Source organism: Lactuca virosa, chromosome 3, assembly GCF_052849685.1.
Source record: "Lactuca virosa cultivar CGN04683 chromosome 3, Lactuca_virosa_CGN04683_v6, whole genome shotgun sequence".
In the NCBI taxonomy this organism is placed as follows: domain Eukaryota; kingdom Viridiplantae; phylum Streptophyta; class Magnoliopsida; order Asterales; family Asteraceae; genus Lactuca; species Lactuca virosa.
In genome coordinates this window covers 262,196,288-262,484,645 of record NC_136428.1, presented here as the reverse complement: position 1 = coordinate 262,484,645, position 288,358 = coordinate 262,196,288, and the positions used below count along the sequence as shown (strand labels likewise).

Genomic DNA, 288,358 nt, shown 5'->3' with positions numbered 1-288,358 from the left:
ATGAGTAAAAACTATATTAAGGTGCATATTTTATAAAAATTTGGTGTTTTTATAAAATAATTAGAATTTTATAAAAATGGAAGAGTGAGGGAACCTCTTTCCTCATCAAAATTCGTCCCCCCTCTTTGCTAGGCACCCTCTTCCCAAAATTTTTAATCATTCACTTCACCCTCACACTCCATCTTCTCTCTCACTCTACCCCTCATTCTCTCTCACACTCTTCATCACCACCACTCCATTTCTCTCTTCATTTCTCTATACCCACGAAATTTTCCAGAGAATAAGTCCAAGAACACACCTCAAACTCAAAATCTTCATCATCTAGTGGTGTTCATTAAGGTAGAACACGATTTCCTTTCATTTTCCTCCATGTTTTCAAGGTTTTTCTTGCATTTCCTTCTTCTTCTACACCTTTCTCTTAGAAAATTTGTGTGAATATTCATTCACTTCAGTTTTGATGATGATGGTGGTAGATTTTCACCAAAAACATCTTGCATGTTACAAAATGGTGAAGATCCATGACCTAAACCTAAGTCAAAACCATGGAAATGCACTTTTATATATGTTTTGGTGGAAAAACACCACATGCACCCTATGTTTTCTATCAAAAACGATTTTTGAACATTTCAAACTCATGAATGATCTTCAAACCAACATGCATGTGATGATCTTCAAGCTAATATGCTAGATCATCAAAGTATGTTGTTAAAAGCTTTCAAATATGTTCATGAAGGATTTATTTCCAAATAAATATCTAAAACTCCTTTTCTGACCAAATCCGATTTTTCCTAGATTCCCATCAACAAAATAAGATGATCTGTAAATTTCCAGAAAATAATTCATTTTTCTAGAATTATTATAAGTAATGCAAGAAAATAGGGCAATAAATCATATAAAATACTTTCTGGGGACTATAAATCCGAGTTAAATTCGTGGACGACCCCTATGCTAAATAATGATCCCTCATTAAGTTTCATCGATTTTTGTTACTGTTTAATATGGTTTTGAATTTAGCCCCAATAAATCATAAAACCGCTTTAGATAATTTGAAAAGGTTATATAATAATTTTCGCAGCTTATACTCTCTGTGGAAGACTTAGAAAAATATTTTCAGAATTTTTCATAATGTATTCCTATTTTTCCCCGATTTTTGTGTATATTATGGACTAAAAACAGGAAAAATAGTTATGCTTATCCAAAATTCATAAAAGTTTACCAGAACACCTTGTAGTACATTAGGAGGCTACATAAAACTTTTGATGACTTTTCCCTTCTGTATACTATTTTTCTCCTATTTTCTAAGATTAAATACACTTAAATACACAAAATCGGATTTCAGTATATAAAAACCACATTTGGTATTTTTCCCAGATTATTTTCTCTGTAAATGAAGTGTACAAAAATTTTGGTAATTTACTTTAACTGTTTAATAATTATTCTCCAATTAATGATTATGTAAGAGGATAAAACAAAGAAAAATAGAAAGACTAATTGAAAAATATCTTTTATATTTTTCACAGCTTCTACATGTATAATAAAAGTGTTACAAAAATTTTGGGCAATTTTGGAAACTGTTTTCTATTTATCCCCATTTTTATTAGAATAAATGCATAAAAATCATAAAATTGGGTTAAACAGTTTAGAAACCCCTTTTTATATTTTCCCAGCTTAAGTATGTGTAATGACATTGTTATAAAAAGTTTGGGGTATTTTCGTAACTGATTTCTATTTTTCATGAATTTGTATCTATTTAGAGAATTAAATATGTGAAAAATGGTTATACATATTCATAATCCATGAAAATTTATCTAAAAGTCTTTTAGTACATTTAGAACCAAAATCTGAAGTTTGGTAATTTTTATTAACTGTTTAGTATTTTTCATGATTTTATGGTTATTCAAGAAACTAAAATCGTGAAAAATAGTCAGACAAATCAAAAATTCAAGAAAATTTATCTTAAGGTCTTTGACTTCAATTAAAACTTAAATGCAAAGTTTGGGAAAGTTTAGAACTAAATTGATTTAGTTTTGAATATTTAATCATTGGAACACCTCTAAAATGTTAAATATTAACATTGCAATAATGGAAATTTTCCACTTAAATTGTTATATAACAATTGATTCTTTGAAACTTAATTTCCACAGAAAAATGTTTGTAACTTATCAATATTAAATTTTGACACATTATTGGCATAATTCTATTGTAGTAGTAAGTATACTAGTGTTAGATTTCGATTAGAGACTCACTAGCGAATACCATTATTGTAGGAATTGGTAGTGGTACACGTGGAACGTAGTTCAAGGCATCATTTGCATCATCTCAATGCATAGTGAGTATTCATGCACTCCCCTATTTTCAGTTTTTATGTTTTGGGGTGGAAAAGCATGTCCCGAAAAACTATTATTTGAATGTTGTATTTAAACTGATTTGTATCAAACATGATTGCTAGTTTATTGCTATGTCTCTCTATGTATGTCTATGCAACACGGAACATGAGAACTTATCGTACTAAGGCCCTTCCCTTATCTCTAACCATTAACTCTTTGAGCCACTGGTCATTATGGATAGCGCTATTAGGAATTGACAACTCCTCACTCGCCCTATTGCTGGAGTGCATGATACCATATTCATCTATGGAACGATAAGCATAGATCTTGATAGGGCTTCAGTCATAGGTTTGGTTGAGACTCATTGTTTGCTCATACACATACAAACTCGTTACTTATTATAGCAATAAACTTGTTTATTAATTATAGCAATGAACTTTGTTTCTCATTACAACAACGAACTGTTATTACTGAAAACTTATATACATGTTTTAGCAATGAAATTGTTTGCTCCTTGTAGCAACGAAATTGATTGCTCATTTTAGCAATGAAACTTGTTTACTCGTTTGAGTAACAAACTTTATCTTCCATGAGAATATGAATGTTGCATCTTATTTGGGCAACATACCTTATCTCTAATGATGACAAAGAACTTTGTTTTTACAAACTTATTTACTCATTTTAACAATATACTTTTATTATTGGAAACTTTTATCAAAACTTTGATTTCAATTCATGGAACCAGTATTATTTTGTTTATCTGTGAGTACTCACCAACTATTTTTATAGTTGACGCTCGTTTTACATGCTTTTTCAGGAATCATCGAGTAAGTGGCACTTAGGGACACTTCACTTTTAGGAGCATTCGCATGTGTTGTATTTCAATTTACATTGTAATTTCTTTTAAAAGTTGTTCAAACCCATTGTGAATTTGTAATGATTTTTAATACTATGGTTGGTGTTGTCTTTTAACTTTTGCGATGAAACCCTTTGTACTGCCACGCCCTGTGTTTCCGCTTTAGCGGGGTGTGACATTATCCTTGCGAGATTTCTCGGAAATTGTGCCCCGACCTTCTAAAATCCGTAACTTTTGCATACGGGATCCGTTTTTGACGTTCTTTATATGCACGCATAGGTAAAATTACGCTCTACAACTTCCGTGTAGACTTCGTCGGCTAATTTTGATTTAATTTTTATATTATTATTTTTAACAGACCGGGACTGGTAAATCCGTTAAAAATTCATAACTTCTTCATCCGACGTCCGTTTTCGTCAGACTTTTTACCGTTGTGCTACTATTTACGAGACCTTCGATTATCGTTTAGGTCGTGTCGGCTAAAAATCACTCGATCTAAAATTCGAGTTTTTAGCTGTCTACTGCTAAGCTGAAACTTCGAAAAATCATAACTTCCTCATACGAAGTCAGATTTGGGTGTTCTTTTTATACATACTCTCGGTTTAACGAACACTACAGGTTTCGTTTAGATCACTAAGGCTAAAAAGTAGCGTATCGAAAACTCACTTTTTACGACATTCAGCACCGAGCCGGTTTTGTCGTGAAACTTCGACATGTCATAACTTCTTCGTTATAACTCGGATTTCGGCTTTCTTTATATATCCGTAATCCTTGTCACGACCACTACAACTTTCTTAATAGATATCGGCTTTATCTAAAATTTAATTTTGACGCTCATTTTTATTCTTAATTAATTAACTCCTAGTAATTAAGCATAAAACACATAAAATTCACATAATTCCTTTTTCATTTCTTCAAAATGAATTACAAAGTTTAACCTAGACTATCACCTTAGTATTAATGCCTAGGCTAGAAACACGAGTGTTACAATTCTCTCCCCCTTAGGATGATTCCGTCCCCGGAATCACACATCACCAAACAACTGCGAGTAGCGACTCATCATGTCACTCTCCGTTTCCCAGGTGAGATTTGGTCCATTCGTATGTTTCCAGCGCACAAGCACTAAATCAACCATCTTGCGTCGCAAGTTCATAGTCTTACGGTCAACGATTGCCTCATGTTCTTCAATCAACCTCTTGTTTTCATCCAACCTTAACTCAGAAATCGGAATTATGTCGGGCACATCTCCCGTGAACTTCTTCAAATAACACACATGAAATGTGTTATGAATACCCTCCAGTTCTTTCGGTAATTCTAGCTTGTAAGCTTGATTCCCGATCCTCTGAAGAACTTTAAATAATTCAATAAACCTTGGACTCAACTTTCCCCTTTTACCAAATCTTATAAGTCCCTTCCACGGCGAGACTTTAAGTAAAACCGAATCTCCAACTTCGAAGGATATCGGTTGTCTTTTCTTGTCAGCATAGCTCTTTTGTCGATCTTGAGCAGCTAACATCCTTTCTCTTATCACCTTCAACTTTTCAGCAGTCTGATGGACTATTTCAGGTCCCATAAACTGCTTTTCCCCAGCTTCCAGCCAACATGATGGCGTTCGACACTTTTCTCCATACAAGGCATGATAAGGTGCCATCTTAATGCTTGACTGGAAACTATTATTATAGGAGAATTCTACTAGAGGTAAGTGTTCATCCCAGTTACCTTGGAATTCTAGGGTACATGCTCTCAACATATGCTCCAATGTTTGAATCGTTCGTTCGCTTTGGCCATCGGTTTGAGGATGGTAAGCTGTACTCAAACACAACTTGGTACCCAATTCCTCTTGTAGACTCCTCCAAAACCTTGAGGTAAAACGGCTGTCACGATCGGATACAATCGTTAACGGAACACCGTGTAGCCTCACAATTTCCTTCACGTAAGAATTCGCAAGTTTATCCATAGTCCATTTCTCGTTAGAGGCTATGAAATGCGCACTCTTAGTGAAGCGATCAACGACCACCCAAATCATGTCGTGACCGTTCCTTGTTCTGGGCAGTTTAGTCACAAAATCCATGGTGATGTCCTCCCATTTACCCATGGGTACAGGTAAGGGTTCTAAACTCCCATACGGTTTCTGATGTTGTGCCTTAACCCTAGCACAAGTTACACACTCAGCCACATACTTAGCAACATCGAGCTTCATCGTCGGCCACCAGTAATAAAGTTTTAGATCCCTATACATTTTCGTACTGTCGGGATGAATCGAGTACATGGTTTTGTGAGCTTCTTCCATCAGAAGACCTCTTACTCCTCCCGTTTTAGGTACCCAAATCCTATATTTGAATACCTTCAATCCTTGACTGTTTGTATCAAACACCAACGTTTTACCCAAACGTTCCTCCTTCCGGTCATTTTTCTCCAAAGCTTCCTCCTGAGCTTTCTTTATACTTTCCATAATTGTCGAGACGACTTCAATTTTCAGCGCTCTTGGCCTTCTCTTTTCAAGATTTACCTTCCGACTGAGAGCATCAGCAACAACATTTGCTTTACCAGGGTGGTAAAGTATCTCGCAGTCGTAGTCCTTGAGTAGTTCCAGCCAGCGCTGCTGCCTCATGTTCAATTCCTTCTGATTAAAGAGATATTGAAGACTCTTATGATCAGTGAAAAGTTTGCATTTAGTACCATAAAGATAATGCCTCTCTTTAAGGCGAATACTACCGCTGCCAACTCCAGATCATGAGTCGGGTAGTTCTTTTCATGCTCTTTTAACTGCCTCGATGCATACGCGATCACTTTACCCTTTGGGTCAGAACACATCCTAACCCAACTCCAGAGGCATCACTATAGACTACAAAGTTATCAACTCCTTCCGGTAACGAAAGAATCGGTGCTTCACACAAACTCTTCTTTAACTTTTCAAAGGCTTCCTTATGCTTATCATTCCAAGCATAAGTAGCTCCTTTGTAGGTCAAAGCTGTTAATGGAGTAGCGATTGAAGAAAAGCCTTGGATAAATCGGCGATAATATCCGACTAATCCTAAAAAGCTTCGAATCTCCGTGGGACTTTTTGGTTGTTCCCACTTCATCACAGCTTCAATCTTTGCTGGGTCAACCATTATTCCATCTTGGTTAACCACATGACCCAAAAATTGGACTTCTTTAATCCAAAATTCATATTTGGAGAACTTTGCATACAACTTCTCCTTTTTCATAACTTCTAGCACTTCACGCAGATGCTTTTCATGCTCCTGCTTGCTTTTCGAATAGATCAAGATATCGTCTATGAATACTATCACAGATTTATCAAGGTATGGTTTACAAACGCTGTTCATCAAATCCATGAAAGCTGTTCGGGCATTGGTTAATCCGAACGACATAACCAAAAATTCATAGTGTCCATATCTTGTTCTGAACGCAGTCTTCTCGATATCCTGCTCCCTCACCTTTAGTTGATGGTATCCGGACCTAAGATCGATCTTCGAGAAATAGCTCGAACCTTGCAATTGGTCGAACAGGTCATCGATCCTCGGCAACGGGTACTTGTTCTTTATCGTCGCTTTATTCAGCTCTCTGAAATCGATGCACATTCTCATGCTCCCGTCTTTCTTCTTTACAAATAACACAGGGGCTCCCCAGGGTGATGAACTAGGTCGAATGAAACCTTTGTCCAATAACTCATGAAGTTCTGTCATTAGTTCTTTCATTTCGGTTGGTGCTAATCGATAAGGTGCTTTGGCTATCGGCGTCGTTCCTGGTAACAAGTCGATACAAAATTCTACTTGTCGATCAGGGGGCAATCAGGGAAGATCTTCGGGAAAGACTTCCGGATGATCACACACCACCGGAATATCCTGCACCTCCTTCTTTTCCTTCTGAGCATCGATCACGAACGCTAGATATGATGTACACCCCTTGGCCAAACACTTTCTGGCTTTCATTAGGGAAATGATTCCAGAGTTTACTCTGCGTTTGTCTCCATACACCATATATGACTCTTTCCCTGGCGGGTTTACTTTTACTATCTTCTTTCTACACAATATTTCGGCATCATTGGCGCTAAGCCAATCCATTCCTAAAAATATGTCGAAACCATTTAACTCGATAGGCAATAATTCCTCGTAGAACTTATTCCCATCCAAGTCAATAAGGATGTTTTTCATACGATGGCTAACAGGTACAAACTTGCCACTAGCAATTTCGAATAATAAAGCATTAACTAGTCTATCAACAGGCAAAGCTAGTTTTCTACCAAATTCATGCGATATAAAGGAGTAATTGGCTCCAGAATCAAACAAAATTTGGGCAGGCAATTCGTTTACGAGAAAGGTACCTGAAGCAACATCGGCTTCTTCTTTCGCAGCTTCGAGTGTCAGCTGAAAGGCTCTCGCCTTTGGCTTTGGTGGAAGATTGGGTTTCTCTGCGTCCTTCTTCTTCGGCCAATCCCTCAAAATATGCCCTTCTTCATGGCACCCATGACAGACGTTATTAGTGAAGGTGCAATTATTGGCATAATGCCCTGACTTTCCACACTTGTAACAAGTGACTTCCACGCTGCACTTCCCAGCATGTTTCTTCTTGCACTTGTCACACCACTTGGCTTCGGCTCCGCCTCCGAATTTTCTCGAACCAGACTTCGAGAATTTGTTCTTTTTATTGGAACCTGAAGTTCCTTCAAAATTTCTCTTTTCGCCAACTTCAACCTTGCTGGCGGCTCTCTCTTTGATCATATCTTAAACAGACTTGGCAGCCCAGATAGCTGCCTCCAAAGTAAGTGCCTGATATACTGGCACCGCATACTCCCATGGAAGTCCCTTTGCTTACCTGTCAATTTTCGCCAGCTCATCTGGGACAATACGCAAAGCAAACTCCATTTTGTCTGTGAAGTTATTCGTATACTCGTCAACGGTCACACTCCCCTTCTGCAACGTTAGAAATTGGTTTTCTAACTCAAGTACGTTTTGGGCCGAGCAGAACTTGCGTTTAAAGTGCACCAAGAACTCTGCCCAATTCATTTGCAATGGCTCATTAGGGCTTAGGGTCTTCCCCAATGTGTTCCACCAACGAGCAGCACTACCCCTGAACGGACGCACTGCAAAGGTGGTTTGTAACTTGCCTTGACAATCACAAGTCATGAAAGCCAACTCCATTTCCGAGATCCAGTCCATAACTCCGACAGGATCTTCTTTTCCAGTGAAGGTCGATGGCTTGCAAGTCATAAAGTCCTTATACTTGCACCCATTTCTCTCCACTCTGCCCTCGTGGTTATTCCTCCCAACCACAAGCGGTTCACTATGACCAACCGATCTGCTGTTGTTCCCTTCTTCAGATCGATCGTCATTTAGTTCACGTTGTTCAACAGGAACTGAAGGTTCATCCCTGTTGTTCAGCAACATTTGCCTCAACTCCTCCTTTTGTTCAGCAATCATGGTCTGAATCATAGTTCGTACTCCAACCATGGTGATGGGTTCGGGTGCAGCTCCTACTATCGGCACCTATTCCACCACTTGAGGTTGAGGTTGTTGGTTTCTGTTTGCATTTCCCGCTCCACTTCTAGTTTTTTCCATTACAATCTATATACCGAATAAGGCGAATTTAGGTCTTTATCCTTGTTAGACATGTCAATTCCCTTATCACACCGAAACATTTACATGTTAGTTCTAATATCGTAATCATACGCTTAGAATCCTACACACATAAGGTTTCTAGATCCGGTCGGCAACAGACCATAGATCCGAACAAATAATGGCATATATGGAAACATATACCATTTAGCACATAAAGGCATTTTAGGCACCTTTCCTAAAATAAACTAGTGCTTGTGTCTAAATTATGGAAGACACTCATCTCACAATCATCACTTAGCATCCTAAGTTTAAGTCTAGAAATTCTATAATTTCTTAGTCCGCTTAAACTAATGCTCTGATACCAACTGTGACATCCCCTAATTTCTCGGCCAGAAAAGACCGATTTAATTTATGCTTTTTAAAATAAAATCAGAGAAATCTTTTCAAAAGATATTGCGGAATAGGTCCCCAAAATAAAACATGATAATGTTTATCAAAACCCTTCTTTAAGAAGGTATATATTTTCCATATATATCAAAACCTCGGGATGTCATGTTCCGATACAGATCAAAAGCATAAACATGACATTATAAGCCTTTCAACAGTTATTTACAACTACTGGCCTATAATCAAAAATCTCTCATCGTCCTCCGACTATGCTCGGGGTCCACTACCTGTAATCATAAAAAAACTGAGTGGGTCAGGCTTGGGAGCCTGGTGAGCATATAGGGTTTTCAACCCACAATAATAATAACTTATTAAGTTCACCAATCAACAATAACCCTGATTACCCATTCCCGATGTCCTCACTTTACGTCCCTAAACACCTAACACAAGGGACTTAGCCTAAGAAATATCATCGGGTTGGACACTACTGCTAAGGGGACTCCTCAGCCATACATGTCCTAAAGGCAACCATGAGGGGGATTGGAGTACACCAATGAGCATTTAGTTCATCAACACCTACAAGTTGCAAACTTGCTAGTGTACCACTGGACTGTCTAGAAAGGTCCGTGATCGTCATCTATACTTCGCTAGACGACTACAACAACACCAACAACAACACCGACACCGACACCGACACCGACACCGACACCGAGGCCTCTCATCATTTTAACACTCACCGACTATTTTGTCTACCCATGTTCTACCCAACATATTTGTAGATAAAATACATATAAAGTTTAAAACTTGTATAAAACATCAATTCAACAGTCACCTCAAATAAACAATTAACATATTTACACATAACACGTATTTTAAGGTAAATACTTCATATCTATGTGTAAATTGAAAGTAACTACACATTCACTTGATTCGATGAAAATCGGGCAGCAATTCGTTTCCTAAAACGTTCGTTTCTAATAAAACCGGGAGTTTTATTGAGAAACCGGGCTCTGCAAAATTCGGGCTTCGAAACCGAAAAGATAAATTTTCCGGGCTTCACGGGCACTTCGTGGCGTATTCCGGGGCTTATAATCGATACCGGGGCTTTGGGGGAAGTTATAATGAAAGAAACATGAGTTTAGGGGCTAAAATAGAGAATTTTCCAAAGTATACCCGGGAGGTCTCGCACCCTCCTATTTATAGGAGCGAGCCTCCTGATCCAACCGCTGAGAAGAAGCCACGCGTCGCAGATCCGAAGCTCGCAGGGGATGGCTCGCACGAGGGCTGCACGTGCGAAGGCTTGCTGTCCTCTTCTTACTGGACCGAGGTCTAGGTCCGAAGTAGGGATGGTTCGTGGCAGCCTTGCGAGGGTTCGGACACGCACCAAAGGGCACGCGTCGGATTCTTAGTGGACCGCGGGTACTGTTCATACGAGGATGAGTCATGGATCGGACACGGGGATCGGGCCGCAGCTCGGACGAATCAGAAGGCGTCGCGTCAGCAGCTGGGTCTTCGGTTCGGACACGTGGCGCGATGACTCACCGAAATCAGCCTTATCCTTGCGAGATTTCTCGGAAATTGTGCCCCGACCTTCTAAAATCCGTAACTTTTGCATACGGGATCCGTTTTTGACGTTCTTTATATGCACGCGTAGGTAAAATTACGCTCTACAACTTCCGTGTAGACTTCGTCGGCTAATTTTGAATTTAATTTTTATATTATTATTTTTAACAGACCGGGACTGGTAAATCCGTTAAAAATTCATAACTTCTTCATCCGACGTCCGTTTTCGTCAGACTTTTTACCGTTGTGCTACTATTTACGAGACCTTCGATTTTCATTTAGGTCGTGCCGGCTAAAAATTACTCGATCTAAAATTCGAGTTTTTAGTTGTCTACTACTAAGCTGAAACTTCGAAAAATCATAACTTTCTCATACGAAGTCAGATTTGGGTGTTCCTTTTATACATACTCTCGGTTTAATGAACACTACAAGTTTCGTTTAGATCACTAAGGCTAAAAAGTAGTTTATCGAAAACTCACTTTTTACGACATTCAGCACCGAGCCGGTTTTGTCGTGAAACTTCGACAGGTCATAACTTCTTCGTTATAACTCGGATTCCGGCATTCTTTATATATCCGTAATCCTTGTCACGACCACTACAACTTTCTTAATAGATATCGGCTTTATCTAAAATTTAATTTGGACGCTCATTTTTATTCTTAATTAATTAACTCCTAGTAATTAAGCATAAAACACATAAAACACATAAAATTCACATAATTCCTTTTTCATTTTATTCAAAATGAGTTACAAAGGTTAACCTAGACTATCACCTTAATATTAATGCCTAGGCTAGAAACACGAGTGTTACAACAGGCCACCAAAACAAGCGAGACAGAATGCTTGTTGTAATTGTGCTTGTGTGAACAACAAGCGACAAGGCAAAGACACGCCACCAAGGGCAGGAAGAAACAATTTACCAGTGAAGAAAAATACTTGTTTTCACTGTGGAACACCTGGTCCCATTGCCTGAAACTGTCCAAATCGCGCATGTGTTCCCTACTATGCACACGGGTGGAAGAACGCGCCAACAGGGAGATTTTCCAAAAGAAATCCTTCGAGGTCACGTTCAGACAATGACGACTGGAATGCCACGAAGGGCAAGAGTTCAACTCCCAAGGCCAAGAAATCAACTCCCAAGGGCAAAAAGGGAACGTCGGCCAAGAAGCCAAGCTCAAGAGATGCTCCTATGAAGCCAAGACCGGTTAGGTCAAGGTCATCTCAACGGCCGACTTCAAGTTCAAAATCAAGTGCCGAGGCACCCATCCGCTCGAAAAAGAAATGGGTTAAACCAAACTAGAGATGGGTACGAAAGGTTCATTCTCCCAAATCTCCTAATGATTCTAATATTTCTACATCTTCTGTTTGTGATAAACAGGACATGTCATGGGAGAAAGTATCTTGCGTTGATGACAAAGGTCGACCCAGTTTCCAAATGGACTAGGTTCCAAAGACCAACTGATCCCGCTCTGTGTCGGAGCAGCTATGGAGGCATATCATCAGACTTCGGTTTGTTGATAGTGGCTGTTCCAGGCACATGATAGGAGGCATCTCTCAACTGTACAACACTCAGAACATTGTTTGAGAGTATGTGTCCTTTGCAGGAAAGGAAGAAAGGAAGCGATCACTCATGGGGTTAGTGCTTAACGATGTGAAGAATTTTCAGATCTGTTCTGAGATTATGCGTGTTGTTCTCAGACCTTCTGGATGAAAATTAAATCGGTGACTTACGGTTTGATTCTTCTTCTCGATACTCCTGAGTTTGTCTTACACTGTTTCATTTCAAAGACAAATTTCTTTAATTTCCTTATATGTCTTTCTTTAGTAGCTTGTAATGCACTAAAGCCGAATTGCCTGATATGAAGTATAGTGCGAAAGGGCAATTTATGATGCGAAAGGGCAATTTATGATGTCTTTCTTTATATGTCTTTCTTTAATTTCCTGATATGAAGTATAGTGCGAAAGGGCAATTTATGATGCGTGTAATGCACTAAAGCCGAATTGCCTAGACTCTGTATTAAATGTGCTGTTGGCACAAAGGATTCAAAAGGAGTAGACATTGATTGACCATGAAAGGACTGGACAATATAGACTTAGATATTTTCATTTAGACTGACCATACGACGATCGAGTAGATTGAGCAGTGAGATAAACATGGGAACCTGCGAGATACACTAAAAGTTAATTATCTAGAACTGTGGCTGAACATTTCCTTGATGTATGGAATCATGTCCTTAATTCCGGTATAGATAGGGCAACTGGGGGTTCTGATAAAAAGTAGGTCTATAGGAAATTATTTTCTTGCTTTCTATCTGTCAGTCATATGTTGCTTCCTCTCCGTGATTGGAAGAGATCCGACCTGGAATGCAACATATGCAACTCTATTTCTATGCACCTCCTTATCTATGAAATTCTTTCTATCTGTTAGCCATATGTTGTCCCCTCTGCGTGATCGGAACATCTGACCTGGGACACAGCATATGCAACATTCTACCTCTCAATCCCTCTATCTATGTTAGTCATATGTTTTTCCCTCTGTGTGATTGGAAGACATCCGACCTGGGATACAACATATGCACTTCTATATCTGACTTCTTTCTTAATGATTGAATACTCACCTAAAGTAAGGAGTTCTTTGGAAGTTCTTGATTACCGGGCTATATCGGGAAGTGGGGAACACGTTCTAGTGCAACTAAAATTGAACCATTTAGAGGTTGTCTGTAGATCTCGCTGCTTAGTTTAAGTGGACCACAATATCCTTCATCGTCGTCAGCTAAATGTCCATTTAGGAATATATATGACAATGACTTTTCACTTATAATCTGTCCAAATTGTCAACATCCTTTGTGTTTAAGTGGACCACAATACCGATGATTGACCAGATCTAGACATGCATGCGTGTGCTGATAAACGATATTGGATTGCTTGACAACTTTGATCCCAAATATTTTTGTTTTTGTTAAATTTGTTCATAGTTTTCCTCTATGCACAAATTTAGGGGGAGAATTAAAAAAAAATTCAAAAAATCAAACAAAAATCAGAAAAAATTAAAAATCCAAAAATAGTGTTATTTTTGTTTTATTTTTTGTTCAGAAAATCAAAAATCCAAAAATATTTTTGTTTCTGTTTTTTTTCAGAAAATATGAAAAATCCAAAAATATTGTGTGCTAAGTTTTCTTTTAGCTTTGTTTGTCTTGAAAAGTGAATTCAGTTGTAGATGAGACTCATGGAGTCTGTGTCGAAAATTTCTGAGCCAAGGCTTCATCCGTGAGCATCGAAGAATTCTCATTCGAAGGAGCAAGAAATGAAGATTATTCTTTCAACATTCAATCCTTCAACCCCAGAAGCAAGGTCAAGCTATTCTTGAAGATTATGTGACAGATTGCATCGAAGCCTCCTCAATCAGTCTGCTGTTATCTATGAACCTTCTGAAGTGATCCGGAAGTTTCGTTCTCTATTCTCTCTGAAGATTCTCAAACTGAAAGCGCCATCTTTCAAGAATCAGTACTTCAAGCCTCCTCACCCGACGAGCGTTCAATGTAAAATTCTGAAGAAAAGCCCAACTGCTGGAGATGAAATCATTTTTTGAAGATTCATATTTTTAGGGGGAGCTTGTTGGGTTAATTAGAAAAGAAAGCTATAAACCAAGGGGGGAGATTGTTGGGTCTAAATTATGGTTTATACTTTACTTTTCTACGAAAATGTATTTTTATGTAATGTTTTATGAGTTTACGGCTGTGTTTACGGTTGTGAACAGGTTTACGGTCGTAAACCTGTTCACGGCCCATGTCTACTATATATAGGGTGAGGAGTGCATATTGTAAAGAAGTGAGGCATAGTGTGAAAACCAAGGTGTTCTAGAGAGAGAAACTAGACAGAAGAGCTAGTGTGTGTGTGTGAACTATATGTATGGAGCATCATTCTATTCATTGAATACATCATAGATTCACTTATTCTTCTTCTCCTTCTTCTTCTATTGATCTGGCATCATCTGTTTGATTGGGATTCAGCACCATCAAATGAATCTGATTGATACACAAGCAGTTTGGGGACTTACAAGTAAGTTCTTTAGAAAAAGTTCGCATGTTCCTCTAGAAAATCCTATATTTTCTGACGTGATGAATGATAAGTAAAAAATGACTCTACAATTCCTTCTATGAGTACTAAATGGATACAAGTTATATATAATTTAGAGTAAACAGACAATCAGTTGTGTGAATCTGCCTTAAGCCCACAACCAAACAAGGAACAGGAAATGAGGCGGAAGTCACACATCCCATTGTTTGTTAGATCTTCATTGTATATAACCCTAGCGTATTCGTTTGGTACTTACGGAGTTAACTGTAATAGTTCCTTTATATTTGATGAAAACATTCTTTAAGAAGAACCAATATTTCCTTTAGTAAAAGTGGTAACCACAATAGTTCCTTCTATAATCACTTAGTTCATACTAGCTATATATAATATAATATAGAACGAATAGTTAATTGTATGAATCTGCCTTATGCCCACAACGAAACAAGGAATAGGAAGTAAGGCGGAAAACACCCATTCAACTGCCTATCGGATATTAATTATATATAACCCTGATGTATAAACTAAGGAATTATAGAATTAACCATTAAAGGTCCTTTAAGTTATACTGGTTTAACAAAATGATTTATACCTTTTATAGATAAGTTTCTAGTTTAGCCAACTTAATGTTCTATCTGAAAATTATGTTTTTGTACTAGAAAACGGTTTACTGAATTTGTATGCTATGACCTGACCCATACCTGTTACTCCCTATGATTACTTGGTGTATAGAGGATATATATACATCAAGATCGAATAGATAGTAGGTTGTGTGTATCTGATCTAAGCCCACAACCAAACAAGGAACAGGAAATGAAGCGGAAAGCACACATCCTACTGCCTATCGGATCCGATTAATATATATCCCTAATGTATCTACCGAGGAATCATAAAATTAGCATTATATGCCCCCTTCTAACTGAATGTACTAAGACCCAATTGTTTTGTTTGTTTGTTCTCTCGTAAGAATGTATGTTCTTCCAAGTTTTATGACTATCTTTACTAGAAAATAGTTTGCATTACCTTTTATGTGAGAATATCACTATATGACTGTAATGGGAAAATGAAAGTATACAGTAGTATTGTATAAAATAACTACTGAAGTACTAACTACCTTAAAATGAATAAGTTTAATTAAGGTTAAAATGTGATGTGGTTATTGATGGGTTTTGAGCATTCTAACACTTCCTAAGTGTACATGCAACCCTAATAACCTTGAATCTATGTTTTCTCTATATACATGCAAATTTCTTTTTCAAGGTTATTTCCTAACTAGCATGGCATGGGGATTACATAGAACATAAAACTAGTAGAAATACATACCTTGTTGTTGCTTGGATTCCTTCAAGACGTTGTGAGCCTAGCACCCCAAATGTTGTGCCTCAAATGCTTCACACAACACCACAAGACTTGGAATAACTTGAGATAATACTTCTAGCACTCAAAATCGTTTATGCCCTCTCTAGTAACTCTAGGTCCACTAGTGCACGATTTTGCTAGCCATAGGGTTTCTTTTATAGTGTTGTCACAATTAGGGTTTACACATTAATGCCCTTAATTGTCATGACTCTTGATTTCCCATGACCCATGGGTTTGTAACTCCCATGGACTATCCATGGAGCTCCATATGGTTCTAACCAAACCCATAAACCATGGATCATTAATCCACCATAAAAAAATTGATGATTGTCATAATCAACCCTATATATTTAATTAGTCTCACTTTGATCACCAAATTAATACTAGATTAATACTTGATCAATACTAATTAAATAATACTATTATTAATATATTAGGACTTATAATATATTAATAATCATAAGTGCCTTATTCTCTCATTTAGTCTATCCAAGTACTGCAATGCCATGCAACCCAAATGGACCATGCCGGGTCGGGTCAAGTACATACCAAATAAAGTTATGGACTTAGACACTATATCCAACAGTCTCCCACTTGGATAAGTCTAATAACTATATTTGCAAATATGACTTCAAAATCCGACTAGCAATCGTAGCTCTTTCAAAGTCTCTCGGAACTGAGATGATGATGATACGCCATTTAAGATAAGTGATCATATAATCCTCTGTTCTCATGATATCAGCCGGACAAACACATGGAACATGGTCTTACTTATTATCCAGCATTTGTTTCTCGATCTCTGATTTGTTTCGACATAGAACTAAATTGAACATATCAATTAGGTTCTGACCGGGCCCGGTACATAGGTCAAAACCAAATCATCGAGGGGCCCAGATATCGCTTCTATTTCTAGAAGGAACAGATAAACTTCGACTGATATGCTTGTACTAACTACTTGTTGAATTATTCACAAAGGCACGTTTTATGACATCGAGTTACCAATGCGTTTTCATGCAATCAATGAATAACCAACTCATAGTCAACAACTCATATCTCTAGGTTTGAAGATTTATATGATATTACCGTCTCACGATCACTCGAGATAAATTCCATGAAGTGATGCAAGTGAGCGTGGGTTGGATCCAATACTCAGCCCTTATGAGTACTCATGAATGTTGTAGCAACCATTGCATTGTCCAAAGAACTTTTAAACAAATCATACAAGCCAAATTCATGACAGTCTTAAATCAATACTTACTTCCAAAGTTTGACTGACTGTGGATGGTTTGAATAATAACATAATTATTCTGGTAGTAAAAACATGCAAAATTGAAACATAGTAAACAATCAACACAAGATAGTAACACCTTACTCATAAATAAATAACAACTTTTATTTATCATCAAATGTCAATTACATTTTACAAGTTTCAGGAATCTAATTATTGAAACTAATATCATCCTTCAGCCCAATGCGCCTCGCATGCTGTAAATGCTTAACCCTGCTCAGTCCCTTCGTGAGGGGATCTGCCGGGTTCTCATCTGATGATACCCTCTTAGCCACGAGGAGTCCTTCTTCTATTCGATGTCTGATGAAATGGTATTTTCTGTCAATGTGCCTAGATCTCCCATGATCTCTTGGTTCCTTAGCCAAAGCAACCGCACTTTCGCTGTCACAGAAAATTTCCATTGGCTCCTTTATAGCTGGTACAACTCCAAGGTCTCCGATGAAGTTCTTTAGCCATATCGCCTCCTTAGCTGCTTCACTTGCTGCTATGTACTCTGATTCACAAGTAGAATCATCTACTGTCTCCTGCTTGGAACTTTTCCAAGTAATTGCCCCTCCATTTAGGATAAAGACCCAGCCTGACTGAGAGCGGAAATTATCCCTATCAGTCTGGAAGCTAGCATCGCTATATCCTTCCACTCTCAAGTCATCACTGCCTCCGAGGGTAAGGACCCAATCTTTAGTCCTCCGCAGATACTTGAGAATGTTCTTTACCGCTGTCCAGTGTGCTTTGCCAGGGTTCCCTTGATATCTACTGACCATGCTCAAAGCAAAGGCCACATCAGGGCGAGTACAAGTAATAGCATACATGATCGAGCCCACAACGGAAGCATATGGTATATGACTCATTTCAGCTATCTCAGCCTCTGTACTCGGACTTTGAGTTTTACTCAGCTTGGCATTACTCTGGATTGGTAATTCTCCTTTCTTGGAATCTTGCATACTGAACCTCTTCAGCACCTTATCCAAGTAAGTACTTTGACTAAGTCCAATTAGTCTCTTACTCTGGTCTCTCAAGATCCTTATCCCTAGAATATAGGCAGCTTCTCCTAGGTCCTTCATAGAGAAACACTTCCCAAGCCAGGACTTAACTTCCTGCAGAGTTGGGATGTCATTTCCTATGAGTAGTATGTCATCCACATACAATACCAAAAAGCTAACTATACTCCCACTAGCCTTGACATATACACAAGATTCATCTTCACTCCTAGAAAAGCAAAATTCCTTGACTTTCTCATCAAAGCAAAGATTCCATCTGCGAGGTGCTTGCTTTAACCCATAAATGGATTTCTCAAGCTTACACACTCTATTAGGGTACTCTGTGTTGACAAAACCCTCTGGCTGACTCATGTTAACATCCTCAGCCAACTTTCCATTAAGGAAAGCGGTTTTGACATCCATTTGCCATATTTCATAGTCATGAAATGCGGCTATGGCTAACAGAACCCTAATAGACTTAATCTTGGCCACTGGAGAAAAGGTCTCATCATAATCAACTCCCGGAGTTTGTGAGAAACCCTTTGCAACCAGTCGTGCCTTATAAGTGTGTACATTACCATCCATGTCGGTCTTCTTCTTGAAGATCCATTTGCACCCTACAGTCTTACGACATGGTACATTCTCAACCAAGTTCCAAACTTGATTGTCATACATGGACTGTATCTCGCTGTCCATTGCCTCTTTCCACTTGGCTGACTCAGGGCCTGCCATGGCTTCCGCGTAACTGTTAGGTTCATCCAGACCTATCAGTGTCTCATCACTGATAAGTGTATCACCTTCCGCAGTAATATGGAATCCATAGTAATGCTCAGGTGCATTCCTAACCCCTGTGGAACGCGTCAGAGGTACAGACTTGTCAATTGGCTCAACAGGAGTTTCCTCCTCAAGTTGAGTGCTAGGGTTTGAAGTTCCTTCACCACTTGACTCTTGAATTTCTTCAAGGTCAACTTGCCTCCCACTGTCTCCTTGGCTTATGAACTATCTCTCTCGAAAGAAAGCCCTCCTAGCTACAAAGACCACATTCTCACTAGGTTTGTAGAAGAGGTAACCAAAGGATTTATGTGGGTAGCCGATGAAAATACACCTCTCACTTCGAGGTTCGAGCTTATCATGAGTCTCGCGTCTCACGAAAGCCTCGCAACCCCAAATCTTAATGTGGACTAGTTTGGGTTCTTTACAAGTCCACATCTCATGAGGAGTTTTGGCAACTTTCTTTGTGGGAACTAGATTAAGGATATGGGCGACAGTCTCTAAGGCATACCCCCAAAATGAGATTGGTAGCGAAGCTCGACTCATCATGGAACGAACCATATCCAACAAGGTTCGATTACGCCTCTCAGCCACACCATTCAACTACGGTGTCCTGGGAGGTGTCAATTGTGAGACAATCCCACATTCCCTAAGATAGTCGAGGAACTCTGAACTAAGATACTCACCACCTCGATCGGATCGAAGCATCTTAATGTTCCTGCCCAATTGATTCTCGACTTCCTGTTTAAACTCTTTAAACCTCTCAAAAGTCTCTGACTTATGCTTGATTAAGTAGACATATCCATATCTACTGTAATCATCAGTAAAAGTCAAATAATAACGATTAGCATCCCTTGTGGCATGTTTGAAGGGCCTACACACATCCGTGTGTATAAGATCCAACAAACCTTCACCCCTCTCACAAGAACATGTGAAGGGTGACTTTGTCATTTTTCCAAGTAAGCATGATTCGCAACTATAATCTGACTTTAGGTCAAATGACTCCAAGACTCCATCCTTTTGGAGTTGGCCTATGCGTTTCTTGCTTATATGTCCAAGACGACAATGCCATAATGATGCTTTATCCAAGTTATTATCATTAACAGAATCAATACACAATACATTATTTCCTAAGTTATCAACCACAGATACAGTTTCATACACACCATCACAAGGTAATGCTTTAAAATAAAGAACATTATTAAAGAAAGCATTAATCGAACCAACTTCATTATCAAATGAAAAGGTGAAACCTTGTTTATACAATGCATGAAAGGAAATCATATTTCTTGCCATTTCTGGCGAATAACAACATTTATTCAAATCTAAACTAAACCCACTACTTAGCGATAAAGTATAAACTCCAATCTTGGTGACAGGTAAAGCTTTCCTATTCCCCATGATTAAGTTTATTCTTCCATGCTCCACATTCTCACTTCTTCTTAGTCCCTGCAAATCAGAACAAATATGAATACCACAACCGGTATCAAGGACCTAAGAGTTAGAATGGGGTGAGTTATTAGATAAGATAGTGTAAATACCTGCATGGTTGGGTTTAACTTTCCCATCCTTCACATCTTGCTGGTACTTTGGGCAGTTCCGCTTCCAATGTGACTTTTCATGGCAATAGAAGCATTCAGCCTCTTTAGGGTCAGAAGAAGGAGTGACAAAACCTTTCTTGGTTCCACTTGAAGAAGAGCCATCAAGGGTCCTAGCCTTGGTACCCTTCGAAGAGCTCTTCCTCTTCTTCCCTCTACCTTTCCTGATTGCCAAAATCGGGGCGGAGTTTGGAGTAGGAGTGTTAACAACCGACTTACCCTTAAGACCTGTTTCTACGGTCTTGAGGAGTCCCTGAAGTTTGCTGAGTGTGACCTCTTCCTTCTTCATGTGATATGTCATGCGGAATTGATCATAGCACGATGGTAAGGAGTGCAAAATGATATCTATTGCAAGCTCCTCAGGGAAGTTCACATTAAGCTTCAGCAACCGATCCACATACCTTTGCATTTTCTGCATGTGGCTCGTGACGGATTCCCCGTCCTGCATCATGGTTGTTATGATAGAGCATATGATTTCATACCTCTCTTGTCGTTCACTTTGATGGTATCTTTCCATCAGATCTTGGTGCATTTCAAAAGGGTAGAAGTCCTCATAGGACTTTTGGAGTTCCGCTGTCATGGTGGCCATCATGATGCATGCTACTTTAGTAGCATCCTTTTCATGTGCAACAAACTCCGCAAACTCTTCAGGATTAGCAGTGGCTTCACTCACAACCTTAAGCTCCTTATCGAGGACATATTCTTTGTCCTCATAGCGGGTAATCATTCTGATGTTTCTGATCCACTCATTGAAATTGGATCCATCAAAGATGACCTTACCACACAAGTTCATAAGGGAAAAGGAGCCTGTTGGGTTTGAGCCAGAAACATTGTTGGAAGACATCTGAAAGGAAAGAAAGACAAGTTTCATTAGATTAGGAATCCTTAATAATTCACCCAAATGCAATATTAAGGCTAGGATCCAACAAACTATTTATAGTTGGAAGAGGGATGCCGTAATCCATACTATAAAATATTTGAAGGTAGGTAAATGACGATTTACCAATTTCCACCATAAGAACGAAATATTTTATTATTAGGTTTTATTGGTTTTGAAACTCCTAGATCTTTTGAGATACATTGAACTTTTCAGTGGCATGTTTGAATCTCGATTGTGCCCTCTCAAGTTTGTGACTGGGATGCCGAGGATCACAAACAAGGTGTGAATAACCATACAAATTGACTTGGTACCCTCAACAATATTACCTAATCGATGTGCCGGTTAACCACACACGCTCCACCGATCTATAATAAAGTCAAGTTACCCTTTGCCACTCTTACTAGTCCATGTTAGTGTGCCGGTTAACCACACACGCTCCACTAACGACTTGGTAAGGTACACACTGTAATTTTATGGGCTAGCACCAATTTCACATTTTCCTAAAGTAACTAAGATTGGGAATTTATAATGTATAGTTACTTTATAATTCATTATACTTTTAACGAGTATTTAAAGTCGTATCCTACCCGTTCGGCTAACGACCCTCCACCGATCAAGGAAGCGGTGGGTGAGAGTGGACACCCATTAAGTCACCATTTTATAGGCAACAACCTTATACCCCCCTTATAGACCGGCTTCGTGAATGAGGCCTACTAACGGTAAGAATGACATATTCTTATACATATCTATATAATAAAATTATAATAATAGTATAAGTGTTGATTTTTAAACCTTTTAAAAATCTAAGGTTTAATTTGGAATTAAAGTATTAAAGTGAAGACTTTTCAAATTCCAAAACTTGAGGGCAAGATTTGAAACTATTCCAAGTCTCTTTAATTTGTAACTTATGAGTTTTAATGGTTCATAAAAATGAAGACTCTTCATTTTATGAAACCTCTTTAGTTCTTTAATCATAATTAAAAGAAGTGACTTTTGTTTATCCATAACTTGAGGACAAGTTATGGACACCATCATAGCCATTAAGATCATGAATTAAACACACATGGAGGTTACATATAATTCCTATGATCTTCTAAAAACTCATAAGAACACAAAGTCATGTCAAGCAATTTCAAGAAATCATATAACTATATACAATACTTGAAAATTGATAAAAGCCATGTAAAATGGGTTAACATAATCATTATCATTTTGAAAAACAGATTTTACAAGTCCAAAACAGATTGGGATAATGATCTTAATCCATTTCCAGCAACAAAACTCGAAAAAACTGCCCAGCACGCTCCTACTCGCCGAGTGCATTATTCTACTCGTCGAGTAGGATGAATTTGTTCATGGACTCGGCGAGTCCTCGCCATTGACTCGGCGAGTCCAGTCGTCAGAGTGCAGAATTTTCGATTTTTAAGCAGTTTTGTAACAAGTATACAGAAAACAATCCTAGGCTCTGATACCATTGATGGGTTTTGAGCATTCTAACACTTCCTAAGTGTACATGCAACCCTAATAACCTTGAATCTATGTTTTCTCTATATACATGCAAATTTCTTTTTCAAGGTTATTTCCTAACTAGCATGGTATGGGGATTACATAGAACATAAAACTAGTAGAAATACATACCTTGTTGTTGCTTGGATTCCTTCAAGACTTTGTGAGCCTAGCACCCCAAATGTTGTGCCTCAAATGCTTCACACAACACCACAAGACTTGGAATAACTTGAGATAATACTTCTAGCACTCAAAATCGGTTATGCCCTCTCTAGTAACTCTAGGTCCACTAGTGCACGATTTTGCTAGCCATAGGGTTTCTTTTATAGTGTTGTCACAATTAGGGTTTACACATGAATGCCCTTAATTGTCATGACTCTTGATTTCCCATGACCCACGGGTTTGTAACTCCCATGGACTATCCATGGAGCTCCATATGGTTCTAACCAAACCCATAAATCATGGATCATTAATCCACCATAAAAGAATTGATGATTGTCATAATCAACCCTATATATTTAATTAGTCTCACTTTGATCACCAAATTAATACTAGATTAATACTTGATCAATACTAATTAAATAATACTATTATTAATATATTAGGACTTATAATATATTAATAATCATAAGTGCCTTATTCTCTCATTTAGTCTATCCAAGTACTGCAATGCCATGCAACCCAAATGGACCATGTCGGGTCGAGTCAAGTACATACCAAATAAAGTTATGGACTTAGACACTATATCCAATAGTTATAACCATGCTGATTGACTAGTATTTAACACGACGACCTGCTGCCGTCGAAACTAATGTGACATTTGTCACCCCTTGGCCTGCCGGCGAAACTGTAGCGAGCAGTCGGGATGTGGGATTGCCAGTCCCGTATAGATCTATACACACAATGTAGCACCTGGTCATGGTATGTATTTTATTGAAGTAATTTTGCATTTTTGGCCTGGGACTCGGCGAGTTGAAGGCCCAACTCGCCGAGTAGAAGCGGGATGAGACGCGGGATTTAAGTATGGGACTCGTCGAGTCGGGTCCTGGACTCGACGAGTAGGCTCTGTCTGGACAAAACCCTAATCTGAGGGTTTGCACCCTATTTAAACAACCTTATACAGCCTCCATCGCCCCTTTATGCTCCCAGAAACCCTACATGGCAAACCCTAAGTGTTTTGGTGCAAGATCTAAGGCTTTTGAGTGATTTTGTGGGTTTTAATCACAAGGAAGAAGGAAGAGCATAGAAGGATCAAGAGGAGACTGAAGGATTCGAGTTTGGTGCATCATTTGCAGTGTTTGAAAGGTATAAAGTCTGTCCCTTGCTTGCTTATTTGTTTGATCCCTTTTTGGGGAGATTTAGGGCTTTTATAAGCCATTCTTGGTAACCAACCATGATTGCAAGCATGGTTGGGGGTTGAGGCTTCGGATCTAGGCCCATGGAAGAGTTACAAGGCAGAAAAGGGCTGCTTTTGCACCCATGGAAGCCCCCATGCAACTTAAGATCCTCTTTTAGAGCCTTATTGGCTCAAAGTCCCATGCATGCACGTAAAGTTCGTAACTTTACGTGCTAGATCGAGTTTAGGGGCCTAGATATATCATTTGGACAAGAGTTGTACACCAGAAATCGAAGGAATAGACTTGGGACTGTATCGACTCGGCGAGTCATTCTTGGGACTCGGCGAGTCCGAGGCTTGACTTCCTTTTTCTGTTATGGTCCAAGAGACCAAGTTAAGTGAGAGAAAGGTTTTAGAGGGTCCAGGAGAGGGACCCAAACGTATCGGGATAAGCCATAGTCCTGGAGTTCATAGGCCTCGGCGAGTGCATGAGTCGACTCGGTGAGTCCAAGGCAATCTCCCAACTCTTGAAGACGAACTCGACGAGTTGTTCATACAACTCGGCGAGTCGAGGACAGGACGTGTTCATAGGATGAAGATGGACTCGACGAGTTTTCATACCACTCGGCGAGTCGGATGATGGTTCTGTTGGATTAATGTCTAAGTCCATAACTATATTTGGTATGTACTTGACCCGACCCGGCATGGTCCATTTGGGTTGCACTTCACCGACACAATTTATATGGATAGTCTTTTGAGAATAGTATATTTATGATTTATATTAATATATTATAAGTTCTAATATATTAATATGGAATCATATTATCTAATTAGTATTGATCAAGAATTAATTTAGAATTAATTAAGTGATCAAAAAGAACTAATTAAATATGGACTCTTATATATATGGAATGGGCCAAGTTCATTTAGGTTGGGCTAAGCTTTCATGGATGGTCTATGGAGCTTTTAACCCATGGATCCTATGTAAATGAAAGGTCATGGGTATTAGGGTTTACATGGATGTAACCCTAATCCTCCATAATATATAAAGGGGTCCTTAGCTCACAAAATTGGTACAAGTGTGTGAAAATAAGAGTGGGCCGATTTTAGTGTGCATACATATTCTCTCAAATTCTTCCAAGGTGTTTTGGTGATTTGTGATTCCATTTGAGGCTTCCACACTATTGGGGGTAAGCTCTTAAAGCTTGAAGACATCAAGCTACATCAAAAGGTATGTCATCTAACTAGAACTTTGTAGTATAGGTGCTTCATAATATGCTAGTTAGGATGAAACCTTGGAATAGTTAATATTTGAATGTATAATAGAGAAAACATAGATCCAAGGTGTATAGGGTTGCATGTACACCATAGGAGTGTTAGAATGCGCAAAACCCATCAGTGGTATCAGAGCCAAGGCTTGTTTTCTTGTTATACTTGCAAAATTAGCTGAAAAATCGAATTGTATTAGTTTAAAAGTTATGCTAATTACTTGAAAAAAAATTTGATGTGAATTATCTTTGTTCATATGAGTTTATTAGATTAATAGAAAAGTTAATTGATTATGTGTTTTCAATCCATTTTAATCTAAGAGTTGATTCTAAAATGTGTTTTTGTAACTTGTCCTCAAGTTATATGAAAAGTCACATTTAAGTTTCATAAAACTCATAAAAAGTTGGCAATGGTTACAAAAATGAAGAGTCTTGTCCGCATTAAATGGTTTTATGACTCCATAACTTGTCCTCAAGTTATGGAGGTTCAAGAGTCACTTCATTAAATGATAAAATGTGTAACCTTAATTAGTTCCATAAGTCACAAAAATAAAGAAAAGTTACATTCTTTTATTAGTTTAAAGTCTTCCATAACTTGTCCTCAAGTTATGGAACTTGAAGAGTTTTTTTTAATTAAAACTACTTTAAACACATAAGTTATGGAATTAATTAGTTTTGAATATTTTCAAAACTTGCCCTCAAGTTTTGGAATTTGTAAAGTTTTCCCCATGAATACTTTAATTCCAAGTTAGCCCTTAGAATTTTAAAAGTTAAAATTCAACCCTTATACTTTATAGTATTATAAGTTAATGATAAATATATGTATAAGAGCAAGTCAGTCTTACCGTTAGTAGGCCTCATTCACGAAGCCGGTCTATAAGGGGGGTATAAGGTTACTGCCTATAAAATGGCAGTTTAATGGGTGTCCACTCTCACCCACCGCTTCCTTGACTGGTGGAGGGTCGTTAGTCAAACGGGTAGGACAAGGACTATAATTCTCCCTTCATTAAAAGTATTAATGATAAATACTAAGTAACTAAACACTTATAAATTCCTAATCTTAGTTACTTAGGAAAATGTGAATAAGGTGCTAATCCATGAAATTACACTTTGCACTTTGTTTAAACCGTTAGTGGAGCGTGTGTGGTTAACCGGCACACTAACCTGGATTTAACAAAGTAGGCAAAGGGTAACTTAATATTTATCTTAGTATCGGTGGAGCTCGTGTGGTTAACCGGCACATCGATTGAGGGGTAAATATTAAGGGTACCAAGTATATTTGCATGGTTACTTCACACCTTGTTTTGTGATCCTCGGCATCCTAGTCACAAAACCTGAAGGGCACACTCGAGATTGAAACATGCCATTGAAAAGTTCAATGAATCTCAAAAGATCTAGGAGTTTCAAATCCAATTAAAAACCTAATTACATTATTTCGTTTTTCATGGTGGAAATTGGTAAATCGTCATTTACCTACCTTCAACTATTTTATAACTCGGATTACGGCATCCCTATTCCAGTTATAAATAGGTTGTTGGATCCTAGCCTTAATATTTCATATTGGGTGTTATATTAAGGACTTTAGATAAACTATCTTGAATATCTCCCAAAAGATGTCTAGTTCAGACATCTATGATCTTCCCAAATCTCTTGGAACTTTACTTCCTCCACCTCCTCCAATTATTCTCCCTAACCCACAAGTTCAAGGTCACTCAAGCCCTAATGGCAAGCAAGGTCTATGTGTGATCACATCTTAGAGATGAAGTCACATATTGACAAGCTGTGAGAGTTGGGTGTCAAAGTCTTGAGAAAGTTGGATGTTCAATCACTTTCTAAGTCACATAGTGAGTTCCTTTGGGACTACTATGAAACAGACTATGGCATGAACCTTAATGATCATATCTATTTGCTTGGTGCTGCTGAATCAGCAATGATTTGGAATGATAGTAAAGCAAATTTGATTAGAATATCAACTTCCCAAAAACTTTATGGACAGTGACAATGGTCACACTGGAAATCCAGAAAAAGCATTCTCTTCCCAATGGAAAGGGATTGGCCATAGTCAACCTGGTTGACCAAATGGTAAAGAGAAAGGCTAAGTCTGAGATAGTCCCATTACCAAAGGGTCCATATGTTTATTTTGCCAAAGGAAGGGGCGTTGATTGCAAAGCTGCCAAATTTAGCTAAGGATGTTAAAGTCAATAAGTTTGACTCTACATCAGGTAGAGCCCATTATCTAACTCTGTTAAGTTCTATTCTGAGATCCTCATTACATGATGTGACTGGGTCACATGTTGATGTTTTAAGAATCAAAGAATAGAGAGAAATCTTAAAGGAAGTATATGTTGATTCTGATCGCGAAGGTGGATTTTGATCGCATCAGAATTTTGAGCAAGGAATAGATAACAACAATTTTCCATGTGGATTGTAAGGATAAGTTTTTCCGTAAAGTTTTAAAATAAAAGAAAATTGTTTAATTTTATTTATTTGAAGTATCCTTACAATGGTATTTGTGGAAAATTGTTGCTTATATGATTCCACTGACAACAATATTGGAAAATGGATTTGATTCTTTCATTTGTGGTAGTGTCTAAATTTACCAAATCAGGAAAGTTCCTCATCGCCCAAGTTTCAATTGGACCGAAACTTGGAATCATGCAAGTTGAATAGTATGATGAATGAGAACTTTCAAGCATTGGAAAATCAAGACTAATTACTTGTTCACATGGATGTGTGAGTCAAGTGAAGGACTAAAGGGATCGAGTACACATTCTTCTGCACTGGTCATGTCCACCACAAAGCTCGTTAAGACTATTTGATTTACTAAAGTTTAGTAAATATGGTTATACTTACAAGTTTAAGTATAATTCTGAAACATTGGAAAAGTCTCAATGTATGGCAGAACGAATGAGAAGAATCAAATTAGGCAGACAGATAAAAGTTTTCTCAAATCTGAAAGATGGGAGATTACTTAAGTATCATGTTTTGTGATCATATTAATGATTTAAGAACCACATCACAATTGGTATTCTAAGGACATCTTAGTGCATTCTTATAACTAAGAAGAGGAGTCATGAATTGTTGAAATGGTTAAATCAAGGAGATGAGTCATACTTCGTTTCAAAACAAGTCTTAGAGTCATACTCCAAGACTATAAGTTGAGTGGCATATCTTAAAGAAAGGTTTATAACACTTGTCAAATGTAAGAGTAAAAGTGTCCTACTCTTGTACATTTGAAGTTGGTAAGTTGTGATGTTTTGGATTAAACAAAGACCAACTAAGGCCAATTGTGTGAAGTGTTTGTCTTGATAAAGAATCCGCACTATCTCTTGAATATTTGGCAAGATAGTCTTATATGTCAAGAGGACAGTGGGCGTCTTAAAGATCCTAAAAAGAATTTCAAGAACTAATCAAGAATAAAACCTGAGGTTCTTCACTAGCACACGACTTGAGGTTTATAACCTATCATGATGACATATTTTGTGCCCATTCCAGTTAAAGTTGGTTTTGCATAGGAGTTCTGAAAGTTCTCAATTGGTTGCATAACAACTTGGAAGCAATGGCAGGCCCTGTACTGCCAGGTGGCAAGAAGTTAAGATTGCATAAGTTCACATGAGTTTAGATTTGTCATTATCCTTGTCTTGTGACTATGGTTTTGACGATTCACATGGATAAGAACACATACACCATAAAATCTAAGGGTCATAAGGTTTCTCTCCGATTCATGAAAATGATGGTGAGGAAACACTTCCACCAAGTAGATTTGAAGCAGATGGCAGAAGGTCTAAACAATTGAGACTATGATTACGTCATCCCTTTTCATAGTTCTGAAATTGTTTAGACACACATGCATGCTATCTAAGGAAAGGTGTATGATTTTGATAAAGTTTTATCAAAGCATCTCGTATCAGAAATCTGAACTTTGGTAAGGAAGTCAATAAAGTAATGATTTCTAGAAGTCCAGCTGATTTCTGAGTACATGTCAAAGCTAGTGGGAGCATAAGTGTTATGCTAATAATCATCATGTTAGTGGGAGCATGATAATTATTGTTAGTGTTGCAAGTTAGCAATGTTAATTATAGAAAACAAAAGTTTCAATTCGTGAGGCTGCAAGGATTGAAAAAGTTGTTTTGCTATAATTAAGGGAGAGGATATACTTCATTTCAGTTCTAAAGGCTTAGATTCAGACCTTAATCATCTTTAGTCAAGAATATATATATGAATTTCATGTTGGATTGGTTCAACTTAAGGAAATTCTATATATTGCGTTCTCAAAATTCGATTATGATTACGGCATCCCTCTTCATAGTCAAATTTTGAAAACATGGCAAATAAAAATATTGTAGCAAAAGACTGGTCTAGAATCATGTCTTTATGTGAGACATCATGAATCGTGTACCATTTGGTTTGGGTACAGGATCGATTGCATGTGCTATAATATTTGTCATTTCTGAATTTTTCCAAATGCCCAGAGGCATTAAGAAGGGAAAATGTCTAGAATTGGATATGACTAAAATGATTAAGCAATTGTCGAGGACAATCTGAGGTTTACCAACGATTGGTTGCTCAGGGACAGTTGGAAGTATAGTGCTAATTTTTGGAAGGACCATATTGACATATTCTGAAAAGAGGCATCTCTTATTCAGAAGTGATAGTCAAAATGAGAATATGGAGTTGTCTCCATAGGTGGAAGTTATCTGTGTTAGATTAGAAAACTTAATGCAAGAAGCATGTCCAAAGCAATGTACTTTGAATATGAGACTTAGTTTCCATGGAGTTGATCTCCATTGGAATACCTTATAATGACTGTTGACAAGCCTTTGTGACTTTGTACATATTCATTACAGGAGGGTCAGTGCATATAAGTTTAAAATCTAAACAGATTTCGATAAATGATAGGAATTTGAAATTCTCACATTTTTCGATAAGGATTTGGGAGTGTGAAATTAGAATAATTGAAATTATGTTCAATTGGTTTATTTCACAAAGTAAGGATCATAGACAAACATAGAGTGCATACTTGGTGTATGGCAAAGCTATTGTTTAAGAAAAACATAGTGTACATGCTTGGAGCATGGGACAACTAGTGTTTTTAATTCAAGTATAAAGTTGATAAAACCGAAACAATGAATAATGAGTAATCAGTATGGTGATAAATAAAAGTGTTTATTTATATTCATAGGGTTTGATACCATATTTGATTCATTTATTCTCGTGTTTCACTTTGCATGTTTTGACTTCCAGAATAACTAATTCGCTCTTCCTGAATGATTAAGTTATTCAAACCATCCACAGTCGGTCATATGTTGGAAGTAGATATGAATCAAGACTGTCATGGGTTGGTTTGTAGAGGTCCAAGTTGGTGGAAAAAGTGGTACTACAACACTCATGAGTGCTCATAAGTTCTGAGTATTGGATTCAACCCGCGCTCATTTGAATCACTTCATGGATTTTATCACGAGTGATCATGAGACGATAATATCTTATATTCTTCAAACCTAGAGATATGAGTTGTTATTATGAGTTGGTTGTACATTGATTGCACGAAAACGCATTCCGTAACTCGATGTTATAAAACGTGCCTTTGTGTATGATTCAACAAGTAGTAGAACAAGCCATATGAGTTGTAGTTTATCCATTCCTTTCACCTTCGGGATAAAAGCGATATCTGTGGGCCCCTCGATGATTTAAAGATGATACATGTGAGTGCTTGGCCAAGCCATGACTGATTTGATTTGTTCAATCAGTCAGTCATCATGAATCGGAAATCAGGAAACAACAAATGGAGAGAGAGAATGATTGATAATCCATGTCTCAGTCCATATGATATCTAGAATGGAGGAATATATGATCCCTTATCTAATGGACAAGTCATTGACAAGGTCAGAGTTCGACAGCGGCTTTAAGAGCTACGATTGCCAGTTAGGTTTTGAAGTCATACTCAATAATAGTTTTAGACTTATCCAAGTGGGAGACTGTTGGATTAATGTCTATGTCCATAACTATATTTGGTATGTACTTGACCCGACCCGGCATGGTCCATTTGGGTTGCACTTCACCGACACAATTTATATGGATAGTCTTTTGAGAATAGTATATTTATGATTTATATTAATATATTATAAGTTCTAATATATTAATATGGAATCATATTATTTAATTAGTATTGATCAAGAATTAATTTAGAATTAATTAAGTGATCAAAAAGAACTAATTAAATATGGACTCTTATATATATGGAATGGGCCAAGTTCATTTAGGTTGGGCTAAGCTTTCATGGATGGTCTATGGAGCTTTTAACCCATGGATCCTATGTAAATGAAAGGTCATGGGAATTAGGGTTTACATGGATGTAACCCTAATCCTCCATAATATATAAAGGGGTCCTTAGCTCACAAAATTGGTACAAGTGTGTGAAAATAAGAGTGGGCCAATTTTAGTGTGCATACATATTCTCTCAAGTTCTTCCAAGGTGTTTTGGTGATTTGTGATTCCATTTGAGGCTTCCACACTATTGGGGCTAAGCTCTTAAAGCTTGAAGACATCAAGCTACATCAAAAGGTAGGTCATCTAACTAGAACTTTGTAGTATAGGTGCTTCATAATATGCTAGTTAGGATGAAACCTTGGAATAGTTAATATTTGCATGTATAATAGAGAAAACATAGATCCAAGGTTTATAGGGTTGCATGTACACCATAGGAGTGTTAGAATACTCAAAACCCAACAGGTTCATCCGAGGTTGTGTTAGAAGGAGAACTCGTCGAGTCGTTGCTAAACTCGACGAGTAGAGTCGTGGATGGGGACAGTTGAAGAGATAGGGACTCGACGAGTTGGCGGCCCAACTCGACGAGTAGAGTCGTGGATGAGGACAGTTGAAGAGATAGGGACTCAGCGAGTTGGCGGCCCAACTCGGCGAGCCGGGTCAACTGGAAGTTGACTTTGACTTTGACTTGGACTTGGTCAGGGGTAAAATGATCACTTTACCCTAAGAATAGATATCAGACTCTGATTGAGTGTCTTGTGGGGATTATAGCCGGAGGATTTCCGGAGCAGCAGCAGACATAGATTTCCCGCACAGATTATCAGCGGCTACTCGTTCGAGGTTAGTTACCTTCCAGTAGCGGTGGGTCTACAGCCACAATGCCGACCCACCAGTAGGAGTTTTATGTTGGATGATTGTCTTTGTGATACTCATCTAGGTTTGCTACTACCTGATATGTTATATGCTAGCATGATATTGATATGTGACAGTAGTAGAGTCCGGTTGTTAGGACCGGAGGGTAGGTCAAGCACCCCATATATGTCTAACAGTATGTGATGATATGATTATATGCTGGCATGATATGTTATATGTGATAGTGGTAGTAGGGAGGGAATAGTCCCCAAGTTCGGTTGTTAGGACCGAGGGTAGGTCGGACACCCCAGAAACGTCTGACAATATGTTTACGTTATGATATAGGTGATATTAGCAGTAGGGGGTGGAATAGTCCCTGAGGTTCGGTTGATAGGACCGAAGGGTAGTTTAGCACCCCAGAATGGCTTGACATGGGTAGGTCAGCACCCCAGAATGGCTTGACATGGGTAAGTCGGCACCCCAGAATGGCCGTACTGGGTAGGTCGGGCACCCCAGAATTGTCCGGCAGTATGAATGCGATATGTCTGTATGGTATGTGGTATGATGGGGGAACTCACTAAGGTTTGTGCTTACAGTTTTAGTTTTAGTTTCAGGTACCTCTTCGTCTAAGGGGAAGGATCCGGCAGTGTAGCAGCGCATCACACATACACATGATTCCCGCATGGAGTTTTCTGGGATTGTACTCTGATTGATTTTACTTTGACATTATTATTTCAGACACATTGTTATAGTTTTGTTTGCAAATGATATGGCATGGGAAATTTTTTGGTAAACTATGTTGAGAATAACTTAATTTTAAAAAAAAATTTGGGCTTGGAAATTAGGATGTTACAAGTTGGTATCATAGCCCTGGTTTGAGGGATTCGGACACACCCTCGGGAGTGTTGGACTCCAACCGAGGGATTTAAAAGATTTTTACAAAGAAAATGGTTTTTTAAAATCGGAGTCAAAGGGTTTTGAGAAAGAATAAGGTGTGTGATGCGTGCGACCAGCCGAGCTCAAGTAAGTTTTCCCCCAAGATACCCATACTTGTTATAATAAGTTATATGATATATGATTCTGAGAACTGCATGCTAGATTAGGGCTAAGGATCTAGGAGGATGCCTTGTATGCCTGATGTATATGATTCTGAGAACTACATGCTAGAGTGGGGCCAAGGATCTAGGGAGGATTCTTTATATGCATGTTGTATGAGTTGTATGCTAGGACTGTTTAGTCAGCAGTAGGATAGCCTGATTAGGTTATGCCTGATGCGGTTACTCGACGCACGAATGCTGCTTGCTTTGTGCTTAAGGGGTCCTGGCTAACTTTAACTAACTAGTGAGCGGATATTTAACAGTATTCGCAAGCTAGTTAGGGAAGGGAAGTAGGGACTCCTAGTGCAGCTGATGGCGGAGAGTAGGTCAGAGAGTGCCCCAGGAAAGCCTGTGATGAGACTAGATGGAAAGGGATATTGGTTAAGGGACCTGGTGAAGTCGAGACAGTCCTTGAGGAAAGTACGGATAGATGTGAAAGGTAGTATGGGCCCGTACTACTAGAAGCAGAGGATCCGTACTCGAATCAAGGAAGGTTGAGACAGAACCAGGAACCTTGGAGAGTGTGTTAGACCTCTCGAGAGTATGTATGATCCTGACATTTATGCGTGTATTTTTCAGTATGGCGACCACGCGACATGGAGCAGGAGGTTCTGGATCAGGATCAGGGTCAGGCTCGGGTGCAGGATCCGAGCAGGTTGATGACGGGCTGCGCGAGTTCATCGTGTCTGAGATCACGAGAGGCATTCTTGAGTCGACCCCGGTCATATTCGGGTCGATCAAGGAAGGGATTGTTGAGCTAATGGAGGATCGCCTCCGGGCATTCAGGAGTGATATGGCTTCTAGCCAGACGAGTACGCGCACACTGTCCTTTAAGGACTTCCGTGGGAGTGGTGCGCCGGATTATCACGGGGTGAAAGACCCCATCGCTGCCAGGAGATGGATCGCAAACATTGAGTCTACGCAGTTGACGAGCTTCTGCCCGGAAGGGTCGAAGGTCCGCTTTGCTGCGGGATGTTTGAGGGATAGAGCTAGAGACTGGTGGGAGTCGATTGGTGACTCATTGGGAGCCCCAGCCGTCGAGGCCATGACGTGGTCATATTTCGTGACCAGATTCAGAGCTGAGTTTGCGCCGGCTGTAGAGCTTCAGCAGCTGGCCAGAGAGTTTTTGGATATGAGGCGGACTACAGAGACTGTGGCGGAGATCACCGCCAAGTTCCGGGAGAGAGCATTGTTGGTACCCCAGTATGCGGGGGATGAGGAGATGCGGAAGACCCGCTACCATGATATGTTGAGGGCTGATATTCGAGTGCACGTCAGCTACTCTGCCTGCCCGACCCTGGAGTCCATGATTGCCAGGGCGCGGGAGAGAGAGCTCGATTTGGAGGATGTGAGGAAGAGGAAAGCTGAGTCTGAGCAGGTTACAGGGGTTTCGGGGAAGAAACCCAAGGGATCCGACGTTAGGTCGAAGGGCCAGCCGGGCCAGAGCCGCTGCAGGAAGTGCGGCAGGCCGCATGAGGGAGCTTGTAGAGCGGAATCGTCAGGCTTCTATAAGTGCGGAAAGACGGGGCACTTTGGCAGGGATTGTACTGCGCCCGCCCCCACAGTATAGATGACAGACCTGATTTGATTTTATTGCAATCAGAGGGGCCACAAAAAGGCCAATTGCCCGTGATTGGTAGCAGCGTCAGCAGTGGCGCCGGTTTCAGCGACAACGCGGGTTGCAGATGGCCGGAAGGCCAAGGCAGAGGCTCCAGTGGTGCGGAGCCGAGCATTTCAGTTGACAGCCGAGGAGGCACGCGCTGCACCTGATGTAGTGAAGGGTATGATTCCTTTCTTATGCTTTTATATTATGGCGCTGTGATCTTGATATGTTATGTATGTGCTCTGTTTAGGATCGTTCTATGTGAACGGTATCCCAGTTCAGGTATTGTTTGATTCGGGTGCTACCCGATCGTTTGTCTCTCTTGCGCTTAGCAAGAAGTTTCCTGAGTCGTCGGGCACGTTGGATTGCCCTCTAGAGGTCGAGATTGTGGACGACCGGTCAGTGCGAGCATCAGAGGTCTACCGAGATTGCGTCCTGCGACTGTTTGAGGAGCGTTATCTGGTAGATCTGATTCCCATACCTTTGCGGGGGAACAAGGTTATTATCGGTATGGATTGGCTAAGCCCCAATAGGGCAGTGATTGAGTGTGCGCAACAGTTGGTGCAGATCAGGACCCCAAGTGGGGGAGAGCTGGTGATTCAGGGCGAGAGGCCACATCAAGGACCAGCTTTATGTTCAGTAGCGAGGGCTAGGCGTTACCTTCAGCAGGGTTGCGCAGGATTTGTTGCCTATGTGATGGATACCCGGGAGATAGCTAGATAGCAATTGTGATATTTGCATTCTCAAAGTCGTTAGTGGAGCGTGTGTGGTTTACCGGCACACTAACATGGACTTGTGAGAAGTGGCAAAGGTCTAAACAATTGACACTATGATTACAGCATCCCTTTTCATAGTTCTAAAATTATTTAGACACACATGTGAGCTATCTAAGAGAGGTGTATGATTTTGATAAAGTTTTATCAAAACAATCTAGTATCAAAAATCTGAACTTTGGTAAGATAGTCAGCTGATTTCTGAGTACATGTCAAAGCTAGTGGGAGCATAAGTGTTATGCTAATAATCATCATGTTAGTGGGAGCATGATAATTATGACAAAGGTTGCAAGTTAGCAATGTTAATTATAGAAAACAAAAGTTTCAATTCGTGAGGTTGCAGGGGTTGAAAAAGTTGTTTTGCTATAATTAAGGGAGAGGATATTATACTTCATTTCAATTCTAAAAGCTTAGATTGAGATTTTAATCGTATTTAATCAAGGATATATATATGAATTTCATGTTGGAATGGCTCAACATAAGGAAATTCTATATATGGGTCCATTATTTGCGTTCTAAAATTCGATTATGATTACGGCATCCCTTTTCATAATCTGAATTTTGAGAACTTGGCAAATTGAAATGGAAATATTATAGCAAAAGACTGGTTTAGTCTTTATGTGAGACATCATGAATCATGTCCCATATGCTTCGGATATAGGATCGATTACATGTGCTATATTCATCCTTTCTAAAATTTTCCAAATGCCTGGGGCATTATGAAGGGAAAAGGTCTAGAATTGGATATGACTAAAATGATTAAGCAATTGTCGAGGACAATCTAAGGTTTACCAAAGATTGGTTGCTCAAGGACAGTTGGAACTATAATGTTAATTCTGGAAGGACCATATTGACATAATCTATAAGGAGGCAACTCTTGTTCCGAAGTGATAGTCAAAATGGAATATGGAAATGTTTCAAAGTTAGAAATTATTCAATCTGTGTAAGATTAGGAAACTTAATGAAAGAAGGATGTTTCCAAGGAGCTGATCTCCTTTGGAATGCTCTGTAATGATTGTTGTCAAGTCTTTCTGACTTCGTGCATAATCATTAAGAGGATCAATGCATATAATTTTAGAATCTAACAGATTTCAGTAAATGGCATGAATATGGAATTCTTGCATTTGCAGTAAGGATTTGGGACTGTGAAAAGAGGATCATTGGAGTGATGTTCAATTGATCTATTTTACAAAGTAAAGATCATAGACAAACATAGTATGCATACTTGGTGTATGGCATGACTAGTGTTTAGAAAACATAGTGTACATGCTTGGAGCATGGGACAACTATTGTTTTAAATTCAAGTATAAAGTTGATAAAACCGAAATAATGAATAATGAGTAATGAGTATGGTGATAAATAAAAGTGTTTATTTATATTCATAGGGTTTGATACCATATTTGATTCATTTATTCTTGTGTTTCACTTTGCATGTTTTGACTTCCAGTATAACTAAGTCCCTCTTCCTGAATGATTAAGTTATTCAAACCATCCACAGTCGGTCATATGTTGGAAGTAGATATGAATCAAGACTGTCATGGGTTGGTTTGTAGAGGTCCAAGTTGGTGGACAAAGTGGTGCTACAACACTCATGAGTGCTCATAAGTTCTGAGTATTGGATTCAACCCGCGCTCATTTGAATCACTTCATGGATTTTATCACGAGTGATCATGAGACGATAATATCTTATATTCTTCAAACCTAGAGATATGAGTTGTTACTATGAGTTGGTTGTACATTGATTGCACGAAAACGCATTCGGTAACTCGATGTTATAAAACGTGCCTTTGTGTATGATTCAACAAGTAGTAGAACAAGCCATATGAGTCGATGTTTATCCATTCCATTTACCTTCGGGATAAAAGCAATATCTGTGGGCCCCTCGATGATTTAGCGATGACACATGTGAGTGCTTGTCCAAGCCAGGACTGATTTGATTTGTTCAATCAGTCAGTCATCATAAATCGAAAATCGGGAAACAACAAATGGACAGAGAGAATGATTATAATCCATGTCTCAGTCCATATGATATCTAGAATGGAGGAATATATGATCCCTTATCTAATGGACAAGTCATTGACAAAGGTCAGAGTTCATCGACAAGGTCAGAGTTCGACAGAAGCTTTTGAGAGCTACGATTGCTGATCGGTTCCTGAAGTCATACGCAATAATAGTTTTAGACTTATCCAAGTGGGAGACTGTTGGATTAATGTCTAAGTCCATAACTATAATTGGTAAGACTTGACCCGACCCGGCATGGTCCATTTGGGTTGCATGGCATCATGCATTTGGATAGACTATAATGAGAGAAATAACACTTAAGGTTGGTTAATATATTATAAGTTCTAATATATTAATAAGGTTATTTAATTAGTATTGATCAAGAATTAATTTGGAATTAATTAAGTGATCAAAAGGAGACTAATTAAATATATGGGTTGATTGTGTAAATCATTCATTCTTATATATGTGGGCTTGTGATCCAAGATTTCTTATGTTGGACTAAGTCCATGGGGTGACCCATGGATACTCCATGGAGGTTAAAATCCATGGAGCATAAGGAATGGGTAAAGTTATGAGTTACATGGTGTAACCCTAATAGCCACCATATAAAAGAATCCCATGGCTCAAGAAATCGTGCACTAATGTGTGAGTGTGAGGGCTAGACGATTTTAAGGAGTGTTCAAGTTTCTCTCAAGTTATTCCAAGTGTATTTGGTGTTGTGTGAACCATTTGAGGTGTCACACTTGGGGCACTAGGAACTCAAGCTTCATGAAGACATTCTACATCAAAGAGGTATGTATTCTATCTTGTTATATTTATTATTTTGTATGCTAGATTAGGATAATACCTTGGATGTTCATAATTGTATGTATAATAGAGAAAACATAGATCCAAGGTATTTAGGGTTGCATATACACTTAGGAGTGTTAGAATGCTCATAACCCAACAGTGGTATCAGAGCCTAGGCTTGTTTTCTTGTTATACTTGCAAAAGTAGCTGAAAAATCGAGTTGGATGCATATATTCGATTGTTTTGGCTGGAATTGGACTAGGAACATTACCCTAAGATGTTTTTGGACTTATAAACTTGTTTTTGATGTGGTAATGTTCATGCTAATCCAATTTCTAAGATAATTGTCATAATTTCAAGATTTGTATTAGTTTGTATGTTCATGCTAATTTCTTGAAGATTGATGATTTGAATTATCTTGTTCTTATGAGGTTCTTAGATTAATAGAAAAGTTGTGTGAAATAGTTGTTTTCAATCCATTTTAATCTAAGAGTTGATTCCAAAGTGTGTTTTTGTAACTTGTCCTCAAGTTATATGAAAAGTCACATTTAAGAATCATAAAACTCATAAAAGTTGGCAAAGGTTACAAAATGAAGAGTCTAGTTCTAATTAAATGGTTTTATGACTCCATAACTTGTCCTCAAGTTATGGAGGTTCAAGAGTCTCTTCATTAAAATAAAAAAAAAGTGTAACCTTAATTAGTTACATAAGTTACAATAAATATTTTTTTATTAATTAGTTTAAAGTCTTCCATAACTTGTCCTCAAGTTATCGAACTTGAAGAGTTTGTTTTTTTTTAATTAAAACTACTTTAAACTCATAAGTTATGGAATTAATTAGTTTTGAATAGTTTCAAAACTTGCCCTCAAGTTTTGGAATTTGAAAAGTTTTCACTTATGAATACTTTAGTTCCAAGTTAGCCCTTAGAATTTTAAAAGTTAAAATTCAACCCTTATACTTTATAATATTATAAGTTAATAATATTTATATATATGTATAAGAGTAAAGTCAGTCTTACCGTTAGTAGGCCTCATTCACGAACCCGGTCTATAAGGGGGGTATAAGGTTACTGCCTATAAAATGGCAGTTTAATGGGTGTCCACTCTCAGCCACCGCTTCCTTGACTGGTGGAGGGTCGTTAGCCGAACGGGTAGGACAAGGACTATAATTCTCCTTTCATTAAAAGTATTAATGATAAATACTAAGTAACTAAACTCTTTTTAATACCCAATCTTAGTTACTTAGGAAAATGTGAATTTGGTGCTAACCCATGAAATTACACTTTGCACTTTGCTTAAGTCGTTAGTGGAGCGTGTGTGGTTAACCGGCACACTAACCTGGACTTAACAAGGTAGGCAAAGGGTAACTTAATATTTATCATAGTATCGGTGGAGCGTGTGTGGTTAACCGGCACACTGATTAAGGGGTAAATATTAAGGGTACCAAGTATATTTGCATGGTTATTCACACCTTGTTTTGTGATCCTCGACATCCCAGTCACAAAAACTGAAGGGCACACTCGAGATTGAAACATGCCTTTGAACAGTTCAATGAATCTCAAAGATCTAGGACTTTCAAATCCAATTAAAACCTAATAAATTATTTCGTTTTTCATGGTGGAAATTGGTGAATCGTCATTCACCTACCTTCAAATATTTTATAGCTTGGATTACGGCATCCCTCTTCTAAGTTATAAAATAGTTTGTTGGGTCCTAGCCTTAATATTTCATATTGGGTGTCATATTAAGGACTTTAAATCAACTATCTTGAATATCTCCCAAAAAGATGTATGGTCTAGACATTTATGATCTTCCCAAATCTCTTGAAACAAGCTTTCCTAAATGAAGATGATGTCCCATGGATATCATACTTCTTTCACCTCCTCCAATTATTCTCCCTAACCCACAAGTTCCTAAAAAGTTTAAGGTCACTCAAGCCCTATTGGCAAGGCAAGGTCTAGGTGTGATCACATCTTGGAGATGTAGTCACATATTGACAAGCCGGGAGAGTTGGGTGTCAAAGTCTTGAGAAAGTTGGTGGCTCAACTACTTTCTAAGTCACATAGTGAGTTCTTTTGGGAATCCTATGAAACAGACTAAGACAAGACCCTTAATGATCTTATCTATTTGCTAAGATCAACTTCCTAAAACGCTATGGACATTGACAATGATGACATTGGATATCCAGTAAAGCTCTCTCTTCCCAATGGAAATGGATCGGCCATAGTCAACTCGGTTGACCCAATGGTAAAGAGAGAGGTGAAGTCTGAGATAGTCCCATTATCAAGGGTCCATAGGTAACTATTGCCAAAGGAAGGGGCATTGGTTACGAAGCTGCCAAATTTACCTAAGGATGTTAAAGTCAATAAGTTTGGCTCTACTTCAGGTAAAGTCCATTGTCTAACTCTATTAAGTACATGCTGATTCTGATCGCGAAGATGGATTTCAATCGCATGGTTCGGTGATCAGAATTTTGGGCTATTACTTAAGAGTTATGATATTTATATTGCTTAGGAATAGATAACAACAAGGTTTTCATATGGATTGTAAGGATAAGTTTTTTCCGCAAAGTTTTAAAATAAAAGAAAAAGGTTTTGATTTTATTTATTTTAAGTATCCTTACAATGGCATTTGTGAAAAGTTGTTGCTTATAAGATTCCATTGATCGCAATATTGGAAAAATGGATTTGATTCTTTCGGTTGTGGTAGTGTCTAATATTACCAAATAAGGAAAGATTCTCATCACCCAAGGTTCAATTGGACCGAAACTTGGAATCATGCAAGTTGTATAGTATGATGAATGAGAACTTTCAGCTTGGAAAATTAAGACTAACTCCTTATGTGAATAAGGAAAGGACTAAGGGATCGAGTACACATTCTTGTGCACTGGTCAACTCCACCACAAAAGATCAAGAAGACTATTCGTCATGATTTACTTAAGTTCAGTAGATATGGTTATACTTATAAGTTTAAGTATAAGTCTGTAGCATTGGAGAAGTTTCAATGTGAGACAGAACGAACAAGAAGAATCAAAGTATGGCAGAAAGATAAAAGTTTCTCAAATCTGAAAAGATGGGAGAGTACTTTAGTATCATGTTTATGATCATCTTAATGATTAAGATACCATATCACAATTGGTCCTCTAAAGTCATCTTAGTGCATTCTTATGACTAAGAAGAGGAGTCATGAATTGTTGAAATGGTTAAATCAAAAAGATGAGTCATACTTCGTTCCAAAACAATTCTTAGAGTCATACTCCAAGATTGTAACTTGAGTGACATATCTTAAAGAGGGTTTGTTAACACTAGTCAAATGTAAGAGTAAAAGGTTATCTACTCTTGTACATTTGAAATTGGTAAGTTGTGATGTTTTGGATAAAACAGAGACCAACTTAGGCTAATTGTGTAAAGTGTTAGTCTTGATAAAGAATCCGCACTATCTCTTGAATATTTGACAAGGGAGTCTTATATGTCAAGAGGACAGTGGGAGTCTTAAAGCTCTAGAAAGTTTCAAGACTTAATCAAGAATAAAACCTAAAGTCCTTCACTAGCACACGACTTGAGGTTTATAACCTATCGTGTTGAAATTTTTGTGCCTATTCAAGTTGGCTTTGCATAGGAGTTCTGAGAGTTCTCAATTGGTTGCACAACTACTTGGAAGCAATGGCAGGCACCTGAGCTGCCAAATGGCAAGAATTTAAGATTGCACAAGTTTAATCAATATGAGTTTGGATTTGTCACTAACCTTGTCTTGTGATTATGGTTTTGACAAATTCACATGGATAAGAACACATACACTATTAAATCTAAGTGTCATAAGGTTTCTCTCCGATTCATGAAAATGATGGTGAGGAAACACTTTCACTAAGTAGATTTTAGCTAGATAGCAATTGTGATATTTGCATTCTCAAAGTCGTTAGTGGAGCGTGTGTGGTTTACCGACACACTAACATGGACTTGTGAGAAGTGGCAAAGTTCTAAACAATTGAGACTATGATTACGGCATCCCTTTTCATAGTTCTACAATTGTTTAGACACACATGTGAGCTATCTAAGAGAGGTGTATGATTTTGATAAAGTTTTATCAAAACAATCTAGTATCAGAAATCTGAACTTTGGTAAGAAAGTCAGATGATTTCTGAGTACATGTCAAAGCTAGTGGGAGCATAAGTGTTATGCTAATAATCATCATGTTAGTGGGAGCATGATAATTATGACAAAGGTTGCAAGTTAGCAATGTTAATTATAGAAAACAAAAGTTTCAATTCGTGAGGTTGCAGGGGTTGAAAAAGTTGTTTTGCTATAATTAAGGGAGATGAAATTATACTTCATTTCAATTCTAAAAGCTTAGATTGAGATTTTAATCGTATTTAATCAAGGATATATATATGAATTTCATGTTGGAATGGCTCAACATAAGGAAATTCTATATATGGGTCCAGTATTTGCGTTCTAAAATTTGATTATGATTACGGCATCCCTTTTCATAATCTGAATTTTGAGAACTTGGCAAATTGAAATGGAAATATTATAGCAAAAGACTGGTTTAGTCTTTATGTGAGACATCATGAATCATGTCCCATATGCTTTAGATATAGGATCGATTACATGTGCTGAATTCATCCTTTCTAAAATTTTCCAAATGCCTGGGGCATTATGAAGGGAAAAGGTCTAGAATTGGATATGACTAAAATGATTAAGCAATTGTCGAGGACAATCTAAGGTTTACCAAAGATTGGTTGCTCAAGGACAGTTGGAACTATAATGTTAATTCTGGAAGGACCATATTGACATAATCTATAAGGAGGCAACTCTTGTTCAGAAGTGATAGTCAAAATGGAATATGGAAATGTTTCAAAGTTAGAAATTATTCAATCTGTGTAAGATTAGGAAACTTAATGAAAGAAGGATGTTTCCAAGGAGCTGATCTCCTTTGGAATGCTCTGTAATGATTGTTGTCAAGTCTTTCTGACTTCGTGCATAATCATTAAGAGGATCAATGCATATAAGTTTAGAATCTAACAGATTTCAGTAAATGGCATGAATATGGAATTCTTGCATTTGCAGTAAGGATTTGGGACTGTGAAAAGAGGATCATTGGAGTGATGTTCAATTGATCTATTTTACAAAGTAAAGATCATAGACAAACATAGTATGCATACTTGGTGTATGGCATGACTAGTGTTTAGAAAACATAGTGTACATGCTTGGAGCATGGGACAACTATTGTTTTAAATTCAAGTATAAAGTTGATAAAACCGAAACAATGAATAATGAGTAATCAGTATGGTGATAAATAAAAGTGTTTATTTATATTCATAGGGTTTGATACCATATTTGATTCATTATTCTTGTGTTTCACTTTGCATGTATTGACTTCTAGAATAACTAAGTCGCTCTTCCTGAATGATTAAGTTATTCAAACCATCCACAGTCGGTCATATATTGGAAGTAGATATGAATCAAGACTGTCATGGGTTGGTTTGTAGAGGTCCAAGTTGGTGGACAAAGTGGTGCTACAACACTCATGAGTGCTCATAAGTTCTGAGTATTGGATTCAACCCGCGCTCATTTGAATCACTTCATGGATTTTATCACGAGTGATGATGAGACGATAATATCTTATATTCTTCAAACCTAGAGATATGAGTTGTTACTATGAGTTGGTTGTACATTGATTGCACGAAAACACATTCGGTAACTCGATGTTATAAAACGTGCCTTTGTGTATGATTCAACAAGTAGTAGAACAAGCCATATGAGTCGAAGTTTATCCATTCCTTTTACCTTCGGGATAAAAGCGATATATGTAGGCCCCTCGATGATTTAGCGATGACACATGTGAGTGCTTGGCCAAGCCAGGACTGATTTGATTTGTTCAATCAGTCAGTCATCATAAATCGAAAATCGGGAAACAACAAATGGACAGAGAGAATGATTATAATCCATGTCTCAATCCATATGATATATAGAATGGAGGAATATATGATCCCTTATCTAATGGACAAGTCATTGACAAAGGTCAGAGTTCGACAGAAGCTTTTGAGAGCTACGATTGCTGATCGGTTCCTGAAGTCATACGCAATAATAGTTTTAGACTTATCCAAGTGGGAGACTGTTGGATTAATGTCTAAGTCCATAACTATAATTGATAAGACTTGACCCGACCCGGCATGGTCCATTTGGGTTGCATGGCATCATGCATTTTGATAGACTATAATGAGAGAAATAACACTTAAGGTTGGTTAATATATTATAAGTTCTAATATATTAATAAGGTTATTTAATTAGCATTGATCAAGAATTAATTTGGAATTAATTAAGTGATCAAAAGGAGACTAATTAAATATATGGGTTGATTGTGTAAATCATTCATTCTTATATATGTGGGCTTGTGATCCAAGATTTCTTATGTTGGACTAAGTCCATGGGGTGACCCATGGATACTCCATGGAGGTTAAAATCCATGGAGCATAAGGAATGGGTAAAGTTATGAGTTACATGGTGTAACCCTAATAGCCACCATATAAAAGAATCCCATGGCTCAAGAAATCATGCACTAATGTGTGAGTGTGAGGGCTAGACGATTTCAAGGAGTGTTCAAGTTTCTCTCAAGTTATTCCAAGTGTATTTGGTGTTGTGTGAACCATTTGAGGTGTCACACTTGGGGCACTAGGCACTCAAGCTTCATGAAGACATTCTACATCAAAGAGGTATGTATTCTATCTTGTTATATTTATTATTTTGTATGCTAGATTAGGATAATACCTTGGATGTTCATAATTGTATGTATAATAGAGAAAACATAGATCCAAGGTATTTAGGGTTGCATGTACACTTAGGAGTGTTAGAATGCTCATAACCCAACAAGATCCTCTACCACCCAGGGAAGGCCAATGTCGTGGCCGATGCGCTTAGCCGCTAGGCAGCGCCAATCAGGGACATCTGTCTGACGATGACAATGATGACTCCACTGTTGGAGCGGATCTGGGAGGCGCAGCAGGAGGCTATGAAGGAGGAACATCAGAAGAGCGAGCATATAGTGGGCCACGTTTCCGCCTTAGACTTTGATAGCCGAGGGTTATTGACTCTTCACCGTAGGGTGTGGGTCCCTTATCATGGAGGCGTGCGCCAGATCCTGATGGTGGAGGCACACAAATCCAGATTTTCTATCCATCCCGGAGCGACGAAGATGTATAGAGATCTTTGTCCTGATTATTGGTGGCCCTGCATGAAGCGGGATGTAGCATGGTATATAGAGCGGTGCTTGACCTGCAGGAAGGTCAAGGCCGAGCACCAGAGGCCACACGTCAAGATGCAGCCGTTAGATATTCCCTTGTGGAAATGGGAAGATATTACCATGGATTTGATTACCAAGCTTCCCAAGACTGCACGGGGAGTGGATTCGATTTGGGTAATCGTGGATCGGTTGACCAAGAGTGCCCATTTCATTCCGATCCAAGAGAGCATTTCGGCCGAAAAGTTGGCCGACATCTATATCCGAGAGGTGGTAGCTCGGCACGGAGTGCCAGTTTCAGTAATTTCATACAGGGATGTGAGGTTCACTTCCAGGTTTTGGAAGAAGTTTCATGACGAGCTGGGTACTCGTCTGCATTTTAGCACCGCCTTTCACCCGCAGACGGATGGTCAGAGCGAGCGGACCATCCAGACGCTAGAGGATATGCTACGGGCATGTGTTTTAGACTTCGGAGGTAGCTGGGATACCTACCTTCTGTTGGCGGAGTTCTCGTATAATAATAGCTATCATGGGAGTATTGACCGTCATCCCTTCGAGATGTTATACGGGAGGAAGTGCAGAACCCCGATATGTTGGGGTGAGGTTGGCCAGAGGGTCATGGGGAGCACCGAAGTGGTGCTCAAGACGACAGAGAGGATTCAGCAGGTTCGGAGCAGACTTCAGACTGCTCAGAGTCGGCAGAAAAGTTATGCCGACAAGCGCCGATCGGACTTGGAGTTTCAAGTCGGGGATATGGTTCTCCTGAAGGTGTCGCCATGGAAGGGCCTCATCCGATTCAGGAAGCGGGGAAAATTGGGACCCAGGTATATTGGACCCTTCAGGGTTATAGCCCGGGTGGGCAAGGTGGCATATAGGTTGGATCTGCCAGCCGAACTCAGTCAGATTCATAGCACTTTTCAAGTCTCCCAGTTACGGAAATGTTTGGTGGACGATTCGGCAGTGGTACCATTAGAGGATATTCAGGTCGATGACAACCTGAATTACATCGAGCGGCCTGTAGCGATTCTCGACCAGAAGTCGAAGGATCTGAGGAACAACAGGGTCGAGCTGGTAAAGGTGCAATGGCAGCACCGGAAGGGCTCAGAATGGACTTGGGAGCCAGTAGATGAGATGATGGAGCATTACCCAGAGCTTTTCCAGGAACGAGCAGCAGACTTCGAGGACGAAGTCTAAAATAAGTGGGGGAGATTTGCAGCACATGGTTCCTGGTATGTATTTTATATAAGTACTTTTGCATTTTTGGCCTGGGACTCGGCGAGTTGAAGGCCCAACTCACCGAGTAGAAGCGGGATGAGAGGCGGGATTTAAGTATGGGACTCGTCGAGTCGGGTCCTGGACTCGACGAGTAGGCTCTGTCTGGACAAAACCCTAATCTGAGCGTTTGCACCCTATTTAAACAACCTTATACAGCCTCCATCGCCCCTTTATGCTCCCAGAAACCCTCCATAGCAAACCCTAAGTGTTTTGGTGCAAGATCTAAGGCTTTTGAGTGATTTTATGGGTTTTAATCACAAGGAAGAAGGAAGAGCATTGAAGGATCAAGAGGAGACTGAAGGATTCGAGTTTGGTGCATCATTTGCAGTGTTTGAAAGGTATAAAGTCTGTACCTTGCTTGCTTATTCGTTTGATCCCTTTTTGGGGAGATTTAGGGATTTTATAAGCCATTCTTGCTAACCAACCATGATTGCAAGCATGGTTGGGGGTTGAGGCTTCGGATCTAGGCCCATGGAAGAGTTACAAGGCAGAAAAGGGCTGCTTTTGCACCCATGGAAGCCCCCATGCAACTTAAGAGCCTCTTCTAGAGCCTTTTTGGCTCAAAGTCCCATGCATGCACGTAAAGTTCATAACTTTACGTGCTAGATCGAGTTTAGGGGCCTAGATCTATCATTTGGACAAGAGTTGTACACCAGAAATCGAAGGAATAGACTTGGGACTGTATCGACTCGGCGAGTCATTCTTGGGACTCGGCAAGGCCGAGGCTTGACTTCCTTTTTCTGTTATGGTCCAAGAGAACCAATTAAGTGAGAGAAAGGTTTTAGAGGGTCCAGGAGAGTGACCCAGACGTATCGGGATAAGCCATAGTCCTGGAGTTCATAGGACTCGGCGAGTGCATGAGTCGACTCGGCGAGTCCAAGGCAATCTCCCAACTCTTGAAGATGAACTCGACGAGTTGTTCATACAACTCGGCGAGTCGAGGACATGACGTGTTTATAGGATGAATATGGACTCGACGAGTGTTCATACCACTCGGCGAGTCAGATGAAGGTTCATCTGAGGTTGTGTTAGAAGGAGAACTCGTCGAGTCGTTGCTAAACTCGACGGGTAGAGTCGTGGATGGGGACAGTTGAAGAGATAGGGACTCGACGAGTTGGCGGCCCAACTCGACGAGTAGAGTTGTGGATGAGGACAGTTGAAGAGATAGGGACTCGGCGAGTTGGCGGCGCAACTCGGCGAGTCGGGTCAACAGGAAGTTGACTTTGACTTTGAATTGGACTTGGTCAGGGGTAAAATGGTCACTTTACCTTAAGAATAGATATCAGACTCTGATTGAGTGTTTTTTGGGGATTATAGCCGGAGGATTTCCGGAGGAGCAGCAGACATAAATTTCCCGCACAGATTATCAGCAGCTACTCGTTCGAGGTTAGTTACCTTCCAGTAGCGATGGGTCTACGGCCACAATGCTGGCCCACCAGTAGGAGTTTTATGTTGGATGATTGTCTTTGTGATATTCATCTAGGTTTGCTACTACCTGATATGTTATATGCTAGCATGATATGTATATGTGACAGTAGTAGAGTCCGGTTGTTAGGACCGTAGGGTAGGTCAGACACCCCAAATATGTCTGACAGTATGTGATGATATGATTATATGCTGGCATGATATGTTATATGTGATAGTGGTAGTAGGGAGGGAATAGTCCCCAAGTTCGGTTGTTAGGACCGAGGGTAAGTCGGACACCCCAGAAACGTCTGACAGTATGTTTACGTTATGATATATGTGATAGTAGTAGTAGGGGGTCGAATAGTCCCCGAGGTTCGGTTGATAGGACCAAAGGGTAGGTCAGCACCCCAGAATGGCTTGACACGGGTAGGTCGGCACCCTAGAATGGCCGTACTGGGTAGGTCGGGCACCCCAGAATTGCCCGGCAGTATGAATGCGATATGTCTGTATGGTATGTGGTATGATGGGGGAACTCACTAAGCTTTGTGCTTAAAGTTTTAGTTTTGGTTTCAGGTACCTCTTCGTCTAAGGGGAAGGAGCCGACAGTGTAGCAGCGCATCACACACACACATGATTCCCGCATGGAGTTTTCTGGGATTGTACTTTGATTGATTTTACTTTGACATTATGATTTCAGACACATTGTTATAGTTTTGTTTGCAAATGATATGGCATGGGAAATTTTTTGGTAAACTATGTTGAGAATTACTTAATTTATAAAAAAAAAAAATTGGGCTTGGAAATTGGGATGTTACACACAATGCCCGCTCTCCCTCCAGGAGACTCTGGTTACAAAACGCGACATAACAAGTGTATTGTTATGCTGTGAAGTAGTGTTTTCACATTATTGTTATCTTGTTCTTGTTATAGTATGTTCCTTTCTGTTCTTGTTATAGTATGTTCCTTCCTGTTCTAGTTATAGTATGTTTGAACTGACTCATGTATGAACTGACTCATGTAAGTTTCATTATTCTAGAAATAGTAGTAGTAACCCTCTAAACTATACTTATTATAGTTTACTAGTATGTTTGTTTGAACTATTACTGGCCTGTAGAAAAGACTCAATTATCTACTGAGTTAAGCATGTACTTTAAATATGAAGTTTTATAAACAACAAACTAACATTTTTAAAAAGAGTTTTTGAATTGATTTGATCACTTATAAAAGCATAAGAAATCTTTTAATGTGATGGTTATCACAAGTAAATATTTACACAATATTTATTGTGTTCAACTTGTATTCCCCCCCCTAAAAGTATTTGAAAACATTTAAAAGATAGATTATAGGGGTATGAACTCATCTTATTTGGGTGATTCAACTGAAGATTCGAGTGAGGGTGCTAAGTTCCACGAATGAAGTCCCGAGACACAAACAAGTCCTAAATGACATGTATTGATACATATAGGCATGTAATTAGCAAATCTAACTATAAAGGAGATTGGGAAACAACCTTGGATGCAAGGATAACTCACCAATAGTGTGCTAGAAGCAAGATAGGAGGTTGAAGGGGTGTTCACGGCGCAAATGATGGATGGTTCACGGCCCAAATGGATGAGTGGTTCACGACCCAAGATGATGGGTCACAGCCCAAATGGATGAGTGGTTCACGGCCCAATGATGAACATATGAAGGGTTCACGGCCCAACTTGATGAAGAACACTTGAAGATCTTTGTGTATTGGCTAGTGTTTGAAGATCCTAAGTTGTATTCTAAGGAGATACAAAGGAAAGAGGGTGAAAAGAGTGAAAATGGTGTTCTTGATATATGATACTTGAGAGAGAAAGGGGTTGTTTGCGGCCAAGAGAAGAAGAAGTGAGGAATAAATGAAGGAAAGGTACTTATATGGGAAGGGTTCACGGCCACACTTGGGTTCATGGTCATGAACACCCTTTTGATGGGTTTTCTATATCCATTTCATTCCCCTAATCCTAAGCTAACACTTCTCAACATCCAACCCATAAGTGTACTAGACTTAGAACTCATTAAAATGACCCTTAACAAGGCTAAAAGGCAATAGAAATAAGTCTGACTTTTGGTTGATTGGATTGACTTTACAAGGTAGGAATTTACGGATTGTCACATCATCCCCTCGTTAGATGGAATTTCGTCCCGAAATTAGCTTTCTTAGCAGTACACCTCGGTTCGTGTTCCTCTGAATGGTAGAATATCCACTCTTAGATCTAGGCAACTTTTCCCTGACGTTCATGATAGGATTCATACCTGGTTCATCTATCATCACCTCGTATATACAAGTCGTATATAATGAAGATTAGTAAGACGGTCGGATGTGCGACTCTGCCCCAGGTCCACAACCAAACAAGGAACATGAGATAGGGCGGAAAGACACATACTAAATCTGCATAATCATAATTATATACCACACTCGCGTATACACTTAATACTGATAGGTGGGTTGTATTCGTCCTTAGCCTCTATGCTTGAACTTGATCTGTTGGATGAGTGGTAGTTCGGGAAGGTCTACTGAGTATACGGTGGGAAGGTTTCGGAGGGCAAGGTACTCCTCGCATGAGTACTTTGAGGTTTAGAAGACAAGAGATAATACTGAGGTCATGTTCAGGTTGTCGTTACGAATGACGAGGGTTTCGTTAGTCTGTCGATTAGGGCGATGAATTTTTAAAACACATAAAGTTAGTATGGTGAGGACCACGCCAATCCCCGACCAATGATAACGACAGACTCTTTATAGAAACAAAGGTTAGGCCGATTTGAAAGAAACGTTTGTTATACGATGGCGTATCCCTAGTGTACTCGACAATGTATTCTGTGTAGCCTTTCTAGTGCTTTCAGTTTTCTCCTTGATATAACCACTGCCACAAATCGTACCGCGATGAGCGAGTACTAACTGTGAAAGTGCTTTGATAATTAGTGTCGATACTTTATGTTATGATCCTCCTCGGTACCTCTATGATCACCCGACATATACAAGTTATGTATAATTAAGATGGATAAGACGGTCGACTGAGTGACTCTTCCCTAAATCCACAACCAAAAAAGGAACAGGAATTAAGGCTTAATCACTCACTCTAAGTCTACAAAATCTTAGCTATGCACAACCATGATGTATATACTAAGCCATCATAATTTACTTGAATGGATCTTTAGTTCTCTTATGAATGTTGTGACTTGTTCAGATGAGTGAGTTATTATAATTACTTTTAATATCCCCAAATTTTAATCGAATTTAAATATAAATTAAATTTCTAAAGTAATTGTTTTATTTCGAAGACGTACCGCTGCTTGCTGGTGATTCTGGGGTAGTTTATCCTGCGGTGATCATCAGAATTCGTCCATTCGCATCAGAGTTCTTCGTTATCGGGCAGTCCCTCTTATGGTGCCCAGTCTCACCACAGCCATAGCAGGCCTGGTTTACTTCAACTCTGGGGACTTGGGAGATTGGTTGAGCCGGTTCCCTGCAGAAACGGGCAGTGTGCCCCTTCCTGTGGCAGTTCATGCACTGCATTTCCCGGCATGCTCCAGTGTGGTGGTAGTTACACTTTCCACACTTCGGGAGATTTCCAGCATATCCACTTATAGACGCTGGAGTGGTAGGTGTTGTAGCGGCGTATACAGTAACCATTTGTTGCTCCTGCAGGGGTTCTTGTGTCGTTCGTTCCTTCCTCTTTTTCCCCAACTTCTGATTATAGTCCCCTCCTTTTGATGGCTCGGGAACGGGGACTACCACGCCATGGCGGAATCCATGGTCAATGAGTCGCTGGGCCAGGCATTTGGCACTATCAAAGGTACTTGGGTTAGAAGACAGTACATCCCCCCCCCCCCCCCCCCGAGTCGGGGTAATTAAACCCCAGATGTACCATTCTATCTTCTTACTCTCTGGGGTAACCATCACGGGGCATAGTGCTCTCAGGTCGCTAAACATGTCAGTGTAGGCTACTATGTCTGAGCCGACCATGGTATGCTCCCATAGCTCTTGCTCCAACTTTTTAACTTCGCCCCTAGGGCAGTATTCTTCCAACATCATCTCTTTTAGGATCTCCCAACCTATAGAGTTAGCCACTGGTAGGGTCAGTGACTTAACATGGCCATTCCACCATGTCAGGGCCCTGTCGGAGAAGGTGCAGGCAGCAAACTTCACTTTGCTCCCTTCTGGGCACAGACAGATTTCGAAGAACGAATCTGTTTTCTCGAACCATCGCATCAGAGCAATGACTCCCCCATTTCCATTAAAGGATTTGGGTTTGCAGTTCATGCAGTCCTTGTACGAACACTCTCGTGGGTGTCTGTGGGTAGCTCCAGGGTTAGTTAGGTGGGTACCGCTATCAGATCCACTGGTACTACTTGCGTGGATGTGAGTTATAGCAGCTGTTACTGAGGTTGTTATCGCTTCTTGGAGAGCAACAATATCGACTTGTGGTCGTGGAGGCGGTGGTGGATTTTCAGTTATGGTATTGACTACGCGCCTTAGAGGTCTACCGCGAGGCATCTTTTGCTAGAATGAATACAAAGATGAAATGGAGATAAGTCTATAGCAGTGGTTATAAGCTGAAAGCTGAATAACAAAGTGATCCTAGTTTTGAGTGTATCTGGTTCTGACTTTCGTAGGGTTCTGAAAAATAATTCATAAAGGGAGTCTACACAAAATAAATTTTATGAATTAGAAGTGGCTATCCTCGAATGAATCTCTGTGAATTGAATAATCGTTACAGTTGCATGAAAAGAAAAATAATCCTAACACATAATGTGAGCAGTGTATTCACTAGCTCACTAAGTCAATCAAGGTTATTATTTATTAGTGTGACGCATAAGACGTTTTTGGTTTCTTCGGCTGACCCCTCCTTGCAAAACTCCCTATGAACCTCCTCTTATTCCTCCTTGACTCCTCTATGGACTGCTATGATGGAGTGGTTACATCTATCTGGGTTTTTCGTGCGAGAATGGAAGTGTCTAATGAATCTATGAGATTAAGTGAAACATTACGGGGTGATCCTTACTGGGTCCTCCTATAATTGCGCAATGTATGCAAGTTGTATATAATTTAAGATTAAATAGACCTTCGAATATGTGATCCTACTCCAAAACCACAACCAAGCAAGGAACAGGAAGTAGAGCATAGATCACAAATTCTAAGTTTATAAAATCTCAATTATATAAAACCTTGGGAGTATACACTCTGGAATTATAGACCTACCAGAAGGGTCTTTTAATTTTCACATATGTTATTTATAGTGCCTAAAATACTCCTATAGTATTTTAATGTAATGAATTTGGAATGTTTTAAACTTGTTGTTGTATTATAGTATCATAAAATACTCCTATAGTATTTTAACTTTATGTTCTGATCTAGAAATCTCTTGAATAGAGTTAGGTAAGTTTTAAGACTGTTGCAACACCACATCACTCCCAAACACATGTTGGTTATATCTCATATGAATATAGTTGATCAGGCTATATTGATCCCATATACGATTACATAACTGTCCAGGTTTGACCGCAGTGTCCAACCTTTAAATACTTTTGTTCTTATCTTCTTGTGATACTTGTTCTAGTATGTATATATGTATTAAGGTATGTATATTTTTATAAGAATATCGTTATATTTTAAAATATACTTTTAGTCAGAGCACTTCGGCCCCATTGTATTTATAGTTGTATATTTTTTATAGGTTGATATACTTAGTTCACTATAAACAATGCTATGATACCAATCTGTCACACCCCCAAACAGGAACGGCGGAAAATTTCGGGGGCGGAGGAAGTCATGTTTAGTATCACAACACATGCATCATAGTAATCAAAGTAACAAACAACCATTGCATTAATAATAAAGTGCTTACAATGTATTACATTCACAAAAGATTGACTTCAAGTAAATAACAAAAGAAGACATGAAGCTACTATGCTCCATCTTCTGAATCCATGAGCGCGTACCTGTCTACTAGTTTCCTGAGAATACAAGTTATTTTGAAAGAGTAGATCAACATTTAAGTTGGTGAGTTCATAAGTATTTTAGTGATGAAAAGTAAGTTCTTTAGAAAAAGTTCGCCTGTTCCTCCATAAAATCCTATATTTTCTGACGTGATGAATGATAAGTAAAAATGACTCTACAATTCCTTCTATGAGTACTAAATGGATACAAGTTATATATAATCTAGAGTAAACAGACTATTGGTTGTGTGAATCTGCCCTAAGCCCACAACCAAACAAGGAATAGGAAATGAGGCGGAAGTCACACATCCCATTGTTTGTTAGATCTTCATTGTATATAACCCTGGCGTATTCATTTGGTACTTGCAGATTTAACTGTAATAGTTCCGTTATATTTGATGAAAACATTCTTTAAGAAGAACCTATATTTCCTTTAGTAAAAATGTTAACCACAATATTTCCTTCTATAATCACTTAGTTCATACTAGCTATATATAATCTAATATAGAACAGATAGTTAATTGTGTGAATCTTCCTAAGCCCACAACCAAACAAGGAACAGGAAGTAAGGCGGAAAACACCCATTCAACTGCCTATCGGGTATTAATTATACATAACCCTGATGTATAAACTAAGGTATTATAGAATTAACCATTAAAGGTCCTTTAAGTTATACTGGTTTAACAAAATGATTTATACTGTTTATAGATAAGTTTCTTGTTTAGCCAACTTAATGTTCTATATGAAAAGTATGTTTTTGTTCTAAGCCCACAACCAAACAAGGAACATGAAATGAAGCGGAAAGCACACATCCTACTGCCTATCGGATCCGATTAATATATATCCTTAATGTATCTACCGAGGAATCATAAAGTTAGCATAATAGGCCCCCTTCTAACTGAATGTACTAAGACCTAATTGCTTTGTTTGTTTGTTCTCTCGTAAGAATGTATGTTCTCCCAAGTTTTATGACTATCTTTACTAGAAAATAGTTTCCATTGCCTTTTATGTGAGAATATCACTATATGAATGTAATGGGAAAATGAAAGTATACAGTAGTATTGTATGAAATAACTACTGAAGTACTAACTACCTTAAAACCAATAAGTTTAATTAAGGTTAAAATGTGATGTGGTTATGACCATACTGATTGACTAGTATTTAGGATGACGACCTGCTGGCGTCGAAGCTAATGTGACATTTGTCACCCCTTGGCATGCCGGCCAAACTGTAGCGAACAGTCGGGATGCGGGATTGTCAGTCCCGTATAGATCTATACACACAACGCCCGCTCTCCCTCCAGGAGACTTTGGTAACAAAACGCGACATAACAAGATTATTGTTATGCCGTGAAGTAGTGGTTTCACATTATTGTTATCTTGTTCTTGTTATAGTATGTTCCTTTCTGTTCTTGTTATAGTATGTTCCTTCCTGTTCTAGTTATAGTATGTTTGAACTGACTCATGTATGAACTGACTCATGTAAGTTTCACTGTTCTAGAAATAGTAGTAGTAACCCTCTAAACTATACCTATTATAGTTTACTAATATGTTTGTTTGAACAGTTACTGGCCTGTAGAAAAGACTCAACATTCTACTGAGTTAAGCATGTACTTTTTTTTAGTAAAAGGCGAAAGAATAGTTCGCTTTGTGCTCACTGCATGGCTGCGTAAGTTAAGCACGTACTTTAAGAATGAAGTTTTATAAACAACAAACTAACATTTTTAAAAAGAGTTTTTGAATTGATTTGATCACTTATAAAAGCATAAGAAATCTTTTAATGTGATGGTTATCACAGGTAAATATCTACACAATATTTATTGTGTTCAACTTGTATTCCCCCCCTTAAAAGCATTTAAAAGCATTTAAAAGATATATTATAGGGGTATGAACTCACATTATTTGGGTGATTCAACTAAAGATTCGAGTAAGGATGCTAAGTCCCATGAATGAAGTCCCGAGACACAAACGAGTCCTAAACGACTTGTGTTGATACATATAGACATGTAATTAGAAAATCTAACTACAAAGGAGATTGGGAAACAACCTTGGATGCAAGGATAACTCACCAAAAGAGTGCTAGAAGCAAGATAGGAGGTTGAAGGGGTGTTCACGACCCAAAAGAAGGATGGTTCACGACCTAATGGAGTTCACGGCCCAAATGGATGAGTGGTTCATGGCCCAAGATGATGGTTCACGGCCCAACAAGGTTCACGGCCGAACTGGACGAGTGGTTCACGGCCCAATGATGAACATATGAAGGGTTCACAGCCCAACTTGATGAAGAACACTTGAAGATCTTTGTGTTGTGGCTAGTGTTTGAAGATCCTAAGTTGTATTCTAAGGAGATACAAAGGAAAGATGGTGAAAAGAGTGAAAATGGTGTTCTTGATATATGATACTTGAGAGAGAAAGGGGTTGTTTGCGGCCAAGAGAAGAAGAAGTGAGGAATAAATGAAGGAAAGGTACTTATATGGGAGGGGTTCACGGCTACACTTGGGCTCACGGCCGTGAACACCCTTTTGATGGGTTTTCTGGATCGATTTCATTCCCCTAATCCTAAGCTAAAATTTCTCAACATCCAATCCATAAGTGTACTGGACTTAGAACTCATTAAAATGACCCTTAACAAGGCTAAAAGGCAATAGAAATAAGTCTGACTTTTGGTTGATTGGATTGACTTTACGAGATAGGAATTTACGGGTTGTCACATGCGAACACCTAGGACTTAAGGTGTTTAAATAGTGAGCCAACCCTAAAATTTAGGGTTTTGGGATCCAGATCATTACGTTGGGTGTAATGTTTGTACGCTGGACGTACAGCTTAAAACACCCACGTCCACTTACCAACTTATGCTAGGTGTACCCTAGCTTACGTTGGGCATACTCAGAAAAACACGTGCATACCCTCCTTGCACGCAAGGGACCGATTTGCCAACTATTTGCATTAGGGGCCAATTCTGCCAATATCTTCAAAATGCCATAACTCCCTTAGCTTAGGTCCATTTCCAACGAAACTTATATCCATGGAAGGTGGCGAGAAGCTCTATGCTTATAACAACACACCCAAGTCTTAAAACTTCCTGAAAAAAACCCAAAATCCATAAAAGACCGAGTTATCAAATTACAACCATACCTTTGACCTCCGAAGGCACCATTGAACACTTAGATCACTTAAACCATAATACCCACACCCAAAAATGACAAATTCCTTCTTCCCTCTGGGCCCTAAGCCTCACGACAACTGATGATTGGGCCGCAGCCCCAAATAATGAAGCAAATCAGAAACCGAGTGTTACAGATACAAATCTTGGAATAGAACTCTGGAGCCTATAGGTGAAGGGTTCAAACATAGCTGCTTACACTGCCAAATTCAATGACCATGTTGTTCTGTGCCCCGGACTTGTAACTCTAGAGTATAATAAAGTGGAGCATTACATCTAGAGCTTGGTACCACATATCAAAGGGATGGTCATTTCCTCAAGACCAAAAACCTATGATAGTGCTAAATGCATTGTTTTCCGCTTAAACAAAAACGAAATTCAACAAGGCATGATGGAAGCGAAGTTTGAAACCCTATATCTAGATCAAACAAGTGCAAGTATGGAGGAATGAACTTTAAGCAGTCATCAAGGAAGAAACAGGTGGTAGGAACAGTGTACTCAGCAACAACAACAACAACAAGCACGAGACCAGTACAACATAAGAACTATATTAGGAAGCACCCACAATACACCAAATGCAACGATATCACATTGGTGAATGCTTCCATTGCACTAAGTGCAACAGAAAAGTGCACACTATTAAGTTCTGCAAGAGCCCAACATTTGTTGTGGGAAATTCGAGCGTTAGTACAGGATCGAGTGGTGGAGGATGATGAACTTGTTATAAATGTGGGGAGATGGGGCATTACATTCGTGATTGCCCAAAATTGAAAAACATGGATGGGAATTCTCGGGGTCGAGCATTTGTGATCAGGAATAGGGACGCCATCCAGGACCCTTCAGTCGTAACTGGTACGTTCCTCATAAATAACTTATATGCTATAATACTTTTCGACTAAAGTGCTCTAAAAAGTTTCATAACTCCTGCATTAAGACAACTCTTATATCAAGAGTCTAGTAAGTTATATGTAGCATTTGAAGTAGAAATAGCCAACAGGCAGATAGGAAGCACTAAAGAAATCTTAGTATATTGCCTATTAACACTAAGGAACCACACTTTCACGTCAATCTCATGTTGATGACCATTGGAAGCTTCGACGTCGTCATTGTTATGGACTGGTTATCAACCCACCATCCCAAAATCCTATGTTATGAAAAAGTCATTCGACCACCCTTGCCTAACAGCGAATCATTATTCACCTACGGCGATAAGTCTGGGAAGAACTAAAAACTCTTTTCTTGCAGAAAAGCTCAAAAAATATCTACACAAGAAATGCTATGATTTCTTGGCTCACATTGTATATAAGAAGAGCGAAACAAAAGAAATCAAAGACATACTATAAGTGTGTGATTACCCAGACGTGTTTTCTGAAGATCTACCCAATGTACCCCCAACACAACAGGTTGAAATTTCGAATTGACCTAATTCAAGGGGCAGCACTAGTAGCAAAGTAACCTTACATATTGGTGCACTCAGAAATGAAAGAACTATCAAGCCAACTACATGAACTTCTTGACAAATGATTTATCAGACCAAGCCTCTTGTCTTGGGGAGCACCAATTTTATTTGTCAAGAAAAATCACAAATCCTTCCAGATGTTTATCGATTATATGGAGTTGAACAAACTGACGATCAAAAACCGTTATCACTCCCAAGAATCGGTGAACTATTCGATCAACACCAAGGATTAAGTTGATGGGTTTTACATGTTACAAAAAGCAAATTTTTGGCGGAGAAACATAAACCCTAAGTTCACATGCACCCTAAAGGATCTAATTTTTCACTATTGAATGCAATAACCAATAAAATATCAAGAACCCTACAAAAACACTAGTATATTTGAAAATAAGAAAAGAGTTTAGTATAACATACCTTTTGATTATACTAGTAGATAATCAAACAAAAACCTTCTTGAAATTGCTTGGAAGCTAGCACCAGAAATCTCTTGCCTTTGATGGTTCACACCCAACCCTATGGAGGCTTAAAGAGAGAAAATAGGGGATTTGTAAGGGTCGAATTATTGTAATTAGTCGAAGTATGCTTTGAACTCTTCGAATATTTTGTAATGTATTTTACTAGGGCGCTTTTATTCGAAGCTTTAGAGTCAATGCCTTAGTATATTTTTTGTATGCTTTCAGTTCCCTATAAATAGGGTTATTTACTAGAGTTAGATAAGAACTTTTACAGACTTGTCTACTATTCTCTGTAAAGAATTCGAAAGCATAATAGAGCATAACAAGATCATATTTACATCGTGTGTTCATATCTCATATTCTTACTTGAATTCATACTCTGATTAATTCATTACTCGATTCATTGGTTCATCAATTGGTATCAGAGAAGGAATCATATCTCTGATCTGATTTTCACGTTGTTCAAAAAGTTTTTGAATCAACTTTTTGATTCAAAAGTTTCCCCACTTTTTGAAAGTGAAAAATTGTCTAGATCTTAGTCTGTGATTCGATTCTGCATTTTAATTGTTGAATCGAGTGTTATTCTCATCAATTCGATTTGATTCATCTAGTTTGTTTTCAAATTCTCAAATCTTTTCAAACTTCTCAAAATCTTCTTCCGTACAACAATGGCGAATTTCAATCTCAATTCGATGACCTCGTTTTCTCATCTTCTAGGTTCATCAACCAAAATTCCAATGCTAATCCCTGAATATTATGATCAGTGGGCTGATCGTATGCAGGATTATCTGAATGGTCTGGATGAAGAATTATGGTCATGTATCATTGGAAATGTCAATGTTCCAGTGAATGTTCAACCAATTGGATCATCTTCTACAAATTCTGGAGTTGATAATCAAACTGATCGTCTGAAGAAACTGGAGAAGAGGTGTATGAGGGAACTGCGAGGTGCATTACCTCCAGTTGTGTACAATTACGTTAGGAGTTGTACAACTGCAAAGGAAGTCTGGAACAATCTGAAAGATAAATTTCAAGGAAGTGAGAAGACAAAAATCAATTCAGTTAAACAGTGTTTGGTTGAGTTGAACGATTTCAAACAAAAAAAAAGGAGAAACAATTGAAGTTTACTATGATCGTCTGAACAAGTTAATCTATCGGTGGAATCGCTATGGAATTACCAGAACTTCAATGGAATTCAATCTCATCTTTGTAATGGGGCTTCGAAAAGAATGGAGAAGTGTGAGTATGATGGTGAGGAATCAGCAAAGTTTTGATACATCAACTCTCAATGATTTGTACAATCAATTGAAAACACATGAAATTGAGGTAAATGAAATTGCTGAGGAATCAAAGTTGAATTTGGGAGGTCCATTAGCTCTTATATCAAAGATTTCTGAGAAAGAAGCTGAAAATGGTGATTCTGAGGAAGAAGAATGATTCATCATGAATTCGGATGATGAAGCAATAGCATTTTACTCAAATAATCGTGTCAAGAAATTTTTCAAAAAGCCGTTCAATTCGAAGACTAAGCTTGCTGAGGTGAAAGGAAATTTTGTGAGTAAAAATGTTGTTGAGGAGAAAAACAAAGTTGAGAAGAAAGATTCTAAGATAGCTGATGGAAAGGGTGAGAAGAAGCTGAAAGGTGATGCAGGAATAGATTGTCATTATTGCAACGGTGCGAATCATCTTGCAAATGACTGTATGCTTCGAAAGAAGGATGAGAGGAAGAATAAAGTCAAAGATGAGGCATACTATGTAGAGAAGCTTGAGGTGGTTCGTGCTAAAGCAAAGAATTTGTCATTGGTTGCAAAGGGTGAGCATGAGGATGAAGATGGAACTTATCAAATCTGGTCATCCGGGTCAGACGATGAGGAAATGAGGAATCCAACGCATGGAGCGTTGTATGCGAAAATGGAGGAGGACTCAGATGATTAGGAATTCGAAGTGATGGGACGATGCTTCGTATCCAAAGCAGCTGACAAATCTCCAATGACAACAAAGGTACGTAAAATTCTCGAATCTTTTAATATTCCTACACATGCTTATGACTCTGAACTAATTTCTTTTGATGAGACGGTTACTTATTTTGATTCAATTGTTGTGTCTGCTAGCAATGAGGCCAACAAGTTGTCAATGGAGTTGTTAGAGGTCAAAAAGAGATTAGACATGAAAATAAGCAAAATTGAATGTTTGGAATTACAAATGACAAATATAATGTGTGATAGGGATAGGTTATCGAGTGATGTTAAACTTTTGCTAGCACAAAGAAACATCTATTGTAATTCTGCTAAACGACTTTATAGCAAATTAACTGATTTACATCATTCATGTGATATAAGTAAAGAGCAACATAGAAAATTACTACCTTTCCTAGCATTCGATAGAGCCAAGGTAGATAATATTTCGTATGATTGTGAGCACTGTTTAACTGAATTTTTGATGAATGTCTTGATGCGAATGAATTAGTTAACATAGTGAATGATACTTTGACTAAATCTGAACAAATTCAAATTTTGAAAAAGACTGAGAATTCAACATCTGATTCTCAATCTAATTTTGCTGATATTGAAGATAATTCTGACAATATTAGTGAAATTAGTGAACTTGAAGATGTTGATTGTTCTCAGTTGTCTGTTGTTAATGTTGCTTCAACATCTAAAGGAAAAGAAAAAATTAAGGATTTGATGGTTGAAAATGAAACTGATATACCCTCAACTTCGAAAGTTTATGATATGAACTTCGTGGATCTCAAAGACAGCCAAACTGATGATAGTGATGATGAAGATGAAGTGAACATTTCGAAGGAAAAGAAATCTTCAAAGGAAGAAGAAAGTCCTCGAATTGTGGTTGATCAGGTGTATGGTGATACACAAAAGTTCGAAAAAGTGATGAATGAAAAAGGTGAACACTATCTTGAAACGAATTCAGTGGTTTATCCAAATTTCAAATGTACATATAATGTCATTTTTCCAAATCAAGTTTTCGTAACTACTGGAAATGTTGAGAAAATCAAACCATAATTAAAGAAGTTAGTTGAAGAGGATAATTCAAAAACAACTGATGAAGGTTTTTTCGCAAATCAAAGCACAGTTGAAAACAACTTAACAAAGAATTCGTATGTTTTCCAACGTCAAAAACCACAAAGAAAATGGGTTGAAAATCAGAAATTGAAAAAGAGAATTCAAAACAAGTTGAAAAGGAATGTGAAAAAGTTGTCAAATTAAACTCCAAGGAATTCAAAGATCAAATTGATAAATTTTCGAAGGAAAACAACATTTCAAAAAGACAAGCAAGAAAGAAAATATTTTGGCAAAATGTTGAGTCTCAAAAGATGTCTGAATCACAATCACCCAAAAATGTTTTCAAAGCTAAAAATTCATCTTTTTCAACAAAACCTCAATATTCATCTCAATCAAATCATTCAAAGTCTGAAGTGAATAAACAACCAAGGTTTTCGAAAGTTTCAGAAACTAATATTCCAAGAAAATTTTCAAATAACTCAAAACCAAATCAAAAATTCTTTCAACGTCAACGTTTTAAATCAACAGTTGATACATCATATGCTAAATCTTTTATAACAAAACTAAAAGTTGATTTTGTTCCTATAAAGCCAAATTTTCCAAATCAAACGAAGAAAGAAACTATGAAAACTTCACGAGAAAAAGGAATAACGTCAAGGAAGAACATTGATCATTGGCTTGAAGGAAAAGGAAAGATGTATCAGTCAAATACATTTTCAAAGGAACAAATTCACGAAGCATATGAAAAGTATATGAATAATTCATCAAATGGCAGTTCATCGTCTAAGGATTTGAACATATCAGTCAAAGCATGGAAACCAGTTATAAAAGCAAAGAATGTTCATTCACAAACTCAGAATTCGAAGGGTAATGTCAGTGAACATTCGAAATCATCAAAAACTTATGTTTCGGTTCCTTTAAATGAAGAAGTGAACTTAATTGATAGTCTCAAAACAAAAGTTTGTGATTGGGTTAAAAGTTCTTCATTACATTCGAAATTGAAATCTAATTTCCAAGGACCCAAAAAGCCTTGGGTACCTAAATTTTTCCATTGAATGTAGGTACTATGTGATGAGCAATATGATAAAAAGTGGTACATCGATAGTGGTTGCTCTCGTCACATGACTGGGAAGAAGGAGAATTTACGTGATTTTCGAAGTCTCAAAAATGCTGGAGTAGTGAAGTTTGGGAACAATCAAAAATGTCAAGTCAATGGATATGGGAAGATCACGAATGCTCAATTCACAGTGAATAGGGTGGCATATGTTGAAGGTCTTCATCATAACTTGATAAGTGTTTTTCAACTTGTTGTGGGCACTGGCAATCAAGTTATTTTTAACGAAGAAGGAAGTATTATTTCGAATGTCACAACAAAAGAGGTGTTACTGAAATCCAAAAGGAAAGGTGACATGTTCACTTTGGACATCAATCCGATAGTAGGGAAACCTGTTATATGTCTTCTTTCGAAGGCAACATCAGACTTAAGTTGGCTTTGGCATCGAAGACTTTCTCATCTCAATTTTCGAAACATCAATAAACTTGTGGTACAAGATCTGGTAAGAGGTTTACCTGTACTTAAATTTGACAATGATTCTTTATGTGCAGCTTGTGAAGTTGGCAAGCAACATAAACAAGGTCATCTAATTACGATTGATTCGAAAATAGTTGCACCTCTGGAGCTCTTACATATTGATTTGTGTGGACCTTCGACTGTTTCAACTCTCAACAAGAAACGGTACATTTTAGTGATTGTTGATGATTTTTCCAGATTTACGTGGGTTTATTTTATCAGGCTTAAATCTGAAGTTGCACAAATCATGATCGACTTTATCAAAAAGATGGAAACAACATTGAAGAAGATTGTTCGAAAAATTAAGAATGATCATGGAACTGAATTTAAGAACAATGTTCTTGATTCATTTTTGGTGGACAAAGGGATTTCACATAATTTTTCATCTCCATACACACCACAACAAAACGGTGTTGTTGAACGAAGAAAAAGGTCTCTATGGGAAGCGGCAAGGACTATGTTGGCATATGCGAATCTTCCACAATATCTTTGGGCTGAAGCAATATCAACCGCATGTTTCACTCAAAATAGATCGTTCATTCATCGCCGTTTTAACATTACTCCATATGAAATTCTCAACAATCAAAAACCTAATGTCAAATTTTTCCATGTTTTCGGATGCAGGTGCTTCATTATGAATCTCAAGGATAATCTTACGAAATTTCAAGCAAAACCAGATGAAGGGATTTTCTTGGGATATTCGCATAGTTCAGTTGCATATCGTGTGTTGAATAAAAGAACATGAAAAGTTGAAGAAACTTTTAATCTTACATTTGATGATTACTACATTAAACAAACAACAACTCAGTTTGAAAATCATCCAATTCTAAAAAACATACAAGATGAATATGAATCCTCACAAACATTAGATATTGATTATGATATTTTTGGAATTTCAGATCATGCTGTTGATGCTGAAATCAATGCAAGTGATAATCATATCTCTGAACTAACAAAGCTTAATGATGCTTCAACATCAAATTCTCCAGAAAATGGCGAAAGTATGCAAAACAATCCAGTGGAGGGGGAGCACTTGGATTCGAATACATTAGATGACGAACAACATTCTTTCGAGGGGGAAAAAGAAAGGATGAATGATGATGTTGAGGGGGAGCATAATGTTGAGAGGGAGCATTCAGAAAATATTGAAGATAATAATGATTTTGATGATGCTTGTTCAATTGTAGGCTCAAAAAACGATGATATATATGAAGATGCACCTTTGGAATTTGATCCAGCATATCCGCCAATGGAAAAGTGGACAAAAGATCATCTGAAGGATCAAGTAATTGGGAATCCACAAGAGGAAGTTTTAACAAGAGCTCAAATTCGTGCAAAGAATGAGGTATCGAATACTCATCAAGAATTTTGCATGTTCAATGTTTTCATTTCTAAGATTGAACCAAAAACAGTTAAGATTGCAATGGAACACTCAGATTGGGTTGTTGCAATGCAATCTGAATTGTCTGAATTTGAACGAAACAAGGTTTGGAGGTTAATTCCTAAACCTGAAAATATTTCGATTGTCGGGTTAAAATGGATTTTCAAAAATAAAACCGACAAAGATGGAAATATTGTTCGAAACAAAGCCAGACTTGTTGTTAAAGGATATTCACAACAAGAAGGAATCGACTATGAAGAAACTTTTGCCCCTGTCGCAAGACTCGAGGCGGTTTGTATATTTCTGGCTTATGCAGCTCACAAAGATTTTGATGTTTATCAAATGGACGTGAAATGTGCATTTCTAAATGGAGAGCTTGAAGAAACTGTTTACGTGGAACAACCCCCAGGTTTTATTAACGAAGAATTTCCAAATCATGTTTATATTTTAGATAAGGCAATTTATGGTTTGAAACAAGCACCACGAGCATGGTATGCAACTCTTACCTCATTTTTGAAACAATCTAAATTTAAACAAGGATCAGTTGATCCCACATTATTTCGAAAGAAAGTGGGGAATCATCTAATGCTTGTTCAAGTTTATGTTGATGATATTATTTTTGGCTCAACTGACCCTGCTTTGTCTAGAGAATTCGAAGATTTGATGAAAAGTAAGTTCGAAATGAGCATGATGGGAAAAATCAATAATTTTCTTGGTTTGAATATTCGTCAAAACAGAAAAGGTATTTTTATTAATCAAGAAAAATATACGAAGAATCTGTTGGAAAAGTTTGGATTGATGAATAGCACGAAGTTACGAGTTCCAATGGCAACGGGCATAAAGCTTACATCTTCGTTAGATAAACCTGCCGTTGACATAACTTTATATAGGAGCAGGATTGGTTCATTACTTTATCTTACAGCTAGTAGACCTGATATCATGTTTTCTGTGTGTAATTGTGCTAGGTATCAGTCTAATCCATGAGAACCACATCTCACTGCTGTGAAGAATATCTTTCGTTATCTTAAAGGAACAATTTCGTTAGGATTGTGGTATCCTTCGAACACTGGGTTGTTTGTACAAGCATATTCGGATGCAGACCTGGGTGGTTGTAATCTTGATCTAAAAAGCACAAGTGGTGGATGTCAATTTCTTGATGGCAAATTGGTGAACTGGCAGTCGAAAAAGCAAACATGCGTATCAATTTCAACAGCTGAAGCAGAATATGTGGCTGCTGCTGCTTGCACTTCACAAATAATATGGATCCAAAGTCAATTATGTGATTATGCAATTAATATGAAAAAGATTCCATTATATTGTGATTCTCAAAGTGCGATAAGAATTTGTCATAACCCTGTGCAGCATTCGGAGACTAAACATATAGCTCTTCGTTATCATTTCATCAAAGATCACGTGGAAGATGGAAATATTGAAGTACATTTCGTGAAAACAACTGATCAGTTAGTTGACATTTTCACGAAAGCTTTGGATGAAAAATCCCTTGTGAAGATTATAGAAGGACTTGGAATGATCGATGGAAATTCTGTTCCATGCGAAAAAGAAGAATGATGCATGATAAGGAATGATTCAGAGGCGCTGACTAAAAGATAATGCAAACTCATTCAGCATTCAGAGGTTACTGTTCATAGTCAACGCTTCGACCCCTTCGAATTCGCACATTTGTTACTTATTTTAAGGGTTGATTCAGAGGTTACTGTTCATAGTCAACGCTTCGACCCCTTCGAATTCGCACATTTGTTACTTATTTTAAGGGTTGATTCAGCTGTTACTGTTCATAGTCAACGCTTCAACCTCTTCGAATTCGTACATTTGTTACTTATAAGGGGATGATAAAATTTTCCATATTTGCATCAAGTACTATTTCAATTTTCGAAAATTCAAAAATCCAAAATGATTTTCGTTTGTTTTGTCATTTAATTTTCAGAAAATTCCAAAATCCAAAAAGATTTTCGTTTATTTTGTCATTTAATTTTCAGAAAATTCCAAAATCCAAAAAGATTTTCGTTTAATTTGTTATTTAATTTTCGAAAAATTTAAAAATTCAAAAAGATTTTCGTTTGTTTTATCTTTATTTTCGAAAAATCAAAACATCAAAAATATTTTGATTCCTATTTCTTTTTAGTATTTTGTTGCAGATTCTCATGAAGATACAGCGGAGATTATGCTTGCAGTACTCGGGTACGGTACATTTTTCGTATGAATCGATAAATTTTTCATCATTCGAACTAGTTAGGATGTCCCTAGAAGCATGCTGCTGTATGTTGACCAAAGCCTCCATGACTCAATGTGTGTGTAAGAAAGCCTTAATGAAATTATTCATACGAAGATTTCTTCCCAATCAGGCTTATATTGACATTAGTCTTTGAGCTACCTTACTCTTCTCAAAATGAGTTAAGAGTTTACTGTTTGGTCCAAACACAAGAGAGGTACTTTTCTTATCTTACATCAATCTTTTTCATCCATAAAATTCTTTCACGATCACACACGAAGACATATGTCCGAGAGGTCTCTGATCAAACCCATCGAGACTTAGATATATCAAAAATCTGTGTTTATGATCTGACATCATGAGACCGTGATGAAAGTGAAACCCAATTTTCATTAACTTTTAAGGAATTGACAGGGAACTAAGTTCCAGATTTTCACAAAACTTTTATTTCTGTTCCAAAATTCGAAACTCCAAATCATATTCATTTCGAATGAGTAGTCTTGATCAAACATTCGAAACCCACGATGTTTGTTACCCAACAAGATCCAGCATATAAATTTTTTCTTGAATATGATTTCCGTGTGAGTTTCATTCGAATGTCCTAGTCATTTCAAAAAATTTCAAATCCACCTTGTCACTGACTACACTAGTCAAACAAGTAATTTCTGTTACAATTTCTCACCTTATGTTTAGGTTGACATGTAACGAAATTTTAAACCATCCTCGAAGCATTATAAAAGAATCCCTTTGATACTTATCAACAAGTATTCGATTGTAATTCACGGGAACCCACACAAGCTATTGATCATTTCTCTTAATGATTAATGAAGTAATCTTTGCCCGGGATTTCATCTGCTTTTGTGTCAATGGTTTGACATCACAATATCCCATATTTTTATTATATTTGTTTCTCGTCTCTATTCTTTGGAACACAACACTCACGAAATCCTTGAGGTTCTCAGTAATACCAACTCAGGCTGATGATTTCGAACTTCTGGCATATGACTTCGTTTTTCATCCCAAAAGAGAACGATCCTTGCTTCCATTCAAAGGGTTCTGACGGTTACAATTTTCTTGGGGATTACAAGACATGTTGTTTATAAATGACGTATGGTATTCTGTCCGTTTCTCAAGGCGATGTGACAGCTACTTTTTGACGCATGGCTACTTTTACGTAGTAATGGTCCGGTTTTCAAGGTGCCACGTCGGATATCATTAAATACATATCCCGCTTCAAATTCAAATTTAAGGGTTACATATAAAAGGGAATTCCAGGGGTTCATTGTCAGTTTACGCGATCAAAAAGAAAATTTCCCAAAATTCTCTGTTCATCATCATCTTCAAACCCTAACAATGGCGACTTCTGCTCATGTTGATTCTCATACCACTGACGATGCCTCTTCATTACCAATAATGAAGATTCAAGCAACAAACTACTACTTGGAGGGTGACGTTTCTCAGTACCTGGAAGAATTAAAGATGCTCATAGTTGCTTTGAAGAACTCGGTTTTGGCCAAAGCGATGTTCAAATCTTTCTCTGTTCCATTGTCCTGGCTTTCTCAAGCAGGATCAACTGCGACATATAACAAAGCAACTGATACGATTACTTGTCATCTGGTGAACGACAAAAACGTCAGGCTAACCAAGAAACTATTTTGCCAAATTCTTGATGTTCCGAATTTGCCTCCATATGTTTCATTTACTTTTCCACAAATCGTTCACATGTTTAATGAGATGGGATATCAGCCACCATTGTCCAAGATTAGTGATTTTAAGAAATCTGGTCTTCCACGAATCTGGAATTTCTTATTTGGTATTTTTCTACGCTGTTTGACTGGGAGATCAGCTGGCCTTGATAAAGGAAGAATGGAGGTTTATGTCATGGTTGCTGGAATCTACTATGATCTTCAAGTAGATTATTCTACATAGTTCTGGAAGGAATTCCAAAAGGGTGTAGAACACACGAATGCTATTCATGGTATTTCATGTGCAAGATACTGGAGTTTGATTCTGCAACACTTTTACAATAAGGAAGGGATTTTGGTACCCACTGATGAAGACAAAGCAGTTTTTCAATCTTACCACTATCCAAAGGAGGTTACAGATAATGCTGATGTTTTTCCTACAGTTGCTCGTATTCCAGATGCGATGCTTAAAAGAGTTGATTCTTCGAATCCTGTATTGGTAGCCTATTTGACGACAATTGATTCTTCAATTAAAACTGGTGTTTTACTGGGAGGAGATGATAAGAAAACCAAGAAGTCGAGAAAGCATGAAACTGAGTCCAGATCTTCGAAATCTCCAAAGAAGAAGCCTGAAACAGTTGAAGTGACTGTTGCTGAGACTCCAGTAATTAAGCCCATTATTGAAGAAACACGAGAACATGTAGTCCTTCCTTCGAAGACTGGCATGTTTCGAAAAATTAAAATGAAGTCCACTCACAAAAACAAGTCTCCAATGCACAAAGTGGTTTGAAAACCTCAAATAACTCATCAAGGGATTCTAATTAGAGAAGTGCCCGCACCTGTTTCACCGATGTCCAAGAAACGAAGGGCTGAAGACATGGCAAATCATTTGTCAAAGAAAAAGAAGAAGAAGACTCGAAAACTTGTAATCTCTACTGAGTCAACAGATGATGATAGTGAAAGAATTCCTGAAACTCCAGAGTTTACTCTTATCACCGAAAGTTTCACTCCTGAGAAGACAGTTGTCATACCACCCGAAGATTCGATTGCCAAATCAGTTCCTGAGGAGGTTCGAACTTCAGGCATCCCTGCACACGTATCTGATACGGATGCAAATGTCTATATGGGTGAAGGAGGTTCGAAAAATGAAGCTACAGATCCATCTACTTCTCCTCCTTTTGCAAGTACTGTTTCTTTACCATTATCTTCTACTCCTCTTACTTCAACAACTGATTCCCCAACATTCGAACACATTCTTAATCAACCCTTTACGTCTATTTTTTCTTCTCAATCTACTGAGCCACCCAAAACAACTTCACCTATTCAAGAAACTGTTTGTATGGAGACAGATACTGATAATGAGGGGTTTGGCGGTATGTTTGAAGACTTGGAGTTTCATGAAGAAGAAGAGCAATTTCCAGATCACATGCTGATGACCATGAAGCAGTTTAAGATTTTAAATCAAAAGTTGAATTCCGTCATTCAATCTCAAGCAGATCTAGGGGTTGGTTCGTCTGTTTCAAGTGTTGAAGTTGATTCATTGTTGAAGGTGTTTGAATCCAGAATCATAAGTAAAGTATCGGGGATGCTTAAAGATTATGAATCTCGAGTCTTGGAGAAGATTGATCATAATGATCAAAACAATGAAATTCGGATCAATTCTCAGAGTTCGAAGTTTGCTGGTAATCTGAAAGAATTGAAGAATGTTGCAAAGGAATGACATGTTCTTTTTATTCAAGATGTAAAGAAAGTTCGAGAGGATGTCAACTTGCAAATTCACGAACTTCGTGAAGATATGAAAAGAGAAATAGCAACTGTTCAACATGACTATGCATCATTGCATCAAAAGGTTGATATCATTTGTGACGCGGTCACTCGATTTGTTAAGTTGTATGAAAATTTGAGTCCTCAAATTACTCAACTTTCAACATCCGAAAGTGCAAGCTTTGAAGAAGTTCTTAAGTTGCTTAAGGAGTTAAAAGAGATTTCTGATAAGCCGGTTTCTTCTCCATTGATTACTCCTGAATTTTTATCTCAGAAGTTTATCCAATTCGAAGCCATTCTCAACAAACAACTTGCTCCTCTCTGTCGCATATCAAGTCTTCTTCCAACCACAAATGCCCCACCTGTTTTCACAGGGGTGCAAGGGGGAGAAAGAAAAACTAGTGAGTCGAAGACTAGTGGAGAAGATGCGAAAGTTGTGGGAAAAAGTCTTTTCTTCGAAAATCCCTACAACAAAACCAATAATTGTTTCTGCTGAACAGGTGACTTCAACAGTCGTAACAACAATGCCAATTGCAAGACCAATTTCGAAAGGAATTGTGATTGGTAAATCTTCGGAGACTGGTGGGAGTGGTTCAAAACCAAAAGAGACAACTGACAATCAAGCATTGAAAGATAAAGGGAAATCGATTGTTGTGGAAAAATCAAAAGAAGAAAAGAAGGCTGAAGTTGATGCTGAAATCGAAAAGCTCAGAATAGGTCAAAGCATTATGGCTCAGCGAGCAAATGATCCGAAGGGAATGGATAAAGGGGATCCAACTAAACACTATAACTACGAAACAATCGAGGCCAAGGTTGCATTCAATCACATGTATTCATTTGAGAAGAAACCAAAGCAGAGTTATTTGGTCACAAATACTGATGCAGGCCAGCTGGATTTTCCCATAAACGAAATGATGTTTATCATGCCTCAGTTCAAAGCAGAAGGGAATTTTAAAAATAAAGATGAAGGTACACACATGAAAATTCGTTTTCATGTTGTTCTTGGAAAAGCCCCTGAGGAAGTTTGGTCTTTAATAAAAATCAAGAAGGTCATAAGTATGAAAAAGGATGTGGTTTTCGAAAACACAGTCCAAAATGTTAAGTATGTGGTTTCCAGGGCAAATGGAAATATTTGCGAATTCACTGTTGCAGATTTTCCATTAATGAACTTGTATGATCTTATACAAGTTGCATTACTTTTGAAAGACAAATCATTCTCATACCTTCAAAACACAGAACCAGCTGAACTCAAGTTTGGAGTAGCTCACATCAAGATTTTTATCGAAAACTATTATGAGTGCTTGGCACTAACAGATGTTGAATTAGCTACTGCTAAAGGAATGGAAATTAAAGCTCCGATGGCTCCTACGAAGACTCAGGTTGAATTGAAGAAGTATGCTGATGGTGAAATTTGCCTGAAGCCTTTTGGAATTGTCTTCGCAGGAAAAGACAAAGCTGGAAAGTCTAAACGGTTCTTATTCCAAGCAAGTGAAGTCGAGAGATATTCAACATCTCAATATACGAACTTGATTGTTCGTATGAATCATTGCAAGAAGAACAATGAAGGCGACAAGAAAGAGCTGAAGAAGATTATCTCCTGGTACATGGAGATTCGAAGAGTATTACTGTATTCCATCACACTTCTTACAAATTGAAGACTTCGACTATGATTACAAAGGGGGAGATTGTAAGGGTCGAATTATTGTAATTAGTCGAAGTATGTTTTGAACTCTTCGAATATTTTGTAATGTATTTTACTAGGGCGCTTTTATTCGAAGCTTTAGAGTCAATGCCTTAGTATACTTTTTGTATGCTTTCAGTTCCCTATAAATAGGGTTATTTACTAGAGTTAGATAAGAACTTTAACAGACTTGTCTACTATTCTCTGTAAAGAATTCGAAAGCATAATAGAGCATAACAAGATCATATTTACATCGTGTGTTCAAATCTCATATTCTTACTTGAATTCATACTCTAATTAATTCATTACTCGATTCATTGGTTCATCAGGATTACCGAAACTTAGAACCCCATGGAGGGTTTATATAGGTGATCAAGGTAAATATGTATAAGGCAATTTCTTAAGATAAGCCCTAATCCCTTAACTTCCTCCTTAAGGCATCGAAGGCTCCCTTAATGCCTAAGAAAACCCTAGAGCCCTTCTATAATTTGTCCCCCCTCCTAGGGAGGTTCTAGAATTGCTCAATGTTCAACTTTTGAGCATTATCACCTTTAATCCTTCCACTTTTAATTATTCCAATAAATCCCCAAATTAATGCTAATTAATTTATAATTAAACAATATTATTTCTAGTTAATATCTTATTCACAAATATATTAGTAAATTATTTATTTTGATTTCTAATTAATTTATAAATCAAATAATAAATTAATAAACCAATTTCTCTCTCTAAAAGTCATCATATTAAATTACTAGGTTTGATGGCAATCCAAAACGACTTTGCTAATAATTCAAGTATATACTAATTTAGTTATTGGCTTAGACACCTAATCCAACAGTCTCTCACTTGGGTGTATCCAATACTTAAATCTCCATTTCTAAGTACTCATGAATGTTGTAGCAATACAATCCAATTCATGACGGTCTTAATTCACTACTTAGTTTCCAAAGTATGAGTGACTATGGAATTTTGAATAATTTAAATTATTCGGAAAGTAAAATATGCAAAACGAAACACAAGAATAAACAATTCACAAAGGCAGTAAACAAACTCATAAATAATCTCTATTATTTAATCACCAAAAATCAATTACATTTATTTTTGTTACAAGTTTCAAACTAATCATCTAAATACTAAAACTAATGTCATATCTCAAACTAATGTTCCTAGCATGCTGACTAGGCTTAATCCTACTCAGAGCCTTTGTGAGAGGATCTGCAAGATTATCTTCTGACGAAATTCTCTTCACTATGAGATGACCTTATTCAAATCTATGTCTAATATAATGGTACTTTCTATCGATATGTCTTGATTTACCATGATCTCTGTGTTCTGTAGTCAAAGCAACCGCTCCTTCATTATCGCATAAAACTTCCATTGGCTTCTGAATGGTCGGAACTACTCCGGGATCGCCGATAAAGTTCTTCAGTCAATCCGCTTCCTTCGATGCTTCACTTGCCGCTATGTACTCTGATTCACAAGTAGAAGTAGCCACCATGTCTATCTTGGAACATTTTCAAGTAACTGCTACACCATTTAAAGTGAACACCTAGCCAGATTGAGGACGAGAGTTTTCTTTATCTGTATGAAAGTTAGCGTCAGTATACTCGGTCACTCTCAATGTATCATTGCCTCCAAGAACTAGAACCATGTCCTTTGTCCTTCGCAAATACTTGAGAATTTTCTTAACTATTGTCTAATGAGCTCTGCCAAGATTTCCCTAATAGCGACTGAGCATGCTTAAAGCAAAGGGCACAAGGGCGAGTACATGTCATAGCGTACATGATTGATCCTACAACCGAAGCATAAGGGACTCGACTCATATCATTTATCTCTTCATCCGTACATGGGGTTTGAGTCTTACTCAATTTGGCATTGCTCTGAATAGGTAGCTCTCCTTTCTTGGAATTTTCCATACTAAAACGTTTTAGTACTTTGTCGAAGTATGTAATTTGACTAAGTCCAATTAGTCTGTTCTTTCTATCTTTCAAAATTCTTATACGAAGAATATAGGCCGTCTATCCTAGATCCTTCATAGCGAAACACTTTCCAAGCCAATATTTTACTTCTTTCAAGTTTGGAATGTCGTTTCCCATGAGTAGTATGTCATCAACATACAATAATAGAAAAATTACTATGCTCCAACTTATAGAAAAACCAAACTCTTTGGATTTTTCATGGAAACAAAGATTCCAGCTGCAAGATGCTTGTTTCAATCCATAAATGGATTTTTCAAGCTTACACAGTCTATTCTGAAACTTTGCATCAAAAAAACCCCTTGGTTGACTTATGTAAACATCTTCAGCCAACTCCCATTAAGGAAACTGGTTTTGACATCTATCTGCCAAATTAGTTAATCATGAAAGGCAGCTATGGCGAGCATTATCCTAATAGATTTTATCTTAGCCATTGGTGAGAATATCTCATCATAGTCAACCCCTTGGGTTTGAGTAAAGCCCTTCGCAACCAGTCGTGCATTGAAAGTGTGCATATTTCCATCCATGTCGATCTTTTTATTGAAGATTCATTTGCAACCAACTGTCTTTTGACCAGGTTCTTGATCAACTAAATTCCAAACATTGTTTTCATACATGGACTTGATCTCGCTGTCCATTGCCTCTTTCCACTTGGCAGCCTCAGGGCCTACCATCGCTTCCTTGTAGTTAGTTAGCTCATCCAAATTTATTAGTGTTTGATCACTGATAAAAGTATCACCATATGACGTTATATGAAAATCGTATAACGTTGGTGTCATACTAACTCTACTAGAATGTATAAGAGGAAACGAATTGTCAACGGGTTCAACATGAGTCTCATCCTCTAGTTGCCCTCTAGTATCATCTAAGGTTCATTCATTGGTTGTATCTTGAATCCCTTCAACGTCAATTGTACTCCCACTGTCCACTTTATGTATGATCTCTCTCTTACGAAAGACTCCTCTTCGTGCTACGAAGGCCACGTTTTCACTAGGTCTGTAGAGGTAGTATCCAAAAGACTTTTGTGGGTAGCTAATGAAAATACACTTCTCACTTCTGGATTCTAGCTTGTCATGAGTCTCTCATCTTACAAAAGTTTCACAACCTCAGACTTTGATATGTGCTAATGAGGGAACTTTCCCTGTCCACATCTCGTGAGGGGTTTTGGCAACCTTTTTAGTAGGGACAAGATTGAGGATATGGGTACCGTCTCTAAGGCATACCCCCAGAAGGAAATGGGAAGAGTGGCTTGACTCATCATGGGATGAACTATGTACAACAAGGTCTGATTGCACCTCTCATCCACACCATTAAGTTGCGGTGTTCTAGGAGGAGTCAATTGTGAAACTACTCCACATTCCTTAAGGTAGTTGTAGAACTCGATACTAAGATACTTTCCTCCTCTATCAGATCGGAGCATCTTTATCTTCCTGCCTAATTGATTCTCGACTTCATGTTTAAACTCTTTGAAATTTTCAAATGTTTATGGTTTATGTTTGATCAAGTAGATATAACCATATCTGCTATAATCATCAATACACGTTACATAAAATCGATTAGCATCTCTTGTGGTGGATTTGAAGGGTTCACACACATCTGTGTGTATGAGGTCCAATAGACCTTCACCACTTTCACAAGATCCAGTGAAGGTCATTTTGTCATCTTGACCAAAAGACAATATTTTCATTCATCATCCAGCCTTAGGTGAAATGATTCCAAGACTCCATCCTTTTGGAGTTGGGCGATGCGTTTCTTGTTAATGTGCCCAAGACATCAATTCCACAAGCATGCATTGTCAAAACCATTAGACAAGTCAATGTGAAATACACTACTTCCTAAGCTATCAACACAAGTCACTGCTTCATACACACCATTACAAGGTAAAGCTTCAAATATAAAAACACCATTTTTATCAAATAATATTGAACCATTAAAATCATTAAACGAGTAACGAAAACCTTTCCTGAACAATGCATGAAATGAAATAATGTTTCGCGTAAATTTTGACGAATAGCAACATCTATCAAATCTAAACTCACATCATTACTAAGCATAAGATGATAAGTCCCAATCTTGGTAACATGAGAAGATCGCCTATTTCCCATGATCAGATTCTGCTGGATTAAGTGTCTAAGACCACAACTATAATAGGTATGTAGTTAACCTGACAGTAGCATGGTCCTTTTGGGTTGCCTTCACCAGAACAGTCTGATAGGATGGATAATTAAGAAAGAGGTCAGTTATGATTCATTAATATATTATAGGTATAATATATTAATTGAGAAATCATGTTATTTAATTAGTATTGATCAAGAATTAATTTGAAATTAATTTACTGGTCAAAAGAGACTAATTAAATTAACGGGGACTAATTATGCAAATTAGTGATACATATGGTTTGGGCTATTGATCCATGATGGACTAAGTTTATGTGAAATTCCATGAAGAGTTATTCCACATGAGTTGTGGATCATAAGACTAAGTGTAAGAATTAGGGTTACATATGACTCTTGGAATTCTAACACTATATATGTAACCCCTTAGGCCCCAAAATCGGAGGCATGTGTGACATAGCAAGAGTATAGCCGATTTTACGGTGCTTCTAACCTCTCTCTCAAGTTCTCCAGTTGTTGGTGGTGTTTGTGACTTATTAGAGGCATCACACTTGAGGTGCTAAGCTCTTGAAAGGCCAAATTCAACAAGCTACAACAAGAGGTAATCTTCTAACTAGTTTTATATGATTCATATATCATGTTGCATGCTAGTTAGGCTTCATGATTTGGGAAATTGTTTATTGCATGTATAACTAGATAAAACATAGATCCAAAGCATTAGGGTTATATGTGCACTATAGGTATGTTATAGTGCTTAAAACCCATCAGATTCATCCACCCACGCTCTACCTCTTCACTTTCTTTTAGCCCCTGCAATTGAGGACATATGTGAAAACCACATCATGTATAAAGGACCCAAGAACGAGTAGATTATGAGTTATTAGTTTGAATAGTGTACATACCTACTGATCATGGCTTCACCTTGTCATTTTTGATGTCTTGCAAGTACTTGGGGAAGCTCCTCTTCCAATGGTCCTTGTCATTGCAATAGTAACAAATGGCCTCTTTGGGGTCGCTAACAGCTGGAATGTCTGAGTTGGGCCTTGCTTTTGGGCCATTGCTAGATGACCCAGCATGGGCCTTGTTCTTCCAGTTAGCTTTGACAGCAACCTTCCTATTCTTCCCTTTTTCTATGCCCAATGGCGAGAACGAGAGCATTAGTGGAAGGGGCTGAATACTTTCCCTTCATTACCGACTCAATAGTCTGTAGCAAGTGGTTTCTATGTTGTTCAAATGATAAGCGAAAATGAATTGATCATAACAACTTAGCAAGGAGTTCAAGACCATGTCAAGGGCCAACTCCTCGTCGAAATCCACATTGAGCCAAAAAAGTGTTCCATGTATCTTTGCATTCTCTACACGTGGTTGCACGCAGACTCTCCCTCTTTCATCTTGCAAACTCGAGTTGTGGCTAGACGACGATGGAGCAGAAGCATCACCAGGAGTAGAAATCTATAGAGAAAAAGAGTAGCTTTAGTTAGATGACAATAATCCATAATATTTTAACCCATAATAAATAATTAAGGCAATGATCCAAAATAGCAATTCACAACTAAGAAGAGGGATGTCGTAATCTTATTGCGAATTTATGAAGGTAGGTGAAAGCAATTTATGAATTTCAAACTATGAAATTTCTAGATCTTTTGAGATTCTTTGAATCTATCAATGGCATGTTTTATCTCATATTATGCTCTTATATCTGTGACTGGGATACCGAGGATCACAAACAAGATGTGAATAACCATACAAATATGCTTGGCACACTCGATGTCATTTATGATCTCATATTAATGTGTCGGTTAACCACACGCGCTCCATTAATCAATGATAATTTTCGAGATGCCCATTATAACCCTTTATAGTCACTATTAGTTTGCGGGTTAACCACACACGCTCCACTAACTATTAATAAAGTATAATGGGCAATTTTATGGATTAGCATAATTTTCACATTTTTCCTAGAGTAAGTAAGAGTGGGATTTTATAAAAGCTTTAGTTACTTTTATAACATTATACTTATTAATGAGATTATGTCCTATCGAATCTGTTCGGCTAACGACCCTCCACTATACAAGAGAGTGGTGGGTAAAAATAGTTACCCAATGGTGGTCATTTTACAGGTCGCTTCCTTAAACTCCCCATATAGTATGACTTCTTAAATGATGCCTACTATTGAATCGACTGACTTTGTCTTCTACATATAGTATATAAACTTTTAATTATATATATATATATATATATATATATATATATATATATATATATATATAAGGTGTATTCTAAAACTTTTCTAAAATACTAGGTTTCACTTAAATTTTCAAAATTAAATAATTAATTTAATCTAAATAAACCAATTAAGATTATATTTTTATCTTTTAATTAACAATTAGTTAAATTAATTTAAATTTGGAGGATTAAATAATTATTTACCATTAACTATTAATCAAATAATAATAATTATTCCTAATCCCCATCCAACTAGATTTTCGGAAAAAAAGGGATAATCTTTATCCAATTTTATTTAATTATAAAATTTTAAACAACTTAAAAGCAATAATGGTCAGATAGGGAAACCCGAGGAAACCCTAGAAATTTCGAAAATAAGGGTGGAGGCTAGGGTTTCAAGAACCCTAGCCCAAGTCGAAAATTAAATCCCTTATGGTTTAATTTCTATAAACCCTAATCTTGATCTATTCCACTATTATGCAAATTAATTGAAAACATACGCTCTGATACAACTGATGGGTTTTACATGTTACAAAAATCATATTTTTGGCGGAAAAAACATTAACCTAAGTTCACATACATCGTAAAGGATTTAAGTTTTCACTATTGAATGCAATAACCAATTGAATATCAAGAACCCTACAAGAACTCTAGTATTTTCGAAAATAATAAAAGGGTTTAGTAAAACATACCTTTTAATTACACTAGTAGATAATCAAACAAAAACTTTTTGCAAATTGCATGGACGCTAGCACCAAAAATCTTGTGCCTCGGATGGTTCACACCCAACCCTAACAACAACGAGGCTTAAAGAGAGAGGAGAAGGGAGATTAAAGTTTTGGCTTTCCTTGTGAGAATGGGATAACCTAAATTTAGAACCCCATGGAGGGTTTATATAGGTGATCAAGGGAACTATAGATAAGACAGTTTTCTAAGATAAGTCTAATCCCTTAACTTCCTCCCTAAGGAATCCAAGGCTCCCTTAATTCCCAATGAAACCCTAGATCCATTCTAGAATTTGTCCCCCCTCCTAGGGAGGTTCTCGAATTTCTCAATATTCAACTTTTGAACATTGTCACCTTTACTCCTTCCACCTTTAATTATTCCAATTAATCCCAAAAGTAATTCTAATTAATTTCTGATTAATTTATAATTAAACAATACTATTTCTAACTAATATATTATTCACATAATATATGAATAAATTATTTATTCTGATTTCTAATTAATTTATAATAAATTAATAAAAAAAAAGGTATATCCTTCATATGAAACATCCAAAAATACAGACCAAAAATTTCTTTTTTAAATCATTTATAACAAAACCATAAGTCGTCCATCATCATAAAGAAAACCACAAATCATGTATCTCAGAACATCGTGCCAAATACTGTATCAAAATCATATGAGAAAAATATCAAAGTCTAAACATCCAAGGTTGAAACTGTGGTGTGTGGCATGCAATCATCCCAAGCCCTTCCCTTTGCTAGTGGAAGTACCTGAAACCAAAACTGAAAACTGTAAGCACGAAGCTTAGTGAGTCTCCCCAAATACCACATACCATACACATATCACATGACATATATTGGGCCCCGCCCCTGCTACATCGAGTCAAGCTCGGCATCGGCTTTCCCGGCATCGGGCCCCGCCCAGCATCAAACCCTATTCGGCATCAAGCCCCGCCCGGCATCGAGTCCCGCTCGGTATCGAGCAGATCTCGGCATACATATGCATATCAACAACATATAACATAAGCATATAACCCTAGCATGAAAACATTTATCGGGCCCCGCCAGGCATCAGACCTAGATCCGGAAACATACTAACATTCCTCAGGAACCGCCCCGACATCAGACCGGAGTCCAGAACATACTATCATAACATATTAACTATACATTCATCGGGCTTGCCCCGACATCGGATCTAAGCTCGGAACACATAACACATAACAAACAAATGCAAGAATTACAAAGACATCAAGCATACAAGCATTCCTCGGGACCGCCCCGGCATTGGATCGGAATCCGTAAAAAATATAAACCTAGTTCGGGCCCCGCCCGACATCGGATCATGGTCCGGAACTACTGTTATCTAAACAGGCCGGCCTTGGTGCCTTAGACCCGTTCCTACTGGAGAAAACTCACCTCGCAAAGCTGTCTGCAAAAGCTCGCGGTGAGTAATATCTGATAGCTGCTCCAACGACTCCCCGGCTATCAATATCACAATAATACTTAGTCAAAATCTTATTATCCTTCTCAGGGTAAAATGACCATTTTACCCCTGGTTAAAGTCAACATCCTGGTCAAAGTCTAAGTCAAGGTCAACTCCCAGTCAACCCCAACTCGTCGAGTCATCTCCTAACCCGGCAAGTTCACGAACAATTCAGACCCGTGGTCAACTAAGTCAACTTGTCGAGTCCCTTCCCAGACTCGTCGACTTCTTTCTATCAAAACATCGAGACATATCGACTTTAACTCGTCGAGTCCCTCCTTGGACTCGCCGAGTTCTTCAGCTTCCGAGTCCTGATCTTGTCCAACTCACTTAGTCATCTTCTAGACTCAAAGGTTTCACTCACAACCAAAAAAGGAGTTAGGGTTCATGACCCGACTCGCCGAGTCCAAGAACAACTCGTCGAGTCCTCCATGTGACATATCAATTCAATCGATTCTAATCCATTCCAATGCTTCTAACTCATAGATCTGGACTCCTTAGACTAGCATTACACCTAAAGTTGCTAACTTTATGTGCATGCATGGTGTTATGAAGCAAAAACACCCAATCCAAGCCAAAATGAAGGTCTAAGTCATAGAATGGGGCCATGGTTGAATAAAGGTGGCAGCTTTGAGCTTCTAAAGCTTAAGAGTGCCTAGATTTGAAGTCCTTTCATCCATAAGAGTTCAAATCTTGGAATGACCTTGGAACTGGCCCAAATATGACAACATACAAGCTAAGAAGGAGATTTAAGTGAATAACAGCCAACGTATAAGCTTTATACCTCTATGAAGACAAAAATGAGTCCTTAGCTCTAGATCTTTGACCTTCATTCTGCAACTCCCAGCCTTTGCTTTCTTCTTCTAGATTTAAATCACAAAATGGAAAGAAATAGCTCAAGATCACTCAAGGTTGATTAGGGTTTCGATATTAGGGTGGGGAGGTGATGGAGATTGGTATGCAGGCAAGATATGATGCTTAAATAGGGTGCAAGCCCTAAAGATTAGGGTTTCATCCACCTTGTCCTACTCGTTGAGTCGGGTCCTTGACTCGTCGAGTAGATCACTTAAAAACCTCTCATATATTGCCTTCTACTCGACGATTAAGGGCCACCAACTCGTCGAGTAGGCCATCCAAAATGAATTAAGTGCATACAAGGAACTAGGCGTTACAATTCTCCCCCACTTGTCTTAGACTACGTCCTCGAAGTCTGCTGCATCTGAAAACAACTTTGGGTAGTGCTCCCTCATCTCCTCCTCGGGCTCCCAAGTCCACCCCGAACTCTTGCGGTGCTACCATTGCACCTATACCAACTCCACTCTCTTATTCCTCAAATCCTTCGACTTCATGTCAAGGATAGCTACAGGTCGCTCGATGTAGTTCATGTTGTCATCAACCTGAATATCCTCAAAGGGTACCACTGCTGAATTATTCACTAAGAACTTCTGCAACTACGAAACGTGGAAAGTGCTGTGGATCTGGCTGATCTCTGCTGGAAGGTCTAACCGGTGAGCAACCTCACCCACTCGGGCCAAAACCCTAAACGGACCGATGTACCTGAGGCCCAACTTTCCCCGTTTCCGGAACCGAATGACACCCTTTGAGGGTGACACCTTCAGCAGGACCATATCGCCCACCTGGAATTCTAAATCTGAACGCCTCTTGTTGGCGTAGCTATTCTGCTGACTCTAAGCAGTTTGAAGCCTTCTCCGGACCTGCTGGATCTGCTCTGTAGTCTTAAGTACTACTTTAGTACTCCCCATGACTCTCTGACCGGCCTCACCCCAACAGATTGGGGTCCTACACTTCCTCCCATAAAGCATCTCTGTAAGTCCCCAATCTGCTTGTGTATCAATCGGATCCGTTTGATGGTGCGGAATCCCAATCAAACGGATGATGCGAGACCAAAATAGAAGAGAAAGAGAAGAAGAACAAGTGAATCTATGATATATTCAATGAATAGAATGATGCTCCATACACATAGTACACACACACTAGTTCTTCTCTCTGTAAAACACCTTGAGTTTCACACACTTAAGCTCCTCTCTTCTCTCAGCCGTACACTCCTACACTCACACTCCTCACCCTTTACATCTATTTATATGATGGACATGGGCCGAGAATGGGTTTACGGTTGTAAACCTGTTCACGGCCATAAACACAACCGTAAACACATATAAAGCCGTAAACACCAAGTTGTTTACGGTCCTAGACATAAAAATACATTTTCCTAGAAAAGTAAAGTATAAACCATATTTTTCACCCAACATTCTCCCCCTTGGTTTATAGCTTTCTTTTCTAATTGACGCAACAAACTCCCCCTAAAAAGTAGCTGGCTTTTCTTGTTAATCTTCATTGGGAGCTTTGGCTTCAGCTTTAATCTTCGATATCTTCATGACTTCAAGATGAACATATGAATCTTCAATAAATGACTTCATCTCGAGTAGTTGGGCTTTTCTTCAGAATTTGACATTGAACGCACATTGAGTGAGGAGACTTCTTGTACTGATTCTTGAAAGATAGCGCATTCAGCTTCAGAATCTTCAGATAGAATGAATCTTCTGTATAACTTCAGCAGGTACAAGATAGCAGCAAATTGATTGATGAGGCTTCAATGCAACTTGTCACATAATCTTCAGGTACAGCTTCACCTTGTTTCTAGGGTTGAAGGATTGAATGATGAAAGAATAATCTTCATTTCTTGCTCCTTCAAATGAGAATTCTTCGATGATCACGGACGAAGCCTTGGCTCAGAAATTTTTGACACAGACTCCATGAGTTGCATCTACATCTGAATTCACTTTCAAGACGAAACAAAAAACTAAAAGAAAAATTAGCACACAATATTTTTTGGATTTTCATATTTTCTGGAAAAATAAAAACATAAACAAAAATATTTTTGGATTTTTAATTTTTCTGGGAAAAAAAAATAAAACAGAAATAACACTATTTTTGGATTTTTAATTTTTCTGATTTTTGTTTGATTTTTGATAATTTTTTTTAATTCTCCCCCTAAATTTGTGCATAGAGGAAAACTATGAACAAATTTAAGAAAAACAAAAATATTTGGGATCAAAGTTGTGGTCCGTATTGTGGTCTAGATCTGGTCAATCACCGGTATTGTGGTCCGCTTAAACACAAACGATGTTGACAATTTGGACAGATTATAAGTGACAAGACAGTGTGGTCTATATTCTTAAATGGACATTTAGCTGACGACGACCATGGATATTGTTGTCCACTTAAATTAAGAAGCAAGATCTACAGACAACCTATTAAATGGTTCAATTTTAGATGTACTAGAACATGTTTCCCACTTCCCGATATACCCCGGTAATCAAGAATGTAACATCCCAAACTTCAAGGCCAAAAATTTCATTTTTAAATAAGTTATTACATAAAACCATCAGTATAAAAAACATTCATAATAATATGTCGTGTCAAACCAAGGTGTTAGTAATCAAAACATATTATCATAAAATAATATCAGAGTATAATCCCAAAGATCTCATGTGCGGAAAACATAGTGTGATGCACTGCGATCAAGCCGGCTCCTTTCCTTTGAAAACGAGTACCTGAAACAAAAACTATAAACCGTAAGCACGAAGCTTAGTGAGTTCCCCCATCATACCACACACCATACAATAACATACTGTCAGGCAATTCTGGGGTACCTGACTACCCAGGTCAAGCCATTCTGGGGCGCTTAGCTTACTCAGGTCAAGCCATTCTGGGGTGCTTGACTTACCCAGGTCAAGCCATTCCGGGTGCTTGACTTACCCGTCGGTCTATTTCGCCCGACTACCGGGGACTATTTCACCCCTACCATTACCACGTAATAATATAACACACATATACTGCCAGACAATTCTGGGGCGCCTTACCTACCCAGGTCAAGCCATTTTGGGGTGCTTGACTTACCTGTCGGTCTATTTCACCCGACATACGAGGACTATTTCACCTCCTACTACTACCACATAATATCATAGCATAAACATACTCTCAGGCAATTCCGGGGTGCCCGACCTACCCTTCGGTCCTAACGACCGAACTTGGGGACTATTCTCCCCCTACTACCACTATCATATATAACATATCATCCTAGCATATAAACATATCAGGTAGTAGCAAACCTAGATGAATATCACAAAGACAATCATCTAACATACAAGTCCTACTGGTGGGCCGGCATTGTGGTCGTAGACCCACCGCTACTGGAAGGTAACTCACCTCACACTGCTGAAGTCCCGAAGACACAATCCCACACTACTGTAGTCCCGCAGACTCAACCCCAGCTGTTGGTTGACAAATTCCGGAACTGTCAACACCAAAATAACACCCAATTAATAATTGGGTTCCACTACATAACCATGAGTACATACTTTGGATAATTACTACATTACCCCAAGCTTGGCTTTATGCAAGCCCAAGGCCCAATCCATAGGCCCACAGTCAACTAGGAAATCAAAGCCCAACATATGGCCCAATTTTCCAAATTGGGCCCAAGCCTTTACGAGGTCTTACCATAAGGCCCAACCATTTAGTCTAGTCCAACATTTAACATTCTAATGGCCCAATATCACATAATCATAAAGGCCCAAACTATGGCCCATCTATGGCCCAATTTTCTAAATTGGGCCCAAACCCCTTACATGTGCCTTACCCTAGGCCCATTAAATTATTCTAGTCCAATTGATTGACTTTGGATGGCCCATTAATAACCCAATCATCATGGCCCAATAGAAAGGCCCAACAATAAACCCAAGTGAAATTAGGGTTTCACATAAAATGACGATTAGGGTTAAGTGTTTCTCACTTAACCCATTAAGTCCAATATTGCTTAGATTAATTTATGTCAATGATTATTATTTAATATTTGAAGTTATTAAATAATTCCCATGTGTGTGTCGAGATTAATTCTCAAAATTAGGGTTTTATTGGCAATAGGGTTTTCCAAACCCTAATTAGGGTTTCCAACCCAAATACTAGTCCATTTATCAATTTGTTGGGCTTTTAGGTTAATTAGGGCTTTATTGGGCCAATTAGGGTCCATTAGACTCATTAGGGTTTTTACTAAGCCCATTAGGCTTCATTGGGCCCATTAGGGCTTACAAGGCCCATTAGGGTTTCAAGCACCCCAAACGAATCAAACTCAACGAGGCAAGCACACCGCCACCCGACACGGCGGCCGGTGGCGGCAAGAGGCGGCAGCCACCACCCTAAGGTGGTGGTTTTCATTTTCTTTTATTATTCCGATTACATCACAATTACAATAATATCCAAATGACACACACACACTCATAAAATAACACACACACACACACACACAGCCACACTGTGGTGGCCGGCGGCGGCGCATGGCGGCAGCCACCACCCTAAGGTGGTGGTGATGCCATTATCGAGAGCTACAGCTATACACACACACCAACTGAAACACGCATCTTTGCTTCTTTACTCGGAAAGGAAAGCCAACCACCAACATGGTGGCGTACGGCGGCGGAAATGACACGAAAAGGTGGCAGCGGCAGCAACACAACGGAAGAAAATGGCACAGCAGCAGCTTCGTCATTTGTGGCCTCCACCATGGCCGGCGGCCATGGTGGTTCTTCACTATCTCCCTTCGACAGAAAGCCACACACAACAGCCTCGCTCGGAAAACAAACTCAACACCCACCTGTGGTGGGTAACGATGGCAGAAGCAACTCAGGAAGGCGGCAACAGCGCTTCCGGCGGCTGAAACGGCGTCACTCGAACATGATAATCCTTCGGGGTGGCGACCGATGAACGGAACCACGGAGACAACCCATACGGTGGCGACACGAACTATAGTGGCGGCAACAGATTAAGGAATTCCCGTCGACGGTTCTTGTCCTCATCGGCGAAGAAGTAGCAGCGGTGCACCGCCTCGCCGACATCAACATTTGGCGGTGGATGCTTTAGTGGTCGGAGGTCGCAGCGACGCCGGAGATTGAAGAGGTGAATGGTGGTGGCTGGAGGGAGTTATAAGGTTGGAGGGCGACGGCTGCATAAAATGGTCAATATGGTTAGGGTTAGTTCCCTACATACCCGACGCCCTTAAACATTTTTCCATAATGCCACAATTAGTCCCTCTCTTCCCATATCTCTTCAAACTAAGCCTAAGTTTTACCTTTTCTACCCCAGCTTCGGAAATCCCCTTCAAATTTGATACCTGATTTACCAAACAGCCCCTAGGCCTCCAAAATCTCTTCAGTGAAGTCCCAATAATTTCCATTTAGTCCCTGCCTTCCATAAAACTTACAAATTAAGTCCGGATTTTACACTTTTAACCCCCAATCTCTTAGAGTGTGACAATTAGCTCTACGAGACCATCATTTGATATATAATTATTTATTTTAGGGCTTCTATTCGTTCATTAATTTGTTTATTTATTTAATAAATAAACAGGGTGTTACAACTCTCCCCCACTTAAATTAGATTTCGTCCTCGAAATCATTTCTTACCATTCCTTACTCGCCCAACCACTCTAGTAGCATGGTCACCAACCTGGGGACACCCTAGCCTCCCCAGGGTAGCCATGACCAATCCTCGTAAAGCCCTAAAATCCGCAGGTGAACGAATTCCTCGCAACAAGATCTCGTCTACTCCGTCTGAAGTCTGCTGTCTCGAGATGATCTGAATCCCTAACGACCACTCATACTGAATCATTATCGTTGAATCTAGTATGTTTATCCCTCAACTGACAACTCAACTACTGATAACCTGAGGCTCCCACTAGAAAACGGAAATCACAGACCCAATTATCTCTGCGGGTCACTTATACTCGGCTAAAGCTCAGATAATCCCGTTGTAAGTGACTTAGCATATCCCAAGCTATCTATGACTCTAACCATACATGAAATCCCAAAATACCATTACTGCTTGAGACACTGAACTGTCCGAAGTATCGAAATTCCTGAAACACTAAACTGTCTGAAGTAGTACGATGCGCCCTAGATGCCTTCCAAAATCTACCAAGACCTCCCTGGTCTCAAATTATTCATCGGTTATCTGAAATACCGGGTTCCAGCCCGGCTGCGGAGCCAAAGGATTGCCTATTTAGTCGCCTCACACGACTTCTGAACAAAATCCTTCTCTGGAACTAGTTGCCACTAGTTATCATGTCACTGAGGCTCTAACAACCTCTTGATCCAACCGATCGGGTTCGTGCGTCGAATCCTGATGTTACGAAACCACGGCTAAACGCGGTTGCTACATGACCAATTGTAGACTTATATAACAAGCAACCTGAAGCAATCCATTGCTTCCTCGATCTCAAAACTGTAGTGGCGTTCCTACAGTATTATCAATGGCTCAACTAGATCTAATCCATCCAAATAATTCTGAAATCCAATCCGTGGATTTCCATATCCTTACTGCTACACCCGAACTGCTATTGTTCCTTCCACGTTCTAACAACACGCTAATGTTATCTACTAACCTAGTGAATGCTACGGCTACACCCGCAGTCTTACAACACCTTAGCACTATCTGGCTGCTAAGGAATGCTACGGCTACACCCGCAGACTTACAACACTCTATCACTATTTGGCTGCTAGTGAATGCTACGGCTACACCCGCAGACTTACAACACTCTAACACTATCTGGCTGCTAGTGAATGCTACGACTACCCCCGTAGTCTAACTGGGTCGAACACACACTCGACCTCACACACAACTAAACTTGAATCCTAACTGGAGCTCTAACCTGGTTCCCGAAACCTGCTATCACGTGACCTCACTGTAACAGTACCACACCCATGCCCGTGATCGAAGCGTCACAGTAAACCACGAAATCATCTACACCCTCTGGCAGGGTAAGAATCGGTGCCTCGCATAACCGCTGTCTGAGAGTCTCGAAGGCTGCCTACTGCTCAGGTCCCCAGCAAAAGGCCACCGATTTCTTGGTCAGTTGGGTCAAAGGGACCGTAATCTCGGAGAAGATCGGTATGAGTCCCCGGTAATAACCTGCTAGACCCAGGGAACTCTGAATCTCGATTGGAGACCTCGGAACCTCCCATTACATCAGGACCTCTATTTTGGCCGGATCGACCAGAATACCTTTCTGGTTGACAAGGTGCCCAAGAGATTGCACCTCGCGCAACCAGAACTCATATTTGGAGAACTTTACAAAAAGTCTCTTCCCCACTTAGATTCGGCTAAGTCTTCACGACACGCGAGAATTGAAGGATCCCCAATCCTTCTCGCTTTCTTATATCCCACTAATGACAACCTGTACTTACCAATGCTAGCGATTAATTACCGGTTAAACCTTGAGATCACCCATTCTCCGAAATCCTGAAGAGTACCCTTGAGATCTGGTCCAGTCTAACACCTCAATCCATCTCCCATGTTGTCCACTGAAGACCTTAATCTTCACTCTAGCTGATGAATCCTCTTTTCCATTCCCAATCTTGCAATACCACAAAACTCTAACCGAACACAGCCCATGCGAGAAATGCAATTCTCTTGGACATCCAATGACCGAACACCTATGCATCTAACAGTCGCAATTGACTTCACAATCTTCATGCTACCAATCCTTCCCTAGCAACGATGGTGCCTTGAACTCCAAAGTTCTTCCATAGACAGCTAACGACCCTACCCAACAATGATGGAACCACTGGACGCTGACTTCACTGGAGAACTATCGCTCTACTCCTGACCGAGTATCCTCTAAATAATACTCCCGCACAGATCCCGACAAAGATCCGAAATGATAACGGTACATGCGGAACCCACTCCGCAAGATGCGTCCCTCTGTGGGTTCATCAAGGACCTTTCAGCATGCAGGATGGGATATATGATCCTTGATGACCCAAACACTAGCAGGAAAACCGACCCAAGGTCTGACTTATCCAAACTCACTCACAATTCCAAAGCGATACGTATTCCCAACATCCATCTAGCAGCAGTAGAAGATGACATACCCGCAACATCTGTAGGGAATACTGATCACCCTCAACTGTCATGATCAACCCTGCAACACCTATAGCAGCCTAAACCTTTGGAGTGACAAACTCCCTCATGCACTTTCTCGTACCCGTTGCACTGACCCCGGCCCTGCTGGCCTTTCACCCGATGATCAGAAGTCATGGGTCTCTTCCCGGGACCCTCTACTATACGCACCTGGCACGAACTTCTCTTTCCAGGGTGCTCCCAAATCGATCTCGCATCTGCAACTTCTTGGAAATCATATCCTTCAGGGTCTACCACCCTACTTCGCTCACTAGCTCACCTACCAATGGCTCAACTGCAACAACTAGAACATCCTCTGTCCCCAAACCGGGTCACAAACTTCTCCCCGAAGCTTCTCAGATTCTCCAAGACTCTCACCGATTCGAGTATGGATCCTGTGCTATCAGTAGTACGGGCCCAATACTACCTTCCACACCTATCCATACTTTCCTCAGCAATCCACCCGGATCCTCCAAGTTTCCTCAACTGGTACACCCAAGTCTCATTGAGCCTCACTACTAACCCACTGAAACATATCCTAGGATTTCCTAGGTTCCCGAACTCACCCAGTCCTCAGCTGCTTAAAGATTCCCAGTAATGTCAACTAGCTACCTCGTGAATATAGCCACATACAACGGAGATCAGATAATCCTTCGAGTAAAAGACCCATCCCTAGAACGGTTGGACTCAGACAAGAGTTGCGCAATAGGGTCAAGTCTATCACTCTGAGATTATCCGGCCTGTGTTCCATGTGACTTAGCATATTCACTTAATAGTTAGCTCACATTATTAAGAGTCCCACAAAGTACAAAGCAAGCAGCATTCAGACAATGGAAAAGCTAACCATCATATTCCAATCAAACATTCTATCCTCTAATCAGGAATCTGTACATGCAATTCAAAGGCTCATACAATCAGGCATAACCTAAACAGGCTATCCTATTACTGACTGATCAGTACTAGCATGCAAGTCTACAAGCACATACAATAGACATATAAGGCATCCTCCTAGATTCTTAGCCCTAATCTAGCATGCAATTCTCATAACCATATCATATCATATCATATCATAACATGTATGGGTATCTTGGGGAAAACTTACTTGAGCTCGGCTGATTGCACGCATCACACACTTTGTTCTTTTCAAAGTTCTGTTCTCCTTTCGAATTCTTTTCAAAATTCTTTTTATAAAAGGGTTTTTACTTTTGAAAATTTTCATACCAAGTCCTTAGTTTGAGTTCAGACACACCCGGGAGTGTGCCCGAATCCCTCAAACCAAGGCTCTGATACCAACTTGTAACATCCCAAACTTCAAGGCCAAAAAATTCATTTTTAAATAAGTTATTACAGAAAACCATCAGTATAAAAAACATTCATAATAATATGTCGTGTCAAACCAAGGTGTCAGTAATCAAAACATATTATCATAAAATAATATCAGAGTGTAATCCCAAAGATCTCATGTGCGGAAAACATAGTGTGATGCGTTGCGATCAAGCCGGCTCCTTTCCTTTGAAAACGAGTACCTGAAACCAAAACTGTAAACCGTAAGCACGAAGCTTAGTGAGTTCCCCCATCATACCACACACCATACAATAATATACTATCAGGCAATTCTGAGGTGCCTGACTACCCAGGTCAAGCCATTCTGGGGCCCTTGACTTACGCAGGTCAAGCCATTCTGTGGTGCTTGGCTTACCCAGGTCAAGCCATTCTGGGTGCTTGACTTACACGTCGGTCTATTTCGCCCGACTATCGGGGACTATTTCACCCCTTACCACTACCACGTAATAATATAACACACATATACTGCCAGGCAATTCTGGGGCGCCTGACCTACGCAGGTCAAGCCATTCTGGGGTGCTTAACTTACCCGTCGGTCTATTTCACCCGACATACAAGGACTATTTCACCTCCTACTACTACCACATAATATCATAGCATAAACATACTGTCAGGCAATTCTGGGGTGCCCGATCTACCCTTCAGTCCTAACGACCGAACTTGGGGACTATTCTCCCCTACAACCACTATCACAAATAACATATCATGCTAGCACATAAACATATCAGGTAGTAGCAAACCTAGATGAATATCACAAAGACAATCATCTAACATACAAGTCCTACTGGTGGGCTGACATTGTGGCCGTAGACCCACCGCTACTGGAAGGTAACTCAGCTCACACTGCTGAAGTCCCGAAGACATAATTCCACACTGCTGTAGTCCCGCAGACTCAACCCCAGCTGCTGGCTAACAGGTTCCCGAACTGTCAACACCAAAATAACACCCAATTAATAATTAGGTTCCACTACATAACCATGACTACATACTTTGGATAATTACTACATTACCCCAAGCTTGGCTTTATGCAAGCCCAAGGCCCAATCCCTAGGCCCAAAGTCAACTAGGAAATCAAAGCCCAAGATATGTCCCAATTTTCCAAATTGGGCCCAAGCCGTTACAAGGTCTTACCATAAGGCCCAACCATTTAGTCCAGTCCAACATTCAATATTCTAATGGCCCAATATCACATAATCATAAAGGCCGAAACTATGGCCCAATTTTCCAAATTGGGCACAAACCCATTACATGGGTCTTACCCTAGGCCCATTAAATTATTCTAGTCCAATTGCTTGACTTTAGATGGCCCATTAATAACCCAGTCATCAAGGCCCAATAGAAAGGCCCAACAATAAACCCAAGTGAAATTAGGGTTTCACATAAAATGACGATTAGGGTTAAGTGTTTCTCACTTAACCCATTAAGGACTTAACCTACTAAGGACTTAATCCATTATGTCCAATATTACTTAGATTAATTTCTGCCAATGATTATTATTTAATATTTGAAGTTATTAAATAATTCCCATGTGTGTGTCCCGATTAATTCTCAAAATTAGGGTATTATTGGCATTAGGGTTTTCCAAACCCTAATTAGGGTTTCCAACCCAAATACTAGCCCATTTATCAATTTGTTGGGCTTCTAGGTCAATTAGGGCTTTATTGGGCCAATTAGGGTCCATGAGACTCATTAGGGTTTTTACTAAGCCCATTAGGCTTCATTGGGCCCATTAGGGCTTACAAGGCCCATTAGGGTTTCAAGCACCCCAAACGAATCAAACTCAATGAGGCAAGCACACCGCCACCCGACACTGCGGCCGGTGGCGACAGGAGGCGGCAGCCACCACCCTAAGGTGGTGGTTTTCATTTTCTTTTATTATTCCGATTACATCACAATTACAATAATATCCAAATGACACACACACACTCATAAAATAACACACACACAGTTACACTGTGGTGGCTGGCGGCGGCGCATGGCGGCAGCCACCACCCTAAGGTGGTGGTTAGGCCATTACCGAGATCTACAGCTATACACACACCAACTGAAACGCGCATCTTTGCTTCTTTACTCGGAAAGGTGGCAGCGGCAGCAGCACGGTGGAAGAAAATGGGACAGCAGCAGCTTCATCATTTGTGGCAGCCACCATGGCCGGCGACCATGGTGGTTCTTCACTATCTCCCTTCGACAGAAAGCCACACACAAAAGCCTCGCTCGGAAAGCGAACTCAACACCCACCTGTGGTGGGTGACGATGGCAGCAACAAGTCAGGAAGGCGGCAACAGCGCTTTCGGCGGCTGAAACGGCGTCACTCGAACATGATAGCCCTTCGGGGTGGCGACCGATGAACGGAACCACAGAGACAACCCATACGGCGGCGGCGCGAACTGTAGCGGCGGCAACAGATGAAGGAATTCCCGCCGACAGTTCTTGTCCTCATCGACGAAGAAGTAGCAGCGGTGCACCGCCTCACCGACATCAACAGTTGGTGGTGGATGCTTTAGTGGTCAGAGGTAGCAGCGGTGCTGGAGATTGAAGAGGTGAATGGTGGCGGCTGGAGGGAGGTATAAGGTTGGAGGGTGACGGCTGCATAAAATGGTCGATAGGGTTAGGGTTTGTTACCTATATACCCGACGCCCTTAAACATTTTTCCATAATGCCATAATTAGTCCCTCTCTTCCCATATCTCTTCAAACTAAGCCCAAATTTTACCTTTTCTACCCCAGCTTCGGAAATCCCCTTCAAAATTGATATCTGATTTACCAAACAGCCCCTAGGCCTCCAAAATCTCTTCAATGAAGTCCCAATAATTCCCATTTAGTCCCTGCCTTCCGTAACACTTACAAATTAAGTCCGGATTTTACACTTTTAACCCCCAATCTCTTACAGTGTGACAATTAGCTCTACGAGACCATCATTTGATATATAATTATTTATTTTAGGGCTTCTATTCGTTCATTAATTTGTTTATTTATTTAATAAATAAACAGGGTGTTACAAAGAACTTCCAAAGAACTCCTTACTTTAGATGAATAGACAATTATTAAGGAGGAAGTCAGATATAGAAGTGCATATGTTGTATCCCAGGTCGGATGTCTTCCAATCACACAAAGGGGACAACATATGACTAACAGAGATAGAGGGATTGAGAGGTAGAATGTTGCATATGCTGTGTCCCAGGTCGGATCTTCCGATCACTTTATCAGACCTACTTTATCATAACCCCCCAGTCGCCCTATCATAACCAGATTTAAGGACATAAGTCTGTACATCAAGGAAGAGTTAAGCCACAGTTCTAGATGCGTATTAATTTAGTGTATCTCGTGGGTTCCCGTATTTACCTCACTGCTCAATCTACCCGAGCGTTGTATTGTCAGTCCAAATGAAACTATATAAGTTTATATTAGTCAAGTCCTTTCATGGTCTATCAATGTCTAGTCCTTTTGAATTAAATTTCGAAGGGAGGTCGGTATATGCTTGCGTGGTAACTGGTGTTATACGAAAACTCCGCTAACAGAAGATACGTATCCCAACTGCCACTGAAATCCAAAACACATGCGCGTAGCATGTCCTCGAGAGTCTGTATCGTCCTCTCACTCTGTCTCTCGGTCTGAGAGTGGAAAGTTGTGCTGAAGTGAAGACGAGTACGCATCTCCTTGTGAAACCGCTTCCAACATCTGGAAGTGAAACGGACATCTCGGTCTGACACCACCGAGACAGGATCCCCATGCCGTGCCACTATCTCTCGCATATAAATTTCGGCCAACTTCTAGGCCGATATGCTCTCATGGATCGGGATAAAATCAGCGCTCTTGGTCAATCGATCCAGGATGACCCATATCGAATCTACTCTGCGTGCGGTCCTGGGAAGCTTGGTAATGAAATCGCAGGTGATATACTCCTATTTCCACACGGGAATGTCTAACGGATGCATCTTGTCTTGTGGTCTCTGGTGCTCAGCCTTGACCTTTCTACAGGTCAAGCACCTCTCCACATACCACGCTACGTCCCGCTTCATGCAGGGCCACCAATAATCATGGCGAAGATCTCGATACATCTTCGTTGCCCCGGGGTGGATGGAGAACCTCGACTTATGAGCCTCATCCATCAGAACCTGTCGTACTCCACCCCAGTACGGAACCCATACCCTCCCATGTAGGGTCAGCAATCTTCGGCTATCATAATCGAACGAGGCCACCCGACCTACAATCCTCTCACACTTTTGGCGCTCTTCCTTCAAGCCTTCAACCTGCGCCTCTCTAATCTGCTCCAACAGTGGAGTGATCACTGTCATCCTCAAACATATGTCTCTAATCGGAGCTGCTACTACCTTGCGGCTCAGGGCGTCGGCCACCACATTGGCCTTGCCCGGGTGGTAAAGGACCTCACAGTCATAATCCTTTACCACATCTAACCATCGACGCTGCCTCATGTTCATATTCGGCTGATCCATGAGGTACCTCAAACTCTTATGGTCCGTGTAAATGGTGCAACGGACCCCACAGAGGTAATGCCACCAAATCTTGAGGGCAAACACTACAACCCCCACCTCAAAATCATGCATCGGATAGTTAGCCTCGTGAGGCTTCAGCTGCCTCTACACGTCACATTACCCATCTGCATCAGAACTGCACCCATGCCTGTAATCGATACATCACAATACACCACCAAGTCATCTAATCCCTCAGGTAGAGTCAAAATCGGTGCCTCACACAACCGCTGTCTGAGAGTCTTGAAGGCCGCCTACTGCTCAGGCCCCCAGCGGAATGTCACTTACTTCTTGGTCATTCGGTTCAAAGGAACAACAATCTTGGAGAAATCCTGGATGAATCTTCTGTAATAACCTGCTAGACCAAGAAAAAGCCGAATCTCAGTTGGAGACCTCAGAACCTCCCACTGCATCACGGCCTCTATCTTGGCCGGATCGACTAGAATACCTTTCTGGTTGACGAGATGCCGTAGTAACTGCACCTCGCGCAACCAGAACTCACCCTTTGAGAACTTTGCGAAAAGTCTATCCCTCCTCATTGTCTCCAGCGCCTCCCTAAGGTGCTCTTCATGCTGCTCCTGAGTCTTGGAATGGAGCAAGATATCATCGATGAAAACTATCACAGACCGATCCAGCATCGGTCTGCACACTCGGTTCATGAGATACATGAACGTGGCTGGAGCATTGGTGAGCCTAAACGGCATCACCAGAAACTCATAATGACCATAACGAGTCCTAAAAGTTGTAATCTGGACATCCTTGTACCTGACACGCATCTGGTGATAACCTGACCGCAGATCAATCTTGGAGAACCAAGATGCTCCCTGCAGCTGATCAAACAAATTATCTATCCTCAGGAGTGGGTAACAGTTCTTCACTGTTACCTTGTTCAGCTCCCAGTAATCAATACACATGCGATGTGACCCGTCCTTCTTCTTCACAAACAGGATCGGGGCTCCCCATGGCGAATTGCTCGGTCTAATGAATCCCTTGTCTAGCAGCTCATGTAGCTGCGTAGACAACTCCTGCATCTCAAGAGGAGTTAACCGATACGGTGCCTTGGCTATCAGAGCCGCACCTGGGACTAGGTCAATCCTGAACTCGACCTTCCTCTCCGGAGGAACCCCAGGCAGATCCTCCGAGAATACGTCCGGGTACTCTCGCACTACTGGTACATCATCTACTGTCGCCTTACCCTTATCCTGGGTATCCATAACATAGGCGATATAACCTGCGCACCCCTGCTGAAGGTAGCACCTAGCTTCCGTTGTTGAACACAGAGTTAACCCATATTGCGGCCTCTCGCCCTGAATCACTAACCCTCTCCCACTAGGAGTCCGAACCCTCACTAGCTGCTGCTCACAGTCAATCACTGCCCCATTTGGGGCTCAACCAGTCCATACCAACTATAACCTTATTCCCTCTCAGGGGAATAGAAACCAGGTCCACTGAAAACTGCTCATCAAACAACTGTAGCGTACATCCACGGTAAACCCTCGCGACCCTTACCATCCTATCATCTGCTATCTCAACATCCAATGGGCACTCTAGCTCCCCCGGAGCTCCAATGAATCGCCTGCTAAGAGAGAGCGACACAAAACATCGGGTAGCCCACAAATCAAACAATACCAAGGAAGATGATAGCTTCATTTTATTACTTCTTTCCGTAGTTTATTTTTAGTTAAAACCATCTCATTTTAGTTAATCTTCATGCATATTTTCTCTTTTTGTTATTTTTCTCCTTTACCGGGTGCTTTCCAGTCTTTTGAGCTTATTTGCAGGATTTGTCGAAGCCTTTTTGTTATTGGTGGCTTAGAAGGGTGCGGGACTTGTGGAGGCTTGCAGTTTGCTTGTGGATTTGGAGTGGTGCGGTTGGGCTTGGTGCTTGCATAAAGAAGAAATCAATTTGGACTTAATTCGTGAGGAAGGATGATGATGAAGCGACGCGGAATCGAGCTACAAGAAAATTGAAGGAGTATTGGGTCAACCATTAGAAGGCTTTGGAATGGCACAAATGGGCTCTAAAGAGTTATGCTTGTGGGCTGAAGTTGAAGAATTGAAGATTGGGCTAGAATGCATGTTAAATGGCCCAAATCTCACATTCAGCGTGACCCACGCGGTCCGCGTGGACTCATACGCGGTCCGCGTGAGTTGTGCTGAGCTGATTCCGGGTTTGACTTGTTGACTCTATTTGTGGAAGTTTGGTGGGTGGCTTTTGGCACCTTTTTGAATCCGGAAATCAGCTCCCTTTTGTTGGGGATTGGAGCCATTATTGGGGGAGATGACTTGAAGAACATACACCATATTCTCTCTCAAAAAAGCCTTGGAAGACTTGAAGAATTTTTGGAAGAATAGTGTAATTTCCTTTCATCTTGCATCTAAGACAATGTTTGGTACCACTAAACTATATTGCTTTTCTTTTACTTTGGCCATGCTTGGCTAAACTTTCATTTGGTTGATTAGGGTTTAACCCATGGATGATTATTTGCTTTGAAGACTTATCATTACATTGTGTTTGAAGTTTATGGAAATGTTTTCTAGTTAAACATCTTGTTGTGTTTATTTATCTTTGATCATGAGCTTGGATGAATGAATGCTTGTTTTTGTTGACTAATTTCTTGGTTAAGTAATGGATCTTCAAATTAGTAAGCAACAAATGGTTTATATGTTTGTTTTCATTTCATTTAGACCATGGAAATGTTTCCTCCATAATGATAATGTAAGCATTTGATTATCTTTTGGACTTGGTAACTCTTATAACTTAAAGCTGATTGATTTTCACAAGATTTTATGCTTCATTGATTTTGTGACTTCAATTAAGGAAATGTGTTAAGAGCTCCTCTAACCATTTTAATTTCTAAGAAGAGTTTAGGCAATTTGTGCTTATGAATTGCTATAGCCAAGTTAAACCAATTCACAAGTGTTATTCCATTAAGTCTAATGATAAGTCAATCATATCATCCATGAGGTGTACCCCAAAATCAACCAATTCTACTTCATTGAATTTAAGTCAATCTTTTACTTGTTTACTTGTCATATTTTCATTCTAGCTAGTTTTAATTTTGTCCAACAATCGAAAAGAATTAAACACCCCCCCCCCCCCTTTTACTTTTAATTTTATTTTGCAAGTATTTTTTAAAGAGATTTACATAGATATTTAAATTGAACCAATCTCCGTGGATACGATCCCTTTACCACTATACACTATTTTAGTGTAAAAGATTTAGGGTAATTAATTTTGTTGGCCTCGACAACCACCAAATTTTGGCGCCGTTGCCGGGGATTGGTTTATTTTTAATCAATTTGTTTCTCTATGCCTAGATCTCAGCGTACAGGTGACTTGATTTACAACCCAGAAATCGAAAAAGAAGCAAGGCGTTTGGCAAAGGAAAAGCGAATTGAACGTGGTCAAACTTCTAATCCTCACGGGGATCCGGAGGTTGAACCCGCTTCATCAAGTGATACGGAACCCGATTCTAGTCCCGACCCTCGCCAAGAAATTCCCGAAACACCACCTCTACAACAAAATCCACCCATTATCGAACCAATTGCAATGGCGGACGGAGGAGGGGCTCCCGAAAGAACTTTGAGGCAAATGATGGAGACCGATGTTACACAAACTCCAACCGGTATCAATTACCCGGTTTTAGAAGGAGGTTCGGAATTGAAGTCAAGTTTAGTCCATCACCTCCCAACTTTTCATGGATTGGAGAACGAAGACCCGCATAAGCACTTGAAGATGTTCCACATTATTTGCACTAGCATGAAGCCACAAGGGTAAACCAATGACCAAATCAAGCTAAGGGCATTCCCCTTTTCATTGGCCGATAGAGCAAAGGATTGGTTATTTTATCTTCCCCCGGGGTCAATCAACTCATGGACCGACATGGCAAGAGCTTTTCTTGATAAGTTCTATCCCGCTTCAAGAGTCTCAAGTCTTAGAAATGAGATTTGTGGAATCCGACAAGGTCAAAATGAGACTTTTCATGATTATTGGGAGAGGTTCAACAACTTGTGCTATAGTTTCCCACAACACCAACTTCCGGAACAACTCCTCATTCAACACTTCTATGAGGGATTGTTGCCAATGGATAGAAGACTAGTTGATGCCTCAAGTGGTGGTGATGTCTTTAGTAAAACTCCAAAACAAACAAGACAACTTTTCAACACCATAGTCGCGAATTCCCAACATTTTGGCCCTCGCCAAGATATGAAGAGAGAAACTCAACAAAAGTTCAATGAAGTGGGAACATCGAACCTCGAGTCTCAAATCAAAGATCTAACCTCCGTTGTCCAAAAGCTAGCCATGGGACAAACTCCAAAAGTGATGGTTTGTGGGATATGTGCAACAATGGGACATCCTACGGATATGTGTCCAATTCTTCAAGAAGATGCGGAACATGTAAATGCCACGGGAGAGTTCCAAAACTACCACAACAAGCCATCCGGTTACCAAAATGCATATAATTCAAGTTGGAAGCCAAATCCCAATATGAACTACAACCCAAGACCATTGCCTCAAAATGCATTGGTTAGACCTTCCTACCCACCACAACAACCTCATTACCAACATCCACAACCACACTATCAATCCAAACCGCACCCCCCACATCATCATCAACAACCTCCTCAATCTCAACCAAGTAGCATGAATGTTCACGGTCCCTTGCAAGATTGGAGATGTCACTTTTAGTAGTGCTATTCTTGATCTTGGTGGCTCTATCAATGCCATGCCCTATTCGGTGTATGAATCATTGAATGTCGAACCCTTAAGTGAAACTGGTGTCATAATCTCTCTTGCAGATAAATCAAGTGTCTTTCCTAGAGGTGTTTTGGAGGACGTCCTAGTGCAAGTAAACCAATTGGTCTTCCCATCGGATTTCTATGTGATTGATCTAGATGAACAAGTGTCCTCAAAGTCGGGTATAATTTTACTTGGGAGACCATTTTTGAAGACGGCTAGAACAAAGATTGATGTGTATGCGGGAAGCTTAACAATGGAATTTGATGGTGAAACAATAAGTTTTAACATTTATGATGCTATGAGGTATCCTAGTGATGTTTCATCTTTGTGCTTTATAGATGTTGTCGAACCATTAACTCAAGAATTGTTCGAGTTGTCTAATTATGACATGTTGGAGATGGTTTTGAGCAAGGGGTTTGATTGTGCGAAATTAGCCAAGAAGTTGAAGCTCTACTCGCTAGACCCCAAAATTGAAAGATTAGTCAACAATTTGGAGATAAAGAAGACCATCCAATTTAGTGTGAAGCAAATTGAATTACCTCAAACTCACACGAGATTGCCACCCTCCCTTGTCCAACCGCCAGAATTAGAATTGAAGGTTCTTCCTCAACATTTGAAGTATGCGTACTTGGGAGACAACGAGACTCTTCCGGTCATCATTTCAACTCACCTAACCAAGTGTGAAGAAGAACAGCTCCTCAAGGTATTGAGGGAACATAAAGAGGCAATGGGTTAGATGATTGCATTTATCAAAGGTTTGAGTCCCTCCACTTGTATGCACAAAATCTTAATGGAGGATGAATGTAAGCCGAGTAGAGACGCGCAAAGAAGGTCGAATCCGCCAATGATGGAAGTGGTCAAGAAAGAGATTTTGAAGCTCCTAGATGCGGGAATGATCTATCCAATCTCGGATAGCAAATGGGTGAGACCGGTTCAAGTCGTGCCGAAGAAGACGGGAATCACGGTGGTCGAGAACAACAAAGGTATGATGGTCCCCACCTGTGTGCAATACGGGTGGAGAGTATGTATTGACCACCGCAAACTCAATGCAAGCACACGAAAAGATCATTTTCCATTACCTTTCATTGACCAAATGTTAGAAAGGTTGGCCAGAAAATCTCACTATTGTTGTCTCGACTGGTATTCCGGTTTTCACCAAATCCCGGTGGCACCGGAAGACCAAGAAAAGACAACTTTTACATGTCCATTTGGCACTTTCGCATACCGTAGAATGCCATTCGGATTGTGTAACGCCCCGGACACTTTCCAACGTTGTATGGTTAGTATCTTTTCGGAATATGTTGAAAATATAATTGAAGTTTTCATGGATGACTTTACGGTATATGGAAACTCCTTTCAAGAGTGTTTGACCAATCTCACCAAAATTTTAAAAAGATGCATTGAAACGAATTTGGTTTTAAACTTTGAAAAATGTCATTTTATGGTGAGTCAAGGTCTTATTTTGGGTCACATTGTGTCAAAGAAAGGAATTGAGGTAGATAAGGCCAAGATAGATGTTATTCAAAGCTTACCTTACCCGACTTGTGTTCGGGAAGTTCGTTCTTTTTTGGGCCATGCAGGTTTCTACCGACGATTCATCAAGGACTTTTCAAAGTTAACAAGACCAATGTGCCAACTCTTGTAAAAGGAGGTTGATTTCGAGTTCAATGAGGCGTGCAAAGAAGCTTTTGACAAGCTCAAAGAGTTGCTTATATTCGCTCCCATCATGCAAGCACCAAATTGGGATCTCCCCTTTGAGATCATGTGTGATGCAAGCAACTACGCGATAGGCGTCGTTTTGGGTCAAAAGAGTGGGAGGGCCTCCCACGTGATCTACTATGCATCAAGGACACTAGACAATGCTCAAAGCAACTACTCTACCATGGAGAAGGAGTTATTGTCCATAGTGTTCGCTTTGGAGAAGTTTCGGCAATATCTACTTGGCACCAAAGTTAAAGTGTATTCGGATCATGCGGCTCTCAAGTACTTGATGACAAAGAAAGACGCAAAGCCAAGACTCATCCGGTGGATCTTATTATTGCAAGAATTTGATTTGGAAATCCGGGACAAGAGTGGATGTGAGAACCTTGTTGCCGACCACTTAAGTCAGATCACTTCAAATGAAACTCCTCTCCCATTGCGGGACGAGTTTCCGGATGAGCATCTCTTTTCCCTCACTCAATCTACTCCTTGGTATGCCGATATCGTTAACTTTTTGGTCACGAAGAGGTATCCCGACACATTCACACGTGCTCAAAAAGACAAGTTGAAAAGTGATGCAAAATACTATGTGTGGGATGAACCTTATTTGTGGAAACATTGTCCCGATCAAATCATTAGGTGATGTGTACCCCAACAAGAGCACCAATCCATTTTGCAATTATGTCATGAATTTGCTTGTGGGGGACACTTCGGACCTAGCAGGACTTTGAGAAAGGTCCTTGAGTGTGGATTATTTTGGCCAACCATGTCACGCGATTGTTACTTGTTTTGCAAAAGTTGTGAACGGTGCCAAAGGACGGGAAACATTTCACAAAAGAACCAAATGCCCCAAAATCCAATCCTTGTTTATGAACTTTTTGACGTATGGGGGATTGATTTCATGGGCCCATTTCCCGTCTCATTTGGCAACGTTTATATTTTGCTTGCGGTTGACTATGTTTCTAAATGGGTTGAGGCCAAAGCCACAAGATCGGACGATGCCAAAACGGTTATCGAGTTTTTAAAGTCTAATGTTTTTATGAGATTTGGTGTGCCCAGGGCTTTGATTAGTGATCGAGGGACGCATTTTTGTAACAAGATGATGGAGGCTTTATTGAAGAAGTACAACGTGACCCACCGTGTTTCAACAACCTATCACCCTCAAACGAACGGTCAAGCGGAGGTTTCGAATCGTGAAGTGAAGAGTATACTTGAGAAAACAGTGAATCCCTCAAGAAAAGACTGGAGTTCAAGGCTTGATGATACCTTGTGGGCCTATCGGACCGCGTACAAGACCCCGATAGGAATGTCCCCGTTTAGGTTGGTTTTTGGAAAGTCGTGTCATCTTCCCGTCGAATTGGAGCACCGTGCATTTTAGGCGGTCAAGCAATGTAATTACAATATTGATGAGGCGGGGAGACATAGGAAACTTCAACTCCAAGAGCTGGAAGAATTGAGAAATGACTCCTATGAAAACACAAGGATTTATAAGGAGAAGACGAAGCTCTTCCACGACAAGTCCATCACCCGGAAGCATTTTGAACCGGGGCATAGGGTCTTACTATACCATTCACGATTGAAGTTATTTCTAGGCAAGCTAAGGTCAAGATGGATTGGACCTTTTGTTGTGATAAAGACCTTTGACCATGGGGCGGTAGAAATTCAGAGCGAAGAAACGGGGCAAATCTTTAAAGTCAATGGGCATCGATTGAAACCTTTCTATGAAGGTTTTAACGCAAATGTCTTAGATGTCATCCAATTGGATGCCCCGGTGTACTGAAATCAAGAGGGAAGCACGTCTCGCCAAAGACGTTAAAGAGGGGCATTTTTGGAAAACTAAAAGTTTTCGTCTTTCCTAGTTCCGAATAAATGTCGTAGATGATCCATTTTTTCATTTTACATCTATTCTTCTTCCTTCTTGCGGTAAAAGAATGTTGGATTTGAGGACCCGGTGTTCGTATTGGTCAAAGAGCAAAAAAAAAATGGGAAAATGGCAAGCCAATACACACGGTCCGCGTGTACTTAAGGTCCCGTCCGCGTGTATATTCAAACGGACCGCGTATAGTCCTTCAAAGCGTCCGCGTCCATCATCCGAAAACAGAAGAGCTCCAGTCGAATTCACGCGGACCGCGTGTCATCGGAGGCTTGTCCGCGTGTTTATTAAAACGGACCGTTTGTGGGCTAGGAGTCGATCGCGTGTCGTGAAAGGGAAATCATAATACCTAGGGCTTATTCACGCGGACCGCGTGTACTCGCAGTCGCGTCCGCGTGAGATGTTGACCAACGTTGACCCAGTTTTGACCAAGTTTGACCGCGAATTAAAACTCCCTTATACACCTGCCGGCCCTTCTCCTTCCTACTTCTTCTTCTTCTTCCTTTCCTCTAACCTCCATTAGAGAACCTCCATCTCCACCACTAAAACTCAGTTTCCCGTCAAACCGTCGGTCGGAATTTCACGAGACCACCGCCATTCTTCTCCAATTTCCGAGCTCTACAAACCCCACTAAAAAACTGGTCCGATCTGTTGTTGTAGCTCGGGGCGCCACCACCACTCCACCGCCACTTTCCGGCCAACTCCAGCCACCTCTCGCGATTCCGACACCACCATTGTGCTCCCCTTGGACAAGGCTACAAACCCCACCAAGAATATCTCTCAAAGCTCGCCGGAAAATTTCGCCGGAATATCAAGCCATTGCCGGATTTATCGGGTTTTCGCGGTAAATTGCTTCTCACGGGATATTGAACAAATCTTTAAGCTTGGGGTGGAGAGTTGCAAGATTTTCAAATCCCGATTTTTCGCGCGCAAATTTTGAACTTTCAACAAAAACGAGTACTTTCTTTCCTTTTTTTAATTGATCAATATGCATGTCTCTGAACCACAATTCATATGCTGTTGCATCAAATGAGTTTAGGAATTATTTCTTGCTTTGATTGTTGAACTGCTTTAGAAGTCCATAGGGAGTCGGTTGGCGATTTGGATTGAATTGTCGTTTGTTGAGATTGTGGTTCGTGTAGTGGTTATTTTTCGTGCAGGTAGTCCATGTCCACATCTAGGAAGCGCCCGGCTGCTGCCCGAGGCAAGGCCCCAACTAGAAATCAAAGTGATGCTCCCGATATCCCAAGATTTCGGGATGCCAAGGCAGCCGAAAACTACACGAAGAGCTTGCCTAGAAAGGTTGCATCCACCAAGTTCGTGTGCAGGGCCACGCTCATATCGTTAGGGGTTCTTGAAGGGGTCACCCAATTGTTCCGTAACATCGGGTGGGAAAACCTTCTCAACCTCATGGCGCACACTTACAAGCTCCCCACTAGAGAGTTTCTTGCCGATTGCGGGTACGATAGCGAAAAAAAGAAAGCCGCATTCCAACTTCTAGGGGACCGAAGGTACATCGATTTTGCAACGATAAACGACATCTTGGGCTTGCCTTCTTCAAACACATCCACAGTTTTCGACATCCTACCTGCTGAGTTCAATCATGAGACCTTTTGGACGGAAATCACCGCGGGTATCTTTTCGTGTGCCGGTCGGGATAAAGCAACCTCTATCATCCACCCATGCCTCCGCATTGCCCATCGCATCTTGGTGTGTACAATTTTTCCCGCAAAGAAGCAGGCCACGTCACCAAAAATGAGCTCTTCTTCCTTTGGTGTATGACGAGGCGTGACAGGCCACCAATCCCGGACTTTGCTTCATTCTTTTTCCACAAATGCGCACACATGAGATCCAAAACGTCCGGTGATATTTGCATTGGGGGATTTGTCACACTTTTGGCTCGCGGTCTTGACATCGAGCTCCCAGACGAATACCAGCCTGTTGACAGCAAAAATCTTTTGGATGAGCGCGCTCTCATAAACATGCACCACATCCGTCGCAGGAACAGGAGCAGCTTCACATGGTATTGTCCTCAAGGGGTCGGGTATCTCGTTCTTCCCAACCCTCGAGTCACCAACTTCACCTTCCACGATCGCAATCAGTGGAGACTCGCGAGGACCATCACTCAGTCAGTCAATGAGGATGTGCTCCAGGATCAAGATGATGACGAGATGCATATGGATGACGAGCCCGGCGATGAGCCCACCCATGGTCCACAGCACCCCCGGCCACAAGCCCGTCCCGGGTACTACCCGCTCCCCCCCAATTTTTCCGAACGGTTCGAGACTCTTTGTGTCTCAAACCAAATCATGTCCCAGCAAATGCACCATATGTGGGGGTGGCACCAATCCCAAAACCATTTTGAGAACGTCCCACTTCCGCCTCCCTATCCATACCCTCCACCCACCCATCCTTATCCCCCTCCACCTTACCCTTACCCCTACCCCCAATACCCATATCCTCCTCCCAATCCCCCGGTTTAGGTACTTTTGCATCGCCCCAAGCATTGAGGACAATGCTTATTTCTAAGCTTGGGGTGGGGTATTCCCTTTTCCTTTTATTTTTTTCATGCATTTTTAGTTAGGTTGCATATCATTTTAGTTTTAGGCTAATTCGCATTCATTTTTTTTTATTTTATAAAATTCCAAAAAGATTTTATTTTCTTCTTTTCTACTTTTATATTTTTGCATAACATTTAGCTTAGGGCATTAGCATTCATGCATTTTTTTTTCTGTTTATTCTCACCTCTCTTGGATGCCATGGAACAGGTTCACAGTTATTGTATCATTATTGGTCTAGGATCTTGTTGCTATCTCAACCATCGAACCGGGACCACTAGCTGCAGTTTGGGATTTCATACTTGGGATCAGATGCTGGTAGCTCAAAGGGGTAAGTGATCATGGCCAGGTAGCTTCCATGAAAAATTGTGCATACAATACTAACGACTGTAGGATATACTATATCAATGGATGTCTTATCCTTGCGGTCACTACCGCCGAGAGGATCACACTTGACCATGTTTGAACCGTTAGGATGAAGCACTGGTGCTTGTCCCCGAGTAGAATCCATATCCGGTCTCTTTACATCACCATATCTTTTTGCGATTTTCTTAGGATTTTAGAGTCTTTCAGTCCACATTTGGACATTTTCATCATTTTTGAAAAATCACAAGTTTGAAAAGGAGCTTACATTGCATATTTACGCTCTACACATGGTCATTTTCACACTTAGACCATTCGGATTATTATTATTTTTACCCCCTCGGTTCCACTTACATAACTTTGGGAACCAAATTTTAAGTCAAAAAGTTTTCTTGACAAAAAAAAAAAAAGTTCATGTCTGTAATAATCTTAGATAGGTGACCGGTTAAATTATTGAACAAATTATCCTACATTTTGGTCACCCAACGTTTGATATTCATTTATTTAGGATTGTCTTATTGTATATAGATCGAGTTGTTGTTTTTTTCGCAAATTGATGATGTTAGAGAGACTGTTGAGTCGGATACTACGGGAGGTTTGGGCCAACACTAAGTGAACTGATTCCTACAACGGTGCTTGAGCGATGAAACCCAATCACACTTGAGAGAGGCCGGCAGACGTGAGATCACACAACTTTCGTGATAAAGAGTGTACACTTAAAAGAAGAGCTCCACACGAGCCCGTCCAGTTGCTTTCTCCCTACTACAGATGTTCTTCATTGTATGCATGTTCCATTGAGGCTGCGACTGACCATCCCTCCTTACTCACCTAGAGGAGTTCTCTTGGCTGTGGTTTATGGTCCCATTGTCATCGGATGAAAAAGTTGTGAGATAGCAGCGAGATCAATTCTGACCATGTTGACTAACGTTGAACAGGTTCCATGGTTCTATCCATTCTTTTTATTTTTAGGGTAGTTCGTCCCAAGTTCATTTTAGTCTTGTCTTACTTGAGGACAAGTAAGGTTCAAGCTTGGGGTGATTTGATAGCTTCATTTTATTACTTCTTTCCGTAGTTTATTTTTAGTAAAAACCATCTCATTTTAGTTAATCTTCATGCATATTTTCTCTTTTCGTTATTTTTCTCCTTTACCGGGTGCTTCCCAGTCTTTTGAGCTTATTTGCAGGATTTGTCGAAGACTTTTTGTTATTGGTGGCTTAGAAGGGTGTGGGACTTGTGGAGGCTTGCGGTTTGCTTGTGGATTTGGAGTGGTGCGGTTGGGCTTGGTGCTTGCATAAAGAAGAAATCAATTTGGACTTAATTTGTGAGCAAGGATGATGATGAGGCAACGCGGAATCGAGCTACAAGAAAATTGAAGGAGTATTGGCTCAATCATTAGAAGGCTTTGGAATGGCACAAATAGGCTCTAAAGAGTTATGCTTGTGGGCTGAAGTTGAAGAATTGAAGATTGGGCTAGAATGCATGTTAAATGGCCCAAATCTCACATTCAGCGTGACCCACGCGGTCCGCGTGGACTCATACGCGGTCCGCGTGAGTTGTGCTGAGCTGATTTCGGGTTTGACTTGTTGACTCTATTTGTGGAAGTTTGGTGGGTGGCTTTTGGCACCTTTTTGAATCCAGAAATCAGCTCCCTTTTGCTGGGGATTGGAGCCATTATTGGGGGAGATGACTTGAAGAACATACACCGTATTCTCTCTCAAAAAAGCCTTGGAAGACTTGAAGAATTTTTGGAAGAATAGTGTAATTTCCTTCCATCTTGCATCTAAGACAATGTTTGGTACCACTAAACTATATTGCTTTTCTTTTACTTTGGCCATGCTTGGCTAAACTTTCATTTGGTTGATTAGGGTTTAACCCATGGATGATTATTTGCTTTGAAGACTTATCATTACATTGTGTTTGAAGTTTATGGAAATGTTTTCTAGTTAAACATCTTGTTGTGTTTATTTATCTTTGATCATGAGCTTGGATGAATGAATGCTTGTTTTTGTTGACTAATTTCTTGGTTAAGTAATGGATCTTTAAATTAGTAAGCAACAAATGGTTTATATGTTTGTTTTCATTTCATTTAGACCATGGAAATGTTTCCTCCATAATGATAATGTAAGCATTTAATTATCTTTTGGACTTGGTAACTCTTATAACTTAAAGCTGATTGATTTTCACAAGATTTTATGCTTCATTGATTTTGTGACTTCAATTAAGGAAATGTGTTAAGAGCTCCTCTAACCATTTTAATTTCTAAGAAGAGTTTAGGCAATTTGTGCTTATGAATTGCTATAGCCAAGTTAAACCAATTCACAAGTGTTATTCCATTAAGTCTAATGATAAGTCAATCATATCATCCATGAGGTGTACCCCAAAATCAACCAATTCTACTTCATTGAATTTAAATCAATCTTTTACTTGTTTACTTGTCATATTTTCATTCTAGCTAGTTTTAATTTTGTCCAACAATCGAAAAGAATTAAACACCCCCCCCCCCCTTTTACTTTTAATTTTATTTTGCAAGTATTTTTTAAAGAGATTTACATAGATATTTAAATTGAACCAATCTCCGTGGATACGATCCCTTTACCACTATACACTATTTTAGTGTAAAAGATTTAGGGTAATTAATTTTGTTGGCCTCGACAACCACCAAATTTTGGCGCCGTTGCCAGGGATTGGTTTATTTTTAATCAATTTGTTTCTCTATGCCTAGATCTCAGCGTACAGGTGACTTGATTTACAACCCAGAAATCGAAAAAGAAGCAAGGCGTTTGGCAAAGGAAAAGCGAATTGAACGTGGTCAAACTTCTAATCCTCACGGGGATCCGGAGGTTGAACCCGCTTCATCAAGTGATACGGAACCCGATTCTAGTCCCGACCCTCGCCAAGAAATTCCCGAAACACCACCTGTACAACAAAATCCACCCATTATCGAACCAATTGCAATGGCGGATGGAGGAGGGGCTCCTGAAAGAACTTTGAGGCAAATGATGGAGACCGATGTTACACAAACTCCAACCGGTATCAATTACCCGGTTTTAGAAGGAGGTTCGGAATTGAAGTCAAGTTTAGTCCATCACCTCCCAACTTTTCATGGATTGGAGAACGAAGACCCGCATAAGCACTTGAAGATGTTCCACATTATTTGCACTAGCATGAAGCCACAAGGGTAAACCGATGACCAAATCAAGCTAAGGGCACTCCCCTTTTCATTAGCCGATAGAGCAAAGGATTGGTTATTTTATCTTCCCCCGGGGTCAATCAACTCATGGACCGACATGGCAAGAGCTTTTCTTGATAAGTTCTATCCCGCTTCAAGAGTCTCAAGTCTTAGAAATGAGATTTGTGGAATCCGCCAAGGTCAAAATGAGACTTTTCATGATTATTGGGAGAGGTTCAACAACTTGTGCTATAGTTGCCCACAACACCAAATTCCGGAACAACTCCTCATTCAACACTTCTATGAGGGATTGTTGCCAATGGAGAGAAGACTAGTTGATGCCTCAAGTGGTGGTGATGTCTTTAGTAAAACTCCAAAACAAACAAGACAACTTTTCAACACCATAGTCGCGAATTCCCAACATTTTGGCCCTCGCCAAGATATGAAGAGAGAAACTCAACAAAAGTTCAATGAAGTGGGAACATCGAACCTCGAGTCTCAAATCAAAGATCTAACCTCCGTTGTCCAAAAGCTAGCCATGGGACAAACTCCAAAAGTGATGGTTTGTGGGATATGTGCAACAATGGGACATCCTACGGATATGTGTCCAATTCTTCAAGAAGATGCGGAACATGTAAATGCCACGGGAGAGTTCCAAAACTACCACAACAAGCCATCCGGTTACCAAAATGCATATAATTCAAGTTGAAAGCCAAATCCCAATATGAATTACAACCCAAGACCATTGCCTCAAAATGCATTGGTTAGACCTTCCTACCCACCACAACAACCTCATTACCAACATCCACAACCACACTATCAATCCAAACCGCACCCCCACATCATCATCAACAACCTCCTCAATCTCAACCAAGTAGCTTCGGAATGTCTCTCGAAGATATTGTGAAATCCCTAGCCACAAGCACCCAACAATTCCAAAAAGAGACAAGAACTAGTATCTCTAACCTTGAAGCGCAAATGGGAGATATAGTTACATCCATAAGCAAGTTGGAATCCCGTGGTAAACTCCCTTCTCAAACCGAAAAGAACCCAAATGTCAATGTGGTGACCTTGAGAAGTGGCAAACAAGCCGGAGAAAGTAGTTCAAAGAAGAAGCCAAGGGAAGAAGATGAAGAAATAGAGATCATTCCCATTGAAGAACCTATAATCAAGAACGATGCACAAGTCGGAGCCCCAAAGAAGACTACCCCTCTAGTGACACCAATAGCCACTCAACCACCGTTCCCTTCCCGACTTGCAACTTCAAAGAAGAATATGGAGGAGAAAGAGATTTTGGACACCTTCCGAAAGGTGGAAGTAAACATTCATTTACTCGATGCAATCAAACAAATTCCGAGATATGCAAAATTCTTGAAGGAGCTTTGCACCAACAAGAGAAAGTTGAAAGGAAATGAGAAAATCTCGATGAACGAAAATGCATCCGCGGTTTTACAAAGGAAGCTTCCACCCAAGTGTAAAGATCCCGGAATGTTCACGGTCCCTTGCAAGATTGGAGATGTCACTTTTAGTAGTGCTATTCTTGATCTTGGTGGCTCTATCAATGTCATGCCCTATTCGATGTATGAATCATTGAATGTCGAACCCTTAAGTGAAACCGGTGTCATAATCTCTCTTGCAGATAAATCAAGTGTCTTTCCTAGAGGTGTTTTGGAGGACGTCCTAGTGCAAGTAAACCAATTGGTCTTCCCATCGGATTTCTATGTGATTGATCTAGATGAACAAGTGTCCTCAAAGTCGGGTATAATTTTACTTGGGAGACCATTTTTGAAGACGGCTAGAACAAACATTGATGTGTATGCGGGAAGCTTAACAATGGAATTTGATGGTGAAACAATAAGTTTTAACATTTATGATGCTATGAGGTATCCTAGTGATGTTTCATCTTTGTGCTTTATAGATGTTGTCGAACCATTAACTCAAGAATTGTTCGAGTTGTCTAATTATGACATGTTGGAGATGGTTTTGAGCAAGGGGTTTGATTGTGCGAAATTAGCCAAGAAGTTGAAGCTCTACTCGCTAGACCCCAAAATTGAAAGATTAGTCAACAATTTGGAGATAAAGAAGACCATCCAATTTAGTGTGAAGCAAATTGAATTACCTCAAACTCACACGAGATTGCCACCCTCCCTTGTCCAACCGCCAGAATTAGAATTGAAGGTTCTTCCTCAACATTTGAAGTATGCGTACTTGGGAGACAACGAGACTCTTCCGGTCATCATTTCAACTCACCTAACCAAGTGTGAAGAAGAACAGCTCCTCAAGGTATTGAGGGAACATAAAGAGGCAATGGGTTGGATGATTGCGGATATCAAAGGTTTGACTCCCTCCACTTGTATGCACAAAATCTTAATAGAGGATGAATGTAAGCCGAGTAGAGACGCGCAAAGAAGGTCGAATCCTCCAATGATGGAAGTGGTCAAGAAAGAGATTTTGAAGCTCCTAGATGCAGGAATGATCTATCCAATCTCGGATAGCAAATGGGTGAGACCGGTTCAAGTCGTGCCGAAGAAGACGGGAATCACGGTGGTCGAGAACAACAAAGGTATGATGGTCCCTACCTGTGTGCAATATGGGTGGAGAGTATGTATTGACCACCGCAAACTCAATGCAAGCACACGAAAAGATCATTTTCCATTACCTTTCATTGACCAAATGTTAGAAAGGTTGGCCAGGAAATCTCACTATTGTTGTCTCGACTGGTATTCCGGTTTTCACCAAATCCCGGTGGCACCGGAAGACCAAGAAAAGACAACTTTTACATGTCCATTTGGCACTTTCGCATACCGTAGAATGCCATTCGGATTGTGTAACGCCCCGGACACTTTCCAACGTTGTATGGTTAGTATCTTTTCGGAATATGTTGAAAATATAATTGAAGGTTTCATGGATGACTTTACGGTATATGGAAACTCCTTTCAAGAGTGTTTGACCAATCTCACCAAAATTTTAAAAAGATGCATTGAAACGAATTTGGTTTTAAACTTTGAAAAATGTCATTTTATGGTGAGTCAAGGTCTTATTTTGGGTCACATTGTGTCAAAGAAAGGAATTGAGGTAGATAAGGCCAAGATAGATGTTATTCAAAGCTTACCTTACCCGACTTGTGTTCGGGAAGTTCGTTCTTTTTTGGGCCATGCAGGTTTCTACCGACGATTCATCAAGGACTTTTCAAAGTTAACAAGACCAATGTGCCAACTCTTGTAAAAGGAGGTTGATTTCGAGTTCAATGAGGCGTGCAAAGAAGCTTTTGACAAGCTCAAAGAGTTGCTTACATTCGCTCCCATCATGCAAGCACCAAATTGGGATCTCCCCTTTGAGATCATGTGTGATGCAAGCAACTACGCGATAGGCGCCGTTTTGGGTCAAAAGAGTGGGAGGGCCTCCCACGTGATCTACTATGCATCAAGGACACTAGACAATGCTCAAAGCAACTACTCTACCACGGAGAAGGAGTTATTGGCCATAGTGTTCGCTTTGGAGAAGTTTCGGCAATATCTACTTGGCACCAAAGTTATAGTGTATTCGGATCATGCGGCTCTCAAGTACTTGATGACAAAGAAAGACGCAAAGCCAAGACTCATCCGGTGGATCTTATTATTGCAAGAATTTGATTTGGAAATCCGGGACAAGAGTGGATGTGAGAACCTTGTTGCCGACCACTTAAGTCGGATCACTTCAAATGAAACTCCTCTCCCATTGCGGGACGAGTTTCCGGATGAGCATCTCTTTTCCCTCACTCAATCTACTCCTTGGTATGCCGATATCGTTAACTTTTTGGTCACGAAGAGGTATCCCGACACATTCACACGTGCTCAAAAAGACAAGTTGAAAAGTGATGCAAAATACTATGTGTGGGATGAACCTTATTTGTGGAAACATTGTCCCGATCAAATCATTAGGCGATGTGTACCCCAACAAGAGCACCAATCCATTTTTCAATTATGTCATGAATTTGCTTGTGGGGGACACTTCGGACCTAGCAGGACTTTGAGAAAGGTCCTTGAGTGTGGATTATTTTGGCCAACCATGTCATGCGATCGTTACTTGTTTTGCAAAATTTGTGAACGGTGCCAAAGGACGGGAAATATTTCACAAAAGAACCAAATGCCCCAAAATCCAATCCTTGTTTGTGAACTTTTTGACGTATGGGGGATTGATTTCATGGGCCCATTTCCCATCTCATTTGGCAACGTTTATATTTTGCTCGCGGTTGACTATGTTTCTAAATGGGTTGAGGCCAAAGCCACAAGATCGGACGATGCCAAAACGGTTATCGAGTTTTTAAAGTCTAATGTTTTTGTGAGATTTGGTGTGCCCAGGGCTTTGATTAGTGATCGAGGGACGCATTTTTGTAACAAGATGATGGAGGCTTTATTGAAGAAGTACAATGTGACCCACCGTGTTTCAACAACCTATCACCCTCAAACGAACGGTCAAGCGGAGGTTTCGAATCGTGAAGTGAAGAGTATACTTGAGAAAACAGTGAATCCCTCAAGAAAAGACTGGAGTTCAAGGCTTGATGATGCCTTGTGGGCCTATCGGACCGCGTACAAGACCCCGATAGGAATGTCCCCGTTTAGGTTGGTTTTTGGAAAGTCGTGTCATCTTCCCGTCGAATTGGAGCACCGTGCATTTTAGGCGGTCAAGCAATGTAATTACAATATTGATGAGGCGGGGAGACATAGGAAGCTTCAACTCCAAGAGCTGGAAGAATTGAGAAATGACTCCTATGAAAACACAAGGATTTATAAGGAGAAGACGAAGCTCTTCCACGACAAGTCCATCACCCGGAAGCATTTTGAACCGGGGCATAGGGTCTTACTATACCATTCACGATTGAAGTTATTTCCAGGCAAGCTAAGGTCAAGATGGATTGGACCTTTTGTTGTGATAAAGACCTTTGACCATGGGGCGGTAGAAATTCAGAGCGAAGAAACGGGGCAAATCTTTAAAGTCAATGGGCATCGATTGAAACCTTTCTATGAAGGTTTTAACGCAAATGTCTTAGATGTCATCCAATTGGATGCCCCGGTGTACTGAAATCAAGAGGGAAGCACGTCTCGCCAAAGACGTTAAAGAGGGGCATTTTTGGAAAACTAAAAGTTTTCGTCTTTCCTAGTTCCGAATAAATGTCGTAGATGATCCATTTTTTCATTTTACATCTATTCTTCTTCCTTCTTGCGGTAAAAGAATGTTGGATTTGAGGACCCGGTGTTCGTATTGGTCAAAGAGCAAAAAAAACATTTAGGAAAATGGCAAGCCAATACACACGGTCCGCGTGTACTTAAGGTCCCGTCCGCGTGTATATTCAAACGGACCGCGTATAGTCCTTCAAAGCGTCCGCGTCCGTCATCCGAAAACAGAAGAGCTCCAGTCGAATTCACGCGGACCGCGTGTCATCGGAGGCTAGTCCGCGTGTTTATTAAAACAGACCGTTTGTGGGCCAGGAGTCGATCGCGTGTCGTGAAAGGGAAATCATAATACCTAGGGCTTATTCACGCGGACCACATGTACTCGCAGTCGCGTCCGCGTGAGATGTTGACCAACGTTGACCCAGTTTTGACCAAGTTTGACCACGAATTAAAACTCCCTTATACACCAGCCGGCCCTTCTCATTCCCACTTCTTCTTCTTCCTTTCCTCTAACCTCCATTAGAGAACCTCCATCTCCACCACTAAAACTCAGTTTCCCGTCAAACCGTCGGTCGGAATTTCACGAGACCACCGCCATTCTTCTCCAATTTCCGAGCTCTACAAACCCCACTAAAAAACTGGTCCGATCTGTTGTTGTAGCTCGGGGCGCCACCACCACTCCACCTCCACTTTCCGGCCAACTCCAGCCACCTCTCGCGATTCCGACACCACCATTATGCTCCCCTTGGACAAGGCTACAAACCCCACCAAGAATATCTCTCAAAGCTCGCCGGAAAATTTCGCCGGAATTTCAAGCCATTGCCGGATTTATCGGGTTTTCGCGGTAAATTGCTTCTCACGGGATATTGAACAAATCTTTAAGCTTGGGGTGGAGAGTTGCAAGATTTTCAAATCCCGATTTTTCGCGCGCAAATTTTGAACTTTCAACAAAAACGAGTACTTTCTTTCCTTTTTTTTAATTGATCAATATGCATGTCTCTGAACCACAATTCATATGTTGTTGCATCAAATGAGTTTAGGAATTATTTCTTGCTTTGATTGTTGAACTGCTTTAGAAGTCCATAGGGAGTCGGTTGGCGATTTGGATTGAATTGTCTTTTGTTGAGATTGTGGTTCGTGTAGTGGTTATTTTTCATGCAGGTAGTCCATGTCCACATCTAGGAAGCGCCTGGCTGCTGCCCGAGGCAAGGCCCCAACTAGAAATCAAAGTGATGCTCCCGATATCCCAAGATTTTGGGATGCCAAGGCAGCCGAAAACTACACGAAGAGCTTGCCTAGAAAGGTTGCATCCACCCAGTTCGTGTGCAGGGCCACGCTCATATCGTTAGGGGTTCTTGAAGGGGTCACCCAATTGTTCCGTAACATCGGGTGGGAAAACCTTCTCAACCTCATGGCGCACACTTACAAGCTCCCCACTAGAGAGTTTCTTGCCGATTGCGGGTACGATAGCGAAAAAAAGAAAGCCGCATTCCAACTTCTAGGGGACCGAAGGTACATCGATTTTGCAACGATAAACGACATCTTGGGCTTGCCTTCTTCAAACACATCCACAGTTTTCGACATCCTACCTGCTGAGTTCAATCATGAGACCTTTTGGACGGAAATCACCGCGGGTATCTTTTCGTGTGCCGGTCGGGATAAAGCAACCTCTATCATCCACCCATGCCTCCGCATTGCCCATCGCATCTTGGTGTGTACAGTTTTTCCCGCAAAGAAGCAGGCCACGTCACCAAAAATGAGCTCTTCTTCCTTTGGTGTATGACGAGGCGTGACAGGCCACCAATCCCGGACTTTGCTTCATTCTTTTTCCACAAATGCGCACACATGAGATCCAAAACGTCCGGTGATATTTGCATTGGGGGATTTGTCACACTTTTGGCTCGCGGTCTTGACATCGAGCTCCCAGACGAATACCAGCCTGTTGACAGCAAAAATCTTTTGGATGAGCGCGCTCTCATAAACATGCACCACATCCGTCGCAGGAACAGGAGCAGCTTCACATGGTATTGTCCTCAAGGGGTCGGGTATCTCGTTCTTCCCAACCCTCGAGTCACCAACTTCACCTTCCACGATCGCAATCAGTGGAGACTCGCGAGGACCATCACTCAGTCAGTCAATGAGGATGTGCTCTAGGATCAAGATGATGACGAGATGCATATGGATGACGAGCCCGGCGATGAGCCCACCCATGGTCCACAGCACCCCCGGCCACAAGCCCGTCCCGGGTACTACCCGCTCCCCCCCAATTTTTCCGAACGGTTCGAGACTCTTTGTGTCTCAAACCAAATCATGTCCCAGCAAATGCACCATATGTGGGGGTGGCACCAATCCCAAAACCAAATCATGTCCCTTACCCCTACCCCCAATACCCATATCCTCCTCCCAATCCCCCGGTTTAGGTACTTTTGCATCGCCCCAAGCATTGAGGACAATGCTTATTTCTAAGCTTGGGGTGGGGTATTCCCTTTTCCTTTTATTTTTTTCATGCATTTTTAGTTAGGTTGCATATCATTTTAGTTTTAGGCTAATTCGCATTCATTTTTTTTTATTTTATAAAATTCCAAAAAGATTTTATTTTCTTCTTTTCTACTTTTATATTTTTGCATAACATTTAGCTTAGGGCATTAGCATTCATGCATTTTTTTTTCTGTTTATTCTCACCTCTCTTGGATGCCATGGAACAGGTTCACAGTTATTGTATCATTATTGGTCTAGGATCTTGTTGCTATCTCAACCATCGAACCGGGACCACTAGCTGCAGTTTGGGATTTCATACTTGGGATCAGATGCTGGTAGCTCAAAGGGGTAAGTGATCATGGCCAGGTAGCTTCCATGAAAAATTGTGCATACAATACTAACGACTGTAGGATATACTATATCAATGGATGTCTTATCCTTGCGGTCACTACCGCCGAGAGGATCACACTTGACCATGTTTGAACCGTTAGGATGAAGCACTGGTGCTTGTCCCCGAGTAGAATCCATATCCGGTCTCTTTACATCACCATATCTTTTTGCGATTTTCTTAGGATTTTAGAGTCTTTCAGTCCACATTTGGACATTTTCATCATTTTTGAAAAATCACAAGTTTGAAAAGGAGCTTACATTGCATATTTACGCTCTACACATGGTCATTTTCACACTTAGACCATTCGGATTATTATTATTTTTACCCCCTCGGTTCCACTTACATAACTTTGGGAACCAAATTTTGAGTCAAAAAGTTTTCTTGACAAAAAAAAAAAAAGTTCATGTCTGTAATAATCTTAGATAGGTGACCGGTTAAATTATTGAACAAATTTTCCTACATTTTGGTCACCCAGCGTTTGATATTCATTTATTTAGGATTGTCTTATTGTATATAGATCGAGTTGTTGTTTTTTTCGCAAATTGATGATGTTAGAGAGACTGTTGAGTCGGATACTACGGGAGGTTTGGGCCAACACTAAGTGAACTGATTCCTATAACGGTGCCCGAGCGATGAAACCCAATCACACTTGAGAGAGGCCGGCAGACGTGAGATCACACAACTTTCGTGATAAAGAGTGTACACTTAAAAGAAGAGCTCCACACGAGCCCGTCCAGTTGCTTTCTCCCTACTACAGATGTTCTTCATTGTATGCATGTTTCATTGAGGCTGCGACTGACCATCCCTCCTTACTCACCTAGAGGAGTTCTCATGGCTGTGGTTTATGGTCCCATTGTCATCGGATGAAAAAGTTGTGAGATAGGAGCGAGATCAATTCTGACCATGTTGACTAACGTTGAACAGGTTCCATGGTTCTATCCATTCTTTTTATTTTTAGGGTAGTTCGTCCCAAGTTCATTTTAGTCTTGTCTTACTTGAGGACAAGTAAGGTTCAAGCTTGGGGTGATTTGATAGCTTCATTTTATTACTTCTTTCCGTAGTTTATTTTTAGTTAAAACCATCTCATTTTAGTTAATCTTCATGCATATTTTCTCTTTTCGTTATTTTTCTCCTTTACCGGGTGCTTCCCAGTCTTTTGAGCTTATTTGCAGGATTTGTCGAAGACTTTTTGTTATTGGTGGCTTAGTAGGGTGCGGGACTTGTGGAGGCTTGCGGTTTGCTTGTGGATTTGGAGTGGTGCGGTTGGGCTTGGTGCTTGCATAAAGAAGAAATCAATTTGGACTTAATTTGTGAGCAAGGATGATGATGAGGCGACGCGGAATCGAGCTACAAGAAAATTGAAGGAGTATTGGCTCAATCATTAGAAGGCTTTGGAATGGCACAAATGGGCTCTAAAGAGTTATGCTTGTGGGCTGAAGTTGAAGAATTGAAGATTGGGCTAGAATGCATGTTAAATGGCCCAAATCTCACATTCAGCGTGACCCACGCGGTCCGCGTGGACTCATACGCGGTCCGCATGAGTTGTGCTGAGCTGATTTCGGGTTTGACTTGTTGACTCTATTTGTGGAAGTTTGGTGGGTGGCTTTTGGCACCTTTTTGAATCCGGAAATCAGCTCCCTTTTGCTGGGGATTGGAGCCATTATTGGGGGAGATGACTTGAAGAACATACACCGTATTCTCTCTCAAAAAAGCCTTGGAAGACTTGAAGAATTTTTGGAAGAATAGTGTAATTTCCTTCCATCTTGCATCTAAGACAATGTTTGGTACTACTAAACTATATTGCTTTTCTTTTACTTTGGCCATGCTTGGCTAAACTTTCATTTGGTTGATTAGGGTTTAACCCATGGATGATTATTTGCTTTGAAGACTTATCATTACATTGTGTTTGAAGTTTATGGAAATGTTTTCTAGTTAAACATCTTGTTGTGTTTATTTATCTTTGATCATGAGCTTGGATGAATGAATGCTTGTTTTTGTTGACTAATTTCTTGGTTAAGTAATGGATCTTCAAATTAGTAAGCAACAAATGGTTTATATATTTGTTTTCATTTCATTTAGACCATGGAAATGTTTCCTCCATAATGATAATGTAAGCATTTGATTATCTTTTGGACTTGGTAACTCTTATAACTTAAAGCTAATTGATTTTCACAAGATTTTATGCTTCATTGATTTTGTGACTTCAATTAAGGAAATGTGTTAAGAGCTCCTCTAACCATTTTAATTTCTAAGAAGAGTTTAGGCAATTTGTGCTTATGAATTGCTATAGCCAAGTTAAACCAATTCACAAGTGTTATTCCATTAAGTCTAATGATAAGTCAATCATATCATCCATGAGGTGTACCCCAAAATCAACCAATTCTACTTCATTGAATTTAAGTCAATCTTTTACTTGTTTACTTGTCATATTTTCATTCTAGCTAGTTTTAATTTTGTCCAACAATCGAAAAGAATTAAACACCCCCCCCCCTTTACTTTTAATTTTATTTTGCAAGTATTTTACAAAGAGATTTACATAGAGATTTAAATTGAACCAATCTCCGTGGATACGATCCCTTTACCACTATACACTATTTTAGTGTAAAAGATTTAGGGTAATTAATTTTGTTGGCCTCGACAACCCCCAGAAGATATATTCTTCACTAGGAACGATCCAGTCACAACATCGGGAGCAGCACATGCCTCCTCTGCAGTCAGCTGAAAAGCCCTGCTCCTCGTTGTGGGCGCCTCTCCCCGACCCTATCGGCCATCTATAATCCTCAACGTGGCAGGAGCGGGTGCCGCCACCTGTCCTGCTGCTGCCAGACTCGGACACTAGGCCTTCTTGTGGCCCCTCTGATTGCACTGGAAGCAAATCAGATCTGAAACTGTTGTGGTGGTGGTGGTAGCTGTACAATCCCTACTCATATGACCTGTTCGGCCGCACTTGAAGTAGCCCGAACTCCCTGCCCTACACGCCCCCTTGTGCATCTTTCCGTAGTTGCCACACCTGCTACGGCCTTGGTAGCTCCTCGATATGTGATCTGAAACCTTGGGCTTCTTGCCCGCACTCACTGTCTGCACCCCCTCGGTTTTCCTCTTCCTCTCCATCTCCAAGTCTAGCTCTCTTTCCCGAGCTCTCGCAATCATATCTTCCAGCATCTTGCAGCTGGAACAACTCACGAACTGCCGTATATCTCTCCTCAGCATCTCATGATATCGGTCCTTCTTCATATCCTCGTTCGCCACGTACTGCGGAACAAGAAGGGCCCTCTCCCTAAACTTGGCGGTGATCTCCGCCACAGTCTCAGTCGTCTGTTCCAGATCCTGGACTCCCTCGCTAGCTGTTGCACCTCAATCACAGGTGCAAACTCGACCCTGAACCTGGACGAGAAATCACTCCAGGTCATAACATCTAGCACTGTATCATCCCCAGTGGCTCTCCCAACCTCCTCCCACCAGTCACGTGCCTTGTCCTTCAGAAGACAGGACGGAAGTCTAACCTTGTCCCCCTCGGGACATCTTCTGGTGCGGAATGCGTTGGCGACATCCGCCAACCATTTAGTGCAAGCAATGGGGTCCTGAGCCCTATGATAGTCGGGAGCTCCACAAGCCTAGAACTCCCGGAAGGTCAGTGTGCGCGATCCCATCATGGCCGCCATCTCATTACGGAATGCGCTGAACTTCTCATCTAGAAGCTCTAAAATACCCTCCTTGACCGAACCAAAGATCATAGGAGTCTGCTCTAAATTACTGTGCGTGATCTCAGACGAAATAAACTCCCTCGTCTGCTCATCCATCTGCTATGTCCCAGAGCCCGAGCCTTATCCCTCACCAATGCCTGAAGTGCCAATCGGCATAGTGCGTAGCGTCACCATACTGAAAATACACCATAACAAACATCAGTATACTCATCATATCTCGAGGGATCTAACATACTACAAGTTTCATGGATTCATCTCAGCCTTCCTTGATGCGAGTACGGATCCTCTGCTTTCAATAGTAGGGACCCATACTACCTTCCACATCTTTCCGTACTTTCCCCAAGAACTGCCTCAACTCCACCAAGTCCCTTCTACTACTACTGCTGATCTCATGCTAAACTCATCCTAGGCTTTCCCTAGGGTAATCACCAACCCACTCTTTGCTATCAGCTGCATAAGAAGTCCCTGCTACCTCCCCCTAACTAGCTCGTGAATACCATTACATATCACTAAGACTAGATAATTCTTCGAATGAGAGATCCTACCCTACAACGAGGCTTAAAGAGAGAGGAGAAGGGAGATTAAACTTTTGGCTTTCCTTGTGAGAATGGGATAACCTAAATTTAGAACCCCATGGAGGGTTTATATAGGTGATCAAGGAAGCTATAGATAAGACAGTTTTCTAAGATAAGTCTAATCCCTCAACTTCCTCCCTAAGGCATCCAAGGCTCCCTTAATTCCCAATGAAACCCTAGATCCATTCTAGAATTTGTCCCCCCTCCTAGGGAGGTTCTCGAATTTCTCAATATTCAACTTTTGAACATTGTCACCTTTACTCCTTCCACCTTTAATTATTCCAATTAATCCCAAAAGTAATTCTAATTAATTTCTGATTAATTTATAATTAAACAATACTATTTCTAACTAATATATTATTCACATAATATATGAATAAATTATTTATTTTGATTTCTAATTAATTTATAATAAATTAATAAAAAAAAGGTATATCCTTCATATGAAACATCCAAAAATACAGACCAAAAATTTCTTTTTAAAATCATTTATAACAAAACCATAAGTCGTCCATCATCATAAAGAAAACCACAAATCATGTATCTCAGAACATCGTGCCAAATACTGTATCAAAATCATATGAGAAAAATATCAGAGTACAAACATCCCAGGCTGAAACTGTGTTGTGTGCCATGCGATCATCCCAAGCCCTTCCCCTTGCTAGTGGAAGTACCTGAAACCAAAACTGAAAACTATAAGCAAGAAGCTTAATGAGTCTCCCCAACTACCACATACCATACACATATCACATGACATATCTTGGGCCCCGCCCCTGCTACACCGAGTCAAACTCGACATCGGGCCTCGCCCGACATCGAACCCTATTCGGCATCGAGCCCCGCCTGTCATCGATCAGATCTTGGCATACATATACATATCAACAACATATAACATAAGCACATAATCCTAACAAGAAAATATTCCTCGGGCCCCGCCCGACATCGGACCGAGATCCAGAAACATACTAACATTCCTCAGGAACCGCCCCGGCATCGGACCGGAGTCCGGAACATACTATCATAACATATTATTTAGACATTCCTCGGACTTGCCCCGGCATCAGACCTAAGCCCGGAACACATAACACATAATAAACACATGCAAGAATCATAAAGACATCAAGCATACAAGCATACAAGCATTCCTCGGGACCGCCCCGGCATCGGAACGAAATGCGGAAAACATATAAACCTACTTTGGGCCCCGCCTGGCATCAGACCGTGGTCCGGAACTACTGCTATCTAAATGGGTCGGCCTTGGTGCCTTAGACTCGTTCCTATTGGAGAAAACTCACCTCGCAAAGTTGTCTGCAAAAACTCGCGGTGAGGAATATCTGATAGCTGCTCCAACGACTCCCCGGCTATCAATATCACAATAATACTTAGTCAAAATCTGATAATCCTTCTCAGGGTAAAATGACCATTTTACCCCTGGTCAACGTCAACATCCTGGTCAAAGTCAAAGTCATGGTCGACTCCCAGTCAACCCCAACTCATCGAGTCATCTCCTAACTCGGCGAGTTCATGAACATCTCAGACCCGTGGTCAACTAAGTCAACTCGTCGAGTCCCTTCCCAGACTCGTCGAGTTCTTTCTATCATAACATCGGGACATATCGACTTTAACTCGTCGAGTCCCTCTTGGGACTCGTCGAGTCCCTCTTGGGACTCGTCGAGTTCTTCAGCTTCTGAGTCCTAATCTTGTCCAACTCACTGAGTCATCTCCTAGACTCAAAGGTTTCACTCACAACCAGAAAAGGAGTTAGGGTTCACGACACGACTCGCCGAGTCCAAGAACAACTCGTCGAGTCCTCCATGCGACATATCCATTCATTCGATTCTAATCCATTCCAATGCTTCTAACTCATAGATCTGGACTCCTTAGACTAGAATTACACGTAAAGTTGCTAACTTTACGTGCATGCATGGTGTTATGAGGATAAAACACCCAATCCATGCCAAATTGAAGGTCTAAGTCATAGAATGGGGCAATGGATGAATAAAGTTGGCAAGTTTGAGCTTCTAAAGCTCAAGAGTGCCCAGATCTGAAGTCCTTTCATCCATAAGAGTTCAAATCTCAGAATGACCTTGGAAATGGCCCAAAAATGTCAACATACAAGGTAAGAAGGAGATTTAAGTGAATAATAGCCAAGGTATAATCTTTATACTTCTATGAAGACAGAAATGAGTCCTTAGCTCTGGATCTTCGACCTTCCTTCTACAACTCCCAACCTTTGCTTTCTTCTTCTAGATTTAAATCACAAAATGGCAAGAAATAGCTCAAGGGCACTCAAGGTTGATTAGGGTTTCGAGATTAGGGTTTGGAGGAGATGGAGGACGGGATAGAGGCCATATATGATGCTTAAATAGGGTGCAAGCCCTAAAGATTAGGGTTTCATCCAGCCTGTCCTACTCGTCGAGTCAGGTCCTTGAGTCGTCGAGTAGATCACTTAAAACCCGCACATATATTGCCTTCTACTCGATGAGTTAGGGCCACCAACTCGTCGAGTAGCCCTTCCAAAATGAATAAATAAATGAATTAAGTGCATACCAGGAACCACGTGTTACAATTCTCCCCCACTTGTCTTAGACTTCGTCCTCGAAGTCTGATGCATCTGAAAACAACTCTGGGTAGTGCTTCCTCATCTCCTCCTCGGGCTCCAAAGTCCACCCCGAACCCTTGCGGCGCTGCCATTGCACCTTTACCAACTCCACTCTCATATTTCTCAAATCCTTCGACTTCCTGTCAAGGATAGCTACAGGTCGCTCGATGTAGTTGATGATCTCATCAACCTGAATATCCTCAAAGAGTACCACTGCTGAATCATCCCCTAAGCACTTCCGCAACTGTGAAACGTGGAAAGTGTTGTGGATCTGACTGAGTTCTGCTGGAAGGTCTAACCGGTAAGCAACCCGACCGACCAAGGCCAAAACCCTAAATGGACCGATGTACCTGGGGCCCAACTTCCCCTGTTTCCATAACCGAATGACACCCTTCCAGGGTGACACCTTCAGGAGGACCATGTCGCCCACCTGGAACTCTAAATCTGAACGCCTCTTGATCCCATGTCGTGGAAGTGTTCTAAATTTGTGTATCCGTTCTATCAAAATGATGTGTTATGAGAGTGTTGTAAAAGGACCAAATGAAAGCAACATACATGAACCCGAGATCAACCTATGAACCATATCAAGATACTCATGTATGAACAATTTAGACTATTTTTAACAATATAACATGTATGTTTAGTCTAATTGTGCAAAAAAAAAAAACAAAGTGATATTTACACAATTGGCAGAATCTGTTTATCCACAAGCATAATATGATTATCCAAAATCATAATTTCAAGTTAGAAATAATGAAAGAATAATTGCTTACCTTCAAATCAAAATGCAGAGTGAAAAATATGGTTTCAAAATGGCGCAGCTTCTATAATTCTTCGAAATCAGGTTCGAGAGTGAGGTTTAAGGCTTGTGGCAGTGCGAGATATGGGGATTCGAATGGGCTAAAGAGAATGTATGAAAGTTTAGTTGTAGATTTAAAGGGTTGGCGAATGAAACGTCGAGCATCGGCGCTGGAGAATGAAATGTTTGGCACCAGGATGAAATTATCTTGGAGAATGAAACGTTAGGTAGGGGGTAATCTCTTAAAAATTGTAAGCGAACCATAAAGGTGTTGTAGAGAGACGGGAAACGAAGAGTTAGCATCAATGTATTCAAAGTGTGCATAATAAAACAAAGTAGTTGTGAGACCCGTATACAATACGGGTTTGATTAAAACAAAATGTTAAATACGAAGGAGTAAACGGGAAGTTTATTTGTATTTGAATTTGAAATAAGTGAAATTTTTGAGAAGAAAATTTTTAAAAAAATAAACACGCGAAAAATAAATAAATTAAAATTATGTGTCTAGTTTTCAAACCAATGTACTAAACAGGTTAATTATAACAAAATGTTAAATACGAAGGTTTAAACTGTAATTCATTAGAAATTGAAATTGAAATTTCAATTTTCAAATTTCTAATTTCTAATTTGAAATTAATATAGTCATTATGGTATATTTAATTTATGAAAACTAAATTAATGATATATTAGAAAATAAAAATTGAAGTAAATGACAAGTGGAAAATAAATATTTTTAAATTACCATAAATTGACATTTAGCAAATTGAAAAAAAAAATGACATTTGGCAATTGGATTCTTATTTATTATGGAGGATATTTACTTGACATAAATATTTACTTGACATAAATATTTACTTGGCATAAATATTTACTTGGCCTTTATCGTCCTTTTTACTTTTAGTTCGGTTTAATAACATAAAATAAATTTCACACCATCTAAATTCATGTTAAAAAGCTTTAACTACTTATATATACGTTGTTTTTTTGTATCATGAAAATTTAGTTTGTTTATTTGAATTTATAGTTGATTTCTATAATATATATTAAATAAAGAGGTTTTTTTTTTACTGATATCACACTTTTTTACAACATTATTTAATGAGGGGTCTGAATTCAAGTTATTATAAATCAAAGGGAATTATTAGATAGTGTTAAAAGTTTCAAACTTTTTTCAAAAGTTTCAATAAAGTCCTAAAAGTTTTTTTTTGAACAGTAAAGTCCCAATATTTTGAAAAAAATCATATAATCTATCATTTGCTGTTCAAATATAAAAAAGACGTTTTCGTAAATTTAGGAAAAAAAATCAAAATATTGGGACTTTTCTGTTAAAAAAAAAACTTTTAGAACTTTATTGAAACTTTTGAAAAAAGTTTGGGACTTTTCTGTAGATAACCCTATTAGATATACTAGGTTATAACTCGTGGGCACCACGGAAGAGAAATTTAAAAATAATTTTAATTATTGTAACTTATTTATTGAAAAATGAAAACTGATAATAAAATCTTTACTAATTAATAAATGTATACGTTAAAAATTATCTTTGTTAATAGATGCCGGTGTTTGAACGTTATTATTGAAAATATAATTGTCTCATAAAATTAAAATACAAATTAGAACATTAGAAATTGTTATGAGTTATATAAATGTGAAACATATATTTTTATATTTGTGTATAGAAACCATTTGAAACTGCTGAAAAGGATGTTGTAACATTTATATTTGTTGAAGGAGAATTAATAATTGTATGTTGATATACACATGGTTTGGGTTAGTTTATATTTTTATTGTCTAAGTTAACATTCGTATAGTTATCTATAGATATTAATATACGACGACGATTGTAGACATCTGTTATATAATAATGACAAAAAATATTTAGTAATAATAAAAATAATATTAATTATTAAAAATATTATAAATTAAAGAGTCTTGCAAATTTTATATAATTTTCATATTAAAAAATAAATTGTAAAATAAAGGAATATGAATACAGTTATTCGACATGTAAGAAATATGTGCAAATGAGGAATTTTGACGAGTTGATGTGCTAGGTAATATTTTGGATTTTCTATTATTTAAATATATTTTTTTTAATTTTCTCCTCTCTTTAGCGTTTGTAGATTCTATAGTGTTATTTGAACATGTAAAATAGTAGAAAACAATTTAAAGACATATTTTCTGATATAAAGCTAAATACAATTTATTTATTTATTTTCATTTTTAAAAGAATAATGAATAACATATTTAGAATAAATAAATAAAACATATTATTAATGCAAAATAAATTAAGAAAATTATCGTATTTGGTACAATGAATAGCATGTGCAGTAGGTGTACAATGAGATGATGATGTGATATACTGTTTTTTGGATTTTTGTTATCCAAATATAACTTTCTATATTTTTTCTCTCTCTAGCGTCCTTTGCATCCATATTCTTGTTTGATATGTAATAATAATAATAATAAAATACAGTTAAAAAGAAAATTAATCATAATTGCAAATTATAATATGGAGGTGAGTTCTTTTCAGAAATGTTGAGAAATTGGCCGTATTGTGATTGTTGTTTGAAAAGTTGTCATTTTGAAATATGATTTTTTTTATTGTTTTAAAAATAGCCTAAATAAAAAATCATTGTAGATTTTACCGTAATGATATAACTTAAAAATTAAGTGAAATCAATAATCATTCATAATACTATTATATATATTCCCTCAATAATCCCTAAATAATAATGCAACTACAAGATCTTTTATCTCTTATACTTTTAATGAAAAAAAAATATGTAGTTAACTATTTTTCTGTTCTTATTAATTTTCAGTTATACAAAAAAACATTGGGTAGTTTTTTTTTTCTTTTTTGGCTAATATTATACAATTTTAACTTTTAACCAAACCAAATTAACTTAGCCATTGACACTTACAAAAAGAAAAAATACTAACCAATATGAAATTAACATAAAACTTAAAAAAAAAAATTATGTGATTGGGATCAAATCTACAACACAAAACAAACTATATTTCTATCAGTAAGGCATAATGTAAAATCACAAGCCCTAAAAGCCTAGGAAAACAGTAAATAAAGGAAAATTTTAACCATTGTATATTGAATGATTTTGCCATATTTGTGTTATATATCAACCTGATGTGTGACTGTTAGGTAGAAATTTCATGTATTGTGCAATGTACTTCCAAATTAAAACTATAATAAAACTCTTAAGAAAATTAAGTACTACAATTAAAATAAAGTTATAGCACTATACATTCATAAGTACAATGCTATAAAAAAATTTATTTTTTTTATTTCTATAACTTTATTTTGATTTCTATCTCTATAACTTATATAAATAAAAAAGTCCATGCGTATTACATTTTTACCAATATGATGATGATATTGAGTTGTCCCAACTCGACAACAATAAGATTAATATTTTGTCCCTTTTAAAAGAAATGAAAGTATGATGTTAAAATTTTCAAAGGAACATAAGTACAATGCTATTTCAAGTTATATGATGTATGTGATTGGTGCTAAAACACGTTACAGGGACCAAAACACCCGCATCCTTCCTTTAACATAATATATTTTGGCAATTTAAAACAATTCACAATTTTGAAAAACAATTGAAAATTTTGGTCATTTAATATAATGTGCATATCAATTTATTTGATAAAATTACAAAACAAATAGAATAAGAAAGGGAAATATACAGACAATAAGTTAGGAGGGTATAACAGTAAATTAAATAAAGGATGAAGGAAGAATGGAACAGTAAAAAAGTAAAATGCTATTTATGCAATTAGAGTAACAGGAATGATCCTTTTAAATAAAAAAAAATCCTTTTAAATAAAAAAATTAAACCAGGTTCGTGGACTTAGAAATTCTAGTGGGATGTATCGGTCAATTAAAAATTTAATTTTAAAAGACCATATGGTCCTCTCAATGAAGTTTATTTCAAAAGCAGCACAACAAAAAAAATAAATGATAACAATTATGAAATTTGGTTTGACTTTTAACAAATAAATAGGAAGAACATTGCTAAAAGTTGGAACAGTAACAAAATAAAATGTTATTTGATTTAATTACAAGCAAAAGTTGGTAAAGTTTACAAATAGTATAGATTTAACACATAAAAGTTTTGTAAAACAAATGTCGGTAAAGAAGAATAAGATGAAACAGGAAAAGAAATACAAAAAAAAAAATTTGAAAGGAATGTAAAGTAGTTAACTTAAGACAGGTAATAAAAACAGAGAGGAAAAAGATGAAACATGAATATAAAAAAATAGCAAACCTGTAGACGAATCCCTTATCTCTTATATGGAATTGAAACAAGAAAAATATGAATGAAGAATGAAGAATGAATAATGTTCAGGTATATATAAATGATTGAAAAACTTAATCCTTGATTTTTTTGATATTGGAGATAGAAATGATCGATTGTTTGAATTATTTAAAATCCCTGATTTTTTGATATTAGAGATACAAAGGTTTGACATTTTGGAGTGTTTAAATAAATATTTGAAAAAAATCAAATTAAATTATTCCTAAATTAAAGGGATTAAACCGGTTTAGGGAAATCAATGACATGTAAATATGAGTAACTTTATTCTAAAATCTTGTAGTAATTTCAGTATAGATAAATATGAGTAATTAATAGCATTATATTTTCCTGATTTAAAGGGATTTATTTAAACGTTTCTGTAGGTAAAATGCAAAAAATAAGGAAAATTTCAAGGAATGCATACCACCAATTGCAAGGCCAAGGGTATATAGATTTGATATTGAATGATGAAATGGGCGGGAAAAAATGGAGTATGTAGCTGGAGAGAACGCCATGTGGCAATAGACTTGTCTATAAAAAGGACACGTGGCGTTTAAGAGAGGTATTTATTAAGAATGGAGATTAAAGGGATTAAACCGGTTTAGGGAAATCAATGACATGTAAATATGAGTAACTTTATTCTAAAATCTTGTAGTAATTTCAGTATAGATAAATATAAGTAATTAATAGCATTATATTTTCCTGATTTAAAGGGATTTATTTAAACGTTTCTGTAGGTAAAATGCAAAAAATAAGGAAAATTTCAAGGAATGCATACCACCAATTGCAAGGCCAAGGGTATATAGATTTGATATTGAATGATGAAATGGGCGGGAAAAAATGGAGTATGTAGCTGGAGAGAACGCCATGTGGCAATAGACTTGTCTATAAAAAGGACACGTGGCGTTTAAGAGAGGTATTTATTAAGAATGGAGATTAAAGGGATTAAACCGGTTTAGGGAAATCAATGACATGTAAATATGAGTAACTTTATTCTAAAATCCTGTAGTAATTTCAGTATAGATAAATATGAGTAATTAATAGCATTATATTTTCCTGATTTAAAGGGATTTATTTAAACGTTTCTGTAGGTAAAATGCAAAAAATCAGGAAAATTTCAAGGAATGCATACCACCAATTGCAAGGCCAAGGGTATATAGATTTGATATTGAATGATGAAATGGGCGGGAAAAAATGGAGTATGTAGCTGGAGAGAACGCCATGTGGCAATAGACTTGTCTATAAAAAGGACACGTGGCGTTTAAGAGAGGTATTTATTAAGAATGGAGATGGAGATTACACACCTTTAATGATAAATTTAGATTTTTCAATGTCAAATCCAGTGATCTTTTCAACGTCAAATGCTATTTCCATACACATTTCATTGTTTGTAGTAGTAAGGGATAAAAGAGTCGGTTTACATGGAACAATGACAAAAGGATTTAAAATATTAATCTACTTAGAACATTTTACTATATACAAGACCTCATTAAACTTATGTATAAAAATAAAATATATTCCCAGATCAGAATTTCACCATTTATGCACACCAGGTCCTAAAAAGCAAAACTTTGTTGCATAAACGTGAATTGGGTTGAAAGAAACCGGGGACAGTTTAGTAATTTCACAATTATTTCAACCGTATACGTGTCCTTTTTTCTTGCACATTGCCAACATGGGTTTTTTTTGGCACCAAGTGTGTTCTATGTTGTCTACTTACAGCAGAAGATGTATTGGTTCTTCAGATAATAGTCAACTTTGGATAAAACAACTTTTTCATATAATGATAATGGGTTAATAACTGGCTTCAATTTGAAATATTTCCCACACACACATATAATACACACTCCACAGACATACAAAACACCTATAGACACAACATATGAATTAGGCTTTGTGTTCCAAAAAACTAAACAATTATATCACAGGAATTTCCTTTGTATAAAAGTAAATATAACATTTGGGACTCAAACAAAGGTTACAGGAAAGCATATCATTAGGAGCCAACAAAGGCAAAGCCCAAAACTCAAACTAAATGGACAAAAATTCTACATATTAAACAACAACCGGAAGGAAAAATTGTAATTCAAAAACTATAAACCAAGCAACACCAAGAAGATCAACAATGTAAATGCTTATTTAAATCAGGAATTTAATCTATAACATAAAATGATAAATCATATTTTTTAAATCTTAAAACATCATCTTAATGTAAATGCTTATTAAAATCATGAATATAATCAATAATGTTATATGTCATCTTGTCATCTCTAACATATCGAGCTTTAAAGAGGAGATTACATGCAAAATACATCTTCACTCTCAGTTTCTTCTTTACATTTGACATCACGTGGATGCAAAGTTATTAGAACGGCAATAGCAAATAAACAAAGCAAGTGGTGGGGGAAAATCGTTTATAGTAAATTTATATGAAACCACTTCTAGAGCTCTGGGAAACTTATACAGATGCACATATTTAAAACACGTTACTTTCGTTTACTTTGACAACATTGCATTAAACAAAAACTTTAAATCCCTAAAATGCAGAGAGTTTTCCTGATTTTTGAATGGTTTAAGTTTAATGTTGATTTCACCATGTGGCTGTTTCAAAAAATAGTTTATAAACATCCTTTCTTCATATTGAAGCCAATACATGGAGACGATTCATGAAGGTGGGGAGACATCAGTGTTCATGAAGGTATAGGAGAAAGAGAACAGAGATTTGGGGTTTGAAATAGGAAAAGTGTTTGGGATAAGACATAAGAGGGAATGAGAGGTCGAAGGCAAACCAGAATGAGGAGATGAAATCAAAATAGATAGTATGTCATAGTGAAGAAGCTGATAAATGTCGAAAAATTAAAACAAAAATGACCAAAATTGACTTCAGGAGCTAACACCCACCTCAAACTTGAAGCATTACAATAAATGCAATGGATGTGAAGGTGCGATGGTAGGGATTTTAATGTAATAGTGAAGGTGTGATTATGTGGTGGTAAAGCATAGGGTATGGCAGTGGCCATGATATTTAATGTAAAGAGGGAGTTACAATGGTAGAAGAGCAGTATTTTGGAGAAAATATGGGGGTGGAGTATCTAGAAATTGTAGAAGGTGGCGTCCATTTTTATATTGTGTGAAAATTTGTATTTCTTTTTAACATGTTTGTGATTGGTTATTTTGAACTCACAAAGATCGACATTTATACCATTAGATGCATTATATATGAAATTAAGGGTTAAGATTTAAGCTACTTAGTTTAAGACTTTGGTCTTAAAACTTTTAAACTTCTTATTATGTATGCATTATAAATTAGTATAGATATATTGTGTCCTCGCATGTTTGAAAGCATTGTCAGCTCACCACGACTACGCTCACCTACTCAAAATGCTAAGGTTTAAGGAGGTCTCTTCGATTCCTAATGAGGTCGGCTTTTAATTGGCATTTAGTGCTCACCACCCTCACCATCAGCTTACGTTTGTTGAGTAGAGTTTCCAAAAGGGTTTGATATGACACTTGGCTTTTTAAAAGTATTAGCATTATATGTATTAAAAAAATCACATTTATATAAAATGTGAATCTTATGCTTCCCATGGAAACTACGCCTTATAGTATGTATTCTTTTGGTGTTATGCTTCTTTGGTTTACCGGCGAGTCAAATAAGAATATTGTCCAAAAAAGGTATACGGTAATTGTAATTCTCAAGCGTTACTTGAGCCGAATATCGTGTTGATTTGCATGGTGGATTCACCATTTGGATTCATGATCCTTGGATAACTCAGTCATGAATAAATGTCGAAAGATCTAGGATTCTCATAAAGATTGAGATTGACAATTTTTTTCAACCTAAATAGCTTCTTGGTGTGATTTTCGGCTAATCCACTTCATATCATGGAGTGAAATATGGATCTTAGCCTTGTTTGAAATAATTTGGTAATTGGGTAGTTATTCATTAAGGATCAATAAAAACAAACTAGGATGAAAGTTTAATGGAATGATCTCTTACAAATATCCACTAAAAGTTAACTGCTATAAATCCTCTAAAAATGATAAGCTAGAAGGAATGGTTAATATTGTTCGTAGTTTGAGAATACTTATCGTAAACAAAAGAAAGATCATACCTTTATCTATAAAAAGGAGCAAGTATCAAATACACTTAGTACATCGATTGCATTGATGCTACATGGAATTTCATCAAGTTAGGAGTTGACTATGGAAACATAATCAAATAGCTAACATGTTCATAAAATCGGGTGATTCTGATTTGATGTGAGCAACTTTGAAAGATCCATCCTAGCAAATGTTAAGTATACAAATTGAAGCAATATGGAATTCCATCACGTTGGGAGCTGATCATCGTGACATAATCAAGTTGCCAATTAGAGCATATTATCAGGTAATTCTGATACGAGCTATTTGGAATGATCCATTGTGGAACTACATTGCATGTTGAGCACCTTTAGAATTAACATGGCAAAGAAGAGAAACTCCAAGATTCAAAGAACAAAGTACATTGATAAGATTGAATAAACGTAGAATTCCACTCATTGGGAATTGGCTATGATCAGGTGATTCTAACTAAGCATGAAAAACTTGGAAAGATCCATTGTGGAGTTGCGGAACATGTTAAGAACCATTTGGGACTAACATGGCTAAGCATAGAACTCAAAGCTTCAATTTCTCATATGATTAGTTATCATGAAATAAGTGTTAAGAAGAAGAAAGCCAGTTGTCCATAGGGAAAAAGATTGTTCGAAGTTGGTATACCCAATCACAACATCAAATAGGAAGGACAATAGGTAGGCCTATTCGGAGACATATTCTGATAAATTGATTACTAAGACAAGGAAAAGGACTAAGAAAGGCACAAATACCCAAAATATTTGAATTAGACTTAAACATAAAGAATAGTTCATTGATCATCTATAACGAGGCCCCATTACAATAATTTTAAACATCAAAAGTCAACTCGTTCTTCCAAGTGTTTAGCCTATAATTAGACTAATGAATCCATAAAACCATCGGTATATTACATCAAATACTTGAGTATTTCACTAAACGATGAGTACTGACATTTACAAGAATATGCAAAAAGAAGTAATAGACTATAACATAGAGAAGTGATATGATCAACGACATCTAATTGAGTCCCTTTACTGTTCTTAGGATCATATAGCTCGTTCTCTTAAATGTTAAGTCTATGGTCTTATGATTGAAATTGTTTATACAATGGTTCGTAAGATATCTCTAACTTATTTAAATATAGGACATTTCTCATGTTTTCTATTTAAAAGCAAGTCATGAAATATTTGAAAGAAGTATAGCAACAATAATTCAATGGAGATTTGTCGTTGGATTAAATGTGATTATGGAGTCATCCATTTGGACATATGAATAAGAGTTTCATTACCAAATATATAGTTGGATCATATTTTGGAATTCATTTGACTCTAAGTCTTATGATAAATGCAAATCTTATTTGTCAAAAATGATGACACTAACACCATCTATGACAGAGTATTTGTTGGAATTAGTTTACACTAATTGGTCGTTTAGATTAACCACGATGCATGTTGATCCAAAAAATTTTAGATCGTCATCTTTCAATATGTGAATGAGAAGTGCATCACCAAATATTGAATTGGATAGAATTTTGGAAGTCATTAGACTACAAGTCTTTTCATAGATAAATATCTCATAATATTAAGATTAATGACAAACAAATCGCTTCATAATGCTATCATTTGTTGGAATTAGTTCATCCGAATTGTCTGTTAAGATTGGTTACTAAACGAAGTTCAGAGTCAACTGAGCAAAAGGTAAGAAACTCAGATCCAATAGGATAGAGTGTCTTGATCAAAAGGTTAACGATCATCTAATGTAATTATGAAATATTTTCACAACTCGTCTTTAACCATAGTATTTCCATAAGCAATATAGTTGGATTGAGAAACAAAAATTAGTGTTTGATTTGTTACCGATGAGTCGTACTCTGCTTACAAACAATTAATGGATTGTACCATGAATAAGTGTCATAAGAGTCCTTCTTATATAAATTAAGAAAGTTCTTATTAAACGCTCTGTGAAATAAGTTATTTTGTTGGATGCCCCAAATATGTTTTTGGAAACTGTTTGAGAACAAAGTATTTATTGCTCTAAGAGCAGTCTTTCGCAAGAGAGAGCTGATATCCAAAAGAACTGGTGGGAGCCACATTGATCTTGATAAAACTCAAGAATCAATTAACGAAGAGCCTAAGGAAAAACACTAGCACTTAATTAGAGGTTAAAACCTATTAAGTAAAATGACATCCCTTTACCTCTTCCACATAGATCTAATAGAAGACGTCATGGACCTTGTAGAATCCATGTCACATGGGAAATGAGTCATTGATAGATTGCGATCAGAGTCTATCAACTATCAAAATCCATGGAAGGCCCAATAAGCGAAAGTTGTAGGAAGCTATGAGGAATAAGATTTAGTCCATGTATGGTTGAAATTGGAATTGATCTAACACTTGGTGTTAAAACCGTATAGTGTTTGTGGATCTTCAAAAGATGACAAACATAGATATGAACATACATATAGTTCAAACAAAAATGGGTTGTGAAAAACATGTAAGCTTAAGAACTCCATTCATGGATTCTAACAAGCATCTCATGTTTGGATCATTTGCTTTGATAATAAATTCAAAAGTTGAATTACAAGAAACAAAAGATAGTCCGTATAAATGTCGAAGCTAGTGGGAGCAATGATGTCCCTTGTATTGAAATAAGAAATGACGTCCTTACTTAGCTAAGTGTAAAAGCTTTACTTAGCTTAGGAATTGTTTCAGTGTGAATCACATGGGAGGAAAAAGAAAGTAAACTTAGAGTCTATGGGCATAGATCTAAGTGAATCATTAATTTACGCCAAAGCACTTAGACTCTTGAGAAAACTCGAGTTGCAGAAGTCTTAAACATTTTGTAATAGTAACGTTATAACATGATTTAGATCTAATAACGTGCGTGCATTGTGCATGACAAATCATATAAGATCATTTTGGCTATAATTAACGAATCAAGAATAAAGAACATTCTTTGGAATCCTAAAAGGGTGAAAGAGATAATATTTCTAGTACGGAAGAAATCAATGAAAGAGTTACATTGATAGTGAGTTCCTTACTAATAGAGATGTTTCTGTTTAGCAGTCGGAGTTCATCCTCTTAACTAATAATAAAGTATTAGCTTGTAAGAGTACTAAGTAATACACCTAAGTGGATTTGATAATAATCTTAGAGTATATTGCAGTTGTTTATATTGCAAAGACAAACTATGAGACTAAAAGAAATTCATTAGTGACCCTAGTGTTGTATTCAATCATTGATGGTTCTCTTGACGGTTATTGTGACTAAAAGGTGACTTTACCTCGAGTATAGATTCCAAGTCACATAAGATCACATGGTAAATACTCAGTAAGTAGCTTCACGATTGTGAGGACATCACAGTCAACTAAAGCGAATCTTGCTAATTCATTCCTTTAAAGTAAAGTAACTAATCATGGTTAATAGTCACATATAGATCAAATGAATTTAGATTTCCATTTGTATTAACTTGAGCACTTTTATCTTACTTTGTTTTAATTTAGGAACATATGTAGTTTTTGTTTCCATTTATTCTGGCTATTATTAAGCGGAGAACCTAATATTTGATGGAGTTCGGTCATTTCATTTAGAACATCATTGTGTTCCACTTTTGCAAGTTTAGAAGCACTTCCAAAATATTAATTTATACAAACTTCGGCAATCAGTCCTACTCCTAGAAGTAAGTAGTGATTTAAGATTGTCATGGAGCATTGGTAGATTGTTCATGGGGATGAACATATCAAAGTTTGCAACCAATACTCATGAGTACTATAACTAGAGATTTTAAGGTATTAGAGTAACACGCACTTGGAGATTACTTCATGGATTCTGTCACAAGTAATTCTAAGATGGTAATATTATATATTCTTCAAATAGAGATGCATGAGATTTTCTCGTACAATCTGTTGTGTCTTGGTTTTTCTCCAACATTGTTCGTGAATGGAAATCATATATGGTTTGACTAGATGAAAACTTGAGGAATAGGTGGAATCCATGTAGTCAAAGTTTATTTGTTCACTTCTTTTTAAGTACTTGGAGTCTATATCTTTAGGCCCCTCGAAGAATCAGTGTTGACATTAAAATGCATGGTCGTGCTCAGACTGAATTGATGGATCAATTATGCAGTTTGTTTTGGTTGACACAAGTCAGTATTGGGAAACAACATCTTGAACGTTTTAGATTGACTATATCCATGTCTCACGTTCATATTCATATCATGAAGAACAAAGGAGTATTTCATCACTTATCTAAGGGCTATATCACAAGTATGTGTTGTGAGTATGGAAGAAACATTTGGTTGTATACTTTATACTCATTACTAGTCAATATTAGACCATATAGTGTTGGTAACTTGTGCAAGTGGGAGTGATGGATAATGGTGCCCACAGTCACAACACAATCATAACATTTGGTAATATTACTATTAATAGTAGGGTCCTTTTGGGTTAAACACAATGACATAAATAAGCAATAAATTACGTGGGAAATTATAGGGACTTGATTTGTTAATTAGTTATTATTATTTAACTAACTAAATGAAATTAAGAAGTTCTAGAATGTTCTGGAGGATAAAAGAGGATAATTTAAGTAGTCAGATATTTACCATGTATATGGATAATTATTAGGAGACTAGATAACTATCTTTTATGGTTTTATATCATTCCCTATAAATAGAGGGCACTATGGACGAATTTATACGATGAGTTTTCTCAAAACCCTTAGTGAAATTCGGCTGCCCCTCTTTATTCCCATAACCACCAAGTTCTACTAACCACGTCATTGTGGCTTCATTTCAACAACGTGGCGCTGCTGTTTACAACATATTCAGATTTTGGGCTCCTCGTTCAAGGTGTTCGATGGATTGGTTGTTGTTGGGTGTTTCTGATCTAAGTGCCTTAGGTGCAACTACGAAAGAAGAGTTCTACATTGGACTCTTAGCGCTCAACAATCAATCAAAGATCTATGAGGGTTTTGATGAACCCTAAAGGTATGATTTCTCGAATATTAAATTTGCATCAGATAGGTTGTTCATAGATCCCATTTTTGGGCTTAGTCAGGATCAAAATTTGTTGCTTCTATTGTCCCTTTAATGTTGTTTAAGGATCCTCATAGCCCATCACTATCATCTCCGATAGAGAAAGTAGATTTTGAAAACGCTTGTGATACTCATTTACTATTGATTGAGTTTTCCTATAATAACAGTTATCATACCAGCATCAAAGTCAAACCATTCGAGGCACTATACGCACGGAAGTGTCGATCACCAATATGTTCGGAAGAGGTAGGAGATACCTAAATGGCCAGAAAGCATATGAACGACACATTGCGCATTGGGCCAAAAATAATAATGAAACCATCGAGTAGATCGTGCAACTCAAAGATTGACCGGGGTTCGTACGTGGCCGTGTGAAAAGATGCGCTGACGTAAGATGTAAAGCACTTTAATTCCAGGTTTGAGATAGGGTTATCTTAACGGTCTCACCCCTGGAAGGGATATATTCAGTTCATAAAAAAAAAGCAAGCTGAACCCCCGATACATAGGAGCTTTTGAAGTTCTTGCCATAATTGGTCATGTTGCTTATCAATTGAAGCTATCACAAGAACTAAATAAAGTGCATGATGTTTTCCGTGTCATCAAGCTCAAGAAGTCTTTGTATGATGAAACTCATGTACTTCCTCTCGATGAGATCCAAGTGAACACGAAACTCCACTTTGTCAAAGAACCAGTGGAGATTATTGATCGAGAGATCAAGTGCTTGAACAGAGCCATATTCCTATTGTGAAGGTACGTTGGAACTCACAACAAGAAATAGATTTAACTTGGGAACATGAATATAAAATGAGGCAAAAATACCTCAAACTATTTACTGATGTCCCGTCTACAATTTGAATTCCGGGACGAAATTCTTTTAAAGGGGGAGAAGGTAACAAATGGTAAAATAGGTCAAAGTTTGTTGGTCAAACCACCGCGAACCTTATTATAATAGGACCTACTTTATAGTATTCTTTACTTTTGAATGCAATTAAAGTCACTATACCTAAATTTTCATTTGGAATACTACTTTTGTCTCCAATTGGTATCAAACACTTAAGAACGAAACACAATTCATAAAAAATTAGTAGTATTTAATGCCTTAAAAATACAGTTAATGCATTGAGTATAACTGGGAGAAATAGAAGATCAAATTGGATAGAATATCTTCTCACGACTGCGTGGATATAAAGAACGTCGAAAATGGAGATCATGCGAAGAAGTTATGTCCTTTTTACAGTTGTAAAATCAGTATTCAACTAATTTTCCTGGGAACGAACACGATATCGCTTCGTTGGGATAGATACACATTCCGTAAATTGTTTTTGAGCATGTTTTGAGCTCATGCTTAGGTCTAATATTTGATTTTGATTTTAGGATATTTTTAACTTTGAGTTAAGGCGGATTCACGAAAACTGTCAGACCGGAGTTCTATAAAAATGAAACTTTAAGCGTCTTTTTCACCTATTTACATCTATCGGATTTGAATTTTGTTTGCATATTTGAACTCTACACAATCGGGACAATCCAAAGACCCTTTCAGAATATTTTTATGAGGTCGAATCTCGTGACACCAAAATTGAGGAAAAGATGGTGATGACATCATGATAATATCACCACCATGACATCATGAAAATACATGAGAATGCTTGAAAATCCTACTCAAATCTTCAGCCCATTCCCTCGCTTCTGTGCATTCACTCTCTCTACTTTATCTCTCTCTCTTTCTCTCTCACTCTCTTGTTTGAAACCACCACCAGAGGTGGTTTCTGGCCACCGGGAAACTAGACCTCCATTCTCTCCTTTGTGATCAACCTCACAAACACCCTTTTTACCACCTTGTTGCTCCGTTGCTGCCTCCTTCTGACGAACACAACCCCCGACATCGAAGAAAGCAGCCCAAAAGGCTCGCCAGAGCTACCCTCTGCCACCCCTCTTCGTCGTTCTCAGCCTCATGTGCCAACCCCTGCCACTCTCAATGTTTCCTACTCCGACCAAGTGCTCCAGCCAACGAGTACCAACCGATAAGAAAAGGAATCACCGACAATCATCCCGGCAGCCCCGATCAAAGTGAAAACTAGTCTTTCGAGTTCATTGCAAGAATATTAGTAAGCCTCAGCTATCCATTTGTCCAAAAAGTCTCCCGAGAAAAAGTCGAGAAATCGTTAAACGGGTCCCAATTTCTGAAATGAAAATTCCACAAGCTACGAGGGTGAGTTCTACGTCCCCTTTTATACCTTTTAAGTTTTGGGGGGAGGATACATGAATTTTATTTTTTATGTTAACGATTATGTTTTATATTTACGATCATTTACGTTCTCGTTATCGTTTATGTTTATATTTATGGCTTTTTACGTTATCGTTAACATTTATGCTACATTTATGTTTATTTACGTTCTCATTATCGTTTATGTTTCTATTTACTTTATTTTAAGTTATTATTAAGCTTTATGTTATTTTTATGTTTTTGTTATGTATCTACATTTTCGTAATCTTTACGTTAAAGCTCAAGTATTTACGTTAAAGTTCAAGTTATATATCTAGTTGTCACCAAGTATATATAATTTTTATGTTATATAGTTTATCTGTTTCTATACAAACTAGTAGTAGTTATTATTGGGTTTCATAGGTTATCAAAAACATATAAAACGGGAAAATTTTAACACTGAAGTTTACATGCAACCTATAAAGGATCTATGTTTTCTCTAATTGATAGCAATAAACAATGAACATCAAGAACCCTAATAAACCCTATGTATTTCGAAATACAATAAGGATTAGGGTTTACATACCTTAGATTTATTATAGAAAATAAATCTTATTCCTTTCCTTGTTGGTCTTCAGAAAGCAAGCACCAAAAACTTAGTGTCTCTAATGGTTTGTACCCAAAACCATAGAAACCCTAGAATGAAGAGGAGAGAGATGAGAGGGATAGAAATTTCATTATGAAGCTTGTAGGTAAAGGTATGAATGAAATATATTTAATTTCAATTCAAATCTTTTCCTTATTTGCATCTATGAGGCTTCCAGAAACCCCTAAGAATCAAGCCAAAACCGTACATACCACGGATGGTTCTAGAAATTGCTTCTTTTTTCAACAATTGAACAATTACAATTCATGCCTTGAACCTTTATTTCATTCCAATTAATCCCAAATTAATTTCAGATAAATTTTGATTAACAATAAATTAATTCTTATTGATTTTTCATTAATTTATCAATTAATAAATCAATTATTTAAATATTGAACCCATGTTAATTTATTAATCACATAACAAATTAACATATCAATTATCTATTTCCAATTAATATATCAATCACATAATATATCAACAAATCATTTTTTCTTTCTCTCTCTCTCTCTCTCTCTCTCTCTCTCTTAATATCATTTCGAGCTATTTATGGTTATGAGGGAAACCCAGAAAGGTCTTTGCTTTTATTTTCAAGTTTATACCAATTTAGTTATGAACTTAAACACCTTAATCCAACAGTTATATCATTTAAAAAAAAGTTATATAAACTTTCTATAGTTTAAATGTATTATTATTAAGTTTATTATGAACTAGACATAGTATATACTTCATATATATATATATATATATATATATATATATATATATATATATATATATATATATATATATATATATATATATATTGTCATATGTAAGTCATAAGCTAAAATGAGTAAATATGTCTACTTGTACATATATATGGTGAATAAAAGGATAAAATCTATATTTTTGAGTTTTAAAATATATAGTGTTTGGGTTTATTTTATAAACAAAAAGGCTTATTTTTTGAGGACCATAAATGGTAATTTTAATATATGTAACATATATATATATATATATATATATATATATATATATATATATATATATATATATATATATATATATATATATATATATATATGCTTTATAAACTCTACATTGGTTTGTTTTGGTTGATTTCACATTGGTTGAAATATGGTTTTGGTCAAAATGCAGTCGTTATGATGCCCGATTTTTATTAGAAAACTTCATATAATTTTTTGAATGCCAAGTCTGGTAAATCTTATAAATTAACTTTTTAAGACTCGGCTACCATTTTTAAATGATTGGAACAAATTATAGTCTAATAAACTTCTAACTAAATTTTAGGATTGAAATACACGCACACACGGTTATATTTGTTAAACTCGGGATTCCCTATACGAGATGTATTTTTCATCAACTAAGAACAAGAAACTTAGAAATGACCCTTGTGTTATTGTAACGCCCTATTATGAATCGTTTCCTATGTGGGGGTGGTGACCCGAAGACCGAGTATCATCAGGCTTAGGGCCATTGGGGAAAAGAGATTTATACCCATTTGGGTGTGGATAATGTAATTTGGATGATCCGGGAGTTCGGTCTGTGTTTTGGCGCCAAGGGGTATTTCGATAAAGTGTCAGTTCAGGCTTTTATGAATTTTGGATTTTTGTTCGGAAAGTTTTAAGGCAACGATGAGTTGATAGAAGTGTAGAGCTTCTCGTTACCATTCTGTGGATATAAAGAACGTCAAAATTGGATTTAGAACAAAGAAGTTATGCCCGTTTGAAGTTTGGTCGGTTTTGGGTTATGATGAGTACGTTGGGCGTACTGAGGCACCCTGAGTTCGTTGGGCGTACCAAAAGTACGTTGGGCATACGCAATCAGTGTCCAAACCATATTTTCGTGGTTTGAGCCTTATTTAAGCTCTTTAACTCCGCCAAACCCACTTCATTCTCAGCCTCCACCCCTCCAACACCCCTTCCATGAAACCCTAACCCTAGTTGAGCCTTGTGTGCTAAAAGAAGGTGTTTTTAAGTGCTTTGGAGAAGAAGGAACTTCTTGGAGAAGTGTTGGTTGCATTGGAACTTGTTGCTCTGGAATTTGTTCACCTTGATCTATCTTCTAGAGGTATAACGTTTGAATCTTGATGATGCATTTGTTAGATCTAACTAGTTTTGGATGTTATGAGCTTTTGGTCATTTTAGTGCATAAAGTTTAGATCTTGAAAGTTTATGACCTTGTTATGGAAGTTGGAGACTTATCCATCTAAACATCATTTTGATTCAGATCTGAAAGTTGGAGACTTATACTTAATGGATTAAGTTGAAAAAGATGAACTTTTGGGTCCCTTTAAGAATTAAAGACTGGATCTTGTTTGTTGGGACCATTCTAATGGATAAAGTTGGCAACTTTATCTAATATAAAGCTAATATGAACTATAAAAATGTGATATTGGCACTTTTATCCCTTCAATGCAAGAGTTGTGATGTCTGATTGGGTTAAGAACTTAGGGTTTTGGACCTTAAGCACTTTATAGCCATGCAAAGTTATAAAGTTGGAAACTTTATGACTTAGGAAATCATTTTGGGCTTGGATCTGAGTTTTGGATGTAAGAACTTAATGGAATAAGCTCTTAATAGAGTTTTGGGACTAGGCTGAGTACGTTGGGCGTACCTGGTGGTCTGTTGCACGTACGCAGTCAGCGCCCTGCTTTTGGTCAACATCGGAGTACGCTGGGCGTACTCTCTTGGTACGTAGGGCGTACTCTGTTGGGAAGAAATATTGACTTTTGGACCTTGACCGTTGACTTTGACTTTGACCAGGGTTGACCAAGTTTGACCTAACGGTATTTTGGGTTATCAGCTTAATTATTGATTAAGAGTGTATTTATTGTTAGTTGGCGCGAGGTTATCCACTTCGGGTGTCCGAGTAGTTATTTGATTATCAGTGGATTGAGGTGAGTTTCCTCACTGGGTTTAGCAGGTCTAAGGCACCAATGTCGGCCCTTGTTATTTATGTTAGGATGCTAGGAGTCTGCATGACCCTTGCATTTGATATGCAATGTTATGTATATCGGGTGGGGCTCGATGTCGGGCGAGGCTCGATGACTGTATCGTATGCTATTGTTTATGATCATTGTATGTGTTTGTATGATTATGTGATATATGTCTATGTGTATAGTGGGTGGGGCCTGATGTCAGGCTGCGCCTAAGAATAACAGATCTGTATACCGAGCGGGGCTCGATTTCGGGGGGGGGGGGGGGGGGGGGCTAAAGCCGAGTGGGACTCAATACGGGGCGGGGCCCGATGGAGGGCGGGGGCCCAGTATGTGATTTATTATGTATGGTATGGTGTAGTTTGGAGAACTCACTATGCTTTGTGCTTACAATTTTCAGTTTATGTTTCAGGCACTTCTGGTTTCTAAGGGAAGAGCCAGGGATGATTATAGAGCACACACCATTCGTTTCCGCATTTTGTGATTTACTCTGATGATGATGTATTATTAAAATTCGATTACCTTGGTTTTGTGACAATGATATGGTTTACAGTTGAAAATTTTCGGGTCTTATTTTTGGGACGTTTCAGTTATGCATGTTAATCTGTAAGAAACTAGTAACTTCTTATATAGATCTATATGGGTTGACAGTCCCACATGTGGTTGCTAGCTACAACCTACGTCTGACGAGTTGAAATGGGCGTTAATGTTCATTCTCTTCTTATTTCACGACATTGATGAAGTGTTGATGATGTTTTCGGCACACTTCCTTTAGAGTTTTATTTCTGAGGCTTTCTCGTCCATAGTTAGGTTCTAGGCTCATTATAGACCCGAAGTTTACTCTAAAAGTACACGTGTAGAATTGGAATAGTATTTATATGTAGTTTGGATACATACCAGTTGAAATAGGATTGTATGAAGTAGGAATTTATTGCTCAAATGGATAACGGTCGGTTAATGATTTAGGTAAAATGATACTTAAGTAACATTAGACTTTTTGTTGTTTAGAAACTTATATTTAGTAAGTTATTTACATAAAAAAATGTTTTTACTTGTATGAGATTACAAGTGTGTAAACAATTTGTTTTTATAATTTTTAGTCGAAAAATAGCTTTTATTTTATATAATTTGATATTCAAATATATTTATATAAAATATACTTTTGGTCGTAAAAGTACGCAACGTCAAAACCTGTGGAACTCACTAACAATTTTTGTTGACGTATTTTAAACGCATGTATTCTCAAGAACTTGTGAGTTGGAGTACACGTCATATGTATCATGGAAAATATATTCCTTATCCTTGTTGTTGGCCGATTTGTTTAGGCCTTTTTTATGTTGAATTACGTTTTGTTGAACATGTTTTGTAGGTTCTTGTTTCAGAATTCTTGACAATGAAATCCTTTTACTATGATTGTTGGAAGCATGTAATAATATTTAATTTTTTGTACTATTCATTATGTGTATGTTAACTATGATCCAACATTACGTCACTATCCCGGCGCTTCCGCCGCCGCCGGGGGTGTGACACACGTCTTGTATTCTAAACTTTGTAACTTCTTCTTGATCTTGGATTTTAACGATCTGTATATGCACGCATTCATATTAGAGTCTACTACAAGTTTTGTTTAGATTAGTCCTGTTAAAAAGTAATATATTTTTAATTACGATCTTTATATCCATGTGTTCTTTATGAAGGTATGTATAAACGTTTTTTATTAGTAGTCCAACGAATCATGAATAATGCGTGGATATAGAGATTGTAAGTAAAAACATTTTTCTATGGGTACAATTTTTAACTTACTATTTTTGTATCTTGAACTTGTACTAACATCCGGGGCAAGCCCAAGATCTTGTATTATCGATTTATTGGACTGTCATCGTATTTCTTGTAATATTGTGTCCATGAATTCAGAGCTTGACTATAAGGGAATGGACTAGGTCAAAGCATATGCAGTCAATCCTCATGAATGTTAAAGACCATCATAAAAATCGGGTCAAGCATGGATCAAGGAAGATCCTAAGAATTCTGAAATTTTAGTTATTATTGTTATGTATATAAACCCTAGTTGATCATCATTCACACACAAGGTCCCACTGCCTCTTTCACTCCGATTCTCTTGACACTTGATCACCTTTACATCATTTCTAAGATCAACTATGTGATAACGAGGAAAATTAGGTCAACGCTCGTCGGAAAAAATCACCACGAACACACAATGTAATTGACCTGATGTAATATACGCCATTCATTTTAATGAAATTGAAGTTTTTATACTTGGAAATGCATGCGGAATACAACTCAAGTCTTCGATAAATGTAGATCACTGACAAGGAAATACTATTCATTATACATAATTAATAATCTAATACATCGAAACAAGAGTTGTGTATTAAGTATCACTATGTATAGATAACACACTAAACAGATAGTACATGAAAATACTGTAACACCCTGTTTCGAATCGCTTCATTATTCGGGGCTGCGGCCCGATCGTCAGTTATCTTAAGGCTTGGGATCTTGGGGAAGAAAGGATTTGGCCCTTTTTGGGGAAACATGTTAAAGTTTAAGTGGTCCGAGTGTATGATGGTGTTTCGGAGCCCAATGACATAATCGTAAATTGTTAACTCGGTCCCTTATGAATTTTGGGTTTGGTTCGGGGAGTTTCAAGGCTATGATGGGAGCTAGAAGTGTAGCGCTTCTCTTAACCTTTCCGTGGATATAAATTTCGTCGGAAACAGACTTAAAACGAGGAAGTTATCGCCTTCGGAGTATTTAGGGTTTTAGAGGGAACCCTAGTACGCGGGGAGTACCAAGGCAATACACTGGGTGTACTGTTGCGGAGATCAGTACGCTTGGCGTAGAGTGTATACGTTGGGTGTAATGTGAAGTATGGTGCGGGGGTCCGAGGCCTCGTACGCTGGGCGTACGAGGACTACATGTCACACCCCCAAACCAGAAAGGCGGAAACATTCGGGGATGGATGACTTCACGTAGTATCATTTCAGTTGAATATTTGTAAAGAAAGTAAACACAACCATCATAAATATAATTTAAAAGTTACATTGTTGAATACAATACATGTCTCAAAATAAATTACAATATGATGAGTTAATAAGTTTTTTTTTTGACTGACGGCTTAGCGTCCCTTCTCCAAAAACTGATGATTTACCTGTATTACTGAATCCCTGAGAAATACAAGTAGTTTTGAAAGAATATCAGCATAAAGCTGGTGAGTTCATAAGCGTTTTTGTTTAAGAATAAAATTCTTTTTGGTGTAAAATAACCGAGTTTGTTCCTAGAAAATCCAATATTTTCCATATATGTGTGGTAGGTTGAAAAGGTTCCAAAGACTAAATGCATAAGTGTTTTCCATACTTAAAATAGTATAAGTAGATTTAGATAAGTGTATATAATCGCTAAGGCGTTTAACAGCCCCGTAAACCGAGATGTATTAATACCCCATGTGAGTTTTTATAACCGTGCTATTGACCCAGACTGCCTGTAACAACGTTCGTCAGGCGTTGGAATGATATGACGTTTGTCACCCTAGACCTGCCGGTCTAACTCTAGCTAACAGTTTAGGTGCGGGATTGTCAGTCCCATATAGATCTATACACAAATATCACGCTCTCCCTACAAGAGATTATGGCTTATAAAACAAGACTTAATCTGCGAACTGAACGGTTCGATGAATTCAGATATCTCACAAAATTTGGTATCACAGGTTTACGTATGAAAAGTCCATTTTCCTTGTGAATATAAGTATTTCCTCTTTTCTTTATAGTATGTAAAATTATCATGAATATCTCGTAAGTATACCTATTATAGTTTTAAAAAGGGTGTTCCGTTAGGATGAAAAACTTTGGTGTATTACCAACCTTGCATGAAAAGTAGTCTATAACGTTAGTAGAAACGTTATTTTATGTAATTAACGTTTATACATAAGATGTAGGTAAAACTTTTGAACTTATATATATATATATATATATATATATATATATATATATATATATATATATATATATATATATATATATATATATATATATATATATATATAATTTGTATTTTTAACATAAGTTTTTCACGTGTTTCAGTTGTATTCCCCCCCCCCCCCCCTAAAACATGAAAATGACATGAAAATGTAGGGGTATGAACTCACCTGATAAGTGGTGAATCGGGCAGCGTTTCGTTTCTAGGAAGGATTGTTCTTGACGAAACAGCGGGTTTCTGGTGAAAAACCGGGCTTCACGCGGGCAGTACCTCGACTGGAAAGACTGTTTTTCTCGGGAACTTCGGGCGTCGGGACTTGCGTCGTGTGCTAGGGGTGTTATCGGGGCTTCGGGGTATAAGTTGCACGCAAAACGAGGCAAAAATGAGAGAGAGAAAGAGAAGAGTTTGAACACCAAAACTCGGCAGCGCACGACATCTATTTATAGGGTGCTGGTCATCGGGTTACGTTGGGCGTAACTTCCATGTACGCGGGTCGTAACGCCTCTTTCATGCGTACGATGGGCGTACGAAGATCTACGCGAGGCGTAGTTCGGATAAGCTTTGGTATGCGTGCCTCGAACTTCAAAAATTCATAACTTTCTCATATGAGCTCCGTTTTCGATGTTCTTTATATCTACGCGTAGGTGAGAATATGCTCTACAACTTTCATTTAGACTATGTCGGCTGATTTTGACTTTGTTTTTAATATTATATTTTTAACGGGCCGGGACAGGAAAAGTCCGTTAAAAATCCATAACTTCTTCATCCGACGTCCGTTTTCGTCTGTCTTTTCACCGTTGTACTACTATTGTTGGGATCTTCGATTCTCGTTAAGGTTGCGTCTGCTAAATGTCACTCGATCTCTATTTCGAGTTTTTAGCTGTCTACTGATGTATCCGAAACTTAGAAAAATCATAACTTCCTCATACGAAGTCAGATTTGGACGTTCTTTTTATGCACGTTTACGGTTTAACAAAATCTACGACTTTTGTTTAGATACTTAAGGCTAAAAAGTCTTTTATTGAAATTTCACTTTTTACACTTAACAATGTTTTACCGGTTTTGACGCGGATCTTTGATTGGTGATAACTTCTTCGTTATAACTCGGATTTGAGTGTTCTTTAAATTTCTGAAAATCTTGACACGATATCTATCATTTTATGCAACCCAATTGAGACTTTTGAACATTTCATTTTTGACGCTATATTTATTATATCAAAAATAAATTATCATACTTGACTTTAGGTCATTATATTGACTTGAAATATCGGGTTGTCACATCATCCCCCCGTTAGAGGGAATTTCGTCCGGAAATTTAATCTAAGATAGAATTCATGGACTAGGAAAAAGATGCGGGTACTTTTGTTTCATCTGATCTTCGCGCTCCCAGGTGTATTCAGGTCCTCGCTTGGCATTCCAACGGACCTTCACAATGGGTATGCGACTTTGTTTTGTTCTTTTAATTTCCATATCCATGATTTCTACTGGCTCTTCTATGAAGTGGAGACTCTCGTTGATTTCAATTTCGTCCAGAGGGATGGCGAGGGTCTCATCGGTTAAGCACTTCTTTGAGTTGGACACATGAAAGGTAGGATGTACGTTATTGAGTTCTTGTGGTAATCGAAGTTTGTATGCTACCAGGCCAATCCTGACAAGGATCTAGAATGGTCCGATATACCTCGGTTTTAGTTTCCCACGTTTTCCAAAACGTATTAAACCCTTCCAGGGTGAGACTTTTAATAGTACTCGGTACCCAAACTGGAATTCCAAGGGTTCGCGTGTCACCTACTTCAGCCCAGCACAGAGGTGATCTGCACTTACGGCCATAGAGGGTTTCGAATGGAGCAACCTTGATGCTAGTGTGATAGCTATTGTTGTATGAGAACTCAACCAATGGTAAATGGGTATCCCAAGCCTTACCAAAATCGATCACACAAGCTCTTAGCATATCTTCTAAGGTTTGAATGGTTCTCTCACTTTGTCCGTCGGTTTGTGGGTGGTAGGCGGTACTCATGTCTAGTCTCGTTCCTAAAGATTTTTGTAGTGACTGCCAGAACCTCGAGGTGAATCTACTATCTCGGTCCGAGATAATGGATATTGGTACACCATGCAGTCGCACAATCTCCCTGATGTAGGTTCTAGTCAGTTTCTCCAGCTTGTCTGTTTCCTTTGTTGGTAGGAAGTGTGCGGATTTGGTTAACCTGTCGACGATCACCCAAATGGCATCAACTCCGCCTGCTGCCTTGGTAACTTGATTTTTATGCCCATTGCAATCCGCTACCACTCCCACTCAGGTATCTCCGGTTGTTATAGTAAGCATGCGGTCTTTTGCTCTGAAGTTCATGATAAGACTTATTCTTGGCTCATCCATCCCCACCTCGTGTATACAAGTTGTATATAATTTAAATCGACAAAACCTTCGGTTGGGTGGCTCTGCCCCAAGTCCACAACCAGACAAGGAACAGGAAGTAGGGCGGAATCACACATCCTAAATCTTGTTGAGTCTAAATTATATGCCACTCTTGCATATACAACTAGCAGCGATAGATTAACCTAATGAGTTCTTATACTCTATTCTTGAACTTGACCTGCAGTACAAGTGGTCTTCCTCGGAGATCTCTTGGGTATGCTACGGGTGGTTACTGACTTCTGAGACTTCTTTGGTGCTTTCTGTTTCAAGTTTTCTATCTATTGAGCCGGCTAGAAGGTGTGGTACACCTCGCATGGGTACTTCTGAAGTTTTGAAGTGAGAGATGGTATAAAGGTTTGCGTTATGGATTGGAAGGATTTCATCTGACAACTGTTTAAGGAAAAAGTTCTTTCACATGGCAGAAAAAAAAAGAAAAGAAATTTTTTTTTGCATGGTAAGGATTAAGCCAAACCATGTCGAATGAGGTTGTCGGAACTTCTCAACGAAGTAGATATTAAGTTATTCTGGAAGAGATGATTACTAGGATGATGAGCAATTCTATGTACATGAGTTTTCAGCACCTTCAGTTTTATTCTGTTATTTTGCTACGAATCCCCTTTTTAATTCAAAATTGGCGGATATTACTAATACGAGGGTTCTGATAATTTGAAACTACGAACCTTCACGGAATGATTCCTACTAGGTCTCTCTATCATCGCTTGGTGTACACAAGTCATGTATAATTAAGATTGGTAAGACAGTTGACTGAGCAACCCTGCCCTAAATCCACAACCAAACAAGGAACAGGAAATGAGGCGGGATCACTCACCTTAAATCTACAAATCTTAATTATAAATGACTCTAATGCATTCACTAAGCCATCATAGCTTACCTGATAGGATTCTCAGTTTTATATAAGTGTTGTGATTTGGTTCGAATGAGAGAGTAATTATAATTATAATTAAATTATTGGGGTTTGGAAGCGAACCAAACTATAGCAAGGTTCTTTTATGTTTCCCCATTTTCTGGGGTCAAATTCCTCCTGCTCCCCCGTCGTTCTTCTCTGTTGGACAGTCCTTCTTGTAATGACCTTTCTTACCACAAAGATGACATATTGGACTTGTTCCAACGTTGGTAGTTGAAGTGATGAATTTGACCGGAGTCCTACAGAAACGGGCGGTATGCCCCTTTATGTTGCATCTATTGCAATGCAGTACTCGGCAGACACCATGATGATGGTAGTTGCACTTGCTGCAGTGTGGGAGGTTTCCTAAGTACGGCATGGTCGGTGTTGGAATAGCAGGGTTGATGGGGGTATTGACTGCCCCAGCTTGTTGCCCTTCCATAGGTCCTAGAGTTGAATAACTCCCTTTCTTGTTCTCGAACTTTCGTTTCAGAATATTAGGATTGAGGTTCGGAGTGTCTTTACAAGTAGTCACTTGTTGCTGAAATTGGTTATCACCACGATTGGGATTACCGATCACATTCCCACTAACATTTGTGTTGTTAGCATTAAGGTGAGCCATGAAAGCTGCTACGGCTGATGTGACTGCAACTTGAAACGTAGCTGCATCTATCTGAAGGATTTGTGTTTTATCGGAGGGTTGGTTACGTTTCTTCGGAGGCATGATTCTGTTACAAAATGAGAAAATGGGCTCGTGAGCGATTATGGTTGGCTTTAGATGTATTCTAATAATTTATATTAATATAATTTCGTCGTGCTGATCTCAAAGATTTAACCTACATCCCTATGATGTAGTCTTGGTAAAAGAGTAGAATGAAGTTTCTAGAATGGTTACCACACGAGTGTCATCCGAACGAAATCATCTTTGGTTGGTGGATACTATGATTCAATTTTCGAAAAGATTTGAAAGTAATTCATAATAGAGTCTACAATAAATCGACTTATGAATTTGAGCAGTAATCACTCTCGATTGAGATTTCGTGATCTGAATTATTGTTATTAGCCATTACAGGAAAAGAAGATAAGTTTGAATCCTAATGTGAGTAATGTATTCATTAACTCACTAAGTTGCATTATTTATTAGTTATTACTATGACGAAAAGGCACTCAAACACTTCGCATGAAACACGTGTGGTTCTCCTCTGTTCTCTGTTCTATTCTGGGTGATAATGATTTGTTATCTCCTGGTATTTATAGGGTGTCCTTCTCCTTCGTAGGTATATTGAATTTTTGTGTCGTCTTACTTCCGATTCTTACACTGATCTCCGTCACCTCATAATGAAGAGTTCGAATCCCGGAAGTTCATGCGATTGTAAGTTTTTCGTTTTGCTATACTGTTCTCGATGATTCAACCAACATAACTACTACGATTCTATAGAACTGTAAAAGCATTTAAGTTATTAAGGCAGAATATTGATGTTAACATCTTAAGTTGGTTCGGTTTTTACCCGGAGGCATCTTTTACTATAAAGATTAAAAGATAAAACGATTGTAAGATATCAAGAATGAACATGAATTTGATATCTCATAACTAAAACACTTAGTTCGATAGGGATTTTGTAAGGAATTGGAATTAGAAGTTTAATACAAGTACAACTTGTAACAAAAGAATGTGAAATTGAGTGGTTATTTTTCAAAATGTAAGAAGTAAATGTCGATTGTATAGGTGTATTAAGTACATAGAGTTTGGAAAACTTGACTTTAAACAGGTCTATAATACACCATAATTCTGGGAAAAACATCGACATTAAAATGACCTACCTAAAATGGATTTTCGCGGTCGAACTGAAAAAGCATGAAAAATAACTCTGAGACATCTCCGAAGACTTAGACTATAACCAAAAGAGTAAACAGAGGGCGAGTAGAGTATGATCTACTTCCTACTAGATTCAGCCCTAGATTTGGCTAACTGGTGTTCTCTTTTGAATATACGTCTATCTTGTACAACATGATGTTCTCGTAATCGTTGCACTTCGGCTTGCGAAGCTGCCAGTTCTTCCTGCAAGAAGTTGGTACTATCCCTTGTTGCATTATGATTGTCTTTCAGGTTGCGAAGACGAACAGCGTCGACACCAGTGGTAGCCTCAATCTGCACCACTCAGTCGATGATAGCTCTTCCCTGTTCCATGTTGCGAGAAACGCGACGAACCAGCACATGAAGTGCTCTATCTGCTGAACCTCCGGCGTCTAGATTGTAGAAAGCTTCGGTTTCCTTGGTAGGGAAATTCTGACCTTGTTCATGACTCCACCTGTCTAGGTTTATGGCCCACAGAGGCGTCGGGCCTTGAAAGTTCGAATGAGGGTTTGGGTTCAGAGTAACTGTAGGTGGATTGCAAGCTTTTGATCGGGAACCGTCGTCCTCGTGAAAGACTTCAGCATAATCATCGTCTATGGGAAATTGCAAGCTCATCTTCTGGTTCGGCACCGAGCCAACCAGCATTCTCTTGATTAGGATAGTACGGATCTCTGGGAGGATGGAATCCAGCCATTTTTATCTAAGCGAGAATAGGGGTAAGAGAAATATAAATATAACTTAAGGGTAAGAAGGTAATTTTTATGATAAGACCTACACCGGGTCCTCCTATAATTACCTTGTGTATACAAATCACATACAATCAAGATCGAATAGGCCGTTAGATAAGTAGCTTCACTTTAAGTCCACATCCAAACAAGGAAAAGGGCCTAAAGCGAAATCATTAATCCTAAGCCTATAAAATCTCAATCATGTGTAACTTCAAAGTATGCACTTTGCAATTATAGACCTGCCAGTGAAGGTTTTTAGTTTTTGAATAAGATTCTATTTATTTGACGATTCCTAGTTCTAACTAAATATCGAGGTTCGCAGGATTATTACGGTTCTTATAGTACTATGAAATACTTCCATAGTATTTTAAATTCGTAAGTTTGATTCTAGTATTTTCTTTGGTAAGTTTTTGACTTGTTGTTCACTATTACTATTCCTCGACATACGTTGGTCACATCTTGGATAAATATAGTTGATCAGACTATATTCATCGTGATCTGATTACATACCCCGAGGCCTAATCGTAGTGTTCAACTTGTCTTAATATTTTTGTATAGTTTTGACTATGATACTAGACCGATGCATGCATGTACTTATAATTTTATAAAACTAGCATTTTAATTTATTAAAAGTATAGTTTGTGAAAATGTTTTGTCAGAGGATTTTAGTCCCTTTGCATTTATAGTTTGTATATCTTATGTGGTTCGATATACTTAGTTCACTATAAACAATGCTCTGATACCAATCTGTCACACCCCCAAACCAGAAAGGCGGAAACATTCGGGGATGGATGACTTCACGTAGTATCATAACAGTTGAATATTTGTAAAGAAAGTAAACACAACCATCATAAATATAATTTAAAAGTTACATTGTTGAATACAATACATGTCTCAAAATAAATTACAATATGATGACTTAATAAGTTTTTTTTTTGGCTGACGGCTTAGCGTACCTTCTCCAAAAACTGATGATTTACCTGTATTACTGAATCTCTGAGAAATACAAGTAGTTTTGAAAGAATATCAGCATAAAGCTAGTGAGTTCATAAGCGTTTTTGTTTAAGAATAAAATTCTTTTTGGTGTAAAATAACCGAGTTTGTTCCTAGAAAATCCAATATTTTCCATATATGTGTGGTAGTTTGAAAAGGTTCCAAAGACTGAATGCATAAGTGTTTTCCATACTTAAAATAGTATAAGTAGATTTAGATAAGTGTATATAATCGCTAAGGCGTTTAACAGCCCCGTAAATCGAGATGTATTTATACCCCATGTGAGTTTTTATAACCGTGCTATTGACCCAGACTGCCTGTAACAACGTTCGCCAGGCGTTGGAATGATATGACGTTTGTCACCCTAGACCTGCCGGTCTAACTCTAGCTAACAGTTTAGGTGCGGGATTGTCAGTCCCATATAGATCTATACACAAATATCACGCTCTCCCTACAATAGATTATGGCTTATAAAACAAGATTTAATTTGCGAACAGAACGGTTCGATGAATTCAGATAACTCACAAAATTTGGTATCACAGGTTTACGTATGAAAAGTCCATTTTCCTTGTAAATATAAGTATTTCCTCTTTTCTTTATAGTATGTAAAAATATCATGAATATCTCGTAACTATAGCTATTATAGTTTTAAAAAGGGTGTTCCGTTAAGATGAAAAACCTTGGTGTATTACCAACCTTGCATGAAAAGTAGTCTATAACGTTTGTAGAAACGTTATTTTATGTAATTAACGTTTATACATAAGATGTATATATAATGATTTGTATTTTTAACATAAGTTTTTCTCGTGTTTCACTTGTATTCCACCCCCCCCCCCCTAAAAATGAAAATGACGTGAAAATGTAGGGGTATAAACTCACCTGATAAGTGGTGAATCGGGCAGCGTTTCGTTTCTAGGAAGGATTGTTCTTGATGAAACAGTAGGTTTCTGGTGAAAAACCGGGCTTCACGCGGGCAATACCTCGACTGGAAAGACTGTTTTTCTCAGGAACTTCAGGCTTCGGGACTTGCGTCGTGTGCTAGGGGTGTTATAGGGGCTTCGGGGTATAAGTTGCATGCAAAAAGAGGCAAAAATGAGAGAGAGAGAGAGAGAGAGAGAGAGAGAGAGAGAGAGAGAGAGAAGAGTTTGAACACCAAAACTCGGCAGCCCACGACATCTATTTATAGGGTGCTGGTCATCGGGTTACGCTGGGTGTAACTTCCATGTACGCGGGGCGTAACGCGTCTTTCATGCGTACGCTGGGCATACGAAGATCTACGCGGGGCGTAGTTCGGATAAGTTTTGGTATGCGTGCCTCGAACTTCAAAAATTCATAACTTTAGCATATGAGCTCCGTTTTCGATGTTATTTTTATCCACGCGTAAGTGAGAATATGCTCTACAACTTTCGTTTAGACTCCGTCGGCTGATTTTGAATTTGTTTTTAATATTATATTTTTAACGGCCGGGACAAAAAAAGTCTGTTAAAAATCCATAACTTCTTCATCCGACGTCCGTTTTCATCTGTTTTTTCACCGTTGTACTACTATTGTCGGGATCTTCGATTCTCGTTAAGGTTGCGTCTGCTAAAAGTCGCTCGATCTCTATTTCGAGTTTTTAGCTGTCTACTAATGTATCCGAAACTTAGAAAAATCATAACTTCCTCATACGAAGTCAGATTTGGACGTTCTTTTTATGCACGTTTACGGTTTAACATAATCTACAACTTTCGTTTAGATACTTACGGCTAAAAAGTCTTTTATTGAAATTTCACTTTTTACGCTTAACAGTGTTTTACCGGTTTTGACGCGGATCTTTGATTGGTCATAACTTCTTCGTTATAACTCGGATTTGAGTGTTCTTTATATTTCTGAAAATCTTGACACGATATCTATCATTTTATGCAACCCAGTTGAGACTTTTGAACATTTCATTTTTGACGCTATATTTATTATATCAAAAATAGATTACCATACTTGACTTTAGGTCATTATATTGATTTGAAATATCGGGTTGTCACACTACACTGGGCGTACGAGGATAAGTTAGAAAACCCTAATTTTTGTGTTGTCCCCTATATAAGCTTTATGATAGCCCCTTTTGTTCATTCCTACGTCAGCCTCCATGCTCTAAAACCCTAATTAGACCCCCCTAGCCCATGTTTGGTGATCTTGAAGCTCTTGTGAGATTTATGGAGGATTTTGTGGATCTAGAAGAAGAAGGAGGAACTTGAATACTTGCTCTTTGAAGGAAAGCTTTGAGATCCAACATTTGCATCTCCTTTTGGTAGCTTGGAAGGTATAAAGTTCAAACCTTGCCTTTTCATTTCATGGATCTTCTTCTTGGTTCATTTTTGGTCATTTTGACCCCTTTTGGTTGATGAGTAGAAGTTAAAGTTGACTTTGAAGCTTGAAATTGTAGATCTGGATATATCATGGGTTCCTTAGGCATAAAGGTGCAAACTTTATGGTGGTTTTGGTTCCATGCATGTATTAAGTCAAGTATTAAGCTCTTTTTAGCTCTAAAGTCCCATTTAGCCATGCATGCACATAAAGTTAGCAACTTTATGTGATTAACCACCTTGGGGAAGTCAGATCTGAGCTTGGATCCAAATTTTAATGGATTAAATGATGAATACGGAAATTTGGTCATGGTAGGTGAGTACGTTGGGCGTACAAGTATGTATGTTGTACGTACAAGCTTCCCATGTTGTACGCTGAGCATACAGGCTGAGTACGCCCTGCGTACTCGACAGACTTGGGCTTTTTGCATTTTGGGCGTCGGTTTGGGCCATGTTGGGCCATCTGGATTTTCATAGTTGGGCTGTTGTGTCTTGCTGGAATTTTTTTTGGGTAAAGTCCCATGAAAGGAATTGGGCCCAATTTGAAAAATTGAGCCATATTTGGGCTTTAGATGTTTATGTTGGATTTTAGGCCTTTTGTCATCTAGTTTGGGCCTAGGCTTTGGGCCAAGCTTGTGGAAGGGTAAAAAGGTCTTTTACCCTAATTTGGACTCATACTGTGAGTCAAGGGCTAGATGTTGATGGGTTGTCTATGTGGTATCTGATAGCACGTGGATTATAGCGGGTTTGCAGTTAGAGATTATTCGTGGGATCAGCTGTTGATGGGGTATTGTCTTGATGATTGGCGGTTCGGGGATCTATCAGCCAACAGTCAGGGATCGTCGGAATGATTCGGCAGTGTGAGGTGAGTTGTCCTCACTGTACTTACGGGTCGAAGGCACCAATGCCGGCCCTTTGGATTGTTATCCTAGTTTATCGGATGATTGAGTACCGTGGTGATCTGTTAGATCTGTATCTTGATAGATAAGATGATGTTATGCTTAGTGATCTATTACATCTACCTATTATCTGTTCTGGCTATATGTTTAACAATCGCATGTGTTGATGTAGTGTGGTTGGGTTGAGGTTGTACTGCTTTATGCTGCCAGTCAACAAACCAGGTAATATTTATATCGGTATGTTATATGTATGCTAATCTGTTATGTATATGTCGACATGGTTTGTGTCTGTGGTTGGGTTAATGCAGTTCTGCTTAGTTCTTAAGGCCAACATGTAACGCCCGTGTTTCTAGGCTAGGCATTAATATTGACATAATGTTCTAGGTTAACCTTTGTAACTCATTTAGAAGAAATGAAAAGGAATTATGTGAATTTTATGTGAATTATGTGTTTTATGCTTAATTATTAGGGTTTAATTAATTAAGAATAAAAATGAGCGTCAAAAATTAAATTTTAGATAAAGCTAATATCTATTAAGAAACTTGTAGTGGGCGTGACAAGGATTACGGATATATAAAGAATGCCGAAATCCGAGTTATAACGAAGAAGTTATGACCTGTCGAAGTTTCACGATAAACCGGCACCGTGCCGAATGTCGTAAAAAGTGAGTTTTTGATAAACTACTTTTTGGCCTTAGTGATCTAAACGAAACTCGTAGTTTCATTAAACCGAGAGTAGGTATAAAAAGAACGCCCAAATCTGACTTCGTATGAGGAAGTTATGATTTTTCGAAGTTTCAGCTTAGCAGTAGACAGCTAAAAACTCGAATTTTAGATCGAGTGATTTTTAGCCGACACGACCTGAACAAAAATCGAAGGTCTCATCACTAGTAGCACAACGGTAAAAAGTCTGACGAAAACGGACGTCGGATGAAGAAGTTATGAATTTTTAACTGATTTCCTGTCCCGGTCTGTTAAAAATAATAATATAAAAATTAAAGTCAAAATTAGCCGACGAAGTCTAAACGAAAGTTTTAGAGCGTAATTTTACCTACGCGTACATATAAAGAACGTCAAAAACAGAGCTCGTATGAGAAAGTTATGGATTTTAGAAGTTTTGGCGCGAAAACCGAGAAATTTCGCATAGGTGGCTTCGGCCACGTCACCTTCGCTTAGAGCATGCCACGTGTCCGAAATTTGGATGAGTCATCCGAGCTGCTGAGTCATCCGAAGGGGTCCACTAGGAATCCGACGCGTGTCCGGAATGTTGCTGAGTCATCCGACGCGTGCCCCCTTTTCCTTGTGTCCGAACCCTCGCAGAAGCCACGAGCTTCCCTCCTCGGATCCGGACTTCGGTCCAATCAGAGGCTGCCAGCAGCCCCCTCGCATGCGCAGCCACGTGCGAGCCTATGTCCTGCGAGCTTCAGATCTTCTCCACCTGGAGGCTTCTCAGCCGTCGGATCAGAAGCTTCCCCCTATAAATAGAGGGTTGCGAGACTTCCCGGGTAACTTTGGGATTTTGCCCTTTTTCACCCCTAAACTCACATTTTTAGTAATTTGACTTCCCCCGATGCCCCGAGATCATTTCCAACGCCCGGAACACGTCCCGGAGTGCCCGAGAAGCCTGGGAAATTTATTTTTCGGTTTCGAAGCCCGACCATCGCAGAGCCCGGTTTCTCAATAAAACTCCCGGTTTTATTAGAAACGATCGTTTTAGGCAACGAAGTGCTGCCCGGTTATCGTTAAATCAAGTGAGTGTGTAGTTACTTTCACCTTACACACACATATATATATATATATATATATATATATATATATATATATATATATATATATATATATATATATATATGAAGTATTTTATTTAAAATACGTGCTATGTGTAATTATATTGATTGTTTAATTAAGGTGACTGTTGAATAAATGTTTTATATAAGTTTTAAACTGTATATATATTTTTATCTACAAATATGTTGGGTAAAACATGGGTAGATGAATTAGATGATGTGATGAAATAAAAGTGATGAGAGGTATCGATGTTTAAGATGATCTAGTCATCTAGCAGAGTATAGACAACGGCCACAGACTATTTTAGATAGTCCAGTGGAACGTTAGTAGACTTGTAATCGGTACGTATGTTTGAACTATATGTTCATAAAGTGTTCTTGAACTATATGTTCATTAGGTGTTTTTGAACTATATGTTCATCCATTAGTTCTTCTTTTTGACATTATTACGTGTCGGGGTACGGGAGCGTACAGGAGTACTTTATCAGTATTTTCCCTATACTTTTATTTGGAAGAGCTTTGGAGTTTTTGTTCTTTTATGAAGTGATCAGACTAGCTTCATGAGTTAGTGATATAGATCATGAGTTAAATAGTGGGTGTGTGATGAAAGGTGAGTTGGATAGATGAGATTATCAGTGATATAGATCATGAGTTGAGAGTGGGTGGTGAAATATGGGAAAAGCTTTTACCCAAATGTTGGCGTGAGTGGTGCAATATGAGAAAAGCCCTTACCCAACATTGACCCCCATCATTCAGCAGAGTAGGGATGACAACCATGGACTGTTCTAGACGGTCTGTGGAACACTAGCAGGCTCGCAACCTGTAGGTGTTAATGGACTTGAGTGTTCATTCGATGTACTTTATTCCCCTTCGTGAGTGGTGCAATATGAGAAAAGCCCTTACCCAAACGTTGACCCCCGTCATTCAGCAGAGTATGGATGACAACCATGGACTGTTCTAAACGGTCTGTGGAACACTAGCAGGCTCGTAACCTGTAGGTGTTAATGGACTTGAGTGTTCATTCGTTGTACTCTATTCCCCTCATGAGTGCCTTTAGTGCATGTATGGCTGGGGAAACCCCTTAGTATGTTCATCAGTTGTATGGAAAAACCATTGACATGTATTGCGGGGGGAAAACCCATGGGAAATACCGTCGATGAATAAGAGCTATGGACTTAGCATATGGAAAACCCATTGACATGTATTGCGGGGGGGAAACACCCGTGGGAAATACCGTCGATGAATAAGAGCTATGGATTTAGCACATGGCAACGATGTGACTTCATGTCTTATTTGACATAAATTGCAGAGGGAAGCAATGTTGTCACTTTATAGGTTGTTTTATGTTAGGATGTCTTGTTTGACATAACTTGCTGAGGGAAAGCAATGTTGTCACCCCGATGTTTGTTTTATTTGACATAACTTGCTGAGGAACCCCCAAAGCAATGTTGTCACCCTTAGTGATAATCCTTACGCTAGGTCCCTTGTGATAGTTGTTTTAGGGACGTAAAGTGAGGATAATGGGAATGGGTAATTAGGGTTATTTTGGTTGATGAAATTAATAAATTTATTGATTGAGAACTTAATAAGTTTATTATTTATTGTGGGTTGAAAACCCTATATGCTCACCAGGCTCCCAAGCCTGACCCACTCAGTTTATTTGTATCACAGGTATCGATACGAAGTAGCTTTACACTGAGAGATTAAAAGAGAAGTAGATCACTAGTGTAAATGAATGTAAGTTTTGTTTATGCTTATGTTTTTATATTGACAATGACATCCCAATGGTTTAAGTGAATAAAATACATTTCTTCGGAAATGATTTGATAACATATTTATTATGTTTTTCTGGGAACAAATTCCGCAACACTTTTATTCAAATGATTACTCTGAAATTATTTCAAAAGCATAAATTAAACCGGTCTTTTCTGGCCGTAAATTTGGGGATGTCACACAACAGACCCAGGCCGGCCCGGATAGGCTGAAGGCCAGTGGGGTGTACCACTCAGGCCGAAGGCCTGGAGAACGGTCAAGATAGGTTGTAGGCCGGTGGGGCGTTCCAATCATGCTGAAGGTTTTGTGAGCGGTCTAGATAGACTGTAGGCCGATGGGGCGTTCCAGTCAGGCTGAAGGCTCTTTATGCATGTTGTTTGTTGTTTATGTTATCTACAGTGTGTTGTACTTTGCGGGAACTCACTAAGCTTGTGCTTACAGTTTTTGGTTTATGGTTTCAGGTGTTTCAGAGATTTGTGGCAAGGCGAAGGTGTGGCCGTACACATCCTGATTTTATGTTATTGATCTTGGGAAGCACTGATTTTCAAATAATATTTTGAGAACACCATTTTGTGAACATTTTATTAGTAAAAAATGATCATTTTGAAAAGTTTATAATTGTTGAAATTTTTAGGATGTTACGGTATTGTTGGGTTACTAATGTGTTGTGTCAAATTTTTTGTACGTATTTAGTCTCATTTATTAATGGGTTGGGCCTGTCCATCCGTATTAATGGTTTGCTAGGGTTAGACTATTTAATTTGCATGCATGTATCATTAGGGTTTATGGATTGTATTGCCCCACTTAGCTTTTATAGAAAAATTTCATGTTGAACTCTTTTAAAGCTTTGATAATATTAAGCATTCGGCACATCTTTGATCATTTCTCTTATTATTTGATTCACTCTACTGTTTAGAATCTACCGATCTTAAGTTTAATTGTTTCTACAATTGGTATCAGAGCAGGAGATTGTGTAACTCATACTCTAATCTTCTGTCGAGTTCTATTAGGGTTTGCGTTTTATTGGATCTGTTATGTCATCTTCATCTTTTTTATCGATTTTAGACGTTAGATCTAAATCCTAGTTTTACACTAAGCTCGTTTATTGTTTTACACATCTGATTCTATACAAGTTTCTGTGAATCTCTAAATCATGCAGCACGAAGATCCCCATACTCTTTCTTTCAATCTATCCAGTAGCATCGGATCTACTACCAGGATCCCAATCCTCTTCCCACAGGATTATGAAGTATGGGCCCTGCACTTCGAAACCTATGTTCTAGGTCTTGAAGAACACGGCTCAACCATATGGCAAGCAATGACACAAGAGACGTTTTCTCACACAGCAACTCAGAAAGTTATCAAAACTCAAGCTGAATACAACTCTCTTCTTATTGAACACACAAATATTCCTCAGAATGAAAAAGACAAGTTGCAGAGTAACATCAAGGCGTTGAGAATAATAAGGTTTGTTCTTCCACCAGATACTTTTCGTCTGGTGAGTGCATGTGAGACCTTAAAGGAAATCTGGGATAGGTTAAAGGAGCTTTATTCAAGCGATACCGATTTGGAACACTCAGTTCAAACATTGATTCTATCGGAGTTTGGTGCTTTTTTTCAAAAGACGGAAGAAAAACTTGATCAAACATTCAATCGTTTTAATCATCTTTTGAGTAGGATGTTAAAACACAAAACTAAGCGTGAAATAATAGAGCAAAAAGTCACGTTAATCAATAGATTGAGATCGGAATGGAAAGCAGTTGTATCCACAGTAAAAGCTCATGAACAGTTCAAGACTTCCACTTTGGCGAAGCTTGTGGAATTTATGAGATCCCACGAAGATGAAGTGATGAAGGATGTAAAGATTGTGTCTAGCATGGGATCTTTGGCCCTGGTTGCGAAGGGAAAAAAGGTAGCTGAAGAAGATTCTGAATCCGACCTTTCGGATTGTAATCTTATGAAAGAAGAATATACTTTGTTAGTATCTAATCCCAAGAAGTTTGCTAAAAAGAACTTTGGACGTTTCAAGAACAGGAATAGGATGGGAATCTACAGTTCAGACAAGCCAAAAGATGAGAGCTTTAAGAACTCTCAAAATGATGAAGAAAAACAATAGAAGAAATTGTTGGGAGATTCTGGCTATAACTACAATTACTGCCATGGAAAGAATCATTTTGCCAAAAAGTGTATGCTGAGAAGGATGAGTGAAAAGAAGGAAACAGAGAAAGATGAAGCTTACTATCTTCAAAAGATAGAGGAGCTTAGGAAGAAGAGTGTTGGGAATGCAAAGCCTTCTTTGATTGTGCAGGAAAGTGATGAAGAATTTGAACGCGTTGAAGTATGGTCCACAAATTCTGAAGATGATGACGTTCGGAAGCCTACACATGGTGGATGTTTTGTTGCAAAGTCTGAAGCGTAGGAGTACGAAGGAAGATGTCTGATGGTTCAGAAAGGGTCTCGGAATAGAGGGGATATGCGACTGATGGCGCACAACCCTCTGAAAATTGTGTTGCTGCGAGACCTGTTTCTGAACAGGTGAGTGAATGCGAGAAGGTCATCAATAAGGTACACTCTATACTCCAATCTCTTAATATTCCTGTTACTCGTTATGAATCTGAATTAGAAGATTTAAATTATACTGTCTCTAATTTCAGTGATAGTTTAAAGAGAACACGTCTATGCAATTCTAACCTAAATGATCAAATCAGCAGCTAACAAATAAAAGTGAAGAGAGAAGAATGTGGATAGAGAAGTTGGAGTTAGAGATAACTAGGTCAAAGGATGATGTCATTTATCTTAAGAGAGACAATTTAGCACTTTTAAAATAAAGGAATATTTTCTGTTTAATTGTGAAGCGTTTATATTTCAATATTACTCAACTGCATCTTGATTGTGAAATAGGTAAAAATATACACAAAATGATTTTACCCTTTCTTGAATTGAAAGAGGATGAAATCGATGTAGAGTGCTATAAGTGTGAATCCATTGTGTCCTCTGATGAGTCCGATTCGTACAAAATTAGGCTTGGAAAAATAGAAGCATACATTCAATCCAAAGAACACAAGAATATGTTAAAACAAATGCTAGATGATAAGGATAAAGAACAAATTAAATCTAATACTATGCAAAAATTTGACTCTTTGTGCACAAAATTGAGTTCAAAAATTTCTTTTGATGCTAAAAATGTTTCTTAATTTGATGAAAGCGACATGAGTGAGATTTATGTAGAGGATGAGATAGATTGTTCCGCATTTGTACAAAATGAGGTTGAACCAAAGAAAAAGTTGATTTCTAAAAATTCAATTGAATATATTCGTGTTGTTGAAAATAAAGGTTCAAAAGTTTTAAAAGCAAAAGCCACAGTTTTTCCAAAAGTACAAACTGTCCCTAATCAAGTTTTCGTAAAAACTGGACTGGACAAAACTGATACATCAGAACTGACGTCCATTGTTAATAATGATAATGCTGATGGTCGTGACGAATTGTCTGGTCTGGACCAATAGACAATGCAGATGAAACAAAAGGTCTTTCCAAAATGACCTCATGGAAAATCAAAGGAAAATACGTTTCGGAACCACTGAATTCTGTTAACCTTAGTTACGATCAGGCACGACCAAGTGGCACTAACAATGTCCCCAGTGAAACTTCTTCTGAACAACATCAAAAGCCGGTCAGAAAAGAGAAACCTAGAACTAACATTCAAAATTCTATTAATTCAGAAAGATCTTCAGTTCAAAATACGAACTCTTCTCTTATTCAGAAACCGACAGCTAAACCTTTTTCAAAAACACAAGTTTCAAAACCAAAAGTTTCTATACCCCAAGTTTCAAAATCTGTTGTAAAAATCAAAATCCATTTGTCCTCCGCAAAAAAAAATTCAAAATCTGTCAACACATCAAAAGATGTTAAGGGAAAAAATAAAGTTGTTTCGGAACCAGAGATTTCTCTCGAGAAACACGAAGCCAACTTGAAAAAGGAGGAAAAAACCTTTCCAAAGAGAATGGCTAAGAAACACAAAGAATTTATTCAACAGAAATTCAAAGTGGTCGAAAGTAATCTTGGAGAAAATAAAATGAAGGTTTTCAAAATATTCAAAGGGGAAAATAGTGTTTTGTTGAAAAAACCCTTCTGGGTTGATACGAATGTAACTTTTCCAGTTCTTAAGAATTCCCTCAGCTATTCTCTTCTTCCAGTCATGTGACGCGAACAACCACTGTCGATCTTGTATGAGGGCTTCATCTTCTGAAGTTTGAGAAGGAACATCTGTGTGCTGCTTTCAAGCTAGGAAAGAAAAGTCGTAAAAGTCACTCGACTATTATTAATACCAAAGTAATCGAGCCACTAGACCTATTACACATTGATCTTTGTGGCCCATCTGCTATAGAGAGCATTGGTGGTAATAACTATATTCTAGTTATAGTTGACGGCTTTTCAAGATTTACTTGGGTTTACTTTCTTAGACAAAAATCAGATGCCTCTTCAAAGCTAAAGGATTTCATCAAGCAGATCGAGCTTCAATTGTAAAAGCCTGTTCGGAAAGTTCGCAATGATAACGGTTCTGAATTCAAAAAACCAAGCCTTTGAAGAATTCTTAACTGACAAAGGAGTTTCTCATAACTTCTCTGCTCCTTACACTCCGCAGCAGAACGGTGTCGTTGAAAGACGAAACCGATCCCTCTGTGAAGCTGCAAGGACTATGCTATCTTTCGTGAACCTTCCACTTTATTTCTGGGCTGATGCTATCGGAACTTCCTGTTTCACTCAGAATCGCTCTCTAATCAATAAGAGATTCTTAATCACACCTTATGAGATTTTGAATAAATGAAAACCTAATGTTAAGTTCTTTCATGTCTTTGGTTCCAGGTGGTTCATATTCAATTCCAAAGAGCAACGAAACAAATTTGATGTGAAAGCAGACGAAGGAATCTTTTTGGGGTACTCTCTTACTTTGAAGGCATATAGGGTTCTGCACAAAAAGTCTAAAAATATAGAAGAAACCTATTATGTCACCTTTGACGATAATTATCTACAGAAGTATCAGAAAGCTGATTGTCCATCTGAGGATATTTTTCCTTCGACAAATCCAATGACGATTCCTCTTTCATATCTTTACGAGGAATTCATGAAATTGTTTGATGAGCCCGAAAAGGATATTACTTCATAAACCAATGCAGCAGATAACAAGGAGGATGAATTGAAGAAAATCATTGATGATGTTGCCAAAGATCTTGGAAATGAACCACCCATTCCGAAGGGTTCTGAAATTCCACCTCAGCCACAAGCTTCTAATGCTCCAGTTCAGGGGGGGGTTCCACTTCAACCTCCACAACTAATACACCTGTTCAGGGGGAGAATTCAAATCCCGAAGATAATGCTGAGATTCAGATCCACGGGGAGAATCCGATTCTGAACGTAGAGTCACATGCAAACTTCCTAGGGGAGAATGAGAATGAAAATAGACTCTGACGCTCAATCGGAATTCAAAGACGTGAATGCAAAATTGGATCCAACTTATGATCCGAACTATCCTCCATTGTCCAAATGGACCAAAGATCATCCTAAATCTCAAGTTATCGGAGCAGCTTCTTCAGGAGTTCTCACAAGAGCTCAACAAAAAGCGAATCAAATTGCATTTTTTTCAAAAATGGAATTTTGCATGTTTAGTTCGTTCATCTCCAAAATTGAGCCTAAAACTGTAAAGATTGCCCTTGATCATTCTGATTGGGTGCAAGCTATGTAGGAAGAGCTTAATGAGTTTGAGTGTAACAAAGTATGGAGATTGATTCCAACTTCGAATGATGCATCTGTGGTAGGATTAAAATGGGTATTTCGGAATAAGCTTGACAAAGAACGCAACATAATTCGGAACAAGGCACGATTAGTTGTGAAGGGATATTGCTAGGAGGAAGGCATACACTATGAAGAGACATTCACACCGGTTGCAAGGCTAGAATCTATTTGGATCTTCCTCGCCTATGCCACTCATAAAAAATTCGAAGTCTATCAAATGGATGTGAAATGTGCATTTCTGAATGGTGAATTAGAAGAAACAGTCGATGTGGAACAGCCACCAGGTTTCGTAAATGTAAAATATCCAAATCATTGCTATATTCTGGATAAGGCTGTGTATGGTCTAAAAAAAGCACCTCGTGCATGGTATGAAACCCTAACTCGATTCTTGAAACAATCCAAATTTAAACTAGGCTCGGTCGACCCAACCTTCTTTCGCAAGAAAGATGGTGACCATCTGATGATCGTCCAAATTTATGTTGATGATATTATTTTTGCATCCACTAATCCTAGATTAACAGCTAAATTCCGAAAACTGATGGAAACTAAATTTGAGATGAGCTCAATGGGTCCTATTAACTTTTTCCTTGGTTTAAATATTAGACAGAGTTCAGATGGTATATTCATCAACCAGGAAGCTTACACGAAGACCTTGCTTGTTAAATTCGGAATGTTAAGAGATTCAAAGGTCAAGGTTCCAATGGGATTCGGAACAAAGCTTACACCATCCTTGGACAAGCCGGCAGCAGATATGACTCTTTATCGACAAATGATTGGATCTTTAATGTATCTAACATCTAGTCGTCCAGATATAATGTTTGTTGTTTGCTATTGTGCCAGGTTTCAGGCAAATCCACGTGAACTACATACGACTGCTGTGAAGAATATTCTCCGATATCTCAAAAGAACCACCTCTCTTGGAATCTGGTACCCTTTTGACTCGGGAGTCTTTGTGTAAGCATACTCTGATGCTGATCTTGGTGGATGCGGTCTTGATTGTAAAAGTACAACTAGAGGATATCAGTTTCTGGATGGCAAATTAGCCAGTTGACAATCTAAGAAGCAAACATGTGTCTCATTATCCACTGCTAAAGCTGAGTACATTGTTGTTGCATCGTGCACTTCACAAGTTGTTTGGATTCAAAGTCAGCTTAGAGATTACGGGATAAATATGAAGAGGATTCCATTATATCGCGATTCAAAAAGTGCAATTTGGATATGTCATAATCCGGTGCAACACTCTAAGACAAAACATATTGCACTGAGATATCATTTCATCAAGGATCACGTTGAGAATGGAAACGTTGAAGTACACTTTGTAAGATCCTCTGATCAATTGGTTGATATCTTCACAAAGGCCTTAACAGAAACGACGTTCAATCACATTTTACAAGGTCTCGGAATGATAGAAGCTAATGCAGTTCCGAAATCCCATTCGTAATCGAAAATTACTATTCACGATCCGATCATTCGTAATGATTCGGATTTTACTGTTCACGATCCGAGCTTCGGAACGGTTCGAAGCGCACTGTTCATCTGGGTTTCGGAACGCCTCTGTATACTTTGTATATTCACTGTCTTCCGATTGATTCCGAGCCTCGGAATGCTTCGGAAGCCACTGTTGATTTATGCTTCTAAATTTATTTTTCTTAATAATTTTATTTTCTTTTTCAAAAAAATTAAAAATCACAAAAATATTTTCTTTATTTCTGTTTTATCTTATTCAGAAAATCCAAAATTACAAGAATATTTTTCTTTCTTTGTGTGTTATTTTCAGAATACATTTTTTCTTCAGGTACATATTCTTGTTACCTCAATTCAGAACAATGGGGCATGTATATAACTCTGAATCCTTGTACTAGCTAAGTGTCCCTAGAAGCATGTTGTTGCATGTTGACCCAAGTCTCTGAGACTCTATGTTTGAAGCCTTAATGAAACTCTCACTCAGATTGTTTCTTCCCAACCAGGCTGATATTCACATAAGTCATTGAGCTACCTTACTCTTCTTACAATGAGTTAAGAGTTGACTGCTTAGTCGCTATTTCAAGGCAGAGGTACACATTTCTCTTTGGAACCATCTCTAACATTTCTCCATCAACCTCACTTTCATACAATGTAATCCTTGAGACTCTCAACATTTACCACTGAGGTTTATGGTTGCACAACATCTGTGTTCATGATCTTTAAATCGTTATCACAACGATTTAAGTGAATCCCAAAATATGAAACCTATTTCTGATTTGACGGTGAACAATTAATATGTTCTAGATTTTTTACCAAGGAATTGACGTAAATAACCTTTTTGGTTGGTACCTTAAAAACTTGAAATCTCATATTTTTTATTTTTGAGTGATCTTTATGAAAAACTCTTGACCTAAGACTTTTTCTTCCCAGAGGATCCAATTTTTTTTTTTTGAGATTTTCAGAAATATCTTGCCACTTAAAATAGATCCAAAGCTTACTTGTTATTATGCCTACATTGGTCAGACAAGTACTTCTTCCAGAATTTCGGACTTATGTTGAGTTTCAGAATTTAGTTGAAGCTAAAGCCACCCTTGCAGCCTACTCAAAAGAAGCCTTTCACTATTTCTTAACAAATAGATGATCGTAATTCAACGGGAAACCACACAAGCACTTCCGAGTCTCTCTTGACTCCGAGGGAAGAGATCGTACCCCGAGATCAATCTAAATTTCATGTCAATTTTATTTGACATCATTAAAATCGGGATCAATCTGAATTTCGTGTCAATTTTATTTGACATCATTAAAATCCCATAAATTTATTTGATTTATTTTTTTTCCTTTGGCATACTCTTGCACAAAAATCTTTATGATTTTTCCAAGTCTTGTACTAATTCCTGTGGATTATAGTTATTCCGAAGGCAGGAAATGGTGTTTTGGTATTTGCTCCAAATAATCACAACTGAAACGGCGGTTTTCGTGGGGGATAAGGATTCAAATTAAGGCGCGTCCTTTTTCACCGCCTGACATCACCATGCCAGTTGAAGCGTCGACTGACACATACAACTGTCCCGATTTTCTAGGCCACTTTACAGGGATTAGGGAACGTCAAACGGTGGATTTTTCTCTCTCCACTTATCACAAACGTATAAAAGGGATTCGACGATTGATTTACTATCACGCTCACAAAAAAACTCTCAAAGCAAATCCCATTTCTCTCTCTACTACTGTTCGTCTTCTTTAACTGTGATAATGGTCGGATCGTATGATACTACATCATTTGCTGATCAATCGGATTCTATGATCATGTTAAACCTAAAGGCTGGTCCAAATCTGATTCTAGATCTGGATTCTTCACGATATCCTGAAGTTTTGAGGCCACTGATTGAATGTTTGAGGTTTTCTCCACTAACTCAAGCTTTGATGATGGCTGAATCAATTCTTTTGGTTCATCTGTCAAAGGCGTACTCTTCTGCAACGTATATTCAAGCTGAGGGCATTATCTCCTTTGAGATTGCTTCCAACAGGACCTCAATCAACAAAGCTCGATTTTGTAGAATGTTAGGCCTTGATTCCTCTGACGGCCTAGTTGATCCGGACTCAATTTCATCCACTGCTATGATCAACATGTTTTTCCAGATGGGTTACCTTGGGGATATCACTTTGCTATCAAAGTCTAGGAAGTCCAATCTTCCTCCAATTTGGTATGGTCTCTTTACGCTACTTTTTGAAAGCTTTCCGGAGCGAGTCGCAGGTTTAGACAGTGCAAGCAAGATCTTTTTCACAATCCTTTTTGGACTTTACAATGGTGTTAAATTGGACTACGGCTCCATTCACTGGACTCAACTTGTTCAGAGTACCTCGTCTTTGATGGGTTTTGAGCATTCTAACACTCCTATGGTGTACATGCAACCCTAGAAACCTTGGATCTATGTTTGACTAACATACATGCAAATAATTATTTTTCCAAGGTTGTTATCCTATCTAGCATGGCATGGGGAACTTGAATCAAATAAAGCTATTAGAATTACTTACCTTGTAGTTGTAGTTGATTGCTTGGAGTTTTAGAGCCTAGCACCAATAGTGTGGATGCCTCAAATGGAAATTACAAATCACCACAAACTTGGAATTTTGAGAGAATAGTAATCACCTTTCTTGAAATCGGCCCTCTTACTTTACTCACCACAACTCATGTGATTTCAAGAACCAAAGCCTCCTTTATATAGTATGGTGGATTAGGATTACATTCATGTAAACCCTAATACCCATGTCTTTTCATTTCCATGAGATCCATGGGTTAAAGCTCCATGGAGTATCCATGGACTTTCCATGCAAGCCTAGCCCATTCCAAATAAGCATTAGCCCACACTATATAAATACAAGAGCCCATATTTAATTAGTCATACTTTTGATCTCTAAATTAATTCTAGATTAATTATAGATCAATACTAATTAAATAATTAGGACTTATAATATATTAATAAATCATAACTTATACTATTCTCAAATGATTTCCATAAATTGTTCGGGTGAAGTGCAACCCAAATGGACCATGTCGGGTCGGGTCAAGTACATACCAAATATAGTTATGGACTTAGACACTATATCCAACAGTCTCCCACATGGATAAGTCTAATAACTATAGTTGCAAGTATGACTTCAGGAACTGATCAGCAATCGTAGCTCTTTAAACTCTGTTGAACTATGAAGCGCCATTTTAGATAAGTGATCATATAATCCTCTGTTCTAGATATCAGCCGGACAAATACATGGAACATGGTCTTGCTTATTGTCCAGCATTTGTTTCTCGATTTCCGATTTGTTTGACATAGAACTTAACTGAACACATCAATTTAGTTCTAACCGGGCCCGGTACATAGGTCAAAACAAAATCATCGAGGGGCCCAGATATCGCTTCTAATCCTATAAGGAACAGATAAACTTCGACTCATATGTTTGCTCTACTACTTGTTGAATTACACACAAAAGCACGGTTTATAACATCGAGTTACCAATGCGTTTTCGTGAAATCAATGCATAACCAACTCATAGGCAACAAATCATATCTCTAGGTTTGAAGACTTATATGATATTACCGTCTCACAATCACTCGAGATAAATTCCATGAAGTGATACAAGTGAGCGTGGGTTGAATCCAATACTCAGAACTTATGAGCACTCATGAGTGCTGTAGCCCCGCTTTGTCTAACATCTTAGACCTCTACAAGCCAACCCATGACAGTCTTGATTCATATCTACTTCCATCATATGACCGACTGTGGAGAGTTTGAATAATATGATATAAACCATAACATAATTATTCTGGAAGTCAAAACATGCAAAAAGAAATAATAGTAAACGATTGACAAGAGATAGCAACACTTTACTCATAAATAACAGCTTTTATTTATCATCAAATGTCAATTACATTTTACAAATTTCAAGATTATCTAACTACTAAAACTAATATCATCCTTCAACCCTATGCTCCGAGCATGCTGGAGATGCTTAGCCCGAGTCAGTCCCTTCGTGAGGGGATCTGCTAGGTTCTCATCCGATGATACCCTCTTTGCCACGAGGAATCCTTCTTCTATTCGATGTCTAATGAAGTTATATTTTCTGTCAATGTGTCTGGATCTCCCATGATCTCTTGGTTCCTTGGCTAAGGCAACCGCACTATTGTTGTCATAGAAAATCTCCATTGGCTCCTTTATAGCTGGTACAACTCCAAGGTCTCCGATGAAGTTCTTTAGCCATATAGCCTCCTTTGCTACCTCGCTTGCTGCTATATACTCTGATTCACAAGTGGAATCAGCCACTGTCTCCTGCTTGGAACTTTTCCAAGTAATTGCACCTCCGTTTAGAGTAAAGACCCAGCCCGACTGAGAGCGGAAATTATCCCTGTCAGTCTGAAAGCTAGCATCACTGTACCTTACAACTCTCAAGTCCTCACTGCCACCGAGGGTAAGGACCCAGTCCTTAGTCCTCCGTAGGTACTTGAGGATATTCTTTACCGCAGTCCAGTGTGCCTTGTCAGGGTTCCTCTGATACCTGCTAACCATGCTCAAAGCAAAGGCTACATCAGGTCGAGTACAGGTCATAGCATACATGATCGATCCAACAGCTGAAGCATAAGGTATTCGACTCATTTCTGCTATCTCAGCCTCAGTACTAGGGCTTTATGTCTTACTCAATCTGGCGTTACTCTGGATGGGTAACTCTCCTTTCTTGGAGTTATGCATGTTGAACCTTTTCAACACTTTGTCCACATAGGTGCTTTGACTAAGTCCAATTAGTCTTTTACTCCTGTTTCTCAAAATCCTTATCCCTAGGATATAGGCAGCTTCTCCAAGGTCCTTCATAGCGAAACACTTCCCAAGCCAGGACTTTACTTCCTGCAGGGTTGGGATGTCATTTCCTATGAGTAGTATGTCATCCACATACAGTACCAAAAAGCTGACTATACTCCTACTAGCCTTGATATAGACACAAGATTCATCTTCACTCCTTGAAAAGCCAAATTCTTTGATTTTCTCATCAAAGCAAAGATTCCATCTGCGAGGTGCCTGTTTTAATCCATAAATGGATTTCTCGAGCTTACACAGTCTACTGGGGTACTCTGTACTGACAAAACCCTCTGGCTTAACCATGTAAACATCTTCAGCCAACTTTCCATTAAGGAAAGCGGTTTTGACATCCATTTGCCATATTTCATAGTCATGAAATGCAGCAATGGCTAACAGAACCCTAATAGACTTAATCTTGGCCACTGGTGAAAAGGTCTCATCATAATCAACTCCCGGAGTTTGAGAATAACCCTTTGCAACCAGTCGTGTCTTATAAGTGTGTACATTACCATCCATGTCGGTCTTCTTCTTGAAGATCCATTTTGCACCCAACTATCTTACGATCAGGTACATTGTCAACCAAGTTCCAAACTTGATTGTCATACATGGACTGTATCTCGCTATCTATAGCCTCTTTCCATTTAGCAGCCTCAGGGCCTGCCATGGCTTCCGTGTAGCTGTTAGGCTCATCCAGATTTACCAGTGTGTTATCACTGATAAGTGTCTCACCTTCTGCAGTAATATGAAAACCATAATAATGCTCAGGTGCATTCCTAACTCTGGTGGAACGCCTCAGAGGTATAGATTCTTCAGTCGGCTCAACAGGAGTTTCCTCCTCAGGTTGAGGGCTAGGGTTTGAGGTTCCTTCACCACTTGACTCTTGAATTTCCTCAAGGTCAATTTGCCTCCCACTGTCTCCTTGGCACATGAATTCTCTCTCTCGAAAGAATCCTCTTCTTTCTACAAAGACCACATTATCACTGGGTTTGTAGAAGATGTAACCAAAGGATTTCTGTGGGTAGCCGATGAAAATACACCTTTCGCTTCGGGGTTCGAGCTTATCGTGAGTCTCGCGTCTCACGAAAGCCTCGCAACCCCAAATCTTGATGTGGTCTAGATTGGGAACTTTTCCAGTCCACACCTCATGAGGTGTTTTGGCAACCTTCTTTGTAGGGACTAGATTAAGGATATGGGCGGCAGTCTCTAAGGCATACCCCCAAAATGAGATTGGTAGCGAAGCTCGACTCATCATGGAACAAACCATGTCCAATAAGGTCCGATTGCGCCTCTCAGCTACACCATTCAACTGTGGTGTCCTAGGAGGTGTCAATTGTGAGACAATCCCACATTCCTTAAGATAGTCAAGGAACTCAGTACTAAGATACTCACCACCACGATCGGATCAAAGCATCTTAATGTTCCTGCCCAACTGATTCTCCACTTCTTGCTTAAACTCTTTGAATTTCTCAAAGGTTTCTGACTTATGCTTGATTAGGTAGACATATCCATATCTACTAAAATCATCAGTAAAAGTCACATAGAATCGATTAGCATCTCTTGTGGCGGTTCTGAAGGGTCCACACACATCCGTGTGTATGAGGTCCAACAAACCTTCACCCCTAGCACAAGTGCCAGTAAAAGGTGACTTTGTCATTTTACCAAGCAAACAAGATTCACAACTATCATCTGACTTTAGGTCAAATGACTCCAAGACTTCATCCTTTTGGAGTTGGCCTATGCGTTTCTTGCTTACATGTCCAAGACGACAATGCCATAAGGATGCTTTATCTAAGCTAGTGGAAGAGTTAATACACAATACATTATTTCCTAGATTATGTACAACAGATACAGTTTCATACACGCCATCACAAGGTAATGCTTTAAAATAAAGAACATTATTAAAGAAAGCATCAATACTACCCTTATTATTATCAAAATAAAAGGTAAAACCTTGTTTATACAATGCATGAAAGGAAATAACATTTCTTGCCATTTCTGGCGAATAATAACATTTATTCAAATCTAATGTAAACCCACTATTTAGCACTAAGGAATAAACTCCTATCTTGGTGACAGGTGAAGCTTTCCTGTTTCCCATGATCAAGTTTATCTTTCCCTGCTCCACATTCTCACTTCTTTTTAGTCCCTGCAAATCACAACATATGTGAATACCACAACCTGTATCAAGGACCCAAGACTTAGAATGAGGTGAGTTATTAGACAATATAGTGTATATACCTGCATGGTTGGGTTTTACTTTCCCATCCTTCAAATCTTGCTGGTACTTTGGGCAGTTTCCCTTCCAGTGCGACTTTTCATGGCAATAGAAGCATTCAGCCTCAATAGGGTTAGCAGAAGGAGTGACAAAACCTTTCTTGGTTTTGCTTGAAGAGGAGCCTTCAAGGGTCTTACCCTTGGTACCCTTAGAAGGGTTCTTTCTCTTCTTCCCTTTGCCATGCCCGATTGCCAAGACATTGGCCGCAGTTGGAGTAGGAGTAGGAGTAGTAACAACCGACTTACCCTTTATACCACTTTCGGCGGTCTTCCAGAGTCCTTGAAGTTTGCTAAGGGTGACTTCTTCCTTGTTCATGTGATATGTCATGCGGAATTGATCATAACACGATGGAAAGGAGTGCAAAATGATGTCTATTGCTAACTCCTTAGGGAAGTTCACATTCAGCTTCAGTAAACGGTCCACATACCTTTGCATTTTCTGCATGTGCCCCGTGATGGGTTCACCATCCTTCATTCGGGTTGTTATCATGGAGGAGATTATTTCATATCGCTCTTGACGAGCACTTTGATGGTAGCGGTCCATCAAGTCCTGGTGCATCTCAAAAGGATAATAGTCCTCATAGGACTTTTGGAGCTCGGCTGTCATGGTGGCCATCATGATGCATGCCACTTTTGTAGCATCTCTTTCATGTACCTCATATTCAGCAAGCTCTTTAGGAGTAGCAGTTGGCTCGGGTACCTTCAGCTCCTTGTCGAGAACATATTCTTTGTTCTCATACCGAGTGACCATCCTGATGTTTCTGACCCAATCTGTAAAGTTGGACCCATCAAAGATGACTCTCCCATAAAGATTCATGAGAGAGAAGGAGCTAGTAGGGTTTGAGCCAGAAGCATTGTTATTGGAAGACATCTGAAAAGAAGAGGGAATAGATTAGATTAGATATAGAGATAGTCCTTAACAAAACACCCAGATGTAATATTAAGGCTAGGACCCAACACAATATTTTATAACTTAGAAGAGGGATGTCGTAATCTAAGCTATAAGATATTTGAAGGTAGGTGAATGACGATTCACCAATTTCCACCATTAAAAATGAAATATTTAATTAGGTTTTAATTGGTTTAGAAACTCCTAGATTCTTTGAGATTCATTAAACTTTCTTCAATGGCATGTTTCAATCTCGAGTGTGCCCTTCAAGTTTTGTGACTGGGATGTCGAGGATCACAAAACAAGGTGTGAAGTAACCATGCAAATTACTTGGTACCCTTAATGTATTACCCCTCAATCGATGTGCCGGTTAACCACACACGCTCCATCGATACTATGATAAACATTAAATCACCCTTTACCTACCTTGTTAAGTTCAAGTTAGTGTGCCGGTTAACCACACACGCTCCACTAACGACTTAAACAAAGTGTAAAGTGTAATTTCATGGATTAGCACCTTATTCACATTTTCCTAAAATAACTAAGATTGGGAATTCAATAAAGTTTAGTTACTTTAGTATTATCATTATACTTTTAATGAGAATTTATAAGTCCTTGTCCTACCCGTTCGGCTAACGACCCTCCACCGATCAAGGAAGCGGTGGGTGAGAGTGGACACCCATTAAGTTGCCATTTTATAGGCAACAACCTTATACGCCCCTTATAGACCGACTTCGTGAATGAGGCGTACTAGCGGTAAGACGACTTGATCTTATACATATATAAATATTATTAAACTTATAATATTATAAAGTATAAGGGTTGAATTTTAACTTTTAAAATTATAGGGGTTGGAACTAAAGTTTTTAATATGACTTTACATGTTCCAAAACTTGAGGGCAAGTTTTGTAAACTTTCAAAACTTTTCGTTTCTCATAACTTATGAGTTAATGGTTATTAAAAATGAAGACTCTTCATTTTTTGTAACCTATGTGTTCTTTTAATGGTTATTTATAAATGTGACTTTTGGTTATCCATAACTTAAGAACTAGTTATGGACTCCATTAAAACACATAAAGATCAAGAATTAATCTAATCAATTATTAGCACATAATTTCTATGATCTTCTAAACTCATATGTTTATGAATGTTCATATCAAAAATTTCAAGAATCGTAAGTACATATACAAAACTTGAAATTTTGATACGAGCTTTTGAACAAAACTTCGATTTTCAAGTTTTTTTTTCCATCAAGTATCAAATAAACAAACCAGGCTTTGATACCACTGATGAGTTTTGAGCATTCTAACACTCCTATGGTGTACATGCAACCCTAGAAACCTTGGATCTATGTTTGACTAAGATACATGCAAATAATTATTTTTCCAAGGTTCTTATCCTATCTAGCATGGCATGGGGAACTTGAATCAAATATTGCTAGTAGAATTACTTACCTTGTAGTTGTAGTTGATTGCTTGGAGTTTTAGAGCCTAGCACCAATAGTGTGGATGCCTCAAATGGAAATCACAAATCACCACAAACTTGGAATTTTGAGAGAATAGTAATCACCTTTCTTGAAATCAGCCCTCTTACTTTACTCACCACAACTCATGTGATTTCAAGAACCAAAGCCTCCTTTATATAGTGTGGTGGATTAGGGTTACATTCATGTAAACCCTAATACCCATGTCTTTTCATTTCCATGAGATCCATGGGTTAAAGCTCCATGGAGTATCCATGGACTTTCCATGCAAGCCTAGCCCATTCCAAATAAGCATTAGCCTACACTATATAAATACAAGAGCCCATATTTAATTAGTCATACTTTTGATCTCTAAATTAATTCTAGATTAATTATAGATCAATACTAATTAAATAATATGATTTTATATTAATATATTAGGACTTATAATATATTAATAAATCATAACTTATACTATTCTCAAACGATTATCCATAAATTGTTCGGGTGAAGTGCAACCCAAATGGACCATGCCGGGTCGGGTCAAGTACATACCAAATATAGTTATGGACTTAGACACTATATCCAACAGTCTTCATCTCGCAATACCGAGATATCTTGTGCCTGTTTTTGGTTAATTTTGGTTAAACGAGCATTGGTTCACTTCAAAGTTTGAATCTCTGATGATGTTGTAATTATTGCGATTCCGATCCTACAGACATCATCATTCATTTTTTCGGACCCAATAAATTTCGCCTTTGTGGGATCCATCCCAGAGGTAATGCTCGTAAATGTACCTAATGACAATCCGATAGTAAATGAGTATCGCAAGAAGCCTGTTTCTGGTGTTCGTCCTATGCCAGATGAATTGCGAACGGCGATTGAGGAGGCTAACAAATCAAAAATGGGAGCAAAGCGAAAGGGAAAGGCAAGTCCTTCCGAAACTGTCAAAACACAGAAAAAGAAGGTTAAGAAAGCTGTTAGGAAACAGAAGTCACCATCACCAATACAGGGGGATTCAGAGTCAAGAACGCATTCTGATTTGAGGGAGGGTGACCACGTTCAAAACGAGGTTGACGATACTGCAGCTACTTCGGAACCACCTACTTCCACTCCGATTCCAAAGGTATCTATGCCACCTACCTCTACTTCTTCTGCTTCTGAATTCTTTCATATACCCTCTCCTCCACCTTCTCTAACCACCACCTATTCTCCAATCACAACCACTACACCAATCACCATTACTTCATTACCAAATTTATCAGTTGGAGTTTCTCAACCATAAATTTATGTACCTTTATCCACTCCGTTGTATATCGACTCCACAGCAACTACAGCCACCATCAGTACTCCCATGTCTACTGTCAACGTACCTGATACGGGGGCATATGATTTCGGTGTTACTATTGGTACCAGCACATCTATAGCTTCACCTTTACGAGCAGATGATCCAGATCTTGTTTTTGGCGATGATGATGATGCTTTTCAAGACTTCACTTTCAGTCCTTTCACAGTTCATCAGGACAGTGATGATGACAATGCCCTTATGACTCAAGGGAAGTTTAAGCAACTTAACGCCAAGTTGGATTCGATTCTGGAGTCCTCGATTACTTCAACCAATTATGACTTCATGTTCAAGTCTCATAGAGCAACTGCTAAATCGCTTATCAAAGAGAATATGAAAGTCCTAGCTGCAGCGACAAAAACCATTCAAGCCTCAGAATCCACTATTTCCTATGCGACCGCAAAACTCGAAAGACTATATGCTGAAGTTACGCAGTTCATGGAGGACTTTTAGAAATCTAATGATGAAAACACAGAGCATGTCAACAAAGTGATTACAGGTCTTGAATCCACCTTGCATATTGAGAAGGACGCTCTTTCGTGTGTTTTCTCTCAAATCCAAGTTGACAATTCTGCACTCAACATCTCTATTGAGAACAAAATTGAAAAACTTCAAGCGGACCTTGCTACTGAGAACAATCTTACGGATAAGCTAGCTTAGAAGACGGAAAAAGCAAAGGTTCTGATGGTCAAGTTGAACTATGACAACTGGCATTTGGATGATTAGAGTCGGAGAAAGTTGTTCTTAAAAGCTACGTTTTGGATGTCAACCTTTATCTGCAAAATCTTGTAGAGACTCGTGATTCTCTGGTCAAGGTCTCGGTATGTCAGCGTCTTGCAGAAAAACTCAAGCTCGTCTTCACTATGCTTAACAAATTAGTGGGTGTTTCGGAAAATGATGCACTTCCAAAACAAGGGGGAGAAGTAAAAGCGAGAGAATAGCCCAAGCAAACAAAAAAGCCTAAGCATACAACTGGTGAGCCTACTGGTGAAAACGACCAGAAACCAAAACCGAACCATAACGATCAGAAGGATAATGTAGCTTCTGGATCTAGAGGAAAAGAAAAGATTGTTGATGATGAAGAAGAGGGAGAAGAATTATCTGAAGGGGAAAAGGTGTAAGAAAGCAAAGATACAAGGAGCTTGATGATATTATAATACTCAGAAAAGAGTTAGAAGCTAAGGAAGCTGAAGAAAGAGTTGTGAAGGTTACCTTAGAGACTCAGAAGCCCTTGTTTCCGCCATGGACTATGAAGAGTATCTAGAAGGAGGCGGTTGATGAACCAAGTGACAATTTGTTGGAGCCTTCGATTTCGTTTGAACTGGAAAATTCTACAGATTCGCACCTTGACTTTCCAATAACTCCTAGGGCATTTCTATTTAGATGCTTTGAGAAGATTAAAATAGCTCCGCTTTCTGATTCTAATGTCAATCATTCACTCTTCTCATTCTACATTAAGTATGGACTTACTCAATACAGATCTTGGAGTTTACAAAAGCTTGTTGCAGTGAAGGTTTATGCTCCCGTTGCAACTTGAAAACTTCATCAACATCAGATTCAAAGGATTCAGAGGAGCCAATAAATCAGAAACTGATTTTACTCTTGCATATTTTCCGTGCATGAATCCTTACGATTGGATTACTTTGTTTCTTATCTTGTCCAAAGACGCATAGAAGTGTGAGCGTATTGTTGCTCATCTGAAACGAATGTTAATTTGCTACATTCATGATGTTGCAAAATTGGATGTGGAAATTGCAGTTGTGCTGAAAATGAAACCAATTTTGAAACTTGATGAAGAATCGAAGGATCTGAACAACATGAAGCTGGGCAAAATCCAAAAAGAAAACTGGAGTGTGGTGTATCAAAATAGGACTACTCAGGTTGTTCAGAGGTGTACGTTCTTTTTACTCGACAAAAATTTGTACTCAACCACCACTCTGAACTACATCATGGAGTTTACTGAAGCTTGTAAAGCGAACAATGCTGCTGATCATAAGTGTTTCTCCGATGTGATCAGATGGTACATCCTTGTCAAAAAGACCCTTGTGAACTTAATTATGAAGTTATTCAAGGTTCAGAAACGTCAACAACAATGACGAATCTCCTTTCTTTATTTGACACAAAGGGGGAGATTGTTGGTTTATTAATGTGTTGTGTCAAATGTTTTGTACGTATTTAGTCTCATTTAATAATGGGTTGGGCCTATCCACCCATCTTTATGGTTTGCTAGGGTTAGAGTATTTAATGTGCATGCATGTATCATTAGGGTTTATTGATTGTATTGTCCTACTTAGCTTTTACAGAAAAGTTCACGTTGAACTCTTCTAAAGCTTTGATAATATTAAGCATTCAGCACATCTTTGATCATTGCTCTTGTTATTTGATTCACTCTATTGTTTAGAATCTATCGATCTTTAGTTTTATTATTTCTACAAGTATTAGATCCTTGGTTTGAGTGAACAGGAGGAACAATCGTGTGAATCCAGTCTCAAACTAAGGAAAAAGGGTTTTAAAAATGGTTTTCAAAGTAAAGATTTTAAAAATAACTTTCAAAGTTGCTTTCAAAATAACCAAAAGAGGATGCGATGTGTACGATCAGTCGGAGCCAGTAAGTAGACCCCAAATTACCACACTGTTATTTGATCTTGTGATATGTCAGAACAACATGTTAGTGATAGGCTATGGATCTTCAGGAATTGCATGATAGAATTGCATGATTATATAATGCCTTATCTCTTATAGAATCCCTGATTGATTGTGGTATGACTCTGTCGCGTGTGAATTAGCTATTGAGTGAATACGCTAAGTCACATGTTGCATGGTTTAAATGATTTTAGGATAAGGGGTTTGGTCCTGTTGTGCAACTCATTCCTGAGTCCAACCGTTTTGGGATTGAATCTTTTAGCCTAAAATTGTTTAAACTATGGGGTATGTGATTGTATTCATGCAATAGTCATCTGACACCAACAGATAGTCGCGCGACAGTTAATGGTATGGTGAGTCATAGGGGGGTCAGCCGACCAGTTGCGTTATTGGATGAGGAGGCGGTGGTTTCCCTAGAATGGGTGCGGTTCATAGCGGTTCGGCGTGAGTAATGATTAGACACTCTTGAGAGAGTGAGGGCATGGCGAAGGTGCGCTCGTGATGCTGGGAGTCTGAGATCAAGAGTTCGTATGAGAATCTGTCTGATTTTATCGTGTTTTAGTGCCAGTCGGCTCCTCTGCTCGAATGTTGCTTGCTTTGTGCTTTTTGGGACCCATATTGATGTGAGTTAACCATAAAATGAATACTTTAAATTACATGCTATGAAGGTTAAATAATCTCATAATGAAGGACTTGGACCTATTACGCAGCTCTTGTCTGAGTCCAACCATTGTAGGGTTGAGTCCTTTCATCAAAGGATTATTTAAGCTTTGTTGCATGTAATTGTATTCATGAAGTGATTAGCTGACATTGGTAGGGGATATTCAGAAGCTGATGGTAGAGGAGGTATGGGTGGAATCCTATAAGAGCCTAGGAAGTATTTAGTGCGGTTGTTTCGCTGTAGAGCAGGTATTGGAAGTATTTTATGAGTAGGTCTTGGAGGACCCAAGATGATTCTTGAGGAAAGTATGGACCCGAGATGATTCTTGAGGAAAGTATGGATAGGTGTGGAAGGTAGTATTGGGCCCGTACTACTGGAAGCACAGAATCCATACTTGAATAAAGGAGGGTTTCGGGGGTTCTAAGGGCTGGTCGGGGTGATAGCAAGGTTTGGTACCATGGTTCGTGGCAGGGATTCTGTACCTATTGATCTTTTGGTTATGGCTGCCTAGGCATGAGGATGAGTATGGTAATTGCTTTAAGCCCCAGTGGTTTTATCGATTTGGGTTGTTTGATCCAAATCTAGTGAGCTTATTGGTTTGAGGCCTCAGAGGTTTTGCTCAAGGTCGTGTATTCGACTCGCGGGACTCAAGAAGGGGGCGATGATTATGATCGGCTTGGGTTTGCAGCTGGAAGTGGGATAGTCGATTGATGGATTGGAATGTTGTTATCCGTGTCAAGGTTTATGCCTTTTTCAGTTTCCGAGTTCGAAGGAGTGAGCAGACTTGTAATTTCCAGAAATTTGATGTAAACCCAGCATGGTGTCTGTTGGTCGCGAAGTTTGGTGACAATATGTCAGCGCAGGAGTGCGCAGGTGGAATAATGTTATATGGATTCTTGTGATGTGTGCAAGGCTCTGTATTTTTGGGTTGCAACAGAGCAGGTGTCAGATCGTCAGTTGGGATTGCAGGCAAGGAGGGTACGTCTTGGATTGTAATTCGGAGTTTTTTTATGCTTTTTGTGTAAACACCTTTATGATAAGAGGTCATGATTGGAAAATTTTTAGAGGTCTTCAGTTGAACTCACGGTTCTCTTAGGATTGGTTGGTCCCTGTCTGGAAGGTCATCCTGCGTGTATTAATCATTTCGGGGTTAGGAATGGAGGTGCCTACTTAAGTCGGTTTGAGTTATGATTTGGTTTCAAAAACAGTGGGTGGTAGTTCGAGCCCTAAGTGGGGGAGAACTAGGATTCTCGGGTTGAGTATCAGTCGTGAGGGATTTGTCAGTTCGTTGTTGGATTGCAGTTTTCAGACTAGTTTCGGGCTGATATTGATCAGTAAACCATTTCCAGAAGCGGGTATGTTCAGTTCCGTTTGGGTTTTGATTCTCTGGATTAAGCATCATGTGTCCTCGACCATTGGTTATTGAGTTCTTCGTTCAGCGAGGGTCTCCGAAAGATTCAAGAGGTGGCAGTTAAGTCCAAGGAATGGGTCAACCTATCATCAAGCTTAGTATGTTTTATGTCCCTTGGCCTCGGGTATGTTTTCCCTCTTCGGGGGTGTGAAATTTTGTTTTTTAGCAAGCTCAGGTTGTTGGTAGCATTCGGGAAGCCTACAGGAGCTAGATGCATATTGGTGGAATCTGTTCAGTCCCAATCAACGTATGAAGTCTTATTTCGATGGTTCACAAGCTGTTGTTAGGGGTTTGATTATCAAGTTGGGAATTGGTTATAAGGTCGCAATCATAAAGCCCTTTTATGAAGGTCTTGAGTGGTTTTCCACGTGGGGGTACACCTTAGCGGGTAGGGGTTGGATTCAATGCGGAAGTTCTTGGATTGAGCATCCTTGCTCATCGGAGCAGTGGTTGGTAATGGTATGGCAGAGAATCAAGGGTTATTTAAGGTTGCGGTACATCATATGGTTTGGTTTTTGTTGAAGTTTGCGGTCGGTATGTTTTGGGGATATTTTTTGCATGTCTCTGGTAGTGTCCCCAGTTAAGGAATGAAGGTAGATTCAAATGGATGCTCATCAGTTTTAGGGAAGGTTCTGCGAGAAGATATTATGAGTGGCCATTTTCGAGTGGGCTTTTGTGGAAACTCGCATTGGAAATCGCAAGTGTATTCGTGCAAGGTCTGTATCCAGAGAGATGTGGGTTAAGAAATTGTATGTCAAGGCATCAGCTGGAAGGTCCAGGAAGTGTCTACCTTTGTGAAGGTCGGGCAAGTGATGAGGTTTCAGGCATCTAGCAGCAGGGTGTCGGTCCGGCGGTTATGGAAATCTATATCTCGTATCTCTTTGTTGTCGTCAGGAGTTGAATAGATAGTTTGATGGATACGTGTCATGGATTTAGCATTGGTTCATTTTGGGCGGTCTGCCAGGGAGTCAGACCAGTTCGAGACTTCAGGATTCAGATAAAATAGGTTGGGTTTCTATATGGGATTGTGCAATTCATCTTCTTCGAGTAGCAAATTTTGTTGGGTTCAGTTGCCTTGGGAAGGAAATTGTATTTTTAGGGTTGTGGTTGTGTCCCTCAGGCTGTGGGGCACGCCGGGAATGATAAGAAATGATTTTGAGGACGAAATCGAATTTAAGTGGGGGAGAGTTGTAACACCCTATTTCGAATCGCTTCATTATTCGGGGCTGCGACCCCATCGTCAGTTGTCATAAGGCTTGGTATCTTAGGGAAGAAAGGATTTGGCCCTTTTTGGTGAAGGATGTTAAAGTTTAAGTGGGCCAAGTGTTCGATGGTGTTTCGGAGCCCAAAGGCATAATCGTAAATTGTTAACTCGGTCCCTTATGAATTTTGGGTTTGGTTCGGGGAGTTTAACGGCTATGATGGGTGCTAGAAGTGTAGGGCTTCTCGTCACATTTCCGTGGATATAAAGATCTTCTGAAACGGACTTAAAATGAGGAACTTATGGCATGCAGAGTATTTAAGGTTTTATAGGGAACCCTAGTACGCAGGGCGTACCAAGGGATTACGCTTGGTGTACTGCTATGGAGATCAGTACGCTTGGCGTAGAGTGTTATACGTTGGGCGTAATGCGAAGGATGGTGCAGGGTGCGAGGCCTCGTACGTTGGGCGTATGAGGGTAAGTTAGAAAACCCTAATTTTTGTGTTGTACCCTATATAAGCTTTATGATAGCACCTTTTGTTTTTTTCTAAGTCAGCCTCCATGCTCTAAAACCCTAATTTGACCCCCTAGCCCATGTTTGGTGATCTTGAAGCTCTTGTGAAATTTGTGGAGGATTTTGTGGATCTAGAAGGAGAATGAGGAACTTGAAGACTTGTTGTTTGAAAGAAAGCTTTGAGATCCAACATTTGTATCTCCTTTTGGTAGCTTGGGAGGTATAAAGTTCAAAGCTTTCCTTTTCATTTCATGGATCTTCTTATAGGTTCATTTTTGGTCATTTTGACCCCTTTTGGTTGATGAGTGGAAGTTAAAGTTGACTTGGAAGCTTGAAATTGTTGATCTAGATATATCATGGGTTCCTTGGGCATAATGGTGCAAACTTTATGGTGGTTTTGGTTCCATGCATGTATTAAGTCAAGTATTAAGCTCTTTTGAGCTCTAAAGTCCCATTTAGCCATGCATGCACATAAAGTTGGCAACTTTATGTGATTAACCACCTTGGAGAAGTCAGATATGAGCTTGGATCCAAGTCTTAATGGATTAAGTGATGAATATGGAATGTTGGTCATGGTAGGTGAGTACGTTGGGCGTACAATTATGTATGTGGTGCGTGCAGGCCTCCCATGTTGTACGCTGAGCGTACAAGCTGAGTACGCCCCGCGTACTCGCCAGACTTAGGCTTTTTGCGTTTTGGGCTTCAGTTTGGGCTTGATTGTTTTGGGCCATGTTGGGCCATCTGGATTTTTACAGTTGGGTGGTTGTGTCTTACTGGACTTTTCTTGAGTAAAGGCCCATGAAATGAATTGGGCCCAATTTGGAAATTTGGGCCATATTTGGACCTTAGATGTTTATTTTGGATTTTGGGCCTTTGGTCATCTAGTTTGGACCTTGGCTTTGGGCCAAGCTTGTGGAAGGGTAAAAAGGTCTTTTACCTTAATTTGGACTTATAGTGTGAATCAAGGGCTAGATATTGATGGGTTGTCTTTGTGGTATCTGATAGCGTGTGGATTATAGCAGGTCTGCAGTCAGAGATTATTCGTGGGATCAGTTGTTGATGGGGTATTATCTTGATGATTGGCGGTTCGGGGATCTGTCAGCCAACAGCCATGGATCGTTGGTATGATTTGGCAGTGCGAGGTGAGTTGTCCTCACTATACTTACGGGTCAAAGGCACCAATTTCGGCCCTTTGGATTGCTATCCTGGTTCATCGTATGATTGAGTAATGTGGTGATCTGTTATATCTGTATACTGGTAGATAGGATGATGCTATGCTTAGTGATCTCTTAGATCTGCCAGTTATCTGTTCTGGCTATATGTTTACCGGTCGTATGCGTTGATGTAGTTTGGTTGGGTTGAGACTATATTGCCTTGTGCTGCCAGTCAACAAACCCGATAATATTTGTATCGATATGTTATATTTATGCTTATCTGTCATGTATATGTCGACATGGTTTGTGTGTGGGGTTGGGTTGAGGAGGTCCTGCTTAGTGCTAAAGGACAACAGACCCAGGGCAGCCCGGATAGGCTGAAGGCCAGTGGGGCGTACCAGTTAGGCCGAAGGCCTGAAGAACGGTCCAGATATGTTGTAGGTCGGTGGGGCGTTCCAATCATGCTGAAGGTTCTGTGATCGGTCCAGATAGATTGTAGGCCGGTGGGACGTTCCAGTCAGGTTGAAGGCTCTATATGCATGTTTTTTGTTGTTTATGTTATCTGTTGTGTGTTGGTACTTTGGGGGAACTCACTAAGCTTTGTGCTTACAGTTTTTGGTTTATGGTTTCAGGTGTTACAGAGATTTGTGGCAAGGCGGAGGTGTGACCGTACACATCCTGATTTATGTCAGAGGCACATATTTTCAAATAATGTTTTGAGAACACCATTTTGTGAACATTTTATTAGTAAAACGATCATTTTGAAAAGTTTAAAATTGTTGAAATTTTTGGGATGTTACAAATACGATTCTGTGGATATTGAGAACGTCGAAAACGTAGTTTGTATGCTAAAGTTACGACCATTTAAAGAAAATGAACAGTCAAATATTAGTCTGCGGTCTGTAACGACCAAAAATGACATTTCAAACGCTTTGTGGGGTACTTTAAAATGTGAATTTTCAATCCCAAACAACTTTCCCATGAACCCCAATAGATCTAGTATTTTATTTTAAAGCCGACTCATTTTGCCCAAAAAACCCAACACTGATGTGGATAAGAACGAAACCGCACAACGTAGGCTTTCCCATAACGAATCTTCAAAAGATTCATTTACATAGCTATGCAAATCGTTCGGTGAATATGCTAACATTTATAAATAAGGAAATACTCTAGTATTTGATTCTATTTTCAAAATTTTATTCTTACGAAGTTTTTATGCTTTCGTGAAAAAACAGTCAAAACACTGAAATCGGGAAACCCCCAACAATTCACTTAAAACGCTTTGTTAACATAGATAAGCTATTCTTTATATGTATTTTTTACATATTCCGAACTTTAATTTCGTAGACATCTAACTTGTGTTTTCAGAAAAAACATGAGGTGTCGGTTTTCTTCGCGCTGCGGCAAGTGGTTCGAGGAAACAACACTTTGTGCGTTTCTAGCCATCCACATCACTAAAAACTTTCTATAAATAGGGAGAGAAATCATATCTATCATCCTCACACCTTCATTCTCTCTCTCTATATCGCTTTCTCTCTCTCTCTCTCTCTCTATCTCTATCTCTCTCTCTTTCAAACTTATGTGACTCGCCGCTATTGAGCAACACCTCCCGTCGCCGTGTTCCGCCACCACCGGCCACCGACGCACCTCCAGACCACCCCATTCCTCTGAAGACCCCCAACCTCTGGTGCAGGAGCAGGTCTTCCATCCCCAAAAACTTTTGCCAGAGTTGATTCTCTAGTGAGAAAAATCGACATCGATAGGCTGTCTGAGGACCGAGGTTTTTTCCGAGCAGTTACCCGGCAACGTTTTTCCAAGATTTTCCAGATCTGATACGAAGTTATCTCAAGGTAACTTTCACCCTCTCGTAATGGAACTTCGTCCGGTTAATTTTCGATACGTCATGACTTTTCCAAAACGATAAAGAACGCTTCGATGATGAGTATTCACTTTCCCATTTTCCACCTCTTTAATGTTATCGGGGGAGAATACTTCCTTATAACTGTATTTATATTTATATAGATATCATTTATTATTTATATAGATTTAAATTACCTTTTATGTGTAATAAACTAGTGTTTATTTATAACTGATATATGTGATTATTGGAACTTTATTTACATAACTAGGATGATGGTTATGCTTTTTATAAAACCTGGTTATAAGCTTTCACAACCGTTATGTTTCCCAAAAATATCGTTTTTGAACATTTAAAGTGATTACGTTGTCCAAATTTGGTTATAAACTTTATAAAGTAATTATACTCTAGCAAACTTTTGCTTGTTTTGTTAATTAATTAATAGTAAATAAAAGGAATACGAAATATTCCAGAATGATTCGAATACCATAGATAATTATTATTATACTTGGTAATTATCTCTAGACTTTCAAATCACCTCACTATAAATAAATGGCTCGAAATCCGATTTTGACACAAGTAAAAAATACATTTCAGCTACCAGAACTCGGAACCCTCTCAACCCCTTGAATCGCAAACCACCCAGTTTCCACTGCGTAGACATTGATTAAGGGTGGCAACTCTCGACCCAACCCGTAACCCGACACTGACCCAACCCGAAAATAAACGGGTTTCGGTTGAGATTTTTGACCCGCCAACCCTTCAATCCGTTTATTTCAAGGGTTAGGTTGGGTTACCTGTTTGGGTTCGCGGGTCAACCCGCCTACCCGTATATATATATATATATATATATATATATATATATATATATATATATATATATATATATATATATATATATATTACATTTACAAAAATTAGATATATTTAATTACTAATGAAATCTGATATCCTTCCGTATTCGTAATATTTTATATCATTGTATTCCTTCCATATTTGTATAATCATGTGGCTAATTTTTGTGGTGCCCTAATAAAAAAAGAAAACACACGTACTCATGAGTCACGAACACAGAACGCATCCACCAGACCACCACTGGCCGGCGGCCGCTCCTCACTTCCTCACCCCGTCATCTGATCATCACCGGTTCGCCGATCTCCTACTAACCACCTGTCATCGACTCATCGGCTACTCAGCTCGAACACCATCAACTGACAGGAGAAAAGTCGGAAAACACACAAATCGACCACTCTCGCTCACTCGCTCCTATGCTCTACTCTGACTCTAAATCGACCCACCTCCTGTGATCCCGCGAACCCATATACTTAAATGCATTATATGGGTTAGGTTGAGTTGAGGTTTCCAACCTGTCAACCCGCCAAACCATATATTATATGGTTTGGGTTGATTTTATGTTTTCTGACCCGCCTACCCGCCAGCCCGTGACCCACCAACCCGAACCCAACCTGATTACCAGACTAACATTGATCTTCCACAATGTGGCGAGACACAGATTCGAGTTCTTTGAATCTGTTTGATGTTGGAGTTCCAAGCTTGGTAAGATCTGTTAGAGTTTTGCTTCTTGGGTGCGATTACAAAAGAGGAACTCTACTTTCGGGTTCTCTAGTCTAATCTACGGGCTCGTTAAAAGAAGAAACCTACAATATCAAAGGTATGTTTTTTGATTTATTGAGTTCTAATAAGTTGCATAGATTAGTTGAGTGTAGATCATATTGTTTGTTGTTTCCGCTACCATTTATTTGATCTAATGAGGCTCGAAACCCATTAATTGTTATGGGTATTCTAGCTTACTATTTTATAACTTGAACTTGTACTAACATCCCGAGCAAGCCCATGATCTTGGATTTAATCAATATCTTGGATTGTTATCATATTTCTTGTAATATCTTGTGCAAAAAATTAAGAGCTTGACTAGATAGGAATGGACTAGGTCAAATCACACGTGGTGAATGCCTCATGAATGTTAAAGACCATCGTAAAATTCAGGGTCAAGCATGGATCAAGGAAGATCCCAAGAATGCTAGAATTTTAGTTATTATTGTTATGTATATAAAGCCTAGCTGATCATCATTCATACCCACGATCTAATTGGCACTTTCACTCTAATTTTCTTGAAACTTGAGCCCTTTTACATCATTTCTAAGATCAACTAGCATATGTAATTTTATTTTGATTAAAATAAGTTCTAAGGCAAGTGATTTCATCACCTCCCGATGTTTTATGTCGGAGATCCAAAAGGATTAAGGGTTTTCCTCGTAATTTTTTGTGTTCCTACATTTACTTTCATTTACTTACGGTTGTTTGATCGATAGCAACTTATTCTACTATTTACTATATTGTTATTCTGTTTTCATTGTCGAAATTACAAAAATACGTTGTGATATCTTGGTAACTTTTTTAAGTATCTTAAGCTTTATTATACAAATTCACTTGTTAAATCACTTTCACACTATTTTTGTCCCAAATTCACTTCATTTCATTACGAAATAACACAATTTTATTAAGCAGTTTTCTGAACTTTATTATTTTCTACCCAAGATCTTGGGCACAACAAAGATCTTTGGGATATTTCAAGATCTTAAGCACTTTACTTCCACTAACCTTATTTCAAACATTACACCATACTTACTAATTTGGTTACGAAATTAGTTTGTTAATTTTGACCAAAAAACATATTACTTTAGATTACTCTAGTTATTAGCGTTAAAAGTAATATATTTCTACTTACAATTTTATAAAAAAAACGTTTATACATACATTCATAAAAAACCGTGTGCATATAAAGATTGTAAGTAAAAATATATTACTTTTTAACATGAGTAATCTAAACAAAAGTTGTAGTAGACTCAAATACAAACATGTGGATATAAAGATCGTTAAAATTCGAGATCGTATGAAGAAGTTACGATATTCAGAACACAAGACCTAAGTCAAACCACAAGACCTAAGCAACCAAACAGCCGAGACCGCGGTGACCATAAGCATCAACATCCTCAAACATCTCATTATAGATTGTCCCACATAGGTTGTCGTGAGCAAAATCTGAAAAACCGGTCATAAATACTAAATATGTACAAAAATAACAAAAACTTATTTTGCAACAAAAAATATAATGACTACATATGTACAAAATGAGATATATATTACTCTAATAAGTCATTTTTCCCGGCTTACGTAGAGCAGCCGGTCATAAGGAATGAACGTCTACAGTTTAGACTAGTTGAATGGGTAATGTGGACGGAAAATAATTCAGTGACTAAATATGTACAAATCAAAAATATATTACCATTGTAAGTCATTATCCAAAATTTAAGGGCAAAATAGTATTTTTATTTTTTGCAGGGACCAAAAACACAATAAAATCATATAATAAGGCGAGTCTAAGGACAAAAATAAATAAATAAATAAAAATTAAGTACCATACACGTAATTTTAACAAACAACAGAGAAGATTTTAGTAATTTGTTATGTTTATTTAAAATTTAAACGTGTAAAACTAATTAAGTATGATTATTCTTCCCCGTTTATATCTGCAAGAATGTTTAAAATCTTTTCCTTTCAAGTTTCTAGATTCAAAGGGTGTAACTTGGCGCCAGAAAAAGCATAAGAATTCAATACCTTCCTTCCCTTCCATTAAAGAGCAATGAAGGTGGACCCTCAGTGAACATTGAACACCATCGCCATATCTCGTCCTCACACCAACCAAGTCCAGTCACACACAGTCGACGAAGAAATGGGAAGAGCATTTCGTTATGTGATAATTGGTGGAGGCGTCGCAGCCGGTTATGCCGCTCTCGAATTCACAAAGAAAGGTGTCTCTCATGGTGAACTTTGTATCATCTCCGACGAACCTGTAATTTTCCGTCAATATTTTGCTTCTTTCTTACAATTTCAGTTCCTAAAATATCCATACTCGACCATGTGGAGTATGCACACCAGGTGTTTGATGTTTTGCTTATTGTCCATGATTGATTAACTGTGGTATCTCTTTAATACTTTTTTGCAGGTAGCTCCCTACGAGCGACCTGCACTTAGCAAAGGGTTTCTACTTCCAGAAGGTCTTTGCAATTGCATTGACTCCGTTATAAAATATGATGTTATTTTTGGAAAGTTCTGACTTTGTGTAGTATTGTGGTTTTTTGATGAAGCTCCTGCACGTCTCCCTGGCTTTCATACTTGTGTTGGTGCTAATGAAGAAAGGTTAACACCCAAATGGTACAAAGAACATGGTAAATCTTTCTAATAGTAACCTTGATTATATACAAATTGATATCAATTTTTACTGAAAATTATGTCGAAAATATGGGTAATGTTTTTTGAATATTCATCAGGAATTGAATTAATTCTGGGAAACCGAGTTGAGTCTGCGAATGTGAGGCGTAAAACACTATTGACAACAATGGGAGAAATCATTACCTACGAATTTCTCATAATTGCAACCGGTTCTCGGGTAATAGAACCTAATCTAACACATAGAGGTGTCAATTTTGACGTATTTGTTGGGAGAATAGCCTCAAAAATTCCCAACCACCAAACCAATGAAAAATAAAATTTAATTCTTTTTTTTTTTCTGTTATTTTAGAGTGTACAAAGGTGTGAGTTGAATCTTTGAAGTGGATAGGTGTAATTTGGGGTTGGTTTAAAAGATTAGTTTATGTGATTATAACAATTTGTAATATAGTGAATTTTCTCTCTTGTGGGTTTTCTCCGGTTTTAGGGTTTTCTATATATATTATTGTGTTAAATTTTCTTTTAGTTGGCTGTGTGGAAATCTTTTTTTCCGAACATATAATTATTTTATAAAATATAATACATAATACATATAATCTCATTTAAAAAAAAAAGCTCAATATCTAAAACCCAACCTCAATCTCGTTCCGCTCCAGCTACCAAGGGTCATGCCTTTAACTAGCCGAGACTCATTAGCTCAGCTCGTTTGCAACCTTACGTGACTAATCCATTTTTGCCACCTTTATGCAAAATAGTCAAAAATAATAATAATAATAATAATAATAAAATAAAAAATCGTATCCTATATTTTACTAATAATTTGTATGGATTGAGTGTAGGCTGTGAAACTTGAGGAAATTGGAATAAATGGATCGGATGCTGAAAACGTATGTTATCTACGCGATTTAGCCGATGCAACAAAGCTTGTGAACGTGATGCAAAAGTGTAGGAATGGAAATGCAATCGTGATTGGAGGTGGATATATCGGAATGGAATGTGCTGCTTCTTTGGTGATAAATAAGATCAATGTTTCCATGGTGTTCCCTGGGCCATATTTCAGTAAGTACTTCCAGTAATTATATAAAATTTCTTAAGCTTTATAAATAATAATGTATTAAAATATGATTATAAGAACTATGCTAACACAATAATAATATAACTTTTGTGTAGTACATTTATTTTGAAAATTGTAACTAAGAGAACAAACTTTGAATGATTCTTAACACATTCGACCATTTGACCTGTTTCATTTCTAACTATGTTTTACAAATTTTACATGTTTGTCTCATCGAAGACAATAAATTTGCTTTCTTGTATTTTATTTTTTGGTTTCATCATAGTTTTTGGTTAATTTAGTATTTTTTTTTCCCTATAGTGGGTAGATTATTTACGCCCAAGATTGCGAGCTATTATGAAGATTTTTACAAGTCGAAGGGGGTCAATTTTATCAAAGGCACATCCGTGTCATCTCTTGTGTTCAACTCCGAAGGGAAGGTAAGTTAATGGGGAAAACTCACTTGTGTCACACTAATTTCTTTCATCTAATGTGTATTTCAATTCATAAATAATTAATATATATACTTGAAAATTTTCATTTTTTTCTAGTAAAACAACTTAGGAGATTGTAATCTTTAAATGTATCCCTTATGCATTATGCCCTAGGGTGTAGCATAGACCTTATAGTTGGTTCCTACAACTAAAAGTTTCAATTCCAATATGTATTAGGTTTTTTTACATGCTTTTATGTATGCTTTTCATCTCACACAATGCTTTTGACCATGTAAGGGTTGCAAAAAAAAAAAACGTTTTGCAAAATCACTTTGAATATTTTTTGGATGACTTTTAAATTGTTCAAGCCAATTTTTAGTTAAAATTTTTTATCCTTATCTAGTTAACATTTTCATAATTAAACAATTAAAATTGCTCCCAGGTAACGGGAGCAAATCTCAAGGACGAGCGTCAGCTTCCTGCCGACATGATTATCGTAGGAATCGGCGCCCGTCCCAACACAAACCTCTTTACCGGCCAACTCACTTTTGAAAAAGGAGGAATAAAAGTAAATAGTCAGTTACAATCAAGCAACCCCTCAGTTTACGCAGTCGGTGACGTGGTGTCTTTTCCGGTCAAATTTTACGGTGACAACCGAAGGGTTGAACATGTTGATGCCGCCAGGCGAACCGCTAAGCATGCAGTGTCTGCAATAATGCACCCAAAAAACACCCCAGGATTCGACTACTTGCCATTTTTTTATTCTCGAGTGTTCTCGTTGTCTTGGCGGTTTTATGGAGATAATGTTGGGGAAGTGGTTCATTTTGGTGATTTTAATGGGACTAAATTTGGTGCTCTATGGCGGAGTAATAGTTGTTTAGTTGGGTGTTTTCTTGAAGGTGGAGGAGATGATGATTATGTGGCGATAGCTAAGGCCGTTAGAGATAAAGCGGCGGTGGCGGATTTGGGTGAGCTTGAGAGGGCGGGGTTGGGTTTTGCGGTGGAGGTGAACCGGAAACCGCCACTATCGCCGCCGGTTTGTGGAGGTGGTTTAAAGAAACCGGTGTATGTATTGTGTGCAACTTCTGCTTTTGTTGTTGCTGTGTTTGCATATTTGTATGGAAGTAGGTGGGTGTAGAAGGTAAACATGGTGTGGGTTGTGTATACAAAATGAAACTCTGGTTTATTAATAAATGAGTTTGACAATTAAATATATGGGCATTTGGTCTAGTGGTATGATTCTCGCTTTGGGTGCGAGAGGTCCCGAGTTCGATTCTCGGAATGCCCCTTTTTTTATCTTAGACGATGAATTTGCAAGTGGGTTTTAACTAATTTCGTGAGTTGGGCAATGGGCTTTAATGACGAATTGACGATGTCAACCCTTTTACTCATCAATGGATAAATAACTAATTCAATGCCTTTGTTTAGGAATTGTATTATTTAACTACATTTAAACAAATGTATACTTGTTATCGTAACGAAATAACAATTTTAATATTAAATTAATATAACTGTTATAATCTTAAAAGGTATGAAAGAGTTGTAATAGCTATAACAATTCAGTATAATTAACAAAAATAAAATTCAAGATTAATATGGTCTAAGTTAATATTTATATCAAATCAAACGATCTCAATTACATTCACTCACAACTTGTGCGTAAATAAAATTATTTATGATTTTCGGTTTAATTAACAATTGTTAACTAAATTAATTTAGAAACTACCCATATTTTAATTTCTCAAATTAGATCGTTACGTTTTTTTATAATATCAACCGGTTTCAAGTTAACGCAATTTTCAGTTAAAAATATAACAAAAACCTCTAAAGTATGGGATTAATTTAACACGACTCGTGGTCGATCCCAAAAGAGACCACACCCAAGAACGTCATTTGACTCATTTCCGACCAAATCTCATGCTAAGTAATATGTGGTCTAAATAACCTAAATCTAGCGAACCATTCACCATCTACAAGTCCACTTTGCAAACTATGAATTTCTTTTCCTTTAGGCTATCCAGCATGGGAACCAAAAAGACGCGTGAGAGCCTACGTGGACGGCCAAGTCACGCGTGAACACCGCTCCGATGTCCGGTGGCTTGGTTGTGATAGGGTTGCAAAGACGGGCCAAGACGAACAATGACATTAGAGTTTCATTTTTTGACTGTTGTTGTAGCCCGTATGAAGGGAATAAAAATAAATTCTTTCAAATTTAAAATTAATCTCTCTATATATACATACACTTTACACATTACATCTAACAAACACATACTTTCAACAAAATTGATAACTTTTTAGGTTCAATTTCTTCTTTATCCGATGATGATGATTCTAATGACGAGTTGATTTTACACACGTTGTCCACGACACAAGACATGGTACGTCAGAGAGCCGAAATTTCAAATGTCGAGAAGAAGCATAGAAAATTGATCAACAGGGATCGTATCGTGGCAAACGAACTTTTGGTACGTGATTACTTTGCTCATGATAGTTTATACAATCTATTGAAATTCAAAGACTGTTTTCGTATTAGTAGAGAATTTATTCTTACGTTTAGCTAGAGATTTGGAAAATAATTATGATTATTTCCAATTGAGATGGGATGCTAGAGGTAAATGTGGTTTTACTACAATACAAAAATGCACAGCCGCTCTTAGACAATTCGCATATGACATAGCCGCAGACGTATCAGATGAGTATTTGAAAATGTCTAAGCGGAAGGGTTGAGAATGTACATATCTTTTTTGTGAGTATGTTATAGAGTTTTACCGTGACATATACTTGCGACATCCGACTAAAAGTGATGTCGAACAGTTGTATGTCGTGCATCAAGCAAAACATGGTTTTCCAGGATGTTTAGTACATTGATTGTACACATTGGGAGTTGGAAAATTGTCCCAACGTATGGCAAGGTAAATTCACGCAGGGTGATCATGGGGTGCCGACTGTTATATTAGAGGCAGTTGTTTCACATGACCTATGGTTTTGGCATGCATTCTTTGGTATGGCGGGGTCAAACAATGACTTGATGTGCTTGGAGCATCTACGTTATTTAACAACATTTTGCAGGGTAAAGCACCAAACATGTCACACGTTATGACTGGAAATGAATATAACTATGGGTATTACCTTGGTGATGGGATATATCCAGAGTACGCTACATTTGTCAAGTCATATTCATATACGACCGATGAAAAACGAAAATTGTTCAAGTTAGCATAGGAATCTGCAAGGAAGGATGTGGAACGGGTGTTTGGAGTCGTCAACAAAAGTGACACATAATCAAACGTCCGACACGAATATGGGATAGGGAAAAATTGATGACGGTATTGACTGCTTGTGTTATTGTACATAACATGATAATAGAAGAGTATAGTGCTATTTGTACATATAGCACTATACTCTTCTATGATAATAGAAGAGTATAGTGCTATGATAATAGAAGAGTATAGTGCTATTTGTACATATAGCACATACTCTTCTATGAAGTATGATAATAGAAGAGTATAGTGCTATGATAATAGAAGAGTATAGTGCTATTTGTACATATAGCGCGAACGATACGCTTAATCCACCTCAATAATACAAGTCGACAGTCTGACATACTTCATAACGGTTTTGGAAATATAAAACTGTGAAACACATCACAATCTACGACATGATTTGACTGAGCACATATGGGAAATGCAATTCCAATAGCAAAATGACAATGAAGACAAAGAGAATGAGAACGGTGACGAGGAGGAGGATGAGGACGCTGACAATGAAAACATGGTCGGTGACGAGGAGGAGGATGAGGACGACAACGACGTCGATAAGAATAAAAGAAAATGGTTGTTCTTCTGCACCCTGATAAAAATAAAACCAGGGGAGCAGATGAAGCTTTTAAATTTGTTTCAGAATCATGGAGTGTTCTTTTTGAGAACACAAAAAGAAACTTGTACCATCTCCAAGGAAGAAGAACTACAATGTGTTGTTGGCTCCGATTAATGTCAAAAGTAAGAAATCAAACGTTAGTTGGTCCAACCCGACCTGCACCTCGTACAGTTGAATCAATATCATCGATCTCAACGACTTCATGAGTGATTATCTTCTCAATAGACATCTGCCCAATTCTATCACCCGATTTCACTTCAAAGTCAATATCAGAATGGCTGAATGAGACCAAATCTCGAAGCTACAAAAAAATGAGTTGTAATCTGTAAGAACACAACCCTAGTATACTATATCAAAATCAATCAAAGAAGGAATGAATGTACTTTTCGAAATAAAGGATCTCAAGAAACAATTTTTGAGTCAAATTAGGTCATAACAACAATAATTGACTACCGAATTCACAAAAGCATAGATTCAACTAGCTCTTAAAGTACCTAGATCAGATTAAAGAAGAAAAATACCTCAACTTACCAGAACTTCCCCGATGGTTTTGGTGAATTCAATATCACCTAATATTCAACAGCCAAAAAGGGGAAATGGTTGCAACCAATCAAAAATTGTGTGGTGCAAAAAAATCATCTCTTTACAAGGTTACTTGTACTAGTAAAATCTTTACTATCATGTTGAGCCAAGAAATGAATAAAACTCTAATCAAACCCGATATACTTTAGGCAGAAGCTGGAGGAGAGGCGAAACATGGCTGTGAGAAGAACGTATACTGAATTTGGGGCACCAGCAGGTAGATCGTATATTACCAAATTCCGAAAATTTGTTGGGTCATCAATTTCACCTCCTACTTCCCGACACCATTCTTCATATTTAAACATGCGTACATCCAAGGAAATTTATCGGAGTAGAGGTCTTTGGTTATTATAGATGAGCAGAGGTGGTTTTTGTATAGATTAGAGCAGCTGATGTTGGTTATAGATTAGAGGTGGTGAACAGGGGCTGCTTGATGAGAGAGAGAGAGAGCCTTTTTTATTTTTTAATTATTAAAATAAATAAAATAAGTATTAGATTTTAAAAAATGAAAGAAAAATAGAAAATAAATACCCCAAAGGTATTACAGTCATTTCAGTTTACTGATTGACCAAATCTGCAACGAAACTAGCCCAAAAAGACCACGAAGCCAAAAAAAATCAAGGTTTGGACTAAAACTCGGAAACAATACATACCACATGGACCATTTTGTAGTTTTGCCTAAAATTTACTATAAGTATTAATGTATTTGTTATGGTTTGTATTAAACTTTATTATGATTTGTAATGTATAAACGTTTGTAATATATAAACTTTTATTTAGAAAAATAAAATGTATTCGAAACATTAATATAGTTAAAGGGATAGTATGACATATTATTAAGTATAAAGGGGTTATATGATAAAATCAACATAGTATCTTGACCACTCGATATATATTGAGTGGTCAATAAAAAAAATCAAATAAGTCATGTACTCCAATGGGATTGAGCACTTATTTTAAAAAAGTAAATAGTAATAAGTCATAAAAAATGCCCATCCGGAGATACTCTAAGAATGTAGATTAGATTCATCAAGATCTGTTTTATTCATACTACATTCCCACGTCATTTTTTTTAATTTCCTCCGAAGTAAAAGAACCTCCAACAAAAAGCATTTACCATGCATAAATTTTTTGAATTTGGTGGAGCTTTAAATCGTTTGGTGAAATTACGGCTAAATTTAGTAGCAAAAATGAAAAGAAAACGTTTTTTACTACTTGGGGATCATCATTCCAAACACCATTAACCGAGACACCATGAATAGCAATATGACATATTTGCCTATTCAATATACCATGAAAATAAGGAGAATTTCCATGTCCTTCAATATCCCACTTGACTTTTACCTTTTGTCTTTCGAGCTAATTAAAAGTCATTAATAGATGAGTCACCCATGCAGATATTACGAAGTTCAATCTCTATTTGGAATGCCTTATTTTCATTATTAGTGCGAAAAAGATCTTCTATACTTTGCCATAAACCGTGAGCAATGGATTTCTTTTTCAAAACCATGTGAAGAAGAGATTGAGATAAATTTCTATATATCCAAGATTTAACAATAGAATCAACCCTATTCCATTCTTTAGGATTGACAGATACATGTTTTTCTTTGAGGTCTGAGGAAGAAGAGGTTTTGTCATAGGGGGCTTCAAGATGATCATCAACACTGAAACCAATACAGTGGGTTTCAAATAGTTCCCTCCGAATATCATAATTCTTATGATCTAAATCCAAAACAAGAGGCACTGCATTCTTGATGTTAACTGTAGACGAAGGTTTGGAAGAATCGCCAACATAATGAGATGAAGAAGAAGAGATAGAAGGTAGCTTTTCAATCAAGAGAAGAAGCGGCAAGAATTCACAACAAAAAGGAGAAGAATTGAAGATGGGTTTGGATCGGCTAGGGTTAGGTTGATACCATGTTAGACAAGTAATTTCCCATTAATAGATCAAGCCTTTGATTAATGAATATATGTACAAATTACATGAGAGATGGGCCAAGGGCCTTGTATAGCTAATAATAGAACTATGCTAAAATACAATACAATAAAGACTAGGTCCGTTAACACTACACACTTGATGGGCTACATCAATGTTTTAAAAACCGGTTTTTTAATTGAACCGGTATGGTGACCGGTTCCCGGTTTAACCGGTTCGACCGCCGGGTGAACCGGTTTCTATATTTTTCATGTTTTTTTCTATTTTCCTACACATACATACATATAGAAATAATGAATTTGATATTTACAAGTTCAAACATTAAAAATACACATAAAAATAAGTTGTAGATGAATCCAAATACATTAAAATAACACATAACCATAAGTTTTAGTGTTTTACATCAATCCATATACGTCAAAAAGAAAATAAAGTATAATACCGAAACGAAATATAGTTTTTGATGAATACAAACACATCAAAAGAATTTATAACATTTACCGTATGTTTTTATTTAGAGAAAACTAAATAGATTGAAAAAAAAAATCACCAAAGTTTATTATGTAAATGATTCTTTTTTCATGTGTTTTTATTCAGTTTAACCGGTTCAACCGGTTTTTTCTAAAAACCGGCCGGTTCAATCCGGTTCATAAATCAAGGTAAAACCGGTGATAGTTGAACCGCTCCCTCTCTCGGTTCCCGGTCCAACCGGTTCGACCGGCCGGTTCAAACCGGTTTTTAAAACATTGGGCTACATACATATAAAGAGGTTGCGAGCATGTATACATTTACAATATAAATATATATGACTAATACACTCATACAGATTGAATGGGAGATTGTTAAATGCTTAAACTGGATTCGAACTCTGCAACATCGGCATATTGATATCACAAAGGAACATAAAAAACTCTAACGTACCCAATAGAAACTATGTCTCTGACAAAATTAATATCAAGTTCAATGTGTTTGATCTGTTGAAATTGGATCGAGTTTCACATAAATTGCATTAATGTTGCTGTAGTACACAAGGGTGACAGATCGAGGTGGGGAGTGAGTCTCTCGAAGGAGGTTGCAGATACAACTATTCTCAACAACTATGTTGGCAACACCTTGTTTTCTGCATAAACACTAGAAGGATAAACCACGTGTTGTCTCCTAGAATACTAAGAGACGAGATTGTCACCGAGGAAAACATTATAGCCCAATGTGGATCGTCGTGTGATGAAACATCCACCCCACTCTATATATAAGTATGTAGTAAGGGATGTAGATGGGGATGAATACAAGAAAAGGTCGTGATCAAGGGTGCCTCAAATGAAGCATAAAACTTGCTTTGAGAGCCTGGAAGTGTGGCTCTCAAGGTCCGTGCATGTAAATATACATCTACTAAACAACAAAGAAGATATTTGGGCGAGTGAACATTAGGTACTGGAGTGCTGTAACATCCTAAATTTAGGGCTAGAAATTTTCTTTTTTTAAAATAAATAGAAAATTTATAAATAAACTAACACATATTAATTATATTATTAGTTAATTTAAAAGTTTGGAAGATTAAAATTGGAAATTATAACATTTGGAATTTGAGGGTTAAAAGTGTCAAAAGAGTGAAAGTGTGTTTGACTAGAGGGTTGAGTCACTTAAGTGGTTGATGGACTAAATGTGGAAAACTATAAAGATAATTAATATAACAAATATGTTAGGTGCAATAGTTATGGCAAAAACTTGAATCCAAATGGTAGAAAGTGAAAACCAACTTCTAAGATGCAACTTTTCTCCTATTCATTCAACGGAAAACGATTTGGAGAAGCTAGAGGCCTATAGGATGGCGATTTCATGGATTTATACTCTCTAGAACTGGATTCAATCAAGTAGTGATCATCTAGTGCAAATAGTGGGAGCAATCTAGGGTTTCAAGTTAAGAATTCTACACAAATCCATCTAGAAGTTGAGTTTGATATTTCGTGTAACAACCCAATGTCGATTTTATAATCAGCTGATAGTTAGGGTTTTGTTTTCTACCCATCCTTGAGTTTTTTTATGGTTCTAAGCTCATAACTATCATTCACTTGGTGGATTTGATGTTTGGATTAGGAAATTAACGTTGTCACACTCTCGGCCGATGGGCGAAACGTCGGGCTATGCGACGTTAGAATGTTCGATCACAGTCATTAAACATACATTGAACAATACAAAACAATATATATGTAACATAAATGTCACTTTCATTTATAGATAAAACATTACATCTAAAAAGGTTTTGAAATCCTAGAGGTTCTACTACAAAAGGTGCCTTAACAGATAGATATAACTATAACGATAATAAGTATTAGGTATCTCCTTGGATCCACAGTTGCTTCAGGAAGTGCAATTTTCTATCTCTTGGTTTCCTAGGAACAATGTAGCAAAAATCGGAGATTAATCGGCCGATTAATAGGAATCGGGTAGGGGCCGAAACGCCTAATTAGGAATCGGCCAAAAAACTCGAAATCGGTCAAAATCGCTAAAAATCGGTCAAAATCGGCTCTAATTCGGTGAAAATCGGTGAAAATCTGAAAAATTCGGAATCGGTCAAAATCGGAAGAAATCGGTTAAAATCGAAAAAAATCGGAAAAACTCGAAAATTTTGACTTTTTTTTTTAGGAAAAAATATAATTGCTATTGATATTCATCTATTTTGTTGTAATTTTTAATAAACTTGTTATATTGTTATATATATAATTTTCCTAAAATTATTTTCATATAGTATATCCAATCCGAGTACTCCCTAAGTACTCCCTGCCTAGATCGAATACTCGTTAGACGCTAGTTGGCCGCCCTGTGAACGCCTAACGAGTTTTGCAACATTACCTAGGAATACATGAGGTTTTGAGAACGTCAACGTAATTTTGGTGAGTTCACATGTTTGATTATTATACTTTAAAAATACCTTTTTATACGTAACTTTGTTAAGTTGTATAAGTATTTTGGTTTAAAAATAGTATTCTACTATTTATAGGTATTATGATTTTTATAATTCTTATTTCTCTTATATACTATTAATACATTCACGTCCTAGTAATGTACTTATGGAAAGGAGGGTACTCTTATCTATGAAACATGCTTACTGGGAGTGAGCCTTCATACTGAATATAGGTTAATCGGATACCGTCCAACCTCAACCAATATAACGGTGCTTATGACGTAAATAGAATCTTCATGTTTTATTATACTTTTAAATATATATTCTTAGCATAACGAACTAGTTGAGTGCTAATATAACCATTATTTAAGATGAGTTACAACATAACATACTACAGTTATCCGTTTAGGTCGAACGCATAGACTAATATATTACTATTTTTGTACGAATCGATAAGGAATGATTTTTATTCGAATGATTTTAGTCATCAATCAACTAGGTACTATGTTACCCTAGAGGATTGTCCTAACATAATGATTTGATACAATGTTATTTCCTTAGCCAGCACTGGGTACTATGTTATCCTAGAGAAATGACCTAGCATAATGATTTGGTATTAAACTATACCTTAGATTTGACCGGCTCTAGGCACTATGTTACCCTAGAGAAACTGTCAGAATAACGACCGGGTGTTATGTTATCCGATAGTTTTGGCCAGAATAACGGCTAGGTACTATATTATCCTAGAGATTTGGCCATTATAACGACTAGGTGTAAGATGAGATTGATTCAAAAGCACTCTATAATCGAGTGTGATGTATGTATTTATAATTATAGATTACAACAATAATCTCCAATAATTAAGGAGAGATAAATCAAACTCAAATACTACATACATGATCATAATTATCTAATATACTCCTTCAAGCAAATCGGTGGCAGACCAAGATGTAGCATGACACATAATTTTTCAAAATGAGAACGCGGTAAACTTCTAGTAAATATATCCGCCACTTGAAGCTTGGTGGAGACGAACTTAGTGTAGAGCTTTTCGAAAGCAACAAGTTCTCTTACAAAGTGATAATCCAGATCAATGTGTTTGGCACGTTTATGTGAGACTAGATTTTGAGTCATAAGCACTCTTATTGTTACAAAAGTGTTAGGCGATCAGGTGGCAGAGCATGAAGTTGAAGCAAAAGGTGAGTGATCCATACAATTTCAACATCAGTATTTGCCATGGATCGATACTCCGACTCATAGCTAGAATGAGAGACGTTGGGTTTCTTTTTTGCACTCCAAGAGACCAAGTCCCCCCCCCCCCCAGAAAGATAGAATAGCCATAAGTAGAGCCACGAGTTTCGAGGCATCGTGCCCAATCGGCATCAGAATAGCCTAAAATAGCATTGTTGTGTGGACGCCGAAATGTAAGACCAAAAGAAACCGTACCTTTAACTTACCGTAAGATGTACTTTGGAAATTGAAAATGATAAATTGTTGGAGCATGCAAATATTGACTCGCCTGATTAACAGCATAGGAAAGGTCAGGTCTAGTGATTGTTAGATATCGAAGAACACCAACAAGGGACCTGTACAAAGTAGGATCGAAAAAAAGAAGCCCATCATGATTAATAGATTCATGAGGAGAAAGTGGAGTTGGAACCGTCTTGCAATCGAGTGAGGACATCTTTAGCATACTTAGCCTGACTTAAGAACAAACCATCATCAATATAGCTAACTTCCAATCCAAGAAAATAACTTAGATCTCCAAGATCTTTAATTGTGAACTCCTAATTTAATTTGGAGGTGAAGTTTGTAAGTATAACTTCGTTATTGCCAGATAGAATTAAATCATCAACGTAAACAAGAAGATACATGATGCATGAATCTCTTGAAAAAACATATAAAAATGTATTTGCTCTACTACATATAAATCTGTTTGCAAGAAAAAAATAGCTAAGTCATTGGAACCATGCTCTAGGAGCTTGCTTTAGGCCATACAATGCTTTGGATAACTTACAGACATCATCAGGAAAACGAGTATCCTCAAAGCCAGGTGGTTTCTCCATATTGACAATCTTATTCAGATGACCATGGAGAAAAGCATTTTTAATGTCAAGTTGATGAAGGCGCCAATTGTGTAGAACAACCATAGAGAGAACAATACGTATTGTGGAGGCCTTGACAATTGGTTTGAAGGTGTAAGAGTAATCAATACCTGGAATTTGAGAGTATACTTAAGCAACTAAACGAGCTTTCAATCATTCTATAGAGCCATCTGAATTGTATTTAGTACGAAAGATCCATTTAGAGCCAACAATATTGGAACCAATGGGACGTGGGACGCTCTGAAACCATTTAAGATGAGATTGATTCAAAAGCACTCTATAATCGAGTGTGATGTATGTATTTATAATTATAGATTACAACAATAGTCTCCTATAATTAAGGAGAGATAAATTAAACACAAATACTAAATACATGATCATAATTATCTAATACTAGGTATAATATTATCTTTGAAATTTGGGCAGAGTATCTACCGGGCATAATGTCACACTCCCGGCCGAGGCAGCGGAACATGTCGGGTTGTGCGACTTAGTTCATGGATCACAGGTAAACTAAATATATAACACAAGTACAACAATAAACAAATTAAAATTTGTATTCCATCTTGATGTTTGAATACATGGTTCTTACAGATAATAGTATAGTACAAGAATTGCCTTAAACAAATAGGCAGATATAAAAAAAATTAGTAAACTAGATTGCCTGAAATCCATGACTACCCGTCGTCTGAATTGCTTGATATCTGATTCCATGAGAATAAATGTAGTTTGGCGGTCAACACAAGGTTGGTGAGAGTTACAGGTTTTCTCCCGACAGCAGTAATGATACTTTTGAAAGCATTCGAAAAGTATTTTATTTATAAGTAAACCATGTTTAAAATTGTGTTTGTAAGAAGTCTTTGAATAAACTTTGAAAAAACATCAAAATGTGTCTTTTGTATAAGTAAGTCCATACTTAAAATTGTTTTGAAAGAATCAAGTTTATGAGTTGTATTGGGAGAGAGAGAGAGAGAGAGAGAGAGAGAGAGAGAGAGTTAATGTTTATAGTGAGTTCTATAACCGAGCTATGTGACTAAATGTACCCTGCTACAATGCTTCATTGGACATCGTAGTAACAATTGTAAACAATTATCACCCGCTTCGATTGATCGTTCGAGGTTGTAGCTAGCAACCGTAGGTGGGGATGTCAACCCCATATAGATATATGCATACATATCTCGCTCTGAAGATTAACAGTTATAGTATTGTGGGTATGCTAAGTTTTTAGACTTTAGCTAATGAATAGTGTCTCACTATAAATCCCTTAATTAAGGTATGAAAAGCTCTCATCCCTAACTTAAATGTGATGGGTTTTGTGCAAAAGAATATTCCTATGTGCACATGCAAAACCCTAAAGCTTTGGATATAGATTTCTCTATTGTACATGCAAATTTATCTAAAGCTTACAAACCCTAGATCTAGAATATCAAATTCGAAATAACATATAAAAGAGGTTTAGATGTTTACCTCTTGATTGTTGCAAAAATCTTCAAGCTTTGAGGGCCTAGTATCACAAGTGTAATACCTCTAATGGCTTACAAACACCAAGGCAAGAAGATGATCTAGAATAGAGGGGATGAAGGCACAATTTCGGCTCTAAGAACTTCTTAGGGTTTCTGGTAGCCGATTTCTATAGCCCTAAGGATCCTATATAGTTGAGCTGCTAGGGTTTCAGCCAAAACCCTAATTAGATAGCTTAGGCCTTAAGCAGTCCAAGGAACCTTCTAGAATAAGGCTTGGACAATTTCAAGGTGGGCTTCCACCCTAATTTCGACCCCCCTTGAATCCATAAGGATCCACAACCCAAATCCAATTATCTTATAATTGGCACTACTAGTCCCCTTTAATTAATTAATCTCTTTTAGCCACATAATTAATTCTTGACCAATATCAATTAAAACAATATGATTTCTCTTTTAATATATTATTCATATAATATATTAATAAACTATAATATCCTCTCTCTCCATAAATCATCCTGTCAAGTTGCTTTGGTGAAGACAACCCAAAAGGACCATGCTACAACCGGGTCAAGTACATACCAAATATAGTTATGTACTTAGACACTAATCCAACAGTCTCCCACTTGGATAAGTCTAGTAACTATAAATGAAAGTACGACTTCAGGATCCGATTAGCAATCGTAGCTCTCAAAAGCCGTTGTCGAACTCTGACTTGTCCTTTAGACAAGGGATCGTATAATCCTCTGTTCTCAAGATATCGTGCAGACAAATACATCGAATATAGTCATACTTATTGACCAGCAGTTTGTTTCTTGATCTCTGATTCGTCTGACATAGAACTTAATTGAACACATCAATCAGTCCTGAGCGGGCCCGACACATAAGTCAAACCAAATCATCGAGGGGCCCAAATATCGCTTTTAGCCTCTTAGGATAAAAGGAACAGATAAACTTCGACTTATATGCATTTACTATTCACTCATCAAATCATGCACAACAATGCGTTTTATAACATCAAGTTACTGATGCATTTACGCATTATCAATGCACAACCAACTCGCAAACAATAAACCATATATATAGGTTTAAAGACTATATGGTATTATCGTTTTGCGATCACTCGTGATAAATTCCATGAAGTGATGCTAGCATGCGTGGGTTTAATCCAATGCTCAAATCTTAATTCATAAGCACTCATGAACGTTGTAGCAAACTTTTGCTATGTATAATACACTTTAGACAGTCTACAACCAATTCATGACAGTCTTCTTTCATACCTACTTCCAAAGTATAAGCGACTGTGGACTGTTCGAATAATCTTATTATTCAGGAAGTCAAAACATGCAAATTGAAACAATAGGTAAATAATTAACACAAGACAGTAACTTTACTTATAAATAATACTTCTTTATTTAATCATCAAATGTTAATTACAATTTATCTATTACACGTTTCGACACTATCTAATCTAAACTAATATCGTCCTTCAGTCCAATGCTCCTAGCATGCTGCAAGTGCTTAACCCTGCTCAGTCCCTTCGTAAGGGGATCTGCTGGGTTATCCTCTGACGATACCCTCTTCACTACGAGGAGTCCCTCTTCCACCCGATGCCTAATAAAGTGATATTTCCTGTCGATATGTCGAGATCTGCCATGATCCCTCGGTTCCTTGGTCAAGGCAACCACTCGTTTATTATCGCAGAAAATCTCCATAGGCTCCTTTATGGCTGGCACAACTCCAAGGTCTCCGATGAAGTTCCTCAACCATATCGCCTCCTTTGATGCTTCGCTCGCTGCTATATACTCGGATTCGCACGTTGAATCAGCTACGGTCTCCTGCTTGGAACTTTTCCAAGTCACTACTCCTCCATTTAGGGTAAAGACCCAGCCTGGCTGAGATCGATATTTATCTCGGTCTGTCTGAAAACTGGCGTCACTATACCCTCGCACCCTTAAGTCATCACCCCCACCGAAGACTAGAAACCATTCCTTGGTCCTCCGAAGGTACTTATGAATATTCTTGACTGCGGTCCAATGTGCTCTGCCAGGGTTCCCTTGATATCTGCTGACCATGCTCAAAGTGAAGGCCACATCAGGGCGAGTACAAGTCATAGCATACATTATCAAGCCAACTGCAGAAGCGTAAGGTATTCGACTCATCTCTGCTATCTCGGTCTCTGTACTCGGGCTCTGAGTCTTACTCAGTTTGGCGTTTCTTTGGATTGGTAACTCCCCTTTCTTGGAATTCACCATACTAAAACGCTTTAGTACTTTATCCATGTGAGTATTCTGACTAAGTCCTATTAGTCTTTTACTCCTGTTTCTCACTATCCTTATTCCCAGAATATAGGTAGCCTCTCCGAGGTCCTTCATAGCGAAACACTTCCCAAGCTAGGACTTAACTTCCTGCAGGGTCGGGATGTCGTTTCCTATGAGTAGTATGTCATCGACATACAATACGAGGAAGCTAAATATACTCCCACTGGCTTTGACATATACACATAACTCATCCTCGCTTCGCAGAAAACCAAACTCTTTGACTTTCTCATCAAAACAAAGATTCCATCTGCGAGATGCTTGTTTCAATCATAAATGGATTTCTCAAGCTTACACACTCTATTAGGAAAGCGGTTTTGACATCCATTTTCCATATTTCATAGTCATGAAATGCATCAATGGCTAGCATCACTCTAATAGACTTTATCTTTACAACTGGTGAGAAGGTCTCATCATAGTCAACTCCTAGAGTTTGAGTAAATCCCTTCACAACCAATCGCGCCTTATAAGTGTGTACCTTCCCATCCATGTTGGTCTTCTTCTTAAAGATCCATTTGCACCCGACCGTCTTACGACCTGGCACATTGTCAACTAAATCCCAAACTTGGTTGTCATACATGGACTGAATATCGTTGTTCATAGCCTCTTTCCATTTTGTAGACTCCGGGCCTGCCATGGCTTCCTTGTAGCTGTTAGGTTCATCCAAATTTATTAGTGTACTATCACTAATAAACATATCACCTTCACTTGTTATATGAAAACCATATAACGCATGCGGAACACTAACCCTACTGGAACGACTAAGAGGTAAGGACTCGTCAATCGGTTCAACAGGAGTTTCCTCCTCAGGTTGAGCGCCAGTGTTTGAGGTTCCTTCATCGTTCGATTCTTTAATCTCTTCAAGATCGATTTGCCTCCCACTGTCCCCTTGGATTATGAGTTCTTGCTCTCGGAAAACCCATCTCCTCGCAACGATGACAACATTGTCACTCGGTCTATAGAAAAGATAACCAAAGGAATTATGTGGATAGACGATCAAAATACACTGCTCACTACGAGTTTCGAGCTTGTCGTGAGTCTCTCGTCTTACGAAATCATCGCAACCCCAAACCTTGATATGTGCCAATGAGGGAGCCTTCCATGTCCACATCTCGTGAGGTGTTTTGGCAACCTTCTTTGTAGGGCTAGGTTAAGGATATGGGCAGTAGTATCTAAGGTATACCCCTAGAATTAGATAGGTAGCAAAACACGACTCATCATGGAACGAACCATGTTGAGCAAGGTTCGATTACGCCTCTCAGCTACACCATTCAACTACGGTGTCCTAGGTGGCGTCAATTGCGAAACTATTCCTCATTCCTTGAGGTAGTCGTGGAATTCATGACTAAGGTACTTTCCACATCGATCAGATCGAAGCATCTTGATTTTCCTGCCTAACTGATTCTCCACTTCCTGCTTAAACTCTTTGAACATTTCAAAGGTTTCTGACTTGTGCCTGATTAAGTAGATATACCCATATCTGTTATAATCATCGATGAAAGTCACATAGACGCGGATTTCATCCCTTGTGGTGGATCTAAAGGGCCCACACACATCGGTGTGTATGAGATCCAATAAACTCTCACCTCTTTCACAAGAGCCAGTGAAGGGTGACTTGGTTATCTTTCCAAGTAAACAAGACTCGCACACGTCACCATCCCTAAGGTCGAATGACTCCAACACTCCATCCTTTTGGAGTTGGGCTATGCGTTTCTTGTTGACATGTCCAAGACGACAATGCCACAAGCATGCTTTATCCAAATCATTGGAAGAATCGATATACAATACATCATTTCCTAAATTGTCTACAACCATCACAGTTTAATATATTCCATTACAAGGCAATGCTTCAAAATAGAAAACACCATTAAGAAAAGCATTAATAGAACCTTTTTCATTATCAAACGAAAATCTAAATCCTTATATATATAAACCATGAAAAGAAATGATGTTTCTAGCCATTTCTGGAGAATAGCAACAATTATTCATCTCTAGTCCTAACCCACTACTAAGCACTAAAGAGTAAACTCCAATCTTGGTGACAGGCGATGATCTTCTATTTCCCATTACCAGGTTTATCTTTCCATGCTTCACATCCCTATTTATTCTTAGGCCCTGCAAATCAGAACAAATGTGAAAACCACATCCTATATTAAGAACCCAAAAAATAGCATGCGATGAGTTATTATATTGAATAGTATAAGTACCTGCATAGGATGGTTTTATCTTTCCATCCTTGATGTCCTGCAGATACTTCAGGCAGCTTCGTTTCCGATGCCCTTTGTCATGGCAGTGGAAGCACTCTGCATCCTTCGGGTTGGAGGAGGGTGCAGTGGGACCAGCCTTGGTTCCACTAGAAGAGGTGCCATCATGAGATTTTCCCTTGTGGTGGCTCTTGTAAGGAGCCTTCCTCTTCTTACCCTTCTCCTGCCCAATAGCCAAGACGGGGGCAACGACAGTAGGAGTTGATGCAACGATTTGTCCTTGAGGTTGCTCTCCGCAGTCCTCAACAGGCCTTGAAGCTTGCTCAACGTGACCTCCTCTTTGTTCATATGGTAGGTCATGCGGAACTAGTTGTAGCAAGGAGGCAGGGAATGAAGAATAATATCAATCGCCAGCTCTTCATCGAAGTTAACATCTAACTTCAGCAGGCGGTCGACATATCTCTGCATTTTCTACTGGTGAGCAGTGACAAGCTCTCTGTCCCTCATTTTGGTAGTGATCATCGAAGTGATGATCTCGTACCTCTCCTGCCTGGCACTTTGGTGGTATGTGTCCAGTAAATCCTGATGCATCTCATAGGGGTAGAAGTCCTCGTAGGACTTTTGGAGTTCGGCAGTCATGGTCGCAAGCATGATGTAATTGACTTTCGTAGCATCTCACTCGTGGGCCTCAAAGGCAGCGATCTCCTCAGGAGTAGCAGTGTTGACATTGACATCCTTCAGCTTTTCATCGAGAACATACTCCTTGTCCTCGTAGCGGGTGACCATGCGGATGTTGCGGATCTAATCATTGAAATTGGTCCCATCAAAAATCACCCTCCCATAAAAGTTCATGAGTGAGAACGAGCCTGAAGAGGTTGAGCCTGAAGTGTTGTTGTTGTTCGAGTTAGACATATGAAAGGAAAAGAGACAAAGTTTGATTAGATAAGAATCCCCAATTAAACACCCAAATGAGAAATTAGGGCTAGGATCCAACAACATTATTCACAAATTAAAAGAGGGATGCCGTAATTTAAATTGCAAATAATTTGAAGGTAAGTGAATGATGATTCACTAATTTCCACCATGAAAAACAAAAGGAAATTAAGTTTTAAATGTATTGAAAACTCCTAGATCTTTTGAGATTCATTGAACTTTTCAATGGCATGTTTAAATCCCGATATGCCCTTCAAGTTTGTGACTGGGATACCAAGGATCACGAACAAGGTGTGAATAACCATGCAAATGTACATGGTGCCCCCAATGTTACAGTCACCTAATCAATGTGCCGGTTAGCCACAAACGCTCCATTGATCTATGACAAACATCGACTCACCCTTTGCCACCTTTGCTAGAACCAAATTAGTGTGCCGGTTAACCACACACGCTCCACTAACGTCTTAGCAAGGGTACAAAGTGTAATTCCATGGAATAGCATCATATTCACATTTTTTCTAAAGTAACTAAGATTGGGAATTTTATAAAAAACATTTAGTTACTTTGTATAATCATTATACTTTTAAAGAGGAATTAGTTGCCCTAGAAGATGATAAAAAAACATTTAGTTACTTTGTATAAACATTTAGTTACTTTGTATAATCATTATACAAACACCAAGGCAAGAAGATGATCTAGAAGAGAGGGGATGGAGGCACAATTTCGGCTCTAAGAACTTCTTAGGGTTTCTGGTAGCCGATTTCTGTAGCCCTAAGGATCCTATATACTTGAGCTGCTAGGGTTTCAGCCAAAACCATAATTGGATAGCTTAGGCCTTAAGTAGTCCAAGGAACCTTCTGGAATAAGGCTTGGACAATTTCAAGGTGGGCTTCCACCCTAATTTCGTCCCCCCTTGAATCCATAAGGATCTACAACCCAAATCCAATTATCTTATAATTGGCAATACTAGTCCCCTTTAATTAATTAATCTCTTTTAGCCACAGAATTAATTCTTAATTAATTCTTGACCAATATCAATTAAAACAATATGATTTCTCTTTTAATATATTATTCATATAATATATTAATAAACCATAATACCCTCTCTCTCCATAAATCATCCTGTCAAGTTGCTTTGGTGAAGGCAACCCAAAAGGACCATGCTACAACCGGGTCAAGTATATACCAAATATAGTTATGGACTTAGACACTAATCCAACAAAATATGGATAAGTTACTAGGCCAAACGATTTGTATAAAGTTTATAAAAGTCGAGCATGTTTTATGTATACGTAAAAATATACTCGCATTTATAAGGAGATACGTTTCAAACTAATGATCATAAGGACATGTATAAACTTTATGTATTTAAACATATAAATATACATGCATGGTAATATTTTGAATCTTTGAAATACTACAAGGGTGATAATGCTTTATGACATTTTTTTATGACATACAATGTCACATAAAAGCATAAGTTTTGTACTATCTAGCATATGTTCTTAAGACTTGTTGTTTTATTTTAAACATTATAGCATATGTATATTTAATAAGTTTGAACGCTAGTTTATGAGTATATATATCATGTTATTAGTTAAACAACATTTTTGCAGTAGGATGATACGTTGTCTTGACTAGTTATATTATTTAAAAACAATTAAAACATATGTAATATTGATCTTAGCAACTAGTTTATGTATAACTAATACGTTACTTTGACAAAAATAACATTTATAAACTAGTATGTGTTGGTAAGTATTTTTCATGAATAATATATATCTAACACATGTATTCTCCCCCAAATAGTAGTAAAAAGAATTAAAATGGGGCCATAAACAGTCGTCTTCATGTGTGAATGTGATTTAGATTCGTTGATGTGATGCTTGTCGTGAGAAACCGCAACTTAATGCCCTTTTTAGTTTAAAATAACCATCGGGACTATTTTTGTTACCTAACTAACCAAAGGGAAAGTTTTGGTATTATTTAATGATCACAGTTGTTAGGTCGACGTGAAAGACGTGGTTATTCATAGTGAGAAGGAAATTGATGAGTATTTATAAAGTGTGTTCTATTTGGCTATTATTGGGTAAGATTTATTTAGTTTGTAGAATTTATGTTTTATCGTGTTTCTAAACCTATGGTCAATAAAGCTTCTATCGGTATCTATATCTGTTGGGTACAAAGTTATCCATGTATGACTTTGTAAATGGTTTGACTTTTGTAGACCCACGTGCATGTGGTAAAGTAGCGTTGTGACATGAGAGATATATATATATATATATATATATATATATATATATATATATATATATATATATAGAGAGAGAGAGAGAGATAGATGTAAGCACCTATATATAAGGTGGGTTCATTCCATATGTAGAGGTGTGCTTGAGAGATGTAACATTGAGAGTGTTAGTGTGTGCTAATTATGTAGATTTAGATTTAGATCCTTTTTTTGTAACACCTTTCATAATCGAATGCATCTGTTAAACACCCAAATCACTGTGTTCTTTGTGTGTTCTTTAATTCCGCATGCCAAATCAATGCTCATAATTCACATCAATTGGTATCAGAACGGGTCTTCGAAGATTGAAGTAATTTTTGAAGAAACGGTTCTAGATTTGACAACAATCATCACAATTGGAACATTTATGGTGAGTCTCTCGATGATCTCTCTAAATCTCTTTGATTCGTGCTTGCGTTCTTGAATTTTTGATCATGTTGACTCATTGGATCAATTTTTTTTTAAAAACCCACTTGTTATGATCCAATAAATTTTTTATTGATCAAGCCCAATCCGATCCACTCTCATATTCGTTTGTTCGATTTTATTCTTAATTTGCAATTGTTCGTTTGAATCAAAAACAAAATCAATAATGGTTACTGTTCATTAATTCATTTTGAGCCCAATTACGTGAGTATTACTGTTCATCGATCATATTTTGAGCCCAACATCTTGTTTCGATCTGATATCTTAAAAGATTGAGCCCAAAATTCATTCCATCTTAATCGGAACTGTATTATTCTATTACTGTTCATTTGATATGAGTTGAAAGCCCAAATCGACATTTGTTTACTCTTTCATTCACAATGTCAATTGATATTATCATATTCTATTCGTATTATCAATTTCACGACGTCTCCAACTCAAAATTGCATTCTTCATCAACGTATTTTCAGTTAATCAAATTTTATGTTCAATTTGACCTATTATTATTCACATAAGGAATCAACTTTGATTAACTCGACTGATATTGGAGTCTAAATCTTCGATTGATGGTTCATGTTTGAGTCGAATGGTTTGATTGATACAGATTTCCGGTAGAAAGTATTTTGAGGAATCGAAATTGTGTGCTTGACTTGGAGTCTGTCACAACTAGCAAATTTAGGGTTGAGATGGTGATTCATGTACAAAAATTTCCTCTATGTAACCTTGCAACATCAAATTAGTGAAATTCAAACTACATTGTTATTTGAATTCATACGAGCGTACATTGTGAATCAAGTTGAAATATCCTCATGCAAGCCCAAAACTCAATCCAATAGCTAAGCCCAATCCATTTTGGGCCTTCACCCAAGCGTTCTCGACCCAACACCCTATTGGACCAAAAACTCTTCCTTAGTCCTTATTGGGCCGAAAACGTTTCTTTGGGCCTTATTGGGCCGATAACCCTTTTATTGGACCGAATTAAACCCAAAAAGCCCATGCATAGTCCAAAACGAAAACCCTTCTATCCTTGGCTTTAATGGACCGAAAACCTCTTAATGGGCCAAGACAAAAACCGAAAACCTATTTAGGAAGCCCATAAAGGCCGAAAACCCTATAGGGTTCGGTTAGGGCATGAGCAAAAAAAAGAGGAAAAATCAAAAGAAAAAGGCTTGCCACCTCATTTTTATCCCACATACACCAAGGCTCTTACCCATCATGTTTCTATGCAAATATCCCATCAAACATCAAAGAAGTCAACTTCCCCCCCCCCTCTTATTACTTGCGGCCGATCACCACAACACACACACCAAACGCTTTCTTCCAACTCATTCTAAAAAATTTCCTCCCATTCCTCTTTTAAAAATTCGTGTGTGTGTGCCATCTTCAAGGATTCTTCTTCAAAAACTCATAAACTTGGTAAGTTCCTTGTAAAACTCTAGAGCTTATATAGATGTAGTGTTAAGATCATTCCCTTTACACACCCATTTTTGTGTGTATGCTTCTTAGAACATCATCCATATCAAGTGGTCTTCAAGCTACACAAAGCTAGGCTTAACAACTTCTTTCTTCTTCTTCCTATCACATGAAAAATACCAAGGTGAGCTTCATACCCCCATCTTTTCATGTTTTTCATACTTTTCGGGGGGAGAATACAAGTCAAGTCTCGTTTACCCCTTGGTTATTTGCATGCATCATAGTTATGAGTTGAAAATGGAACAAATTCTTGAATAAAAAGGTCCTTAACATATGACAAAATCATAAAGTAAATGTTTATAACATCTTTGTGTTATAAACGTTTTGTGGTAATGTTTGTACACTCAAAATTGTGAAAATATGGGTGTTGTGCTTAAACATGTTTAACTCTTGGACATATACATTTTCAACTCTTATACCTTCACAAATATTAGAATGTAATAATTTCAAGGTCATTATATGTGTTTGTGATAACCGTGCCTTATTAGAGTCACAACCAAATAAAATATTTTTTATTACAAAACTTTCATACTTTTTATGGTGTGTTACACAAACTACAAAGCTTGATTATTTTGCTAAAAACTATTTTTATTAGTAAAAGAGTCGTAACTATTTTGTCACTATATTGATGGCTTAAAACCTAAGGTATTATGCTGTTTTCACAACATATATTACAATTAGACAAGTCCATTAATGATTATTTATAAAAAGTGTTATAAATAATTTAACCAAAATGGTATACAAAACAAAATTTATAACAGAAAAATATGTGTGTCATAATCTTCCTATTATAGGGCTTCTAAAAGCAAGAGTAATAAGCCGTATGTCATAAAGCTGTAAAACGCGTATCATAAAACTTCAGTCATAAATTCACGCTAGTAATGTCATTTTCATTATTCAACAATGGGAGTCAATGTTCGCGTAAATCCGTTAATGCTCTAGTGAGACACTGTCTTCACCGTACCTACCTAGCGTACACCTTAAGTCCTGCTTTATAACCAGAGTCTTCTGGAGGGAGAGCGAGACCGTTGTGTATAGATCTATACGAGATTGACAACCTAACACCTCAGTTGTTCGCTATAGTTAGACCGGCAAGTTTAGGGTGACAAAAGTCTACCAATTCTGACGCCTGAAGAACGTCGTTCAGGCATAACAGTCATATCAAGCATGGTTATAAGAACTCACTTAGGGATTAACAATACTATTTTGATTTACGAAAAGCTTACACTTCACCGGTTTTATTAAAATAGAAAATTGCATATTATTTTTAAGTATACAGCTACTTACCGTTCTAGTCTTAGGGTTTAAGACTACAGTTTACTTATAAGAAAATATTGGATTTTATGGGAACAAGCACTTTACATTTACAAACAAAAAAACAAAGGACATACATGCATATATTCACAGTTTTGGAACGAGACTTTCAATCCATTTTCATAGAAAATATCGGATTTTCTGGAGTCATACAAATTATTACAAACATGAATGTTACAAATCTTTTCATACAAATATGCTTATGAACTCAATAACATTCAATGTTGACGATTTTTAAAATGACTTGTATTCTCAGGGAACCATTAAGCAGGTACCTAAGAACCGGATTTGCTGCATTTTTGGAATTTCATACTTTATGTCACTTTTGTGTAATTTCATGAACAAATACAATATGTAAACAATGAAAGTGTGTTATCTCAATGTATGTTGTTTGGTTTCTATGTTTCATTCATATTCAATTGTTATGATACTATACAATGACGTCATCCGCCCCCGGACGTTTCCGCCGTCCTGGTTCGCGGGTGTGACAGATTGGTATCAGAGCGTTGTTTATAGTGAACTAGTATATCTAACCATACGAGATATACAACTATAAATACAATGGGACTAAAACACTCTGAACAAAAGTATACTTTAAAAATATAAGTATTTTATAAAAGTGTACGTACATACATGCATATTAGAAATTAATAAAAAGGGTTTAGAGGAGTTGGACATCGTGACTAAACTTAGACAGTTATGTAGTCATATCTAGGGTAAATATAGCCTGATCAACTATATTTATTCGATATATGACCAACATGTGTCTAGGAGTGGTCAAGGTGGAGAACAAATCTAAAACTTACCAACTTTATAACCGTAAGGGTCTAAGAAACAAAAGTAAAAGAAATAAAATACTATAGGGGTATTTTGGCACTCTATCTATTTTCTCGTGCTTATATATTCTCGTGCAGACGCCATGGCAGACTTTCACCACCCAGGAGACCCTATTACCCCGAACCAGGGTAACGAGGGATGGATAGTAGAGGACCCGGAGGAGGATCCGGAATAGGTCATGGAGGAATTCGAAGAAGAGGAGATCGATGAGGAGTTCGATGAGAAGGTCGACGAGGAGGATGAGGATGATGATTCGGACGCCGAGTCTGAAGTCATCGACCATTCCTACATGGCGAGGGCACCAGCGCATTGATGGGGCTACAATGGCCCTACGCCCCCTGGGCGCATGATCTGGAGAGATGGAGCCGGCACCAGGGACAGCGTCCACCTTTCGGGATGGAACGAGGGTTCTATGATCTTCGCCATGGAGGACCCGCCGACCAGGCCCTTCCTGTTTTGATTCGACAGATCTACGATGTTGGGGACCGGGCACAGACGACGGCGAACCGAGTCAGAGAGATGAGAGCTGTTGTGGAGCTCACGGCGGCACGCACTCAGGACCTCCACAGGGACTTCTACCCTATGGATCGGCTCGTCGAGGACCTTACTACCGTGCGAGCGGAAGTGAGGGAATACCAGGAGAGGCATGCTGCCTTGGAGGAGAAGGTGCGGGTAGTCGAGCGCCGTCTGGCCAAGTTGCAAGGCGCATCCACATCATCCCAGACACCGCAGGGGGCGACTCGACGTGAATAGGATGTATCCTACTCACTAGTTGATAGAATAGATGTTTGGGTATGCGTTAGTGCTACCCCCTTTTTCTATTATTTTGTATGTAGGACCGACCCTATGTTTAAGTGACTACACTATTCGTAGGGTCGACATGCTGTCGGATTATTATCATGATCTATTGTAGACCTTATAAAGGTCAAAATTTCCCAAAAACTTATGTACCAAAGCTTTATTGTTAATGAAATGAATATGTGTTTTATTTATGGACGTTGTTATCTACTATGTCTTATTTATTCATTTTTATTTGGTAAAATAAGATCTCAATTGTATGTACAAAATAACGTTCGATAATCACTATACCTGACCTATCTAAACGCGATATTTCATTACAATAGTATCCGCATCATAACCCTTATCAAAAACTTATCAAATTCCACTTGTGGCAGTAGAATGTCGCCCCGGAGATTCATCCGACGAAGGAATAATGAGACAGCACCACCACCGCCACCGCCTCCACCACCAGTGGATTCGGCAGCATTCCAGGCGGCAGTTTCAGCTGCAGTCACAGCAGCTCTGGCACATATCAACAACAATCGTGCCAATAGAGGTGGAAGCGGGAATGGTACAGGCAACTCCAACCAGGGAGACAACCGAGGTCAACCAAAAGAATTCACATATAAGGATTTCGCCAACTGCAAGCCTAAGCCTTTTAACGAAAGCGGATGAGTTATCGTCCTAGCATGGTGATTTGAGAAAATTGAATCGGTGTTCGAGATATGCGCTTGCCCCGGAGAGAGCAATGTGAAATTTGCAGCTTGCACCTTTGCGGATAGGGCCCTTACGTGGTGGAACAGCCATGTCAAGGCCCTGACCCACCCAGTGGCACATTCAATGAGTTGGTAGGACCTCAAGATTCTGATGCTCGCCGAGTACTGCCCCCAGGGTGAAGTCCAGAAGTTAGAGCAGGAACTGTGGAATCTTATTGTAAAGGACTCCGACATTGAGGCCTACATTGCCAGGTTCAACGACCTGGCACTCTTGTGTCTAGGAATGATCACCTCTAAATGTAAGAAAAACTCGGGAAACAAGAGAAAAGGGCATCAAACCCAGGAAACCTCCAAAAAGCAACAAATAGTGGTGGTTCACGCCACTACTACTCCTTCCACATCAGCTCCCACAGAGCAATATGCCGGTAGCCTGCCGACGTGCGACAAATGCCCTTTCCACCACCACAGAGCGTGCAGCGAGATGCAATGCACGACCTGCAACAAGAAAGGGCACACTGCCCGATACTACAAGGCACCGACACAACAAAACAAGCAACCCAACAACGTTGGGGCAAGTCAAGCGTGTTATGGGTGCGGAGAGACTGGCCACTTCAAAAGAAACTGCCCCAAGGCCAACAATCAGAATGCAGGGGGAACAAGCAGAGTCCTAGCGATAGGACATGAGGAGGCTGTAATGGATCCAGCGGTAGTCACTGGTACGTTCCTCCTCAACAACACCTATGCATGCATTTTATTTAATAGCGGGACATAAAGAAGTTTCGTGAGTCATAAATTTAAACACTTACTCAGTCAAAATCCCCAAAAATTAAACGAAACTTTCACGGTGGAAAAGGCTAATGGGAAAATAGAAACAACCAACAACGTATTCATAGGGTGCACGTTAACATTAAATAATCACTCATTTCAAATCAACTTAATGTCGGTTACCATTAGAAGCTTTGATGTGATCATCGGTATGGATTAGTTAAGACCCCACCGTGCCAATATTATGAGTTACGAGAAGGCCGTTCGCCTTCACCTACCTAACGACGAAACTCTGATTATCTATGGTGATAAACCCGGTGCGAACCTCCGTCTCATCTCGTGCATCAAGGCACAAAAGTGCCTACACAAAAAGAACCATGCCTTCTTAGCCCATGTGGTAGATAAAAAGAAAGAAGAAAGGAACATCAAGGACATCCCGGAAGTGCGTGATTTTCCCGACGTGTTACCTGAAGACCTTCCGGGAGTACCTCCCGAACGGCAAGTCGAATTTCGGATCGACTTGATACCTGGAGCTATGCCAATCGCTAAGTCTCCATATAGATTAGCTCCTGCGTAGATGCAAGAGCTTTCCAGTCAATTAAGTGAACTACTGGACAAAAGGTTCATAAGGCCAAGCTTCTCACCTTGGGGAGCTCCGGTCTTGTTCGTGAAAAAGAAGGATGGGACATTCCGCATGTGTATTGATTACCGTGAGCTCAACAAGCTCACTGTCAAGAACCGATACCCTCTTCCCCGGATCGATGATCTATTTGACCAGCTACAAGGAGCAAGTTACTTCTCGAAGATAGATTTGAGGTCTGGTTACCACTAGCTACGGGTTCGAGAGGAGGATATTCCCAAGACCGCCTTCCGAACTCGTTACGGGCATTATGAATTCGTGGTAATGCCCTTTGGTCTGACAAATGCACCCACGACGTTTATGGACTTGATGAACCGAGTCTGCCGACCTTTCCTCGACAACTTCGTGATCGTTTGTATCAATGATATACTCAGCTATTCACGAAGTAAATAAGAACACAGTCAACATCTGAGGCATGTTCTGGAAACGCTCAGAGCCGAGAAGTTGTACGCGAAATTCTCCAAGTGTGAGTTTTGGATTAGCAGGGTAGATTTTCTGGGTCACGTAGTTAGTGAGGAGGGAATACATGTAGACCCTTCCAAGATCAAATCAATTGAGGGTTGGGCAACCCCAAGAACTCCAACGGAGATAAGGCAATTCTTAGGCCTCGCAGGTTACTACCGGAGGTTCATACAGAATTTCTCCAAGATTGCCAAGCCACTCACCACTTTAACCCAAAAGGGTGTACCCTTTATCTGGGAGAATAAACAAGAAGCTGCTTTCCAAACTCTGAAACAGGCTTTATGCAGCGCCCCTGTCTTGTCTCTCCCAGAGGGAACGGAGGACTTCGTGGTATATTGTAACGCTTCCAATCAGGGGTTAGGTTGTGTACTGATGCAACGCTGAAAGGTTCTAGCCTATACATCAAGGCAACTAAAGACCCATGAAGTGAACTATACCACACATGACTTAGAATTGGGAGCAGTCGTGTTTGCGCTAAAGATTTGGAGACACTACCTCTATGGTACAAAGTGCATGATTTTCACAGACCACAAAAGCCTCCAACATATCTTGAACCAGAAGGAACTAAACATGAGATAGGGACGATGGGTTGAGTTGCTGAATGATTACGAGTGTGAGATCCGGTACCATCCGGGAAAAGCTAATGTGGTGGCTGATGCCCTAAGCCGGAAAGAGTACTCTAGTCACCGAGTAAGAATGTTAACAATGATCATCCACTCCCACTTGTCTTCACAAATCAAGGAGGCTCAACTGGAAGCCTTGAATCCTGAAAACATCGCAACCGAAGCCTTGCGTGGGATGGATAAGAATCTTACAATCAAAGAGGACGGAGCCTACTACCTCATGGACCGGATCTGGACCCCAAAATTTGGTCGGTTCAGAGACGTGTTCATGAATGAAGCACACAAGACAAAGTACTCCATCCATCCGGATTCCGAAAAAATCTATTTGGATCTCAAATAACATTATTGGTGGCCGAATATGAAAGTTGAAAATGCTACCTACGTGGGCATGTTCCTGATTTGCGCTAAGGTTAAGGTAGAGTATCAAAATCCCTCGGGTCTCCTACAACAACCGGAGATACCTGAGTGGAAATAGGAGCGAATAACAATGGATTTTATAACCAAATTACCCAAGACGGTAGAAAGACTGGATGCCATCTGGGTGATTGTCGATCGGTTGACCAAATCCGCCCATTTCCTGCGAATAAAGGAAACGTATAAAATGGAAAAGCTGACCCAGATCTACATAAAGGAAGTTGTGAGATTGCATGGCGTGCCAAAATCTATTATCTCTGACAAGCATAGCAGATTTACATCACGATTTTGGCAGTCACTCCATAGATCGTTGGGAACTCAGCTTGATATGAGCATTGCCTACCATCCCCAAACAGATGGCCAGAGTGAGAGGACCATCCAAAAATTGGAAGATATGCTCCGAGCATGTGTGATAGATTTCGGCAAAGCATGGGATACCCATTTATCCCTAATCGAATTCTCATACAACAATAGCTATCACACAAGCATCAAGGTCGCCCCCTTCGAGGCCCTATATGGATGAAAATGCAGATCACCTCTCTGTTGGGCGGAGGCAGGAGATACATCACTGGCAAAAGGGTAGGTACTAAGCAACACTCTTACTGGGCCCGAGATTATCAGGGAAACAACTGAGAAGATTGTTCAGATCAGGGAGCGACTCCAGGCATCTCGAGACCGACAAAAGAGCTATGCTGACAGACGACGGAGGCCCCTAGAATTCCAAGTTGGTGATCGCGTACTGCTAAAGGTCTCTCCATGGAAAGGGATGATACGCTTTGGAAGGCGGGGAAAGTTGAATCCAAGGTACATTGGACCATTCGAGATCCTTTCCAGGATTGGTCCAGTGGCTTACAAGCTATAATTACCACCAGAACTCAACAACGTACACCATGTCTTTCACGTGTCAAACTTGAAGAAATGCTTATCTGACGAGACTCTCGTTGTCCCACTTGACGAAATTGAGGTGAATGAAAATATCCATTTCGTTGATGAACCAGTTGAAATTATGGATAGAGAAGTGAAACAAACAAAACAAAGTTGCATCCCCATTGTGAAGGTCCGATGGAGTGCCAAACGAGGACCAGAGTTCACCTGGGAACGCGAAGACCAAATGATGCAGATGTACCCCCATCTTTTCCCTAGATCTTGAAAGCTACTTTAGAATGAATTTCGGGATGAAATTCCCTCTAATAGGGGGATGATGTCACAACTCGCAAATTTAGGGTTGAGATGGTGATTCATGTACAAAAATTTCCTCTATGTAACCTTGCAACATCAAATTAGTGAAATTCACTACAATGTTATTTGAATTCATACGAGCGTACATTGTGAATAAAGTTGAAATAGCCTCATGCAAGCCCAAAACTCAATCCAATAGCTAAGCCCAATCAATTTTGGGCCTTGACCCAAGAGTTCTCGGCCCAACACCCTATTGGACCGAAAACTCTTCCTTAGGCCTTATTGGGCCGAAAACTTTTCTCTGGGCCTTATTGGGCCGATAACCCTTTTATTGAACCCAATTAAACCCAAAAATCCCATGCATACTCCAAAACGAAAATCCTTCTATCCTTGGGCTTTAATGGACCGAAAACCTCTTAATAAGCCAAGCCAAAAACCGAAAACCCATTTAAGAAGCCCATAAAGGCCGAAAACCCTATAGGGTTCGGTTAGGGCATGGGCAAAAAAAAAAAGAAAGAAAAGGAAAAATCAAAAGAAAAAGGCTTGCCACCTCATTTTATCCCACATACACCAAGGCTCTTAACCATCATGTTTTTATGCAAATATCCCATCAAACATCAAAGAAGTAAAATTCCCCCCCCCCCCTCTTATTACTTGCGGCCGATCACCACAACACACACACCAAACGCTTTCTTCCAACTCATTCTCAAAAATTTCCTCCCATTCCTCTCTCAAAAATTTTTGTGTGTGTGTGTGCCATCTTCAAGGATTCTTCTTCAAAAACTCATAAACTTGGTAAATTCCTTGTAAAACTCTAGAGCTTATATAGATGTAGTGTTAAGATCATTCCCTTTACACACCCATTTTCGTGTGTATGCTTCTTAGAACATCATCCATCTCAAGTGGTCTTCAAGCTACACAAAGCTAGGCTTAACAACTTCTTTCTTCTTCTTCCTATCACATGAAAAATATCAAGGTGAGCTTCATACCCCCATCTTTTCGTGTTTTTCATTCTTTTCGGGGGGAGAATACAAGTCAAGTCTCGTTTACCCCTTGGTTATTTGCATGCATCATAGTTATGAGTTGAAAATGGAACAAATTCTTGAATAAAAAGGTCCTTAACATATGATAAAATCATAAAGTAAATGTTTATAACATCTTTGTGTTATAAACATTTTGTGGTAATGTTTGTACACTCAAAATTGTGAAAATATGGGTGTTGTGCTTAAACATGTTTAACTCTTGGACGTATACATTTTCCACTCTTATACCTTCACAAATATTAGAATGTAATAAATTTCAAGGTCATTATATGTGTTTGTGATAACCGTGCCTTATTAGAGTCACATCCAAATAAAATATTTTTTATTACTAAACTTTCATACTTTTTATGGTGTGTTAAACATACTACAAAGCTTGATTATTTTGCTAAAAACTATTTTTATTAGTAAAAGAGTCGTAACTATTTTGTCACTATTTTGATGGCTTAAAACCTAAGGTATTATGCTATTTTCACAACATATATTACAATTAGACATTTCCATTAACGATTATTTATAAAAAGTGTTAGAAATAATTTCACCAAAATGGTATACAAAACAGAATTTATGACAGAAAAATCTGCATGTCATAATCTGCCTGTCATAGGGCTTTTTAAAGCATGAGTAATAAGCCGTATGTCATAAAGCTGTAAAACGTGTGTCATAAAACTTCAGTCATAAATTCACACTTATAATGTCATTTTCATTATTCAACAATGAGAGTCAATGTTCGCGTAAATCCGTTAAGGGTCTAGTGAGACACTATCTTCACCGTACCTACCTAGCGTACACCTTAAGTCATGCTTTATAACCAGAGTCTCATGGACGAAGAGTGAGACCGTTGTGTATAGATATATACGGGATTGACAACCTAACACCTCAGTTGTTCGCTACAGTTAGACCGGCAAGTTTAGGGTGACAAAAGTCTACCAATTCCCATGCCTGAAGAACGTCGTTTAGGCATAACATTCATATCAAGCATGGTTATAAGAACTCACTTAGGGATTAACAATACTATTTTGATTTACGAAAAGCTTACACTTCACCGATTTTATTAAAATATAAAACTGCATATTATTTTTCAGTACACAGCTACTTACACTTCTAGTCTTAGGGTTTAAAACTACAGTTTACTTATAAGAAAATATTGGATTTTCTGGGAACAGTCGCTTTACATTTACAAACAAAGGACATGCATGCATATATTCACAGTTTTGGAACGAGACATACAAACCATTTTCATAGAAAATATCGGATTTTGGAGTCATACAAACAAGGATGTTACAAATCTTTTCATACAAATATGCTTATGAACTTACCAACATTCAATGTTGACAATTTTTAAAATGACTTGTATTCTCAAGGAACCAGTAAGCAGATACCTAAGAACCGGATTTGCTGCATTTGGGAATTTCATACTTTATGTCACTTTTGTGTAATTTCATGAACAAATACAATATGTAAACAATGTAAGTGTTTTATCTCAATGTATGTTGTTTGGTTGCTATGTTTCATTCATATCCAATTGTTATGATACTATACAATGACGTCATACGCCCCTGGATGTTTCCGCTGTCCTGGTTCGGGGGTGTGACAGAGTTGATGTTCATACTATTTTAACTTTGGAATCAATGTTTGATTCGTTTGGAATCAACGATGTGAAATTTGGGTTCGATTGTTTATTGTCAATGATCATCAAAAAGTAAAGGGTTCTTTTAATTAAAAAAAGTTTGATGTTTGATTTTGAAACTTCAATTTTTAGTCAGTTGATGGGGTCGACAGTTGACTGTGCTGGAAATTGCTTTAGATGTTGATATAGTCGAAATTTGGAATTGAATTGAAATTGTATGTGGTTTAAGGTCGATGAACTGGAAAACGAAAGTTTGTGTTGACGTTGATGATTAGATTTCGAAGGTTGATGAATTGTAATTTCAATCTGAGTTGAGTTTTTGGAGTCAAACTGCTCAATTGAATGATAAAGAAAAGAAAGAATGTTTGAATAGATTTCGAAGGACTGTATGATGATGAACAAAAATCGAATGGTTGATTAGAATTGATTTCGAAAGTAGATGGACGAAATAGATTGGAGTCGATGGTGTTTAAGTCGATTGGCTGGATATTGGATGATGTCGAAAGTCACGACTATGAATGGATAAATTGATTTTATATTCGAAAGTAAATTCTCGATTACAATTGGCTTCATATTGAGATTAAAAGTCGAAACTTAGAGTTTGCCAAAGTTCAATGTCTTCATTTCGAAGATTTCACATTTGGAATAGATGTCGATGATTTTGTTTTGGAACTGGGACGTGATTTCGAAGATTTTGGAGTCGAGACTAAGAAGCAGTATCAAATAACACAGAAGCATAAATGTTGTTGATATGAAACGTACCAGTAACCATAGTTGGATCCTGGCAAGCATCCTGTGTACCAATCACTATGTTCTTCCTTTTCCACCCTGATTTTTCAGCTTAGGGCAATCCTTCTTAAAGTGTTCCGGTTGGTTGCATTTGAAGCAGTTATGCATTTTTCCTGCAGCAGTGGTTGAGGTTGTAGTGATTGGGGTCTTTCTGTAGAACCTAGAGGTGTGATCTCTCAAGTTACAGTTGTTGCAGACCATGCAATTTCCGACATGGTGGAAATTACACTAGGTACAATGGGGTAAAGTCCCATAGTAGGACTTGGACGGAGTGGGAGAGTTTGTGTTTGCTTTATAGACATTCAAAGGTTCTGATTTGGTCTTGAGGAGTTTGAAGTTCCATTTGTACTCCTGGTAGTATTTCCGCTTCGTACCGTCCGTCCGGTTTTGTTCTGTCTGTTGGGTCGTGGTACTCGAACGAAGATATTGTTCAGTCAAATGATAGGCCAACCGTTAAGCACTATCTTGTTCTAGGGCCTGAATTCTTGTTGACGACAATACTCCTCGATCAACATCTGTTTTAGGGCTTCCCAAGTAATGGTACGGGCTACATCGATTCCTATAGACTTGGTATGGTTATCCCACCAAGTCAGTGTGGAATCCATTAGTATACAAGTAGCATACTTAACTTGGTAGTCATTAGTACAGGAACTGATGTGGGATATTGCCTCCATCAACTCTATCCAACGGGATAGACCAATGGCTCCTTCTGTACCGGAGAAGGATTGAGGTTGGTAGGCTAAGAAATCCTTGTATGAACAAGATATGGGTTTGTTTATGTTAAAGACTGGAACACCGCCATCATTTTCACAATTCATGGAAGATCCGTTTCGGGCAGCCTCATACGTAACTAAGGCTATGGCAATTCCTTGTGCAATTAGAGTTTTCACTAGTGTTGAGTCCATTCGAAATGATGGTGGTGGGTGAACTCGCAAATTCCTTTGAGGTGCCTTTATCCTAAACGTTTAGAAAGGACACACTTAATTTGTTTATAATACTAAATCATAAACAAGTATGTAGGAGTTGTATTTTATGATAATGTATTAGTGTAATTTGTTCCTGACATCTATAGGTTTCCAAATTATAGAGAGAATGATCGATTTCTGAAATCCTACAAATGATAGGGTGAGAACTGAAATTGTACTGATTATCGATGATAGGGTGAGAATTAAAATCCTACGAATTTCAAATAATACGAAGAGAATTGAATTCCTACTATTTTCAAAACTTAGGGAAAGAACTAAAATTCTTCTCCAACTGGTTTTTTATCTTTGACCGTTCCTCTTCTTTAGCTTCCTCCCCTTCAGTGGGTTCTTTAGATGGTTCCTCCTCAGAAGTATCCTTGTCATCTTTGGAAGATAGGGGAGAGAGAAGTTTGAAGACTACTGAACGATCGACTAGGAATTATGAGTTCCTCTGCTTACGAGGGTAGCAGAGCTATTGTTCTTGTTTCTTCTTTGAATTTAGGTAAATTAGGAAAATCTGAAGTTTATCCCGGATTTTTAAGTATTTTTTTAAATGTATGATTTGTTTTGGAGTTGATATAAGGATTCTAGGGTACTAGGTATCTGCAGCGAATCTTGAGAACATTCTTCAATCTCTAAAACTCTCAAACATTGTAGTCTATCGAATGCCTTGCTCAAGGTTGGTTGTGCACCAGCCCGACCATAAATAACATAGGTGCGTATTCCAGATTTATTTATTGTATGACTTATATACAGTACTAACCTTAGTGGAGGCATGTGACCTAAAGGATTGAGTTGGTAGTTTTAGTTGAAGATATGGTATAATTTTATTAAGTTTTCTCATCATGGGTCAAAGTATATATATATATATATATATATATATATATATATATATATATATACATATATATATATATATATATATATATATATATATATATATATATATATATATATATATAACTTATATATATATATATATGTATATATATATATATATATATATATATATATATATAACTCTTATATATTGTTGCTGGTGAGGTTTGTAGTATTATTAATTTTTGTTTTGTACTCCAAGACTACCAAGTACAGACGAGGGCCAGACAGGAAGAACCGAAGGACATGATCATTTTAGAAATTAAATTGTTCCGAATCCAGAAACTCAAGCGGCCTTTCAAACCAGTTACCCCGTACCGTAAGTAGCTAAGAAGTAGTGTAGTTAATAATAATAATAATAATAGTAATACTTTTATTAGGAGCTTGTTGCTATAGTTGTATTCCTCTTTCGAGGTACGAGTTCTGTATAGCCAATTTAGCTCTGATACCAATCTGTCACACCCCCGGCCGAGGTGGCGGAATATGCAGGGATGTGCGACTTAGTTCATGGATCACAGGTAAACTAAATATATAGCACAAGTACAACAATAAACAAAATAACATTTGTATTCCATCTTGATGTTTGAATACATGGTTCTTACAGATAATAGTATAGTACATGAATTTCCTTAAACATGTAGGCAAACATAAAAAAAAATTAGTAAACTAGATTGCCTGAAATCCATGACTATCCGTCGTTTGAATTGCTTGATTTCTGATTCCCTGAGAATACATGTAGTTTGAGGGTCAACACAAGGTTGGTGAGAGTTACAAGTTTTCTGCCGACAACAATAATGATACTTCGAAAAGCATTCGAAAAGTATCTTCTGTATAAGTAAACCACGTTTAAAATTGTGTTTGTAAGGAGTCTTTGAATAAACTTTGAAAAAAAAAGGTTTCTTTTGTATAAGTAAGTCCATACTTAAAACTGTTTTGAAAGAATTAATTTTATGAGTTGTAGTAACGATTGTATACACTTCTCACCCGCTTCGATTGATCGGTTGAGGTTATAGGTAGCAACTGCAGGTGGGGATGTCAACCTCGTTTAGATCTATACATACATATATCGCTCTAAAGATTAACGGTTATAGTGATGTGGGTATGCTAAGTGTTTAGACTTTAGATAATGAATAATGTCTCACTATAAAGCCCTTAACTAAGGTATGAATAGCTCTCAGCCCTAACCTAAATGTGGATAAGTTATTAGGCCTAATGATTTGTATAAAGTTTATAAAGGTCGAGCATGTTTGATGTATACGAAAAACATACTCGCTTTTATAAGGAGGTACGTTTCAGAGTAATGATCATAAGTACATGTATAAACTTTATGTATTTAAACATATAAATATATATGCATGGTAATAGTTTGAATCTTTGAAATACTACGAGTGTGATAATGCTTTATGACATTCTTTTTATTACATACAATGTCACATAAAATCATAAGTTTTGTAGTATCTAGCATATGTTCTTATGACTTGTTTTATTTTAAACAATATAGCATATGTATATTTAATAAGTTTGAACACTAGTTTATGAGTATATATCATATTATTAGTTAAGCAACATTTTTGTAGTCGGATGATACATTGTCTTGACTAGTTGTATTATTTAAAAATAATAAAAACATATGTAATATTGAGCTTAGCAACTAGTTTATGTGTAAATAATACGTTATTTTGACAAAATAACATTTATAAACTAGTATGTGTTGGTAAGTGTTTTTCGTAAATAATATATATCTAGCACATGTATTCTCCCCCAAATAGTAATAAAAAGCATTAAAATGGGGCCGTAAACACTCACCTTAATGTGTGAATGTGATTTAGATTCGTTGGTGTGATGCTTGTCGTGAGAAACCGCAACTTAACGCCCTTTTGAGTTTAAAATAACCACCGGTACCATTTTTGTTACCTAATTAACCAAAGGGAAAGTCTTGGTAGTATTTAACAAGTGCGGGGCTGTTTTGTAATTTTACTAAACTATTGGGCTGATTTGCTAAATCATTAATTGACTGAGACTGATTTTGTAAGTTATACCAAAGAAGGGTTTGTTTTGATATAAAATAAATCAATATTTGAGGTGGGAACTTAATTTGTTAACAAATTCCTAGGAGGGGATGTTTTAAATAAAAAGAATCGATGTTTGAGAGTTGGAACTTATTTTGCTAAGAAATACCAAAGGAGGGGCTATTATATTTAATTTAAATCAAGGTTTAGGAAGATTGGACTAATTTTATAATGGAGTCCAAGGGGGGATAGAATGATTTTTTATGAATCAAAGTTTGGGGTTTTTCCTTCCTCTGATCATGAACGCAGGAAGAAAGAAACAAAAGAAAAAAAAAAATTGGGTCTCCTGTTTCTGGGTTAATTACGAACGAAAGAGAAAAAAAAAACATGAAGAAGTAAGGTGGTGGTGGAGACTTACGATGGCAGTAGGTGGTGGCCGAAAATTGTGATGGCAGTGGTGTTGATTGAAGGCGACAGGCTGGCAGCAGCTGCTCCGGAAGCTCCTTTTCTCGTTTTCTGTACAACGACGATAAGACAATGGAAAAGACAATAGGTGGTGGTGATTGGAGGATGATTCGGTGGGGTTGGATCCACAAAATAGTTGGGCATTAAGGGTGGTGGCAATGGGTGTTTCTTGGTGGTGGCATCAGCGGTTCTTGTCACCCTCAGTGGTGGTGGTGTTTCTCGACAGCGAAGAAGAAGACAATATGGACAGTGGCTGCTGGTCGGCGATCCAAGAAAGGAAAAAGGTGGAGTTTGGTCAATGAAAACAGTGGAGGAGGAGGGTGGTGATGCGTTGGTTTTACGGTGGAAGAAGGTGCCACCGGTGGTGGGTTTTAAACTGAGAGAAAGAGAGGGATTTGGAGAGGGAGATATAGGAAGATGATGGATGATTTGGTGTGTTGAATTGAGGGAGCTTAAGGTCTTATTTATAGCCTAATGGAGTCTCTCACACAAACTCATGCACAATGCTCATTCATCTAGTCAAACACCCATCTTACCCATGCTTTGTACCCGTTCTACAAGTGTGTGTATCCCAACTAAGTAAGGTGGTGAACGAAAAGGGAAGGTGGGTCACGTGGGCAAGGAAGGAAGATAAAAAAAAAGCTGATTTCTATCATCAGTAAAGGCTTAAGTGGGGCCATGTGATGCCACACTCACCAAAAAGTCCCAAAAAGCTTCTTAGTTTTGTGTATCAAGATCCTCCTGACATCTAATATTTTTTCAAAAGTAGTGAATGATGGAGCTGAGTTCAAGGATTCCAAAAGCTTGAACGGATTAATTTTTCGAGTTGTAGAACTCTGAAAAATCGCATTTAAAGTTTTGTGTCTAAATGACCCGAAACGCTCGATTTCTCGACTTTTGCAAATATTTTCGCTACAAATATTTATAGTACGAACTTAAATATTAGACCATATCCTGAGTTCAAAAAATCTCTCAGAATTTCCGTCTGAGGTGTGAAAGTGCCTCAACGGATCGATTCGGTTTTAGCAGTTTAAAGAAAATCAGTGTTTTACTAGTTTGTTTCTTATAATTGTCGTTTCTTTTGCATACGAACTCCATTTTGGACGTTCTTTATATTTTCAGAAACAGGGGAACATATACTACGAGACTACAGTGTTTTCTTTTCTCACAACTGCTTAATATAAATTTTCAATTTTAGACGTATTAACTACGGTTGCAATTTATATTGTTTGATTCGTTTGCCAGTTTACACATTTGGAAGTAAGATACCATCTGGTATCTTATAATAGTTGAAATGACATTATTTATTTTAAAAAAGATGCACTAAAATTCAATGAGTCGGATTACAAAGAGATCCGTTGCGAATTGACTGTCTACAGTTGTAGACCTAGATTCCGCAATGTCACATTAGCTCCTCGTTAAGGGAATTTCGTCCTAAAATTATTAAGTTCTAGACTACTTTGTTCCATTATTATTTCGTTCCACTAGTGGAGGAAGCACCGATGAAAAATTACGGGTACTTTTGTTTCATCTGATCCTCAGGGTCCCAAGTAAACTTTGGCCCTCTACGAGAGTTCCATCGGACTTTTACTATAGGTATGCGGATTTGTTTGAGGATTTTGATTTCTCGGTCCATGATCTCCACCGGTTCCTCCACGAAGTGAAGTTTAGTGTTGTCTTGGATATCATTGAGTGGAATCACAAGGTTCTCGTCGGAGAGACACTTCTTAAGATTACACACGTGGAAGGTATTGTGAACTTTGCTGAGTTCTTGAGGTAATTTGAGTTTGTAAGCCACCGGACCAACCCTTGCATGATTTCAAAAGATGCGAGGTATCGGGGATTTAATTAACCTCGTTTTCGAAATTTAATGATACCTTTCCATTGTGCGACCTTTAGTAAGACACGGTATCCTACTTTGAATTCTAAGGGTTTGCGTCTCACGTCAGCATAGCTTTTCTGACGACTACGTGCGACTTTCAATCATTCCTTGATCTGAACAATATTTTTCATTGTTTCATGAATGATCTCGGGACCAGTAAGTAGGGTATCTCCAACATGATTTTTAGCCAATTTAGTATCTCCAACTTCTACCCAGCATATCGAAGAACGACATCTGTGTCCATACAAGGCCTCGAATGGAGCCGGATTTATGTTAGAGTGATAATTATTGTTATATGAAAACTCAATCAATGGCGAGTGAGCATCCCATTCTTTACTGAATTCTATCACACTGGCGTGGAGCATGCCTTCTAGGGTTTGTATCGTCCTTTCTCTATGTTAATTCGTTTGAGGATGATATGAAGTACACTTGTCTAGTTTCGTTCCTACTGTAGTGTAGTTTGTCTCTTTTAGCTTAAGTTGTCTGGATGTGTATGCAATGACTTTATTTTTTTGAATCAATACGCATCCTAACCCTTGGTGAGAGGCATCTCAGAATACTACAAAGTCTTCTGTTCCATGTAGAAGAGACAAAATTTGTGCATTGCACAATAATTTTTTCAATTTCTAGAAGGCAAACTCTTGTCTGTCTTCCCAATCGAACTTCTTGTCTTTCCAGGTTTGAGCGGTGAGAGGCTTGGCTGATCTAGAGAAGTTATTGATTCATCTCTGGTAATAGTCTGTAAGCCCTAGGAATTGGCATACTTCGATTGGTGTTGTTGGTTCCTTCCAATCCCTATTCGTTTCGATCTTCGCATAGTAGCATGATCTTTGTAGCTGATGGAACAGGTCATTGATCCTCGGGAATGGGTATCAGTTCTTGATGGTGAGTTTGTTCGACTCTTGATAGTCGATACCTATCCTGAACGATCTATCCTTCTTTTTGACAAACAATACCTTGAAAGGTCTAGTATGCCCAAGAGTCATTATAGAATGATATTGCTAATAATATATGATCTTATAGGGTCACACCTTATACCAAGTTACCATCAGTAAATTATTTATTAGTATAATTTGATTATTAATAAATATATCAACACTTGTATTTAATTGAAAATTATCATTTCTTGGAAATAATATTTTATTAATTGGGAATTTATTATTTGTGAAACTAATATTTATTGGAGAAATAACAACTTATGAAATATATCATAAAATATGATTATTTATAAGTTATATTTATATCTTAATAAACTAGTTTGAGTTTATTTATATAAAATGTAGTTTTATATAAAAGAGATATTTATAAGTTATATTTATATCTTAATAAACTAGTTAGAGTTTATTTATACAAAAGGTAATTTTATATAAAATAGATATTTATAAATATATTAGACTAGTTATATGTTATATATATGTTTGAATCACTTTATATATATGATAGACTTTTATATAAAGTTGATATATAAATATATATAACATCTAATCATGAATAAAGAAAGAACCACACCACGCCTTGTCCCCTTGACCATTGTGGTCGAAAATCAAGGAGCATGGAGGTCTAGTTGCTTCTTCTTTGATTAATATATGTCTCATAACATGCTTTAACTTTAGCTTTATGGTCTTGCTTTTGGTCAAAACTTGTTGCAGTATAAAAGCAAGACTTGCTAGTGTTTTGGATGTAGTTCTAAGAGGTTATTATTCTTCCTTCTTTGGAGCCCAAAAACGAGAGCAATATGCTCTCTATGGGGCTGCCATATTTTGGAAGTTCAAGGCTCCTCTTCCCTCTCCATTTTCTTGCATTTCATGCTTACAGAATGTCCCTTTGTTTCTTCACCTTTGAACATATACTTGGTATATATTTCAAAGGCTTATGAACAACAAATTACAAGTGTATACCAGCATGTTTTGATGGTTCTACTCTTGCTTGGTGGATACTTCTAGAGAACTCTTGTTTTAGAGTTTCATACCACACTTCATCAACTTCCAACCTCCCATGAGGATCAAAGTCTTCAAAGGTTCTTATGCTTTCTCTTCTATGGTTGTTTTAATCTTTCTAACTCTTGCAAAATAATCCTTGGTGGGTAAAATAGTTTTAGTTTATTCAACATTTTTAAAGCTTCCATTGTCATTTTTACCGGTTGTGAAACCAGAATTTTGAATAAAAACCCAACAATTTGTATCAGAGCCATTTTTGCAAGATTAGTTAGATTATTTCTTTAATTGATGAAATCTTTGTTATTGGAAAACATGGATGGTTTTCTCTTTGCAAGAAAAATTCATACATATTTTCTATGACAACTTTAAAATGTTTATAATTGTTATTTTTTGACCAAAAGTTTACATGCATCTTTTTGGTCATAAAAGTTGTCTTAGAAAAACAAAGAGTTATTTTATATATATTTGAGTATATAAACATGTATGATATGCAGCCATGGACCTTTGTGTTGTTGAATGTGATGATTTATTTAAAATGGTTGTGATTATTTATTTATTCATATGGTATGTAATAATTAAATAGATAGTTTTCCTTTGTTAATTTTTGTAAGTAATAGATTAGTTTTAGAAATAGTTTATTTTTATAAAAATGTAACAATGATGAAGATGGTGGCTATTTTGAAGATCAAAAGTTTATAAACTTGATTTTATTAAAGTTTCTCAAACTTTATAAAATTATTTTTATAAACTTGCTACAAGGTGTTGAAGAAAGTGGGAGCACATGAAGACTTTACAAGATAAAGGTCCCTTATGTCCCTTTAAGAATGGACTTGATAATTTTGTGATGGCTCACAAAATTATTACTAGTTAATGGCTTGGTTTATGCACATATGTTATAATGTTATGTATACTTGTGTTGTTTTATGTTTATGTTATTATTATTATGTTATGGTTGATAAATTAGTTTTTCAAATGCAAAATGATATTTAAACATAAATAAACATCACAAAGAGTTTGGTTTTAATGAAATTTACCTTTTAACATAAGATGCTAAAAATAGTTTTACAATAAAACAAGCTTTATCACTAAAACTAGTAACCGGTAAAATTTCGGGATTAAAATTGTATAAGTTTAAAATAGAGATTTTGTAAACTTATCAAACTCCAAACCTTATTTTATAAAAGGAAGTTTTATTAAAAGGTTTTCAAATGTTCTAAAGCGCTCAAACGATATAACTTAATGCTAGTTATTAATTTAAAACTTTGATCGCGTCAATTATATAAAACCGGGTTTTATATATAGAACATTGTTAAAAATGTGATTTTAACATGAAATAAGTTTTTTAAACTATGCCATGGTTTATTGAATGCATGCAATAACCATGATATAACATGTTTTTTATACTAGAATTATAAAAACATCAAAGACCCCTTACAAACCTCAAATCTGCGCAATCCTTTTTAAAGAACACTCGCACGTCTCTTGTATGCACTAGTGGGATAAGTGATACCTAACCGTTTAGTGTTATCTTTTGTTGGGCGAGGTGTTTTCGTGATTTTTATAACCAAGTTATAGGCCGATTACACAAGTTTTTCAAATTGGATGATTTGATCGGAGATCTCTTGTGATAACGAATACCTAAGCAGGAGAGTTCCGAGGCATAGATGGGATCAAACATGTCTAACTAATTTGTTATTAGCGATCCCATAAATCTAGGAATTATATGGAAAGATATAATTGATAATCGATATCTACCGGGTTGAATTCGGATGGATGGGATAAAGGATACATAACCATTTATTTGTTTTGCAACTTGGATCCTAGACTTTGATAATTAATGTTTTTAGAAACTAAAAGGGTATTAATTATTAAACATTAAATATTGAAAATACTAAATGACTTTTGTTAAAATTTTGTAGATATATAATCCACTCTCATAACCATGAATTCTCATTTCTCTTTAAATGACTTAATGAAACAATAACATTCAGTAGATACAACTTCAATGAATGAGTTCATGTCTTAAGAGACAATCTCGTAAAGGATGTAAAATTGTATACACTAAAAGGACCTATTCCTAAACAAATTGCTTTGAGCAATAAACCTGAATATGATACCTAGTAAATGCATCACAGTGATGCTCAAGATGCTTCTAACATCATACTAGGAACAATTATTCATGACTTCTACGAAGTTTTTTGATAATTTAGATATATATATATATATATATATATATATATATATATATATATATATATATATATATATATATATATATCAGGTTAAGCAATATTCCAATAAATATAGTGATATTTTGTTGGAATAGTGCAAAAGAGTCACCTTGTGTGATCTAAAAGGCCCATGTTTTATGGAATAAACACATTTAAGCCCAAGAAATCCAATAAGGCCCATATAGATAGATCTTATTTCTTTTGTGAAGAAACTGGACACTGGTAGAGGAACTACTCCTCTTATCTAGAAAGAAAGTCTAAAAGAGACTAGTACTTCAGGTATCTACTAGATAGAAGTCATACTTTTCGTGTAACACTCACGTACTTGGTACTTGAATATTAATCTAATATTTGTAACTTGTTTGCAAATATTTACAGAAGAGTAAATAGCTGACCACAAGCAAGTTGGAACTACACTCTCGAAGTTTAGTTTATTATTTATGCTTAGAACATAAATTGCTTGTAATATAAAACAATGTTTGTTTTGGAACAATGTATGTTTTAAATTTAGCATATCTAAATATTTATGTCTCAGTTATTTGTTTAAATGTTTGATTATTTACTAGATCGTTTTTCATAACGATAATACTCATATTCTGAAATGGTTGACTTCTATTTCTGAGACTAGATCTCTTAAAAGAATTACAAAGTAAATATCAATATTTTATAAATAAAATTAAGTTCTTTTTGACAATCAATACCGTGAAAGATCTAGTATGTCCAATAGTCATTATAGAATGATATTGCTAATAATATATGATCTTATAGGGTCACATCTTATAGCAAGTTACCGTCACTTGATTATTTATTAGTATAATTTGATTATTAATAAATATATCAACACTTGTATTTAATTGAAAATTATTATTTCATGGAAATAATATTTTACTAATTGGAAATTTATTATTTGTGGAAATAATATTTATTGGATAAATAACAACTTATGAAATATATCTTAAAGTATGATTATTTATAAGTTATATTTATATCTTAATAAACTAGTTAAAGTTTATTTATATAAAAGGTAGTTTTATTTAAAAGAGATATTTATAAGTTATATTTATATCTTAATAAACTAGTTAGAGTTTATTTATATAAAAGGTAATTTTATATAAACAATATATTTTTAAATATATTAGACTAGTTATATGTTCTATATATATATATATATATATATATATATATATATATATATATATATATGTTAGAATCACTTTATATATATGATAGGCTTTTATATAAAGTTGATATATATATATATATATATATATATATATATATATATATATAACATCTAATGATGAATAAAGAAAGAAACACACCATGCCTTGTCCCCTTGACCATTGTTGCCAAAAATCAAGGAGCATGGGAGGTCTAGTTGTTTTTTCTTTGTTTAATATATGTCCCATAACATGCTTTAACTTTAGCTTTATGGTCTACACTTTTTGGAGTATAAAAGAAAGACTTGCTAGTGTTTTGGATGTAGTTCTAAGAGGTTATTCTTCTTCTTCTTTGGAGCCTAAAAACCAGAGGAATATGCTCTCTATGGGCCTGCCATATTTCGGAAGCTCAAGGCTCCTCTTCCCTTCTCCATTTTCTTGCATTTCATGCTTAAATAATGTCCCTTTGTTGCTTCACCTGTGAACATATATTTGGTATATATTTCAAAGGCTTATGAACAACAAATTACAAGTGTGTATTAGCATGTTTTGATGGTTCTACTCTTGCTTGGTGGATACTTCTAGAGAACTCTTGTTTTAGAGTTTCATGTCACACTTCATCAACTTCCAACCTCCCATGAGGATCAAAGTCTTCAAAGGTTGTTATGCTTTCTCTTCTATGGTTGTTTTAATCTTTCTAACTCTTGCAAAATGATCCTTGGTGGGTAAAATAGTTTTAGTTTATTCAACATTTTTAAAGCTTTCGTTGTCATTTTTACCGGTTGTGAAACCAGAATTTTGAATAAAAACCCAACATATCGGAGCTCCCCATGGAGTGAAGCTTGGTTGGATAAAGTCTTTGTTAAGAAGTTCTCAAAGTTAACTGAAGAGTTCTTGCATTTCCGATGGAGTAAAACGATAAGGAGATATTGCCACTAGTGTTACACCTAGGATTAGGTCGGTTCGGAATTTGACCTGTCTGACTGGAGGCATTCCAGGAAGGTCTTCTGGAAGTACTTCAGGGTAGTCGCACACTCGTGGAATGTCTTTGATTTCCTTACCCTTGCCTTGCGTATCCACCACGTGGTCCAAGAAAGCGAAGCATCTCTTCTAGAAAAACTTTCTTGCCTTCATGCAAGAGATGATTCTTAGATTTTTCCTGATTTATCTTCGTATAACACAAGGGCTTCGTTGTTGGGTAAAGGTAGTCGAATGAATTTTTCGTAACACAAAATCTTCGTTCGCTGAGGCGATAACCAATCCATTCCGATGATCACATCGAAACTTTCAATGATCATAATTGTTAGGTCGACGTGAAAGACGTGGTTATTCATAGTGAGAAGGAAATTGATGAGTATTTCCAAAGTGTTTTCTATTTTTCTGTTATTGGGTAAGATTTATTTAGTTTGTAGAATTTATGTTTTATCGTGTTTCTAAACCTATGGTCAATAAATCTTCTATCGGTATCAGTATCAAATAACACGGAAGCATAAATGTTGTTGATATGAAACGTACCAGTAACTACAGTTGGATCCTGGCAAGCATCCTGTGCACCAATCACTATGTTCTTCCTTTGCCACCCTAATTTTTCAGCTTATGGCAATCCTTCTTGAAGTGTACCGGTTGGTTGCATTTGAAGCAGTTACGCATTTTTCCTAAAGTTGTGGTTGAGGTTGTAGTGGTTGGGGTCTTTCTGCAGAACCTAGAGGTGTGACCTCTCAAGTTATAGTTGTTGCAGACCATGCAATTTCCGACATGGTGGAAATTGCACTTGGTACAATGGGATAAAGTCCCATAGCAGGACTTGGACGGAGTGGGAGAGTTTGTGTTTGCGTTATAGACATTCAAAGGTTCTGATTTGGTCTTGAGGAGTTTGAAGTTCCTTTTGTATTCCTCGTGGTATTTCCACTTCGTACCCTTCGTCCGGTTTTGTTCTGTCTGTTGGGTCGTGGTACTCGAACGAAGATATTGTTCAGTCAAATGATAGGCCAACCGTTAAGCACTATCTTGTTCTAGGGCCTGCATTCTTGTTGAGGACAATACTCTTCGATCAACATCTGTTTTAGGGCTTCCTAAATAATGGCACGGGCTACATCGATTCCTATAGACTTGGTATGGTTATTACACCAAGTCAATGTGCAATCCATTAGTATACAAGTAGCATACTTAACTCGGTAGTCATTAGTACAGGATCTGATATGGGACATTGCCTCCATCAACTCTATCCAACGGGATAGACCAATGGCTCCTTGTGTACCGAAGAAGGATTGGGGTTGGTAGGCTAAGAAATACTTGTATGAACAAGATACGGGTTTGTTTCTGTTATAGACTGGAACACCCCCATCATTTTCACAATTCATGGAAGATTCTTTCCAGCAGCCTCATACATAACTAAGGTCGTGGCAATTCCTTGTGCAATTATAGTTTTCACTAGTGTTGAGTCCATTCGAAATGATGGTGTTGGGTGAACTCGCAAATTTCTTCGAGGGGCCTTTATCCTAAACGTTTAGAAAGGACACACTTAATTTGTTTATAATACTAAATCATAAACAAGTATGTAGGAGTTGTATTTTATGATAGTGTATTAGTGTAATTTGTTCCTGAACTCTATAGGTTTCCAAATTATAGAGAGAGTGATCAATTTCTAAAATCCTACAAATGATAGGGTGAGAACTGAAATTCTACTTATTATCGATGATAGGGAGAGAATTTGTGACAACCCGAAATTTCTAACTTGTACATTCTTCATTTTTATCAAAGTTAGCCTCGTTTTGCTATTTTGTAATGAAGTTTTGGGTCTATATGAGTGCATTAGGCTTAGTACAACCAAGATATGAGTCTGAGGAAGGGTTAGAATGTGTGTAGCATCACAAAATCGGACCAAACACACCAAGCAAGGTGTGTGCGGCCGCACACCCGAGTGTGCGGCCAGCCAGCCGCACACAGCCAACCGCACACCCATCTTCCAGCCGCACACTCATCCCTATATATATAGGGTGACCCCTTCACTCATTCCTTTCATTTGGCTGCACTTTACTTGCTCTCTCCACTTTCTCTCTCTATAAACTTCATCCAAGAACACTCTAAGGGCCTCAAAAACGTGAATTACTCCATCATTTATCTTGTTCTACGGGTAAGACACCTTGATCTAGCCTAAAACTCTTCATGTTCTACGTGTTCTTCATCACTTGAAGGTGTACGGCCGCACACCTCCAAAGTGAGAGTTTGGCCTCCCTTTTGCTAGTTGGACTTGGTACTAGCTTTGAAACACCTGAAAATCGACATTTTGAGCATGAATGAAGAGTGTACGGCCGCACACCCCTATGTACGGCCGCACACTCCCTTGTACGACCGCACACGCCCTATGTGCGGCCGCACACTCCTGTGTGCAACCGCACACACATGCTGACCGCACACCCTGGCCGCACGCACACTCTTTTGGCCGTACACCTCCCTTGTTTGATCATATAGGGTCCCAACAAGCATTTCCAAGTCTTTAGGGTGGTTTCCCGTCATGTTTAGTCATGAAACACCCAAATTCTAACACATAAATGTGTTACTATATGTTAAATAGGATCCACTTGCGTACGAAACACCAGTTGACACTCAGCATCCACACCGATCATACGCTCGAATCCTACGTCAAACGGTGAGTTTATACCCCCTTAATCAACCTTTGAAATGATTTTAAATGCTTTTATGGGGGGTGGAATACAAGTTGAAACTTTCTAGTTATTATAATTAATCATATGTGATTAATGACTAGAACAAACAGAAAGATTTTCTATTACTTTCAAACTGTTATTAAACTTATAGATTTCAAACATTTCAAAACATTTTAAACTCTTTTACATACTAAATCCTTTATAAAACTCTTTTTAACTTATATTATTGTCAAACTCATGTCTATACATATATATTTATATAAGTATGATTTGAAGGACTTAGGACTAATAGCTCACTTTACTTCCTGTTCCTTGTTTGGTTGTGGACTTAAAGTATCCTGTTATTTGTCCGAATGTCGTTGAAACCTTAGTTATATATCATATATATGTGTTTGGATTCAAAAGTTTTTACTTCATTTCAGCACCTTTGGGTAGCAAAGGCTTACAAACAACATTACTAGTAAACTATAATAAGTATAGTTTAAGAGATTACTACTCACTATTACTAGTACAACGAAACATACAAGAGTCAGTAAAATTACAAATCAGCAAACATACTATGACGAAATACAATACATACTATACACTATATAAGAGAACATACTATACACTAGTACAGAGAGAACGTTACTACGCTATGAAATACTATACAAATATACAAATACGATAACTAGAATGTGACATACTATTTTCGGATACAACAAGATCGTGATGTATCATTTTGTAACCAGAGTCTCCTAGAGGGAGAGCGGGCATTGTGTGTACAGATCTATACGGGACAGAAACTCCCACACCCCGACTGCTAGCTACAGTAATAGCCGATAGGCCAAGGGGTGACAAAATGTCACCTCACTACATATGACGCCGGAGATGTCATCAATTATTCAGTCGTCGATCAGCATGGTTACATACGAGTTCACATTCCAACCTTTAATTAACCGACAAATGATTAAAGGCAAGAAGACTCCCCGAGGTGTATTGTACATTTTATACTACCTGGAGTCTGTATTTTATCATTTATAGTCAGCAGTGTCACTGGTGAGGTAAAACATTATTTTCCCTAACACATTCACTTTGTGATCTTCTCACATAGTTGTTAATAAAAACTGCATTTTGATAATGATAGTCATACTTGGGAAAACTCATACTTTTACAAGTGAACAAACGTACAAAAGTCGGGTCTTGGTAGAAGACTACATTTTAGAAGAAAATATAGGATTTTCTAAGAAGTACAAACAATTGCAACTGTCAGAAACATTTCACTAACACTTACATTACGTTGTTACAAACATTTTCATACAAACAATGACACTAAATACTTATGAACTCACCAGCATTTTATGTTGATACTCTCTTTCAAAATAACTTGTATTCTCAGGGAACCAGTAAGATAGGTATACCCATGCAGCTTTTGAAGGACGAAGTGGATCCAAGACTCGTCTTAATTTGATTGTACATTTGGGTGTCATTTGAACTTACAATAGAACACACATGTAATTAACTATTATATTAATGCAATGGATGTTGTTCCTAATTTACTATTATGCATTGTTATGATACTGTACATGACGTCCTCCGCCCCAGAACGTTTCCGCCGTTCCGGTTTTGGGGTGTGACAGAATTGAAATCCTGCCAATTTCAATTGATACGAAGAGAACTGAAATCCTACTGATTTCAAATGCTAGGGAAAGAACTAAAATTCTCCTGATTTCTCCAACTGGTTTTTATATTTGATCGTTCCTCTTCTTCAGCTTCCTCCCCTTCAGTGGGTTCTTTAGATGGTTCCTCCTCAGAAGTATCCTTGTCATCTTTGGAAGATAGGGGAGAGAGAAGTTTGAAGACTACTGAACGATCGACTAGGAATTATGGGTGCCTCTACTTAAGAGGGTAGCAGAGCTATTGGTTCTTGTTTCTTCTTCGAAATTAGGTAAATTAGGAATCTGAAGTTTATCCCGGATTTTTAAGTATTTTTTTAAATGTATGATTTGGTTTGGAGTTGATATAAGGATTCTAGGGTAATAGGTATCTGCAGCGAATCTTGAGAACATTCTTCAATCTCTAAAACTCTCAAATATTGTAGTCTATCAAATGGCTTGCTCAAGGGTGGTTGTGCACCAGCCCGACCATAAATAACATAGGTGCACATTCCAGATTTATTTATTGTATTACTTATATACGGTACTAACCTTAGTGGAGGCATTTGACCTAAAGGATTGAGTTGGTAGTTTTAGTTGAAGATATGGTATAATTTTATTAAGTTTTCTCATCATGGGTCAAAGTATATATATATATATATATATATATATATATATATATATATATATATATATAACTCTTATATATTGTTGTTGGTGAGGTTTCTAGTATTATTAATTTTTGTTTTGTACTCCAAGACTACCAAGTACAGACGAGGGCCAGACAGGAAGAACCGGAGGACATGATCATTTTAGAAATTAAATTGTTCCGAATCCAGAAACCCAAGCGGCCTTTCAAACCAGTTAGCCCGTACCGTAAGTAGCCAAGACGTAGTGTGGTTAATAATAATAATAATAATACTTTTATTACGAGCTTGTTGTTATTGTTGTATTCCTCTTTCGAGGATACGAGTTCTGTATAGACAATTTAGCTCTGATACCAATCTGTCACACCCCCGGCCGAGGTGGCGGAACATGCAGGGATGTGCGACTTATTCATGGATCACAGGTAAACTAAATATATAGCACAAGTACAACAATAAACAAAACAACATTTGTATTCCATCTTGATGTTTGAATACATGGTTCTTACAGATAAGAGTATAGTACATGAATTGCCTTAAACATGTAGGCAAACATAACAAAAATTAGTAAACTAGATTGCCTGAAATCCATGACTATCCGTCGTCTGAATTGCTTGATTTTTTATTCCCTTACATGTAGTTTGAGGGTCAACACAAGGTTGGTGATAGTTACAGGTTTTCTGCCGACAACAATAATGATACTTCTAAAAGCATTCGAAAAGTATTTTCTTTATAAGTAAACCATGTTTAAAATTGTGTTTGTAAGGAGTCTTCGAATAAACTTTGAAAAAAAACAAAAGGTGTCTTTTGTATAAGTAAGTCCATACTTAAAACTGTTTTGAAAGAACTAATTTTATGAGTTGTAGTAACGATTGTATACACTTATCACCCGATTTGATTGATCGCTTGAGGTTATAGCTAGCAACTGCAGGTGGCGATGTCAACCTCGTATAGATCTATACATACATATCCCGCTCTGAAGATTAACGGTTATAGTAGTGTGGGTATGCTTAGTGTTTAGACTTTAGCTAATGAATAATGTCTCACTATAAAGCGCTTAACTAAGGTATGAATAGCTCTCAGCCCTAACCTAAATGTGGATAAGTTACTAGGCCTAATGATTTGTATAAAGTTTATAAAATCCGAGCATGTTTGTGATGGGTTTTAGTATACTACAACATCCTATGGTGCACATACAACCCTAAATACCTTGGATCTATGTTTTCACAAATTATACATGCAAATGGTTTCCAAGGCATTAAACCTATAACTAGCATGCATTTGACATAAACCATATAAGATACTAGTTAGAATAACATACCTTTTATGTAGCTTGAAGTCTTGATGTATTTTGCCTTAAGAGCTTAGCCCCAATGGTGTGGAAGCCTCAAATGAAGTCACAACACATCATGGACAAAGGATGAAACTTGAGAGAGAATTCATACTCACCAAAACCGTCCATATCCTCCAAGAATACATTAGTGGTGATTTTGGCTATGAAATAACATATTTATATGTAGGATTCCAAGGGTCATGGCTATAACCCAAATCCATACCCATGACCCATGGGTGTTATGATCCATGGTTCATGTGGCCCAACTCTTTATGTATCCATACATAAACTTGGTCCAACATGGATCATAAGCCCAACACATATAAATATAACTAATTACCATAATTAGACCCCATAGATTTAATTAGTCTCTTTTGATCACAAAATTAATTCCAAATTAATTCTTGATCAATACTAATTAAAACATATGATTTCATATTAATATATTAGAATTTACAATATATTAATAAATCATACGTAAACTTCTCTCAAGACTCTATCCTAACAAATTGTCCTGATGATATGCAACCCAAATGGACCATGCTACTCTCGGGTCAAGTAATTACCAATAATAGTTATGGGCTTAGACATCTAATCCAACAGTTTGATGTATATGTAAAAATGTAGTCGCTTTTATAAGGAGGTACGTTTCAGAGTAATGATCATAAATACCTGTATAAACTTTATGTATTTAAACATATAAATATACATGCATGGTAATAGTTTGAATATTTGAAATACTACGAGTGTGATAATGCTTTATGACATTCTTTTTATTACATACAAAGTCACATAAAATCATAAATTTTGTAGTATCTAGCATATGTTCTTAAGACTTGTTTTATTTTAAACAATATAGCATATGTATATTTAATAAGTTTGAAAACTAGTTTATGAGTATATATCATGTTATTAGTTAAGCAACATTTTGTAGTAGGATGACACTGTTGGATTAGTGTCTAAGTCCATAACTATTTTGGTATGTACTTGACCCGATTGAGAGCATGGTCCTTTTGGGTTGCCTTCACCAAAGCAACTTGATAGGATGATTTATGGAGAAAGAGAATAATTATGATTTATTAATATATTATGTGAATAATATATTAAAAGAGAAATCATATTGTTCAATTAATATTAGTCAAGAATTAATTAGGAAATTAATTTTGTGACTAAAAGACTTTAATTAAACTTGGGGGGGCTGATATTGTAATTATAATATTGTTGCAATTGGGATATGGATCACCTTGGAACATAGGTTGGACGAATTCTATGGGAAGCCCATAAGGAATTCGTCCAAGAGGTGTTCTAAAGGGAGTCTATGGGCTGCTTAGGGCCTAAGCAGTCAGATAGGGTTTCCTAGTTCAAAACCCTAATAGCCTCACATATTTAAGGACCCCTATGGCACCAAAAACGTGGCTAACTGATTCCTTAGGGTTTCTAGACGAATTTTGGTGCCTCCTTCTCTTCTCCTAAGTCATCCTCTTGCTCTTGGTGTTTGTGAGCCATTAGAGGTGTGACTTTTGTGATACTAAGCTTCCAGAAGTCAATTACAAGGAGGAATTGAGATTGTTATTGCTACATAACAATCAAGGTAAGATCTAAACCCTATTCTTATGTTAATATCGATTATCACATGTTAGAACTAAGGTTTATGGCTTTGGATGATTCTTGCATGTTCATTAGACAAACTAGATCCAAAGCTTTAGGGTTTGCATATACACCATAGGAATGATATAGTGCTCAAAACCCATTAGTGGTATCAGAGCCTAGGGATGTTTGTTAATGAATTTGATGCTTATTTGATCGAATATTGTCTGAAAATCGAAACTTTTGACTTTTTGGGGCTGGACTCGCCGAGTCCATGACTGAACTCGCCGAGTCCACTGGGAACTCGACGAGTCCAGTGCAGACTCGACGAGTCAGCGAGTCTGGCAGCGTTTTTTTTCGCGATTTTCTTGATGTTTTGGCTTAGGATAATTACCAAAAACGTTTTTAATTGATAAAAACCAATTCTTATTGATTTTGGGTGTTTATCCTTACCAAAATAGTAGATAATTACCAATTAATCAAATTATTGTTGCCTTATAAGATAAGATTTAAATTATTTGAATTATTTGATGAATTATCTTGCAAGAAATTGGATTAGGTCAAAATTAGATAACTACCAATTAATTTTTTAATTGCCTTATTTGAATTGTTGATCTAGAATATTCTTGATGCTGTTTTGAAAAGTTTCAAAACCTGCCCTCAAGTTTTGGTATTTAAATTTTTTGATTAAAAGTCTAATTTGAAATATTTAAATTCTAAACCCTAATGTTTTGAAATGTTTCAAAACTTACCCTCAAGTTTTGGAATTTAAATTTTTTGATTAAAAGTTTAATTTTTTGAAATTTTAAATTCTAAAACCCTAGTTTTTGAAAAGTTCAAATTACACCCTTATGGTTTTATTAAGTTAATTAAAAGTATAATTAAAAGAGAGTTAATAAATCCATAATTATATGGTTTATATTTAATTAAATTAAAAGTGTAATTTATAAAATTAAACCACCTAGTATTTTAAAAGTGTAAAGTACACCCTTATACTATATATAACATTAAAAGTCTAATATTATATATGTATAACTTAAACTGCTAGTCTTACCGTTAGTAGGCCTCATTCACGAAGCCGATCTATAAGGGGGGTATAAGGTTATGGCCTATAAAATGACCGTTTAATGGGTGTTCACTCTCACCCACCGCTTCCTCGATTGGTGGAGGGTCGTTAGCCGAACGGGTAAGATAGGGAAAACCCTCTCCTCATTAAAAATATAATGAATAATAAAGTAACTAAATGTTTTTCAAAATTCCCAATCTTAGTTACTTTAGGCAAAAGTGAATTGATGCAATTCCATGAAATTACACTTTGTACCCTTGCTAAGACGTTAGTGGAGCGTGTGTTGTTAACCGGCACACTAATTAAGTTCTAAGCAAAGGTAGCAAAGGGTGACTCGATGTTTGTCATAGTTCGGTGGAGCGTGTGTGGTTAACTGGCACATCGAATAGGTGACTGTAACATTGGGGGCACCATGTATATTTGCATGGTTATTCACACCCTGTTTTGTGATCCTCGGCATCCCAGTCACAAATCAAGGGGCATATCGATATTTAAACATGCCATTGAAAAGTTCAATGAATCTCAAAAGATCTAGGAGTTTCAATACATTTAAAACTTAACTTTCTTTTCGTTTTTCATGGTGGAAATTGGTAAATAGTCATTTACCTACCTTCAAATGTTCTGCAAGTTGGATTACGGCATCCCTCTTCCAATTTGTAGGATATTGTGTTGGGTCCTAGCCTTAATATCTCATGTGGGTGTTTTATTAAGGACTCAATCAACTAAACTTGAATTTTCTCTCGTTTCATACATGTCAAAGTCTAACAACTATGGTCTTCCTAAATCCATTGGAAAAAGTTTTCCACGTGAAGATGATATTCCACGATTGGATTGTAAAAATGGAAATCATGCTTCACTACCTCCACCTCCTCCAATAATTCTCCCTAACCCACGAGTTACAAGACTTGAAAAGTTCAAGGTCACTCATGCCCTATTGGCAATAAGACACAAGGATGGAAATTTGTCTGATAAATCAATATCCCAACCTTCTGTGGGCAATGACAACATTGGAAGTCCAGAAAAGTTTTCTGTACGTAAGAGAAAGGCAGAGTCTGATATAGTTCTATGTACCATTCCAGAAGAATCCATATGTTTCTACTGCCAAAAGAAGAGGCATTGGTCACGAAGCTGCCCTGACTACCTGAGAGATCTAAGAGATGGGAGAGTCAAGATGTATGACTCTGCTTCATGTAAAATCCATTATCTAACTCTATTAAGTTCCTATTTAGAGATTCTTCATACATAATGTGATAAGATTATATTTTGATACATTGAAGGATCGAAGAAAGGAAAGGAAGCTTAAAGGAAGGAGCGAGCTGAGCCTGATCGCGAAGAAATGGATTACGGTCGCATGGATTCGATGATCGGATTTTTGAGCTGCTGCTTAGAGTTATGATAGATTGCTTAGGAATATGTAATAGCATAGTTTTCATTTGCATTGAAAGGATACATTTTTCCACAATAAAATAAATTTTGATTTTGTCTTATTTATATTTCCTTGCAATGACAATTGTGAAAATTGATGTTTGTGTGTTTCTATTATAAGCAATATTAAGTGGATGTGATTCTTAGTTATGTTATTTATGGTAGTGTTGTAATTTTCTAAGTAAGGAAAGATTCCCATCGCCCAAGTTTTAATTGGACAGAAGCTTGGAATCATATGATTTGAATCATGTGATGTATGGAAATCTTGGTACTTAGAAATTTTAAGGCTAATCCCTTGACAAATATTCAAGTAAAGGTCTAATAGATCGAGTTCACAATGTTGTGCACTGGTCAAGTCCACCATAAATAACAACAAGATTATTCGTCATGATTTACTAAAAGTCTAGTAGACGTGATTATGCTTACAAGATTAAGTGTAATTCTGAGTCATTGAAAGTGTCAATGAATGGCAGAACGAATAAGAAGAATCAATTAGCCAGAAAGATAAAAGTTTCTCCAATCTAAGAAGAAGGGAGAGTACTTTTGTATCATGTTTTATGATCGTCTTAAGAACCATATTACAATTCATCCTCTAAGGACACCTTAGTTCACTAGTATGGCTAAGAAGAGGAGTCGGGAATTGTCAAAATGGGTTAAGTCAATAAGATGAATCGTACTTCGTTCCAAAATCAAGTCTTAGAGTCAAACTCCAATATTGTGACTTGAGTGATATAATATTAAGTAGGAATGTTCTTACTTTTGCACATTTTGGTAAGTTGTGATGTCTTGAATAAGACAAAGACCAACTAGTACCAAATTGCATATAGGTTTGTCTTGATAAAGACACACACTAACTCTTGAGTATTTGTTTATCAAGAAATGTTTCTTGACAAGAGAATCTTATATGTCAAGAGGTCAGTGGGAGTCTAAATGATCTTGAAAAGGTTCAAGAACTAATCAAGAGTAAACCTATTATTAAACACTAGCACACGACTTGAGGTTTCTAACCTATCGTGTTGACAGATTCTTGTTTCTGTGCTATTCCAGTTTGGTCAATTATGCATGTGAGTTCTATGAGTTCTTAATGGGGTGCATAGGGGCAAGGCACCTTGATCAATGGAAAGTACCTTTAAAGGTAGGGGTGAGCTGCTAAATAACTTGGAAGCAATGGTGGGACCCTTGATGGCAAGAAATTAAGAATGGACAAGTTCGATCCATAAGAGTTTGGATTTGTCACAACAATTATCTTATGATTATGGTTATGACAAATTCACATGGATAGGAACACATACACCATAAAATCTAAGTGTCATAAGGTTTCTCTCCTTCATGAAAATGATTGTGAGGAAACGCTTTCACTAGGAAGATTTTAAGGAGATAGCAATCATGTAAATTGCATTCTTAAATTCGATTATGATTATGGCATCCCTCTTCATAGTTCGAATTGTGATATTTGGCAATTAGTTTAAACATTTTAGACTTATTGTTATAAGTTCTAGAATTGTTTAAACACACATATGAGTTATCTAAGGAAAGGTGTATGAGTTTGGGAAGCTTAGATAAAGTCTTATCGAAGCATCTAGTATTAGAAATATGAACTTAAGAAATTCAATAAGCATTGCTTTCTAGAAGTTCAGCTGATTTCTGAATACATGTCAGAGCTAGTGGGAGCATAAGTGTTATGTTGGCAAGGAGATAATCAGCATGTTAGTGGGAGCATGATTATTATTTTAAGTGTTGCAAGTTAGCAATATTAATTATAGAAAACAAAAGTTTCAATTTGCAAAGTTGCAAAAGTTGAAAAGTTGTTTTGCTATAATTAAGGGAGAGAATATTATACTTCGTTTCGAAATCTAAGAGCTTAGATCGAGAGATTTTAATAAAATCTAGTCAAATATATGAATTGTGTTCTCAAAATTTGATTATGATTACGGCATCCCTTTTCATAGTTCGAATTGTGAGAACATGACAAGTAGAAATATTATGGCAAAAGACTGGTAAAGTATCACGTCTTTATGTATGACATTATGCTTCGTATTCCATACGCTTCGGGTATAGGATCGATCGCATATGCTATAATATTTGATCATTCTAAAATTTTCCAAATGCCTAGGGCATTAAGAGGGAAAAAGGACTGGAACCAATCATGACTAAATTTATTAAACAACTGTCAAAGGACAATCTAAGGTTCGCCAATGATTAGTTGTGGGCAGTTGGAAGTGTAGTAAATGATGGACCATATCGACATTATTATAAATGGATAAGATTCTATTTAAAATGAGTTGTCATATGGCAAATATGGAAATGTTTTCATATGTGGGAGTTGGATAGATTAGAAACTTTTATGCAAGAAGAATGTTCAAAGGAATGTACTTTGAATATGAGACTTCATGTCTATGGAATTGTCTTGAAACAATCTCCAATAGATGACTTTGTAATTTCATTGGCAAAGTCTTTGTGACTTTGGGGCTATAACATTACGAAAGTATCGTTGCATAAGATGTTAGAATCTAATATATTCTATAAGTGGTAAGAATTTGGTATTCTTACACTTATGGTAAGTATTGGGAATTGTGAAATGAGTGTGATTGAAAATGTTATTATACTATTTGACAAAGTAAGGACCATAGGTAAACATAGTGTACATGCTAAGAGCATGGGACAATTGTTGTTATAATTCAAGTAATAAGTTGATTACCCGAAACATTATACAATGAATAATGTGTAATCAATATGGTGATTAAATAAAAGGAGTTTTATTTATACTCAAAAGTTTGGGACCATATTGGATTCGATTATTATTGTGTTTCACTTTGCATGTTTTGACTTCCTGAATAATTGAGTTATTTGAGAAAAATCGAATTATTCGAACGTTCCACAGTCGCTGATACTTTGGGAGTAGGTATGAAAGAAGATTGTCATGAATTGGTTTGTAGATTGTCTAAAGCGTATTAGACATAGCAAAGGTTTGCTACAACATTCATGAGTGCTTATGAATATGATTTGAGCATTGGATTAAACCCACGCTCACTTGGATCGCTTCATGGATTTTATCACGAGTGTTTGGTGAGACGATAATATCTTGTATTCTTGAAACCGAGATGTGTAAGTTGTATCTTGCAAATCGGTTACATATTGATAATACGTAAATGCACCAGTAACTTGGAGTTATAAAACATATTGTTGTGTGTGATTCGGTGAGTGAGTACAAGCGAGCACTGATTCGAAGATTATCTGTTCCTTTTACGCCAATGTGGGATAAAAGCGATATATGTGGGCCCCTCGATGATTTAGTGATGACAAACGTAAATGCTCGGCCGGGCTAGGACTAATTTGATTTGTTCAATTAGTCAATCGTCGTAAATCAGAAATCGGAAATCGGGAAACAACACATAGACTAAGAGAATGATTTAAATCCATGTCTCACATCTATACGATATCTAGAATGGAGGAATATATGATTCCTTATCTAAAGGACGCGTATCTGATAAGATCAGAGTTGACAGCGGCTTTTGAAAGCTACGATTGCTAATCAGGATCTGAAGTCATACGCATAATAGTTATTAGACTTATCCAAGTGGGAGACTGTTGGATTAGTGTCTAAGTCCATAACTATTTTGGTATGTACTTGACCCGATTGAGAGCATGGTCCTTTTGGGTTGCCTTCACCAAAGCAACTTGATAGGATGATTTATGGAGAAAGAGAATAATTATGATTTATTAATATAATGTGTGAATAATATATTAAAACAGAAATCATATTGTTCAATTAATATTAGTCAGGAATTAATTAGGAAATTAATTTTGTGACTAAAAGACTTTAATTAAACTTGGGGGGCTGATATTGTAATTATAAGATTGTTCCAATTGGGCTATGGATCACCTTGGAACATAGGTTGGACGAATTCTATGGGAAGCCCATAAGGAATTCGTCCAAGGGGTGTTCTAAAGGGAGTCAATGGACTGCTTAGGGCCTAAGCAGTCAAATTAGGGTTTCCTAGTTCAAAACCCTAATAGCCTCACATATTTAAGGACCCCTAGGGCACCAAAAACGTGGCTAACTGATTCCTTAGGGTTTCTAGACGAATTTTGGTGCCTCCTTCTCTTCTCCTAAGTCATCCTCTTGCTCTTGGTGTTTGTGAGCCATTAGAGGTGTGACTTTTGTGACACTAAGCTTCCAGAAGTCAATTACAAGGAGGAATTTAGATTGTTATTGCTACATAACAATCAAGGTAAGATCTAAACCCTATTCTTATGTTAATATCGATTATCACATGTTAGATCTAAGGTTTATGGCTTTGGATGATTATTGCATGTTCATTAGACAAACTAGATCCAAAGCTTTAGGGTTTGCATGTACACCATAGGAATGATGTAGTGCTCAAAACCCATCAGATATGTTGTCTTGACTAGTTGTACTATTTAAAAACAATAAAAACATATGTAATATTGAGCTTAGCAACTAGTTTATGTGTAAATAATACGTTATTTTGACAAAATAACATTTATAAACTAGTATGTGTTGCTAAGTGTTTTTCATGAATAATATATATCTAGCACATGCATTCTCCCCCAAATAGTAATAAAAAGCATTAACATAGGGCCGTAAGCACTCACCTTAATGTGTGAATGTGATTGAGATTCGTTGGTGTGATGTTTGTCGTGAGAAACCTCAACTTAACGCCCTCTTGAGTTTAAAATAACCACCGAGACTATTTTTTGTTACCTAATTAACCAAAGGGAAAGTCTTGGTAATATTTAACAAGTGCGGGGCTGTTTTGTAATGTTACTAAACTATAGGGCTGATTTGGTAAATCATTAATTGACCGAGACTGATTTTGTAAGTTATACCAAAGAAGGGTTTGTTTTGATATAAAATAAATCAATATTTGAGGTGGGAACTTAATTTGTCAACAATTTCCAAGGAAGGGGATGTTTTCAATAAAAAGAATCAATGTTTGAGTGTTGGGACTTATTTTGTTAAGACATACCAAAGGAGGGGCTATTGTATTTAATTTAAATCAAGGTTTGGAAGGATTGGACTGAGACATGGATTATAATCATTCTCTCTGTCCATCTGTTGTTTCCCTATTTCCGATTTATGACAACCAACAAATTAAACAAATCAAATCAGTCCAGGCCCGACCGAGCACTTACGTTTGTCATCACTAAATCATCGAGGGGCCCACAGATATCGCTTTTATCCCTCCATGGGTAAAAGGAATGGATAAACTTCGACTCATATGCTTGTAATAACTACTTGTTGAATCATACACAAATGCATGTTTTATAACATCAAGTTACTGATGCGTTTTCGTACAATCAATGTACAACCAACTCATAGTCAACAAATCATATCTCTAGTATGAAGAATATAAGATATTATCGTCTCATGATCACTCGTGATAAAATCCATGAAGTGAGTCAAATGAGCGTGGGTTTAATTCAATACTCGGATCTCATTCCAGGAGCACTCATGAATGTTGTAGCAAATTTTGCTATGTCTAAACACTTTAGACATCTACAAGCCCATTTCATGACAGTCTTGATTCATACCTACTTCCAAAGTATGTTTGACTATGGAGAGTTTGAATAACCTAGTTATTCGGGAAGTCAAAACATGAAAAGTGAAACACAAGAATAATCGAATCCAATATGGTCTCAGAACTTATGAATATAAATAAAACACCTTTTATTTATCACCATATTGATTACACATTGTTCATTGTATAATGTTTCAATTTATCAACCTAATACTTGAATTAAAACAATAGTCATGCCATGCTCCAAGCATGCACACTATGTTTGTCTATTATCCTTACTTTGTGAAATAGACCAATTGAACATTATTTCAATGATGCTCATTTCACAATCCCAAATCTTTACCGCAAATGTAAGAATACAAGATTCTTTGCCATTTACTGAAATCTGTTAGATTCTAAACTTATATGCATTGATCCTCTTGTAATGACTATGCACAAAAGTCACAAAGACTTGGCAACAGACATTAAAATGCATTCCAATGGAGAGCAATTCCATGGAAACGAATTCTCACATTCAAAGTACATTCCTTTGAACATCCTTCTTGCATTAAGTTTTCTAATCTTACACGGATTTAAACAATAACTTCCACCTATGGAAACATTTCCATATTCCATTTTGACTATCACTTCTGAACAAGAGTTGCCTCTTTTCAGAATATTTCAATATGGTCCTTCCAAAATTTACACTATACTTCCAATTGTCCATGAGCAACCAATCTTTGGTAAACCTCAGATTCTCCTCGACAATTGCTTAATCATTTTAGTCATATCCAGTTCTAGTACTTTTCCCTCTTAATTCCCTAGGCATTTGGAAAAATTTAGAACAGATGAATATTACAGCACATGTAATCGATCCTATATCCGAAGCATATGGGACACGAGTCATGATGTCTCACATAAAGACATGATATTAGACCAGTCTTTTGCTATAATACTTCCATTTCTATTTGCCACGTTCTCATAATTCAGATTATGAAAAGGGATGCAGTAATCATAATCGGATTTTAGAAGCAAATAATGTAATCATAACCAAATTTGATTAAAATCTCACAATCTAATATTTTAGATTTGAAATGAAGTATAATTTCCTCTCCTTTAATTATAGCAAAACAACTTTTCAAACCCCTGCAGCTTTGCAAATTGAAACTTTTGTTTTCTATAATTAACATTTCTAACTTGCAAAACTTAACATAATAATCATGCTCCCACTAACATGATAATTATTATCATAACACTTATGCTCCCACTAGCTTTGACATGTATCCAGAAATCAGCTGGACTTCTAGAAATCAATACTTTATTGACTTTCTTACCAAAGTTCAGATTTCTGATACGAGATGCTTTGATAAGACTTTATCAAAATCATACACCTTTCCTTAGATAGCTCACATGTGTGTCTAAACAATTTTTAGAACTATGAAAAGGGATGTCGTAATCATAGTCTCAATTGTTTAGACCTTTGTCATTTCTCACAAGTCCATGTTAGTGTACCGGTTAACCACATACGCTCCACTAACGACTTTGAGAATGCAAATATCACAATTGCTATCTACTTAAAATCTACTTAGTGAAAGTGTTTCCTCACCATCATTTTCATGAATCGGAGAGATACCTTATGACACTTAGATTTAATGGTGTACGTGTTCCTATCCTTGTGAATTTGTCATAACCGCAAGAGGAAGTTAGTGACAAATCCAAACTCATATGGACTGAACTTGTTCAATCGTAACTTCTTGCCATTTGGCAGCACAAGGGCCTACCATTGCTTCCAAGTAGTTATGCAAACAACTGACAACTCATAGAACTCACATGCATAGTCAACTTTAACTGGAATGGGCACATAAACAAGAATATGCCAACACGATGGGCTATAAACCTCAAATCGTGTGCTAGTGATAAACAACAGTTTTTATTATTGATTAGTCCTTGAAACTTTTCAACATCATTAAGACTCCCACTGACCTCTTGACATATAAGATTCTTTTGTCAAGAACCATTCCTTGACAAAACAAATATTCAGGAGTTAGTGCGGATTTGTCACACCCCAAAACCGAGAACGGCGGAAACGTTCTGGGGCGGAGGACGTCATGTACAATATCATAACAATGCATAATAGTAAAGACAAGCAACAACATCCATTGCACTAATATAATAATTGTAATACAAGCGTGTTCTGTAAAGTTTTTAAGACACCAAAAGTATAATCAAAATAAGAGATGAGTCTTGTATGTGCTTCATCTTCTCAAAAAGCTTCATCTGTACCTGTCTACTGATGACCTGAGAATACAAGTTATTTTGAAAGCGAGTATCAGCATAAAGCTGGTGAGTTCATAAGTATTTAGTGTCATTGCTTGTATAAAAATGTTAGTAACAATGTAGTGTAGTAATTTGTTTCAAATGTTTTTGGAATTAGTATACTTCCTAGAAAACCCTATGTTTTCCAGTAAAAAGGTAGTCCTCTACCAAGACCCGATTGTTTGTATAATTGTTCTCTTGTAAATGAAAGGGTTTTTTCCCAGTGAAAACTAATAGTATATAAATATAGTTTACTGAAACGAGTATGTGACAAAGTCACAAAGTGATGAAAATACAGACTCCAGATGGTACTGAATGAACAGTACGCCTCGAAAAGTCTAAAGTAGAAATATGTAGACTCCAGGCGATATGCCTCGAAAAGTCCAAAGTAGAAAATATGTAGACTCCAGGCGATACGCCTCGAAAAGTCCAAAGTAGAAAATATGTAGACCCCAGGTGATACGCCTCGCAAAGTCCATTTTTGCCTTAAATCCTTATTTAGTTAATTTAAGGTTTGAATGTGAACTCGTATGTAACCATGCTGATCAACGGCTGAATAACTGATGACCCTCTAGGTCACACGTAGTATGGTGACATTTTGTCACCCCTTGGCCTAGTCGGCTCGGACTGTAGCTAGCAGTCGGGATGTGGGAGTGTCTGTCCCGTATAGATCTATACACATAATGCCCGCTCTCCCTCCAGGAGACTCTGGTTACACGGTGATAGCACAATGAAGTGTCGTATCGAGAAGTAGTATGTCACATTCTATTTTAGTAATTAGTGTTTGTATGACGTATAGTATATTCTCTTGTATCGTGTATAGTAGGTTGTCTTGTATAGTGTATAGTATGTTTTGTTACTTAATGTAGTACTTATGTAATGACTCATAATGTATTGACTCTTGTATGGATCGTTGTAGTAGTAGTAATGAGTAGTAACCCCTTAACTGTACCTATTATAGTTAAATAGTAAGGTTGTTTGGATGCCTTTGTTACACAAAGGAAATGAACTAATGTGAAAGCTTTTATATCCAACACATATATATATGATATATAACTAAGAATTCAACGACATTCGGACAAATAACAAGATACCCTAAGTCCACAACCAAACAAGGAACAGGAAATAAGGTGAGTTATCAGTCCTAAGTCCTTCAAGTCTTACTTATATAAATATACTAGTGTAGATATGGATTTGAAAATATTAAAAGTATAAGAGAGTTTGAAAACAGTTTTAGCATCAAAAGAGTTATATAAAAAGGTTTGAAAGCGTGAAAATCCCTAAGTTTGATCGCATATTGAAAGTAGTAAGAAATCTTTCTGTTTATTCTAGTTATTAATCACATGTGATTAAAGAAATAACTAGAAGTGTTCAACTTGTATTCCCCCCCCCCCATAAAAGCATTTAAAATCATTTAAAAGGTTGATTAAGGAGTATGAACTCACCTGCAGTGAGTGGATTGGATGGAAGTGCCAGGTAGGATGCTAGGTGTCAAGTGAGGACTTGAACACACACACGGATCCTATGTAACATGTAGTGATACATAAATGTATCTAATTAGTCATTTAACAACTAATTAATCAAGTAAAGATCTCCTAATACATGGAAACACTTTGTTTTAAGTGCTAGGAGTGCTAAAGGGTTGCATCTAAGGAGAGTATGGCCTCACATTGGAGTTTACTCCTCATTTAGTAACCCTAGATGTGTTTACGGTTTCTGGACCATTTCCCCCATGAGTTTACGGCCGTAAACTCATGGTACTTGGTGCATTTTTGTGTTTTAAGGACTTATACTTCACAAGAAAGTGTTCTAGGTTTGCATCAAAGGCTTAGGAAGTGGTTAGGGCTCGAAATGGACCTTCTTTGGAGTTTACGGTCCTTGGACCACCTTGGAGAGTTTACGGTCGTAAACCCTTGAGTTTACGGTCATAAACCCATGAGTTTACGGCCGTAAACTCATGGTTACTCCAACCATTTCGTGTTTTGGTGTTTCTAGTTCATGCATGCAAGGTTCTAGTCTTTTATCCAAGCCATAGAAGGTGTTAGGGGCACCAAAACACCATTTGATGGTGTTTACGGTTCAAGGATCTCCCTTGACCGTAAACACATATGTTCTTGGGGATTTTGATGTTCTTCCAAGGGATTAACAAGTATCCTAAGCAAATAACTAGATAGGAGGAGTGTACTTACTTATAGGAAGCTTGTAAGAGTGTTTAGGACCCAAAAACACTAGTGTGTGTTCTTGGTGTCCTTGGTGTTTTGAAGAACACTTGAAGATCTAAGTAAAAATCAAGAATCCATGGATGAAATGATGTATAAACACTATATGAAGTGTTGTATGAACGAATCTAGGAAGGAAATACTTACATTTTGGCGGATTTGAAGAAAGTGTGTGATGATACTTGAGAGAAAAGTGGTGGGTGCTCATGAGGTGGGAAGTGTAAAATGAGGAATAGTGGGTAAACTCATGCTATATGCATGAGTTCTTGGAAAAATGGTGTTTACGGCCCAAACTCCTCTTGTATGGCCGCAAACACCTTGCTAAGGTGTTGTTTGTTTTGTTTGATACACACCACTCATAACGACATTTCCATTTATTTATCTGTTTGACGAACATAAAATAAAACACCCAAACGGACTTAAATTCGGCCAAAAATGTACTGAAATGTTTTTGACTATTATTGGAAGTGTTTGACTATAGAGATTATACAAATGAAAATTTCGGGTTGTCACATCATCCCCCCGTTAAAGGGAATTTCGTCCCGAAATTAGGGTTCAAGCAACTAAGTTATTACAAAATAACTAAGTAAAAAGATGAGGATATTTAAGTTTCATTTGATCCTCGCGCTCCCAAGTGAATTCAGGTCCTCGCTTGGCGTTCCAGCGAACCTTCACGATTGGGATGCGGCTTTGTTTCGTTCGTTTGACCTCGCGGTCCACGATCTCTACAGGTTCTTCCACGAAGCTGAGGTTCTCGTTGATCTCGATCTCGTCGAGTGGAATTACGAGAGTCTCGTCGGATAGGCACTTTTTCATGTTCGAGACGTGGAAGGTAGGATGTACGTTACTGAGTTCACGGGGTAGATTGAGTTTGTAAGCTACGGGGCCGATTCTAGCGAGAATCTCGAAAGGCCCTATGTATCTTGGATTCAGCTTCCCACGCTTTCTGAAGCGTATCAAGCCTTTCCAGGGTGAGACTTTAAAAAGGACTCGGTCTCCCACCTGGAACTCCAAAGGTTTCCTTCGTTTGTCTGCATAGCTTTTCTGTCGGTCTCTAGAGGCTTTTAATCGTTCACGAATCTGAACGATCCTCTCTGTCGTTTCCCGAATGATCTTCGGACCTGTTAGAGTGCTGTCAGGAACTCGTCCTTTAGCTAACTGAGTGTCACCCACCTCAGCCCAGCACAGAGGGGATCTGCACTTTCGGCCATAGAGGGGTTCAAATGGAGCAGCCTTGATGCTCGTGTGATAACTGTTGTTGTAAGAGAATTCGACGAGAGGCAAGTGAGTATCCCATGCCTTCCCAAAGTCGATCACACAGGCTCGCAGCATATCTTCCAAGGTTTGGATAGTTCTCTCACTTTGTCTGTCGGTCTGAGGATGGTAGGTTGTGCTCATGTCCAGCCTCGTTCCTAAGGAGCTTTGTAGTGACTGCCAGAATCTCGAAGTGAATCTGCTATCTCTATCAGAGATAATAGATATAGGAACACCATGCAGTCGTACGATCTCCCTAATGTATGTTCTTGTGAGCTTCTCCATCTTGTCGGTTTCTTTGATAGGCAGGAAGTGTGCGGACTTGGTCATTCTGCCGACGATGACCCAAATGGTATCAAGTCCACCCGTCGTCTTGGGTAGCTTGGTTATGAGTCCATAGTGATCCGCTCCCACTTCCATTCAGGTATCTCCGGTTGCTGGAGTAGACCTGACGGTTTCTGGTATTCGACCTTGACCTTAGCGCAAGTAAGGCATTTACTTACGAAGGTAGCAATCTCAGCTTTCAGGTTAGGCCACCAGTATGACTTTTTAAGATCCAGATACATCTTGTCTGAACGTGGGTGGACGGAATATCGAGTGTTGTGTGCTTCCTTCATGACCAAGTCTCTGAAGCCACCGTGTTTCGGTGTCCAGATTCGGTCTATGAGATATAAGGCTCCGTCACCCTTGGCTTCCAGGTCCTTATCCATTCCTCGCAGGGATTCTCCCGCCACATTTTCAGGTTTCAAGGCTTCGAGCTGAGCCTCCTTTATCTGTGCGGATAGATGCGAATGGATAGTCATAGTTAATGATTTGACTCTTCACCAGAATATTCCTTCCGACTTAGGGCGTCTGCTACGACGTTGGCTTTGCCCGGATGATAACGAATTTCACATTCGTAGTCATTGAGTAGCTCTACCCACCGTCGTTGTCTCATATTGAGCTCCTTCTGGTTGAATATGTGTTGTAGGCTTTTATGGTCTGTAAAGATAGTACTCTTCGTATCATACAGGTAGTGTCTCTAGATCTTTAAGGCGAATACAACCGCTCCTAATTCGAGATCGTGGGTGGTGTAGTTGACCTCATGTGTCTTCAGCTGTCTTGAGGCATAGGCGATGACCTTACCTCGTTGCATCAGAACACAGCCGAGTCCTTGATTTGACGCATCGCAATAGACCACGAAATCTTTTGTTCCTTCGGGGAGGGACAGTATCGGTGCGGTGCATAAGGCTCGCTTCAGGGTTTGGAATGCCTTCTCTTGCTTCTCTTCCCAGTCAAAGACCACGCCTTTCTGGGTCAATGTAGTCAGGGGTTTCGCGATTCGAGAGAAGCTTTGAATGAATCTGCGGTAGTAGCAGTGAGGCCTAGAAATTGGCGAATTTTCGTAGGCGTCTTTGGAGCTGACCAGTTCTCAATAGCCTTAATTTTGGATGGGTCCACGTGGATTCCCTCTTTGCTAACCACGTGTCCTAAGAATTCGAATCTTCGGATCCAAAATTCGCATTTAGAGAACTTCGCATAAAGCCTCTCTGATCGTAAAGTTTCCAGGACTTGTCGCAGATGATCGCTATGCTCTTCCTCACTTCGAGAGTAGATAAGTATATCATCAATGAAGACGATGACGAACTGATCCAAGTAAGGACGGAATACTCTATTCATTAAGTCCATGAAGACTGAGGGCGCATTGGTCAGTCCGAATGGCATCACTACGAACTCGTAGTGTCCGTAACGAGTTCGGAAGGTTGTCTTCGGGACATCCTCCTCGAGCACTCGTAACTGGTGATACCCGGACCTTAGATCAATCTTGGAAAAATAACTCGCCCCTTGCAGTTGGTCGAATAAATCGTCTATACGAGGAAGAGGGTAACGATTTTTGACCGTCAATTTGTTGAGTTCCCTGTAATCTATGCACATACGGAACGACCCGTCTTTCTTCTTTACGAACAAGACCGGTGCTCCCCAGGGTGAGAAGCTTGGTCTTATAAACCCCTTGCTGAGTAGTTCGTTAAGTTGACCGGATAGTTCTTGCATCTCAGCAGGTGCTAGACGATAGCGCGATTTGGCTACGGGGGTCGCTCCTGGGATTAAGTCGATTCGGAACTCGACTTGACGTTGCGGGGGTAATCCTGGAAGTTCTTCCGGAAAGACGTCGGGAAAATCACGTACTATAGGAAGGTCTTTTAGGTCCTTTCTTTTCCGGCTCGTATCGACAACGTGCGCCAGGAATGCACGATATTCCTTACGCAAGTACTTCTGGGCTTGAATACTTGAGATGATACGAAGACTTGAACTGGGTTTGTCTCCGTAGATCAAAAAGGGTTCGTTATTCGGTAGATTCAGGCGGACTGCTTTTTCGAAGCACAGAATGTCGGCACGATAAAGACTCAGCCAGTCCATGCCTACGATGACGTCGAAACTATGGATAGCTACTGGTATGAGGTCGATTGGAAATGAATGATTATCTAGTGTGAGGGAACAACCTATGTAAATCTTGTTAGAACTCTCTGTCTTACCGTTAGCCATTTCTACGACGAAGATTTCTTTTAGTGTTTGCGGTGATTGTTTAAGTAGGTGTTTGAATTTTTGGCTAACGAAGCTTCTTTCTGCCCCACTATCGAATAGGATACAAGCATAAGAGTTATCGAGAAGGAACGTACCCGTGACTACAGTGGGGTCTGCCACGGCCTCATTGTGGCCAATAGCAAGTAGTCTTCCTGCTCCTCCCGCATTTCCAGCTTTCGGACAGTTTCTTTTGAAATGTCCTGTCTCGCCGCACCCGTAGCAGACCTGGCTTACTCCTGCACTAGGGACCTGGGAGATAGGTTTGGGTTGAGCTCTTTAAAACCGGGCGGTATGGCCCTACCGGTCACAGTTAGTGCAGTGCATCTCACGGCAGGGGCCGTTATGATGGAAAGAGCACTTTGTGCACTTGGGTAAGTTCCCTGCATATGTTTTGGCTGGTACAAGGGCAGCTGGAGTAGTGGCAGCATGGACAGCCATCGTCTGTTGGTTCTTGGAAGAGGATTGATTTGATTTGCCCCTCCTTCGGTGTCCACTCTTCCTTTTGTTATCGGTCGCGTGGGTTGGTGTTGCGGTAGTGGTTGTAGTTGTTGATGGAGTAGAAGGAGCCTCATAATCGATGAGCCTTTGGGCCAATTCCTTGGCACTATCAAAGGTCGCAGGGTTTGAAGCTAGAACGTTTCCACGATACGGGGGCACCAAACCCCAGATGTATCTCTCGATCTTTTTGTTTTCAGTGGGGACCATGTTTGGACATAGAGCCACCAGGTCGCAGAACCTGGCTGTATACACCACTATGTCGGAACCTTTCATTTTAAGGTTCCAGAGTTCTTCTTCAAGCTTCTGAATTTCGCCCCTCGGGCAGTACTCCCTTGTCATAAGGTCCTTCAGTGTGTCCCAGCCCATGGCATTGGCTGTTACCAGTGAGAGGGATTTGACATGGCCATTCCACCACGTCAGGGCCCTTTGGGTGAAGGTGCAAGCACCAAACTTTATCTTGCTTCCTTCGGGGCATTAGCACATCTCGAAGATGGCTTCTGTCCTTTCAATCCATTGGGATAGTGCAAGGATCCCTCCAGTCCCATTGAAGTATGTAGGTTTGCAGCTGATGAAATCTTTATAGGTGCACTCCCGTACACGCGGATGGATTTCACCTTGGCTGGAGTTTGTGCCAGTCCCTATTCCACTAACACCACCAGAGTTTACTTGAGCCATGGCGGCGGTCACAGCTGCGGTTACAGCTGCTTGAAACATCACCGGATCGAACTGCGGTGGGGGTGGTGGTGGAGTTTGATTTGCAGGCCTGTTTCTGGTTGGACGCTTGCGAGGCGGCATCTTTTACTGAAAATTCATAAAGATGACGATAATGGTAAGAATCGATTGTAAGTATGACGATAGTGTCCCATGGACTAAATCGCCATAGTCCAAATACCAGATAGAATCATAACAATAGAGTAGGGAAATATAAAAGTTTAGGTTTTCTCATAGATTAGACAACTGCCAATATTACTGGTATTAATGATGTAACATGAGTTCAGGAAAAGTGACCTAACAGTAGGTCTTACATCAAACCATAAAGGAAAATGTTGACAGCTTAGAAGTCTAGTTAGAGTGCTTTCAAAGTTAGGAATGTTTACAGATAAGTGCTCCACAGAGCATAGAAAGAAAAGGCTATTCCTTAATTCAAAAGTAAAGATGAATCGACATCTTCTACCGGCGACGGGTATCCCTTGGGCGAACTCTCAGGTCTGCCAGCTGACGTACAACTTCCTGAAGATGTCGTTCATGCGCTCTCTGACGCATACAGAGTTCCATGACTTCGGCTCGGGATGCAGCTAGTTGTTGCTGCAGAGTCTCATTGGTCCTCCTAGTCCTATCTACCGTCTGTTCGAGTTGACGAATATGGATTGTGTTAAGGTTAGATTTGGCGTCAATTTTCACTACTCGCTCGATGGCTGCATGGCCTTGCTCGACGTTCCTAGCAATCCTTCGGACCATGATGGGCAGGACTCGGTCAGCTGATCCTCCCTCGCTTATATTGTAAAAGCTCCGGTCTCCATTGAAAGGTAAAGGCTGACCCTGCTCATCACTCCATTGATTCAAGGTTGTTGCCCACATGGGAGTGGGACCTTGAAATGTCGGACGGGGGTTGGGGTTTGGAGCTATTGGGGGTAGGTTGTTGACTTCTGGTTCAGAGTCGGAGCTATCCGAAAAGCCTTCTGCACGGTGATCATCCAAAGGGATTGGGTGATTTTCTTCTGGCTCTTCATCAAGCCATCCACCAATGCCTTGGTTTGGATAGTACGGATCGCCAGGGATATGAAAGCCAGCCATGCTATCTACGCGAGAATGGGGAAAGAATAGTTAATAGACGTACTAATCTAAGATTATTATAAGATGATCGTTAATAGTTGATTCAATACTTGCATAGTGCATACTAATTACATGCAACCAAAACAGGATAGACCTTCGAATAAGTGACCCTAACTCTAAATCCACAATCAAACAAGGAACAGGAGGTAAAGCAAAGATCACAGATTCTAAGTCTATAGCGCCTTCGTCACATGTAACCTTGGAGTATCCACTTAGCAACTATTGCCCTACTAGTAACGACCTTTTTAATTCTCACATATGTAGTTTATAGTAATGCAGAATACTCCTATAGTATTTTGTTCCAACGTTCTTGTTGTAGTAGTGTTGGTAAGTTTTTAGACTTGTTGCAACACCACAAACATTCTTAGGCACATGCTAGTCACTCCTCGGGAAATGTAGTTGATCAGGCTACATCCCCCAAGATTTGACTATATGTCTCTAAGCCAAATCGTGTTGTCCAACAATCTTAATACTTTTGCTCTGTTCTAGTATGATACGGACCTTGGTATAAATAGATGTATATATATACTTAGTTAAATATTTTATTATTTAAAAGAATATATTCTTGGTCAGAGTGCTTTAATCCCGATATGTTTATAGTTCGTATATCTTTTATGGGTTGATATACTTGATTCACTATATACAGTGCTCTGATACCAATCTGTCACACCCCAAAACCGAGTACGGCGGAAACGTTCTGGGCGGAGGACGTCATGTACAGTATCATAACAATGCATAATAGTAAAGACAAGCAACAACATCCATTGCATTAATATAATAATTGTAATACAAGCGAGTTCTGTAAAGTTTTTAAGACACCAAAAGTATAATCAAAATAAGATATGAGTCTTGTATGTGCTTCATCTTCTCAAAAAGCTTCATCTGTACCTGTCTACTGATGACCTGAGAATACAAGTTATTTTGAAAGCGAGTATCAGCATAAAGCTGGTGAGTTCATAAGTATTTAGTGTCATTGCTTGTATAAAAATGTTAGTAACAATGTAGTGTAGTAATTTGTTTCAAATGTTTTTGGAATTAGTATACTTCCTAGAAAACCCTATGTTTTCCAGTAAAAAGGTAGTCCTCTACCAAGACCCGATTGTTTGTATAATTGTTCTCTTGTAAATTAAAGGGTTTTTCCCCAGTGAAAACTAATAGTATATAAATATAATTTACTGAAACGAGTATGTGACAAAGTCACAAAGTAATGAAAATACAGACTCCAGATGGTACTGAATGAACAGTACGCCTCGAAAAGTCTAAAGTAGAAATATGTAGACTCCAGGCGATATGCTTCGAAAAGTCCAAAGTAGAAAATATGTAGACTCCAGGCGATATGCCTCGAAAAGTCCAAAGTAGAAAATATGTAGACCCCAGGCGATACGCCTCGCAAAGTCCATTTTTTCCTTAAATCCTTATTTAGTTAATTTAAGGTTTGAATGTGAACTCGTATGTAACCATGCTCATCGACGGCTGAATAACTGATGACCCTCCAGGTCACACGTAGTATGGTGACATTTTGTCACCCCTTGGCCTAGTCGGCTCGGACTGTAGCTAGCAGTCGGGATGTCAGAGTGTCTGTCCCGTATAGATCTATACACATAATGCCCGCTCTCCCTCCAGGAGACTCTGGTTACACGGTGATAGCACAATGAAGTGTCGTATCGAGAAGTAGTATGTCACATTCTGTTTTAGTAATTAGTGTTTGTATAACGTATAGTATATTCTCTTGTATCGTGTATAGTAGGTTGTCTTGTATAGTGTATAGTATGTTCTGTTACTTAATGTAGTACTTATGTAATGACTCATAATGTATTGACTCTTGTATGGATCGTTGTAGTAGTAGTAATGAGTAGTAATCCCTTAACTATACCTATTATAGTTAAATAGTAAGGTTGTTTGGATGCCTTTGTTACACAAAGGAAATGAACTAATGTGAAAGCTTTTATATCCAACACATATATATATGATATATAACTAAGAATTCAACGACATTCGGACAAATAACAAGATACCCTAAGTCCACAACCAAACAAGGAACAGGAAATAAGGTGAGCTATCAGTCCTAAGTCCTTCAAGTCTTACTTATATAAATATACTAGTACAGATATGGATTTGAAAATATTACAAGTATAAGAGAGTTTGAAAACAGTTTTAGCATCAAAAGAGTTATATAAAAAGGTTTGAAAGCTTGAAAATCCCTAAGTTTGATCGCATATTGAAAGTAGTAAGAAATCTTTCTATTAAGGAAAGTATAGCCTGGCCAACTATGCTTAATTAAGGATAGCCTGGTATAACTAATTCGAGTACGCATTATTGGACTTTAATTAAGTATAGCCTGGCCAACTATGCTTAATTAAGGAAAGTTAATGTGAGGCTGGAAACGGTTATAGTAGAATTATGTTCAAAACAATTTTCAACTTAAACTTTTGAAAAACAAAATTTTTCGGTGTGCGTACGGGCATTGCATATTATAGGCATTCATTCAGATACACTTAGAAACTAAGTGCACTTTTATAACAATGCCTTTATTTAGAAATATTCTTGTCCCTTATCAAGTGCTAGGTTAATCACTTAGGTTATATCACTAGCCACTCTAGGAGCAATGCACATAGTACTAAGAACGGGTATTCCTCGGTAGCTATTGACTTTAGATGTAAGATTAGTAGCTAGATATACACTAGTAATAATCATAAGTCGAAACCTATACCAATTATTCCTCAATACCTCTTCATCGTCTTCGTACTAGAGTTACAACAATGAAAAAGTGTTTTGATATCGACACGAATGATAATTGGAGCATCGCGTAAGGAGGTAGATGAGTCGCCACTAAGTAATCACTTGTATACCATTGGTGGGCATTCCGGATTCGACTCACGAGGAGACACGAAAGTTTAACCCATACGCGAGACCTTATTACTACGCTACGATTAGCTCTACGTTGTTTCCACCTTGAGCTTAAAACTTAACATAGGATGTCCCTTTGACCTCTATAAAAGGTCGTAAACTGTATTGAGACCATAAAACGTTTTTCAAACAATTTTTCTTGTCCTTTATCTTGGGGGAAAAGACACCGGCACTCGCCTTAGACTCGCCTTAGTATTTAGGTACGATCAGCTACACTAACATACTTATTCCTTACTTCTTAACCTTCCATCGAAAAATTATTTCGCTTCATCGGTTTTATTTATCATCGATAAAATATTTTATATCCACTTCATTCAACTTAGTAGACATTTCCTAACAATTTAAGCCATATTCTCGCTAAAACTCTTTTGACAACTTGCTTTAACTTAACGCTTTTCTTCAAAACTCAGTTTAACCAATATTTGTTTTAACCTTGCTATTTCAATTTCATTTCAAATCCATTTCAATGGATAGATGTGCTTTTAAAGGCATATAAACCATTTTAAACCTTGCTTACCATTTTGACACGTTTTCGAAAAACTTAGAAACATTTTCTTTTATAAAAGTGTTTAAACTCTATGCTATAAAACTTAAACATATAACATTGAAGTCCTATTATATGTAAAAGCATCCTCGGATTTTCCAAACCACTTTTGCTTTGACACATTTAACCGCTTTCTCATTTAGACATTGTAATTTACTTTAATGTGTTTTCTCGAAAACACAACATGATATTTATGCAAATGTCTACTTCAAACATGTTTATAAGACATATCTAACGCTTGTAATTCAAAACATACCTTATTTGTGTACTTTGCTTCAATATAGTTTTATAATCTATAAAGATTCTAAAATATAAAGCATTGCAAAACTTAGTGTTCACTTTTAAAGTTCCAGTGGCACACTTTCGACAATGCACAATTATTCATCTAAATATGTTAAGTCTTTACCTTATCCGTTTTAAGCATTGTTGGACTCCGGTCAAAAAGGTCAAAACTGTCAGATTTTCAATTACAAGTTTTAGTGTTTCTTCTTTTTCACAAATGGAGTTTAACTTAATAGATAACTCGTGAATTTTTAGCAAACCTTAGAAAACACTTTAAAACTTCTTCATTTCTATTTAATCATCAATATACATCACATATTGAAGTTTGAAATATATCTCAACCTGGTTTTAAATCTACCTATATGTATTGTTCTTATAATTTCAACAATAACAATCATTGCCGCCGCTACCTTCCTTTTTCTTTCCCCCGAACTTGATTTCTCGCTCTCTTTTTGATTTTAGATCTCGCACGCCCATAATAGTAACATAATACATTGTTTAACTTTGTTTCTGTCTATTTTGCTTCTCGTGGTATCATGTTCGTATACATAAAGACTAGAAGTCTACCCTTTCGTTTTGAGCGATTAATACGTGTATAGTTGTGAGTCATAATTTCGATTTAGTAAACTTTGATATATTCAATTATGCCTTTTTCCATATACATCTTGTTTTTATTTTGAAATCTACAATAAACAAGTAATCCTTATTTACATTTGCTCTTTCATTCTAAATTTGGAAACTTGATTTAAAATGAAAGTTCCATTATATTTTTCCTTATAATTAATACACAATATGAATACCTTTATGCTTATAATTTTTCTATATCCGAAAAATATATGTGGAGGATATGTATCCTTATGTTTCTTCTTTTCTTTAAATACATCAAAAGTTTTGAATTTTACGATTATCTATTCTCTAAATGATTGTTTTTGTAGAAACACTAAACTATGAATGCACTATTTTCAAAGATTGACATTTTTACACCTTTCTTAAAATAGTATTTTACTTTGCAATTTTCAGTGAGTTCCTAACTCTTAAACTTGTATTTGTCCTGACTTAGACAATTAGTCAATTTTTACAAAAAGCATAATATCAATATTTCTATAAAAAAAATTCCCTTAATGACGACTTAAACCTTTAACCTTAATTAATCTTTATACTATTTTACTACTTCGTTGGATTGCCAAACATGTATTTTCATTATCTTGGAATTATTACATATTTTGATAATAGTGAGATTTTTATCACTTCTAAAACACTTAAAATGCTATCTACACAATGTGATTTAATCGCCTCCATTTGCAACATTGACTCTCTAAATATATATATTCTTCGAATATAGTTCTATTATTGTAAGAGTAACCGTAGTAGTAAATATAGCCTCGGAGATCCTCAATCATTTCGTGACTTATTTTGTAGACGATACTTAAATAGCCTTTACATTGGAGATGTACCAAAACTTCGTTGCCTACCCTTAGAACGTATTTTTAGGAACTTAACCTCGATCGCTTCCCTTTCATTCGTGATACCCCTTCTTATTTGGGAATATATCTTTTCCAGATATAGTAGCCAACCCGGAAGTGAACAAATTGTTCCTAATCTCTTCTTTATTAGGCGGCAAATTCACACTTAGTGCTAATTTAGAATGCAACTTAAAGATCAATGCGGATTTAACGCTAAATGCAGTTGGTGCTTCGAAAAAAAAATTATAACTCTCTTGATTCAGATAATATCTAATTAAATAATCTTTTTCAACTAGGTCGCCATGGTTGGATCATGATTTCCATGATCCTAATTTCTCGCAATCTAGACTGTAGAACTCGAATTAAGGAAACATTACTTTGATTATAGCTAAAACAACTGGGCTCTTCCCTTGGAGAATTAACCCAAAATAATCAAAGAACACTTCAAGTCACCACTTCCCGAACGATACAATTGTATTCGGCTGAGTTCTAATAGAATACGTCACGAATTTAATTTCGGGACGAAATTCTTTCAACCGGGGGAGACTGTGACAGTCGTCAAAATTCGAGTCGGTTTTAGATTTGACTAAACTTAGTTGCACATATAGGCACTACACATACTAGACTTAGTAACTAGAAGCTAAGTTATAACCTACTAGAAACTTGGAAACAATTAGAATCAATGGATAGTGTGCATAGATTTCACATTGATATGTGAATTCTATAACTACTTAACTGTAGAGACTATCCATATTCGGGTCATTCTTTGACTCGAACACCATTTCATGAATCATATTCACACATCATGCACTTGACCTAGAAGTAGAAATTAGGTCAAAGTCTCATAGAAACTTAAGTCAAAGTTGAAGAGTAGGACTAGTATACTTGATTCCTCAATTTCGTTTGAATCTCGGAATCACTACATAGAATGCCAATAAACCGCTAAAAATAAATTACAAACAATATTTCTAATTTGAATAAGAGTTATGAAACTCTAAAATAGTTTGAAGTCTCAAAATTCAAGTAATTTTGATATCCAAAGATTTACAAACTCTCAAAAACCCTAAATGCCCTAAAAATCACATTTATAAACTTTGACCTTAAAAATTCTATAAAAATAATCATGAACCTTATAATATGATCTTATAACAATTAAAATTATGAAAATGCATTCAAGGAAAATGAAATTTAACTCATTAACATTTACCCTTAATTTATAAACCAAAAATCAAGAGTTTTATGCATAAAAACTAGGTTAAGGTGCACATTTTATAAAAAGTTGGATATTTTTATAAAAGATTTAAATTTTTATAAAAGAAACAAGAGAGAGGGAGCCTCTCCTCCCCTAAAATCGGATCCCTCTCTCCCCATATCTCTCTCTCACTCTCATTCTCCAACACACACATCTCTCTTCTTTCTCTCTCTAGAAAACTCTCTCTACCTTCTCTCTACTTTTTCTCTCCAAACACCACTCCATTCTCTCTTCCTCCCTCTAAAGAACCAAGAAATATTCCAGAAAACAAACCCAAGAACACTCCTCAAACTCGAAATCTTCATCATCTTGTGGTATTCTTGAAGGTAAAATCGATTTCTACTTCACTTTTCCTTCAAGTTTTGCTCTTTTCTTACACTTTCTCCTTCTTCATCTTCTTCAAACTTGTTTTCTTTTTGTTAAAATGGTTTTTAGAACATGATGGATGTGTTTTAACACCATGCATGTATGATAAACAAGGTTGCATGTTCATGATCTTAGTGCAAAAATCGATTTTAAGGATTAAAACATCAAACTCAAGTTAAGAGTTTTTGAGAAACAAAATTTTCTTCATAAATGCATGTATACATTTTGATAAGTTTTAATCTTTTGATCTCTGGAAACATGACCAAAATATGAGGTTATCATGATATATTTAAAATACTTCAAAAGGTGTACTCAAGGAAATGATGAAAACCCACTTTTCTAACCAATCATCATGCATGCAATCTGCCAGATTTCTTTACCTGACTTTAAACTGTCATATCTCACTCATTTCTTAGCCAAAATTCGTGATTTTTTTCTGAAATATAACATTTTGAGTTAGCTTTCAAACCCATCTGACCTCACTGAAAAATTCCAAAATTTCGATTTTTACCAATTTTTACAAAACTGTTGCTCAAACAGCACTTTCCTTATGAACATTTGTTTTGTGTTGCATGTTCAAAGGACTTATTCATCACTAAAAATCATTCAAAAATTATTTTGAACTCTTAATATCATGTATTAATAGGTACAAAAAGATCTTGATTCAAAAGTCTTTGTAACATGTTGCAAAAATTGTCAAAGTAACATCACTAATCTTTACATAAATCACAAGAACCAAGTTTTCTCTATAATTTATTGAGCCTTTAGGCATGGTGTTCAACATCAAAAATAAGAACACAAATTGTCATTGTTATCAAATTGTATGAAGATGCATTCTGGAAATTTTCAGCTCAATATATATTTTCTTTATTTTTATATGAAAATAATAACAAAATAAAGTGTTAATTCATATAAAATACTTAAGCTAGTAAATAAATTATGGAAAAATTCTTGGATGATCCTTTAAGTTAATAAACATCTCCCATTAAGTTTCATCCATTTTTGTTACTGTTTAATATGGTTTTGAATTTTCTTTTTGTTTAGCTCTAATAAATCATAAAACCACATTAAGGAATATAAAAATGGTATCTAATAATTTTCGCAGCTTATACTCTCTGTGGAACACTTAGAAAAATATTTTCAGAATTTTTCATAGTGTATTCCTATTTTTCTCCGATTTTTGTATTTATAATGGACTAAAAACAGGAAAAATAGTTTTACTCATCCAAACATTATGAAAATTTACCAGAACGCCTTTTAGTACATTAGGATGCTACATAAAAATTTTGATGATTTTTCTCTTCTGTATACTATTTTTCTACTATTTTCCCAAGATTAAATACACTTAAACCCAATTTTTATTAGAATACATACACAAAAATCATAAAATTGCGATAAACAGTTTAGAAATTCATTTTTATATTTTTCCTAGCTTAATAATGACTAATAACAGCGTTACAAAAATTTTGGACAATTTTGGAAACTATTTTCTATTTATTTCAATTTTTATTAGAATAAATGCTCAAAAATCATAAAATTGGGTTAAATTGTCTGGAAATCTATTTTTATATTTTTCCCAGGTTAAGTACGTGTAATGACATTACTATAAAAAGTTTGGGGCATTTTCTTAACCGATTTCTATTTTTCATGAATTTTTATATATTTAGAGAATTAAATATATGAAAAATTGTTATGCATATCCATAATCCATGAAAATTTATCTAGAAGTCTTTTAACATATTTAGAACCAAAATCTGAAGTTTGGTAATTTTTATTAATTGTTTAGTATTTTTCATGATTTTATGGTTATTCAAGAAACTAAAATGGTGAAAAATAGTTAGACAAATCAAAAATTCAAGAAAATTTATCTTGAGGTCTTTGACTTCAATTAAAACTGAAATGCAAAGTTTGGGAACTTTTAGAACTAAATTGATTTAGTTTTGAATATTTAATCATTGGAACACCTCTAAAATGTTAAATATTAACATTTCAATAATGGAAATTTTCCACTTAAATTGTTATATAACAATTGATTCTTTGAAACTTAATTTCCACAGAAAAATGTTTGTAACTTATCAATATTAAATTTTGACACATTATTGGCATAATTCTATTGTAGTAGTAAGTATACTAGTGTTAGATTTTGATTAGAGACTCACTAGCGAATACCATTATTGTAGGAATCGGTAGTGGTATACGTGGAACGTAGTTCAAGGCACCATTTGCATCATCTAAATGTATTGTGAGTATTCACGCACTCCCCTATTTTCAGTTTTTATGTTTTGGGGTGGAAAAGCATGTCCCGAAAAACTATTATTTGAATGTTGTATTTAAATTGATTTGTATCAAACATGATTGCTATTTTATTGCTATGTCTCTCTATGTATGTCTATGCAACACGGAACATGAGAACTTATCGTACTAAGGCCCTTCCCTTATCTCTAACCATTAACTCTTTGAGCCAATGGTCATTATGGATAGCGCTATTAGGAATTGACAACTCCTCACTCGCCCTATTGTTGGAGTGCATGATACCATATTCATCTATGGAACGATAAGCATAGATCTTGATAGGGCTTCAGTCATAGGTTTGGTTGTGACTCATTGTTTGCTCATACACATACAAACTCGTTACTTATTATAGCAATAAACTTGTTTATTAATTATAGCAATGAACTTTGTTTCTCATTACAACAACGAACTGTTATTACTGAAAACTTATATACATGTTTTAGCAATGAAATTGTTTGCTCCTTGTAGCAACGAAATTGATTGCTCATTTTAGCAATGAAACTTGTTTACTCGTTTGAGTAACGAACTTTATCTTCCATGAGAATATGAATGTTGCATCTTATTTGGGCAACATACCTTATCTCTCATGATGACAAAGAACTTTGTTTTTACAAACTTATTTACTCATCTTAACAATATACTTTTATTATTGGAAACTTTTATCAAAACTTTGATTTCAATTCATGGAACCAGTATTATTTTGTTTATCTGTGAGTACTCACCAACTATTTTTATAGTTGACGCTCGTTTTACATGCTTTTTCAGGAATCATCGAGTAAGTGGCACTTAGGGACACTTCACTTTTAGGAGCATTCGCATGTGTTGTATTTCAATTTACATTGTAATTTCTTTTAAAAGTTGTTCAAACCCATTGTGAATTTGTAATGATTTTTAATACTATGGTTGGTGTTGTCTTTTAACTTTTGCGATGAAACCCTTTGTACTGCCACGCCCTGTGTTTCCGCTTTAGCGGGGTGTGACAGAAAATGGTATCAGAGCCGAAGGTTATAGAGAATACCGGTTTTCCTTTGGAAAACCACAACTATAGCCAAAAAATTTCTAAACGTTTTTAAAATATAGAACATACTACTAGTATAACTAATTCGAGTACGCATTATTGGACTTTAATTAAGTATAGTCTGGCCAACTATGCTTAATTAAGGAAAGTTAATGTGAGGCTGGAAACGGTTATAGTAGAATTATGTTCAAAAAAATTTTCAACTTAAACTTTTGAAAAACAAAATTTTTCGGTGTGCGTACGGGCATTGCATATTATAGGCATTCATTCAGATACACTTAGAAACTAAGTGCACTTTTATAACAATGCCTTTATTTAGAAATATTCTTGTCCCTTATCAAGTGCTAGGTTAACCACTTAGGTTATATCACTAGCCACTCTAGGAGCAATGCACATAGTACTAAGAACGGGTATTCCTCGGTAGCTATTGACTTTAGATGTAAGATTAGTAGCTAGATATACACTAGTAATAATCATAAGTCGAAACCTATACCAATTATTCCTCAATACCTCTTCATCGTCTTCGTACTAGAGTTACAACAATGAAAAAGTGTTTTGATATCGACACGAATGATAATTGGAGCATCGCGTAAGGAGGTAGATGAGTCGCCACTAAGTAATCACTTGTATACCATTGGTGGGCATTCCGGATTCGACTCACGAGGAGACACGAAAGTTTAACCCATACGTGAGACCTTATTACTACGCTACGATTAGCTCTACGTTGTTTCCACCTTGAGCTTAAAACTTAACATAGGATGTCCCTTTGACCTCTATAAAAGGTCGTAAACTGTATTGAGACCATAAAACGTTTTTCAAACAATTTTTCTTGTCCTTTATCTTGGGGGAAAAGACATCGGCACTCGCCTTAGACTCGCCTTAGTATTTAGGTACGATCAGCTACACTAACATACTTATTCCTTACTTCTTAACCTTCCATCGAAAAATTATTTCGCTTCATCGGTTTTATTTATCATCGATAAAATATTTTATATCCACTTCATTCAACTTAGTAGACATTTCCTAACAATTTAAGCCATATTCTCGCTAAAACTCTTTTGACAACTTGCTTTAACTTAACGCTTTTCTTCAAAACTCAGTTTAACCAATATTTGTTTTAACCTTGCTATTTCAATTTCATTTCAAATCCATTTCAATGGATAGATGTGCTTTTAAAGGCATATAAACCATTTTAAACCTTGCTTACCATTTTGACACGTTTTCGAAAAACTTAGAAACATTTTCTTTTATAAAAGTGTTTAAACTCTATGCTATAAAACTTAAACATATAACATTGAAGTCCTATTATATGTAAAAGCATCCTCGGATTTTCCAAACCACTTTTGCTTTGACACATTTAACCGCTTTCTCATTTAGACATTGTAATTTACTTTAATGTGTTTTCTCGAAAACACAACATGATATTTATGCAAATGTCTACTTCAAACATGTTTATAAGACATATCTAACGCTTGTAATTCAAAACATACCTTATTTGTGTACTTTGCTTCAATATAGTTTTATAATCTATAAAGATTCTAAAATATAAAGCATTGCAAAACTTAGTGTTCACTTTTAAAGTTCCAGTGGCGCACTTTCGACAATGCACAATTATTCATCTAAATATGTTAAGTCTTTACCTTATCCGTTTTAAGCATTGTTGGACTCCGGTCAAAAAGGTCAAAACTGTCAGATTTTCAATTACAAGTTTTAGTGTTTCTTCTTTTTCACAAATGGAGTTTAACTTAATAGATAACTCGTGAATTTTTAGCAAACCTTAGAAAACACTTTAAAACTTCTTCATTTCTATTTAATCATCAATATACATCACATATTGAAGTTTGAAATATATCTCAACCTGGTTTTAAATCTACCTATATGTATTGTTCTTATAATTTCAACAATAACAATCATTGCCGCCGCTACCTTCCTTTTTCTTTCCCCCGAACTTGATTTCTCGCTCTCTTTTTGATTTTAGATCTCGCACGCCCATAATAGTAACATAATACATTGTTTAACTTTGTTTCTGTCTATTTTGCTTCTCGTGGTATCATGTTCGTATACATAAAGACTAGAAGTCTACCCTTTCGTTTTGAGCGATTAATACGTGTATAGTTGTGAGTCATAATTTCGATTTAGTAAACTTTGATATATTCAATTATGCCTTTTTCCATATACATCTTGTTTTTATTTTGAAATCTACAATAAACAAGTAATCCTTATTTACATTTGCTCTTTCATTCTAAATTTGGAAACTTGATTTAAAATGAAAGTTCCATTATATTTTTCCTTATAATTAATACACAATATGAATACCTTTATGCTTATAATTTTTCTATATCCGAAAAATATATGTGGAGGATATGTATCCTTATGTTTCTTCTTTTCTTTAAATACATCAAAAGTTTTGAATTTTACGATTATCTATTCTCTAAATGATTGTTTTTGTAGAAACACTAAACTATGAATGCACTATTTTCAAAGATTGACATTTTTACACCTTTCTTAAAATAGTATTTTACTTTGCAATTTTCAGTGAGTTCCTAACTCTTAAACTTGTATTTGTCCTGACTTAGACAATTAGTCAATTTTTACAAAAAGCATAATATCAATATTTCTATAAAAAAATTCCCTTAATGACGACTTAAACCTTTAACCTTAATTAATCTTTATACTATTTTACTACTTCGTTGGATTGCCAAACATGTATTTTCATTATCTTGGAATTATTACATATTTTGATAACAGTGAGATTTTTATCACTTCTAAAACACTTAAAATGCTATCTACACAATGTGATTTAATCGCCTCCATTTGCAACATTGACTCTCTAAATATATATATATTCTTCGAATATAGTTCTATTATTGTAAGAGTAACCGTAGTAGTAAATATAGCCTCGGAGATCCTCAATCATTTCGTGACTTATTTTGTAGACGATACTTAAATAGCCTTTACATTGAAGATGTACCAAAACTTCGTTGCCTACCCTTAGAACGTATTTTTAGGAACTTAACCTCGATCGCTTCCCTTTCATTCGTGATACCCCTTCTTATTTGGGAATATATCTTTTCCAGATATAGTAGCCAACCCGGAAGTGAACAAATTGTTCCTAATCTCTTCTTTATTAGGCGGCAAATTCACACTTAGTGCTAATTTAGAATGCAACTTAAAGATCAATGCGGATTTAACGCTAAATGCAGTTGGTGCTTCGAAAAAAAAAATTATAACTCTCTTGATTCAGATAATATCTAATTAAATAATCTTTTTCAACTAGGTCGCCATGGTTGGATCATGATTTCCATGATCCTAATTTCTCGCAATCTAGACTGTAGAACTCGAATTAAGGAAACATTACTTTGATTATAGCTAAAACAACTGGGCTCTTCCCTTGGAGAATTAACCCAAAATAATCAAAGAACACTTCAAGTCACCACTTCCCGAACGATACAATTGTATTCGGCTGAGTTCTAATAGAATACGTCACGAATTTAATTTCGGGACGAAATTCTTTCAACCGGGGGAGACTGTGACAGTCGTCAAAATTCGAGTCGGTTTTAGATTTGACTAAACTTAGTTGCACATATAGGCACTACACATACTAGACTTAGTAACTAGAAGCTAAGTTATAACCTACTAGAAACTTGGAAACAATTAGAATCAATGGATAGTGTGCATAGATTTCACATTGATATGTGAATTCTATAACTACTTAACTGTAGAGACTATCCATATTCGGGTCATTCTTTGACTCGAACACCATTTCATGAATCATATTCACACATCATGCACTTGACCTAGAAGTAGAAATTAGGTCAAAGTCTCATAGAAACTTAAGTCAAAGTTGAAGAGTAGGACTAGTATACTTGATTCCTCAATTTCGTTTGAATCTCGGAATCACTACATAGAATGCCAATAAACCGCTAAAAATTAATTACAAACAATATTTCTAATTTGAATAAGAGTTATGAAACTCTAAAATAGTTTGAAGTCTCAAAATTCAAGTAATTTTGATATCCAAAGATTTACAAACTCTCAAAAACCCTAAATGCCCTAAAAACTCACATTTATAAACTTTGACCTTAAAAATTCTATAAAAATAATCATGAACCTTATAATATGATCTTATAACAATTAAAATTATGAAAATGCATTCAAGGAAAATGAAATTTAACTCATTAACATTTACCCTTAATTTATAAACCAAAAATCAAGAGTTTTATGCATAAAAACTAGGTTAAGGTGCACATTTTATAAAAAGTTGGATATTTTTATAAAAGATTTGAATTTTTATAAAAGAAACAAGAGAGAGGGAGCCTCTCATCCCCTAAAATCGGATCCCTCTCTCCCCATATCTCTCTCTCTCACACTCTCATTCTCCAACACACACATCTCTCTTCTTTCTCTCTCTAGAAAACTCTCTCTACCTTCTCTCTACTTTTTCTCTCCAAACACCACTCCATTCTCTCTTCCTCCCTCTAAAGAACCAAGAAATATTCCAGAAAACAAACCCAAGAACACTCCTCAAACTCGAAATCTTCATCATCTTGTGGTATTCTTGAAGGTAAAATCGATTTCTACTTCACTTTTCCTTCAAGTTTTGCTCTTTTCTTACACTTTCTCCTTCTTCATCTTCTTCAAACTTGTTTTCTTTTTGTTAAAATGGTTTTTAGAACATGATGGATGTGTTTTAACACCATGCATGTATGATAAACAAGGTTGCATGTTCATGATCTTAGTGCAAAAATCGATTTTAAGGATTAAAACATCAAACTCAAGTTAAGAGTTTTTGAGAAACAAAATTTTCTTCATAAATGCATGTATACATTTTGATAAGTTTTAATCTTTTGATCTCTGGAAACATGACCAAAATATGAGGTTATCATGATATATTTAAAATACTTCAAAAGGTTTACTCAAGGAAATGATGAAAACCCACTTTTCTAACCAATCATCATGCATGCAATCTGCCAGATTTCTTTACCTAACTTTAAACTGTCATATCTCACTCATTTCTTAGCCAAAATTCGTGATTTTTTTCTGAAATATAATATTTTGAGTTAGCTTTCAAACCCATCTGACCTCACTGAAAAATTCCAAAATTTCGATTTTTACCAATTTTTACAAAACTGTTGCTCAAACAGCACTTTCCTTATGAACATTTGTTTTGTGTTGCATGTTCAAAGGACTTATTCATCACTAAAAATCATTCAAAAATTATTTTGAACTCTTAATATCATGTATTAATAGGTACAAAAAGATCTTGATTCAAAAGTCTTTGTAACATGTTGCAAAAATTGTCAAAGTAACATCACTAATCTTTACATAAATCACAAGAACCAAGTTTTCTCTATAATTTATTGAGCCTTTAGGCATGGTGTTCAACATCAAAAATAAGAACACAAATTGTCATTGTTATCAAATTGTATGAAGATGCATTCTGGAAATTTTCAGCTCAATATATATTTTCTTTAGTTTTATATGAAAATAATAACAAAATAAAGTGTTAAAACATATAAAATACTTAAGCTAGTAAATAAATTATGGAAAAATTCTTGGATGATCCTTTAAGTTAATAAACATCTCCCATTAAGTTTCATCCATTTTTGTTACTGTTTAATATGGTTTTGAATTTTCTTTTTGTTTAGCTCTAATAAATCATAAAACCACATTAAGGAATATAAAAATGGTATCTAATAATTTTCGCAGCTTATACTCTCTGTGGAACACTTAGAAAAATATTTTCAGAATTTTTCATAGTGTATTCCTATTTTTCTCCGATTTTTGTATTTATAATGGACTAAAAACAGGAAAAATAGTTTTACTCATCCAAACATTATAAAAATTTACCAGAACACCTTTTAGTACATTAGGATGCTACATAAAAATTTTGATAATTTTTCTCTTCTGTATACTATTTTTCTTCTATTTTCCCATGATTAAATACACTTAAACCCAATTTTTATTAGAATACATACACAAAAATCATAAAATTGCGATAAACAGTTTAGAAATTCATTTTTATATTTTTCCTAGCTTAATAATGACTAATAACAGCGTTACAAAAATTTTGGACAATTTTGGAAACTATTTTCTATTTATTTCAATTTTTATTAGAATAAATGCTCAAAAATCATAAAATTGGGTTAAATTGTCTGGAAATCTATTTTTATATTTTTCCCAGGTTAAGTACGTGTAATGACATTACTATAAAAAGTTTGGGGCATTTTCTTAACCGATTTCTATTTTTCATGAATTTTTATATATTTAGAGAATTAAATATATGAAAAATGGTTATGCATATCCATAATCCATGAAAATTTATCTAGAAGTCTTTTAACATATTTAGAACCAAAATCTGAAGTTTGGTAATTTTTATTAATTGTTTAGTATTTTTCATGATTTTATGGTTATTCAAGAAACTAAAATGGTGAAAAATAGTTAGACAAATCAAAAATTCAAGAAAATTTATCTTGAGGTCTTTGACTTCAATTAAAACTGAAATGCAAAGTTTGGGAACTTTTAGAACTAAATTGATTTAGTTTTGAATATTTAATCATTAGAACACCTCTAAAATGCTAAATATTAACATTTCAATAATGGAAATTTTCCACTTAAATTGTTATATAACAATTGATTCTTTGAAACTTAATTTCCACAGAAAAATGTTTGTAACTTATCAATATTAAATTTTGACACATTATTGGCATAATTCTATTGTAGTAGTAAGTATACTAGTGTTAGATTTTGATTAGAGACTCACTAGCGAATACCATTATTGTAGGAATCGGTAGTGGTATACGTGGAATGTAGTTCAAGGCACCATTTGCATCATCTAAATGTATTGTGAGTATTCACGCACTCCCCTATTTTCAGTTTTTATGTTTTGGGGTGGAAAAGCATGTCCCGAAAAACTATTATTTGAATGTTGTATTTAAATTGATTTGTATCAAACATGATTGTTATTTTATTGCTATGTCTCTCTATGTATGTCTATGCAACACGGAACATGAGAACTTATCGTACTAAGGCCCTTCCCTTATCTCTAACCATTAACTCTTTGAGCCAATGGTCATTATGGATAGCGCTATTAGGAATTGACAACTCCTCACTCGCCCTATTGCTGGAGTGCATGATACCATATTCATCTATGGAACGATAAGCATAGATCTTGATAGGGCTTCAGTCATAGGTTTGGTTGAGACTCATTGTTTGCTCATACACATACAAACTCGTTACTTATTATAGCAATAAACTTGTTTATTAATTATAGCAATGAACTTTGTTTCTCATTACAACAACGAACTGTTATTACTGAAAACTTATATACATGTTTTAGCAATGAAATTGTTTGCTCCTTGTAGCAACGAAATTGATTGCTCATTTTAGCAATGAAACTTGTTTACTCGTTTGAGTAACGAACTTTATCTTCCATGAGAATATGAATGTTGCATCTTATTTGGGCAACATACCTTATCTCTCATGATGACAAAGAACTTTGTTTTTACAAACTTATTTACTCATCTTAACAATATACTTTTATTATTGGAAACTTTTATCAAAACTTTGATTTCAATTCATGGAACCAGTATTATTTTGTTTATCTGTGAGTACTCACCAACTATTTTTATAGTTGACGCTCGTTTTACATGCTTTTTCAGGAATCATCGAGTAAGTGGCACTTAGGGACACTTCACTTTTAGGAGCATTCGCATGTGTTGTATTTCAATTTACATTGTAATTTCTTTTAAAAGTTGTTCAAACCCATTGTGAATTTGTAATGATTTTTAATACTATGGTTGGTGTTGTCTTTTAACTTTTGCGATGAAACCCTTGGTACTGCCACGCCCTGTGTTTCCGCTTTAGCGGGGTGTGACATTGACTGTAGACATGCAAAGTTAGTATTACGTCAAGTTTTTATCACCAAATGGAACACACTTTTGAAAAACTATAATAGGTATAGTTTGCGAAATATTCATGACAACTTTACATAAACACGATAAAAAGGAAATCCTTTTATTTACAAGTAATGTGGACTTTTCATTCCGTAAATCTATTGATACTAAGTTTTGTGAGACATTCGGCTTCACCGTACTCTCAAGTACGCATTTCAAGTCCTGTATTATAAACCATAATCTCTTGTAGGGAGAGCGTGATACTTGTGTATAGATCTATACGGGATTGACAATCCCACACCTAAACTGTTAGCTACAGTTAGACCGGCAGGTCTGGGGTGACAAACGTCATAACACTGCAACGCCTGAAGAACGTTGTTACTGGCAGTCTGGGTCAATAGCATGGTTATAAATCTCACATGGATCATCGAAATATTTTGATTTACGAGACTCTTAAATGCATTAAGTATTACATTATATGTGTATAAATCCACTTTCACCATTTTA

General features: G+C 37.8%; 2 protein-coding genes and 1 non-coding gene across 3 annotated transcripts; all 3 read left to right on the top strand.

Moving 5' to 3' along the window:
- The first annotated feature begins 101,409 nt into the window (after positions 1-101,409).
- LOC145164577 (uncharacterized) lies at positions 101,410-102,237 on the top strand. Its single transcript, XM_079083288.1, has one exon. It carries the CDS (start codon positions 101,410-101,412, stop codon positions 102,235-102,237), a length of 828 nt encoding a protein of 275 aa, XP_078939414.1.
- Positions 102,238-194,891: 92,654 nt separating this feature from the next.
- Positions 194,892-198,268, top strand: LOC145167170 (monodehydroascorbate reductase 4, peroxisomal-like). The gene is made up of 7 exons (XM_079086270.1): positions 194,892-195,190; positions 195,344-195,395; positions 195,486-195,566; positions 195,669-195,787; positions 196,407-196,626; positions 196,943-197,061; positions 197,498-198,268. Exons 1-7 carry the CDS (start codon positions 195,071-195,073, stop codon positions 198,191-198,193), a joined length of 1,407 nt encoding a protein of 468 aa, XP_078942396.1. The 5' UTR covers positions 194,892-195,070; the 3' UTR covers positions 198,194-198,268.
- Positions 198,269-198,271: 3 nt separating this feature from the next.
- TRNAP-UGG (transfer RNA proline (anticodon UGG)) lies at positions 198,272-198,343 on the top strand. The gene has a single exon. It is a non-coding gene; the product is annotated as a tRNA-Pro (tRNA).
- Positions 198,344-288,358: the final 90,015 nt, after the last annotated feature.

What these genes read in the sequence shown, in the direction of transcription:
- LOC145164577 (XM_079083288.1), top strand. Translation starts at nt 101,410, where the DNA reads ATGTTCACGGTCCCTTGCAAGATTGGAGATGTCACTTTTAGTAGTGCT.
- LOC145167170 (XM_079086270.1), top strand. Translation starts at nt 195,071, where the DNA reads ATGGGAAGAGCATTTCGTTATGTGATAATTGGTGGAGGCGTCGCAGCC. An exon ending in GTATCATCTCCGACGAACCT is followed by an intron (nt 195,191 to 195,343) that starts GTAATTTTCCGT and finishes ACTTTTTTGCAG; the next exon opens with GTAGCTCCCTACGAGCGACC. An exon ending in GTTCCCTGGGCCATATTTCA is followed by an intron (nt 196,627 to 196,942) that starts GTAAGTACTTCC and finishes TTTTCCCTATAG; the next exon opens with TGGGTAGATTATTTACGCCC.